Source organism: Podarcis filfolensis (genome assembly GCF_964270895.1).
Source record: "Podarcis filfolensis genome assembly, chromosome: 10".
NCBI lineage: Eukaryota > Metazoa > Chordata > Lepidosauria > Squamata > Lacertidae > Podarcis > Podarcis filfolensis.
The window spans coordinates 68,725,506-68,973,056 of record NC_139612.1 but is presented as its reverse complement, the minus strand read 5'-3'; the positions used below and the strand labels follow the sequence as shown (position 1 = coordinate 68,973,056).

Here is a 247,551-nt window from a genome sequence, read left to right as displayed (position 1 = left end):
ATTGAAGACTTGCTTCCACAGGCAAGTTTCTAGGGATGCGACCTTCAATTCTAGTCGCATGGCTGCGTTGCTTACGCACAGGGGGAGCATTAGGAGCCGACGTAGGAATTGGCTTTGCAGAGTCTCAAGGGGAGCAAGATCTGTCATCACGGCCCAGAGCGGGGCAGCATAAGCAAGCACGGCAACCACTTTTGCCTTGAACACCTTTAGGGCCGAGGGAACATGCAAAGCTCCGTCCGAAAAGAAGAATCGGAGGAGCGCATATGACAAGGTTTTGGCCTTATTAAGTAGGTGTTGAATGTGAGCTTTCCACCCCAAATTGTATTGAAAAATGACTCCTAGGTATTGAAATTTTAGGACTTGCTCTATTTTTGCCCCACCAAGCTTCCATTTGTATAATCTCCGGCTTCTGGAGAAGATCAGGATCTTGGACTTGGCATGGTTGATGGTTAATTGATTGAGTTGACAATACGTGGCAAAGATCTTCAGAGCTCTGGTTAGTCCAACACGTGTATAGGATAGAATTACCGCGTCGTCCGCATATAAAAGGAGTGGGCAGCGGTAATCCGCTAGTCTAGGCGCGTGTGTACTTGGAGATGAGTTGACTAGGGGTGCTCGCATGTCGCTGATGAATAAACACAATTTTAACAATGAGTCCGTAAGTGACTGTGGAGGCCAATTCTGGATCCACACGTCCTTCCATAGTGGGGACATTGGTTTCCAGGTGGGAGTTGATCACGGTGTGGACTTGCCAAGCGTGCCTTACTCTTAGCACATTTCTCCCTTGCATCCTGAGTTCGAGTTTCTTCCAAGCCCGTGACACCTTTGGTAAAGGCTGTTCTCCAACTGGAGCGCTCGCAGACCAGTGTTTCCCAGTTGTCAGTGTTTATACTACATTTTTAAAGATTTGCCTTGAGACAGTCTTTAAACCCTAATATATTGTCCCCTAATATATTGTTCAAAAGGACGCGGGTGGCGCTGTGGGTTAAACCACAGAGCCTAGGACTTGCCAATCAGAAGGTTGGCGGTTCGAATCCCCGCGACGGGGTGAGCTCCCATTGCTCGGTCCCAGCTTCTGCCAACCTAGCAGTTCGAAAGCACGTCACAGTGCAAATAGATAAATAGGTACCTCTCCAGCGGGAAGATAAACGGTGTTTCCGTGCGCTGCTCCGGTTTGCCAGAAGCGGCTTAGTCATGCTGGCCACATGACCCGGAAGCTGTACGCCGGCTCCCTCAGCCAATAAAGCGAGATGAGTGCCGCAACCCCAGAGTCGGCCACGACTGGACCTAATGGTCAGGGGTCCCTTTACCTTTACCTTTACCTTTACCTTAGACTTGCTAAAATGTGTCAGTCTGAATCGGATAAGTGCTGGAGATGCAATGAGGCTGGGGGTATGTTTCATCACATGTAGTGGACTTGTAAAAGGGCAAAAGAGTATTGGGCAATGATCCATAATGAATTGAAAAAAACGTTTAAAAGTGCCTTGTGGACCACAGTACAGATATAGCAACAGTTAAAAATATATATAAATTAAAACTTAGGTAAAAATCTTAGGTAAAAACCTTAGGTAAAAATCTATTGAAACCAGACATTGTAAGTTCATCTCATGGTAAGGTAAAAGGTCATGTGGACAGCATGACTAAGCCTGGCGAACCAGAGCACAGCGAACCCACAGCGCCACCCATGTCCCAGGGGTCCCTTTACCTTTAATATTAGTTCTCACTAATATATACATTTTTAATGCCCACTATGCCATAACATAGGGACGCGGGTGGCGCTGTGGGTAAAACCTCAGCGCCTAGGACTTGCCAATCGCATGGTCGGTGGTTCGAATCCCCGTGACGGGGTGAGCTCCCGTTGCTCGGTCCCTGCTCCTGCCCACCTAGCAGTTCGAAAGCACTCTTAAGTGCAAGTAGATAAATAGGGACCGCTTTATAGCGGGAAGATAAACGGCGTTTCCGTGTGCTGCTCTGGTGCCAGTTTGCCAGAGCAGCTTCGTCACGCTGGCCACGTGACCCGGAAGGGTCTCCGGACAGCGCTGGCTCCCGGCCTCTAGAGTGAGATGAGCGCGCAACCCTAGAGTCGGTCACAACTGGCCCGTACGGGCAGGGGTACCTTTACCTTTACCTTACAGATTAAATGCAAACTGCATCCAGTTACCCCCCCTCTCCCTAGTCTGCACTGCCACTGAGAGCACAGCCTGCAAGAGTCTCAATGCTTTTTCATGCTGGAGAGCCATATTATTACTGTGACGTAAGAGCTACCCCTCGATGAGGCTCCCATCCTGTGGAACGCTGTGCAAAAATGCTATCTACATGCCAGACATCAAAGCTTCAGTCCAGAGATGATTTTGTCAGTGACATCAGAAAGAGAGGATACAGTCCATTAAGGGAAAGAAAAGATTCAGAAACCCATCGTATCTATTTTATCACTCCCAATCAGCGTCAAGTGCAAATGAGAAAAGCTCTAGCCGGTATTTGTGAAGTGTTACTTTCTGCTTTCCTTTGGACCACATATGCCAGCGGTCGACAAACTATGGCCTGCAGGCTTGTAAGGGACGCGGGTGGTGCTGTGGGTTAAACCACAGAGCCTAGGACTTGCCTATCAGAAGGTCGCGGTTTGAATCCCCATGATGGGGTGAGCTCCCATTGCTCGGTCCCTGCTCCTGCCAACCTAGCAGTTCGAAAGCACGTCAAAGTGCAAGTAGATAAATAGGTACCGCTCCGGCGGGATGGTAAACGGCGTTTCCATGCGCTGCTCTGGTTCGCCAGAAGCGGCTTAGTCCTGCTGGCCACATGACCCAGAAGCTGTCTGTGGACAAATGCTGGCTCCCTCGGCCTATAGAGCGAGATGAGCGCCGCAAACCCAGAGTCATCCGTGACTGGACCTAACAGTCAGGGGAACCGGTACCTTTACCTCTGTTTTATTGAATTTGTAGGCAATGCCTATACTTTGGACAGCTGAATCTCTCTCTCTCTCTCTCTCTCTCTCTCTCTCTCTCTCTCTCTCTGTGTGTGTGTGTGTGTGTTTGCTGGTATATTTGGATAGTGGTGAGGGGTACCTTCAAGCACAATTCTCAAGCTGTACACCGGCTCCCTCGGCCAGCAAAGCGAGATGAGGGCCACAACCCCAGAGTCGTCTGCAACTGGACTTAGCGTTCAGGGGTCCCTTTACCTTTTACTTTCTGCTTTCCTTTGGACCACATATGCCAGGGGTCAGCAAAATATGACCTGCGGGCTTTTCTTTGTCTTGCTCCGAAGGGCAGGACCCAACAAATGGATTCAAGTTACAAGAACGGAGATTTCAACTAAACATCAGGGAAAAAAATTCTGTCAGTAAGAGCTGATGAACAGCAGAACAGACTCCCTTGGGAAGTGGTCGACTCTCCTTCCTTGGAGGTTTTTAAGCAGAGGTTGGATGGCCATTTGTCATGGATGTTTCAGTTGAGATTCCTGCATTGCAGGGGTTGGACTAGAGGACCTTTGGGGTCCCATCCAGCTCTATGATTCATTCCAGAGCTCCTCTTATGTCCCATCCTTCCTCCAGATCAGAGCCCAGGACAGCTTACAACATGCGATATAAAAGGTATATTTATATGCTTCTGAGCACAATTCAAAGTGTTGGTGCTGACCTTTAAAGCCTTAACGGCCTCGGTCCTATATACTTGAAGGAGCGTCTCCACCCCCATCGTTCAGCCCGGACACTGAGGTCCAGCGCCGAGGGCCTTCAGGCAGTTCCCTCACTGCGACCAGTGAGGTTACAGGGAACCAGGCAGAGGGCCTTCTCGGTAGTGGCGCCCTCTCTATGGAACGCCCTCCCACCAGATGTCAAAGAGAAAAACAACTACCAGACTTTTAAAAGACATTTGAAGGCAGCCCTGTTCAGGGAAGTTTTTAATGTTTGATGTTTTATTGTGTTTTTAACATTCTAGGGTGTGTGTGTGTGTGTGTGTGTGTGTGTGTGTGTGTGATGGAATAAAAGCACACATCCATTTAAACAAAAGAAACCCAGTAACACTGGGCCTGGACTCTAACCAAGGCCAACAGTGGCCTGAATAAGTGAATACAGTGGTACCTCGGGTTAAATACTTAATTCGTTCTGGAGATCCGTTCTCAACCTGAAACTGTTCTTAACCTGAGGTACCACTTTAGCTAATGGGGCCTCCCGCTGCCGCCGCGCGATTTCTGTTCTCATCCTGAAGCAAAGTTCTTAACCCGAGGTACTATTTCTGGGTTAGCGGAGTCTGTAAGCTGAAGCGTCTGTAACCCGGGGTACCACTGTATGTTTTCACCTGTTGCCTTAATACAGCAACGTGGAGGGTTGTCATCTCTCATATGGGAGAGACTTCCATAAATGGGGTGCCGCCACCAAGAGAGCCCCGTCCTTGCGCCACTGCCTTGCTTCCCACGCTGAGTGTTGAAAGCATGAGCAGGGACCCTCCGGCAGAGGCACGCGCCACTTCACTGCCTGCCTTTCGAAAACGCACAGAAACAACCCTTTTACGAAACGCTGCTTGTTTCAACAGCGTCTGCCTCCAAACCCTACACTCATGCAGTTACTCAAATGTTGCTCATCACTGAGCCAGTTCTGAACGATCTTGCTTGTTGTTTTAAAAGCATTTTAAAAAATATTTTTTTGAGGTGGATGGAATTGCAAAAAAGGGGGGGGGGGTTCCTTTGGGAACGCTCATCGGCGGTGTAATCTTTTCTCTCTATGCATCATAAGGAAAGCAACTCTATACTCAGAGGAGGCTTGCAGTTGTTTGAATCATTTTCTCAGGAGCAGCTTTTACCCTTGCATGGACAGGAGGAGCCCCCCAAACCCTGGGCGCCCCCCCCCCCGTGTGGAATAACGACTCAAAACAACATGCTATGGGATTAAAATTGGCCACAACTTTATTATGTTTCAGATGTGGATAGATCTTGGCTCAGGCATTGGGCGTTTATCCCTCCCAGTCCCCCGCCGGGGATCTGGGGAAAATCAGGGTTATCCAGTGTGGGGGGGGGGGATGGGCTGGCTCTGGAGAACATATGTTCAAGCAGAGAGAGCCCGCCCCCGTTACACCGCTGTCGCAGGGGAGAGCAATGACGACCTCTAGGCGTACGGCCAGAGCCTCCCCTCAAACAACCCCTTTAACGGGAACCCTGGTATTGCCGCTGCAAAGAGGAGGGGGCGTGGGTCACCGCTGCACGCCCCCTCCTCATTTAGGGAAGATAGACTAAGCCCAAGGCCTGACACCCCCAAAGTTGTGACGTTTTGCTATGGGAAAGGCAAACCTGCCAATGCAGGAGAATTCCTTCCCGGCCCTTCAACAGCAACCCTGACGTAGCAGCGCCTGCGTACCTGTGGAGAAAAGGTTAACCTGCAAAAGAAGTCTGAACTGAGGGTGGGTAGGGTGGGAGAAGCTCTGGAGCCAACTGACGATTCCCAGGTAAGATCCTCCCCCTATTGTGTGGGCAGGTAGTCCCTCCCCCTACCTGGCCTGGTCACCTTGGCAACGCCTCCCCAGGTGGGATTGGGCAACTGGCTGAGGTAGGCGGAGACCTCCAGGTATCCCACCTGGGGGGAGGCGAAACCAAGCCTGTGGTTAAGGGGCCGCATAGGGTCCAGGAGGCTCTTGCGCGAATATGCAAAGGGTGCCCCCCGTTTAATGTGGGGAGCGGTCATTTCCTGTCTAGCTAACATTTGTCTGGCACGTGGACCATGTGGCCTGGTCCATTAGGGTGAAGGAGCGCAGCCCCTCTACTCTCTGTTTGGCTCAGCCATCCCCGCCCTTGTTGCTGGCATCTGTCTGTTTTCAGAGACAATGGAGTGCCCCTCCAGGGGTGAAGTCAAACCGCTGCGTTATCAACATCCAAGTGGCTTCCCTGGGGCGCAAGCCTGGGCAGTGTGTCTGGAGGTCTTGGACTTCTCCATCACAGAGCTATAGCACTTCCCTCTGGGAAGTGAAAGGGACGCAGGTGGCGCTGTGGGTTAAACCACAGAGCCTAGGACTTGCCGATCAGAAGGTCGGCCGTTCGAATCCCCGCGACGGGGTGAGCTCCCGTTGCTCGGTCCCTGCTCTTGCCAACCTTGCAGTTCAAAAGCACGTCAAAGTGCAAGTAGATAAATAGGTACCACTCCGGCGGGAAGGTAAATGGCGTTTCCGTGCGCTGCTCTGGTTCGCCAGAAGCGGCTTAGTCATGCTGGCCACATGACCCGGAAGCTGTACGCCGGCTCCCTCGACCAATAAAGCGAGAAGAGCACCGCAACCCCAGAGTCGTCCGTGACTGGACCTAATGGTCAGGGGTCCCTTTACCTTTACCTTTACCTTACTGGGAAGTGAACAGGGTGATAATGAGACTTGCAGCTACTTTAAAAATAAAAATAAAATAAAAATGGGCAGCATAAGCACACTAGAAAAAATGAAGCACGAAGAACATCACTTAAAGTTTCCCGCTTTCAATAAAAAACCAGAGGCATTTCTATTAGGTTTAACTGGATAGGAAAAACATAAAAGAGATGTAAACATGTTTATTTATGCCACAACGACTGCAAGGACACTTCTGGCTCAGATACGGAAGCAGCAGGAACTCCCAACACTGGAAGACTGGCAGGTTAAGATGGTGGAGTACGCAGAGATGGCCAAGTTGATGGGGAAGATCTGGAATCAGCGCGACGAACTGTTTCAAAAGGAACGGAGCAAATTTATATCTTACATGAAAGAAAATTGTAAACATCTGAAAACGTTTGTAGGTTTGAACTGAAATGTTTTGCAATGTAAATGTAAGGAACTGATTTACCGATAATAAGGTGAAATATTATAATATGATAAAAGGTAAATGAGTGAATATAGAAAAGCGAAGAATATGGAAAGGTATGTGGAAGTCAGAAAGAGAGAGGGAAGGAGTTCGATGCTCTTATAGAGTAATGTATTAAGTTATAGAATTATGTAACAAAATGTGATTATGATAAAAGTGGAAACTCTAATAAAAAATATTTTTTAAAAAAATAAAATAAAGTTTCCCGCTAAAACAGGCCCTCTGCATAGACTGTGGGCTAGAGAATGACTTTCACCAGTCGCTTCTGACACATATATAACGAGAGAAAGTTCCACAGATCCACTTCCGAGCTAGGGAGGAGGTGGGGTTTCGGGCTTCACGCCCCTCCCCACACTCGCAGGGGCTGGCTCCAGCCCCACGCGATAGCAGGGAATCCTCGGCTGCGTCATACCCCGTGCCAGCCAATCGGCGGGCGCGGGGGGCGTGGCCTCGCCTACTGAGGTCTGGCCTCCCTCTTTCCCGCGCGCCGCAGCTGACCCGGTTTTCCCTACCCACCCACCCATTAGGCTAGGTTCTCTGAAGTTGCTATGAACCTTGGTTGGTCGCCGTCAAGGGGCCTGGTAGGAATTTTTCCAACTGGCAGATTGGCTCCAGCCATTTCGCCTACCTCGTAGCAAACCATCACAACTCCACGGTATGGGAGTTAGGCATTGGTGGGGGTAAAGTCTATTGTTATGCAGATGAAGGGGAGAGGGAGAGCCATCGCCTTATCCCAAATAAAGAGTAGTCCGGTAAAGGATTCTGGGGGGCGTGGCCTTGTCCTAAGCCTATGGAAGTGTGGGCCCACGGCACGCCCCCAAGCGGTAACTCCGGGGGGAGCTCCTAGTTGACGTGCATCAACAGGACTCCCCTACTGGTGGTTAACCCTTGCTGGTCTTCAAGCTAGCGGGCTGAAGCCGGTTAGTTGTTAGGACCAATGCCTAAGCCAATACCACTCAATTCCTGTAATCAATAAAGTTGTGGTCTAATTTGACCCATTAACTCAAATTCTTGTGTCCTGTGTCTTTATTTCTATGGGGGGAGGCGGGAACTCGCCACGCAACCTCCGAGATGCATTTGGAAGGGCCTCTATTCCTGATACAGTCACTGAGAAAAGGAGAGTGCATCTGTTTCTGGTTTAGCACACACACACACACACACAAACAAACAAACACACACACGTCAGTTGTACCGTGCATTTTTTTATTATTATAAAAAAAAAGCCAATATGATTTTCAGCCAGGCTTTTCCAAGCAGCGAATGTGTCAGTACAGGAGATGAAAACGACCTTTCAGAACGCTCCATTTTCAGACGACGCCACCTGCGATATTAGGGGGCCATTACCAGAAAATTACTTATGAGGCGCAAGCGCCCATCTCTATAGCAGGGGGCAGCTGGAGTCATTTTGCCCACACATTCTGTTATTCTTCCTGTGAGGATCAGAGGCTGGTACAGAAACAGGTGATGCTTACCTTCAGGCCCAACATATTCATACACTGCGAGGAGTTGGGGTTGGACTAGATGACCCTCGGTGCCCCTTCCAACTCCACAATTTTATGACTGCCTTTCTGAAGGTGTTCCCTTCCCTTCTAATGCTGCCCGCATAACATATAGACCAGCCTGTGCATTAAGATCTATGTAGGGGTTGAGGGGGTTGGGAGCCTCCCCCTGAAATTTGTTACGTGGGGACCCAAAGCAGGGCCTCCTTGGTAGTGGCTCCATGACATTGGAACTTCCTCCCTTTTGAGATACGGCTGGTATTGGCTCCGGTGTGTTTTTAAGGCCACCTGAAGACACACGTTTTCACTGATGTATGTATTTGCGACATATTCAATGACAAACCTAGACAGCATCTTAAAAAGCAGAGGCATCACCTTGCCAACAAAGGTCTGTATAGTTCAAGCTATGGTTTTCCCAGTAGTGATGTATGGAAGTGAGAGCTGGATCATAAAGAAGGCTGATCGCCAAAGAATGGATGCATTTGAATTCTGGTGCTGGAGGAGACTCTTGAGAGTCCCATGGACTGCAAGAAGATCAAACCTCTCCATTCTGAAGGAAATCAGCCCTGAGTGCTCACTGGAAGGACAGATCCTGAAGCTGAGGCTCCAAGACTTTGGCCACCTGATGAGAAGAGAAGACTCCCTGGAAAAGACCCTCATGCTGGGAAAGATGGAGGGAGCAAGGAGAAGGGGACGACAGAGGACGAGATGGTGGGACAGTGTTCTCAAACCTACCAGCCTGAGTTTGACCAAACTGCGGGAGGCAGTGGAAGACAGGAGGGCCTGGCGTGCTCTGGTCCAGGGGGTCACGAAGAGGCGGACACGACTAAACGACTAAACAACAACAACAGCTGTTTCTTTCTTTTTGGGCTAGTTTTCTGGCTGTTAGGGTGAAATTGTTGTTGCTGTTGTTACTATTATTATTAACATTAATATGAACATTATTAAGGTCAGGCACCAGGCCCATTGTCAGACCAATTCTGCATTACAAAAGATGTCTGCAGACATGACATGGAGGCTAGCAACATCGATTCCCTTGCAGACAACAGCAGTCCCTGGAGACAGACAATCAGGTTGTGCATCCACAGCAGTGACAGGAGGAGGAATGACTGCTGGGAGGAGCACAGAGAGAAGAAACGCCCTGGTGCATCTGCAGCAGCATAGCCGGACGCCTTCCTCTGCCCCAGCTGCAACAAAACATGTCTCTCCTGTACCGGTTTCTACTGCCACAACAGGTGCTGTAACTCCCCAATGGTTTGGATTCACCCCCAAAGGCGTCTCCACCCCCATCGTTCACTGAGGTCCAGCACCGAGGGCCTTCTGGCGGTTCCCTCATTGCGAGAAGTGAGGTTACAGGGAACCAGACAGAGGGCCTTCTCGGTGGTGGCTCCTGCCCTGTGGAACACCCTCCCTTCAGATGTGAAGGAAATAAGTAGCTATCCTATCTTTAAAAGGCATCTGAAGGCAGCCCTGATCAGGGAAGTTTTTAATATTTAACGCTGTATTGTTTTTAATACTTGATTGGGAGCTGCCCAGAGTGGCTGGTGAAACTCAGCCAGATGGGTGGGGTATAAATAATAAATTCTTCTTCTTCTTCTTCTTCTTCTCCTTCTTCTTCTTCTTCTTCTTCTTCTTCTTCTTCTTCTTCTTCTTCTTCTTCTTCTTCTTCTTCTTCTTCTCCTCCATTCTCTCTTGAGATAACAACAACAATAATAATAATACAGTTTTATTTATATCCCCCCCCTCCCCAGCCAAAGCCGGGCTCAGAGCGGCTAACAACAGTAAAAATAGCACAGTTTACATAAAATCACAGTCAATTAATTGAAATACATTCTAAAATCAATTCATTCTAAAACCAATTCAGAATCAAATTAATGGCAACCATTGGGCTAGAGTTCTATGAGGTTTACAGAAGGAGGGGGTCAGACTGTGCCTTGGCCAAAGGCCTGGTGGAACAGCTCTGTCTTGCAGGCCCTGTGGAAAGATGTCAAGTCCCGCAGGGCCCTAGTCTCTTGGGACAGAGCGTTCCACCAGATTAGGCTCAAGATAGATGGACGCCAACCAAAACATTGGTCTTGTCCAATAACAGAGCTTGCAAGTTTTCTAAATACAGTGGTACCTCGGGTTACAAGCTCTTCAGGTTACAGACGCTTCAGGTTGCAGACTCCGCTAACCCAGAAATAGTACCTCTGGTTAAGAACTTTGCTTCAGGATGAGAACAGAAATCGCATGGCGGCAGTGGGAGGCCCCATTAGCTAAAGTGGTACCTCAGGTTAAGAACGGTTTCAGGTTAAGAACAGACCTCAGGAACGAATTAAGTTCTTAACCCGAGGTACCACTGTACCTATTCTGAAAGGGGGCGGGGGAATGGAGATGTTCACGATTGCAAACCTGCGCATGAACACACCGCATTTCGTGATGTCTCTGAGTGCACCGAGGTCCACCCTTTTATTGCAACAGGAGCCTAATTATGTTGTGCAGAGCAGGTTCAAAAAGTCGCTTGGTAATATTTCTCCTCCCCTCCTTGTTCCTAATGACTTTGGAACGGGCAGCTAATCAGGTGGGAATGAGGGTGGAAGAGGGTTAAGACTGCCTGCGCCCTTGCACCCACCCACCCACCCACCCACACTCAACATTTCAGAATTAAAACTCAGGACACTCTTGCTTCTTAGCACCAAGGACAGTTGCCAGCCTGACTTCAGGTCAAGCTCAGGGACAGCGTGGCTGCTTTGCATGAAGGACATCAGAGATTCAGTCGAGGGCATCCTCAGTTAAGGGTTTATGGGGCTCAGTTAAGGGGCTTTATTTGCTTGAGATCTTGGAGTCAGAATAGTATATCACACTGGGCTTTTTTATATTCTATTCTATTCTATTCTATTCTATTCTATTCTATTCTATTCTATTCATTCAGCAAGGCTTCTGAATGACAGCTGCTATAAATGGCAGGAAGGGAGAGCTCCTTTTGTGCTCGGATCCTGCTGGCATCTTGTTGGCCACTGTGGGAACAGGATGCTGGCCATAATAATAACAATATTTTCCCCAGCCACTCTGGGCGGCTTCCAACAAAGTATTAAAATACAGTGGTCTGTTACACATTAAAAGCTTCCCTGAACAGGGCTGCCTTCAGGTGTCTTCTAAAAGTCTGGTAGTTGTTTATCTCTTTGACATCTGGTGGGAGGGCGTTCCACAGGGCGGGTGCCACCACCAAGAAGGCCCTCTGCCTGGTTCCCTGTAGCTTTGCTTCTCGCAATGAGGGAACTGCCAGAAGGCCCTTGGAGCTGGACCTCAGTGTCCGGTTAGAATGATGGGGGTGGAGACGCGCCTTCAGATATATAAGGGTGCTGGGAAGATAAACTACAGCCTCCAGGGTACTTTTGGGGGAAGTGCTGTGCTTTAACTGTACAGCTTGGATCTGCCTTCCATGAGAACGGTTTCAAATGTGTGTTGAATGTTCTTTAAATGCATAGTGTGTGGATGTGCTCGGAGTTTGCTTCAGAAAGTGAGAATTAAATAGCTTTGCTTTAAAATGAGAGGCGAACTGAATTTTCGGCGCATCTGTCAGGGCAGCGCTGAAATGGCCACTTCCCTTTCAGGAGTGCACGTGTAGTTCAAAATGTGAAATGGGGAGGAAGGAGGGAAGGAGGAAGAGAGAAAGAAGGACTGGACTTGTCCAAGCATCTCATGGCAGTGGATATTTCTTCGTCACCCTGACAAGAGAAAACGAATCGCTTGTCTCCGAGTCTCGGACAGCCTGACGTGGTAATTTGATAACGAGAGAGTCGTCATAGTGAAAGGCAAGGCTGAGAGGGCAGCATGATGGAGCGAGAGCCATACTAGTGGGTGACAGTTTCTTCGCTGTGATGAGAGCATCAGGGATGTTAGAGCAGCTCGTGTCTCCGTCTGCAGTGGCACACCAACCTCATCATTGATGGATCAAAGCAGACTTGGGAGTGAGTGGACATCTTTCCCATGCTGGGGGAGGCCCTGAAAATGTCCTTTCCTGCCTCACATTGCTTTTAATTTAGGTGTGCCTGTAGAGGGAGGTGGTTTGCAGAGGACCTGAAGGTCCATGAATAATCATAATTTAGAGGTCCCGGGCCCTAAGGATGTCAGATTATCCTCCACCAGGGCCAGGGCCTTCTTAGTGATGGCTCCAATCTGGTGGAATGCTCTGTCCCATGAGACCAGGGCCCTGCAGGATTTAACTTCCTTCTGCAGGGCCTGTAAGACACAGCTATTCCGCCTGGCTTTCAATTTGAACTTCGCCTGATCTTTTATTCCCCTTCCTTCCCCCTCCCCTTTTTATGAAGATTACCCGCTCTGGGATCCCACAGCTAATTCTCCCCTGTCTCCTCGCTGGCCCAAATAGGACTAATTTAGCCAGCTAGCCCTGGTGATCATCTAATGTTTTTTGGATGGATTTTACCCCTAAATTGATTTTTAATTCTGAATTTATTATTATTCACGTTTTATACTGTATTTAATGCTGTTTTTTGTTGCATCAATTAAGTGTTTTAAATTTGTTGTTAGCCACCCTGAGCCCGGTTTTCTGAACTGGGAAGGGTGGGATATAAATAAAAAAAAAATTCTTTCTTTCTTTCTTTCTTTCTTTCTTTCTTTCTTTCTTTCTTTCTTTCTTTCTTCTTTTTCTTTTTCTTCTTCTTCTTCTTTGTGGATTGTTCTAGGACACACCCACATGATACATTTAAATCGCTATGATGCCATGCCCCCACAACAGTCCCAATATGAGCAGGACACCCCAGAATTACAGAAGACACCCCAGCTTCTGATTGGATCCCGGAATAGTGTGTGTGTTTTTCGTTTTGTGGTTCTACCAAAGAATAAAATAAAATGGAACCAGGATTAAAGGGTTTTCCTCAGGAGGGTGGAGGGCATGTGAGCTGTGCCCCGTTGGTGTAGTGGGAGGGGGCACTCACTGTTCTTCCAAGAGGAAATGCCCTTGGGGGGGGGACAAAAATGGGGGGGGGTTGAGGAGGGTCAGTTGTGGGGGAGTGAGGAATGCTTCTATTTTCATCTGAGAAATGTTGGAGGGTATGTCACTCACTGCAATGCAAGGGGTTGGACTAGATGGCCCTTCAGATATTATTATTATTATTATTATTATTATTATTATTATTATTATTATTTAATAATAATAATAATAATAATAATAATAATAATAATAATAATAATATATTTATACCCCGCTCATCTGGCTGGGTTTCCCCAGCCACTCTGGGCGGCTTCCAACAAAGCATTAAAATACAGTGGTCTGTTAAACATTAAAAGCTTCCCTAAACAGGGCTGCCTTCAGATGTCATCTAAAAGTCTGGTAGTTGTTCTTCTCTTTGACATCTGGTGGGAGGGCTCTCCACAGGGCGGGTGCCACCACCGAGAAGGCCCTCTGCCTGCTTCCCTGTAACTTGGCTTCTTGCAGCGAGGGAACCGCCAGAAGGCCCTTGGCGCTGGACCACCGTGTCCGGGCAGAACGATGGGGATGGAGACGCTCCTTCAGGTATACTGGACCGAGGCCGTTTAAATTTGTATACCAGCCTATGTCAACAAGTTCCCTTCCAACTCTACAATTCCATGATTATATGAACTGCTGTGCCTTATAGCGGGTCAGATTGCACACAGCCACTCTCCTGAGATACAGCAGAGACAGAAATCAACACCTTAAGAAGTCTCCCCCTCCATAGCAAAGTTGCCACGACAGAGGGAGACTGGTAGAATTGGACCTTGCTTCAGCAAGGCGTGCCTTTGTCAGATCTCTGAAGAGGCAGTGTCCATTGCAGTGTCCGCGGAATGAAAACCGTCTCCGCCGAACACCTCCTGCCCTCTGCATTGTGATTCTTGAGAGCCCTACCAAGCAATTGAATCAACCTGAAAAAACTCAATTACAGTGGCCTGACATTTCCAGGGAAACACAGTAAATGGAGGAACCAGCAGACGCATTCCCGTAACGCTCTGGCCGTCGAGATAGCAAATCAATCCTATAAACGTTTCATATTCAATATATTTCTCGTGGATCAGGGTGCCAGCTAGAACCTCGGGGATTTGCGTGCATGTAATAGATCGGGCGTCAGGCACGATCCAAGAACAGGTAAATAAACAGGAGGAAATGGTCGGTTGGTGCGTGTGGTGAGCTTGCATGCCTATGTTTAGACGTGCTCTCCACGCCCATCTTATGTACAGACCTGGGTGCATATAACCTCTATGTGGGGAGACCTTTGAGGTTGGTCCTGAGCATAGCTATCAACTTACAGATTTGAAAATAAGGGACCAGCAGCCTCGTAAATAAGGGATCAACAGCCAAAATAAGGGAGTTTCAGAGCACAGGTATTTTCAACTTCTGAGCCCCTCTGAGCCAAAGGCAGAAAGCCCAGCCAGCAGCCAAACAAAGCCTCAAGCGGTGGTTCCCACAGCGCAGCAACCTGGCAAAGGGGATGCAGCAAGGAAAACCACCGTCACCTCTCCGCTGGGAAGCGCTGAGCAAAGGCGAGTCCCCAGGCAACGCGGCCGATTTGATCGGCACAAGGCATGCAAGCTCCACCCCCCAGTCGTTCTTAGACTCCTTATTGGGTGAGCAACACAGCCAAGCAACACAGTTGGAGCCTCCCTCCTCCCTGGCTGGCAGGCAGGGAGGGAGAGGAGCTGCTTCCTTTGAAACCCGGGAAATTTAAGGGGCATCATCAATAAGGGACAGCAGCAGGACACGGCGCTGGGATAAGGGACTTTCCCGCCAAATAAGGGACGGTTGACAGCTATGGCTCCGGAGCCTGCCGATGGTGCAGAACGTGGCATCTAGGTTGTTTGTGGGAGCAAATGACTGCCAGCATATATCCTGCCAGCGGGATTTGCACTGTTGGCTATCGGGCCAAATTCAAGGTGTTGGCATTAACATACAAGACCCTATGCAGCTCTGACCCAGGTTACCTGAGAGACAGTTTTATCCCTTATATACCTGTTACGGAAATTACAGGCGGGGTGGCACATCTTTAAAGTTGTTAAATGTTACAAATATTATGCCTGAATGTATCCTTTCAACTTGACAGCTCAGGGAAGCTTTAAAAATACCGTATCAAAGGTCAAAGGAAAATGGAAAAGCCTCCCCATTGTCTTTTCCTTCACAAATCCTGTCTTAAGTGTATGTCTGTGTTTGAATAGGGTGTGAGCCTGTGACCTGGCCCAGGAACTAAGTATTTATCACTACAAAAGACTGGCCAGGCTCCCCAGGAAATCCAATCAAGTAACCTGCCAGACAGGAGATAAACAACTACAGGAGAAAAACAACATTCAAATTTCTGTTTTAGACCGCCTTTTCTGTGATGTAGGTGTGATGTATCTGAGGGGTGGTCTTAGGTTACACCCCTTCTGTGATGTATGCATGATGTTTCTGGGGGTGGTCTTGATCTACAGGGTGGCAATTTCAAAAGTCTTTATAAGGCCTTGCGCACCATTTTTCTAGGTCCCTCCTCCTTCCCTGCATGTGAGGGGAGCACCCTGTTGCAACAGATCAATAAAGATCAAGCTTACTAGCTGCTTTGCTTCTCAATATTCTCTGGTTGGCCTCTGTTATTCTCTCCTATCAATAGGGAACCCATGTAAGGACTCTATATGGGCTCTTGGATACCCCATAAGGGAAAAGAGCAATTTTTGTTTAGAACAACATTACCATCTTCCAAGCAAAGAAACGGAAACTCGTTTCCCAATGGATTTATTTCTCCCCCAAGTGGTATCTTCCTTGTTCACAGAACAGGTAAGTGGCAAAAAACAAAATCCGGCCTTTGTCCAACTATCCCAAATGTACAGTCCTGGTTGGTGCTGCTTCCTCGTTCCCGTCAACCGGTCATCGTCCTGTGGCAGATTTCCAGAAGGGAAGGGAAACAAAAGAAAGCAAACAAGAGGATATCTTAGACCAGCAGGAAGAGAGGTCTTTCATTGCTTGTGTTATGTACTGAAGTTCTCACCCTGGGCCATGCAGGGGGATACTGTAGATAGTTATGCAAATAAGGGATCGAAAGTGACGTTTAGTGATTGGATAGTTTTAGAAAATTGTTACAGTTACATTGTACTGGAGCTCTATATAAGCAGGCTGACTAAACCCTTCAGTTCAGTTCTGTTCTGGCCTGTGAATAAACAAGAGCTGTTTGAAGGATTGCTGTGTCGTCTGATATGTTCACCCACAACTTAACAGCTTGAACACCTAGGGATGAGAAGCATCACTGAATCCTTACAGAACAACTCAGTCCCCACCTACAGTGATATCTGCAATGCATTCGGGGCTGACAATATACTTTTAGGGGTGCTAAGGGATGCAGGTGGCGCTTGCAGGATGTAAAAACGTATTGGAGCCAAATACAACATTCCTACAATGCACATACTGGGGAACGCTTTGTATCACTCAGGAGAAAACTTGCTAGTTCCTCCTGGGCTCGGACAGACTTCCTTTGCATGTGACTTAATGTGGGTGTGGCCTGTTTTTGGACAGAGGAGCACACGGCCTCCGTGTTCTGCTCTTCTTGTATAGTGGCACCTCGGGTTACATACGCTTCAGGTTACATACGCTTCAGGTTACAGACTCCGCTGACCCAGAAATAGTGCTTCAGGTTAAGAACTTTGCTTCAGGATGAGAACAGAAATTGTGCTCCGGCGGCACGGTGGCAGCGGGAGGCCCCATTAGCTAAAGTGGTGCTTCAGGGTAAGAACAGTTTCAGGTTAAGAACGGACCTCTGGAACGAATTAAGTACTTAACCCGAGGTACCACTGTACTTCATTTTGCGTTCCTAAGAGTTAGGAGAAGTGACTGCTGAGTCACAGTCATTTGAGAATATTTCCCTTACGGATAGTTCAGATAGTTATATGTTGTTCTGTAAATTAAGTCTGCCTTCAGGGATCTTATTGTGAGCTGGATGGTTGCAAGTAAACTAGTTTTATGTTAACTTTAATCAGATGGTCATGTCTATTCTTTTAGGAGGGATATAAAAAGGGAAACCAGGAATCCTAAATAGTGAGGCTCAGATGAGCCTGCAACTAGCTAACCACTGTGTAATTTAAAAGGGGGATTGTTTAACAACTCTGCTAAGTTATAGAACTTGCTGGCACAAGTTAGGATGGATATTATAAAATAATATATCCTCTCCTGCCTCCCTAAACATCCCCACAGCACTGCGGTCTAAACCACTGGGCCTCTTGGCCTTGCCGATCAGAAGGTTGGGGGTTTGAATCCTCGTGATGGGGTGAGCTCCAGTTGCTCTGTCCCAGCTCCTGCCAACCTAGCAGTTCGAAAGCAAGCCAGTGCGAGTAGATAAATAGGTACCACTGTGGCGGGAAGGTAAACAGTGTTTCCGTGCGTTCTGGTTTTTGTCACGTTGTCCTGTTGCGCCACAAGCGGTTTAATCCTGCTGGCCACATGACCCAGAAAATTGTCTGTGGACAAACGCTGGCTCCCTCGGCCTGAAAGCGAGATGAGCGTCGCAACCCCATAGTCACCTTTGACTGGACTTAACCGTCCGGGGTCTTTGATCCTACATCTGAGGATTCCTTGTCCAGGACCATAACATCAGGTTGCAACACCAGGCCGGGTCCCCAAGCCACCTCTGATGGAACAAGGCACGCTGCCTCATTTTACAGTCCTGATGGGCAAGCCCAAGAGGCTCAGTGGTTGAAACCACAGTGCCACCTGCGTCCCTCTAAAGAGAAGGGCCTGTGGCTCAGTGGTTGGTCTTCTGCCTTGCTTGTAGCAGGTCCCGGGTAGGGCTAGGAAAAGACTCCCTGCCTTACCCAGGAATTAAAGGCAGCAAAGGAAACTGGATAGATTTGTGTGAGGGACCGAGGGGGTCCAGGCTGCCCAAAAATGGAGAAGCAAATTTCACTGGTAGAAGTAACATAGGAAATTGGGACTCAGTAGAAGAAGGGAGGTGTGTGGGACATGGGTGTTGCTGTGGTCTAAACTGTTACGAAAAAGGAGCAATGCTGAGTTCTCCAGATGGCTGGAAAGCCAAACAGGATGTTGATGTTTTGGGACTGTACCGTGGGAACAAAGGGACAGTCTATTCTGTGCACTGAGCACCGGATGTTAGCTCAGAGTGTCACATGACCCTGTACTGGAAGTACATGGGAGGAGTTATTCTCTCTCTGCTGTTGGTGTTAAGAGAGTGCAGACACGTTTTCTCTGTACTGCTGGAAAGACAGAAATAAAGGCATGTAAATACATTTCTGTCTGTCTCTCTCCCCTCCCTGGGAATGAGGGGGGAGGAATGGTGTGTTCTTCTCACGTTTGAGGAGGATCGCCAATAGAGATCTGGCCTTGTCTTGCCGGGAGTCGAGACGGGGGAGATCAACAAGGAATCCAAGCCGGGCACCTGGAGAGTGGCCAATTCCTCTGACTAAGGCTTGAATTCCGACATAAACCACTGAGCCTAGGGCTTGCCGATTGAAAGGTTGGCAGTTCAAATCTCTGCAACGGGGTGAGCTCCTGTTGTTCAGTCCCAGCTCCTGCCAACCTAGCAGTTCGAAAGCATGCCAGTGCAAGTAGATAAATAGGTACCACTATGGTGGGAAGGTAAACAGTGTTTCCGTGCGTTCTGGTTTTTGTAACGGTGTCCTGTTGTGCCACAAGTGGTTTAGTCCTGCTGGCCACATGACCCAGAAAACTGTCTGTGGACAAATGCCAGCTCCCTCGGCCTGAAAGCGAGATGAGCACCGCAACCCCATAGTCACATTTGACTGGACTTAACCATCCAGGGGTCCTTTACCTTTACCTTTAGGGGTGCTGTACACAGAGGGTGTCTTCTGTGACATGCAATTGGCACGATGGTAGCGCACAGGGGGTGGGTTTCTACTGGACCACCCAGACATTATTCTGCATTTTTAGCTTTTCTGCAATGCTACCCCAGTGTTATTGCACCATTGCCATCTGGGCAGGTGGTACGGCAAGACAAGAACCGTACCCTGGAATGTGTGCAGGATGAAAACCTACAGGATCCCAGCAGGAAGTTACAGCTGGAAACTAACCTCTATTGCATATTGAACTCTTCAACTTTCAAACTCCAAAAACGAGGGGTGCTCAGAAGTTGTAACTTGGGAAATTCAATGGCCAGGGCTGAAAGGAGCTGGAATCCAATGATACTAGGAAAACTGCAGGTTTCCTGTTTTTGGATTAGGCCATGAGTAGGCAAACTAAGGCCCAGGGGGCTGGATCCGGCCCAATCGCCTTCTAAATCCGGTCTGCAGACGGTCTGGGAATCAGCGTGTTTTTACTTGAGTAGAATGTGTGTTTTTATTTAAAATGCATTTCTGGGTTATTTGTGGGGCATAGGAATTCATTCATCCCCCCCCCAATATAGTCTGGCCCCCCACAAGGTCTGAGGGACAGTGGACTGGCCCCCTGCTGAATAAGTTAACTGACCCTGGATTAGGCAGACCCACGATCTGCTCTCAGGGGGGTCTCTTCTTCTTTTGTATTGGGGTGGCAACATTTCGGAGGCAGCTCCTAACTGATCGTGAAGTGGTTTCCCCACAAGTGTTGCCCCGTTTGCCAAATTTTGCCCAGAGTGAAAAACAGAGGGGAATGAGGAGCCTGTCAGGATTTGGAGCGATATACAGTGGTACCTCGGGTTAAGAACTTAATTCGTCCTGGAGGTCCGTTCTTAACCTGAAACTGTTCTTAACCAGAAGCACCACTTTAGCTAATGGAGCCTCCTGCTGCTGCCGCGCCGCCGGAGCACGATTTCTGTTCTCATCCTGAAGCAAAGTTCTTAACTCGAGGTACTATTTCTGGGTTAGCAGAGTCTGTAACCTGAAGCGTATGTAACCTGAAGCGTATGTAACCCGAGGTACCACTGTATATGCACATGGGACGCGGGTGGCGCTGTGGGTTAAACCACCGATCAGAAGGTTGGTGGTTCGAATCCCCACGACGGGGTGAGTTCCCGTGGCTCGGTCCCTGCTCCTGCCAACCTAGCAGTTCAAAAGCACGTCAAAGTGCAAGTAGATAAATAGGTACCGCTCCGGCGGGAAGGTAAACAGTGTTTCTGTGCTCTGCTCTGGTTCGCCAGAAGCGGCTCAGTCATCCTGGCCACATGACCCGGAAGCTGTACACCGGCTCCCTTGGCCAGTAAAGCGAGATGAGCACCGCACCCCAGAGCCGGTCACGACTGGACCTAATGGTCAGGGGTCCCTTTACCTTTACCTATTTATATGCACACTTTAATGAGATCCATGAGGTTTCTCGGTGACGGAGAGGAGCTTGCAACTGCGTGCTGCAAAAGTTCCCAGCTGCTCAGAACTTTTGCTCAGCTCCCCTTTCTCTTGTACATTATTCTCCTCTTGCTTGCGTTGAGGGCGTGGGTGGGAAGGGAGGAAACTGACTGTGGAGAGCGTCAATCTGGCATCTGCGTAGCTGGTGCAGCAGCTCAGCTGGAAAGAGGAGGGTTAGCTCATCAGAACAGTAGCTAAAGGGGTTTAGGATCAGCCAGCAACGGACTGTTTCGTTGCCAGCTGAATCCAATTTCTGCATAGGTGTTTTTACGCACAGCCACATGCCGGCTTGCAAGGAACGGGGGAAGTGGAGGCGGGAGAAAATATGGTACCTGCACCAGCCCTTAATCTGAAATATTTTCCAGGAGGCATTGGCAGCCTGGCAGGGCTCTGGAGAACCATCTTTGGGGCTGGGACACAGGCAGCTGTTTCACACTGAGTCAGAACATGGTCAGGGTTATTGTCTACCCTGGCTGGCAGCAGATCTCAGGGAATTCAGGAAGGGCTTATCTCCCAGTCCTACCGGGAGATACGGGGGATCGGACGTGGGGCACACAAGGAGCTACAGCCCTCCCCCAAAAAGAACAAAGGAAGCTGCCTTAGGCTGAGTTAGAACACAGCTCCATCCATCTCAGCACTGCTTTCTATGTTTGGGGAGTAATAATAATAATAATAATAATAATAATAATAATAATAATATACTAAAAACCCCACACACATCTACAAATAAAACCATATCATCATTCTAATGTAATCATTACATACATATACACATACAGTGGTACCTCAGGTTACAGACGCTTCAGGTTACAGACTCCGCTAACCCAGAAATAGTGCTTCAGGTTAAGAACTTTGCTCCCAGGATGAGAACAGAAATCATGTTCTGGCGGCAGCAGGAGGCCCCATTAGCTAAAGCGGTGCTTCAGGTTAAGAACAGTTTCAGGTTAAGAATGGACCTCTGGAACAAATTAAGTACTCAACCCAAGGTACCACTGTACTGACTTCCTTCCTTTGTTCTAAGACCTCGAAATTTTTACTCTTTCTAAGTTGTGTGTTTTTGTTTTTTGTGTGTTCTTTTTTCTCTTTTGTTCCCCCCCTTGTTTGTGCTGTTTTATTTTGGATTCAATGTTTGTCATTTTTGTTGTAATTTTGCATTGAAGAGAAAAAATTTAATAATAATAATAATAATAATAATAATAATAATAATAATAATAATTTATACTCCACCCATCTGGCTGAGTTTCCCCAGCCACTCTGGGCAGCTCCCAACAGAATATTAAAAACATGGTAAAAGGTCAAACATTAAAAACTTCCCTAAACAGGGCTGCCTTCAGATGTGTTCCCAAACTTAGATAGTTGTTTATTTCCTTGACATCTGGTGGGAGGGCGTTCCACAGGGCGGGTGCCACTACCAAGAAGGCCCTCTGCCTGGTTCCCTGTAACTTGGCTTCTCGCAGGGAGGGAACCGCCAGAAGGCCCTCAGTGCTGGACCTCAGCGTCCGGGCAGAACAATGGGGGTGGAGACGCTCCTTCAGGTATACTGGTCCGAGGCCGTTTAAATTTGTATACCAGCCTATGCCAACAAGTTCCCTTCCAACTGTATAATTCCACGATTCCATGATGGGGGTTCCATGCTGCCGGGGTCGGGTGTGTGTGTGCTCATGCCCCCATGCAGGGGGCTGGGTTAGGGGCAGAAGACAAATGGAGCCCCCCCCGCCCAGCCTCAGCCCCTGCCACCGCTGAAGCAGCACCAGCCCCGAGCAACATGGCTGTTGCACCTTCCACATGATACCCTCCCTGAGTCTCAGCTTTGCAAGGCTGCTTGGAGAGGGTGACTTGAAGGGGGGTGTCGATGGGCGCACAGTTGCAAGGCCTTGCAAGGCTCAGATCCAGGCAGGGCGGTGTGAGAAGAGCACAACAGCCACATGCCCCTTGGTCCCAGCCTGTCAGGAGTGCGTGCAGGAGCCAGGCCCTGCGACCAATAGGACTTTGCAGGACTGGGGCCTTCCTAAGTTTGTTCTGGAGAGGCAAGGCGCAGCCACACAGGTGAGGCCGCTTGGTAACTCACTGCACCTGGTGGCAAGAGCCAGGAAGGGATATAAGGTCAGCATTTTGCCTTCAGCTCTTTTCCACAGCAACACGCTTCCTGCCTTGCTGTGTTTGGCTTCTTGCTTCCTGAGCCTTGAACCTCGGCTTCTTGACTCTTTGCTTCTTGATCCTCGGACCCCTGACTTCGTGACTCCTTGCTTCTTGATCCTCGGACCCCTGACTTCGTGACTCCTTGCTTCTTGATCCTCAGACCCTTGACTTCGTGACTCCTTGCTTCTTGATCCTCAGACCCCTGACTTCGTGACTCCTTGCTTCTTGATCCTCGGACCCCTGACTTCGTGACTCCTTGCTTCTTGATCCTCGGACCCCTGACTTCATGACTCCTTGCTTCTTGATCCTCGGACCCCTGACTTCGTGACTCCTTGCTTCTTGATCCTCGGACCCCTGACTTCGTGACTCCTTGCTTCTTGATCCTCAGACCCCTGACTTCGTGACTCCTTGCTTCTTGATCCTCAGACCCCTGACTTTGTGGCTCCCTGCTTCTTGATCCTCAGACCCCTGACTTCGTGACTCCTTGCTTCTTGATCCTCAGACCCCTGACTTCATGACTCCTTGCTTCTTGATCCTCAGACCCCTGACTTCGTGACTCCTTGCTTCTTGATCCTCAGACCCCTGACTTCGTGACTCCTTGCTTCTTGATCCTCAGACCCCTGACTTTGTGGCTCCCTGCTTCTTGATCCTCAGACCCCTGACTTCGTGACTCCTTGCTTCTTGATCCTCAGACCCCTGACTTTGTGGCTCCCTGCTTCTTGATCCTCAGACCCCTGACTTCGTGACTCCTTGCTTCTTGATCCTCAGACCCCTGCCTTCGTGACTCCTTGCTTCTTGATCCTCGGACCCCTGACTTTGTGGCTCCCTGCTTCTTGATCCTCGGACCCCTGACTTTGTGGCTCCTTGCTTCTTGATCCTCAGACCCCTGACTTTGTGACTCCTTGCTTCTTGATTCTCAGACACCTGACTTCTTGACTCCTTGCTTCTTGATCCTCGGACCCCTGACTTTGTGGCTCCTTGCTTCTTGATCCTCAGACCCCTGCCTTCGTGACTCCTTGCTTCTTGATCCTCGGACCCCTGACTTTGTGGCTCCCTGCTTCTTGATCCTCGGACCCCTGACTTTGTGGCTCCCTGCTTCTTGATCCTCGGACCCCTGACTTCGTGACTCCTTGCTTCCTGACCCTCAGACACCTGACTTTGTGACTCCTTGCTTCTTGATTCTCAGACACCTGACTTCTTGACTCCTTGCTTCCTGACCCTCGGACTCTTGGCTTCCTGACTCCTGGCTTCTGGCCCCCCGTTCCTGCTCCCACCCCGCCATCTTGCCCCCGGTCCTGATGTCCCCTGCCGGGACTTCGATCGTCCGTAAACCGGACCATGACACAGCCTCGCCAGCACACAAACTACCTCACCTGTAGTCTTCTTGCACCACAGCTCACATTTCTGCTTGGATGGAAACTGATTGGCGTTCCCTCCGCAGCCTCCAAATATAAAAGGCCGGCAGTTGTTGGCTGCCTGGTGGTAATACCAGAGGACTGTGTACTGTAGACAGGAGCCTTCATCCATTGGCAGGGCACAGGGATCTGCAAGGAACCACAAACAGCTTGTGAGTGGTTGAGATGTCATCATCATTTCAAGGAACTTTGGGTGGAGAGGAGAGGGAGAGAGAGAGAGAGAGAGAGATTCAATGTGCTAAATGAAAATCCAATTTTAAAACCCCAGGTACTACCAGTGTCATTGATATGCCTGGTGCATAAATACAGTGGTACCTCTGGTTGCGAACGGGATCCGTTACGGAGGCCCGTGCGCAACATGAAAGGAACGCAACCTGCAGCAGCGCGTCTGCACACATGCGGGTTGCGATTCGCTGCTTCTGCGCATGCGCATGACGTCATTTTGCGCATCTGCCCTTGTGCGAGCGGCGAAACCCAGAAGTAACCCTTTCTGGTACTTCCGAGTTGCCGCGGGACACAACCTGAAAAAACGTAACATGAAGCAAACGTAAAAGGAGATATGACTGTATAGGTCCCTGGCCCAAGGAGGTAACAATCTAAAATTCAGCGCATGAGAAACCAGAGGAAGCAAGGGGGGCAGAGAGATGGGGTAAGAGAGTGGAGAAATTGAAATGCATTTCAGTTATGTCACAGCTAAGGAGGGATGCGGGTGGCGCTGTGGTCTAAACCACTGAGCCTCTTGGGCTTGCCGATCAGAAGGTCAGCGGTTCGAATCCCCGTTACAGGGTGAACTCCCGTTGCTCGGTCCCAGCTCCTGCCAACCTAGCAGTTCGAAAGCACGTCAAAGTGCAAGTAGATAAATAGGTACCACTCAGGCGGGAAGGTAAACGCCGTTTCCCTGCGCTCTGGCTTCTGTCACGGTGTTCTGTTGCACCAGAAGCGGCTTAGCCATGCTGGCTACATGACTGGAAAGCTGTCTGTGGACAAACGCCGGCTCCCTCGGCCTGAAAGTGAGATGAGCGCTGCAACCCCATAGTCGCCTTTGACTGGACTTAACCGTCCAGGGGTCTTTTACCTTTTACAGCTAAGGACGTGGAGAAGAACTTTGATTCAGGTCAAATGCGAAGAAAAACCACCCTATTTTGCAGTGTCCAAAACAACACAACAACCGAAAAAACACAACCATCCTTTGAAATTTGCACTTTTCTGAATTTTGCGCGTGCAGCTACTGTACTATGTGACAGCCCCCTGAGATATTTGAAGAGATTTCTTCTGCTTTGGAGGGTAGGACTCAAACCAATGGCTTCAAGTTACAAGACAGGAGATTCAAACTAAACTTCAGGAAGAAATTTCTGATAGCAAGCCGTTCAACAGTGGAACGGACTAGCCCTCAGGAGCTGGTAGACTCTCCCTCCTTGGAGGTTTTTAAGAAGTATGGTGGCGAGGAAGGGAAGAGAAGTCTGCAGGCTGCATGCAGGTGCCTCCCCCCCCACCTCACATGTAGTTATGGTTTTAAACTATAATTAATAATAATAAATAATAAGAAATTTTTATTTATACCCCTCCCTCCCCGGCCAGAGCTGGGCTCAGGGCGGCTAACACCAGTAAAATCACAATTAAAAAACACACAAACCACTTTAGAATACAGGTTAAAATATAATTTAAAATGCAGCCTCATTTTAATAGTAGCCCATAGATTAAAACAATAAGGGGAGGGAAACATAAGAGTCAGACTGAGTCCAAACTGAAGGCCTGGTGGAACAGCTCTGTCTTGCAGGCCCCGTGGAAAGATGTCAAGTCCCACAGGGCCCTAGTCTCTTGGGACAGAGCGTTCCACCAAGTCGGGGCCAGTACTGAAAAGGCCCTGGCCCTAGTTGAGACCACTCTAACCACCTTGCGACTTGGGACCTCCAAAATGTTGTCATTTGTGGACCTTAAGGTCCTCCATGGGGCATACCAGGAGAAGCGGTCCCTCTCCTGTGTGAAGCCCCTCAAATAGTTCACAATCTGGATCCAGGTCAGGTTGACCCTGGAACCTTTGGCAGTGCCTGCATCCTTCTAACTCCCAAGCAGAGGTTGAGTGGTCATCTGTCAGGCGTGCTTCAGTTGAGATTCCTGCATTGTAGGGGGTTGGACTGGATGACGCTTGGGGTCCCTCCTAACTCTACAATTTGATGAGTGCATGGAATTCACATCCATGGGATACAGCGACAGCCACCAACTTGGACAGCGTGTAAAGGGGGTTGTGGTGTAGTGGTTAAGAGTGGTGGACTCGTAATCTGGTGAACCGGGTTTGCTTCCCTGCTCCTCCACATGCAGCTGCTGGGTGACCTTGGGCCAGTCACACTTCTCTGAAGTCTCTCAGCCTCACTCACCTCACAGAGTGTTTGTTGTGGGGGAGGAAGGGAAAGGAGAATGTTAGCTGCTTTGAGACTCCCTAGGGTAGTGATAAAGCGGGATATCAAATCCAAACTCCTCCTCTTCTTCTTGTATGAATTCACGGAGGCTATCAGTGACAACTTGCTGTGATGGCTATGTTTAGACAGGGCTGTTGTGTTTTGGTTCTGCTTCCGGGCTTCCCATTGCGGCATCTCATTGGCCACTTTGGGAACAGGATGCTAGAACGGATGTGGACCGCTTTCGGCCTTATTCATCTTCTGATGTTCTTACTTTGTCAAGAGGAATCCCACTTTCATGTCAACAGGCAGTTTGTTGCAAGAGCGCTTTATAGTAATCCTGAATGTGGCAGCTAGACCGGTGGCCGCCGAAACCACATAACGCCAGTCCTGAAAGACCTACATTGGCTCCCAGTACGTTTCCGAGCTCAATTCAAAGTATTGGCGCTGACCTTTAAAGCCTTAAACGGCCTTGGTCCAGTATACCTGAAGGAGCGTCTCCACCCCATCGTTCAGCCCAGACACGGAGGTCCAGCTCTGAGGGCCTTCTGGCGGTTCCCTCACTGAGAGAAGCCAAGTTACAGGGAACCAGGCAGAGGGCCTTCTCGGTGGTGGCGCCTGCCCTGTGGAACGCCCTCCCATCAGATGTCAAGGAAATAAACAACTACAGTGGTACCTCGGGTTAAGAACTTAATTCGTTCTGGAGGTCCGTTCTTAACCTGAAACTGTTCTTAACCGGAGGTACCACTTTAGCAAATGAGGCCTCTCGCTGCCGCCGCGCCGCCGGAGCACGATTTCCGTTCTCATCCTGAAGCAAAGTTCTTAACCCGAGGTGCTATTTCTGGGTTAGCAGAGTCTGTTCCCTGAAGCGTCTGTTACCCGAGGTACCACTGTAGCTGACTTTTAGAAGACATCTAAAGGCAGCCCTGTTTAGCGAAGTTTTTAATGTTTGATGTTTTATTGTGTTTTTAAATATTTGTTGGGAGCCACCCAGAGCGGCTGGGGAAACCCAGCTAGATGGGCAGGGCATTAGATAGATAGCTAGATAGATAGATAGATAGATAGATAGATAGATAAATAAAAAATAGCTAGAACTTTGCACCGGGTTGATGTCAACCATAGGTGAAAGCTCAGCTTCATATTCGCCAATTTCCTTCGCTGTAGAAAAGAGACAGGCTTCCCCCCCCGGGGGGGGGGCTGGTTAAGCTACTCCCCCCCCGCCCCACATGTGCTCCATTACCAGGGACACTTCCTCTAGTAAAAGTGACTCTCCGAAATGCCATTTAATTCGCTGCTTTTCACCCCATAATGGGCTTGCCGTGCTCGCCACCGCCAGCGCCGAGATGGATCCATTATCTCCTGATCCCCTGGAGCCGCAGAGGCAAATGGAAATCCGCCGGTTAATGAGGGCATGCAAATAAATTTGCTGAGAGATTTAAATATTGATCGCTACGGGCTCGGCATGGCCTGCACCCCCCTCCCTCTCCCCGCCGTACGAGGAGCTCTTGATAAAAATGTCACGGAAACAATCGCCGGGCGGCAGAAGCATCGGGAGCAATAAAAAGGAGACTTAATGGCTTTTAACGGCTTAGGCGAAAAGGTTGGGTGTTAGTCAGAGGGGAATCGGTGGCCGTGTTGGGGGAGGCCAGGGGGTGAATGTCAGGGAGCTGGGGGGGGGAATCTGTATGTCTGAGAGGGTCCAAAACTAAACAGGAGGGAATGGATCTGTCCCGACAGCAGAATCCTGTTAGCATTCGGTTTTGCTATCTGCACTCAACGCTAGGGAAGAGCTATTTATAAGCCCGGCTGCCGGCCACTAATGGGATGCTGAGCTGAGGGTCAATTGCATGTAGGCCTACAACATTCCACCCCCTTCAAGCCCCCTGGGCTCAAAAACTGTCCTTGTTAGGATGGAGAGAAGAAAGGAATGGGGAAATTTGTCAATTTCTGTTTCTCTGTTTTCCTATCTTTAAGTCAAGTCTCCATATTTCCACATCACTTTATTTTATTTTTTTCAGTCCTTGCAAAAATTTGTTCGCACATTTTTTTGCAAAGCAATTTCCCCTAGCAGAATGCAAGTCACATTCGTGGATCTATGCCTTCTACCGCACACATCTGCACGTTTTCATAAATATCACTCGACGGGAGTAACGGCCTAGCAAAATTCAGACAAGTGCAAATTTCAACGGACGGTGGATTTTCGTTTTATGTACTTTTTCGGAATCGAAAGTCCAGCTCAGTGGATGCCTTGAGAGTTAGCAATAAACAATGGGCTTAATTCTCATGGAGGTGGCGAAACTATCTCCGGTCTGGACTGCAAGCTCTTACATGGTAAAAATGCCCTGTATGTATAAATCTAGCAGGTCAGGCAGCTAGAACCCTTGCCCCTGACAAGCTAGTTCTCTATATGCAGGGGAATTCTTTGATGGGAAAGTGTTCCATCGCATGAGCACCTAGACGCCCTCTTTATTTTGCATTCTTAATGATATGTGTGCTGTGGGTTAAACCACAGAGCCTAGGACTTGCCGATCAGAAGGTCGGCAGTTCGAATCCCCGCGATGGGGTGAGCTCCCGTTGCTCGGTCCCTGCTCCTGCCAACCTAGCAGTTTGAAAGCACATCAAAGTGCAGGTAGATAAATAGGTACCACTATGGCGGGAAGGTAAACGGCGTTTCCATGCGCTGCTCTGGTTCGCCAGAAGCGGCTTAGTCATGCTGGCCACATGACCCGGAAACTGTACGCCGGCTCCCTCGGCCAATAAAGCGAGATGAATTACAAAGTTTTGAAGGAAGGGTTGATACAACCTCTGAAGGAAGTCTGCAACGAGATTATGGAGGGGAAAAGGGCACCCGATACGTGGAGAGAGGCCTACATTACACTTATACCAAAGACAGAGACTGAAAAGACCCAACTTAAAAACTACCGACCCATCTCGTTATTGAATGTGGATTACAAAATCTTTGCTAATATTTTAGCAAAGAGACTGAAAAGAGTTTTGATGGAGGAGATTCACGGGGACCAAGCGGGCTTTCTCCCAAAAAGGCATTTGTCGAACAATGTAAGGAATATAATTGACATTTTGGAAAAGCTGGAAGTGAACATAAACACTAAAGCTGTTTTGATATTTGTGGATGCCGAGAAAGCCTTTGACAATATTTCTTGGAGTTTTATGTTGAAGAACCTCCGGGGGATGGGGGTAGGCCAAGGGTTTGAGAATGGTATAGGTGCAATATACTCTGAACAGAAAGCTAAACTAATTGTAAATAATGTGGTTACAGAAGAGTTCAAGATTGAAAAAGGGACACGTCAGGGGTGCCCTATCTCCCCACTACTTTTTATATCGGTCCTGGAGGTTTTGCTTAATATGATTAGGAGGGACCAGTTGGTTAAAGGGATTCAGGTCGGAGCTAAACAATATAAACTGAGAGCATTTGCAGATGACTTAGTACTTACATTACAAGAGCCAGAAGCTAGTACGAAAAGAGTTTTGGAAATAATTCAAGAGTTTGGTCAAATGGCAGGATTTAAATTGAATAAGTTTAAGACAAAGGTTTTGGAGAAAAATTTGACACAGATAGAAAAGGAAAGGTTTCAGAATGAGACAGGGTTAACTGTGGTTAAAAAAGTGAAATATTTGGGTATAAATATGACAGCTAAAAATGTGAATTTGTTTAAAGATAATTATGAAAAAACTTGGAGAGAAGTGAAAAAAGATTTGGAGATTTGGTCCAACTTAAAGCTTTCCTTGTTAGGCCGTATTGCAGTTATAAAGATGAATGTATTGCCAAGAATGTTGTTTTTGTTCCAAGCATTGCAAATAATTGATAAAATGGATTGTTTCAAGAGGTGGCAAAAAGACATATCTAAATTTGTCTGGCAGGGCAAAAAGCCCAGAATTAAATTCAAGATATTAACGGATTCAAAGGAAAGAGGGGGGTTTGCCCTGCCAGACTTTAAACTTTACTATGAAGCGGCAGCTTTCTGCTGGCTGAAAGAATGGCTACTTCTTGAAAACACAGACATTTTGGATTTGGAAGGTTTTAATAACATTTTTGGGTGGCATGCATATTTGTGGTATGACAAGGTTAAAGCACATAAAAGTTTCAAAAATCATATTGTCAGAAAAGCACTATTAAATGTCTGGGTCAGATATAAAGACTTGTTGGAAAATAAAACTCCAAGGTGGCTGTCGCCAATGGAAGCTAAGGCAGTTAAAAAGTTAAATATGGAGTCCAAGTGGCCAAGATACTGGGAAATTTTGGAAAAGGAAGGGGACAAATTGAGATTGCAGAGTTTTGAGAAATTAAAAGGGAAGGTGAGAGACTGGTTGCACTATCATCAAATAAATGAAGCGTTTAAACTGGACAGTAAAATTGGCTTCCAGGTGGAAAAATCAAAATTGGAGACAGAACTGTTAGAACCCAGTACTAAGAATTTGTCCAAAATGTACAATTTACTGCTGAAATGGAATACACAAGACGAAACGGTTAAATCGGTCATGATTAAATGGGCTCAGGACATTGGTCATAATATTTTGTTTGCTGATTGGGAAAAGTTGTGGACCACCGGGATGAAATTTACGGCATGTAATGCCTTAAGAGAAAACATTATGAAAATGATATATAGGTGGTACATAACCCCAGTCAAGCTTGCAAAGATTTACCATGTGCCTGACAACAAATGTTGGAAATGTAAAGAAACTGAAGGTACATTTTTTCATCTTTGGTGGACTTGCCCGAAGATTAAGGCATTCTGGGAAATGATCTATAATGAACTTAAAAAGGTATTTAAATATACTTTCCCCAAGAAACCAGAGGCCTTTCTCTTGGGTATTGTCGGCCAAGGGGTGTTAAAGACGGATATAACTTTCTTTATGTATGCTACAACAGCAGCTAGAATACTTATTGCGAAGTACTGGAAGACGCAAGAGCTACCCACACTGGAAGAATGGCAGATGAAGGTGATAGACTACATGGGCTTGGCAGAAATGACGAGCAGAATCCGAAACCAGGGAAGAGAAGCAGCGCAAGAAGAATGGAAAAAATTCAAGGACTATTTAAAGAAATATTATAAAGTTAATGAAAGTTAGAATGATGTTGGACTGGAAAGTAGTTGGTTACTATTAGTAATGGTTAAGACAAGGAGAATAAGAAAGAATAGTCTAAATTTAAACTAAAATAAGGGAAGATTTGCTGAACAATTGATAAGAATCTGGAATACAGAAAGGGGAGGCATGAGGAAGTCGGGGAAGAAAGGTATATGAAATTAGGATATGAAATGATACATGTTTTTTGTTTTGTTTTTGTTTTTGTATGTTTATGTTTGTTGTGTTGTGTCTATATGGAAAAAATAAAAATATTATAAAAAAAATAAATAAATAAAGCGAGATGAGTGCCGCAACCCCAGAGTTGGCCATGACTGGACCTAATGGTCAGGGGTCCCTTTACCTTTAATGATATGTGCACTCATGGTGTTATTGGGATGGTCACACCTAATCCTGATAGATATATTGTTTTCCTTCCAGTTGATGCATGCCCTGCAACTTCCAGCTGAAAGCACGTAACATCTTTTTACTGAAAATATTCTGGTTTACCTATTTTTGTCCTGCTTTGGGTTGTGCTGCAGTGCAAGATTGCCCTTCCACATGAAAACAATGCTGTAACATAAAGGTAAAGGTAAAGGTAAAGGACCCCTGGACAGTTAAGTCCAGTCAAAGGCGACTATGGGGTTGTGGCGCTCATCTTGCTTTCAGGCCAAGGGAGCCAGCGTTTGTCCACAGTGTTCCGGATCATGTGGCCAGAATGACTAAACCACTACTGGCGCACGGAGGACAGTGACGAATGCCAGAGCGCATGGAAACGGCATTTACCTTCCCGCTACAGTGGTACCTATTTATCTACTTGCACTGGTGTGCTTTCGAACTGCTAGGTTGGCAGGAGCTGGGATAGAATAAAAAAAAAATATTTATACCCTGCCCTTCCCAGTTCAGAAAACCGGGCTCAGGGCGGCTAACAACAAGTTTAAAACACTTAATTGATACAACAAAAAACAGCATAAAATACAGTATAAAACGGGAATAACAATAAATTCAGAATTCAAAAATCAATTTAGGGGGAACATCCATCCAATAAACATTAGGGCTAGCTGGCTAAATTAGTCATATTTGGGCCAGCGAGGAGACCAGGGGAGAATTAGCTGTGGGATCCCAGAGCGGGTAATCTTCATAAAAAGGGGAGGGGGAAGGAAGGGGAATAAAAGATCAGGCGAAGTTCAAATTGAAAGCCAGGCGGAATAGCTGTGTCTTACAGGCCCTGTGGAAGGAAGTTAAATCCTGCAGGGCCCTGGTCTCAGGACAGAGCATTCCACCAGGTTGGAGCCATCACTGAGAAGGCCCTGGCCCTGGTGGAGGATAATCTGACTTCCTTAGGACCCGGGACCTCTAAACTATGGTTATTCATGGACCTTAAGGTCCTCTGCGGGGCAGACCAGGAGAGGCAGTCCCGTAAATACGAGGGCCCTAAGTCACGAAGAGCTTTAAAGGTCAAAACCAGCACCTTGAACCTGTCCAGAGCAACGGGAGCTCACTCCGTTGCGGGGAATCGAACCGCCGACCTTCCGATCAGCAAGCCCAAGATGCTCAGTGCCACAGCGCCACCTGCGTCCCTAATGCTGTAACATAGGGGATGTATCGCAGAACTATCTGCAATGACGTGTGCGGACGGTCCAGTATAAACCCGCTACTAATGCACTATTTTTGCATCCATGACATGTGGGAAACATATAAACAAAACGATAAGACGACACCAGGAGATGATGCTGTATAATTTTGTTGCATGGCACACCTGTGCTCTGCAACATCATCTCTTCTCTCTGTCTGAATATAGTGTGCCAGGATCCCTGGGCATCCAAAGCCCCTGAAATTGGGAGCTAAATTGTTGCCACTTCCATCAGGGCAACAGGCTTAGCTTGCCCCCTTTCCACTCTGCAAAAGGAGGCTGCATTCCTTTGCCATAGGACAGGAAGCGATGCTTTGAATTCTGCACACCCAGGTGGTATGTGGGTTTGGGTCAAGGCAGCTTCTAATCGCAAAAACCTTGGAGGGTCAACAACAGGGATATGGAGGACTTGGGCTGTTAGGTGCAGGCTGTTAGGCATGTGTTAACCTTAATTTCGTTTTCCTTAGCGCCTGTTGTGTTTCCTGCTCTCGCTTTCTCTCTCCCGCTACTAAACCTGAATTAAAACACCCCAGGTTTCCAGTGCCTGAAGTACTGCTTTTAAGAAAAGGAGCAGGAACCTCAATAAAAAGGACAATTAGCAACCCATCTAGCTTATTGTGCCAATGCAATGAGGAAGTATAGGACATCAAAGGGCTCTCACTTCTTCTAGGTAAAGGTAAAGCGACCCCTGACCATTAGGTCCAGTTGTGACCGACTCTGGGGTTGCGGCGCTCATCTCGCTTTATTGGCCGAGGGAGCCGGCGTACAGCTTCCGGGTCATGTGGCCAGCATGACTAAGCCGCTTCTGGCAAACCAGAGCAGTGCACGGAAACGCCGTTTAACTTTCCGCCAGAGCGGTACCTATTTATCTACTTGCACTTTGACGTGCTTTCGAACTGCTAGGTTGGCAGGAGCAGGGACCGAGCAATGGGAGCTCACCCCGTCGTGGGGATTCGAACCGCGACCTTCTGATAGGCAAGTCCTAGGCTCTGTGGTTTAACCCATAGCGCCACCCGCGTCCCTCTCCTTCTTCTACTGAGTCCCAATTTCAAATGTTACCTCTGCCAGTGACATTTGCTTCTCCAACACTACCATCTTTGGGCAGCGTGGACCCCCTCGGTCCCTCACACAAATCTATCCAGTTACCTTTGCTGCCTTTAATTCCTGGGTTAGGCAGGGTGTCTTTTCCTAGCCCTACCTGGGACCTGCTGCAAGCAAGGCAGAAGACCAACCACTGAGCCACAGGCCCTTCTCTTTAGAGGGATGTGGGTGGCGCTGTGGTCTAAACCACCGAGCCTCTTGGGCTTGCTGATCAGAAGGTCAGCAGTTCGAATCCCCACGACGGGATGAGCTCCCATTGCTCTGTCTCAGCTCCTGCCAACCTAGCAGTTCGAAAGCACACCAGTGCAAGTGGATAAATAGGTACCACTGCGGGAGGGAGGTAAATGGTGTTTCTGTGCACTCTGGTTTGGTCTCTTTGATAACACTGTCCAACCATCTTGTCCTCTGTTGTCCCCTTCTCCTTGTGCCCTCCATCTTTTCCAACGTCAGGGTCTTTTCCAGGGAGTCTTCTCTTCTCATGAGGTGGCCAAAGTCTTGGATCCTCAGCTTCAGGATCTGTCCTTCCAGTGAGCACTCAGGGCTGATTTCCTTCAGAATGGATAGGTTTGACCTTCTTGCAGTCCATGGGACTCTCAAGAGTCTCCTCCAGCACCAGAATTCAAAAGCATCAATTCTTCGGTGATCAGCCTTCTTTATGGTCCAGCTCTCACTTCCATACATCACTACTGGGAAAACCATAGCTTGAACTATACGGACCTTTGTTGGCAAGGTGATGTCTCTGCTTTTTAAGATGCTGTCTAGGTTTGTCATCGCTTTTCTTCCAAGAAGCAGGCATCTTTTAATTTCGTGACTGCTGTTACCATCTGATCTGCAGTGATCTTCTTCCTTACCATTATCCAAAAGGCCCTTGCTACCCATTATTTATCTATCCATCCCTTCATCCATCCATCTCTCAATCGAGCCATCAATTGGATTTACAGCGAAATATGATTCCAGCATCTTCCACTGTGGCCAGCTTTAAGTGGAGTTAAAGATCCATCACTCTCTAGCTCCCCGGGCAAAATTAGGATTTCCCTGCCCACCCCACATGGCTGCTTTTGGGAGTGCATTTCATGCCTGCCACTGAGTGCCAGGAAAAATGTCTTCCAAGTTGCCAAACAAGCATCTTAGGGAAGAAAAAGATTTACCTGCCAGAGGTGGCACAGATTCTCTCAGCAGCACACCTGCGTTGGTCCTGTTCTGTACTTCACCAAATAATCCTTGCTCTGCCAGACCTTCAGGCAGCAGAGACCTTTTCTCTGTCTCTTGGGCATCTGCTAGGTAATCGACATCGGGGTCTGCCAATCTATTCGCCAGGTGGAAGTTTTTGCCTGTTTGAAAGGAAAATGAGAGGGAGGGAGAGAGGACAAGACTTAGACCCCAAATATCTGTATCCCTACAGACCCTATTGGGTGCTAAGATCGGCAGAGGAAGCCCTCAAGGGTGGTAGCTCAGGAGAGGGCCTTCTCTGTGACAGCCCCTAAGATGTGGAATTCCTACAGAGGTGTGTCTGGCACCTTAATTGTTATAGATTTGTCGTATGCAGAAGACATACCTCTTCTCCCCTGGCCTCCTTGCTGGCCCAAGTAGGACCAATACAGTCAGCTAGCCCTGGGGATTATCTAATTGATTTTTGATTTTTATTGTTATTCACGTTTTTTGTTATGTACTGAAGTTCTCACCCTGGGCCAGAAGGGGGATACTGTAGATAGTTATACAAATGAAGGATCAAAAGTGACGTTCAGTGATTGGATAGTTTGTATGCAAATGAAGGATCGAAAGTGACATTCAGTGATTGGATAGTTTTAGAAACAGTTACATTGTTCTGGAGCTCTATAGAAGCAGGGTTTATAAAAGTAAAATTTCAAGATCACAACAATTTAAGAATAAAGATTTGGGTAGAATAAAGAGGGAAACAAATTGCTGAGCTAATAAATTGAATTGGAATACAAAAGAGAGAGGTATGAGGAGGTCCAAGAAACAAGTAAATGAAAAATAATGTGATGGAAAGATTTTTTTTTCTTTTTCTGTTTGTTTTTATTTTTTGTAATGTAAAAATCTTAATAAAAATCTTATTATATATATATATATATATATATATATATATATATATATATGCAGGCTGACTGAGCTCTTCAGTTCAGTTCTGTCCAGCTTACAAATAAAGAGCTGCTTTGGAAGAATCGCTGTGTCGTCTGATATGTTCACCCACAACTTAACATTTTTATACTGTATTTTATGCTGCTTTTATAATTAAGTGTTTTAAAATGTTTAAAAATTTGTTGTTAGCCGCCCTGAGCCCAGTTTTTGAACCAGGAAGGGCGGGGTATAAATAAAAATTTATTATTATTATTATTTACTCTGACCTTGACACCAGGGGTGTGTGTGTGTGTGTGTGTGTGCATATTTAGGATCCAAACTATTTTTCTCATTGCAAATTGTTTTAACTAATTTCAATGTTGCGTTTTTATATAGCTACAATCCACTCTGGGAACTTTACGGGGAAGGGCGGATAAGAAATCTAGTCAGTAATCACCACCGTTGTCACCATCAATCGCTTCCCTGTATGGGAATTTTTTTTAATGTCTAATGTTTTGCAGTTTTTTATGCGCTGCAAGCCGCCTAGAGTGGCTGCGGAAATCCAGTCAGATTATTATTATTTAAATTTTTATTTTGCCTTAAACAAATACAGATAAATATAAAGAACCAAAATTACGAAAGAAAAATCCTTAATAATGGAAAAGGCTAAAAAAATACAAAAAATATCAAAGTGCATGGCATAGAACATAAGCCATTATGAGAAAGAAAAAAGAAGAAAGAAAAAGGGAAGAAGAAGGAAGAAAGAAATAAAAAAGGGAAAGGGGAAAAAAGGAAACAAAAGGGGATAATTATCCCCTAGATAATTATTTAAACATTCCCATTCTTCTTTCACCATCTTTTTAGGTTTATCATCTGTCAGCTTTGCGAGCTCCAAGTACCCCCACAATAATATTATTATTATTATTATTATTATTATTATTATTATTATTATTATTATTAAATTATTATGAGACATTTCTGCCTCTTGCAGCTACCTATTTGAAAGTTTAGAAATGCCATACTTATCCCTTGGAACAGCATCGTGTTCCCTGTTCCCAACTCACCGGCACAAGCTGTGATAAAGGGAAGAGAAAAAGAGAGTTTGACACAATACTTTGGGAAAGTGCAGTTTGAAAAGGTTTCTTAACACCCTGACTTCCCTTGTTTGGCTCTGAGGACACTAGAGTAAGCCCAGGGAAGACCTTTTTGCCCAGGCTGAGGTTTGTATTTCCCTCTGGGCAATTTGCTGGGGGCCACACATCATTTCACTTATAATTTGTATACTGCCTTCCTATATATTACTATATGTAAACCGGTTTAGAAGCTTAAGAAACAACAAGGTCGGCAGTATAGGTCACATGCCTAATAACAATCTGATCCAAAGAAGCCACAATAACTTTAAAATAGGCAACATATCAAATGCAGCAATATTTGGCAACCCATTAGAATATAATAAAAAGGTAAAGGGACCCCTGGCCATTGGGTCCAGTCATGGCCGACTCTGGGGTTGTGGCGCTCATCTCACTTTATTGGCCAAGGGAGCTGGCGTACAGCTTCCGGGTCATGTGTCCAGCATGACTAAGCCACTTCTGGCGAACCAGAGCAGCGCACGGAAACGCCGTTTACCTTCCCACCGGAGCGGTACCTAGTTATCTACCTGCACTTTGACGTGCTTTCGAGCTGCTAGGTTGGCAGGGGCAGGGACCAAGTAGTGGACAGTAAAATTAAGTATCAGCAAATAATAATAATTAAACAGTTCGCACATATCAGTTACAATAAAGAATTACTGAAGTATAATCAATAAAAATAATGGCGTCACAATGCATAAAATACCACAGAAACATCCAAACCATGTAAAAGGATCAAATTGAAAAGCCAGCGGTGGGTGAGGTTAGAGGCAAAAGTGGAAGGAGAGCAAATAGCCAATTTTAACATTGCACAATAGGATAGCTTCTATGCAGGCTCTCACAAACCCCACAAGCATCCATCCAAAATCTCTATTTTGCTGGCTGGCAATAATGTATTTACAGTTGTACCTCAGGTCACATACGCTTCAGGTTCCATACGCTTCAGGTTACAGACTCCGCTAACCCAGAAATAGTGCTTCAGGTTAAGAACTTTGATTCAGGATAAGACCAGAAATTGGGCTCCGGTGGCACGGCAGCAAGAAGAGGCGCCATTAGCTAAAGTGGTGCTTCAGGTTAAGAACAGTTTCAGGTTAAGAATGGACCTCCGGAATGAATTAAGTACAGTGGTAGCTCGGGTTAAGTACTTAATTCGTCCTTGGCTGCAAGTAAGTTGAGAGCTAGGCACGAAGACAAGCATATCATAACTGTGAGAAGTGGAGTCATTAACTTATGCAGGTGTGGTTTTTGCATTTCTGTATGTTTGCTTTGCTGCTCAGTTTTAAATCAATTACGGTCGTAACTTCCGCTTACGTATCCCTCCGCTTACATAAACTTCGGGATACATAAGCGGCAAACCCGGAAGAACCGTATTTTTCGCCCTATAGGACGCACCTTTTCCCCTCCAAAAATGAAGGGGAAATCTGGGTGCGTCCTATGGGGCGAATGCAGGCTTTCGCTGAAGCTTGGAGAGCGAGAGGGGTCGGTGCACACCGACCCCTCTCTCTCCACAGGCTTCAGGAAGACATCCGCAGCCTAGGCAGCCCTGCGGGAGGTCCCGCAGGGATGTCTAGGCTGCGGATAGCAGCCTGCTTCCCGGAGCATCGGGCGCCCTGAAAGCAGAGCGCCCGGCGCTTCGGGAACACATCCGCAGCCTAGGCAGCCCTGCGGGAGGTCCCGCAGGGCTGTCTAGGCTGCGGGTAGCAGCCTGCCGCCCGGCGCGAGGGGCGCCCTGAAGCAGAGCGCCCCTCGCGCCGGGCAGACATCCGCAGCATGGGGAGCCCTGCAAGAGTTCCCCGCAGGGCTCCCCACACTGCGGATAGCAGCATGCCCCCCGGCGTGAGGGGCGCCCTGAAGCAGAGCCCCCCGCGCGCCGGGCAGACATCGGCCAGCCCCACAAGCTCGGGGGACAGCAGGGAGGCGCAGCGCCGCCATCCCGCTGTTCCTCGACCTGGTTCGGTTTCCCTGACCTGGTTTTGGGGGGGGGGGAAGGAAAAAAAAATTCCTTTATTTTCCCCCCAAAAAACTAGCTGCGTCCTATGGGATGGAGTGTCCTATGAGACGAAAAATACGGTATATTTCTGGGTTTTTGCCACGTGTGTGTGCGCAGAAGTGGTCCCTCCAGTTGCGGAAACGTCAGGATCCGACCACAGCTCCAGAACAGATCCTGTCCGCAACCGGAGGTACCACTGTATTTGTATTTTACGCATTGTGACCAATTATGATGGCTTATAGCTTTTAGCGATAAAGATTTAATTCAAAGCATTCATTCATCCAGCCAGATAAATAAGAGGGTGAAATATATTCGGAGTCGAGAGTGGATTTCATGCTCTTTATTCAGCTCATAGTGGTGAGGAGGAATGGAAGTTCCCCCAGAATGTCTGCTTTATATACATTATTTACACAATGGGCCCCACGTGATTGGCTAATTCCAGGATTCTCCTGTAGGCCAATCAGGTTGCAGATTCACTTCCACCTGGAGCTGGATTGGGTGGCTCCTGTGGACCAATCGGACTGCTGCATTCTGGACCCTATTGTTCTAGGACCAATCAGACTGCTGCATTTTGGATCCTATTCAACTCAGTACATAACAGCCCTCCCCTCTAAGTTCCAGTCCTGCCCAGGAGGTTGTATTCATAGTCCTCATAACAGAGGAATTGTCAGATTTAAAGGACTTCTAGCCAGGCAACAAAACAAAACAAAACAAAACACTCAATGCGTATAAAGCAGAGCCACTGTGGCCTGAGGAGGCTTCCAAGGGCCAGGCAGAGAGGTTTGGAGGGCCGCATTCATTCCTCAGGTCTGAGGTTCCCTACCGCTTCACAAGAGAGCCAAAAGCCATAAACAGAGGGACCAGCGTGAAAATAGAGGGATTTGCTGCTCCAGCCCCGCAGGGAGCAGGAATTTGCAAACTCCGGCTATGGAGGTAAGTCACGACCGCCCACAATGAAGGTCACGGTCGCCGCGAAGACCTCGTGCCCAGCAAGAGCTGGGATTCATCTAGCCAGCTGGCTTGGCAAAACAGCCCGGTTTGCAGCTAATGGGGTGAAATTTGCTTTGACAGGCAAGACTGTGCCAGCATTCAAATTGATCCAATTTACAGTAGAGGAGTCTCAGGGGCTGCCAGTCTCAATACTGGGGGCGGGGGGGGGGGGGCGGGAGAGGGGCTGCTTTGGCTTTGCTCACCATCTTTGTCGCTCATCTCGCTCCTGACAATGTCCTTTACGTCTCCCACCTGCGGCCGCAACAAAGCAGAAACGCGGAGGTTAGGATCCTGCAAACTCTACTTCCCAGTGTGCTCTTGCATTGCACTCAAAGTAGATTCTGCCAGGGGTGGGCAAACATGGCAGTTTAAGCTTCTCTCAGGTCCTTGGTTTTCCTGTCTTAAGTTGGATTCTCCATATTAGTTTACACTTTTATTATATATATATATATTACTTTCATTATTATAATTTTGTGTGTGGGTGTGGGTGTGCGGGTGTCTGCACATATGTGTGTTTTTGTATGGAATGTTTGGGAGGAAATAAGCCGGTAAATAACAAATGACAAACTAAATATTGATGTATGTAATTTTTATTTCTTAATTATATTTAGTGGTAGTATGGTTGTATTGTTTTTTGTAACATAAAATCATTCAATAAAAAATATTTCCCCCTAAATATAGTATGTCTCTGTATGTTATTCCCAATAACATATGAATTTATGTGAACACCTTACTCTGGGATATGCATATCTGTGCTCATAATGTGGCTGGAGAACAGCACTTCAAAATTTCGAAGGATGTGTGTGCTGTGTTTCAGAAAGTGTGAATTAGGTAAGTTTACCTTTCAGCGCAAGCAACTGGATTTCTCTTCCCGCCCCTAGATTCTACCCCATTTGTCCTTTCTGGTGCTCGTTAGGGATGTCACGTGACCACCCCCCCGGCTCAAATAAGACATTCTAAGAAACTGGGGAAACTGGCTGGGGAAACTCAGTCAGATGGGCGGGGTATAAATATTAAATTATTATTATTATTATTATTATTATTATTATTAATTTATTATTATTATCAAACTTCTTGCTCATTTCCTGAGGGTTTTGGAGGATCTTGCGAAACGGAATCAGTCACAGAATCAGAGAAGTGTGGGGTTGGAAGGGACCCAGAAAATCACAGCTGAAGAATCCTTGACACGTGGCCCCAAATAGTCACAAATCTATGAATAAGCCACTTACAGAAAGTCCGGGATCTCCCTTTTCTCCTTTCCGACCAGCTGGGCCATCCTCCCCCTGTTGAAAAGATAGATGCACTAATGCAAACAAACAAAAGGTATGGGTGGAGAACTTTGCATCAACATCAACCCTATTAGTGTCTGGAGGCGGTTGGAGGATGGATGGCGGCTAACAGATTGAGGTTGAATCCTGATAAGACAGAAGTACTGTTTTGGGGGGACAGGAGGTGGGCAGGTGTGGAGGATTCCCTGGTCCTGAATGGGGTAACTGTGCCCCTGAAGGACCAGGTGTGCAGCCTGGGAGTCATTTTGGACTCACAGCTGTCCATGGAGGCACAGGTCAAATCTGTGTCCAGGGCAGCTATTTACCAGCTCCATCCGGTACGTAGGCTGAGACCCTATCTGCCTGCGGACTGTCTCTCCAGAGTGGTGCATGATCTGGTTATCTCTCTCTTGGACTACTGCCATGCGCTCTACATGGGGCTACCTTTGAAGGTGACCCGGAAACTACAACTAATCCAGAACGCGGCAGCTAGACTGGTGACTGGGAGCGGCCGCCAAGACCATATAACACTGGTCTTGAAAGACCTGCATTGGCTCCCAGTACATTTCCGAGCACATTTCAAAGTGTTGGTGCTGACCTTTAAAGCCCTAAACGGCCTTGGTCCTGTATACCTGAAGGAGCGTCTCCACCCGCATTGTTCTGCCCAGACACTGAGGTCCATCGCTGAGGGCCTTCTGGCGGTTCCCTCACTCCGAGAAGCCAAGTTACAGGGAACCAGGCAGAGGGCCTTCTCGGTGGTGGCGCCCTCCCTGTGGAACGCCCTCCCACCAGATGTCAAAGAGAACAACAACTACCAGACTTTTAGAAGACATCTGAAGGCAGCCTTGTTTAGGGAAGCTTTTAATGTTTGATGTATTACAGTATTTTAATATTTTTTGGGAAGCCACCCAGAGTGGCTGGGGAATAAATAATATATTATTATTATTATTATTATTATTATTATTATTATTATTATTAGTGGCAAGGGGAAAAAACAGGTATATAAGGAGAGAATTCTCTAAATGCCAGGATCCAGGTTTGGGACAAGGGCTAGCTGGTGAGAGAACCCGGCCAGAGATTTAAAATCACAAAATATGCAACAAAGTAAAGAGCGGAAATACAGGCTGTTAGATTTTTGAAACTTGCCCTTCTAAGTTCCTTTCAAAGTTCCCCTCTTCCCTCAGCATAAAAAAAGACCACACGTTTGGCAAATTTAAATTGGTTTGTTTACAAACTCTTCAAAGATTGAGTTAATGTGTTTCCCCATACATCAGTCAGAAAAACACAGGCAGTAAACATGTCTTAGTTACAGTGGTAACTAAGTTCCTAAATTATGGCTTGTAAGAGCCATGCGGTCTGAGCTGCAGCAACCAGCTCAAACCTCTTCACACGCTGAGCTTCTCAGGTAGACTGAAGGGGAACAATATGCTTGATTACCTTCCGCCCTAGGTGAGTGGGAGTGACCGAGCTAAGCCTGGCAGGACAGCTTACTCTATGGTCTTAACCCTTTCATGTATTAATTAGATTTAAGCATGCTGGTTATCCCACAACAATGGATTGCAAGCATCCAAGATATCAGATCCTCAGTGTTTCTTCATTGCTGAGCTGATGCACCCTTCTTGCTTCCTGCAGCCCAGGCATCCTGGCACTGAACCCTGAATCAACACTAAACTCCCACAGAACTACAATGAAAGACCCATTGGCCCAACTATCTCAGTACCTTTCCCGCCCCGACCTGGCCACAGTGATCCATGCGACGGTCACCTCCAGGCTTGACTACTGTAATTCGCTCTACGCGGGGCTGCCCTTGAAGCTGTCCCAGAAACTCCAGCAGGTGCAGAATGCTGCAGCGAGGCTCCTCACGGGGTCCCTGCCATGGGAGCATATTCACCCAGTGCTTTTCCAGCTGCACTGGCTCCCGGTGGAGTACAGGGTCAGATTTAAGGTGCTGCTTTTGACCTTTAAAGCCCTTCACGGCCTAGGACCCTCGTACCTACGGGACCGCCTCTCCCGGTATGCCCCACGGAGAGCCTCAAGGTCCATAAATAGCAACACCCTAGAGGTCCCGGGCCCTAAGGAAGTTAGATTAGCTTCAACCAGAGCCAGGGCCTTTTCAACACTGGCTCCGGCCTGGTGGAACGCTCTGCCTCATGAGACCAGGGCCCTGCAGGATCTGATTTCTTTCCGCAGGGCCTGTAAGACAGAGTTGTTCCGCCTGGCCTTTGGCTTGGAGCCAATTTGATTCCCTCCCTCCCTCCCTCTCTTTCTTTTTTCTTTTCCTTTCTCCTCCTGCGATGAGGCTACATTTTAATATTTTAATGTTTCAATATTTTAATGTTGTATTTTAATTTTGTTTTTAAGTTGTAATCATTCAACTTGTTTCTATTGCTTGTTATCCCCCCTGAGCTAAATCCCTCCCCTTGGCTGGGGAGGGCAGGGTATAAATAAAAATTATTATTATTATTATTATTATTATTATTATTATTACTATTACTGTCCACACTGACTGGCAGCAGTTCTTCAGGGCTGGCCTCCCCGAGATTTGCCCCCATTTCATTGTTGTGAAGTATCTGTATACCAAGAAAGGATCAAATTGCTGCCTTGGGAATTACAATACAGAGGTTAGCAATGCCATATACCGTATTTTTCTGTCTATAAGAGTCCCCATGTATAAGATGCCCCCTATTTGGGGGGACTCAGATTTAAGAAAATGGGGGGAGATGTATCCGTGTATAAGATGCTCCCTAATTTTTGACATTATTTTAAAGGGAAAAAACCCTAGTCTTATAAACGTAAAAATACGGTATTAAGAGAACCCTGCTAGCAGTGAAGGAGCCCCAACGAACAGGAAAACACATCAAAACAGGCTCAAAGCAGAAAATAAAGGAAGGGGAAAGGATTAGATATCAAAGATGGGCATGATCGATTGGAGAATGGTTCTGCAACTAATTCTAACCAGGTTTGTGTTTTAGAAATAGCAACATGATGCCCCAGAAGGCCACGGGCAGGCCATAGTGGTCCATTTTTCTGAATCTGCTCTCGCTTACGGCGCTCAGAGTGCCGACGCAAATTGCATCAGTCGCAGATGGGACACTGGCAAAAAGCTGTTAAGGAGCGAGGTGCGGGGGGGGGAAAGCAAGTGACAGCTGCCCGCAGGAAATAAGCAAAGCTGTGACTCAGGAATAGCTGTCCCTGCAGCAGTCCATACAGAAGAAGAATCACAAGGCAATGAGAGCCAAAAGCCAAGTTACAAAGCCAGACTGGGAAGTATTCTGAAATGACAGCCCTTCGGAAAACAGGTCTTCCAGAGTTTGGGGAGTCCAGATGTGGCCCTCCAGGCCTCTCTGCCTGGCCCTTGGAAATCTCCCCAGCCACACCCCTCTCCCCAGACCACATCCCAAGTACTTTTGCCTGGCTGGGAATGATGGGAGCTGCAGTCAAGAAGGACTGGAGGTTGCCACGTCGGCAAGGACTGCACAGCAGACGTGCTCCAACTAAGCTCACTTCCGGATGACCTGTTCAATGAGCATTCATCCTTGTGGAGAGGTCAGGAGACGTCAAGCAAGCATTATCCCACACTTGGTGGATGGATGGATGGCGGCTAACAGACTGAGGTTGAATCCTGACAAGACAGAAGTACTGTTTTGGGGGGACAGGAGGCGGGTGGGTGTGGGGGACTCCCTAGTCCTGAATGGGGTAACTGTGCCCCTGAAGGACCAGGTATGCAGCCTGGGGGTCATTTTGGACTCACGGCTGTCCATGGAGGCACAGGTCAATTCTGTGTCCAGGACAGCTGTCTACCAGCTCCACCTGGTACGCAGGGTGAGACCCTATCTGCCTGCGGACTGTCTTGCCAGAGTGGTGCATGCTCTGGTTATCTCCCGCTTGGACTACTGCAATGCGCTCTATGTGGGGCTACCTTCGAGGTGACCCGGAAACTACAACTAATCCAGAATGCGGCAGCTAGACTGGTGACTGGGAGCGGACGCCGAGACCACATAACACCGGTCTTGAAAGACCTGCATTGGCTCCCAGTACGTTTCCAAGCACAATTCAAAGTGTTGGTGCTGACCTTTAAAGCCCTAAACGGCCTCGGTCCAGTATATCTGAAGGAGCGTCTCCACCCCCATCGTTCTGCCCAAACACTGAGGTCCAGCTCCGAGGGCCTTTTGGCGGTTCCCTCCCTGCGAGAAGCAAAGCTACAGGGAACCAGGCAGAGGGCCTTCTCGGTAGTGGTGCCCGCCCTGTGGAACGCCCTCCCACCAGATGTCAAAGAGAACAACAACTACCAGACTTTTAGAAGACATCTGAAGGCAGCCCTGTTTAGGGAAGCTTTTAATGTTTGACGGACTATTGTATTTTAATATTTTGTTGGAAGCCGCCCAGAGTGGATGAGGAAACCCAGCCAGATGGGTGGGTATGAATAAATTATTATTATTATTATTATTATTATTATTATTATTATTATTATTACTTTCCAAGGGTGATCACAGCCTCCTGTGGAAGTGAGTTCCACAGTTTCATGATGCACTTTAATTGGGCAACTTGGATTGGCTGGTATGGGAATGACTCTCACCCCCCAAATAATGACAGTCTGGAAAACAAACACAACCATCTGTATGGCATTCACGCCATCCCATCCAGCACTCTGTTTTCTATTTCATAGGACTCAGGTCTGGCAGGGCTCAGAATACTCACCACTCCTCCTTTGTTGCCAGGAGTTCCCGGGGGTCCTCTGAGACAAAGCTGTTGCCTTCCTCTTCTACCCCTCTCGCCCTGGAAACAGAAAAGGCAGCCCTATAGTGTCTCCTCTGTAACTTTGACTAGTCAATGTCCTTCGGGGGAGATGTCCACAGCCGAATGCTGGGAGATGTGAACATTGGCAGAAGACAGTTGATGAACAGTGGACCTACCAAACCACTCATCCCAGTGGTAGACAATGCAGTGCCCTACAGAGGTTATTGGACTCCAGCTACCGTCATCAGCAACCCCCATGGCCAATGGTGGATGTCACGGACTGGTTGGACGCAGAGGAACAAGCTGGGGAGCCACCAAGGGAAGAAGGCTCAGAGCAAGGGGAGAGGTGGTGGGACAATGAAGAGTGGTCAGAGGGAGAAGACTGGGAAGAGGTGGCACTGGAAACTGAAGAGGCAACAGGGTTCAGTGAGCAGGAAGAGGCTGTGGCAGAGAGCAGTCCAGACTCAGAGGTAGAAGCTGAAGCTGGTGAGTGGGAAGAGGGAAGCCAAGGGGCAGAGATGAGATAGGCTGGAGAAGAGGCAGGGATGTCTCCCCCTCCTGCTGCGACTGCCCCCTGCCTCCCAGAACCAGAAGAGGGCTGAAAAGGGCAGAGCCATGGCAGGCTGCATGCAGACGCAGTCTCTGATGTGGGAATGTTGAGGGTGGCAGGAGAGGATATATTGATTATTAATATCCTTCCTAACTTGCGCTAGCCAATTTCTTCACTTAGCAAAGTGCATCCCCCTTCTTACTGGGCAGAAAACAAGTTTCTGACTCGCCTGAGCCTTTTACTATTATACAAGTCAATCTAGCTCAGACTGAATTGTGTGTTCCTGCTAAGATCCCCTTTGAACCCCTCCTAAAAGAATAAAGACACCACAGTCTTATTCATCAGCAACAAAAAGTAGTTTTACTTATAATCAGGCAGAGCACAGCGTGATCCCTGAAGGTAGGCTTAAGGCTTAACGTTACAAACATGTACAAACAGGTTTACCCCACATGGGAGATGACTTGGGGAACTGCTGTGGCAGCCAGCTGTGCAGTCCAGGTGATGCAGGAAGGTCAAAGAGAGAGGGTGGTAGCAGTGTGACTCGGCCTTTTACCAAGTCTGGAAAGGTCACGCCCACCCACTAAGTCACACGCAAGGAAGGATGCTCCAGGCCAGAAGGAACAGGAAGTTTCGACTGGCTGGACCAAACATTCCCTTGCGGGTCCACTCTAGGAAAACAAGGAATGTTGTACTTGACTGCTCCCAGTGGATTGCACCCCACATATGATTGCTTGGAAAAAGCCCTGGGAAGGAGGGAACTTAAGACAGCTGTGAGGATGCAGGGACTTTCAGTCTCAACAACTGATTTCATGGTTGAAGAACCCGCCTCCTCCGGAATAAGCTGCTCTGCTCATTAGGCCTGACACCCAACCAAGTCTGTGGATATCATGTTTATGCGAATAAAGAGTTAACTCCAGCTTTGAATGGTGTGACTTACTGCTGGCTTGCTTTTTGACACTGGGAGATATGAGTCCACAAACATCTAGAGGGAATCACATTGCCCACCCTGACTTTTACAGGGAAGATGGAGCCAACACTAAACTTAGAGATTCTTCCTAATCAGGGATGAGGAACTTCTGCCCCAAGAGCTAAATGTGGCCCTCCAGGTCTTTCTATTTGGTCCTTGCGACTCTCCCCAGGCCATATGCCCCTCCTGAGCCACACCCCTCACCTCCTCTGCTTTGACCTCACACTCAGGAAGTGAGAATTAGGCAGGTTTGCATTTCTGAACACATTGTTTGGTTGGAGAACTGCACCACAAGATTCAGAGAAGCCAAATTTCAAAACACAACAGTGTTTGAGAATTAGGATGGACAAACTGGTCAGTTTTGCTTCCAAGGGTTGGCAAACTCCCCCCCCCCCCGACCTCAGTGCAGATCAGGATAATTTTTTTGCTGCCTTCTTAAGCGGGGCAAGAATTACCGTATTTTTCGCTCTATAGGACGCACTTTTCCCCTTCTAAAAAGTAAGGGGAAATGTGTGTGCGTCTTATGGAGCGAATGCAGGCTGCGCGGCTAAGCCAGAAGCCAGAACAGGGAGAGGGAGCGATGCGCAGCGCTCCGTCTCGCTGTTCTAGCTTCTGGCTTAGCTGCGCAAAGCCTCCGCAGGGCAGCGGGATGAAGGCTCCCCGTGCCCTGCGGAGGCTTCACGCAAAGCTAGACTGGCTATCCCAGCGGCTATCCCAGAAGCCAGAACAACAAGAGGCTATCCCAGAAGCCAGATCCCTTATATCCCAGAACCCCCCCCCTTATTTCCTCCCCCCAAAACTAGGTGCATCCTATCATCTGGTGCGTCCTATAGAGCGAAAAATATGGGATATCTAATGCATTTGTTTTAAACTGTTGCAACGAGTCAGACCGTTTGTTTTTCTGCAGAATTGGCCGGTAACTGTAATGAGCGATTGATTCCCATCCGTAGATGAGCCCGTTAGCCTAGTTTTTTGGCCTTTGGTTCTGCGATGGAAAGAACCACACAAACATGCTCCTACCCGCGTTGGAGAAAAGGGCATTTGGCTATCCTACACAGGAGAAAAAGGTGCTTCTCCATTCTCTCTGCTCGCTGCCACGAGATCAATAAACTGCCGGCATGAGGACTCTTTGCCCTTTGATGGCTACAGCTCCCCACTGCATGCTCTCCTTCATAATTTAGGGTTCAGAGATGGAGAGACAGAGAGAGAGTTGGCGGAGGCGGAAAAACTCTTCATGTTCTCTCGCTAATCAGCACCAAAGCGGGAATGGCTAATGATCTCTTAGAGGGCTCTTAGAGTGTGACTACCTCCTGCCACTGATATAAAAGTCCTAACCTCTTAAAGCATGTATGAAGGCAGCTCTCTCTTGTCTCTCCATCCCTCCCACCCTGGCCTAGTTCACTTTTCATCTGCTCTTTTCATTTATTTTTCAAATGACACACAGCAGCCGCTAAGCTCTCCTCTTGATCTTTGAGACCACCCACATCCCTGCCCCAGATCTAGCCACTGTGACCCATGGTCCCATCACCTCTCCGGACTACTGTGGCGTGCTGTTTGCAGGGCTGCCCTTGTAGCCTGTTTCAGCTTTGACAGACTGGAAATAAAGGCTAGGAATAAACCACACAGTCCCCCCAAATCTTAAATGCAAGACAAACACACCCCAAAGTGCAATGGACTTCAGTGTAGTGGCAAATTCAGAACGCAGGTCCATTAACGACAGTCACAGCCATGTCACCTGCCCTTCTAAGCTTAGGCAACCTTCTAAGGTTATAAAACATTCTTCTAATTATACAATAAAATAATTAGGGGTGCCTCGCAATGATCGATGCAGATCTTCATGTGTTGCCTTTCAGCTAAATCTACCAGATTCGGCGTTTGATAAATGGGATCCTTTCATCATTTGCTGGAAGACGTATTCTAACTTCATATCACTGACATAAATTTGGTTGGCTTTAAGGAAAAGATTGCATTCAACAAAACAAAACAAAAAACAAAACAAAACAAAACAAAACACAAAGCAAAAGCCCTGCAGGAGATTCTGTTTCCTTGCTTCCACCCCTGACCACCAGAACCCACCAAAAATCTCTTACCTGTATTCCTGGCTCACCCTGAGGTCCTTGCAGGCCAGGTGGTCCAGCGACACCCACTTTGCCAGGTAAGCCTATCTGTCCTTTGAAGCCTCCCAGGCCAGGCACCCCCTTGGCGCCCTGCAAGTTTGAACAAAGACTTCCTCTCAGGATACAGCATTTGTATCGCTTTCAACATCTCTCTGTGAGGATCTCAACATCTCACCTGTGAGGGCTGATCTACCCAACGGGGCTCAGATCATAAAAAAATGACTGTAATGCAACATAAAACTTATAGTCCATCCTAAAACCGAGCAGGGGCATAGCACCTCCAGCTTGGGCCTCAGCTGTGGCCCTTCTTATATATAGATTATATAGATTTTATATAGATTAAAATTTTACAGTCACATATCAAACATACAATGTAAAAACAAGATCGCAAGGAATCTCTTGAACTTCCTTCCTCCCCTTTGTGGGTCTTATTGTTAATCATTTCCTCCTGCATCTTTTACGAGAATCCAAATCTTTTGCATCTCCGTTGTGTCCAAAATTCAGCATTAAGCTACAAGTGATATTTTTCCAATCCTACTAACGATTTTAACTGTTTGCAATGGTTTTTTTTTAAGACAGATTATCAAATTTCCCCATTTATCAAATTTTGACCTTCCTGGTTTTCCCCGTCATTTCAGCCATTTCGGCATAATCCATCAATTTAACCTGCCATTCTTCTTTGGTAGTGAATTTATCTTCTGTCCATCTCTGGGCCAATAACATCTGCACAGCTCTGGTCGCAGATATGGTGCTTTAGATCTCCCACACTTGGCCCTTGGCCTTTTCCGTAGACTGCACCTCTCACCAGCTCTACTCCACAATCTCCTCTAGTGCTTTTGCCCGGTGAGGATATGTCTCTCTGGATTGCAGCAATGCTGCCAGGTTGCCTAGATGCGGGGTTCAGAGGGTGTGTGTGTGTGTGTGTGTGTGTGTGTGTGTGTGTGTGTTACAGAACCCCCTGGCCTTTGTGCAGCCAAAATGTAGTCCACTTCACAAAGATGATGAAGAGGAAGAGTTTGGATTTAATATCCCGCTTTATCACTACCCGAAGGAGTCTCAAAGCGGCTAACACTCTCCTTTCCCTTCCTCCCCCACAACAAACACTCTGTGAGGTGAGTGGGGCTGAGAGATTTCAGAGAAGTGTGACTAGCCCAAGGTCACCCAGCAGCTGCATGTGGAAGAGCGGGGACGCGAACCCGGTTCCCCAGATTACGAGTCTATCGCTCTTAACCACTACACCACACTTGAAGAGTTGCATCAATTGCTTTCCCCTCTGGTGCCGCACATAACAGAAAGGCGGCTCCTGGAATGTTCCCAGCTTTGGTCTCCAGAATCTCCAGGTAAGTCCAGGAGAGACTTTGGAGAGCTATTGCCTGTCGCTGCAGTTAACGCTGAGCTAGATGAAGCAATGGTTTGGCTTGGTGGAGGCGACTTGTGCAAATTACCGTATTTTTCGCTCTATAGGACGCACCCGACCATAGGACGTAGAGGGAGAGAACAAGAATTTTTTTTTTCTCCCCCTCTCTGCTCAGCGCCCCTTCAGCGAAGCAGCAGGAGAAACGGAGCCCCTTCCATTTCTCCTCCCGCTTGGCTGAAGGGGCACTGTGCAGCTCTCGCTCTCTGCTGAAGCCAGGAGAGTCTTGCTCTCCCGGCTTCAGCGAAAGGAACCTGAAGCTTGCGGAGCGCAACGGGAACTCACACTGTGCTCCGAAGGCTTCAGGAGGCTATCCCTGAAGCCTGGAGAGCGACGCAAAGCCTCTGGGGCGTGGAGGGAGCGCTCCCTCAGCGCTTCGGAGGCTTCGTGTTGCTATCGCTGAAGCCAAGGAGCCTGCATTCGCTCCATAGGACGCACATACATTTCCTCTTCATTTTTGGAGGGGAAACGGTGCGTCCTATAGAGCAAAAAATACGGTATTTAGACCAGGCTTCCTCAACCTCGTCCCTCCAGATGTTTTGAGACTACAGTTCCCATCATCCCTGCCCACTGGTCCTGCTAGCTAGGGATCATGGGAGTTGTAGGCCAAAAACATCTGGAGGGGCGAGCTCGAGGAAGCCTGATTGAGACAGGCCGATGAAGAAATGAGCCCTTGCTTAACTTCCTTCTTTCTCCAGCTTAATAAGTTCCTGTTCCCCAAGAGTGTTTCTTGGCTCTATAAATAGAGAAGTCTATCCATCTCAAAGGGGGAGGCTCGGTGTTCAGAGATGATGACACCACCCCTGGCAGGCGGAAGCCTCCTGAGGGGGAAGGAGATGAATGACTGAACCAAGCAGGGCTGCGGTGGGCTGGCTGATTAAGTTGGGAAATCCTGGAGAAGATGGATAGGCTGCTCTTGAAAGGCCGACTTTCCCATTTAGTACAAGTGAACCCCAGTGACTCTCGATGTAATTATGAAGAGAGAGAGAGATGTTGCACAAACAGAGCGACTGAGAAATGTGATGTGCTCAGAAACAGTCAGCAAGGAAACAGGAAGAAGATTAAACTTCTGGAGAAGGCTATCAAGAGCTAATAACCTTGGTGGGTATGACTTCCCTCCCCTGTCAGAAGCAGTGTACTTCTGGTCATGTTGTGTGGATGCCTGATGATTGTCTTCCAAAGCAACTGCTCTATTCTGAACTTAAAAATGGAAGGCGTAATGCTGGTGGTCAACAAAAGAGGTTCAAAGACTCTCTCAAGGCAAATCTAAAAAAATGTAGTATAAACACCAACAACTGGGAAACACTGTCCTGAGAGCGCTCCAGTTGGAGAGCAGCCTTTACCAAAGGTGTCATGGGCTTTGAAGATGATTGAACTCAATGCAATGAGGAAGTATAGGACATCAAATGGCTCTCCCTTCTTCTAAAAGATAAAGGTAAAGGGACCCCTGACCATTAGGTCCAGTCGTGACCGACTCTGGGGTTGCGGCGCTCATCTCGCTTTATTGGCCGAGGGAGCCGGCGTGCAGCTTCCGGGTCATGTGGCCAGCATGACTAAGCCGCTTCTGGCGAACCAGAGCAGTGCACAGAAACGCCGTTTACCTTCCCGCCAAAGCGGTACCTATTTATCTACTTGCACTTTGACGTGCTTTCGAACTGCTAGGTTGGCAGGAGCAGGGACCGAGCAATGGGATCTCACCCCGTAGCAGGGATTCAAACCGCCGACCTTCTGATCGGCAAGCTCTAGGCTCTGTGGTTTAACCCACAGCGCCACCTGTGTCCCATATATATACCATGAGTAGCATTCCTCTAATGGGAGGCTAGGAAGTCTTAATAGTAGGTGGTAACTCTTTATCGTGACCGGGGATTTGAAGCGCGGGTGTTAATCTCCCTCTCTTCTTCACATGCTTTTTGCTCCCGTATGGAAGAAAGGGGTGGGGCTTCCAGCACAGCAAGGGTTAAAGCTGCTATTGCAAAACAAAGGCCAAATGAGGCAAAAACCCAAAGGAAATCTTCTTTGGAAATGTTGGCATTTGCCTTGCAAAAAAGGGGATAACCATATTTGAGCATCAGAATATAACATTGTTAACCACGACTGATAGATGTCGGAGGACTAAATAACCTTTTGCAACATGATTTCAGCAGCACTGACCTTTTCTCCTTTCTGCCCCGAAATTCCCTTGGGCCCATCTGTGCCAGACTCTCCGCGCTCACCCTAGGCAAAGCCCAAAGATCGCTGTAACCATTATGGAATAAACCCATGCAAGCAAACTGATAAACAGGGATGAGCAAGTGGGACAGGACACCGCGGAAAGTTCCGTTTTTAAAAAGGGTGCGTTGAAATCCTTAAAAGTTGTTCCTTCTATGGAAAAACACATCCAGAAGTGGGTGATGTGAAGAACAGAAGTACCGTATTTTTTGCTCTCTAAGACTCACTTTTCCCCTCCTAAAAAGTAAGGGGAAATGTGTGTGCGTCTTATGGAGCGAATGCAGGCTGTGCAGCTATCCCAGAAGCCAGAACAGCAAGAGGGATCGCTGCTTTCACTGCGCAGCGATCCCTCTTGCTGTTCTGGCTTCTGAGATTCGGAATATTTTTTTCCTTGTTTTCCTCCTCCAAAAACTAGGTGCGTCTTGTGGTCTGGTGCGTCTTATAGAGCAAAAAATACGGTAATTGAGGGGGCGTGCTTAACCTTTGTCCACCCACCGCTTTTCTTCTGTGACTCCCTGCTGCAAAATGACTTTTCCCTGCAAAATGACTCGTTTCCCTTCACAAACATGCCTCTGGAATTCTGCTAAGTCATGGGTCGGCAAACTAAGGCCCGGGGGCTGGATCCGGCCCAATTGCCTTCTGGATCCGGCCTGCAGACAGTCCAGGAATCACCGCATGGATCGGCGTGGGGATTCTGCTCATTCGGGCTGCGCCATTCACCCCCCACACACCATGGCGGCGCCTCCTCCCTCCCTCCCTCCCTCCTCCTGGTTTCTCATTGCCCTGCCTAGAGGAGGAAAGGGGCTGGGCTTTGTTGATCCACGAATGGCTGAGCGCCCTTTTAAGCAGCCCCTCTCCAGAGCCAGCCCTTTCACAGCGCTCATTGTCCCTCCGCCACCACCAGCCCCTGCCATTCATATGGCACAGGTAAGCAGCCAGAGGGGCTTCTCTGGTGCTGTGGAGACGGGAGGAGAGAGTCAGTGGGGGGGAATCCCCCCCCAATATAGTCCGGCCCCCCACAAGGTCTGAGGGACAGTGGACCGGCCCCCTGTGGAAAACGTTTGCTGACCCCTGTGCTAAGTGAATGGGTGCAGTAGTAGTGGAAAAGAAGCGGGTTGGGGAAGGGTTAAGCATGCCTCCCCCAATACATTTCTCTGCTTCCAAATGCCCTTTCCCAAAGTTGCTTCTCTCTAAGAGAACCAGCAGTCAACACACACATACACCTACGGGACCGCCTCTCCTGGTACGTCCCACGGAGGACCTTACGGTCTACAAATAACAACACTTTGGAGGTCCCAAGTCGCAAGGTGGTTAGATTGGTCTCAACCAGGGCCAGGGCCTTTTCAGTACTGGCCCCGACTTGGTGGAACGCTCTGTCCCAAGAGACTAGGGCCCTGTGGGACTTGACATCTTTCCGCAGGGCCTGCAAGACAGAGCTGTTCCGCCTGGCCTTTGCCCAAGGCACAGTCTGACCCCCTCCTTTGGTAATCCTCATAGAACTCTAGCCCTATGGTTGCCGTTAATTTGACTCTGAATTGATTTTAGAATGAATTGATTTTAGAATGTATTTCAATTAATTGATTGTGATTTTATGTAAACTGTGTTATTTTTACTGTCGTTAGCCGCTCTGAGCCCGGCTTTGCCTGGGGAGGGCGGGATATAAATAAAATTTTATTATTATTATAGTCCACCGGGTAGCAGAGAATTATTACTATTATTTCTGAAAAAAGCTTTGCGCCTCACCTTGGGTCCCAGAAGCCCATCTGCACCTGAGGTCCCTGGACTCCCAACACCACCAATTTCCCCCTGTGCATAGAACGAGACACAGAGGAATTAGCCAGTCCTTTTTGCACACAGGTGCAAGTGGTTTTTTTTTGGGGGGGGGGGTCTGTGTCTTCTAAATGTTTTGGCTCTTTATTACGTCACAAAATAGTGCTCCAACTTTTGAGGTCACCAGGACTCTTCATCAGGCTAGATTTTAAACAGAGCAAATTGGGGTGGGGGTGGGAGGTGCTGGCTGACAGTGAAGCCACGGGATGAGGTCTGTAATATTTAAGAGAACTTAATAAAACAATTCCCCCCCAAGCCGCACATATTTGGATATCTATTGGGGGAAGTGGACTGCTTATATTACTGTATATGTTTAAATTAGGATTGATGGTTTATTCTTGTGATCTGATGCTCTTTCTTTCATTTTGGTTGTATTTGCAAAGAAGATGGACTGTGGGAGGAAGATGCAGATATTCAAGGCCTGTTAAGTATAATTGTTTTAACTGACACATAAATGAAACATATATTGCTAAAAGTTTAACATGTGGATTTTCCATAGCACTCTGAGCTCTTGCTGAGCTGATACTTAATTAACTGGTTGTTGTTCTCTGGTAGCTAACATGTGAGTGTTGTAACCTTAGACCATGCGATGAAGGTATTGGGTTGCAAATCACCATGTTGAGGGGAGCTGCTTTTGTGTCCTGTCCTGAGCCTGTGCTGGACAGTACAAGACACTGGGTGGCTATTTTGGATTGTTTGATGTTTCTGTTGTATTTTGAAGAGTTCTGCTAGTAAAATTTGAATAATATCTTTATGGATCTGGACAAGGCTTCCTTTCCAAAAGAAGTCAGTTTTCACGCATCCAGTCGTATCAAACTGCACAATATTAATACCTGCAACAGGGCCAACCCAAGACATTTCCCTAAAACCAACAACTTCAAATTAAACAACTAGCAATGTGCCGCCTTTTCATGAAAACACGAAATCTGCTGCCTGAGGCAGCCACTACACTCTGCCTAAAGACAGGGGCGGCCTTTTAGGCATTAAGATAGGGCCACACTAGGTTCTTTGCAGGTTTTAGGTGAAACCCAGGACTGCTGGGAAGAAAAAAACATACAATGGTGGACCCTCCATTTAAATACATATATAGATTTTAATTTATTTATTTTTACCTTGATTCCATCTGCTCCTGGAGGTCCTGTCCTTCCTGGCAACCCACGTAAACCCTGAGGACAAATTGTGACCAGGCAATGAAGATGTACAATGAGAACAGACCCTCACCGTGAGGGATCTCAATCCAGTTATTATCTCTCAGTTTAACCTACCTCGTGGATGGCCTGGGATTCGGACTAGGATGCTGAACCTGAGGGATCCCAGCCTGCACAGGATTCCCTGCCTCCAGAACCAGCTGAGCTGGGGCATGAGCCTGAAGGGTCCTCACCTGTGCTGGGTCCTCAGATGCAGGCATCAGCTGAGTCTGCTCTGGCTCCTGAGGTGATGGAAGACCCATTGCCTGCAGGTGCTCCACTCTCAGCCCCGTCAGAGGAAGCTGAGGTTGCCTCTGGGTCCGGTAACCCTCCAGCCTCTCCTGAGCTGCAGAGGCTCAGGGCAGAGAGGCGGAGGGAACTAAGTTCCCGCAGGAGGAGTGCTTGCCTCCAGGCCAGGGGAGGCGAGTCATCAGAGGATCGGGGCCGCCCTATGCCTCGGGGCAGATAAAAGCCGGCCAGCCCCAGTCCCAAGTTGCGGGAGCAACATTGTTGGTTGCTAGTTCCTGCCTGAACCCTGTCCTGCTTTCCTGCCTGAGCTCCTGACCCGCCTTGGCTCCCTGCTTGCATGTCTATTCCTGACTTCACCCGGCTCCCTGCCCTGCACCCAGCTTCAACTACTACGGACTGCCTCCACGTTACACCTTTGACCACGGACCGGACTTGGACCTCACCTCTTGGGTAACCCATGGGACCAGCACACCTCGCAGGATTGTTGTGAGTGTAAAATGGCGGGCGGCGGGGGGGGGGGGGAACCAATTATGTCTGCCCTCCCTTCTGTGCAGAAATAGAAGTCTAAAGTTTTATGGGATGGTTGATATTTTGTGATTATTTTGTTTACTACTTAACAGATGTTTTGATGTTCATTTTACTGTTTTCTTGAGCTTATTGTGCCCTGCCCTGGGTTCCTAGGTAAGAAATGAACCTACTGTACAGAGAAGTGAAGAAATAAAACAGCCAAGGGCACGTTGTGAAGATGGAGAAGAGGAATAAACAACGAGTTGATTATGAGGAAAAGAAAGTGAGAAGTCAGGCCCCCTCAGTTGCAAGCAGGGCAGGGCATGGGGATAAGTGCCGCAAAAACTTCCCCTAGATGTGTTCATACAGTACCTTTGAACCTTTCCGTCCAATGTCACCAGATAGACCAGGATCGCCTTCTCCCCCCTGAATGGAGAGAATAAATATCAATCAACCAATCTTTATTGCGGCCCAGAGACCCAACAAATCGTTACAAAGCAATGCACAATTCAGACAGCCTACCGCAAAATATCTACGATCTCTGCTGCAGGTACCCAACTGTGTCCCCAACTCCATACTTCTGTTTGAAGCTGGCGAATGCCCAATTTCAACTAAAGTGTGGTGGGCTGCCCTAAAACATTGGCTCAGGATTTCAGTGTTTGATCTAGGGAAGGGTTTGTACCAACACCTGACCAATGAGGAGTTTGTCCGCAAATGGCAGAAAACCATGGCTAGAAAAGCCACCTCTACTGGTCTCTGTCCCCCCCCCCAACTTTATTACTTGGGTTATGAAGGCGCCCTAAAGACGTTAAAGCAAAGATTATGGAATAATAAACACAGTGACTTGCGATCTCGATCACACGCAGTCTGCAGTCTGCTGGCAGTAGGAGTAAAATATGGGCATGTCTTTAAGTTAACACCTTACATTAAAAACCTGACGGTACCAAATTATCGAAGGTTATTCACCAAGGCCAGACTAAACGTCTTTCCTTCTGCAGTGTTGGATGGCAGGTTGAGAGGAGTTCCCTGCCAGGACAGACTTTGCTCGTGTGCTCAAGAATAAATATAGTCTGTAAACCACAAAGAAGAAGAGGAGTTTGGATTTGATATCCTGCTTTATCACTACCCTAAGGAGTCTCAAAGCGGCTAACAATCTCCTTTCCCTTCCTCCCCCACAACAAACATTCTGTGAGGTGAGTGGGGCTGAGAGACTTCAGAGAAGTGTGACTGGCCCAAGGTCACCCAGCAGCTGCAAGTGGAGCAGCGGAGACGTGAACCCGGTTCCCCAGATTGCAAGACTACCGCTCTTAACCACTACACCACACTGGCTCAAGTTTGCAGGGCAAACTCTCAAAATGCAGAGCTCCTAATGGAATTGCGTTCAGCTTCAGAAACAGCTGTTGTCCCCTGCAAAAGCACCAACTCCTTCATTCTTGCATACGGTAATGACTTTCTCTTAATGAAAAAATTCTAGGATGGGGCACATCACAAACACATTCCTTCATTCAATAACTGTAGATCTGCATCACCTAGATGGGTGCCACAGCACCCAGACATGCATCCGCCGGCCAATTTCTTGCTCACAGAATGACCTGGAGGCTTGCTGCAAGAAATAGCCAGGAGACAGTGAGGCAAATCGCCTCTTCCGGGGGGGGGGGGAGTGAGTGAGTGGGGGAAGACCTTGCCATTTCTCATTTGCATGGGCCAGCCGGCAAAAATATTTTTATTTCTTTATCATTCCTTTGACAAATATATATATATACCACTTGATTGCAATGAAGCTGCCAAGCGGTTTACAAAACAACAAAAGCATCAGCTTTGATCTCAGCTTTGGAATAGGCTTGCCGAAATTAAAATGTTTTAAGCAGGTGCCACAAAAAACACAAGCATGGAGTTGCTGTCCCACTAAAAGACTGGCTTCTTACAACTGTGGAAAATAGTTTTGTCTGACACCCATAAGAGTGCCAGTTCTGCAGATTGAAGCCATGGGGGTAAGGTGATCTTGAAACACACACATTTCAAGCTCTCCATTATCCAGTCGCATAGGGATGAGGGTGGCGCTGTGGTCTAAACCACTGAGCCTCTTGGGCTTGCCGATCCGAAGGTCGGCGGTTCGAATCCCCGCCACTGAGTGAGCTCCTGTTGCTCTGTCCCAGCTCCTGCCAACCTAGCAGTTCTAAAGCACACCAGTGCAAGTAGATAAATAGGTACTGTTGTGGCAGGAAGGTAAACAGCGTTTCTGTGCACTCTGGTTTCTGTCACGGTGTTCTGTTGCGCCAGAAGCGGTTTAGTCATGCTGGCCACGTGACCCAGAAAGCTGTCTCTGGACAAACGCCGGCTCCCTCAGCCTGAATGCGAGATGAGCGCCGCAGCCCCATAGTCACCTTTGACTGGACTTAACTGTCCAGGGGTCCTTTACCCCTTACCTTTCACCTATCCAGTCACTTGAACAGCAGGGGATGTTAGGAAGGAAGGGGAAATCCATGTAAAAATGCTCACCGGTTCCCCCTTCTGGCCCTGCAGGCCTCTGTCTCCTTTTGCCCCTTTCATACCATTCTTCCCATCGAGCCCAGCGGTTCCCTGAAATGAAATAATACACAGTTGCTTCCTGCTGTGTGCCTGGGGGAGCGAGAAAATTATGAATGGCTCTAGATAGACGAGAGTTTCTCAGCATTCCGTCCCCGTGTCTGAACGTTCCATTCCAGACTCCCAACATTCTAAAAGCGAGCAGGTTGCACAGCTCAGGATGGGACCAGGGATGATATAAGGTTTATTTACCCATATATACAACCCGAGCCTGCAATGGAGGGTTTCACAACTTCAACACCCCAAAAAAGGTCTTGTTTCTCCCATTTTTTCTTGGAAACAGAAATCAGCTGAGGCTCTGACCCTCTCTCCAGCTTGCTGCTTTTACCAGAGTGCAACCTTTAGCCTCCAAGTCACATGCTGGCCAACTCTCAACTCTGACTTTTGTTCTCACTTTCTCAGAGCTGGAGGAGGGCCCCCACCCATTTGCCATCTGGCTTTCTTAATGGGCTGTTACCTTTCCTTTGTTTTCTTAATGGCTCATCTCCCAGGCGATTTACCTCATTCGGAAACTGGCCTGGCTAATATTTTAACATTTGCCTTGGTTAAATCCTAACTCCCTGCTGGACCCAGGAATTTAAGGGAGTCTAGGGAGCCATAAACGCATAACAATATGTATTACATTCCCAGTTGCAGTTTCTCTCATACACATACAAAACCAGGCGAACAGCAGAAGATAATAGATAGGGGGGTGGGGGAGAAACGTAGCGCTGAAATTTGATGGGGCAATGGAGTGGTTAGTAACAGACGTCTCTTTGATAGCTCATCTCCCTTCTTTGGTATTAAAAATTCTATTACATCTGGCTTTGTATCTGCTAGAGAGGTAATGATTGAAAAGGGTTTTGCAGAGAATGAAAGATGCTTGCTGTACATGAGTCGTCTCCCCGAGATGGATTGCCCTGTGAATCAACAACACTTAATGGCTCACATCAATTTTCAGCCATTTGTTGGATGAGAAATATATATTCAGTGCGTTCTGTTTTTTAATATTATTATTTTTTTATATATAAAAAAGCAGAACCATGTAACATCTTTTTTTATTCAAATACTGCATCAAAGGAAAGGAGAGTTCCGGTGAGTCATCCTCTGCAATTTGAGGCAAAGCTGGCAAAAGCCACTTGTAGTAACTGGAACCTGTTGTCTTTGTCCATGGAGTTTTCTTGGCAGGGATACTGGAGTGGCTTGCCGGTCCCTGCTCCAGGAAGTGAGAGCTGGACCATAAAGAAGGCTGATGGCCAAAGAATGGATGCTTTTGAATTCTGGTGCTGGAGGAGACTCTTGAGAGTCCCATGGACTGCAAGAAGATCAAACCGATCCATTCTGAAGGAAATCAGCCCTGAGTGCTCATTGGAAGGACAGATCCTGAAGCTGAGGCTCCAAGACTTTGGCCTCTGTCTCTGGTTTCCATGTTGCAATACATAGATGGTCTAGAAATTGTTGGCAGAGATCATCATACATTTTACATTTAAGGACCATGTGAGCTAGAGTTTCCACCAGGTGGGCATCGCATGGGCAGATCCAGTCTCCTTCTGCCAAACCCGCAAACCTACCCCAAAGAAGGTTAGAAGGATTAGAATTGAACTTAGCCAGCAAAAAGGCCCTTCTTTCTTCCGGATGAAACAAAAATTGTAAATAATTAAGATTAAATTCCTGTGCCCAAGAGAGTTGAAAATAAAGAGGGGAGCATGTTTCCCCCCCGCAGCTGAGATTAATTCCTGGTGATCTATGTCCCACAGCCTAGTTTTTAACATGGTCTTAGCGACTGGGAAAGCCACAGCGCCCAGGAGATCCTCTGAAAGCCCGAGTTGGGAAGCCATGCGGCTGAACTACCTGGGGGAGTCATAGTTCAAATCATGCTTAACATTAACCCATTCTCCCCCTCCCCCGCCACCACTGCAATACTTCACTGCCTGTTCCTGCTCCATTTATCACTTCACATATTGTACTTCAAGCACTTGATCAATAATTCCTGTTTTTTAATGACTGCTATAGAAGCTTTTAATATCGTGCTTTTTGTTTGCTCTTGGAAGATTTGCAACGTAAATGTCGGGGAATCGATGGTAGCAGCTGTTCCCTGGACCCTGGCATGGGGGTGTATCTCTGGTTCCTTTCCTGCGACAACAAACATCTTTTCCTTTGCTCTCCTTTCCATCGCTTCCCTAAGCTGCTAGTTTCATTAGTGGTGACTTGTGCAGAGTGGGAGTGGTAGGGCGGCAGGAGGGGAGACTGCCAGAAGGTGGCGCCAGACCCAATGGCAGGGAGTGGGCAGCACAGTAGGGGCTGGCTGAGAGCAGACTGGATCTGGTGGGCTGTTGCTTCATTTATCCTAATGAACCAGCCTCCCCTGCTGTAAACACAATTCAGTTGGCATCTGTCTGTCCGAAGAAGCAATGGAGTGCGCCTCCAAGGGTGAAGCCAAACTGCTGCTCCAGCAGCATCAAAGTGACCTCCCTGGGGTGCAAGCCTGGGAGGACTGGGCTGCCCAGATGACAAGACCCTCTTCTTGGCCTCTCTGATGTGGTCCAAAGGAAAGCGGAACAAGACGTTTGGCACCGGTTTGACTGCAGGAGTTGCCGGAAGGAGGCATACAAGGCACCATCCAACCGCCTTAGGGAATCCAAATTTGTGTAATAATGATAATAATAATAACTTATAATTTATACCCCGCCCATCTCGCTGGGTTTCCCCAGCCACTCTGGGTGGCTTCCAACAGAATATTAAAATACAATAACCTATTAAACATTAAAAACTTCCCTAAACAAGGCTGCCTTCCGATGTCTTCTAAAAGTCTGGTAGTTGTTTTTCTCTTTGACATCTGGTGGGAGGGCGTTCCACAGGGCGGGTGCCACTCCCGAGAAGGCCATTGCCTGGTTCCCTGTAACTTGGCTTCTCGCAGTGAGGGAACCACCAGAAGGCCCTCGGAGCTGGACCTCAGTGTCCGGGTAGAACGATGGGGGTGGAGACGCTCCTTCAGGTATACTGGACCGAGGCCATTTAGGGCTTTAAATATCAGCACCAAAACTTTGAAGGGTTTACTCTTTAGCCTTTTCTTCTCCTGAAGAAGGCAGTAGAAGTTGAAGACCAAAGCTTTCCTTCTCCAAGACGGGCTACTTCTCCAGGTTGACAAGCCCCATCTACCCCTCTGCAGCTGTGTAGAGCAGGCATAGGCAAACTCGGCCCTCCAGATGTTTTGAGACTACAATTCCCATCATCCCTGACCACTGGTCCTGTTAGCTAGGGATGATGGGAGTTGTAGTCCCAAAACATCTGGAGGGCTGAGTTTGCCTATGACTGGTGTAGAGGCTTCATAATTCAGTAAGCTTCCTTGGACTGAGGCAAACCAACAGTCCATCTAGACACCAATGTTGTTGACACCAACTGCAGCAGCAGGATTCTCTCCCAGCCCACCGGGAACTGCTGGCGACTGAACAGAGACCTTCTGTGTGAAAACAGGGCCCCCTCATTATCTCCAGCTCAACCAGGCATGGCCAAACTTGGCCCTCCAGCTGTTTTGGGACTACAGTTCCCATCATCTCTGACCAATGGTCCTGTTAGCTAGGGATGATGGGAGTTGTAGTCCCCAAACAGCTGGAGAGCTAAATGCTCTCGACCGCTGGTCCTGTTAGCTAGGGATGATGGGAGTTGTAGTCCCCAAACAGCTGGAGGGCCAAGTTTGGCCATGCCTGAGCTAAACCCTCTCAAGTAGCAGGTGCTGGGAAAGACCCCTCCCTGCTGGAGAGCTGCTGCCAGACAGAACGGTCAGTACTGAGCTAGGCAGAGCCATGACCTAGAAGGCAGACTCATATGTTCAGTGGGCCCATCATGCACATGTAAGCACATTTACACAACCAGTTCCACCTGGAGCACTTGCGCAGGTGAGAGTTTTGTGCATAGATCAGGTATCCAGTTACTCCCATAATAGCCAAAGGTGCCTTGCAAAAATCTGCTGTTTCAGAGAAGCTTTGTAGATGGAGCTGCCATTTTTTATTCTACAGTGGTACCTCGGATTAAGTACTTAATTCGTTCCGGAGGTCCGTTCTTAACCTGAAACTGTTCTTAACCTGAGGTACCACTTCAGCTAATGGGGCCTCCCGCTGCCAGAGCACGATTTCTGTTCTTATCCTGAAGCAAAGTTCTTAACCTGAAGCACTATTTCTGGGTTAGCGGAGTGTGTAACCTGAAGCGTATGTAACCTGAAGCGTATGTAACCCGAGGTACCACAGTAGTGTCTTGTTGGTTTTAATCTTCTTTGGTTGCATGGCTTTATTAAAAAAAAAGTCTAAGTTCATCATGGCAAGAGAGCAGCTGCAGTCTGAAACAGACAGTGGGCACCATGTTGGCTTCTGCCATGCTTGTCTGTTCCAAGGTGTGTTCCAGTTGTTGTTGTTGTTGTTTAGTCGTTTAGTCATGTCTGACTCTTCGTGACCCCCTGGACCAGAGCATGCCAGGCACTCCTGTCTTCCACTGCCTCCCGCAGTTTGGTCAAACTCATGCTGGTAGCTTTGAGAATACTGTCCCACCATCTTGTCCTCTGTTGTCTTCTTCTCCTTGTGCCCTTTAGTTGTTTAGTCGTGTCCGACTCTTCGTGACCCCATGGACATCAGGGTCTTTCCAGGGAGTCTTCTCTTCTCATCAGGTGGCCAAAGTATTGGAGCCCCAGCTTCAGGATCTGTCCTTCCAGTGAGCACTCAGGGCTGATTTCCTTCAGAATGGATAGGTTTGACCTTCTTGCAGTCCACGGGACTCTCAAGAGTCTCCTCCAGCACCAGAATTCAAAAGCATCCATTCTTCGGCGATCAGCCTTCTTTATGGTCCAGCTCTCACTTCCATACATCACTACTGGGAAAACCAGAGCTTGAACTATACGGACCTTTGTTGGCAAGGTGATGTGTCTGCTTTTTAAGATGCTGTCTAGGTTTGTCATGTTATGCGCTTCTTATTACAGGGGAGAGACCAAGAGCTCACCAAGACAGTAGCTAAGTTCCTCTATTTGATTTTTTGTCGCCAAAGTATGCTACAGGATCCTGCCCTTGCTGGAAACCCTCAGAGATGAGGCAGATTGCTTGCCTCTTCTGCCCTTTGGTGGGTGACTGTGCCGCTGGTGTGGTGACGAGATCGCACTGGCCTATCTATTTTATATGGTTACTTGAGTTGACTTGACATGGCTTCCCGCAAATATGCATTTTCCAGTGTGGGTGGGGGAAGAATGTCAGACACCCCTCATTGCCACAAATGTGCTTGCCAAGTGGTCTTGGACAGACTACTGTCCCTCAGCCTTATTCGTCTTGAAGGTTCATTAAGATAAGCATGCAACAAGCTTTTGTCCGCTGGAAAGCTGTGCAAAATAATAATAAACCGGGAAGTGATCAGAGCAAACCATAAAGAAGATAACGTAAGGACAGACCTCCTTATTCAGAAAGGCCTTTGAAAATGAAGGCGCAGGAAATGCTGCTGTCAGAGAAAACTGCATTTTCATGCCAGCTTTAACCATTGCTTTTCACTGTGGGATGCGGGTGGTGCTGTGGTCTAAACCACTGAGCCTAGGACTTGATCAGAAGGTCGGCGGTTCGAATCCCCGCGACGGGGTGAGCTCCCATTGCTCGGTCCCTGCTCCTGCCAACCTAGCAGTTCGAAAGCACGTCAAAGTGCAGGTAGATAAATAGGTAGTGCAAGTAGATAAATCTGGCAGGAAGGTAAACGGCGTTTCCGTGCGCTGCTCTGGTTCGCCAGAAGCGGCTTAGTCATGCTGGCCACCCAGAAAAACACTCTGCGGACAAACGCCGGCTCCCTCGGCCAGTAAAGCGAGATGAGCGCCGCAACCCCAGAGTCGCGACGGGACTTAACGGCCAGGGGTCCTTTACTTGTTTTTATTCATTACTTTGCATTTTACAATAGCATTTTTAAACATTCTCAGCCACTTTGAATCCCAACTTGGGAGAAAGGTGGAATATAAACACGTAAAATGATAATGATAATGATACAACAACAACAACAGCAATAATACAGTGGTACCTCGGGTTAAGAACTTAATTCGTTCTGGAGGTCTGTTCTTAACCTGAAACTGTTCTTAACCTGAAACTGTTCTTAACCTGAAACTGTTCTTAACCTGAGGTACCACTTTAGCTAATGGGGCCTTCCGCTGCTGCTGTGCCTCCACTGCACGATTTCTGTTCTCATCCTGAAGCAAAGTTCTTAACCCGAGGTAATATTTCTGGGATAGCGGAGTCTGTAACCTGAAGCATATATAACCTGAAGCGTATGTAACCCGAGGTACCACTGTAATAATAATAATAATAGATGCAGCATGTTTGACAAATGCTGCATGGTGCATTTCGCTCTGTCTACAACCTCTTGGTCCCACTGCTGGAGACAGGACACTGGGTTTAGGCGACCATTCATTCAATCCAGTCAAAGTGGGGGGAAACCCCACAGAGGGGAATTCTGACTTACAGCAAATCCTGGCAATCCAGGTTCTCCCAGCTCACCCTGCCAGGGAAGTAAAGACAAAAATCAACAGTTGGAAATGGCACTGAGCATATTAGACAGCTGCTCACCTGAGGGATTTTGATAAAAGCGCCTAGACCATTCCTAAACTCTTCTGCTAATTAGACTGCAGGTAGCGTTTTCTGACTCCCAGGCAAGGAGGAATGCACTGTTATTTTCATTTTCTTCTCGTTTTCTAATCTTAAATTCGATTCTCCCCATTTCAAAATCAATTTGCAGTTGTTTTTTTTAAAGTCTTTATTCATATTCATCAGCAAGTTAATGCAAATCTCTTCTAAAATGCACATTTTTGTATGCTGTTTCCCCAACGCACCCATTTTTGCAAGCAATTTCCCCCTGAATGCTATACATTACTTCCACTAATATTTTTACATACTTTCCCCTGATATGCATTTCTGCACACAACATTTGGCTGGAATATTGTGCTGCCAAATATGTAGAAGCATGTATTTCAAAAGACAGCTGTGTTTCAGTTCATGTAGTGTGTTGTGTCAGAAAGTGTCAATCAGGTAGGTTTGCAGGTCGATCCAAATTTCTTTCCCATCCCTTCTCACAGGAGCAACCTGGACTGGGCAACTATTTCAACCGCTTCACAGCATAACCCTCACTTTAAAGAACACATTGGAACAGGATTTTGCTTTGGTGCTTCTTGGCCAATCAGGCATGGATCCCCAGGATTATTGGCGCTTGCCCCAGCCAATGGGGAAATGAGCTTTGCAGCTGGCCCACCCTCCCCAGGGTCTCCCCCCCCCGCGTGACCGAAAGCAAACAGGGCAAGAAAAGAGTCAGCTATTTATTAGGTTGGAGGTCTTCCCAGTTAGATGGATTCTTATCAGATTGTTGGCGCATTAACTGTTAAGATGGATGGAGGTACACGGAAAATAAGAGCAGGGGTGGTACAGCAATTTGGGGAGCAGTTTTAATTTATAGTAATTTGATTTATCGTAATTTGTGTTCCTATGTTCTGCAGGCAATTTGGCACCAAGTTGCAGCCTAAAAAAAGGGATGGGAGGGAGTGGTTCTCAACCTGTGGGTCCCCAGATGTTGTTGGACTACAACTCCCATCATCCCTGAGCTCTGGCCTTACTAGCTAGGGGTGATGGGAGTTGTAGTTCAACAACAACTGGGGACCCACAGGTTGAGAAAGGCTGGATGAAGAGATGGTTCTTCATCACACACATGATTATTTGGAAGCTGGGGTCTCTCTTGCACCGAAAGAGAACATTTGCCTGTTCCTAACTTTGACATTCATTCCCTGTGTTGCTTTGGTCAAGGCATACAAAATATCTGGAGGAAACGTTTGATGTGAGGCTGTTGCTTAGTTGACACAGAGGTTAATTCACCCCAACCCCAGGCTACATGTGGGAACACGGGAGCCATTCGGACTGACCTTCTGCCCCACTGGGCCTCTTGTGCCAAACAGACCCATGATTCCTTTCGCCCCGGCTTCTCCTTTCACTCCCTGAAAGGAGAAAAAATACACTGAAGGATCACGCAGAGAAAGATACATTGCAATTCTCTTTCACCCAGGCTAGTGCCCAAAGTTATTAATTTATAAAATTATTTTCCATCATTTTCGTTATGTACTGAAGTTCTCACCCTGGGCCAACAGGAGGATACTGTAGATAGTTATGCAAATAAGGGATCGAAAGTGACGTTCAGTGATTGGATAGTTTTAGAAAATTGTAACAGTTACGTTGTACTGGAGCTCTATATAAGCAGGCTGACTGAACCCTCCAGTTCAGTTCTGTTCTGGCCTGTGAATAAACAAGAGCTGTTTGAAGAATCGCTGTGTCGTCTGATATGTTCACCCACAACTTAACAATTTTGATTTGGGTGTCCAAAGTTGCAGGTTCAGCGAGGATGAGGGATGACTTTTAAGCAAACTGCATGGAAATCAAGTGTTTATCTGGTTTTGGATTGGTTTTTTTGCCCAAGTCAGAAATTGTTCAGCAAAAGGCCACTAGGTTGCTTATTAATGTTCCATGGAAATGTGCAGTCCACGAGCTATTGACACACAGGGCACAATTTGGGGAAGCCCACAAGACATTTTATGTAGTAAAATGGATATTGACCAGAAGGATAGTCAATTGCAATCTTCTACCACAACCACTGAGTTTTAAAGACAGAGAGAGCTGTTACAGTTAAGGAACTCAACAAAATCAAAGGAACCTTTTCTCCTGCTGGTCCATCTTCTCCTTTCTCACCCTTGTCACCATCAAATCCTGGAGGGCCTCTTTCACCCTAAATAGCAACACAGACATAACTCTATTTTTTCCAAATAAAAAGCCTTTATATTTATGAATGATATATATATGAGCTCCGTTTGGATGACCATGGTTACGTCTGCATTCCATAACCTCTCCTGCCCTGCTGACTTCTCCTTGTTCACATCCTCTGTGGCTGTTCAACCTGGTAGGCTAAACCATGGCTTCACCATATCTTAGGGTCTTAACCAGGGTCAGGACAGTAAATCACAGTTGGAAATAACCATGGTTGAGCACCATATCTATATCAAATGAAGGTAGAGAGTTAACTGTGAGCCACTTGGATCCAGATGTGGTTTTAGTTGGGAGTCGTTGTGGAACATTGTGTGTTGCTTGTGGATGTAACCAGATAATGGGAATTTGTCAAAATTCATTACCTTTTACGGTTACTGTTACTCTTAATCTCAGGGCTGTGGGTTCAAGCGCAACATTGGGCAAAAGATTCCTGCATCGCAGGGGGTTAGACTAGGACAGGATCCTGCCAGCTATATTCTGTGGTCTATGAATTTTAAGATCTTAAAGCAGTCCAAGTTGGTGGCCATCTTGGAGGGTTTTATTCACAATATTGTTCCACCTGTGCTGAGCCTCTGATACATGGCAAGATTCTAGCTCACCTGGTGTTATGTACTGAGCTGAATAAAGAGCATGAAATCCGCCCTGAGAAGTTGCAGAACCGGGCGGCTTGGTGGAGAGAGGTCACAAACCCAGTTATGGTTTCCCCAGGGGCTTGCCGCTTTGCGTAGAAGGCATTTCGGCGAGCCACCACCGAGGGCTGCAGGGAAAAGTGCCCCTTCAGCTGTTCCATTATTGTATTGTAAGGAACAGTAGCGACGTCTTCAGGCGCAAGGAGAGCCTAGGCAATTTCAAACGTCTCCTCTCCGCAGATGCTAAAGAATATCGCCCTCTTCTTGGCGTCTTCTTCATCGGTGACCCCTTTGGCTTCTAGGAGGAAGGTGAAACGGGAGGCGTACGCTTCCCAGTCTCCTGATGCTGGGTTGAACGGCGAGAAGCTGCTGTTGGTTGCCATTCTGAGTTCCTTGGGGCCCGCAGCTGAAGCCTGGATACACGGTGCGAGGCAGCGGTGCGGCAGGTGGAGGTGCTGCAGTGCTGTGTGTGGCGGTCAGCTCAGCAGCTGACCCACCTTCATCACCAGTGAAATATACTCGGAGTCGGGAGTGGATTTCATGCTCTTTATTCAGCTCAGTACATAACACCTGGCTAGACAGGAAGTTCAGTGGTGGCACAGAGAGCAGCTTGCGGGATCAGCAGTGTAAGACCAACATAACAGGGGGCTCCCCACACCAATCTCTGCGAGCGACGGAGAAAGCAAACTCCTATCGGAAAGCAAGGAAAAAGCCCAACTTACGGGATCGCCTTTGATGCCTTTGTAGCCTTGAGGTCCAAATGTTGTCATGGGGTCTCCCTATGATTCAAGCACAGAAAAGAGAAAGGCCTTTGCATTATGAGTTCACCTTGAGTCAGAGCTGAAACTGAAGTTGGATTAAAAAAGAAAGAAAGGTGAACAACCAGAAAGGAAGGAAATAAGCAGCTATCTTATCTTTAAAAGACATCCGAAGGCAGCCCTGTTTAGGAAACTTTTTAATATTTAATGCTGTATTGTTTTTAACATTCGATTGGGAGCCGCCCAGAGTGGCTGGGGATACCCAGCCAGATGGGTGGGGTATAAATAATAAATTATTATTACTATTATAATAAATAGATGTACTGCTATTCCTTGTGGACAAATATGTCAGTTTCCACTTCTATCGTTTCCTCAGCCTTTTACCAGTGTTTCCTTTTTCCATTCTGTTTTTTCAAAAGTCCTCATGAAAACTCACCATCATTTAAATACTTGTGTCTTCTAACACACACGCACTGCTGTACAGAGGTTAGTTGTGATTTTTAGACTGCCAAGGGGTTGGGCTCCCAGCTCTACAGTTCCATGATTCTACGTTTGGCTAATATGCACATTTTTGCAACCTCCCTTAATATTGTGCATTTTTTAATGTTATTGCCACTATTTTCCTTACCCACACTTCTGCACACATTCCCCCCTAGTATATCAATTTTTGTATACATTGTTTGGGAAACTGCATCACAAAATTCAGAGCAGTGTGAAGTGACAGGATCATTCCTTTCCAGTTCATGTTTTGTTTCGGGAAAGGAAAATGGAGCGTCAAAATGGAAGCGCAATCAAATTTCTCTTGCCTCACTATCCAGGAACCATTTTTTGCTTTACGTTGCTCCATAGAAAAGATTGGAAAATGATGTCCCCTGTACATTTAATTGGTCCTGAAGCAGGCAAGGTTAGAATGGAGGAAGCCCAAATGTGGAATAGAAAAGGAAAAGGTTAGTAAATGCTGCCGTGGCAAATTGGCAACTTAATCACATCTCCTGTGCTGTTTAATTCACCCACTTCCGCCTAATGTTCTATTCACACTTTCTTCAGAGAGGGCATTACACATTCCTTTATGACTGGGAAACAGCATCTCCTCCAGCGAGGGAGAATCAGAAATTCATTTGTCGCAATGGCAGACAAGCTGCTTTGAAAACCCATTTCTTCAGAGAAAAATGGCAGACTGACTTGCCAGAGTGGTGCATGCTGTAGTTGGGAGACAGGGGGCGGGCGGGTGTGGAGGACTCCCTGGTCCTGAATGGGGTAACTGTGCCCCTGAAAGACCAGGTGCACAGCCTGGGTGTCATTCTGGAGTCACAGCTGTCCACGGAGGCGCAGGTCAATTCTGTGTCCAGGGCAGCTGTCTACCAGCTCCATCTGGTACGCAGGATGAGACCCTCCCTGCCCGCAGACTGTCTCGCCAGAGTGGTGCACGCTCTGGTTATCTCCCGCTTGGACTACTGCAATGCGCTCTACGTGGGGCTACCTTTGAAGGTGACCCGGAAACTACAACTAATCCAGAATGCGGCAGCTAGACTGGGGACTGGGAGCAGCCACCGAGACCACATAACACCAGTCCTGAAAGACCTACATTGGCTCCCAGTACATTTCCAAGCACAATTCAAAGTGTTGGTGCTGACCTTTAAAGCCTTAGCCTAAAACCTTGGTCAAGTATACCTGAAGGAGCATCTCCACCCCCATCGTTCTGCCCAGACACTGAGGTCCAACTCTGAGGGCCTTCTGGTGGTTCCCTCACTGCGAGAAGCAAAGCTACAGGGAACCAGGCAGAGGGCCTTCTCAGTAGTGGCGCCCGCCCTGTGGAACACCCTCCCACCAGATGTCAAAGAGAAAAACAACTACCAGACTTTTAGAAGACATCTGAAGGCAGCCCTCTTTAGGGAAGCTTTTAATGTTTAATAGACTATTGTATTTTAATATTCTGTTGGAAGCCACCCAGAGTGGCTGGGGAAACCCAGCCAGATGGGCGGGGTATAAATAAATTATTATTATTATTATTATTATTATTATTATTATTATTATTATTATTTATTTTACTCAGGCATAGGCAAACTCGGCCCTCTAGATGTTTTGGGACTACAACTCCCATCACCCCTAGCTAACAGGACCAGTGGTCAGGGATGATGAGAATTGTCTCAAAACATCTGGAGGGCCGAGTTTGCCTATGCCTGATTTAGCCGTGGTGCAAAGATCCCTCAGGCCCTCACCTCCACATTTCCCAGAGTTGTCGACCTTTCCCCAAGCCTCGGAGGGGATCGCTCTCCTCTCACGCAGGCTTGGGAGGCAAGCTGCATGCCCGCTAGCCATATGGTTGACGGGGCACAGCTGGCGGGCATTCAGGGAAAGGGGAGGCCACCGACAAGGTCGCACAGCTCCCCCACTCCCTGGGGCGCCCCTGAGATGCCAGCGCCCTGGCGCAACGAACCACTAAGACCAATGGGAAAGATGGCCCTGTTCCCAACTTCACCCCACCTTCCCTTTTCATTTTCTTGCCGACATCATTATCCAGGTGAAGTCACTGTTCAGGTATGAATCCAAGAGAGATGCGCGGTGATGGGAAGATGGCAATCCCCCCCCCCCCAAAAAAAGAGAAAGTTGTTTGGGTCAATTCAACCTACCCCATTACCCTTCAGTGTTTATTATTATTATTATTATTATTATTATTATTATTATTATTAATTTTTATTTATACCCTGCCCTCCCCAGCCAAGGCTGGGCTCAGGGCAGCTAACAAGCAATAATAAAAACAAGTTGAATGGATACAACTTAAAAACAAGATTAAAATACAACATTAAAATATTGAAATATTAAAATATTAAAATGCAGCCTCATCACAGGAGGAGAAAGGAAAAAGAAAAAATAAAGAGGGGGAGGGAATCAAACTGGCTCCAAGCCAAAGGCCAGGCGGAACAACTCTGTCTTACAGGCCCTGCGGAAAGAAATCAGATCCTGCAGGGCCCTGGTCTCATGAGGCAGAGCGTTCCACCAGGCCGGAGCCAGTGCTGAAAAGGCCCTGGCTCTGGTTGAAGCCAATCTGACTTCCTTAGGGCTCGGGACCACTAGGGTGTTGCTATTTTTGGACCTTGAGGCTCTCCGTGGGGCATACCAGGAGAGGTGGTCCCGTAGGTACGAGGGTCCTAGGCCGTATAGGGCTTTAAAGGTCAAAACCAGCACCTTAAATCTGACCCTGTACTCCACTGGGAGCCAGTGCAGCTGGAAAAGCACTGGGTGAATATGCTCCCATGGCAGAGACCCCGTGAGGAGCCTCGCTGCAGCATTCTGCACCTGCTGGAGTTTCTGGGACAGCTTCAAGGGCAGCCCACATAGAGCGAATTACAGTAGTCAAGCCTGGAGGTGACTGTGTTGACCTCTTTAAACATTACTTACCCTTTCTCCTTTGGCCCCAGGAAATCCAACATCGCCCTGAGGAGGAGGAGTGTAAATGAAAACAAAGGAATACCTCATTAATACTATCACATTGCCAAATCCCTCGGCCAATTCTGAAAGAGAGAGTCCACCGCTGTCATACCATGGGGGCACAGTGGCCAGTGACTGAGGAATGTCCGCAGACAAACATGAATGACTTTCCTTTGCTTCAGTGAAGAAGAAGAAGAAGAAGAAGAGGAGGAGGAGGAGGAGGAGGAGGAGGAGGAGGAGGAGGAGGAGTTTGGATTTGATATCCCGCTTTATCACTACCCGAAGGAGTCTCAAAGCGGCTAACATTCTACTTTCCCTTCCTCCCCCACAACAAACACTCTGTGAGGTGAGTGGGGCTGAGAGACTTCAGAGAAGTGTGACTAGCCCAAGGTCACCCAGCAGTTGCATGTGGAGGAGCGGAGAAGCGAACCCGGTTCCCCAGATTACGAGTTTACTGCTCTTAACCACTACACCACACTGGCTCTCTCAGTGAGCACTGCTGTCTTCCCAAGAATAGGGACCACATCTTCGCCAGGGGAGACACAATCTAAGCTGGGAAGAGATAAGGCAGATAGGACTGGCCACACAGCCAAGGTGATGGGGACTACTTTCTATGGAATAGGTGGTGCCACCTGCCTTTTGGGAACTGGAAGCTGTGCAGAGTCCTTGCCAGGATTGCAGGAAGCTATATAAGAAACTGAAAGTCAACACAGACAAGACTGAGACCCTCCCATTGAGTGGTTCCCCCTCACTAGATGAGTGGGATGTGTTTTGTTCTGGATAGGGTCAGACTACCCATCCCCCCAAGAGAAGTTGCACAATTTGGGGGGCACTCTTGGATCCAACATTGACATTGGAGGCTACATGGCACTTAGCACCTTCTATAAACTTTGACCGGTGACCCAGGTTGACCTTATCTGGACATGGGTAGCTCTGCTCCAGTTCTCTATACTATGATAATCTCTAAGCCGGATTAATGCAATGCATTGTACTTGGGACGGCTGCAGAAGATTGGGGGGTGCAGTTGGTGCGTAACGTGAAAGACAGGAAGCTTTGAACATGTAAACCCAGTTCTGACCTGATCCCCCTGGCTGCATAGTAGTTTCTGCGATCAATTGAAACTGCAGTTTTTGACCTTTAAAGCCCTATAAACAGCTTGGGACCCCAATGCTTAAAGGACTACCTCTTCCCTTTTGAACCTGTGTGGACACTATGATAATCATATGAGGCCCTTCACCCGTGTCTCACCTCTGAAAAGTGGAGCACAGATAGTGGGGAATCAGTTAGTGGGTATCTCTCTGTAGTAGACCCCAACACTGAAACCCTCTTTCCCCAGAGAAGCAGGGCCCCGAAATGCATGCTTGGGTTAAACAATGGTACCAGGTCTAGAAATACTGAGGATGCTCAACATATATGTTCAACATTTGGCTACTTACCTTCTCCCCTTTCGGCCCCAAAAGGCCATTCTGTCCCTGTAAATATGCAGAGAAGAATTCATTACAAAAGCAAGAATTCCCAAGTGTGAGCTCTCTCAAAAGTGTCTGAGATAGAAGTAGATCAGGGCTGCAAGCGGAATCCGTCTTTGCTACATCAGCATAGGAATGTGAGGAATACCCAAGTGGAATTCCACCAAGGTGTCTATTATCATAGTGATGGGACTTTAGTTTAAGGTATTTATTATCTAGACCTTCAGCACATAGGACAGCTCCATAGGGGGAACAGACGTTGCTCCAACAAAGGCGAAAGCTTAGCAGAACATGAAGACTTGTGCTATAGCAACTATGGCAAAGTGGGCAAAGGAGACCAGGCAGAATCAGGACTTAAGTGCTGCAGAGATTCCAAAGAATCTCCCACCACCCTGAAATTCTGGGACGTAAATTTAACTCAACCATATTTTCAGCAACAGAGAAACTTTAAGGGTTCTCAAATGTGTGTGGGGTCCAGACCAAGAACCAGGTCTTGAATTTCCCGCCATGCTTAGCTTGCACTTACCATCATGCCAATGGGACCACGAACTCCCACAATTCCTTCTTCGCCCTGTTAAAAAGAAGTTACACCTGTATTCCTCCGGAGGTGCCTTTTCCAGCCTTCACTCCTCTCTTTCTCTTTATCTCTGACGCCCCTCTTTCATCCCCCATCGCTCCCTCCTTCTTCTCTCCCCCCAACCCACCATCACCTGAACCCTCCTTGTTCCACTGCTTCATGTATTTTGGCCGTCCCCTGACTCTCTCCCTCTGGGCTGCCCCCACCTGAAATTAGACCAATTCCCACAGGTTGTCCATCCTTCCTACAGGGCAACGCCATGCCTGTCCTTACTCTCTGCAATGAGCTTCCTTCCAAGCTAGAACTGAAACCGCACAATGCAAACCTCCTCCAACCAGGCATACCAACAAGGTATCCAAAATCCACATTCCAGTCCTGCAATTTCCACACACCTGTCACTTTGCCCTCAGGTGCATTGATCCAGCCACAAATTCTGCCTAGAATTCATGTGGGCACACCTGTCTTTTCCCCATTAGCCTTTACTGTGCCATTTACAAGCTAAGTGTCAAGAGAGGGCCAGATGTTTGCTTGTACGTTTCAAATACTTGCACCTGGCTTTGTGTCGACTGCTTAGCAGCTAAGCCTCTGAGCAAAGACTTGGGCGGGGGGAGCTTAGCTCTTCATGCATATTTCAATGAAGTTCAGGGCTAAATTATGAGGAACGTTTGAGGGAACTGGGTTCTGTTTAGCCTGGACAAGAGAACACTGAGACTTGCTATGATAGCCATCTTCAAACATAACATCTGAAGGGTTGTCACTGTTAGAATTCCTGCTCCATGATTGCAGTCATAGGATTGTTGTCTTTCACATGACGGTGTATGTTTTGACTCCACAGAGTGGGAAGTGACAGAGACAGGATGTTTGTGTTACTGTGTTCCTTGAAGTGGGACTATTGTCCTTTCTTCTTTTTCTCTTTGCTGTCTGATGCTAGAGAGAGATGGAGCCATGTTGCAGTGCTCCGTGTGTGTTTATATGTTAATAAAGTAGATTAGCCAAAATGCTGAGTTGCTGAGGTCTGTTACGCAACTGCGCAAACTCTGCGGATCCCTAAGTTTGCCGGTGTTGGTTGGCATCAGTCGCTGTGATGTTAGGGCTGAAGAAAGCTTTTGAAGCTTCTGAACGATCGACCAGGAGGAAGAGAACATGCCAGTCGGGCATGTGTCTCTGCCAGGGTCCTACTTGAGTGTAGGCTGAACTCCTGACAGTCACATGGAAGATGGAGCAAGCCTGTTTTCTGCTGCTCTGAAGGGGAGGACGTGAACCGATAGGTTCAAAATTATGAGAAAGGAGATTCTGACTAAACATCAGGAAGAACTTCCTGGAAACGTGCAAGGTCTGTGGGCAGAACCACAGCATACATTTAAATCACACCTGACGCCCGTTTAAAGCAAATTAGTTCTTCCAAAGAATCCTGGGATTAAGGGTGCTTGGAATAGTAGCTCTATGAGCAAGAAACTACAATTCCCATTCTGTGGTTTAAACTGGGTGTGCTTTAAATATATTCTATAGTAAGTGGCCCTGATCTGGTGGAATGCTCTGTCACAAGAGACTAGGGCCCTGCGGGACTTGACATCTTTCCACAGGGCCTGCAAGACGGATCTGTTCCGCCAGGCCTTTGGCCAAGGCACAGTCTGACCCCCCTCTCTCCTGTAATCCTCATAGAACTCTAACCCAATGGTTGCCATTAATTTGATTCTGATTTTAGAATGTATTTCAATTAACTGACTGTGATTTTATGTAAATTGTGCTATTTTGACTGTTGTTAGCCACTCTGAGCCTGGCTTTGGCTGCGGAGGATATAAATAAATTATTATTATTATTATTATTATTATTATTATTATTATTATTAGCGCTGTTTGACAGCGGAACAGACTCCCTCAGAAGGTCGTGGACTCTTCACCACTGAAGGTTTTTAAAATGAGTTTGGATGGCTATCTGTCAGGGATTATTTTGCTGTGATTCCTGCATTGCCGGGTGGGGTGTGTGTGCGTGTCATTCTATTGCAGTTTAATTATCTTTTGTCTTTTATCTTGCATATTTTTAACAATCTGTGTTTTACACATGTTTGTTTTAATTTTTCTGAGCTGCCTTGAGTCCTGGTTCTGGGGAAAATAATAATAATGATGATGATGATGATGATAACTATATTCAAAGCGGGGAAACGGGTGGCATTGTGGTCTAAACCACAGAGCCTAGGACTTGCCGATCGGAAGGTCAGCGGTTCGAATCCCTGCGACGGGGTGAGCTCCCGTTGCTCGGTCCCTGCTCCTGCCAACCTAGCAGTTCGAAAGCACATCAAGTGCAAGTAGATAAATAGGTACCGCTCCGGTGGGAAGGGGACGCGATGTGGCGCTGTGAGTTAAACCACAGAGCCTAGGACTTGCCGATCATAAGGTCGAATCCCCGCGACGGGGTGAGCTCCCGTTGCTTGGTCCCTGCTCCTGCCAACCTAGCAGTTCGAAAGCACGTCAAAGTGCAAGTAGATAAATAGGTACCGGTCCAGCGGGAAGGTAAGCGGCGTTTCCGTGCTCTGCTCTGGTTCGCCAGAAGCGGCTTAGTTCTGCTGGCCACATGACCAGGAAACTGTACGCCGGCTCCCTTGGCCAATAAAGCGAGATGAGCGCCGCAACCCCAGAGTCGGCCACGACTAGACCTAATGGTCAGGGGTCCCTTTACCGGCGGGAAGGTAAACGGCGTTTCCGTGTGCTGCTCTGGTTCGCCAGAAGCGGCTTAGTCATGCTGGCCACATGACCTGGGAAAACTGTCTGCAGACAAACGCCGGCTCCCTCGGCCTGTAAAGCGAGATGAGCGCCGCAACCCCAGAGTTGTCTGCGACTAGACTTAACTGTCAGGGGTCCTTTACCTTTACCTTTATAATCAAAGCAGAAGCTTCTGTGAAAAGTACCACTAGTGATGGAACCACTAGGCTATCCTACCTGAGGCCCAGGGAGTCCCCGTGGTCCCCTTGGACCCATTCTGCCAAGCCCGGCCTCACCCTGGGAAGCAAACAGAAACCAGGCGGTTGCAATGAAAACAAGAATGAAAACAAAACAATAGCCCCCCTACCCCCAGCTGTATGGATATCCTGGACTGAGGCATGACTCACCTTGCTGCCCTTGATCCCAGGGACACCAGGCATCCCCTGAGAAGCAAAAAAGAAGTGGGAGGAAATAGATGAAAAAACCTTTTTCCTTATCAAGACAAGGAACTCTATTGTTCGTATTTGTAACGCAAAGGGATTTAACTAGACATCCAAATACACAGTGAGTTTGTTTGTTTGTTTGTTCCCTACATTTATTTGCCACCTTTTCCTTCAAGGAGCTTAAGACAGCATTATCATCATCATAATAATAATAACAATAGCAATAATAATAATAATAATAATAATAATAATAATAATAATAATGATAATAATAATTTATACCCCCCCCCAATCTGGCTAGGTTTCCCCAGCCACTCTGGGCAGCTTCCAACAGAATATTAAAATACAATAGTCTATTAAACGTTAAAAGCTTCCCTAAACAGGGCTGCCTTCAGATGTCTTCTAAAAGTCTGGTAGTTGTTTTCCTCTTTGACATCTGGTGGAAGGGCGTTCCACAGGGCGGGTGCCACCACCGAGAAGGCCCTCTGCCTGGTTCCCTGTAACTTGGCTTTTCGCAGGGAGGGAACTGCCAGAAGGCCCTCGTAGCTGGACCTCAGTGTCCGTGCAGAACGATGGGGGTGGAGACGCTCCTTCAGGTATACTGGACAACAACCTATGAACGCTCTGCGATCAGGCTCAGAGTCATGGGCTGAATTCTCCCCAGTTGCACCACGAAGGACTAAGAGTTCCTCTGAGAGACCATCTGGACACAAAGGTCTTCTTCTGCATCAAGACAATCGGCTCATCAGTATCAGAATGAGAAACATGTGGCCTTCTGGATGTTGCTAGACTCCAACTCCCATCAGCCACGGTCACTATGGCCAGCAGCCAGACATGATGGGAGTTGTAGTCCACATCAGGAGGATCACAGGGTCCCCATCGCTGGTCTTCATCTGGTGGCAGCAGATCTCCAGGGTTCAGAGGGGACATTCCCAGCCTTACCGAGAGACGCCAGGGATTGATCCTGGCACCTTCTGCAGGAAAGCAAGTGCCCTGTCTCTGAGCTATGGACCTTGACTCTTCCACCAGACTTTAGGGTGAGGTGCAGGTGGTTCACCCTCCCAAGACACCAAGCTTGGGGGGGGCACAAAATTGAGAGGATCCATAATTGAGAATATCCACTGGGGGCTCCAAATTTCGGCCTTGCTCAGGGCAACATATTATCAAAGATGACCGAAGGCCACCCCTGTTTCCACTCTCATTTCCTAGGTCAAGGTGAGATTTTTTTGAGCACCTCTTGTCCTGGGTGTCCAGGGGGTCCTATTGGTCCAGCAAACCCATTCCTTCCTCTCTTGCCGTGTTCCCCCTAAAGAGAAAAACATTTTTAGAGAAAACGAGACTATTGCAGAACAAAAAGAAAAATGCCCAAACGGCTACCAAGATGTGGGGACCGACACTAGAATGCGCAGGGTGTCTCTCCTAAAACCAGGAGGTGTTATATATCAGAGGAGGAGGGGTCATACACCCTCCAGTGCAATGGCACCCTTGAGGTCTTCCCCTGGCCCCACAAAGCTTCTGTCCCCTTAGTCACAACAGGGAGGGTGTTTACCTTTTTCCTTGCTCGAAAAATGCAAAGAGATTGTTTTAAGAATTCTAAGGTCTCAAATATAAATTAAATGTTCATTTTTTTCTTTTGGTTTTTTTTTTTTTTACCAACAACCAAAACACAAACAGTGAAAACCCCCAGGCGGCTGATACATAATCAATAATAACATATTCAAATCAACCATATGTACAATTCTATATGCCTTAACACTCCTCCTTCCACAAGGGTTATTTAACTTTTTAATTGCCCCAAATTGTTCAAACCTGCCCAAATAATTCAGTATTTTCTCAAACCAATCCTCCTCCTTCTCACTGACCTTAAACCCTTTCATTTTATGTATCTTCACAGTTAGATATTCTAAGATTATAATATTTTTCATTTTCCCCCTCCATTGGTTCACCCCTAGCTCTTCTGCATTTTTCCAATTACTCGCTATAACCTGTCTGGCTTCAATTACCATCAATTTTACCCATTTACATTCCTCTTTTGTTTCTAACTCGGTGCTACTCAGGCTAATAACAACCATTAATTTAGATATTTCCACCTTCCTACCCACAATTCCCGATATTTCTATACCAATCTGTTTCCAGAATTCATTAACTAACGGACAATCCCACCACATATGACTGTACGTTCCCATCACTCCACATTTCCTACTTCAGATTTTGTAATATGATATAACCTTACAGGTGTGTAATACCATTTTTGTACCAACTTCAACCCTTGTTCCTGGATTATCCAAGAGGTCGCAACAAATTAAATGTTCATAAATGTACAAGGCAAACACATACGTAAGTATAAAAACCACGTGTCTGAAATAGTAAGAAAAGCAATTCTGAAGTCATTTTGACTCTCCCAGTGACCTCAAACATTCCTCTGCAGCAAGGGAGGAAAATAGTAGAGAGCCTCCCCATTGTCTTTTGCTTACAAATCCTGTCTTAAGGGCGTATTTGTGTTTGAAAAGGGTGAGCCTGTGACCTGGAGTCAGGAACTAAAAGTATTAACCCCCATTAACCCCACAGGTAATGCAATCAGTGACCATTATCAGGTATCCTGACAAACAGGATTTCTGCTGTAGACCGCCTCCTCTGCTGTAGACCAGCTCGTAATGGTTTCCTTATATACAGCACTACACGTAATGGTTCAATTAGGCACAAAAGCATATCAGTTACATTTCACATACTTCCATCTCATTCTGCAAAACGCAGCCCAGATGCATTCGCTGAGCCTGCAGCCACACTGACCAAGAAACCGCAGTCGCATGGAGCAAAACGGCTCTCTGAATGTCAGGGAACAGAAGCAGCAGAGGAACAAAGCAACCTCGGCGGCAAAGCTCAAAAACGATTATCCTGCCTGTGTCACCGTGAAACAGCCCATCAGGTGTCTACTCATACAAGTGATGTCCTCTGAGCACTATGGACACCCAGTCCAGGTCACAGTGACACAACGATTTGCAAGAGGGATTGCAGATGTCTGAGCTCCCTGCTTCTTAAAGGGGAAAGTCTGGACGGGGGAGCGGTGGAAATGACAGGGGCTAGGAAGGTAATCACAGCGTTTTGGTGAATCCCAGAGCGGTGACTTTGATGTGACTCAGTCCTAGGCACCGAGGACAGAAGGACTTTCTCCCCCACCCAAAAGTGAGCACTGCAACCTAGCCTTTTCAGAAAACCTGACAACAAGTCTTATGGCACCTTAGAAACCAATGCATATACCATATTTTTCGCTTCATAAGACGCACCTAGTTTTTAGAGGAGGAAAACAAGAAAAAAAATATTCTGAATGAAACAGTGGATGTATGATTTTTGTGGTTCATGCTGTGGCCACAGACATGTGATTTGACAGTGAGTTTCGGGTAGCCCAATGTGAAAATCCTGAGGATCCATGTGGATCCGTGCTTTGTAACCACGTTTTTGCGCCATTGCGGCTCCATGAAACAGCGGATGCGTGATTTTTTGGTGCAGGCTGTAGCCATGGACATGCTATGCGATCTGACGGTGAATTTGGGGTGACCCAATGCAAAAATCCTGAGGATCCATGTACTTTTACCTCCCCCCTCCCAGGCAGCCTCCTTTATCGCTAGAGTCCCTTATCTCCCTCCTGATCGCTTGCCGATCAGCTGCTCAGCGGCTTCATTTCAACACCCCCTTCCCTCTTTCTTAAAAAAAAAAAAAGCATGATCTGCTTTTCTCCCCTGGGCAATTTGGCTCCAGGGACCATGCATTCGCTCCATAAGAGGCACAGACATTTCCCCTTACTTTTTAGGAGGAAAAAAGTGTGTCTTATGGAGCGAAAAATACGGTAATGTGATTAGAGCTTTTGCTGTGATATGTATGTGTTAAAATTCACAACTTCCACGCTAGCTGGGCCACATCCACAGAATGGAAGAGGGCAGGATCCCCAAAGATGTGCTCTATGGGAACTGGTTTCAAGCACCTGGCCTGTTGGCAGACCCACTGCAGTGCCAAATTAAACCCTGTGGAGGCCCCTAGGCAGTCAAAATTGGGGGGGGGGGGAGCCCGCAAATGATCTCCTAATACGTTTTTGATTTCACCAGCCCACAAGATCAAATCAGCTGACCACAAACTTGACATGAGCCAACAGTGTGACGCGGCAGCTAAAAAAGCCAATGCAATTCTGGGCTGCATCAATAGGAGTATAGCATCTAGATCAAGGGAAGTAATAGTGCCACTGTATTCTGCTCTGGTCAGACCTCACCTGGAGTACTGTGTCCAGTTCTGGGCACCACAGTTCAAGAAGGACACTGACAAACTGGAACGTGTCCAGAGGAGGGCAACCAAAATGGTCAAAGGCCTGGAAACGATGCCTTATGAGGAACGGCTAAGGGAGCTGGGCATGTTTAGCCTGGAGAAGAGGAGGTTAAGGGGTGATATGATAGCCATGTTCAAATATATAAAAGGATGTCACAGAGGAGGGAGAAAGGTTGTTTTCTGCTGCTCCAGAGAAGCGGACACGGAGCAATGGTTCCAAACTACAAGAAAGAAGATTCCACCTAAACATTAGGAAGAACTTCCTGACAGTAAGAGCTGTTCGACAGTGGAATTTGCTGCCAAGGAGTGTGGTGGAGTCTCCTTCTTTGGAGGTCTTTAAGCAAAGGCTTGACAACCATATGTCAGGAGTGCTCTGATGGTGTTTCCTGCTTGGCAGGGGGTTGGACTCGATGGCCCTTGTGGTCTCTTCCAACTCTATGATTCTATGATTCTAGTATTGCTTTGAGCGGTGATAATTTTAGGTTATATGTTAGTGACTAAGATATATATATATATATATATATATATATATATATATATATATATCTGTTGCTATATCTGTATTAGGGACACACGGGCGGTGCTGTGGGTTAAACCACAGAGCCTAGGACTTGCCGATTAGAAGATAGACGGTTGGAATCCCCGCGACGGGGTGAGCTCCCGTTGCTCGGTCCCTGCTCCTGCCAACCTAGCAGTTCGAAAGCGCGTCAAAGTGCAAGTAGATAAATAGGTACCTGTTACACCTAATTGCAAATTCAAATGTATCCCTATCATGTTTTATGACTTCCTTGATATTGTATGTGGGCTGGAACTTGTCTGTGACCGAAATAATAAATTCATTCATTCACTTTGAGAGGTTGTCGCGGGGCCAGGAAAATGCGTGGGGCCTCCTCTGCCTGTTTGGTAATCTGGCACTGCCACTCTGTGCTACAAAGATATCCGTAAAGATGACATGGAAGTTGGCAACATCAGCTCCACCATGTGGGAATCCCTTGCAGATGACCGCAGTGCCTGGAGACAGATAATCAGGTTGTGCATCCACAGCAGTGACCGGAGGAGGAATGACCGCTGGGAGGAGCGCAGAGAGAAGAAATGCCCTGGTGCATTTGCAGCAGCATAGCCGGACGCCTTCCTCTGCCCCAGCGGCAACAAAACATATCTCTCCTGTATAGGTCTCTACAGCCACAGCAGGCGCTGTGATTCTCCAATGGTTTGGCTTCACCCTCAAAGCGGCTCTCCTCCATTGTCTCTTGAGACAGACGGGTGCCGCCAACAACATGTGTTAGAGTCCAGCCCATGGGTCGGCAAACTAAGGCCTGGGGGCCGAATCTGGCCCAATTGCCTTCTGCATCCTGCCCGCAGACAGTCCAGGAATCACCACGTGGTTCGGCATGGGGATTCTGATCATTTGGGCTGTGCCATTCCCCCCCCCCACACACACACCACGGTGGCACCTGCTCCCTCCCTCCCCCCCTCCTTCCTCCTGGCTTCTCCCTGCCCTGCCTAGAGGAGGAAGGGGACTGGGCTTTGTTGATCCGCAGTTGGCTGAGCGCCATTTTAAGCAGCGCCTCTCCGGAGCCAGCCCTTTCGCGCCGCTCGTTATCCCTCCGCCGCTGCCACCCCCAGCTCCTGCCACTTACAAGGCACAGGTTATCAGTCCCCGGGGCTCGTCAGGTGATGTGGAGACGAAGGGAGGGGAGAGTCGGTGAGGAGGGATTTTCCCGCCTCAAAATATAGTCCGTCCCCCCACAAGGTCTGAGGGACAGTGGATTGGCCCCCTGCGGAAAAAGTTTGCTAACCCCTGGTCCAGCCATTCCCAAACATTTTTGGGTCGCCACTCACTTGGTTCCATAAACTCATCCCTAGTGCCCACTAACCTAACTTATAAAAAGCATTACAGTGGTACCTCGGGTTAAATACTTAATTCGTTCTAGAGGTCTGTTCTTAACCTGAAACTGTTCTTAACCTGAAGCACCACTTTAGCTAATGGGGCCTCCCGCTGCTGCTGCACCGTCAGAGCACGATTTCTGTTCTCATCCTGAAGCAAAGTTCTTAACCCGAGGTACTATTTTGGGTTAGCGGAGTCTGTAACCTGAAGTGTATGTAACCTGAAGCGTCTGTAACCCGAGGTACCACTGTACTCAGAATGGTGGTTTGCACAATCCACTGAATGAGTGTAACACGTCGAAATCCGAAGCAGTAACAATTAGCCGCACATTTATTCGAAACCCAACTGAAACTACATCAACAAAATGGATGACCGTGACACCAGCTTTTCAAAGCCTGATTGCCATGCACACCTCCAACATCCCGTGACACCCCCTTGCCTCTTAGCGCGCGTCCCCCAGGTAATCTCATTGACCCCCCAGGGGTTTCTACCACCCACTTCAAGAACCACTGTGTTAGGGGATTAGCCCTATCATGGGGCAACTGAAATCATAGAATTGTGGAGTTGGAACGGACCTTGGGGATCATCTAGTCCAACCCCCTACAAAGCAGGAATGGGCAGCTGTCCTATACGGGGATCGAATCTGAAACCGTGGCGTTATCAGCACCACGCTGTAACCTACTGAGCTCTCACCCTTGAACCAGAAGCAGAGGCATGTCTGGAAAACCTGGCTTCCAATTTCGGCTCCCTAGAAATCTAATAAATACGGTAATGTTCATGATGATCAACTAATAATGGCTCCATAAAGTTTGTTGTGCTGCGAAGTTAAGAACGCTGACCTAGAAACTGCCTGTTGGAGTAGCTGGGCCTTTGCTCTGCCCAACAGGGCTCTCCCGATGTTCTCAGGAGCAGCCAAGGCTTGATTTATACGGCAATTCTGATGGAGCGGATATTAAAAGGCAGAGCGTCATGGCGCTTAGTTTGGATTGTTCATCTCAAGAGTTCCAGAGGGTCCCTTTCAGCAGCTTATGAAGTAGCTTTGAGAAGCTTGGAGGCGCTTCCGTAATCCACCTCCGCTCCCTGAGTTTGAGTCAGTTCCCTGAATCGCTTGGCCAATGGGCTGTCGCCACACCCAACTGTTGATCACCTACCTTTTGCCCTGGAATTCCAGGTGGGCCTGGGGCACCTCTCTCCCCCTGTGACCCGGGGGTCCCGGGGTTGCCACGGATACCCTGGATGCCTTGTGCCCCTGGAGGTCCCGGGACTCCGGGCTCACCCTAGCGAGAAGACACCATATTGTCCCGTCACAAGATGAGCACGTTTTTATAGTATGATCGTGATGAATTATCAGTTGCTTTGTACTACTACAACAACAACAACAACAACAACAACAACAACAACAACATAATTTGTTATTTGTACCCTGTCCATCTGGTTGGGTTTCCCCAGCCACTCTGGGCGGCTTCCAACAAAGATTAGAAATACATTAAAATGTCACACATTAAAAACTTCCCTGAACAGGGCTGCCTTCAGATGTCTTCTAAATGTCAGGTAGTTGTTTATCTCTTTGACATCTGGTGGGAGGGCGTTCCACAGGGTGGGCGCCACTACCAAGAAGGCCCTCTGCCTGGTTCCCTGTAGCTTTGCTTCTCACAGTGAGGGAACCACCAGAAGGCCCTCGGCGCTGGACCTCAGTATCCGGGCAGAACGATGGGGGTGGAGACGCTCCTTCAGGTCTACTGGACTGAGGCCGTTTAGGGCTTTAAAGGTCAGCACCAACACTTTGAATTGTGCTCAGAAACGTACTGGAAACGTATCGGAAACAATAAGCGACTTGACAAGGTGGAATACAAGAAGTAAATAGCAATTTGGACCTAGAATCATAGAATTGTAGATTTGGAAATGGACCCCAAGAATATGCAGTTGTCCGATAGAACCTGCCACCTTGGCATTATCACAGCACCACACGCTAAGCAACTGAGCTAACCTAGATATTTATTTTATAGCAGTGGGCATTGCAAAGCACCTAGCATGTTCGCCCAAGGAGGGCAAGTCCTACACACCCCTCCTAGAAGATGTCAGGAACTGGCTGGGTGAAGAAGAGTGATGGGAGGTACGAGCCAAGGAACCCTCAACGGAAATCCCAGAGGAGGAAGGCTCAGAGCCCAGGGATTGGTGGTGGGACACAGAGGAGAGGTCAGAGGGAGAAGATTGGGAGGAGGTGGCATTGGAAGCTGAAGGGGCAACAGGGTTTCCTGAGCAGGAAGAGCCAGTGACAGAGAGCAGTTCAGACTCTGAGGCTGAAGCAGTGCAGAGGGGGTTACAAAGCTGCTGGAGAATTCAAAGAGTCTGCCTCTCCTGCTGTAAGAAGCTCCTTCTTGGTCTCCAAGAACATGCAGAGTAATGAGAAGAGCTGAACGGAGGTCAGAGGTGCACAGATGCAGTTTGAGACTGCTTGGGAAACATCCAGGAGAGGTGGAGCCTTAGAAGGGATGGAAGGCAGGGACCTTCAGTCCTAGCAACTGCCCTACAGGGGGAAGACCCACCGAAAGCGTTGTATGCTGTTTCCTTGACAAAGAGTTAACTTCGCTGACAGCTGACTCTGCTTCTTCGTGCTGACGTGCATCTGACTCCAGCCTTGACAGATGACCACCATAGGAAGCAACGTTAATGAACCAATGGCCCAAGCGAACAAAAAGGCCTTAGTCTGGCAGCTAAGGATGGCCCCAGATGGTCTCTCCAAGGAGAGCATACCACAGTGGGGCCACCACCGAAAAGGCTTGTTCTCATGTGGTCAACCTTCACTCCTTCCTTAGGGAAGGTCTTCTGATGAAGACTGCAGGGTCAGAGTTGGCTTGTATGGGAGAGGTGGCCCTTTGGGTTTTGTGGTCCTCCTGATACATTTCCATCTCTTTGTAGCCTTCAGCTCCCTCAACTGGAAGGGAGGCCAGTTCCACTTTCCACCCTGATGGTCTACTTCCGGCCAGTCTGTTTCTTCTCTAGGAAATCTGTAGCTCTCTGGACACTGGACTATAGCTCCCTTTGTGCCTGACCGTGGGCTATGTTGTCTGAGGATGCTGGGAATAAAAGTCTAGCAGCACCTGGAAGGTTAAATGTTCCCCACTCCTGTCTTCTGTAAAGGACTAGTTGGCTGTACAGAGAAATAAAGTCTCAATATGGAGATGGAGCAGGAAAGTTGCAGAACTTACCTTGTGCCCAGGAGGTCCAGCCTGACCAGCAGGTCCCCGGAAGCCAATCCCTGGCTCTCCCTTTAGAAAACAGAGCAAATAAAAGTGAAGTGAATCCTGACCACACAGCATAATACACAGGTTCACATGATGCCAATAATCTGTGACTTAAATTGCAAGCAACTCTGCAAATGGAAGATGAGTTGCTTGTTCTGGGTGGCCCCTGATCCCAGCAAAGCCATTCCTTTACCTTTTGACCCACTTCTCCTTCTTCACCTCTGGCACCCTGGTAGAGACAAGAGCAAAAGGTAAGTTTCTAGTCCTCTTGATGCCATGAAAAACCCTGGATATGTTTGGGCAATAACTGATACAGGCTTAGGGGTAAAGGTAAAGGGACCCCTGACCATTAGGTCCAGTCCTGACCAACTCTGGGGTTGCGGCGCTCATCTCGCTTTACTGCCCGAGGGAGCCGGCGTACAGCTTCCTGGTCATGTGGCCAGCAAGACTAAGCTGCTTCTGGCAAACCAGAGCAGCGCATGGAAACGCCGTTTACCTTCCCGCCGGAGCGGTACCTATTTATCTACTTGCACTTTGACGTCCTTTCGAACTGCTAGGTTGGCAGGAGCAGGGACCGAGCAATGGAAGCTCACTCCGTCGCGGGGATTCGAACCGCCGACCTTCTGATCGGCAAGTCCTAGGCTCTGTGGTTTAACCCACAGCGCCACCCGCGTCCGGATACAGGCTTGGGGGGGGGTGTATTCAAGCTGTAGCGTCTCTGCTCTGATCTAGCAAGGTTTATCTTGCATCCATATCCAAGTATGTGCTGTGTGCCTTCGCCTTGCCTGGGCTTCCTGAGGTCAAGCTGTCCAGCGACAGTTGCCTGCAACTCTATGTAAAGTCTAGTTTTGGGCCCTGAACTGGGGTATCCAGTTGCTACTGCGATTGCTGGGAGGAACTGGAAGCGCTGTCAAAGATCTCCCAGCCAGTAAGGATGTCTAGACTCTCATTCCTTTGATGTTTTTAAGCAGAAGTTAGATGGTCATCTATCATGGATGCTTTAGCTGAGATTCCTGCATTGCAGGCGGCTATCAAGTTGCTGTTTTTATTTTGATTATGTACTTTGTGGTTTTATATTTTGATTTTATTCTGTGAACCATTTTGTATATTGTTATTCATTTTCCATATTTGTCCATAGTATATCCATAAACAAATAAATCCTCCTGTATATACAATTCTTGTCTGTCTGTATTCATTTACAACTACTGTTCATTATGTTAATCTCCTTATACATTTTGCTTCTTATTATTTTCATTATCCATCACTTTTCTTAATCTTTCCCGTTATGAGGTTTATTTCCAATTCCACTGGTTTCACTATTTCACCTTATCTTTCCTATACATGACATAAATTTTTCCCATTCTTTTTGAAATGTTTCCTCGTCCTGTTGTCTAATTTTCCTTGTTAATTTGGCTACTTCTGCACATTCCATTACCTTCTGTCGCCATTCTTCTACTGTTGGTACTTGCTGTTTTTTCCAGACCTGGTCTAGCAGTAACCTCCCCGCTGTTGTTGCATATAAAAACAATTTCTGGTCGTTCTTGACTATATCTTCTCCTACCATTCCTAACAAGAATGCCTCTGGCTTTTTCAAAAACGTATATCTAAAGATTTACGGGACACGGGTGGTGCTGTGGGTTAAACCACAGAGTCTAGGACTTGCTGATCAGAAGGTCGGCGGTTCGAATCCCCGTGATGGGGTGAGCTCCCATTGCTCGGTCCCTGCTCCTGCCAACCTAGCAGTTCGAAAGCACGTCAAAGTGCAAGTAGATAAATAGGTACCGCTCCGGCGGGAAGGTAAACGGCGTTTCCATGCGCTGCTCTGGTTTGCTAGAAGCGCCTTAGTCATGCTGGCCACATGACCCAGAAGCTGTACCCCGGCTCCCTCGGCCAATAAAGCAAGATGAGCGCTGCAACCCCAGAGTTGGTCACGACTGGACCTAATGGTCAGGGGTCCCTTTACCTTTATATCTAAAGATCTTCTTTAAAGGTAAAGGTGAAGGTACCCCTGCCCGTACGGGCCAGTCTTGCCAGACTCTAGGGTTGTGCGCTCATCTCACTCTATAGAGCCGGGAGCCAGCGCTGTCCGCAGACACTTCCGGGTCACGTGGCCAGCGTGACAAGCTGCATCTGGCGAGCCAGCGCAGCACACGGAACGCTGTTTACCTTCCCACTGGTATGCGGTCCCTATTTATCTACTTGCACTTAGGGGTGCTTTCGAACTGCTAGGTTGGCAGGCACTGGGACCGAAAGACGGGAGCGCACCCCGCCGCGGGGATTCAAACCGCCGACCATGCGATCGGCAAGTCCTAGGCGCTGAGGTTTTACCCACAGCGCCACCCGCGTTCCTTAAAGATCTTCTTTAGTTCGTTGTATATATTTTCCCAGTACATTCCAACTTTATGATTCTATGACCTTTGCTGCTTACCTTCTCGCCTGGCTCTCCTGCCTCTCCTGGTTCCCCCTGTAAGGGAAAGAGAGAGAGAGAGAGAGCTCACTGTACCCTCAGGCTCAGATCCTGATGTTTACACACTTTCCATCGCACAGCAAAGATTTCGGACAGCCCCGTTCCATGTGCTCCCCTTGCACAATTGCAGAGATCAGAGCATGTCCTTCGACTGCTCCTCTTGCCCAAAGCCTCTCCAAGCTGCGCCAGTTCTCCCTGTCCAACAGTGCAACGGCCCTCCCCCTTTCTCCTTCCTCCTCAATGCAAGAGTGGGGAACATGTTATGTACTGAAGTTCTCACCCTGGGCCAGCAGGGGGATACTGTAGATAGTTATGCAAATAAGGGATCGAAAGTGACGTTCAGTGATTGGATGGTTTTAGAAAATTGTTACAGTTGCGTTGTAGTGGAGCTCTATATAAGCAGGCTGACAGAGCCCTTCAGTTCAGTTCTGTTATGGCCTCTGAATAAACAAGAGCTGTTTGAAGAATTGCTGTGTCATCTGATATGTTCACCCACAACTTAACAGAACACATGGCCCATCAGATGTTGCCAGACCCTTGACTGAAACTCTGGAAAGGTACTGCTAGTCTCAGTGAAGACAATAGTGAGCCACATGGGCCAATAGTTTGAGTCAGTATAATGCAGCCATGCAAAGCCACTTCTGCCCTGCAGAGGAGGTGGGATTGCGGCCGTCACAGCCCAGCCCCCGTGCAATTGGGGGAATCCCCAGCCGTGTCACTCCCTGGCCAGCCAATCGGCTGGCTCTGGGGGCGTGGCCTGCCCTATTTAATGCAGGCGCGGCCGGGGATCTCCCTCTTTTCCCAGCTGTTCCGGTTTTTCCCACCCTCCCGCCCTATAAGTTTTTCGTTCCTTGACCTTGCTATGGACCTCGGTTGGTCGCCATTGAGGGGCCTGGTAGGAATTTTTCCACTTGGCAAATTGGCACCAGCCACTTGGTTTTCGCTTACCTCGTAGCAAATCGTCACAACTTTCTTGGCATTGGCAGTTAGGCATTGGTATAACTCTGTAGTTGGAAGAGGGGAGGTAATGCCATCACTTGCCCCACATATTGAAGGGTCGTCTGATAAAGGATTCTGGGGGGCGTGGCCCTGTCCGAAACCTGTGGAGGTGAGGGCCTAAGGCACGCCCCCTATCGGTGACCCCGGGGGAGTTCCTAGTTGATGTGCATCAGCAGGACTCCCCCTACTGGTGGTTAACCCTTCCCGGACTTCAAGCGGACGGGCTGAAGCCAGATATAGTCGGTTAGGACCAATGCCTAAGCCAGTACCGCTCATCACCTGTAACCAATAAAGTTGTGGCCTTATTTAGCCCATTAACCTTAATAATTGTGTCATGTGTCTTTATTTCCACTGGGGGGGTGGGAACTCGCCACGCAAGGAGATCCACTAGGAAATGGGGGGTGGGGGTAAGGAATTGAAGGAAGCATCTAGAATCCTGAAATCCAGCTTTCCGTAGTAGTGCAACGTTTTGCCGCAAGCCCCAATTGTCTCACACGCACACATGTGCACAGATGTTGCAGCTCGTGCAAAGAAACTGACCTGTTCTCCTTTGCTGCCTTGGCTTCCAGGTGCCCCCTTTTCTCCCTGAAAAAAGAGAATTAAAGAGAAAAAGAAACCTCGTCGTTTCCAAGCACAGTCCAGCTATGTGGAATCTCACAGGAGCCTCTTGGAAAGCTGGCGTGATTGCGGCTGGATCTCTAAGAGCACGGTAGCAGATTTCCTCCTCCTCCTCCATTTGGAAAAGGCAACGTTCCTCCAGGAAGCAGAGGGCAAAAGGTAATGAAAAAATACCGTATTTTCAGCTCTATAAGACGCACTCCCCCCCTCCTAACAAGTAAGGGGAAATGTGTGGACACTGACACTGACAAACTGGAACGTGTCCAGAGGAGGGCAACCAAAATGGTCAAAGGCCTGCAAACGATGCCTTATGAGGAACGGCTAAGGGAGCTGGGCATGTTTAGCCTGGAGAAGAGGAGGTTAAGGGGTGATATGATAGCCATGTTCAAATATATAAAAGGATGTCACATAGAGGAGGGAGAAAGGTTGTTTTCTGCTGCTCCAGAGAAGCGGACACGGAGCAATGGATCCAAACTACAAGAAAGAAGATTCCACCTAAACATTAGGAAGAACTTCCTGACAGTAAGAGCTGTTTGACAGTGGAATTTGCTGCCAAGGAGTGTGGTGGAGTCTCCTTCTTTGGAGGTCTTTAAGCAAAGGCTTGACAACCATATGTCAGGAGTGCTCTGATGGTGTTTCCTGCTTGGCAGGGGGTTGGACTCGATGGCCCTTGTGGTCTCTTCCAACTCTATGATTCTATGTGTGTGCGCCTTATGGAGCGAATGCAGATGGGAGGCTCTGCTCAGCAGTCCCTTTAAAGAGCCGCATGGAGCATGTGTGCCTCTTCAGGGCTTTTCCCCGAGAAGGGCTGCCCTTCTCCCTCCTTGGTAAAAGCCCCCAAGAGCCGCACACACACTCTGCGCGCTCTTTATTTATTTATTTTTTAAATGATATTTATTACTTTTCCAACAATTTAAACACTACAAAACAAAATAAACAATACAATACAATACAAAAACACTACATAACATAACATAGAAACACTACATAACGCTAACACATTAAACTAACAAAACAAAATAAAAACAATTCAAAACACATCAAACAATTTCAATATCTTATCTTTCATTCACTTATTTCAACGACCTCCTCACACCTCCCTTTTCGTATTCCACTTCTGTTAATTGTTTCAGCAATTCCTTTCCATCTTCCTCTGTTTTCTATCCTATAATTATCTTAACATATTCTAACCTTATTTTTTCCTTTAACACTCTAATAATCTATTTATACTTAGTTCCTTATAGCATTTCTACTAAAGCCATATAACTTCATTTCCACATTTTTCTAACATTCATTAATTTTACAGTATTTCTGTAAATAGTCTTTAAACTTTTTCCAGTCTTCTTCCACCGACTCTTCTCCCTGGTCTCGGATTCTGCCAGTCATTTCCGCCAACTCTGCGCGCTCTTTAAAGGGAGCGCGGCTCTTGGGGGAGCCTTAGCTGCGTGCAGCCTCTCCTGGGCAGGTGATGAAGGTTCCCCTTGCCCGAGAGAGGCTGTGCAAGGCTGCGCAAGAAGCCAGGACAGCTAGCGGCATTGCAGGGATCCCGCTGGTTGAAATGGTTTCTTGTTTAGCCGCGTGAAGCCTCCGCAGGGCACCGGGAGCCTTCATCCCCGTGCCCTGCGGAGGCTTCATGGGGCTATCCAAAAGCCAGAACAGCAAGAGGGAGCGATACACAGCGCTCCCTCTTGCTGTTCTGGCTTCTGGCTTAGCCACGGGAAGCCTCCGCACGGCAGCGGGGAGCCTTCATCCCGCTGCCATGCGGAGGCTTCACATGGCTATCCCTGGCTTTTGCAGGAGATGCACGGCTCTGTCCCTTTCCCCCATCTCCCAGAAAAGCCCCCAAGAGCCGTGCTCCCTTTAAAGAGTGCACGGCTCTTGCGGGACGTTGGGGAAAAGCCAGGAGGCTTTGTAGGGATATCGCGGAGTGGGGAGTGGGGTCCGGAGGGAGCACACTTCCCCACCAGCAGGCAGCCACAATCTGCCTGCACGCATGACCTTGGGGTGCAGGGAAAATGCACCCCAAGAGCCAGTGTGATGTGTGAGAGCCAGTGTGGTGTAGTGGTTAAGAGTGGTAGATTCATAATCTGGGGAACCAGGTTCGTGTCTCCGCTCCTCCACATGCAGCTGCTGGGTGACCTTGGGCCAGTCACACTTCTCTGAAGTCTCTCAGCCCCACTCACCTCACAGAGTGTTTGTTGTGGGGGAGGAAGGGAAAGGAGAGTGTCAGCCGCTTTGAGACTCCTTTGGGTAGTGATAAAGCGGGATATCAAATCCAAACTCCTCCTCCCCCCAGACAAGCCACAGCTGTCTGTACATCGTTCCACCAATGTCTGACTTTTTGCGGTCTCAGAGTCAGCGGTGTCCTGTCTGTAACCCTTTCCCATGAGACTTTTGTCTCCTACGTCATACACTGTGCAAGGGGGAAATGACGCTGTGGAACAGGTGCCAAAATAGCTTCGTACCACCCGACGATTTCGGGACGGAAGATGTGTAAAGGTCACAGCCCAAAAATGTATTTGCCTAGCTTGCGTGTTTGTCTCAATAAAAGGAGGCTCCACAGGAATGGTGGGAGCTCGCTCGCTCGCTTCAGACCACCTGTGCGTAGCTCACATCATGATCAACACCTGTCTTGGGCCTTCACTTCAAGGCTTGCTTTCACTGAAGCCAGGAGGGCAAGAGGGATCGGTGCACACCGATTCCGCTTGATCTCCTGGCTTCAGAGATAGCCCCGCAAGGCCTCCTGAGCAAAGATGGAGGAGCGCTCCCTCTTAGCTCAGGAGGCTTTGCGTTGCTTTTTTATTTCTTGCTTTCCTCCCCTAAAAACTAGGTGTGTCTTATGGTCTGGTGCATCTAATAGAGCGAAAAATACGGTATATCAAGGCAGCAGGGCTTCCTTGCTGGTGGTTGTCCCTGGAATCTCACTGACTGCGCACAGGAGGAATTTGCAAGCCAATCCACGTTTTACAGGTGATTTGGGAACACAGGGAGATGCCCTGAAGGAGTGTCTCTCCACCCCCATTGTTCTGCCCGGTCGCTGAGGTCCAGCGCCGAGGGCCTTCTGGCGGTTCCCTCATTGTGAGAAGCAAAGCTACAGGGAACCAGGCAGAGTGCCTTCTCGGTGGTGGCGCCCGCCCTGTGGAACGCCCTCCCACCAGATGTCAAAGAGATAAACAACTACCTGACATTCAGAAGACATCTTGAGGCAGCCCTGCTCAGGGAAGTTTTAATGTGCGACATCTTAGTGTATTTCTGGTCTTTGTGGAAGCCGCCCAGAGTGGCTGGGGAAACCCTGTTCAGGGAAGTTTTAATGTGTGACATCTTAGTGTATTTTAATACTTTGTTGGAAGCCGCCCAGAGTGGCTGGGGAAACCCAGCCAGATGGGTGGGGTACAAATAAATTATTATTATTATTATTATTATTATTATTATTATTATTATTATGCCTTATCCTCCCTCAGACCATTGTTCCATCTAGCTCAGTACAGTGGTACCTCGGGTTACATATGCTTCAGGTTACATACGCTTCAGGTTACAGACTCCGCTAACCCAGAAATAGTACCTTGGGGTTAAGAACTTTGCTTCAGGATGAGAACGGAAATCGTGCTCCGGTGGCGCAGCAGCAGCAGGAGGCCCCATTAGCTAAAGTGGTGCTTCAGGTTAAGAACAGTTTCAGGTTAAGAACGGACCTCCGGAAGGAATTAAGTACTTAACCTGAGGTACCACTGTACTGGCTACACTGACTGGAAGCTACTCTCCAGGGTTTCAGAAAGGGTCTATTCCCAGTCTGACCTGGCGATATCGGGGATTGAACCTAGAACCTTCTCCATGCAAGACTGATGCTTTGCCACTGAGCTACGACCTTCCTGTGACTTCCCTGCCACTGTTCTTATTAGTGACATGGTCTCCCAAGAGACCATGTGGCCTGGCTGTGCTGTCAAGGGAGGGCCATCTATTAGGAACTATTAATGCTGGCTGTTGGCTCAAAGGTCCCCAAAGCGAAAGCGCTGCATGATTGACAATTGTCTTTGCGGTATAATAACGTCTGGAACCTTGTGATATCTGAGACAGTAACACGCAACTTAAAAGTCTCAGAAGCACCTGAAGACTCTGAATGTTTCTATGTTGGTTTTTTTTCCACCGGTGGAGGTTATTCTCTTATGCTACTGCAAAGGATCTGCAATAATGTGCAACGTTTGAACCTCATAATCCTGAATGAAATTGTTCTGTTCCATTGTTCAGCTGCACGCTTTGATGTATATCTTGGGATGCAATGGCCTTTTAGTAATTCTAGATTTTTATTTTTATTAATTAATTAATTATGCTTTATTAAAACTGTAGTTACATCCATACATCTAAGACATTTTATAGTCTGTAGATCAAACTCATCAAAATAAAAATTCCAACAAAGAAGTATATATCGTCATAAATTTAACTTCCTGTCCTTCTCAACATCTTTTCACTCTAATAAACCTATTACCTAAACTTATCAGCAAAATCATGATAAAATATTAATATGCATCTGTGTATATACATATATCTATTTAACCCATTTAACCTTTATTTGCAGAGCTTATTCAAAAGCTGCTACCGAACTCAGATTGCAACGCTTATATTTTTAAATTACTCTTTAGGGTTCCCAGTTAACTGGATAACTGGCCTTTTAGTTATTTAATAAAATGAGTATATATTTTTAAGAAAGGAGAGCAGAAAAGAGGAACCGTCTGGACCTGCTCCAGGCTGCAAAACAACAACAAAACCCTAAAGATGTAAATCAAATTTTGGACAGATTTCTGTGGATGTCAGATTCTGGCAAATCCCAATGAAAGAGGAGTTAATTTAGTGTGTTGAAATATACTCGGAGTCTAGTGTGGATTTCATGCTCTTTATTCAGCTCATAGTAGTGAGGAAGTTCTCACGAAATGTCTGCTTTATATGCATTATTTACACAGTGGGCCCCACATGATTGGCTAATTCCGGGATTCTCCTGTAGGCCAATCAGGTTGCGGATTCACTTCCACCTGGAGGTGGATTGGGTGGCTACTGCGGACCAATCAGACTGCTGCATTCTGGATCCTATTGTTCTAGGACCAATCAGACTGCTGCATTCTGGATCCTATTGTTCTAGGACCAATCAGACTGCTGCATTCTGGATCCTATTGTTCTAGGACCAATCAGACTGCTGCATTCTGGACCCTATTGTTCTAGGACCAATCAGACTGCTGCATTCTGAATCCTATTGTTCTAGGACCAATTAGACTGCTGCATTTTGGATCCTATTCAGCTCAGTACATAACATGTGTAGAGCTTGGAGAAGCAAGACACTGTCTCACTGTTTCATCAGCCAAAGAGGTTCGCCACCACAGCCACACAGCTTTTTATGTTTTGGCATCTATTGACAAGAAAAATATATGCAAACCTTTTGACCTTGAACTGGCAGGGAATCAGGATCCACCATGTCTGACCTTTGCTTCTAAAGAGAGAAAACCTTGTTAATTTTATATCTTTGGATTTTTAGATTTCATCTTATAACACTTTTCTTCCCCTGAGCTGTTGAGACAGTTTCGGGCCCCTCTCATAATACTAGAGCCCAATGGGGCCACCCAACCATGGGATGTGATCCATGAGAGGCAGTCAAATACAACATTCCTTGTTTTCCTAGAGTGGACATGCAAGGGGATGTTTGGTCCCACCAGTCAAAACTTCCTGTTCCTCCTGGGCTGGAGCATCCTTCCTTTTGCATGTGACTAAAGGTAGGCGTGACCTTACCTGTCCAGGTAACGAAAGGACGAGTCACAGAGCACACCTCTCTCTTTCTCACTTCCTTCTTCGTTTGACCAGCGTTCAGCTAGGACTGCTCTGCTAGCTCTCAGCTGGCAGAAGCACTGGGATTATTCCCCCATATGGGGTAGATCCACATGTACATATTTGTAACTAAGTTTGCCTTCAGGGATCCAACTGTGAACTGATGTAAGTAAACTTATTTTATTGACTTTGAATAAGATTGTGGCATCTTTATTCTTTTAAGAGGGATTCAAGGGAACTTACCAGGAACGTACAATTCAGTCTGAGACGGATTTAATTGTATAATAGTGAGAGGCTCACACGAGCCTGCAACCAGCTATCTGCTGTGCATATAAAAAGGGGGGATGTAACTCTGCTACATAAAGGAACTTGCCAGTGCAAGTTAGGAAGGATATTAATAAACAATATATCCTCTCCTGCCACCCTGAACATTCCCACACCAACAAAGCTGAATGCTACAAACAGGGGCATTTGGCCCAGTTTATACTTTATTATTATTATTAAAGATTTTCTTGTTTTACAGAAGTATGTGTAATGTCTCTCGCATTTTGTCCATGTAACATTTTTACAAATCAGTTTCATAAAATGCTGGAGAGGGTGCACCTCCATAGGCACATACCTCCACATGTGGTGGGAGTGCCCAAAAATCCAACTATTTGGCCCAGTTTATATACCTTAAGCCAGCCCACGCAAAACACACACACTGTCTACAATAGGTCGCCTTAATGCTGCAATTAGCGAATCACAACACTGGCCCCACCTTAGTAGGGATTGGCAGCCTGCCAGCTACTAACAATGTCATTGGAAGGTCATAACAGCCTGTACAGTGTAAGCAACTAACAAGCTAATATACTCAAACTTCAGTAGCTTTTCCATTATTTCCAAAAATTATACACTGCATGATTGCAAAAGGCCTCAAAGCAGTATCTGTGTAAATGGACACCATACATGTAACATGAGTACAGCCCAGAATATAAATTAAAAATATTATATTTCTTCACTGATTTTACTCACAGGACTTGCATATGTGTTATATATGTAACTTATAACAGTTATATAAAGGGACCCCTGACCATTAGGTCCAGTCGTGACCGACTCTGGGGTTGCGGCACTCATCTCGCTTTATTGGCCGAGGGAGCCGGCATACAGCTTCTGGGTCATGTGGCCAGCATGACTAAGCTGCTTCTGGCGAACCAGAGCAGCGCACAGAAACGCCGTTTACCTTCCCGCCAGAGCGGTACCTATTTATCTACTTGCACTTTGACGTGCTTTCGAACTGCTAGGTTGGCAGGAGAAGGGACTGAGCAACGGGAGCTCACCCCGTCGTGGGGATTCGAACCACTGACCTTCTGATCAGCAAGTCCTAGGCTCTGTGGTTTAACCCACAGCGCCACCCACATCCCTTAACAGTTATATAAGAACTGGCAAAAGAGCTTCTGCTGTAATGGTGAAATAAAAAAATTCCACATTGAGAAAAAACAACAACAACCCAAAGCTGAATGCTGGAAGATTCAGAGTAGACAGAAGAAAGTCCTTCACACAGCGCAGGCATGTCCAACAGGTAGATCGTGATCTACCAGTAGATCACTGGACGTCTGTTGTAGATCACTGGTAGATCACTGGCTCCCTCCAAAGAAGCTAAACTCCCCTACAAAAAGCTCAAAAACTTTGACCTGAACCCAAAAAAATTGGGGTAGATCACTGCCAGTTTTTAAATCTGTAAGTAGATCGCAGTTTCTTGGGAGTTGGCCGCCCCTGATAGTGCATAGCTAACCTATTGAATTCACTCCCCAAGCTATGATGGCATAGCTGTCAACGTTTCCCTTTTTTTAAAGGGAAATTCCCTGATTCCGAATAGGATTCCTTGCAAGAAAAGGGAAAGGTTGACAGCTATGAGTGATGGCCACCAACTTGGGATGACTTTAAAAGAGTATCAGACAAATTCATAGAGGACTGATTGTCTCTCGGACATACCCTATACCAGGAATCAGGGACGTCCCATCCCATTTCGCCGCCTGAGGCAGAAAGGGAAGCTGCCTTGCCCCTTGCCAAAGCCTCGCTTACTGCTCCATGCTTCTCTGGCAGCAGCAGCAGCAGGGGCAGGTGGGGCACAGGCTGGGGTGCCACCCCATGGGACTCTGCCACCCGAGGCGGCTGCAGGAATCACAGCTAAGAATTGAGAGTTACCTGCTGTTGCAAAAAGGGTTACCTTAATTCTCCTTGCTCCGTGAGGCCCAGGATAAGCCTTGAAAGAGAGGAGGGGAAAATCACATGTGCACAGGGAGGAATGGATGAGAAATCAAATTCTAGGCATATAAGGCTAGTGAGATCTGTCCGTTGAGGTTCTTGTCAGTTCCTCATTTTCCCAACCTTCAGTTTAGCTAACTGCATTTCCACATCAGGTTGCAATTTCTCTGTAAAGGAAGTACAGTGGTCCCTTGGTTCTCAAACTTAATCCGTTCCAGAAGTCCGGTCCAAAACCAAAGCGTTCCAAAACCAAGGCACGCTTTCCCACGGAAAGTAATGCAAAACGGATTAATCTGTTCCAAACTTTTAAAAAACAATCCCTAATACACCATTTTAACATGAATTTTACTATCTAACAGGACTATTGATCCATAAAATGAAAGCAATAAACAACAACAACAACAACAACAACAACAACAACAATAATGTATTATTATTATTTATACCTCACCCATCTGACAACAACAACAACAACAATTTGTTATTATTATTTATACCTCACCCATCTGGCTAGGCTTCCCCAGCCACTCTGGGCGGCTTCCAACCAAATATTAAAATACAGTAATACATCAAACTTTAAAAGCTTCCCTAAAGAGGGCTGCCTTCAGATATCTTCTAAAAGTTTGGTAGTTGTTGTTCTCATTGACATCTGGTGGGTGGGCATTCCACAGGGCGGGTGCCACTACCGAGAAGGCCCTCTGCCTGGTTCCCTGTAACTTGGCTTCTCACAGCGAGGGAACTGCCAGAAGCCCCTCGGCGCTGGACCTCAGCGTCCGGGTAGAACAATGTACTGCAGTCACACAATCAATCAATCAATCAATCAGTAGCTGAACTGGGTTCCACACAGTTCCACACACACACACACACACACACACACACACACACGAGCCACAAAAACAAAAATGCAAAATAAATAAATAGCAAAAACAGTCAGACCTCAGCATAAAAACGGAAGCGTGGCACTCAAATCAGAAGTGGAACACTCAAAACGGAACACGTTCGGCTTCCGAAAAGAGTTCGCAAACCAGAACGCTTACTTCCGGGTTTGCAGAGTTTGGGTTCCAAGTTGTTTGAGTACCACGGCATTTGAAAACCAAGGTACCACTGTAGTCCTTATGAGATTTCATGAGCAGAGCATCCCTCTCCTAATACACATTAACTGGCCATCCCAGTCTCTGCACGAGATTCCAAGGGGTTTTGGGCATTCAGCCAGGGTCTGTGTTCCTTCGGGGGAAATGAGGTACTGCAGAATCTGCAATATCTTTGAAATATGATTTATTTGTACATATTTACACCAGAAGCCTCCAATGGAGAGTGATTTCACAGAATTCACATCTCAGAAGGCGCTCATCCTTCATATGGGCACAAGATATAGGACATAATATACAATTTGAGGACTGGGAAAAATTGTGGAAAACAGATTTAAAATTTACAGATTGTTCCCTTCTGAAAGAAAATTACATGAAAATGATGTGTAGGTGGTATATAACACCAGTACAGATAGCAAAAATATATAAAACCGGCTCTAACATTTGTTGAAAATGTAAAGAAAAAGAAGGAAAATAAGGAACTTATTTATGTATGCTACAATAGTGGCAAGAGTCTTGATAGCACAAGGATGGAAGAATGAGGAAACCGCGACGAAAGAACAGTGGCAAGAGAAATTGATGAACTATGCAGAACTGGCTAAATTGACATACAAATTGCGAGACAATGACAAAGGTGACTTCAAAGAAGAATGGGAACTTTTCACAAATTATTTAAAAACACAACGAAATGAACTGGACTCCTTGGCAGGTTTTGAATAAACACACACAAATTTATGGTTGATAACACGATGGACAGATCTGTAAGGTTATATACAGTTTTATAATAAGCACAGAAAATATGTGCAGTGAAATCAGAGAGGAGCTGAGGGAAGCCCGGGGGGGGGGGAAAGGGGGGAGAAATTATGTAGGCGATTATATGGCTTGATAATTTGCTACGTGGAAATTGAGCAATAAAAAATATTTTTAGAAAATAGAAAAAAGGGGGGGACACACAATAACTCACCCCATAACTGGCATGGTGTTCCAACAGGGCTCCCCTAATTCCAAGCGCACCAGGAGAACGCACCTGCGCAGCCACAATAAAAAGTAAGTCACACGCTTTGCTTGTTTGCTAACAAAATCAACACCTCCTGGGGCTCAAGGGTAAAGAGGGGGGTCTTTACCTCAAGGCTCCGGGTCTCTGCCGCCCTTCGGACTCTGCCGCTGCTTCTGTCCTCGGGATCAGAAAGGCCGCCGACATTTTCCTGCTTGAAGGAAGACAGCGTTGGCCAAAAAGGAAAAAAAAAACCTGCACAGAAGTTCCCTGGATTACTTTGAATCCCTGTTTAATAATAAGCCCAGTATTTGAGTTTGAATCAATAAATTAATCAATAAGATGGATCAGGCCAATGGACCATCTAATCCATCGTCCTGTTCTCACAATGGCCAGCCAGATATCTGTGGAAACCCAAAAGCAGGATTCGAACACAGGAGCAACTCTCCCCTCCTGTGATAGATAGATAGATAATTTATTACAGTCAGAGACCAGCTTATAAAACACACTTGGGGTACAGTCACAGAAGGAAAACAAACAATTAAAACAATGTACAACAATAAATTTAAAATTTATAAATGCGATAAGCGTATAGACACTTAAAACTTTAAGATAAGATACCGCAGAGAGAGGGGACGCGGGTGGCGCTGTGGGTTAAACCACAGAGCCTAGGACTTGCCGATCAGAAAGTCGGCGGTTCGAATCCCTGTGACGGGTTGAGCTCCCGTTGCTCGGTCCCTGCTCCTGCCAACCTAGCAGTCCGAAAGCACATTGAAGTGCAAGTAGATAAATAGGTACCGATCCGGCGGGAAGGTAAGCGGCATTTCTGTACGCTGCTCTGGTTCGCCAGAAGTGGCTTAGTCATGCCTGCCACATGACCCGGAAGCTGTACGCCGGCTCCCTCAGCCAATAAAGCGAGATGAGCGCCGCAACCCCAGAGTCGTCCGAGACTCGATCTAATGGTCAGGGGTCCCTTTACCTTTACCTTACCGCAGAGAGGTGACCCAGAGTCTCCCATGGAACCGAGTCTGGGGATTTTCTTTACGGACTAGTTTGAGTTGGGAGATGGTCTGCGCCTACAGATCTGTACATAGAATCTGGTGACCATCCGGGTCATCTTCTGATCTTTGCCTAACAGGAAAAGGTCAATTTTTGCTTTTCCGGGAGGTCAGCAAGCCTCACCAGCAGGGGATCAATGGTCTCACAACGTGCCTCTTCATAAAAGGGACAAACAACTACCTGACATTCAGAAGACATCTTAAGGCAGCCCTGTTCAGGGAAGTTTTTAACGTGTGATATTTTACTGTATTTTTGGTTTCTATGGAAGCCGCCCAGAGTGGCTGGGGAGGCCCAGCCAGATGGGCAGGGTATAAATAATAAATTATTATTATTATTATTATTATTATTATTATTATTATTATTATTATCTAAAGAACAAGTGCTCTGGGCTTCCTATTTCCCCCAATGAACAGGCACAAAGTCTCTGAGCATATGGGAGTTTTTTTAAGGCTCCTTCCAGGACCGGCGAGAGCAGAGCAGAGCTTCTGGTGAGTGTAAAGGCCCTTCTTGCATTTTTAGATACGAGAAAGAAGAGAGATCTGTTAAGTTGTGGGTGGACATATCAGACGACACAGCGATTCTTCAAACAACTCTTGTTTATTCACAGGCCAGAACAGAACTGAACTGAAGGGTTCAGCCAGCCTGCTTATATAGAGCTCCACTACAACGCAACTGTAACACTTTCTGTAACTATCCAATCACCGAACGTCACTTTCAATCCCTTATTTGCATATGTGGACCTGAGTGAAAACTATCTACAGTATCCCCCTGCTGGCCCAGGGTGAGAACTATCGGGATTCAAGCCTTAGTCAGAGGAATTGGCCACTCTCCAGGTGCCCGGCTTGGATTCCTTGTTGATCTCCCCCGTCAGCGGCTCCCGGCAAGACAAGGCGAGATCTCTTATCGGCAATCCTTCTCAAACGTGAGAAGAACACAACCACTCCCCCCTGCCATCCCCAGGGAGGGGAGAGAGACAGACAGAAATGTATTTACATGCCTTTATTTCTGTCTTTCCAGCAGTGCAGAGAAAACGTGTCTGCACTCTCTCAACACCAACAGCAGAGAGGGAATAACTCCTCCCATGTACTTCCAGTACAGGGTCATGTGACACTCTGAGCTAACATCCGGCGCTCAGTGCACATAATAGACTGTCCCTTGTTCCCACGGTACAGTCCCAAAACATCAACATCCTGTTTGGCTTTCCAGCCATCTGGAGCACTCAGCCAGCATTGCTCCTTTTCGTAACATCCTCCCCCAAAAGAATCAATGCGTGTTGCGGCAAGCAAAGCGTGATCCAGAGAAGAAAACAAACAGTTGTTATACACATAACACTCCCCTGTTGTTTCAGTTCCACCCTCGGAACTACCTGCCACTGGTTTCCCCAGTGTACCTCTCTGGTTGTCTGGCTTCCAAGGAATGAGTGCATTTGCATTACCTTGGCTAGCAACTCTCTGTTGTGTCTTTGTCTCTGACTTAGACACAGCTCCAACCTGTCCTCGGTTGTGTACAACAGCAACACATGCAACAGCTAAGTTAGCAAACTCTTTTGAGTACCTTTTGGGTGGTTCACCCTTTGTAACTCTCTCAGACCTGCGTAAGAGGTGCTGATCCTCTTTGCTCACTGGTTCAGTCTCAGGACTCTTAGGAGAACCAGTTCCAATAGTAAACAGTGGTTCATCCTTCACCTGTGAAGGTCTATCCATTGTGTGAGATTTCCTCTCAATGACTGTGACAACAGAGCTCTCTGAGCTATCACTGTCGCTCTCAGTACCACTGTAATCTGTAAAATCATCATCATCATCTGAATTGTCCTCTGTGGGAAATGTGTGTTCTATCACTCTCTCCTGTTCAGGAGCACTCTCTAGAAATTTTGTGAGAATCACCTGACCAGATTCAGACAAAATTACTCTGTAGAGACCCTTTTCATATCCCACAAAAATGCATCTGGCATTCTTTACTCCACCTGGAGCTTCTGTCTTCACATGGGACCCAAAAACCTTGAAATGGGCAACAGAAGGTTTTCTCTGGAACAGTTTCTCAAAAGGAGAACTTCCCAACTCTTTTAAAACCTTTCTCAACCACGTATAACAATACGACATTAGCGACTCCGCCCACAACTCATGTGGCAGATGTGAACTAAGCAATTGCGCATTCATCCCCTTTTGCAATTCTTTGTTCACCCGTACACAGACACCCCTGTTCCACGCTTCTGCTGAAACAGCAACCTTGTGTCTTATCCCCTTCTTTTGCAGGAACTCTTGAAAATCCTGTAAAAGAAAAATTTGCTTCTCATCTGTGAAAAGACAATCAATGTTAGCATCATGCATATTTTTAACCTTGTCACAAAACTCCTGAAACCTTTCCAAGGCTTCCTGTGGCCTCTTTAACACATAAATCCAGACAAAGTTAGAGAAATGATCCACACACACAAGATAAAATCTTGCATTGCCTCTAGATGGTTCTAGAGGACCAATTACATCAGCATACACCCGCTGAAACGCTCTGTCGACCCTGGCCATCTTCTTGGCGCTCGTTTTGGTCACACCTGCAAGAGAAATCAAGTTAGACTCAGAATTACATTCCATGTAATCACTTTGGTCAAAAGTCAACAAATACAGTCCATCTTTCTCTGGCAGAAAGATACAACTCTCCATCTTTGAAGATCTTGCAGCTCTCGGCATCATAGGACAGTTTCAGTCCTTTCTTTGCAATCTGCGAAACACTCAGCAGATTGAACTTCAATTCAGGAACCAAGTAAACATTGTGTATAGTCAGGTTCAGACTCTTAAGATACACAGTTCCAATCCCGGTCGCGTCCAGCTCCTGACCGTTGGCTTGTTTCACAGCGAAGCTTTGCTTCTTAAACGTTGAAAAGAGCCCTTTGTGTGGGGACATATGACAAGTACAGCCCGTATCGATTATAAACGAGTTTCCAACATCAGGCGTTGTTCCTTTCGCCATCATGGCCTTTGCAGGTTCCACCGAAGACTTGGTATGACCTTTGCCTGTTGCCTCAGGCTTTGCTGAGCGGCCCTTAGCTCCTTTAGGCTGGCGTGGCTTCTTGCAGTTCCGCTGAAGATGCCCAGCCTGTCCACAATTGTAACATCGGACAACGTTCAAAGTTACAGCATTCTCTCCAGTAGCAACATCAGTGGGGGAATTAGAACTCCGTTCCTCCCTCCCCCTGTCCTTGACTTCCAGAGCAGCAAGGCGGTCGTGTTCATTCAAAACAACGGCACACACCCTCTCCGCGGTCAAATCTTGCGCCGGAAAGGAACCAAGCTGACTGGCAACGGTTTTGTAAGTCCGATTTAAGCTGTTTATCATCATGAAGCAGAACACTTCCTCCTGTAGACGGAAATTGCGTTCCACCATCTGTTGGCGCAGATATTTCATTTCCGTCAGGTGCGCTTGAACATCTCCATCAGGCGCAAGCCTCAGATTGGTCAGCTTCTCAAAATACAGCAACGCTGAAGAACCAGCATCCCTCTGATGTGTTCTACGCAGCGTTTCCCAAATCTCTTGCGCGTATTCCAAATCCTGAATATGCACAAGTTGATCATCCGAGACACACAGAATTATAGCCGTCTTGGCCCTCACATTCTGTGATTCCCAACCTCGCGTTGGTGCTTGAGGGATGGGGTTCTCAATCACCCCAAAAATCCTCTGATTCTGAAGCAGGGCCTTCATCTTTACAGACCAAGATGAATAATTGTCATTAGTCAGGGGAGGCGGGTAAAGCAAGCCTCCCCCCTTCTTGGCATCCATTTTGAATCCAAGTCTCAGCTCTCACTCTCGAGCCTGTAAAATCCAAAAGTCTTTTCTGGGCTGTTTACTGCCTCTCTGGCAGGCAAAATGCAAGCTGTCTCAAAGTCCTTGCAAAGAAGCGAAGACAAAACAACTTTCGCTTTCCCAGGCTCTCACTGAGCCAGCCCCACGTGTCAGTAACTTTCCACTGTACTGACTGTCGTTGCCTAGCAACCGTGCATACCTTTCGTCAGATAGGATTTCTTATCTAGCCACAAGTATTCCTGGTATGCAAGCCTTTGTTCTCAGAGCTGTTTTTCCAAACGCAGCTCCTGTGAACCAGAGAATAAATCAATCTGCGTTCACACTTTCAGCCCGAAATTCAGCATACCTTTTTGGGGCTCCGATGCTTGGAAAAAACCCCCTCTCGGTGTCCAGCCGTCTGTTCAGCTTCTGGCTGCAATGCAGACGTTATCTTCTTTCCGTGGTGCAGAGGATGGCACACGATCCATCAACCTCTCACCTCTCATGCTGATTCCCCTGGATCAGATAACCACCGGCGTCTGCTACCAGTTATCGGGATTCAAGCCTTAGTCAGAGGAATTGGCCACTCTCCAGGTGCCCGGCTTGGATTCCTTGTTGATCTCCCCCGTCAGCGGCTCCCGGCAAGACAAGGCGAGATCTCTTATCGGCGATCCTTCTCAAACGTGAGAAGAACACAACCACTCCCCCCTGCCATCCCCAGGGAGGGGAGAGAGACAGACAGAAATGTATTTACATGCCTTTATTTCTGTCTTTCCAGCAGTGCAGAGAAAACGTGTCTGCACTCTCTCAACACCAACAGCAGAGAGGGAATAACTCCTCCCATGTACTTCCAGTACAGGGTCATGTGACACTCTGAGCTAACATCCGGTGCTCAGTGCACATAATAGACTGTCCCTTATTCCCACGGTACAGTCCCAAAACATCAACATCCTGTTTGGCTTTCCAGCCATCTGGAGCACTCAGCCAGCATTGCTCCTTTTCGTAACAAGAACTTCAGTACATAACAATATCCTCCCTCTTGTTGTTTCCAGCAATTGAAGCGTTCCTGCCTCTGACTGCGCATTGCAGGCAGTTGGACAATAATAATAATACTAATAATTTTATTATTTGTACACCGCCCATCTGACTGGGTTGCCCTAGCTACTCTGGGCAGCTTCCAGCATATGCAACAGTATAATAAAACAAGGACAATATGACCTTGGGGTCCCTTCCAACTGCAATTCTGTGACTCTATGACTCATTATGTGGCAGCTTCCTATGTTCCTATGAACTAAACTGGGAGACCAGTAGCATCTGCTATGTTGGCCAAAAACCCCAGTTTCAATCCCTGGCATCTGCAGAATATGTCTGGAATAGACTTGTTACGTACTGAAGTTCTCACCCTGGGCCAGCAGGGGGATACTGTAGATAGTTTTCACTCAGGTCCACATATGCAAATAAGGAATTGAAAGTGATGTTCAGTGATTGGCTAGTTACAGAAAGTTGTTACTGTTGCGTTGTACTGGAGCTCTATATAAGCAGGCTGACTGAACCCTTCAGTTCAGTTCTGTTCTGGCCTGTGAATAAACAAGAGCTGTTTGAAGAATCGCTGTGTCGTCTGATATGTTCACCCAACAACTTAACAAGACTCCCATCCTAAAGCTCTGGGGAACTGCTGCCCCCAGTCACTGTGAACAAGACTGAGCGAGGCATGCGAAAAATATCAACTTCTCGTGTTCCTATGTCAAGGTGAGAGATAACCATGAAACAATGGCCGTGCAGGCTATGAACGAGGGAGATGATCTACCTGACCATTGCAGTAATTTTTAGAGGGCTGGTGTCAAGGATTGGCTGGGTGGGTAAGAGTGGTGGGTGCCACACACCCAAGAGCAGGGGTCAGCAAACTTTTTCAGCAGGGGGCCGGTCCACTGTCCCTCAGACCTTGTGGGGGTCCGGACTATATTTTGAAAATAAAAATAAAAATGAACAAATTCCTATGCCCCACAAATAACCCAGAGATGCATTTTAAATAAAAGTACACATTCCACTCATGTAAAAACACGCTGATTCCCAGTCCGTCTGTGCGCCAGATTTAGTAGGTGATTGGGCCGGCTCTGGCTCCCAGGGCTTAGTTTGCCTAACCATGCCCAAGAGTGCCCCCAGGAGGGAGGACAGAAGAAAAAGAAAAAGAGGAAGAGGAAGAGGAAGAGGAAAGAAGAAGAAGAAGAAGAAGAAGAAGAAGAAGAAGAAGAAGAAGAAGAAGAAGAAGATTTTTATTGGTGTTAGACGCCCTGAGCTCGGCTCTGGCTGGGGAGAGCAGGGTATATATATATATTAAAAAATATTATTATGATTTGTTATGTACTGAGTTGAATAGGATCCAAAATGCAGCAGTCTGATTGGTCCTAGAACAATAGGACCCAGAATGCAGCAGTCTGATTGGTTCTAGAACAATAGGATTCAGAATGCAGCAGTCTGATTGGTCCTAGAACAATAGGACCCAGAATGCAGTAGTCTGATTGGTCCACAGGAGCCACCCAATCCAGCTCCAGGTGGAAGTGAATTCCCAACCTGATTGGCCTACAGGAGAATCCCGGAATTAGCCAATCACGTGGGGCCCATTGTGTAAATAATGTATATAAAGCAGACATTCTGGGGGAACTTCCATTCCTCCTCACCACTATGAGCTGAATAAAGAGCATGAAATCCACTCTCAACTCTGAGTATATTTCATTATTATTATTATTAGTAGTAGTAGTAGTAGTAGTAGTAGTAGTAGTATATTGTGGGGGGGCGGGGGGATCCAGAGTGAGAGGTTAGAGGCGAAAGGCATGGCCAGTGGTCAGTTTCAGCAATGTTTCCAGCTCATAGCTGCCAACGTTTCCCTTTTCTTGAGAGGAATCCTATTCAGAATAAGGGAATTTCCCTTTAAAAAAGGGAAATGTTGACAGCTATGTTCCAGCTGAATGAGGCGAGCCAGAGGAACTCGGCCGTGTTGTGACTTTCTGTGAATAAAAGCCAAGTGCATTTCGTGACTCACGTTCTCTCCTGACCTGTGGATGACCTGTGTTCGCCCTAGAGCTCCTTGACCCCTGGCTTGCCTGATTTCAAATGTCCCTACCAAATCACAAAGTTGGAAGCTTGTGAATGGGATGTCTTTATAAATTACACGGAAAAAGAAGCCTTCCAGAGCATCACTTGGCTTAACATAGATTAAATCCCACTGGCAATCAGACTGTTTCTCCAAGATTTAAAATCCAGATACACTTATTGGGGGGGGGGGGAATTGATTTACTAAGTACGTTCATGGTGTTGTAGACAAAATCTGCCCATTTCCCCTTATAGGGTATCCAAGAGCCCATATAGAGTCCTTACATAGGTTCCCTATTGGTAGGAGAAAATAACAGAGGGCAACCAGAGAATATTGAGAAGCAAAGCAGCTAGTAAGCCTGATCTTTATTGATCTGTTGCAACAGGGTGCTCCCCCCACAAGCAGGAAAGGAGGAGGACCCAGAACAAAGGTGTGCCTGCCCTTATATAGAAACTTTAAATTCCCTGCCCTGGAGATCCAGACCACCCCCCCATACATCATACATACATCACAGAAGGGGTGTAACCCAAGACCACCACCCTCAGATACATCATACCTACATCACAGAAAAGGCGGTCTACAGCAGAAATCTGAGTGCATTGTTTATCTCATCTGACAGGTTACCTGTTAATGCTAACTTGATTGGATACCCTGGGGAGCCTGGCCAGTCTTTTGTAATGAAAAATACTTAGTTCCTGAGCCAGGTCACAGTCTCACCCTATTCAAACACCCTTAAGACAGGATTTGTGAAGGAAAAGACAATGGGGAGGCTTTTCCATTTTCCTTTGACCTTGCAGAGAAAACATTTGGTCAGTTTGGGAATCAAAAATAGTTTCAGGTCTGTCTTCCTGTGCTGATCTATGTACATGCTTGGTCGGTACATTTATGAACATTTAACATATATCTAAGACTTTAAAATTCTTAGCACAATGGTTAGCAGAAAGTCATAATTTGAATTAAGGAGCTGTGTAAAGAAGGCTCGTATTCCCTATATAGAAGTTAATTTGAAAATATTTGTTTTTTGAAGTTAGTTATCTATTTTTTGTTTTTATTCCTTTTCTGTTTTCTTTCCTTTCCTTTTCCTTTTATTTGTTTATAATGGATGTATCTACATGTTTGTAATAAAGACATTTTAAAAAAAATAGCATGGAAAAAAACGAAGTTGGAAGCTTGCTTTTGGAAAAACAAGCAAACCCGTTTTCAGTTCACAGCATCGTGCGCCAGCTGTCAGATACTGCCAAACTCCACACCACGGGACAGCCAAACATCCCAGCTGTGAGTCGGTCCTCTTGGTGGATATTGCAAATAGTCTTTAAGTTCTCAGCCTCCCCAAACTTAGCCTCTCTCTACTGTGCTTTCGGTGTGATGTGATGGGAAGCAAACAGAGCAAGAGGAAGGGGCATGTTACAAAACCATCCTTTGCGCTAACCCTCCGTTCCACAGGTGGCAAGCAATTTCAGCAAGCAGCATGAGAAGCTATCCATCAGGTCCCGCATTCGGAACGGGGATTTGTGGCTAGATGGGGGCAGGGGAATGATTCATCAAACGCTTAAAGCATTAAGCGAAATATAGACGCAAGGGAGGAAGGAGGAGCTGGAGTGGAACAGAAGTTGGATACTGCCTTGTTCGTTCAAGTTCAGAGGATGCAAAACTCTGGCAAGTTTTGAGGGACACAGAGCAGAGAGGGGGTTTTGCCACCCTGAGAGGCTGTGTCACACAATCCCAAGACACGCATAACGTTTAACCTTTAATTTTGACGAGGGCTGGTTTTCAACATCGTTATATATCACCAGCTAAACATTTCTTTTTTCTCTTTTAAAATAATTTTTATTAGTATTTTCCACACAGCAACAACATGAAAAATATCGAAAAATAACAATACACAAAACACAAAAACCAACATTCAGGGGGGAAACACAAATCCATATCTTACAAGTTAACAATATAAACACTAAAAAGAAAAACAAACATTGTCTTCCAGAATAGAAGTTTAAAAGGGGAAGTAAATGTACTTTTAGTATTTTCATTATTGTAATAGTTATCATTATTTCGTATTGGTAGAAGGCAATGTTAATTTAGGCTTCTTTGTTTTGCTGTCTGTATAATTTTTTTAAGCCAATAAAAAAAGAAGAAGAAGAGTTTGCTGGATCAGGCCAATGGCCCATCTAGTCCAGCATCCTGCTCTCACAGGGGCCAAAAAGATGCCCTAATGTGATGCCCACAGGTAAAGGTAAAGGTAAAGGAACCCCTGACCAGTCCCGGACGACTCTGGGGTTGCGCCGCTCATCTCGCTTTATTGGCCGAGGGAGCTGGCGTACAGCCTCCGGTCATGTGGCCAGCATGACTAAGCCACTTCCGGCGAACCAGAGCAGTGCATGGAAACGCCGTTTACCTTCCCGCCAAAGCGGTACCTATTTATCTACTTGCACTTTGTTCTGCTTTTGAACTGCTAGGTTGGCAGCAGCAGGGACCGAGCAACGGTCGCGGGGATTCGAACCGCCGAACTTGTGATCAGCGAGTCCTAGGCTCTGTGGTTTAACCCACAGTGCCACCCACGTCCCTCGTGAAGCCCACAAGCCGGATGCAATCACAAGAGCCCTTTTCCCTCCTGCAGTTTTCAGCAACTGGTATTCAGAAGAATTTCCTGCACTGTGCAGGATTATCTCCTGTGCAGTTTCTTTAGCGCAGTGGTTCCCAAACTTTTTCGAACCTCAGCCACCTTGGTTCCATGATGAACCCCGTAGAAGGGATCGCCCGACCTATTTCCTCTCTCTTATATTATTACAGACTCTACCAAAGTCCTCTCTAAACTGCTCTATAGCCCCCCGGTTCCAATTAAAACCGGCTGTTAATGAAAGCGTGCTACTTAGCTGCAATTCACCCACCTTAGCATTGCTAGCGAGTGGCTGTGGGGTTATTTAAACGCCTCCGGAATGGGAAGCAAGGGAAGAGGAGGAGGTGGAGGGGCTTCGCAGTTGGTTCAGATCAACTGCTCCCTCTTGAAGGCAACGGGAGTTTTTTAATAGCTGACGGCAGGCAAGGGCATCGTTGCAAAGAGAGATTGAATCATGTTCCTGGCTTGCCAAGCGTTCTCAGTCAGAGCAAAACGGCACCTCGGCAAAGCTTTTTGCAAAGGAAATAGCTTTGCCGAAGGAGGAATTTGAAGGTTTCTAGTAGCAGGGGAACTGAAATATACTCGGAGTCGAGAGTGGATTTCATGCTCTTTATTCAGCTCATAGTGGTGAGGAGGAATGGAAGTTCCCCCAGAATGTCTGCTTTATATACATTATTTACACAATGGGCTGCACGTGATTGGCTAATTCCGGGATTCTCCTGTAGGCCAATCAGGTTGCGGATTCACTTCCACCTGGAGCTGGATTGGGTGGCTTCTGTGGACCAATCACACTGCTGCATTCTGAATCCTATTCAACTCAGTACATAGCAGGAACTTAGAGGCAAAACTCTTCATCTAGCCCTCTGTATTCTCCCATGGCAACACGTCCCACAGAATGATCCCTTCCTGTGAGGTCATGCCTCTTGCTTGCCTGAACTCTGGATGGAAAGAGGTGTGGGGTGGGTGTGGGGGTTTCTAAACTTCATTCATGAGCAACTCCAGCATTTTGGAACCCACTTGCCCCAAACTACTGCAAAAGTATGGAGTGAATTGAGCACTGTTGGGTTTGGGGAAATACCTACGGCCCACGGTTTGAGTATCAATTACTCTGGTTGAGGGGCAGAACACGGCGTGTGGTTCGCAGCACAAAACAAGCACAAATATCTGGCATCGGTTTGGAGGGTATCCAAACTGTCCGGGTTACGCATTAATGAAGCTTGAGAAATAGCCTACTGTATGAGCCTTACCCTTTGCTCCTCCCACTTTGCCTCTGGCCACGCCCACCACTGACATGCAGTCCATCGAAATAATAATAATAATAGCTATGGTTTTCCCAGTACAGTGGTACCTCAGGTTACATACGCTTCAGGTTACAGACTCCGCTAACCCAGAAATAATGCTTCAAGGTTAAGAATTTTGCTTCAGGATGAGAACAGAAATAGGGCTCCAGCAGCGCGGTGGCAGCAGGAGGCCCCGTTATCTAAAGTGGTGCTTCAGGTTAAGAACAGTTTCAGGTTACCTCCGGACCTCCGGAACGAATTAAGTACTTAATCCAAGGTACCAGTGTAGTGACGTATGGAAGTGAGAGCTGGACCATAAAGAAGGCTGATCGCCGAAGAATGGATGCTTTTGAATTCTGGTGCTGGAGGAGACTCTTGAGAGTCCCATGGACTGCAAGAAGACCAAACCTATCCATTCTGAAGGAAATCAGCCCTGAGGGCTCACTGGAAGGACAGATCCTGAAGCTGAGGCTCCAAGACTTTGGCCACCTCATGAGAAGAGAAAACTCCCTGGAAAAGACCCTGATGTTGGGAAAGATGGAGGGCACAAGGAGAAGGGGACGACAGAGGACGAGATGGTGGGACAGTGTTCTCGAAGCTACCAGCATGAGTTTGACCCAACTGCAGGAGGCAGTGGAAGACAGGAGTGCCTGGCGTGCTCTGGTCCAGGGGGTCACGAAGAGTCGGACATGACTAAATGACTAAACAACAACTCAGAAGAAAGCCGCACTGAGTTCAGTGGGCCTTACTCCAAGGTAAGGGTGTGGGGGGCTATAGTGTTTTATCCAGGTGACAAGATCAAAGGATTGGCACCAGCCAACACCCAGATGCAAGGAGCAGAGAGCAGGTCTCCATTTCTAAAACAGACATGTCTACATTTGTTCAGCTATGAAGCATAGTGCCAGTGTGGTATGGCGGTTACAGCATCGACCCGGGACTTGGAAGGCCCGGGTTCAAATCCCCATTCAGCTACAAAGCCCTTGGGCCAGTCGCTGTCTCTCCGCCTAACCTACCTCACAGGGTTGTTGTGAGGATCAAAGTGGAGAGGCAGACAAGTGTGTATGCCACCTTGGAGGAAATGTAAGGAACAGATAAATGTGGATGGGGTCTACTTTTACCGCTAAAGCTAAGCACTTTGTGGCTTAGGGCCCTCATATTTATGAGACCACCTCTCCTGGTCTGCCCCGCAGAGGACCTTAAGGTCCATGAATAATCATAGTTTAGAGGTCCCGGGCCCTAAGGAAGTCAGATTATCCTCCACCAGGGCCAGGGCCTTCTCAGTGGTGGCTCCAACCTGGTGGAATGCTCTGTCCTATGAGACCTGGAGGATTTAACTTCCTTCCGCAGGGCCTGTAAGACAGAGCTATTCCACCTGGCTTTCAATTTGAGCTTAGCCTGATCTTTTATTTCCCTTCCTTTCCTTTCCTTTCCCCCCCTCCCCCTCCCCTTTTAATGAAGATTACCTGCTCTGAGATCCCACAGCTAATTCTCCCTGGTCTCCTCGCTGGCCCAAATAGGACTAATTTAGCCAGCTAGCCCTGTCTAATGTTTATTGGATGGATTTACCCCTTAAATTGATTTTTGAATTCTGAATTTATTGTTTTTCACGTTTTATACTGTATTTTATGCTGTTGTGTTTTTTTGTTGTTGCATCAATTAAGTGTTTTGAATTTGTTGTTAGCCACCCTGTGCCCAGTTTTCTCAACCGGGAAAGGCGGGGTATAAATACAAATTTATTTATTTATTTAAAGGGAGGAGGGAATATGGGAGTAAAACCTGCCTCCTGCTTATCTCCCCTTGCACTGCTATCTCAAACGTCTGCACTGAAATCAACGAGCAGAGCTAACATGGTCCCACAGCCGTTGCGGGAATTCTGCAAATATAGAGGCCCCTTTTGAAAAGGAAGAATCCAGCTGGTCTGAATTGTGTGGGCTGGCTGCCCTCTGCTGGATGCTGCTGTCAGAGCCAAAGGAAACAGAAAGAGCTGCTTCTGTGGATGTTTGCAGATTGAGAAATCTCTCCCAAGAGAGGCCAGACAGACTCCATCTTTGAACCTGCGACCTTCTGCATGCAATGCAATACTGAGCTGTGTCCCTTCTTGTGCTTTAAAATAGGCTCTGATCTACACAGAGGTCAACCCAGAGCATGCTTCTTGGTTACCAATCCAAGGGTCAGTGGTAACATGCACAGAAGCCATTTGGCGCATCACCACCGTCCCAGAATACCTTCCGAGCACACAAGGGCAACCCAAGAGAGCCAGTGTGGTGTAGTGGTTAAGAGTGATAGACTCGTAATCTGGTGAACCGGGTTCGCTTCCCCGCTCCTCCACATGCAGCTGCTGGGTGACCTTTGGCTAGTCACACTTCTCTGAAGTCTCTCAACCCCACTCACCTCACAGAGTGTTTGTTGTGGGGGAGGAAGGGAAGGAGAATGTTAGCCGCTTTGAGACTCCTTCGGGTAGTGATAAAGCGGGATATCAAATTCAAACTCTTCCAGGTAGACTCTCTTGATGTGATGATAGATTGGGCAAGAGATGTGGGACATAACATAATGTTTGAAGACTGGGAAAGGTTGTGGAGGAACGGGGTCAAGTTCACTGCATGTACGGTGTTAAAGGAAAATATTATGAAAACGATGTAGAGATGGTACTTAACCCCTGTAAAAGATTTATCATAATAGTGATAATCTATGTTGGAAATGTAAAGAAAAATAAGGTACAGTGGTGCCCCGCAAGACAAATGCCTCGCAAAACGAAAAACGCGCAAGACGAAAGGGTTTTTCGGTTTTTGCGTCGCTTCGCAAGACGATTTTCCCTATGGGCTTGCTTCGCAAGACGAAACGTCTTGCGAGTTCTTGCGATTTTGTTTCCTTTTTCTTAAAGCCGCCAAGCCGCTCAGCCGTTAATAGCCACTAAGCCGCTAAGCCGTTAATAGCCGCTAAGCCATTAATAGCCGCTAAGCCGCTAATAGCCGTGCTTTGCAAGACGAAAAAACCGCAAGACGAAGAGACTCGCGGAATGGATTAATTTCGTCTTGCGAGGCACCACTGTACCTTTTATCATATGTGGTGGACCTGCCCCAAGGTGAAAGACTTCTGGGAGAGGATTTATAATGAACTGAAAAAAATGTTTAAATATACAATTATTAAGAAACCAGAAGCCTTTCTTCTTGGAATAATAGGTCCGGAATTGCCCAAGAAAGATGTTAAATTGTTTTTGTATGCCACAACTGCTGCTAGGATTTTGTTGGCCAAGAATTGGAAACTACAAGAAGTGCCAACAGTGGAGGAATGGCAGATGAAGATGATGGACTTTTGGGAGCTAGCCGACCTGACCGGAAGCGTCCGCGACCAGAAGGAGTACCAGGAGGAATGGATGAAATTCAAAGACTATTTAGCTAAATATGCTAAGATAATTTAAATAGAATTACTTGCAATTACCAGATTGGCTTAGGATTGAAATATGTGATGTTATAGAATAATATGTTTAAAGTTAATATGAAAAGAAAGAAAGATGTTACTTGACTAAGTAAATTTTATGAGAAATTAGTTTTGGAAAACTGTTACAATGATATACACTGAAATTCAGCCAGGGGGATATGAGGAAGTCATTTAATAATGTTAACAAAAGTGGAATTATTACAGTTAGGATTTATGTTTGTTTGTTTATAAATTTGGAAAATTAATTTAAAAATTTGAAAAAATTTGAAAAAAACCCAAGTAGACTCTCTTGGGTTTCTTCCCCTTAACTCACCCGACTGATTTCTTTCTCCCTTTTTCGCTCCTTGGTTCTTTTCTTCAGAGGCGCCAGCAGTTCTGTGGATGCCGTTGGTGTTGACGACACATGCTCTGCAGAATTCGGCCCTGTCTCCCGCTCAAGACCGGAAGGCACCTACAGAGACAAAAATCAAGGAAGTTTTATGACAAAGAAGCAGCCCCAAGGTGCTAAAAGCCCTTTCAGAAGATGCAGACTGCCCCACTGGGGCAGAACGGAGGACTGTGCCAATGCAGCCTCAGCAATGTCTGATCCATACTGGATCAGGCCAGTGGCCCACCTAGTCGAGCATCCTGTTCTCACAGTGGCCAACAACTGTGGGAAGCCTGCAAACAGGATTCAAACACAAGGGCCTTTTTCCCTTCCTGCTGTTTCCAGAAAGTGGTATTCAGAAGAACTGCTGCCTCCAAGTTTGGAAGCTGAGAATAAACATTATTGTTTTGTTGTTTAGTCTAGTCGTGTCTGACTCTTGGTGACCCCCTGGACCAGAGCACGCCAGGCACTCCTGTCTTCCACTGTCTTTTCCAGGGAGTCTTCTCTTCTCATGAGGTGGCCAAAGTCTTGGAGCCTCAGCTTCAGGATCTGTCCTTCCAGTGAGCACTCAGAGCTGATTTCCTTAAGAATGAACCCACTTACAGGCCACCTAAAAGCTCTGGTGGCCTAAATCACTCCACTCCAGTCCTGCCCTTTGTGCCTCTAAAGAAATGTTCCAGTTGATCAGCACCTGTTGGGCATCAACAGAAACACACCTTGGTCCTTAACCTTGCCGGGTAATTGCATCGAACCAAACGTGCGAGCACCCTATCTCTTTTCCAAGTCAGTTTCCTCACACTGGCTCATGGATATTACTGGAGTATTTGCAAAGGAGTAGCTGGCCGCTGTTTACTTATTGACACTTGCTGTATTCTCTTTCTGCTAAGAAATTCGGAGACTTGCTACTTTAGCTCGAACCAGCCATGATGTTTGTTCTGTTTGATAGATATACAGTGGTACCTAGGGTTACATACGCTTCAGGTTACATACACTTCAGGTTACAGACTCCACTAACCGAGAAATAGTGCTTCAGGTTAAGAACTTTGCTTCAGGATGAGAACAGAAATCGTGCAGCGGCAGCGCAGCGGCAGCAGGAGGACCCATTAGCTAAAGTGGTGCTTCAGGTTAAGAACAGTTTCAGGTTAAGAACGGACCTCCGGAACAAATTAAGTACTTAACCCGAGGTACCACTGTACATTTTTATTGGTTTTTTTAACATATCATTTCAAACAATCATATAACGTAACTTCTTATCTTATACAATGTTTTAGACTTCCGTCAACACCTCTAGTGATTTTTCGTTCTTTATCACTTATTCTCCATTTCTGAATTTCTCTATTACTCTTAATTAGCATTAACTAATAACTCTCCTCATAGTCTTTCTTGCAATATTTCAAATAGTCCTTACAAAACTTCTTGCAGTGCTACTAGCGTGATCTGTTCATTACAATTACTTTTCAAATAGTTTGTATATTTACTCCAGTCTTCTAAGAATCTCCGGTCCCACAGGTTTCGAATCCTTCCTGTTAATTTATCCAATTCTGTATAGTCCATCAGTTTTATCCGCCATTCTTCTTTCGTCGGTAATTCTTCTTGCTTCCATTTTTGTGCCAATAATATTCTTGCTGCCATCACTGCATATAAAAACAACTTACAATCCTGTCTATTAATATCATCTCCTACAATGCCATGTAAAAATGCTTCAGGTTTCTTAATAAATGTATATTTCAACATCTTTTTCATCTCATTATATATCATTTCCCAGAAGTTTTTCACTTTTTGACATTCCCACCACATGTGATAGAAAGTTCCTTCCTTTTCTTTACATTTCGCCATGATGTTTATGCCTGTTGTCTTTGTCCATGGAGTTTTCTTGGCAGGGATACTGGAATGGCTTGCCGGTTCCTGCTCCAGGTGGATCACGTTTGGTCAAAACTCTCCACTATGACCTGTCCATCTTGGGTGGCCCTACACAGCATGGCTCATAGCTTCTCTGAGTTATTCAAGGCCCTTCGCCACCGCAAGGCAGTGATCGTCCCATGGACTGCAAGATCAAACCTATCCATTCTTAAGGAAATCAGCCCTGAGTGCTCACCGGAAGGACAGATCCTGAAGCTGAGGCTCCAGTACTTTGGCCACCTCACGAGAAGAGAAGACTCCCTGGAAAAGACCCTGATGTTGGGAAAGATGGAGGGCACAAGGAGAAGGGGATGACAGAGGACGAGATGGTGGGACAGTGTTCTCGAAGCTACCAACATGAGTTTGACCAAACTGCGGGAGGCAGTGGAAGACAGGAGTGCCTGGCGTGCTCTGGTCCATGGGGTCACGAAGAGTCGGACAGGACTAAACAACTACATCACTACTGGGAAAACCATAGCTTTAACTATACGGACCTTTGTTGGCAAGGTGATGTCTCTGCTTTTTAAGATGCTGTGGCTTGGAATAAGTTCAGCTATTTCCCCCCACACTGAAGAGAAAGAAAACGGACAAATAATATGCATCTTTATTGAGTTCTGGAGGTAGTGCTTACACTGAATAGGTCTCCATCTGTCTTCATCTTTTCTGGGGTCTCTGTTACCTGACGTGGTGCATTCTCTAGCGAGTGTAGATGGGACTCTGGATCAAGATGAAGGGAGCTCTGTTCTACCTGAGGAAACAGAATAATCTCTTTTTGGGTGTCATAGGGGATATTAAATAGAACACGAGCCAATCACGTGCTACTGCGGCACATGCAGCCAATGTCGCTTTATTTTTTATTAACGGAAATATCATTTCAAAGATCCAAAAATCAACAATATCACTTTACTCAGCAGGGGTAAGACCACATTGGAAATCTTGTGCATACTTCTGGGTGTGTAGCTAAGAAGGCTACTGGAAAAAAAGACTGATAAAGTGAGAGTTTGAAAGAGGATCAGGATCTGGAGGATAAATATTGAGAAAAAGTCAGGATGTCCTGAAATGTAAACATAGCAGCGGCATCAGGGTTATCACATTTGTTGAGGTCTATAATTTTTGCTTAAGGATCAAGCTCAGAGTTTACACAGCTGAAAGGCTGGCTTTCCAGGCCAAGTTCAAGGTGTTACTCTTGGTACATAAAGTCCTCGACAGCTTGAGACCAGTTTACTTGAAAGATATATGCCCACTTGACTGCTTTTATCATTGCTGTTACAAGTGCCACATAATATTCACTTCACATTTTCAAGGAATCGATCCTATAGTGTGGCATCACCTGTTCTCTGAAACTCCCTGCCTATTGATATTAAGCAGGTGCCTTCCCTATATTATTTTCAACACCCACTAAACACCTTTTTGTTTACAAAATTTCAGCCATGTAGTTTTATTGCATATGTGTGTGTGTTTAAAACTGTTGATTTTATCTATATTTTGATAACTTTTATTGACTGCTTGTTGTTAAAGTTGGATCTTATTGGTATTTTCTTATCAATATTTTATATTGTTTTAAGTAAGCTAGAGGTCTTACTGAATCAAAGACCATGGGCTGAAAAAGATCCCTTGTTCTGTGGATTCCTGGACAAAGCAGACTGTGCAGATAAGAAGTAAAGGGAAAACTTCCAGTCAAAATGAACTATTACATTTCCATACACGCAGAAGGAAGGGAAGGAATTTATTTTCGAAACAATAACGACTGATTTATTGTGGATTGATAATTTGTTGAGTCACCTCACTTGTAGATATTGGAAATGTTAAAATACTGGATGTGCAGGAATTAGCAGCTGGATAGCTGATGGTTAAGGTTAATAAGTTAACAACAACAACAAAACTATTGTAATAGAAGGTTAATTGCAAGGAAAAGAATGTGAATTAGAAATAACTGGGAAAATAATGGAGCAACAAGAGGAAACTATGGACACATCAATGATGGAGTGCGGGAAACCAATTTTTGGGGAAATTGTATTAAATTTGCTTTAATTTGTGGTGGATTTGGTAAAATTTGGGAAATCAATAAAAATGATTTGGCAGAAAAAAGAGAAAAAGATCCTCTGTTCCTGGTTTACAATACCGATGCTTTACCTTTCCCTCTGTCTCCATCCTTACAGATGTCTCTTCCAGAGACCAAACTCCATCCTGGGTCACCAAGATGGCAGCCTCAGTAGCTCCTGCCTGCTCCCAAGAATCCTCTTCCATCGTCCTTTGAGGCAGAGTTGTGCTCTGTCTGTCCAGATTATCCTTGGCTTTCGCAGCATCCAGCTCCCATAGGCCTGTGTGGTTGGCTGTCACTTCTGACACCACGTTGTCACCAGGATTGCGGTTAGCAGTTGTCATGATCTTCAGATCTGCAATGGTCTGATGAAATAAAGAAAATGCAGCTTGTGAGGCGCCAGGGAACATAACTTCTGGGAGCTGAGCCAGCCACTTTATCTTAGAAGGGAGTTGAGGAGAAGCCTAGAGAAACGATAACCTGCTGGAGAACGACCTGAAAATGATTTACAGATGGTATCTAACTGCGAGGAGACTTGTTAAAATGTATAAGACTGAATCTGATAAGTGCTGGAGATGCAATGAGACTATGGGCACGTTCTATCACATGTGGTGGACCTGTAAAAGGGTAAAAGAGTATTAGGAAATAATTCATAATGAATTGGAAAAAAAATGTTTAAAAGTACTTTTCCAAAAAAACCCAGAGTCCTTTTTGTTGGGGGTAACTCAGATGGAAATTCCCAGGTTTCAAAAAAGGTTATTTACGTACCTCAAAGTGCAAGTAGATAAATAGGTGCCACTCTGGCGGGAAGGTAAACGGTGTTTCCGTGCGCTGCTCTGGCTTGCCAGAAGCAGCTTAGTTGTCTTTGTAGAACTCAGCAAGGAGAATGACAGAGGCAAAACCAAATTGGTTGGCTCTGCCCATCATTGGCTGTGGCGCCACCTAGTGTTGGCCTCCCGGGCTCCTGCCCTACCAGTTCCAACCGGGACCACCAACCCAGGAAAAGATGATTCCTCACCTTCACAATATGAACCTTCCCCATTTTTTTGAGTTTAGTTCTAATCTGAGCAATTACCTGAGCAAGAGTGGGAGGCAGGGAAGTGGGGGGAGACAAGAGATATTCCTCAGCTTCTGGAGATGGGGATTCCAAATCGATGCTCGGCTGTTCTCGGGCCACTTCGGTGGTGCTAAATAGATGCTCGCTGGGAACATCAGACTTACACGGGCTCTGCTAAAATTATACACACAAATGTGTTATAGGAATTCTAAGGTCTCGTAATATTGACACACCGCTTAAAATGCAAGATCCCCAAGTGGCTTACATAAAACACAGTCAGAGAATTAGAAAAAAGAAAAAAAAGTATATGCAACATTTAAAACCAAAAATACAAAGAAAGGTATCAGTATAAGGTGGTCATAAGGCAGTTAAATGGTAATAAATAATCAAATGGAACAGCATGAAGAATCGTATGAGCCCAGGAATACAAATGGACTAGCCATGGAAAAATAAAATTATTATTATTATTATTATGAATTTATTTTTATAAATAGCTTTTTTCATAGGAAAAAAACAATAATTTAAAATAATTTAAAACCATTTTATACACACACATGCTCCGTTAAAATCATACAGATAATTACAATAGGAACAGCCCGGCACCAGCCCTATCATTAAAAGCAGACAGTTTCCAAAAGCCTGCCAGAACACCGAGGCGGAAATCTTTCAGCCACTGGCTAAAAGGTTCACTCAAACCTACCCAGCCACTTAGAGAGTTCAGATCATTCTAATCCATGGGTAGGCAAACTAAGGCCCGTGGGCCGGATCCGGCCCAATCGCCTTCTAAATCCGGCTCACGGACAGTCCGGGAATCAGCGTGTTTTTACATGAGTAGAATGTGCCTTTTTATTTAAAATGCATCTCTGGGTTATTTGTGGGGTATAGGAATTCATTCATTATTTTTTTTCAAAATATAATCCGGCCCCCCACAAGGTCTGAGGGACAGTGGACCGGCCCCCTGCTGAAAAAGTTTGCTGACCCCTGTTCTAATCTGTTTTAGTAGCCTAACTTTCACATGTTTTAAGTAGGGTTGTGAAATAAGTAAATAAGTAAATAATAATAATAATAATAATAATAATAATAATAATAATAATAATTTCATTTTTATAAATATCATGTTTCTAAATATCATAAATATCACAAACTGTCTTTACCTGCCAGCAAAAGGACAACAAGGAGGGAAGGAGCTAGCTGAGTTTCCCCAGGCAGGGAGTTCCAAAGTCTGGGAGCAGCCACCGAGAAGGCCCTCTCCTGTGTCCCCTGTGAGGGTGGCACATAGTGTTGTCCTTCTGAGATACTCACCACATCACCCGTGATCTGCTTAGAGCCTTGCTTCTTCTTGGCTGACTTCCCCTTCCCCTTCCTGGAGCCGGCCACTTGCTGGCTCACCAGCTCAACCCCATCCCGGAGGAGCAGGTCAGACAGCTCCTTCAACAGCGCCAGCTGCAAGTTAAAACAAAGAGGCGCAACAGGCTAGATCTCATGAAGCAACCAAGAGGAGAGATTGGTGTGGGCGTCCCGCCGAGACAATACGGTCCAAATTCTGGAGCGCCTCTCTGTCTTCCCTTTTCCCCTTGCGCTTTTGGCAGACTATTTTTTTATTATTTTTATTTTTCCCCATTCTTTATCATCACACTTTCATCCAGGGATGTTGAATAACTTACAAAAAAATCATTCAGTCAAAAATCTAACAATAACATGCCTCAAAATCATCCTCCTATTAGTTTTACATAACAGTATATACTTTTGTCCCTACTCATTTATCCTAATTTTTTTTCCTTCCTCCTTTAATTCCTCCCCCCAAAACTTGTTCTCTCTTCAAATCTTTAACCATATGCACAGATTATTCATTCTAATTTGAATGCTTGGGTTGCCTCCCCCCCGTGCTATCCAATTCCTATCACTTGTCCATTTATTCAAAACCTTTTGACATTTGTTTTCCCATGTATCTTCTGTCATTACCTGTTCAAATATATCAGATTGTATATATGGCAGGCTATTAAAAAGACACAGTAAGCCCTCAACTTTTGTGGGGACTACATTCTTAAAGCCAAAATTGTGAATGACACCTTCAGTTCCATGATGGAAGGAAGGTAAGAGATAAATGTAAGAAAGCGGCGTGAGGAGTTTAGTGGGTCTACTTAGCTGTTTAGAAAAATAGTTATACAGTGGTATCTTGTCGGAAGCTGAACGTTTCAGTTTTCGAATGCCGAAAACCCAGAAGTGAATGCTTCCGTTTTCGAACGCGCCTTGCCGTCTGCCCATTGCGCCTCAGTTGTTGAACATTTTGAAAGTCGAACAGTCTTCCGGAATGGATGACATTCGACAACCGAGGTATGATAGAAAGAAAGATAGATAGATAGATAGATAGATAGATAGATAGATAGATAGATAAAGGTAAAGGGACCCCTGATCATTAGGTCCAGTCGCGGACGTCTCTGGGGTTGCGGCGCTCATCTCGCTTTATTGGCCGAAGGAGCTGGCATACAGCTTCCGGGTCATGTGGCCAGCATGACTAAGCCACTTCTGGCGAACCAGAGCAGTGCACGGAAACACCGTTTACCTTCCCGCCGGAGCAGTACCTATTTATCTACTTGCACTTTGAGGTGCTTTTGAACTGCTAGGTGGGCAGGAGCAGGGACCGAGCAATGGGAGCTCACCCCATCGCAGGGATTCGAACCGCCAACCTTACGATCGGCAAGCCCTAGGCTCTGTGGTTTAACCCACAGTGCCACCCACGCCCCTAGATAGATAGATAGATAGATAGATAGATATAGATATAGATATAGATATAGATATAGATATATACTACAGCATCATAAAAATACGTCACAACAATATTAAAACATAAAACCACGCAATAATTTTATTGAAAAGTTAAAAGCAAGTGAAAAATAAAAAAAAGAACTTTAGAAATAAAATTGCTCCCGGTACACAGTTCCCCAGACTTAATTTCCAAAACCTTAATTCCAGAACCAGTTTTGTCTCTCTGTAGGTCATTTAGTAGGTTGCAACCTACCTTGATGCCATAAGCTTCGAAGAGTCTTTCCAGATCCTGCACTCGGAACAAATGGCAGCAGTAGTCATAAACAGGATTGTTCATCATGAGCAATGCAAAGGCAAGAGACAAAAAAAATAGTTTTCAGCTGCAGTGTCCCCATGTGGACTGTATATGCATTATAACTCAACGACACCAGGTGGCACTGTGGAGTCCCGTTTTCGCCAACCCGATTTCTCATGCAAAGCTTACAACGCATTTAAATGAAACATTTCTCTGATGTGTCTAGATTCAGACAGAGACTCTTAAGTGTAATTAAGAAAAAGATCTTTATTCAAGTGACGGGACAGGCTTGGCAGCAGATGCAGAGTTTTAAGAGTTCAGAATCTGGGAGGATATTAGGACAGGTTAGAAGGAAAGTGAAATGTAATACCTGCTTCCTTTATAAGGTAAAGGGACCCCTGACCATTAGGTCCAGTCGCTGACAACTCTGGGGTTGCGGCGCTCATCTCGCTTTACTGGCCGAGGGAGCTGGCGTACAGCTTCCGGGTCATGTGGTCAGCATGACTAAGCCGCTTCTGGCGAACCAGAACAGTGCACGGAAACGCCGTTTACCTTCCTGCCTATTTATCTACCTGCACTTTGATGTGCTTTTGAACTGCTAGGTTGGCAGGAGCAGGGACCGAGCAACGGGAGCTCACCCCATCGCCTTCTGATTGGCAAGCCCTAGGCTCTGTGGTTTAACCCACAGCGCCACCCGTGTCCCATTGCTTCCTTTATAAAGTTCCTGCTTTTTACACTTATATTCCAGCAACTGAGCTATTGGCAAAACCTATTTGGTGTTTCATAACTTTCTGACTAGTTGCAGGATCTTAGCCAGACCTAGCAGAGTCAACGCAGAATCCACGGAAGCAGTTGGCAACTTGGCTGCAGACAGGATAGACGAAGCAGGAACCAGGAACTTGTAGTTAGGTGTTTATTATATACAGTGGACTATTTACAGGAACAGAACACGGATTTTATGCTAGCTCTCTCTGACACGGCTAAACAACTCCTACACTCACTGACACAGTGAACCACTGAACTCCAAACTACCAGTTAGTAGGCCATTAATTATCACTCCCTTGAGAGAGCTTGACCAATCAGGGAGCGGTCTCCATGTCTCTGTTATCACCAGGCAGACTTACTCCTTCAGATTGCCTTCTGGCTGTCTGCCAAACCTTAATTGACTCTGTTTGAGTAGCTGCACGTACACAGTTTCCCAACATGAGCTCCTTTGATTCCCCTCAGACCTACCCATTTAGATGCATAGGGGTTTGAGATCCGACTGTGCATAACCAATATACATTTTCCCATTCAGAACAGATGGGTATACACAGCCAGAGCATAAACCATAGGATGAAGCCAGATGTTGGCTGCTGTCCGGAGACAGCAATCTCATGGACCTCCAGAGATGCTGTTGGGACTACAACTCCCATCAGCCCCAGCTCAGAGCTGATGGGAGATGTAGGTTTGGGTTTATTAAATATGCACACCCTACCAAGAAAGCCCCAAAGTGATTTCCAAGCAAAGCAGAAAAAGATAATAATAAAAGTGACATAGACATGATGTAATAAAACAATCAGAATCCAACAATATCTGGATGGCTGCAGGTTCCTGATCTTTGCTTTTTGGACAGTGTTGGTGTTATGTACTGAGCTTGGATCCTGGAATAATTGGCAGGTAGGATCCTAGAAAGCAGCAACTTGATTGGTCTGCAGGAGCCGCCCAATCCGGTTCCAGAAGGAAGTGAATCAGCAGGAGCAGTCCAATCAGGCTCCAGGAGGGGAGTTGAATCAGCCAATCACGTGGGACCCATTGTGTAAATAATGTATATATAGCCAGAGGTTTTGGGGGGAACTCACTCACTCACTGATGACCATGAGCTGAAATAAAGAGCATGAAATGAACACTCAGCTCCAAGTATATTTCACCTGGCCTTTGATGCTTCTTGCACCTGAAGCCACAACTTCAAAACTGCTTTTTTTAAGCCCCCAAAATGGCACACCTTTGAAACTGTTAAAGGTAAAGGCAAAGAGACCCCTGACCATTAGGTCCAGTCGTGACCAACTCTGGGGCTGCGGCACTCATCTCGCTCTATAGGCCGAAGGAGCCAGCGTTTGTCCGCAGACAGCTTCTGGGTCATGTGGCCAGCATGACTAAGCCGCTTCTGGCGAACCAGAGCAGCTCACGGAAACACCGTTTACCTTCCCACCGGAGTGGTACCTATTTATCTACTTGCACTTTGATGTGCTTTTGAACTGCTAGGTTGGCAGGAGCAGGGACCGAGCAATGGGAGCTCACCCCATTATGAAACTGCTAGAGGAGGACAAAAATCAATAAAAACCGAGAAAGTTTGAGGATATAAGACATTATCTCACAGACTGGTTACAATACCACCAGTTGAACGACATCTTTAACGTAGATTAAAAACACCTGTTTTTGCGACGGAAATATCAGAATTAGAGAAAGGTCTGTTGAAAAATAATGACAAATTGCTTTCCAAAATGTACAGGCTATTGTTAGACTGGGAAGTAAAAGAAGTAGTAAAACCGGTTATAGTGCAGCAGGCGACAGACTTTGAATATAACATACAGGTGGTGGAATGGGAAAAATTATGGAGAAGGGAACTGAAATTTACGGCTTGTTTTACTATTAAAGAAAACTTTATGAAGATGCTATACAGATGGTACATCAGCCCCAGCAAATTGGCCAAAATGTACAAAACCAATTTATGCTGGAGGTGTAGAGAGCTAGAGGGAACAATGTACCACATGTGGTGGGGTTGTAAAAAAATAAAGAGCTTTTGGGAACTTATATATAATGAATTTAAAAAAAAAACTGTTTAAAACAATGTTTATCAAAAAAAACCCTGAAGCCTTCCTCTTAGGTATTATGGCATCAGACATCCCGAGAGAGAAAAGAAGGATTTTTTTGTATGCAGCAACAGCAAGGATACTGGTTGCCAGGTGATGGAAAGGAGATAAAATCCCATCAAAAGAGGGATGGCAAGTTAAACTGCTTGAATACATGGAACTAGCGAATATGACGGAAAAGATCAGGGATAGATTGACCCAAAAGTTTAAAAAGATTTATAGGCAATATTTAAAAGAACATTGTATTAAAACTTTAGAATGCTTTGAATAACTCTCAAAATTGCATAAGGTATAAAGAACACAAATAAGATATATCACAGGTTAAGTTTGTTGAAAACAGGCGAGTAACAAGGAAACGAAGAACCTACACCAAGGAGGTCGGACGTCGATGGCTGAAATGTTTTTGTGTTTTGACGTTGTACTGTTTCCTTTCCTTTCTTTCCCCCCCTTTTTATGAGTTATGTGCTGTTTTTGTTTGTTTGTTTTCGCTGTGTGTCTGTGTTGATTATAAACCAATAAAGATTGAATTAAGAGAAAGAAAGAAAGAAAGAAAGAAAGAAAGAAAGAAAGAAAGAAAGAAAGAAAGAAAGAGGAAGGAAGGAAGGAAGGAAGGAAGGAAGGAAGGAAGGAAGGAAGGAAGGAAGGAAGGAATTTGCTTCCAGCTGCCACTGAGAAGTTTCATTTTATGCCCACCCTATCGGAGGGCTGATCAATGTGTTTCAACATGCAAACCAACATTTGTCTGGTTTTACCTTGATGTCTGTTCCTTTGCCAGGTGGCCCAGGGTCTCCCTTTGAAGAGAAGCAAAAAAACAGGTGAGTAAATCAATCTGTCAGTTCAAGTACAGACCTTGAAACGGAACATTCATGCAGGCAGCGGATCCTTTGCGACCCTGTGATCTTCTGTCGGAAAAGGGCCACAGAAAAGATCAAGGAGATACAGAAACTCCCCAGGGAGGGAAGTTTATACCATGCAGAGTTTGGTAGTTTAGATGCGAGGGAAGGATAAAGGGGTCATTCAATGTCAGTTCAACACGGTCATACCACCCGCCATCTCGGATTTTGATGAAACTTGGTGTACACCCTTCCTTTATGGTTGAAAGAAACCCCCTTAATTTTCCCCCCTCTATCTCAAACGGTTTTAATTTTATAGCACTTCAAAGTTTCGTGAAAACTGTGTTTCTATCCCTCTTGAGATCCTTTGTCTTGTGTGCATTTTAATTCTTTTCTTCATAACCAATGATCAGATCTCTTTGAAATTTTTCACAGAGCTCAATAACATGATGAGGATTTCAGGAAAAAATACATCAGCACTCAAAAGATTTTATAAATGCTTAAAAAATGTATAAATGTAGTTTTTTGGTGGAAAAATGAGGTTTAGAAAACCTAAATTTTCAGCGTGAAAGCACGATGGAATCAAAACTTTTGATGGTGAAAATTATTGCAAAGACATGCTCTTTCTCAACAAAGAATAAAATTTATGGGTCTCTTATGTCTTCTAACAAAATTTTAGAATTTGAAGTGCTATAAAATTAAAACTGTTTGAGATAGGGGGGGGATTTAAGGGGGTTTCTTTCAACCATAAGGGAAGGGTGTACACCAAGTTTCATCAAAATCCAAGATGGTGGGTGGCGAAATCCTTGTTTTTTGTGTTGATTTGATGTGGAACGACCCAAAGATGTATACAATAATGCATTGTGTGAAGAAAGTGAAGGTTTTCTTTCTGTCTCATAATACGAGAACCCAATACTGCTGGGGCAGAGCGGAAGGTTGGACGATTCAGGACAAAGAAAATAAAGGATTTCTTGACAAGCTGAATTCAACAGTGTAAATAAATTTTGGTGGATGCAATAATGGAATGCTGAATGGTTTGGGTTTTTGTAAAATACGCAGGGATTTATGATATGCAAAATGAACCGTGGAAAGAGGAGAAGGGAAGTCATTCATATTTTAAGGACGTTTAAATGAGTATTTCTAATTGTAAAACAGATAATTTAATAAAAAATTATATATATGTATAGAACTGCCAATAAAGAAAAAAGAAAATAAGGGTGGGATATAAACTTAAACAATAATTACAAGAAGGGGATAGAAACATAATAATGAATAATTATTGGAAGACCGGACAAACGCTAGAACATTAGCAGTGGCAAAGTTTTTATTGGTGGTCACAAGAATCAATGATCCCTATCTTTAAGTCTGAACAAAATGCTTGTTTAACCTGGAGGTAGGCTGTCTGAATTGTGCATTGCTTTGTAGCAATTTGTTGGGTCTCTGAACCGTAATAAAGATTGATTGATTGATTGATTGATTGATTGAATAATAATAAATCAAGTTTTCCCGGGTCACATGGCCAGCATGACTAAGTCACTTCTGGCGAAACAGAGCAGCGCATGGAAACACCGTTTACTTTCCCGCCGGAGTGGTACCTATTTATCTACTTGCACTTTGACGTGCTTTCGAACTGCTAGGTTGGCAGGAGCAGGGACCAAGCAATGGGAGCTCACCCCATCACGGGGATTCGAACCGCCGACCTTCTGATTGGTAAGCCCTAGGCTCTGTGGTTTAGACCACAGCGCCACCCGCGTCCCTAATCACTAGTTAGGAAGGATATTAATAAACAATATATCCCCTCTCCTGCCAACCTGAACATTCCCACAGACCTGAGCACTTGCAATTCTCAGCAGCTGCCTCTGAGATGGTGTGGATTATCATCTACATGCTATGCCCAGCATCACTGAGAAACATCAGGAAAGGTCTGTGGCAATCAGGTCTTCCTTGCAGGCTTCCCAAGATACATCTGGTTGGCCACTGTGGTCGTGATGGGTGAAATGGACCTCTGCTCTGCCCTAGCAAGCCTTTTCTTATATCCATATGTAAAGCAAATGGGCAGAACCCCTAGCACCACCCCACAGCAGGGTCCAGAGCCCTTGGTGTGGGTTGTCTCCAGACATCAGAGCTTTCTCGAAATTATTTTCTGTAAATAGGTTACCGTGCTGCCTACATGTGAAGTGGTGTGAACCTGGACTTCATGTGTGGCAGCGTGCTCCTTGATTTGGACCAGGTTACTCTTCCACAACTGGCACTACCACCAGGAACATCTGGGCTCTTCACTTCAATGTCTTCCACAACTGGCACCGCCACAGGAACATCTGGGCACTTCACTTCAACGTCTTCTTCCAGTTCTGCGGCAACCACAACACGGTCGACTGAGGATGCCATGAAGTCTTCGCTTGATGGGCTCTCAAGCGGGAAGGGCGAAGAGGGAACCCATGCCTGATGGGCTTCATTTCACAGAAATCTGGCATCTGCCCCTACAGATTCCGGTGGAATGAAGGGCATCCAAGCCACGGACTGGCATTCTCTGTGGCGAGTCGTTCCATCCATGAAGCACTGCGGTCAGCTGGAGATCCATCTTTGGACCAGGGCCTGAGGTTCTCCACTCTAGGTGGAGAACGGCAGCTAAGACCATACCCCCAGGAGATGCACAAAGGGTTTCTACACGAGCCAATGAAATCGTCCAAGTCATGCAAGACATTCAGTCATATCACTAATATTTCAGTAGGGGAAGAAGTGGTACCTTCTCTCCTTTGACAGCAACTCTGCTTTCCAGAGGAAGAACCTACAATTGTCAGAGGAACATTGATAAGAACGTGGGGAGGGGAGAAAGCCCCTTTCAGAGATGAGAAGCACCTCTTGCAGGTTCTTGGCCATGTTCTCCAAGCACTTCCTTCTTCTTCTTTTCTAAGGGGGGGTGATGTAGATGGCTTTCATTCTTTTTACTAAAGGTTTCCATAATACAGTAAGATTCCGAAAACTAATGTAAATAATTTTTTTTAAAAAAAGCAGCTACAAAAATTACAAAAGTACAGAAGAGAGTTCTTAAAAGTAGCACCCACAGAAGGTAATAAATAATAATAATAATAATAATAATAATAATAATAATAATAATAATAATAATTTAAGTAAATAAAGTAAATAAATCCCTGTGGAATGCCCTCCCTTCAGATGTGAAGGAAATAAGCAGCTATCCTATCTTTAAAAGACACCTGAAGGCAGCCCTGTTTTGGGAAGTTTTTAATATTTAATGCTGTATTGTTTTTAACACTCGATTGGAAGCCGTCTAGAGTGGCTGGGGAAACTCAGCCAGATGGGCAGGGTATAAATACTAAATAATAATAATAATAATAATAATAATAATAATAATAATAATAATAATTATCTGCCCATCTGGCCGGGCCTCCCTACACCATAAAACATCAGACATTAAAAACACCATAAAACATCAGACATTAAAAATTTCCCTATACAGGGTTGCCTTCAGATGTCTTCTAAAAGTCAGATAGTTGTTTATTTCCTTGACATTTGATGGGAGGGTGTTCCACAGGGTGGGCGCCACCACCAGGAAGGCCCTCAGCCTGGTTCCCTGTAACTTCGCTTCTCACAGGGAGGGAACTGCCAGAAGGTCCTCGGAGCTGGACCTCAGTGTCCGGGCTGAACAATGGGGGTGGAGACGCTCCTTCAGGTATACTTGGCTGAGGCCGTTTAGGGCTTCCAAGGTCAGCACCAACACTTTGAATTGTGTTCGGAAATGTACTGGGAGCCAATGGAGGTCTCAGCTCTCACCTGGGAGTGTTGCATTTTCCTCCCAATTCCTCACCCCGGGAGAGCAACATTTCCCGGCCTCCTGCCCAGGGTCCTGCATCCACTATCTTCCACCCCCATGAGTATACAATCCCTGGGCCTTAATAAAGTCCTCAACTGGAGCAAATCTCCCCAGTTAGCCTGGCTTTTGATCTGTGCCACGTTTGCCAAGCAAGGAGACACCATCTCTTTCTTCCCATCTTGCACTATTTCCCCAGGAGAACAAGCATTACTCACGGTCTTTCCAGGAGTTCCAGGGGGCCCAGGCTGTCCCTGCAGAAACACAAGACGTACATATGCTGTCAAGGAAACCACCACCACAACCCAAGATATGAATGCAGAAGGCTAGCCCACTTGAAAAGATGCCATGGATGGCTCTCATGCAAGGCTAACAAGGAGAATTTGCAAACCTACGGATTCGCCCTTGTCTCCTTTCTCTCCGCTGGCTCCCTAGGAGGAGGAGGAGAAAAGCAGAATGAAAGAGGAGTCAGAGGTGCTGAGCTGAGATACTTTACCACCTCCTTTAGAGTTGCATATGAATAATAATATAATAATAATATAATTTATTATTTATACCCCGCCCATCTGGCTGGGCTTCCCCAGCCACTCTCAACAAAATATTAAAATACAGTGGTACCTCGGGTTACAGACACTTCAGGTTACAGACTCCGCTAACCCAGAAATAGTACCTCGGGTTAAGAACTTGGCTTCAGGATGAGAACAGAAATCATGCTCCGGCAGTGGGCGGCCCCATTAGCTAAACTGGTACCTCAGGTTAAGAACAGTTTCAGGTTAAGAACGAACCTCCAGAATGAATTAAGTTCTTAACCCGAGGTACCACTGTACAGTAATGCATGAAACATTAAAGGCTTCCCTGAACAGGGCTGCCTTCAGATGTCTTCTAAAAGTCTGGTAGTTGTTGTTCTCTTTGACATCTGGTGGGAGGGCGTTCCACAGGGCGGGCGCCACTACCAAGAAGGCCCTCTGCCTGGTTCCCTGTAACTTGGCTTCTCACAGGGAGGGAACTGTCAGAAGGCCCTCGGCGCTGGACCTCAGCGTCTGGGTAGAATGGAATGCTCACAATCTCCACTGGTGTGGCAGCAGGCGTCCACAAATCCACAACTCTGCTTGCCAGGGATGAGTGCCTTGCGTGGCTTTAAAAGCGGGTCACACAAATTTATGGAGAATTAGATTACCGGCAGCTACTTAGTCATAATGGCTAATGCTTTGTCTTCACAGTCAAAGGCATAGCTGTCAGCTTACAGATTTGAAAATAAGGGACCAGCAGCCTCGAAAATAAGGGATCAGCAGCCCATATAAGGTATTTTGCTATTGTAATGAGTTACATTGGTAGGATTGACAGATGCTGTCAATCCGGCATGAGGCGGTTGCGGAGCCGCCACAGCCGCTGAAGCGCTGCCTTTCTGCATCCCTCCCCATCCCTTCCTCTTCCTCCTCCCTCAGGCCGCCTCCTCAGCTGCCACCACCGCTGCCGCCTCTGGGCTCGCGGGCGGTGTGGGCGGGAGTCTCTCTCCCTCCCCCCCCCCCCGGCTGGGAAATGGCTGATGGAACTTCTCGCGCCAGGACGACGGTGCCAGCGCGCGTTCTCTCTTGCGGCGGAGGACCCCAAGCCGCTGCTTCCCTCCCAAGCTGGGTGAGCATGAAACCCGGGAAATTTAAGGGACATCACCAATAAGGGACAGCAGCAGGACACAGCGCTGGGATAAGGGAGTTTCCCGCCAAATAAGGGACAGTTGACAGCTATGGTCAAAGGTACCAGTTGAATACTAGTGAGTAGAGCACTCTTGCAATCATATTCTGCTTGTGGGCTTCTCACTGGCATCTGGCAACAGGATCCTGGACTAGATGGGCCACTGGCCTGATCCAGCAGAGCTCATCTTACATTTCAATTATCAACATGTCATTGTAATTGTCAACAGACTCTCCATTCAATGTTCTCTGTAACTGGGGCAACACAGTGCAATATATTCTGGACCCAAGTTTCAGCATGGCCACTTCACAGAGCTACACCTTAATGCAAGCATGGGGTACTGTCATGGGCCTGGAGTCAGCTTCGCCTGCAGAACAGCAGCCTGAAGGGGGAGAAAGCGGAGTGACTCCACTTGCAGCTGATCAGCCTTCAAGAACACAGAGGAGGAGGCACGGATGGGAACCAGTTGGCTGCAACCTTCTGAAGAAGAGTTTCCAGCAGCAGTCAGATGCTGGTAACAGTGCTTGCGGTTCCTGGCCCTACGATACGATAATCTTTATTGTCATTGTCCCATACAGAACTGTTAAGTTGTGGGTGAAAATATCAGACGACACAGCGATTCTTTAAACAGCTCTTGTTTATTCATAGGCCAGAACAGAACTGAACTGAAGGGTTCAGCCAGCCTGCTTATATAGAGCTCCACTACAACGCAACAGTAACCACTTTCTGTAACTATCCAATCACTGAACGTCACTTTCAATCCCTTATTTGCATATGTGGACCTGAGTGAAAACTATCTACAGTATCCCCCTGCTGGCCCAGGGTGAAAACCTCAGTACATAACAAGAACAATGAAATTGAAAAAACTACATCAGACATTCAAAAACCAACAAGCCTGCTATTCCAGCTATCCCAACCTGGTTAGCCCCCTAAAAACTCTGATACCCCATTTTTAAATACAATATACTCCCATAGAGACTCCTTACACTGCGTTTAAAACCAAAATCGCATTTGGGTAGAAACTGTTTCTCAGGCGGCTAGTCCTAGTCTTTATAACCCTGTACCTTCTTCCAGAAGGCAGAAGCTGAAAGAGATCATTTCCGGGGTGTGCACTATCCTGCGCTATCTCTGCAGCTTTCTTATGGCACTGCCTGGAAGCATAGATTTGATCCAAGGTGGGAAGAGTGCACCCAAATATTCTCTCCGCAGTCTTCACAACCCTGGACAGCATTGTTGTTTCCCTGACCGTTCAGCTCCCAAACCACACATGCAGACCGTAAGTTAATACACTCTCCACAGTACAATGGTAAAATGCCATCAACAGGTCCTTTGAGAGATTGTTTTTCCGGAGGATTCTCAGAAAATACAACCTCTGCTGTGCTCTCTTCATCAGGTCTTTGCTGTTTACTGCCCAGGTTAGGTCATCTCTCAACTCCATTCCCAGAATGATCTTCCTGCTCATCTTGGCCCCATGATCGTCAGATTCCCTGACCCCTGGACCTTCTGACCCACATGGATTGCTCTTTGCCCAGCCCTAGGACTGGACCTGACTTCGGATGCTGAGTTTAGCTCTAGGCAAGTACACCTCAAAGGCTCCTCTGGTCGGCTGGCCTCCCACCCCACTGAGATCTGCACACTGTTGCTCGGCAACAAGACTACGGCAAGAGGCCTATTCAGCCCAAGGGCCACATGCCAGGGGTGGGTGGGGCCAGAGGCAAAGGTGGGCGGAGCAATGGGGGCCACTCTTAGCTTTGCACAGAAAGCCATGCCAGAGATTTCTACATACGCACACACACGCATTTCTCCCTCCTCCGTACAGGAAAACAAGGGACATGACCCAGTTTTAAGGACACGTTCTAGGCGGGCAAAGCACTTGAGAAAAGTGTGAGCACATGAAGGGCCTTGGGGGAATCCCAAAAGTCAGATAGAGGGGGCCACATGTGCCACATGTGGCAGAGGTTTCTCACTCCGGTGTTATGTGATTTGTAGATCTTTCTTCTTCGAGGCAGGCTGTAGTGCTGAAAATATTAATATTCTGGCAACTTGCTGTCAAAAGTGCCAGAATTATTCCAACCCCCACTGCACAATCCTCTTGGTATCCAACTGAAATATACTCAGGGATGCAAAGTGATTTCATGCTCTTTATTCAGCTCATAGTGGTGAGGAGGAATGAATGAATGTCCCCTCAAAGTATCTGCTTTATATACATTATTTACACAATGGGCTGCACATGATTGGCTAATTCCGGAATTCTACTGTAAGCCAATCAGGTTGTGGATTCACTTCTTTCTGGAGCATGATTGGGTGGTTCCTGCCAACCAATCATACTGCTGCATTGTTCTAGGACCAATCAGACTGCTGCATTCTGAATCCTATTGTTCTAGGACTAATCTGACTGCTGCATTTTGGATCCTATTGTTCTAGGACCAATCAGACTGCTGCAGTTTGGATCCTATTCAACTCAGTACATAACACCAACTTACATCCTTGCCCGTTTCTCCCGGCTCTCCTTTCATCCCTCGCTCTCCGGGACGTCCTGGCAGACCCAAAGGACCCTGCAGAAGAATTGAGGGGACATGAGCAATTTGGGCTCGATGCTCACTGAGTTTGCTCCGCCTGTGGGGCTGAGCTGTGGACAAGGGTCTGACTGACATGACTGAGTGCTCCTGGGCAGACAAATTTGTGGGATGTGAAACACAAGAGCAGTCAAGTACAACATTCCTAGAGTGAACATGTTTACACATGGGGAGGAATGTTTGTCCAGCCAGCAGGTAAACTTCCTGTTTCCTTCTGGGCTGGGACAGACTTCCTCTGCATGTGACTAGAGGTGGGCGTGGCCTCACCTGTGCAGGTAACAAAAGCATAGGACTGGCCACCATCTTTCTATCTATGACTACTTTCGTTGAAGAAGCAACATCTGCTTAGCCAAAGATTCTCTCTTCCAGCCAAGAGAGGACAGAGGGACTGTCTCCTTATGAGATAGTTTCCAGGTGTATGTTACTTTTCTAAGCTAAGTCTGCCTTCTGGGATCCGATTGTGAACAGAATGATGTGTGAGTAAACTCTTTTTATACATTTATAGAAGACTGTGTCGTGTCCTATCTTTTATGAGGGAATAAGGGGGAAATACCAGAACAGTTATTATAGAGGCTTTAGCGAGCCTGAGCAAACGCATCTGCTGAGTTTAAAGAGGGGAATGTTACTCTGCTAAATTGTGAACTTGTTTACACAAGTTGGAAAGGCTATAATCAAACAATATATCCTCTCCTGCATCCCTGAACATTCCCACAAAATCCCCATGCATCAAAATACGACCTGTAGGTAAATAAAAACCTAGTGTGTCAGGAAAAGTGGATTCGCTGTGTAGCTATGGAAAGCTTGAGGTCTCAGCAGCATGCAAGTCCAGAGAGATTCCTTACCCGAATTCCTCTCTCTCCAGTCTCACCAGGAGGGCCTGCTTCCCCCTAGAAGGACAGAAGGACCAATGCTCAATGCAAAACCCCCTTAGGAGCTTCAGAGCTGTAATGTCAGGAAGCCCCAGTGCTATTTTTCTAGAAAAAGAGGTGCTGAAAATCAACATTAGCACCTGCCTTGTTCTCTTATAATGGCAACAGTACACATCTGAGAGGGGCCACTGAATTCTGTCTGGGGAAAAAGCCCTGGTATGCCCTATTAAGACATCTTACACAGACATTACGACTGTGCATTACCATGCCCCGAAAGGCCCCAGAAAACTGAGCAAAATTGTCAGTGCAACTACATATGTTAGCTTAAGTCAGGGGTCGGCAAACCGAGGTCCGCGGGCCAGATCAGGCCCAATTGCCTTCAGGATCCGGTCCACGGACTGTCCGTGGATCGGCGTGGGGATTCTGTTTGTTCAGGCTGCGCCGTTTCCCCCCCTGCGCCATTTCATTCCCCCCCATCCCTCACACACACAGCGGTGGCGCCTCCTCCCTCCCTCCCTCCTCCTGGCTTCTCCTCGCCCTGCCTAGAGGAGGAAGGGGGCTGGGCTTGTTAGAATTCCTGCTCCATGATTGCAGTCATGGGATTTTTGTCTATCACATGACGGTGTATGTTTTGACTCTACAGAGTGGGAAGTGACGAAGACAGGATGTTTGTGTTACTGTGCTCCGTGAAGTGGGACTATTATCCTTTGTTCTTTCTCTCTTTGCTGTCTGATGCCAGAGAGAGAGGGAGCCATGTTGCAGTGCTCCGTGTGTGTTTATATGCAAATAAAGTAGATTAGCCAAAATGCTGAGTTGCTGAGGTCTGTCATGCAAGGTGCACAAACTCTGCGGATCCCTAAGTGTGCCGGTGTCGGTTGGCATCGGTCGCTGTGATGTTTGGGTTGAAGAAAGCTTTTGAAACTCCCGAATGAAAGACCAGGAGGGAGGGAACATGCCAGTCGGGCATGTGTCTCTGCCAGGGTCCTACTCGAGTGTAGGCTGAGCTCCTGACAGGGCTGAGCTGGTTGAGCACCATTTTAAGTAGCCCCTCTCTGGAGCCAGCCCCTTCGCACTGCTCATCTTCCCTCTGCCACCACCGCCCGGGTGCTCCTGTGGGCCAGAGAGCGGAGCGGATGATCTTGCTCTGCCTACCCATGAGAAGCAGCAGCGGTGGTGGCGGTGGCAGCCCCTGGGAGGTAAGCGCAGCAGCTGGGGCTGGGGCTGGGGCTGGGGAGAAGGACTACTTGCCCCCTCGCCTCTTCTTCCAGTTCCCCAGCCCCTGCTGGTGTGGCTTCTCTGGCCCGTCACAAGGTCTGAGGGACAGTGGACTGGCCCACGGCTAAAAAATTTTGCCGACCCCTGGTTTAAGTACTCAGTGGGTTTATATTGCAAGAGATTAGAAGCAAGGCTAGATTTCCCAAGCTGTTACCTAGACGCCAGGTTACCCCTCTTCCCCGACTCCCCCCAGTATGAATTCAAAGCATCCGCTTTCGCAGAGTTTCACAGTTAGTGTCAACAAGTTGAAATGTTCATCCCTACGTTCCTTTGTCACTTAATACGCCGTGGTTACAACCTGCAGTTCCAGATTTTCGTACCCATTTACCCTGAGCAAAAAGTCATTGAGATACAGGACTACGTTTGTATGTAATTGACCTCACTATTAGGAGCAGGGATGGGCCAGAGACAAAGAAGTTCAGAATGTTAAAATCGAGATGTGGAAATATGGAAACAATGGCGAGAGGCAGGATTGAGATTTGGAGATATGCTTCAAGGACCAGACTATGGGAAGTCCCGAAAATTAATAATTATAATTTGGAAGATAATTTGATATTTATTTATTTATTTATTTATTTATTTAGGATTATGATTTGATATGTTAATGGGATGTCTTATATTGGAAAATTAATAAAAACAATTTAACACACAAAAAAGGAGCAGGGATGGGAGGCTGAGAGATTACAATTCCCAGCAGCCTAGGGCCAATGGTCAAGAATGATGGGAGTTGTAATCCAGCAATTTATGGAGGGCACTGTTAAGGCAGCCCTGTTCAGGGAAGTTTTTAATCTGTGTTATCTTAGTGTATTTTTGGTTTTCTATGGAAGCCGCCCAGAGTGGCTGGGGAAACCCAGCCAGATGGGCGGGGTACAAATAATAAATTATTATTATTATTATTATTATTATTATTATTATTATTATTATTATTATTATTATTATCACTGTGCTGGCTAGCCCTGAGCTAGATAATTGCATACTTCCTCCCCTAGTCATTGGTTCAGAAATTGCAAAGTTCAGCTCCCCAGATTTATACTTTTAGTTTCTACTTACATCTTTACCTCTTAGGCCGGGCTCCCCAGGTCCTCCGGACGGTCCTTGCTCACCTTTCTCACCCGTTGGACCAGTTTCCCCCTGAAGTAAACAATAGCCAAGATGTTGGTCTATTTTGCCCCTCTCTCTCCCTCCTCCCCTGGAAACAGCAACCTTATTCTGACTTGCAGTTGTTGTGTGTCAGTTGTTATCTGGAGTATCGTGCACAAAGAAGAGAAGCTTTACCTTTTCATCCCTCTTCAGGGTCCTGAAAAAGACCTACCTCTTAAGCTCCAGAGGGAAAAAAGCTCCATTGGCACCAATGGGAGCTTTTTCCAGGTCTAAAGGTAAAGGTAAAGGGACCCCTGACCATTAGGTCCAGTCGTGGCCGACTCTGGGGTTGCGGCGCTCATCTCGCTTTATTGGCCGAGGGAGCCGGCGTACAGCTTCCAGGTCATGTGGCCAGCATGATTAGCCGCTTCTGGCAAACCAGAACAGCACACGGAAACGCCGTTCACCTTCCCGCTGGAGTGGTACCTATTTATCTACTTGCACTTTGATGTGCTTTCGAACTGCTAGGTTGGCAGGATTTTCCAGGTCTAGTGATGATTTTTTTTTTCTCCCCTGCCCATACATTGGGGTCTGGATGAAAGCCAGGCTGTCTCACACCTCCTTAAGCATGGGGAATAAACCCATCCAGTTCAAATTTTAAAATGAACCATGCTGACAATCCATTTAAAGCACACACATTGCACTTAAAGGCATTTGCTACATAACTACCCCTGTAGTTTGTAGCTTAGTCCATGTGCTATGAAGATTAAAAGAAATACCTGCTTAGTTTCAGGTTTGTTGTCGGAGTTGGTGACATACCGTACGTGAAATTCTCTGAATAACCTGGCTAAAAAGTATTGTTAAAAGTATTCTGCGCCTTGCGCTGTTCAGCTGCATCCTCACCTTTTGCCCTGGCTTCCCGGACAAGCCAACGTTTCCCTGTTAAATTTATTGAAAAGGTTAGTCAGGAATATACCACATGCACTGGCAAAACATGAATTGCGGGGAAGACACTAACAACCAAAATGAATGAATGCCTGAAGTGACCGAGATCCTAGTAGGGTTGGCCCATCCATTAGGCAGGCTGAGGCAACCGCCTCAGGTGGCAAAAACGAATGCCCCTGCAGAAACAAGAGGTAGCTGTGGCGGATCTGGCAAGATCTTGCTAAAGGTAAAAGGTCAAGGGACCCTTGACCATTAGGTCCAGTCGCAGACGACTCTGGGGTTGCGGCGCTCATCTCGCTTTATTGGCCGAGGGAGCCGGCGTACAGCTTCCAGGTCATGTGGCCAGCATGACTAAGCCGCTTCTGGCGAACCAGAGCAGCGCACGGAAACGCCATTTACCTTCCCGCTGGAGCGGTACCTATTTATGTACTTGCACTTTGACGTGCTTTTGAACTGCTAGGTTGGCAGGAGCAGGGACCGAGCAACGGGAGCTCACCCCGTCACAGGGATTCAAACTGCCAACCTTCTGATCGGCAAGACCTAGGCTCTGTGGTTTAACCCACAGCGCCACTCGCGTCCCTTCAAGCCCTTCAAAATCTCGTGAGGTCTCGTGGAACTCTTGCGAGATCTCGCCAGAATGTGGAAGCCACCGCCACAGTAAGAGAGGCTTTGCCAAGGTTGGCACTGTCCTGTTTCCACCCCTGGGTGCCAGGGAATATGGCTAGAATGTTGTTCCTCTAAATATCTAGCCTGCCAAACTCCCAGGACTTGCAAAGACCGCAGACTGAGGTCAGTACTGAGATGTATGGGACATTGGTTTGACTCAGTGTAAGGTATCCTCCTCTAACTTAAGGGTACAGCTGTATTTCAGTGGCAGAACATCTGATTTGCATGAATCTCCCTGTCTCGAACTCTAGACAGCTGCTGCCTGTCAGCGCTGGACGAACCAACGTTCTGACTTTACGTATAAGCCAGCTTCCTATGCTGTTATTCAAATGCTGATTCATTTCAAAACATGGCAATCCAGAAAGCAAGGTTGTTTACATAAACATTATCAAATTAAAAACCCCCATAAATCAAACTATCAGTTAAAATATGTATATGCACAAGGCAGTGTTTGCTCCATGTGCAAGCCAGCAAAGGAAAACCCACAAACTTAGCTTTCAAATTACCGTATTTTTTGCTCCATAAGACGCACTTTCCCCCTCCTAAAAAGTAAGGGGAAATGCATGTGCATCTTATGGAGTGAATGCAGGCGGAAGGCTCTGCTCAGCGCTCCCTTTAAAGAGCCGCGCGGAGCGTGTGTGCGGCTGTTGGGGGCTTTTCCCCGAGGAGGGAGAAGGGCAGCCCCTCAGTCCCTTCTCCCACCTCGCTGAAAAGTCCCCAAGAGCTGCACACACGCTAGGTTCTTTAAAGCAGAGCCTCCCTCCTGCATTCGCATCTGGGATGCATACAGGCTCTGCTCAGCGCTCCCTTTAAAGAGCCGCACGGAGTGTGTGTGCAGCTCTTGGGGGCTTTTCCGCGAGGTGGGAGAAGGGACTGACGGGCTGCCCTCTGTCCCTTCCCCCACCTCCCGGAAAAGCCAGCAAGAGCCACTGCCAGGCTCTGCTCAGAGCTCCCTTGTAAGGGCTCCCTTTCGTCCCTCATCCCGCTTTGCTGGGAAGCCAGCAGAACAAGAGGCGCTGTGCAGCTATCGCTCTTGCTCTGCTGGCTTCTCAGTGAAGCGGAAGGAGGGATGGAGGGTGTCAGGGAACTGACATCGGAGCCCAGAGTGGAGGTAGGGCTCTCCGATGATGCAGGAGAAGGGACCAGCAGGGAGAGGGAGAACACTTCCATTGGGGAAGGAAATAAGCGTGACACCAGGAAAGAAGGGGAGGAGGGAAGGTCTTCGGAGAGAGGGCTCCAAGACCCTTCCACAGGGTCCAGCGGGGAGAGCCCAGGACCTCCGCTGGCCACGCTCACTCTGCGCAGGAGACTTCCGCGCAGGGAGGGTAGGAGGAGACTTGGCGTCAAACAGCTTTTATGTTGGAAGAAGTTTAGGGAACGCCCACTGACGGATTCTGCCAGTGACTGAGACAGTCGCCTCGTAAGGGCTGTCAAATCAGGGAAAGGTCTAGCTACCCCAACAACTGGGAGCAGTTTGGAATTTACGCACAAGCAACCCCAATTCCCATTACAGAGGGGTTTGAAGCAAGAAAAGCGAGAGCCACTTACATGCTCTGCACAGAATATTTTTTTTCTTGCTTTCCCCCTCTAAATACTAGGTGCGTCTTATGGTCAGGTGCGTCTTATGGAGCAAAAAATACGGTGTGTCTGGAAGGGCAGAGAGGAGAGGAACATTCCCAAAAGCCAGATTCGCTTCATTCCAGTTCTGCCCCCACTTCCTTGTCTCTCCTCCTTTGATGGACACTCGCTGCCCAATTTCCCAACTCACCCTTTCTCCTGGCTCGCCCTTCAGCCCCAGCTGTCCTGGAATGCCAAATCCCGGGCTCCCCTGCAGAGATCAAGGCAAAAATTCAGCCCACTTTGAACCCTTTTCACCGTATCCTGAAATACTCTTGCAGGGTAGCAAGTCCAAAGCTCACTTGTTTTTCTGTTTCCTAAAATGCAACAGGGGTAACCCGTTTGAAAGAAAAGGGAGCTCAGAGCATTATTTGGGGACCAAACCAGAGGTGACTAGAACAGGGGTTCTGCAGCTTTAATTTCTGCATATGGACACCCGTGACGATGGTAGACCTTTGAGTCTCAAGGTGCTGCTGTTGACTTTCAAAGCATTAAATGCCTCAGGATCAAGTGATTTGAAGGACGTTCTGCGATCATATAAACCAGCCTAGGCTTTAAGATCAGCCTCTGAGGCCCTCCTCACACACCCACCATCAAGTTCCATCATGCTGGTGGGCAATCAAAACAGGGCTTTTTTAGTGGTGGCTCCAGATCTTTGAAATTACTTCCTAAAAAGAAGCACATGTAGCCCTTTGAAAAGCAAACTTCAGGACCATTTTAGTTTCAACTGGCGTTTTGAGAAAGGCATTGGGAGTTGGGTTTTCAAACTGTTTCAAACGTCTGACCTTTATTTTCTTTTATCTTTGCAATTGGATTGCTTTTACTTGTATTTTTAAAGTATTTTTTTTGTTTTGTTAAATCTCTTTCGTAAGCTGCCTTTTCCCCGAAAAGTGGTGCATCTATACATAAAATCTCCTGGAGAACTTGCATTGTGAGACAAATGACAATTGCAGAAAAACAAAAGGCTAGCACTTTAAATAAATAATAAATACACTGACCTTCTCCCCCTTTTCTCCTTGGTCCCCTGGGTCTCCTTTTGGACCTGGGGGGCCAATTGGCCCCAAATCCCCCTATATAAAGTGATGAGAAAGAAAGAGAGAGAGAATTGCATTGCAGGGGGTTGGACTAGATGACCCCGGGGTCCCTTCTAACTCTACGATTCTATGCTTTTCTGGCCTCTGTTAGGCACGTTCAGCATAGCATCAGCCCTCATGCAATTAGGAGCAACTCTCCCCCCAGAAAAATAGGAAAGCTGGGATAGGTACATGCCCCCAACATCCCTTGCAGCACGCAAGGGAATCTACAGTTCCTTGGCAGGTGCAATGATGTTCCAGAGCATCCCATGGAGATTAAAGATTTGAAAGCTACCCATCTGGATGTGATTCTTCTCTCTGAATGGTCCATTATCAGCCTTAGGTGTGAGGAGGACTGCCAGGAAGATCTGATCCGGAAAAGCTCTTTTAATGGCACAGAAGGCAAACACCCGCCAATGCTCTTAAATCCGCAGCTTTCCTGCAAAAGCTTGCTGGAAAAATGGTCTTCCTCCCCCAAAATGGACAGATGTTGCATGCCCCTGCCCCACTTACCCTGGCACCTTTCTTGCCTGAAGGTCCCACCACCTGTAGAGAAAGAAACCACAGGTGAGTCTCTCCACCCAATCCTAGCCTCGCTTGCTTGGGAGTGGCGACTTCTGCCACATGTTATTCTGTGCTCCAGGGACCGCTGCTCATCCAGGAAAAGGCCAGGAATATCATGACCCCCAATGGCAGGCATGGAAAATCTCACACTCCTAATGGCATGTATGAAGAAGAGCCATGGCTCAGTAGCAGAGAATCTGTTTTGCATGCAGAAGGGCCTGGGTTCATAGCTGTCAACGTTTCCCATTTTAAAAGGGAAATTCCCTTATTCTGAATAGGATTCCTCGCAAGAAAAGGGAAAAGTTGACAGCTATACCTGGGTTCAATCCCCAGAATCTCCAGCTAGGGCTGGGAAAACCCCCCCATCTAAAACCCCAGAGAACCTCTGTCAGTCAGTCATCTTCTTCTCTTACTCATAGCTGAGTAAGATTGTCTTCCATGAACACGGTCTTAACAGTGAGTCCGTAAGGGACTGTGGAAGCCAATTCTGGATCCACACATCCTTCCACAGTGGGGATATAGGTTTTCAGGCAGGGGGTGATCACGGTGAGGGTTTGCCAGAAGTGCGTGTGAAAAGAATCAAGAGGTCTTAGCGGACCACAAGCTGAACGTGAGTCAACAGTGTGATGCAGCAGCAAAAAAATGCTATTCTAGGCTGTTTCAACTGAAGTATAGTGTCTCGATCAAGGGAAGTACCACTGTCTTCTTCTTCTCCTTTGGCGATCACTCGTAGCCGAGTAAGATTGTCTTCCATAAACACTGTTTTAACAATGAATCCGTAAGTGACTGTGGAGGCCAATTCTGGATCCATACGTCCTTCCACAGTAGGGACACAGGTTTCCAGACAGGAGGTGATCACAGTGAGGATTTGCCAAGCATGCCTTCCTCTTAGCACGTTTCTCCCTGGCGTTCTGAGTTTGAGTATCTTCAAAGCTGTTGGTAAAGGCTGTTTTCCAACTGGAGAGCTCACAGGCCAGTGTTTCCCAGTTGTCGGTGTGTACACTACATTTTTAAAGATTTGCCTTGAGAGAGTCTTTAAACCTCTTTTGTTGACCACCAGCATTACGCTTTCCATTTTTAAGTTCGGAATAGAGTAGTTGCTTTGGAAGACGATCATCAGGCATCCGCACAACATGACCAGTCCAACGAAGTTGATGTTGAAGAATCATTGCTTCGACACAGGTGATCTTTGCTTCTTCCAGTACACTGGCATTAGTTCAGCTGTCTTCCCAAGTGATGGGTAGAATTTTTCGGAGACACCGTTGATGGAATCTTTTGAGGAGTTGGAGATGGCGTTTATAAGTGGTCCAGTCAGTGTAGACAATATGGAGCTGGAGAAACCCAGGGTTTGACCTAATATTGAAGGAATGGGATTCTGTGCAGTCAGTTTAAAACTGACTCAACCCCCCCCCCTTTTCTTCTTTCTCCAAGAGAGCACTCTAAAATGCATAAAACCTGAGCTGTTGAGCAAATGCATAACAAGGACACAGCTGTATAAACAAACTCTCTCCTTTATCAGTCACGGCAAGGGATGACCTTGGCTGTACCAGTAGAACAGAGAAGACACGTCTGTGCCTTATCTTATGTCCTGACCACAAAAGACGCACAGACCTAAGTCCGGGAACAATGCCAGAGCGTGTTCTCGGAGATGATGACCTCTTCCTCCAAGATAAGAGTAGGAAGAGGAAGATCCTTTTATGGTGAGAAGTACAGGAAGAAATACCCTTTTATGGTTAAGAATACCAGAGCAAGAACATATGTGATGTCAACCTGCGTACATAGGCTGACGGGGTTGGATTCCTGGGGAAGGAGGGAGAGGGTGCCTGGAGGATATATATACTGCATGAAACTTCTCATTTCTTTGGACTTGCTGTGGACTCACCACGCAAGTGCCTTCTGCTATCCAGAGAGCAGAATAAACTCTTTCTTGGAATCAACCTCGGTGTCATTTGACTTCCTTCCTCCTGTCCCGGAGCAACGCAGACCCAATCGGTGAACTCCAATAAGGCTACAATATGAGACAGCTTCTGATGATATTGTCGCATGCTACTCCAACTGAACTATTATGATTTGGGCTGGAGAAACCTTCCTAATCACTGCCAAAAAAATAATAATACACTTACACCCATAGCTGGAGCACCAGGAAATCCTTGGATGCCCTGTTAAGGAAGGGGGAAAGTTAGGGTTAGCAGGAAAGGGTGTGTTAAGGGTGCAAATCTAGGCCACATGTATTGGGGTGAAAGCCTGACTGAACTGAGGAGGGAGCGCTATAAGGGAGAACACCACCTTCTGCCATTTCAGGGTTGGGAAAAACTTTTGACTCCACAGGCCAGGATTGCTTTCATGGGCCAAATTTGACAGGTCATAACAGCCCACCTGCCAATCACATGGCATCGTTAGGATGGCCCATGATTGACAGGGGGTTGTCGTACCCACTTTCTCAAGCTCTCTTGCACAGGGTTCCAAAGCACCTGAAAACCAGCTAGTGAGTGGGTGCTAATAATAATAATAATAATAATAATAATAATAATAATAATTCATTATTTATACCCCGCCCATCTGGCTGAGTTTCCCCAGCCACTCTGGGCGGCTCCCAATCAAATGTACAGCATTAAATATTAAAAACTTCCCTAAACAGGGCTGCCTTCAGATGTCTTTTAAAGATCAAAAAATTAACCTAGAATTAAACAAAGACTTTAGAATTAAACAAAGACTTATTACCAAGCAATAGTAATACAAAATTGAGGTTTTAAGTTTCAAACAAACTCAAAAACAGGGCAGAAACTCAAAATTTCTTATCACTACTGCTTGATTCTTTTAAATAGGGCTATGTTTAAAACTTGTCATTGAGGTTTTCATACCTTCTTTGTAAACTTGAGTTTGTTTGATATCACTTAAAATCTTTTAAGGTTTATAATTTCATTATTTCCTTCTGAGGAAACTAATTAGTTCAGTGAAACGAGTTTTGTAGCCGGCATCTCGTAAAGTCTTTGTTTAATTCTAGGTTAATTTTTTTATTTTTGTTATTTAATTCAATTCTATAGTCGATTACTTCTCGTTTTAGGGATTTTCATGCTAATTTTTTTGTTTTGTGAATTTTTTTGACATGGGGAAAATACCGGTAGCTTCATGGGCCAAACTGGGGCCCCCGGTAAACCATGATTGGCCTGCAGTCCGAAGGTTCCCCAACCCATGTGCCCACAGCCTGAAATGCTATGGCCTATGTCCACAATGAACACCCCAGGTGAGCATCAAACCTCAGTTCTGGCCGCCCAATGACTCCGCACCCCAATTTCCTCTCGCCACTGTGATCCAATGGTCTCTCCACGCTGTTTTCACTTACTTGGTCTCCTTTGGGCCCAACGGGACCTGGAAGACCCTAAAAAATAATAATAAGAGAAATTGAAAATGTGTGTGTTTTGGTAGAATTGGTTTATTGTGTAATTTAAATATGTGTTTCTCTATTATTTTTTTTCCACTTGTAAACTTTGCTGTTGTTGGAGAAGAGGGTTCCCCCAAAGTGGGGTGGGCCAAAGAGTTGAGAGTCCGGATGAGACCAGGAGCAGAACCTGACAAGTCAAGCTAAGGCGGGACCTCGTGTTCCAGGGGCGGGGCCTGTGAAATCTCATCAGTTGTGGGAGGAGCCTGGCAGGTCTGGGGGCGGAGTCTTTAACTGGAGCTGACTGCTTTTCAGAGGCTGGAGCTGGATAGCTCAGTTGGTTAGAGAGTGGTGTTGATAATGCCAAGTTTGCAGGTTTGATCCTCGTATGGCACAATTGCATATTCCTGCATTGTAGGGGGATGGACTAGATCAGTGTTTCTCAACCTGTGGGTCCCCAGATGTTGTTGGACTACAACTCCCATCTTTCCTAGCCAGCAGGGCCAGTGGTCAGGGATGATGGGAGTTGTAGTCCAACATCATCTGAGGACCCACAGGTTGAGAATTGCTGGACTAGATGATCCTCAGGTCCCTTCCAACTCTACAATTTTATGATCTGGGTTGGCCTGTTAAGATATGTACTGTTTATGTACTGTATTCCCATTCTTAATCTGATTGCGGAAAATTCAAAGCATCAGGCAACAGAAAAGTAATTAAATGCATATTTAAAATGCAACCAGTCAAATCAAATGGCGGAAGATGATGATGATGATTGCAGCCCATAATACTGCTGGCAACAGATGGCATCCAAATGACTTGTCATCAAAAATAAAGCGATCCTCACTTGGTGCCTACAACACAGTGAAGGTTGCAGCCGGACATCTCTGAGGAAGACATTTTTTAAATGCAGCATCACTACTGAAAGGGTCCTGTTGCTGTTCAGCACCCATATCTCCTCTGAAGATGGACATAACTGTCTGATTACCTACAACGATGTGGTTTCTCTGATCAGACTAGCAAAAATAATTAAGGGTGCATTGAATGTTCTGCTTGTATACTTTATGAGCTGATGGCTTGTCCTTGTCTGGAAAAAAGGAGGGTTCTTAATTTAGATCATGTTATCTGAACTCTCCTGACAGTCATAGAAAACTCAGAAATGGGTTGGGGAAGATCATCAAAATATCAGGCAATTGGCAGCTTCAGATGAAGAGAGGCTTACCGCAATTCCTTGAAGACCCTTCACCCCTGCCTCTCCACGCTCGCCCTGCAACAGACAGACCACAGATTCTCATTCTATGCTACAAAAACACATACTGTACTTTTCCATCTATAAGATGAAAGTAATAGACACCTTACCTTTTCTCCTTTGACCCCATCTTGGCCTTTTTTGCCCTAGATTGAAAAAGAAGATAGCACAAAACACCATTGTCCATAGCAAAGCCCATGCAAGAGGTTAGCTTGCAAACATCTCACACTACACACTTTGCAGGAAAAGGGACTGTGGGATTTTTTCCTCCCCGAGAGGGGCAGGTGTGGGCCATGCACTCGGAACTAAGGTCTGAGCAACGGTCAGGACTCTCATTCTTGTGCTGGACAAGAACAGTTTTTAGGCCTTGCCGTTCTTTAATACATAATTTGAAAAAAAAGTGATGTGATGACCATCTTCCAACATCTGAAGGGCGGCCACATAGATGATGGAGTGAGCATGTTTTCTGCTGCTCCAGGGAGGAGGATCCAGACCAAAGGATTCAAACAAAAAGAAAGACGAGTCCAACTAAACATTACGGGGGGAAATTCTGACGGGATGGCGGCTAACAGATTGAGGTTGAACCCTGACAAGACAGAAGTACTGTGGGGGACAGGAGGTGGGCAGGTGTGGAGGACTCCCTGGTCCTGAATGGAGCAACTGTGCCCCTGAAGGACCAGGTGTGCAGCCTGGGAGTCATTCTGGACTTACAGCTGTCCATGGAGGCGCAGGTCAAGTCTGTGTCCAGGGAAGCTGTCTGCCAGCTCCATCTGGTACACAGGATGAGACCCTTCCGGCCCACAGACTGTCTCGCCAGAGTGGTGCATGCTCTAGTTATCGCCCGCTTGGACTACTGCAATGCGCTCTACATGGGGCTACCTTTGAAGGTGACCCAGAAACTACAACTAATCCAGAATGCGGCAGCTAGACTGGTGACTGGGAGCGGCCACCGAGATCACATAGCACCAGTCTTGAATGACCTCCATTGGCTCCCAGTATGTTTTCGAGCACAATTCAGAGTGTTGGTGCTGACCTTTAGAGCCCTAAATGGTGTCTGTAGACCTGAAGGAGCGTCTCCACTCCCATCATTCTACCTGGACACTGAAGTCCAGCGCCGAGGGCCTTCTGGCGGTTCCCTCACTGCGAGAAGCCAAGTTACAGGGAACCAGGCAGAGGGCCTTCTTGGTGGTGGCACCCGCCCTGTGGAACACCCTCCCTTCAGATGTCAAAGAGATAAACAACTACCAGACTTTTAGAAGACATCTGAAGGCAGCCCTGTTTAGGGAAGCTTTTAATGTTTAATAGATTATTGCATTTTAATATTCTGTTGGAAGCCTCCCAGACTGGCTGGGGAAACCCAGCCAGATGGGTGGGGTATAAATAATAATTAATTATTATTATTATTATTATTATTATTTGACAGTAGAATGGACTCCCTTGGAAGGTGGCGGACTCTCCTTCATTGGAGGTTTTCAACCAGAGGTTAGATGGCCACTTGCTTGGAATTCTATAGCTGTGATCCCTGCACAGCAGGGGGTTGGACTAGATGACCCATGGGGTCCCTTCCATCTAAGTATTCTAGCCAAGCCTTATCCCTGATATATGAGTTTTTTTGAGGGGAGTTATTGTATGGAAGAGTAATCAGTCCTGGGGTCTACCACCACCAGTGGTGCAGGCCAGACACAACCCAGAATGTTGTAATCCAAAATATCTGAAAAACACCAAGCTGGCAAAGGCTGCCTTGCCTTCAGCCTTTTGTTCGCTTTTCCCGTTCCAAAACACCAGCCATATTGTTACCCTGGCATTCCTACCCTCAAGCCTGTTGGTCCTTCTGCACCTGGCATGCCTTGTTCACCCTAAGGAGAGAAAAATGAAGCTATTATCCTCCAGCAAGTCATTTCTCATTGCAGAGGTCTGAACTAAATAGGGTAATATGAGGTGGATTCGCACCCCTCCCCCTAGTTATTTGGAATAAAATAAAATAAAAATATTTGAAATTATTTCTTAAAGCATTCAGCCCTCCTCATATGCACCAGAGAAAGAGAAGGTGAGAATTAATTAGGAATATACGATTACAGAAATGTACGTAGTGTGGAGAAGGTTAATAGACTTTAAGTTAAATCAGATCAAAAGGCAATTCACAGAAAACCTGATTGCTGTTTGTTCCAATTCAGCACTAGAGATGGGGAAGGGGGAAATGGTGGGGGGGGGGGATGGAACTGTGTATTAACCTTTAAATTGACTCACATAGTGTCCATACATAAGAATGGATGCTTTTGAATTCTGGTGCTGGAGGAGACTCTTGAGAGTTCCATGGACTGCAAGATCAAACCTATCCATTCTGAAGGAAATCAGCCCTGAGTGCTCACTGGAAGGACAGATCCTGAAGCTGAGGCTCCAATACTTTGGCCACCTCATGAGAAGAGAAGACTCCCTGGAAAATACCCTGATGTTGGGAAAGATGGAGGGCACAAGGAGAAGGGGACGACAGAGGACGAGATGGTGGGACAGTGCTCTCGAAGCTACCAGCATGAGTTTGACCAAACTGCGGGAGGCAGTGGAAGACAGGAGGGCCTGGTGTGCTCTGGTCCAGGGGGTCACGAAGAGTCGGACACGACTAAACGACTAAATGACAACAACCTCTGTCTCTGGTTTCCATGTTGGAATACATAGATGGTCTAGAAATTGTTGGCGGAGATCATGGACATACAACACAGTTCAAGAAAATAAAATATTAGAATCAACAGCTGCAGACTAAAGGCAGAAAAATACCCTCTCCCCAACCCACTGCCCAAACACAAGACTTCTGGGAAAGACTCTTGCCTGGAACCCTGGAGAGTTGCTGCCAGGCAGTGTAGTGCAATATTGAGCTGGATGGACCATTGATCTGACTCATTCTAAAGCAGCATCCTTTGTTCAGGGCAAATCCAGCATCTTGAATTGAGCCCAGAAATGAATCGGCGCCCAGGGCATCAATTTCACCACCTGGTCCCTGTTAGCAATCTGGACACTGAATTCTGCCCCAGCTACAGTTTCTGAACTATCGTCAAGGGCAGCACAATGTATAGGTCATTGCAGCAATCTTTCCCAGTAGTGATGTATGGAAGTGAGAGCTGGACCATAAAGAAGGATGATCGCCGAAGAATTGATGCTTTTGAATTCTGGTGCTGGAGGAGACTCTTGAGTGTCCCATGGACTGCAAGAAGATCAAACCTATCCATTCTGAAGGAAATCAGCCCTGAGTGCTCACTGGAAGGACAGATCCTGAAGCTGAGGCTCCAAGACTTCAGGGCTCCAGACTCCCTGGAAAAGACCCTGATGTTGGGAAAGATGGAGGGCACAAGGAGAAGGGGACGACAGAGGACGAGATGGTTGGACAGTGTTCTTGAAGCTACCAGCATGAGTTTGACTAAACTGCGGGAGGCAGTGGAAGACAGAAGTGCCTGGCATGCTCTGGTCCAGGGGGTCACGAAGAGGCGGACACGACTAAACGACTAAACAACAACAACAAACCCAGAGATCAGATTATAAGTGCAATTAACCAAGAGGCCCCCTTACAAAAAATGAAGCTGCTAAAGCAGCCATATTTGGTCAGATTTGACAATGCATCATTCAAAACCCACCTTCTGTCCTTGGGATCCGGGAAGACCTGTTGCTCCCTGAAAAAGAAACAGAGACAGGAGTGTGGGAGATTTAGCAGCCCAATCCAACAATTCATATTCTTGCTACTTAGTAAGTTTAGGGGTGTACAGCCATAGAGCTGTACTGCTGATAGGCAGAGATTCAGACCATAGAAATGTGATTGGTAGAGAGGGCTCTGTGTGATGTCGTTTCCCCTCCTCTTTTGATCAGGAAGAATCAATCAGTATTTCCTGTTCCTTCCCTTTCCCTCTCTCTTCCATTGACCAGCGATGGGGAAAGACATGCCCTTAACTTGCTCCAGCTCGGACAAATGCCTGAGACTGCTTCTACTGTAAATATAAGCATTTTGCCTGCATAGTTTTTACTGCTACTGTAGCTGAGAACCAATGCAAGACTATGAGTAAGTAAATCATACTTTAAACTTACTTTACAGTCTCCTTGTCTGATTCTTTGTTAAGTGGGATAAGAAAAAGGGGAGCTAGATTCCTTCATAGCTGGGCCTGTTCAAAAGATGGCTTTACAGCCTAATTTGATGTTTCAATTTGCTGCTAAGAATGGGAATTTAAACTCTGTTCAACTCACCATGGGACGGGTAATTTTCTCCTACCTGTTAGAACCCATCACACAAAGAGTTCAGCTTAAGTGTTACAAAAGAGACACTTTTCGGCATTCCATGAGCTGCCTTGGACCTCTTTGTTTTGAATGAGAAATATGTTCCAAAGATGAAACCCACCTTGTCTCCTTCTGCTCCCTTTAAACCAGGAGTCCCTGAAAGGCCAAGTCCTACCTCGCCCTGAAAAAGAAGCAGGGAAGCACATTCAGAACACTGGAAGAGTGTGGCAGTTGACTTGGTTTGCACTGAGAGACGGATCTACCTAATTTGCACTTCCTGAAACAATATGTGATACTTCTGCAAACCTCGGGTTTCCCTCAAGCCTGCTGATCCATCCCTCTTGGGCTTGGGTGCTACTGTTTGGGCTGCACAAGCAACAGCAATCACTGCATGAACTGTTAAGTATAATTGTTTAATCCAGTTGTGACGGCTTATAGATTTTAGCAATAAAGATTCATTCATTCATAATTGTTTAATTGACATTGAAATGGAGAATGCCTGTATGTGTATTGCTAACATTGGGGATTTTCCATGGCAGCATACTAAGAGATTCCTGAGGTCTGAGTTAATGACTAACTGGGAATATTCTCTGCTCTAACACATGAGTGTTTAACCTTAGATCACATGATTAAGGTATTCAATTACAAATCACCATCTTGAAGGGAGTTTTCTTCTGTTTTGAAGGAAGTTACGTAAGTAGGGTTTTTAACAATACTTATGGGTCTGGACAGTGTTTTATTCCAAAAGGAGTGCGTTTTTATGCATCCAGTTGCTTCATGCTATGCAATATTAACATCTGCAATAAGAACATCAGAAACAGAGGCGGAATAGGACAGGACACATCCTTCAGAAAGCAGTAAATCTTTGGGGAAGGATCATAGCTCAGTTGCAGAGTATCTGCTGTGCATGCAGAAGGCCCAAGCTTCAATCCTCAGCATTGCCAGGCAGGGCTGAGAGACCCCAGTCTAAAACCCTGGACAACTGCTGCCTGTCAGTGTAGGCAGTATTGAGCTGGACGGACCAATGGCCTGGCTCAGTATAAGGCAACTTGCTATGCTCATAAGAACACAGGAATAGCCGGCTGGATCAGTCAGGCATCCTGTTCTCGCAGTAGCCAACCAGACGCCTGTGGAAAACCAGCAAGCAGGATTTGAACACAAGACCCCTCTCCCCTCCTGTGGCATTCAGAAGCAGAGCATAGCCATCATGGCTCGTAGCCATTAACAGGCTGTTAGAATTCCTGATCTATGATTGCAGTCATGGGATTTTTATCTATCACATGACGGTGTGTGTTTTGACTCCACAGAGTGGGAAGTGACGGAGACAGGATGTTTGTGTTACTGTCTTCCGTGAAATGGGACTATTGTCCTTTGTTCTTTTTCTCTTTGCTGTCTGATGCTAGAGAGAGAGGGAGCCATGTTGCAGTGCTCCATGTGTGTTTATATGTAAATAAAGTAGATTAGCCAAAATGCTGAGTTGCTGAGGTCTGTCATACAAGTTGCGCAAACTCTGCGGATCCTGTTCAGGCTGAAGAAAGCTTAAGAAGCTCCCGAACAATTGACCAGGAGGGAGGGAACATGCCAGTCGGGCATGTGTCTCTGCCAGGGTCCTACTCGAGAGTAGGCTGAACTCCTGACACAGGCCTCTCCATGAATTTGTCAAATCCTCTTCTGAAACCACCATTGCCTATTGGGGGATTGAGTTCCATGGTTTTCACTGTGTGAATAAAGACTCTTTTATCTGTTTTAAATCTCCCAACATCCAGCTCCATTGGATGTTCTGCAAATTCTAGTGTTACGACAGAGGGAGAAAAAGTGTTCCCATCAGTTTATGCTTGTGTCCAACACAGCTAGATTGATCCCAGCAGATCTTCCCAGGAAGGTCATGTTGAATGGTTTCTTTAAATATTATGGTTCATTATTGTTTCACAAGATGTGTATCTCTTTAAAGGCCAGAGCAAATAACATGGCCTAGTTTTACAGCTGTGAAGCAGTATAGCAGGTGCTGTTAAGTTGTAGTAATTTAGCTGTGTCAGCAATTGGATATAGTATATGAAGAGCAACATGTAGCTCTCTCAGTACCCTGGTGATTGGGTCATACTTATTGATATAACGTAATTTAGTGTAAAAGGAGTTTTTGTTTTTGTTATTAAAAACCAAGCAAAAGTTACTTTTGCATTTCTTGAATGTGTGGTCTCCCCGGCACGCCTTCTGCAGCGCAACTAATCTGCAAAATAACCAACAGGTCGTTCCACAGCTTTTCATGCTAATGAAAGCAGTACCTTTTCACCTTTTGGTCCAGAAGCTCCAGGAATACCATCCAGCCCTATCGGGCCAGGTAAGCCAGCTTTCCCCTGTAAATTAAAAAAAAAAATATTAAATAGATTAGGAAAGGCGGAAAGGTTCCACACCTGTTGTACCTGCGCACTATACACTTTTATCCTAATTTGACTAATCCTTAATTTATCTTAAATCTGATGTCTTTCTTAAAACTACAACTGAAATTACTCAAATGCTGCGACAGAGTTTAAACTACTGTAATTATTTTTCAAATATACTTTAAACACCTCCCATTTTGAGACAAATTCCTCTTTTGGTTTATTTATTTTTTCTGATAAACTATCTAGCTTTGCATATTCTGTCAATTTTTGAATCCATTCATGAATAGAGGGGATTTCATCACTCTTCCATTTTGCAGCAATAAGAACTCTTGCTGCAACCGTAGCATATAAAAAGATACCCTTCATTTTTTGTGGGATATCCAAATCTGTAATTCCCAGCAGATAGGCTTCTGGTTTTCTGTTAAAAAACATTTCTTGTAATTCTGAATGGGTGCTCTCCCAAAATACCTGGATTTTATTACATAGCCACCACATGTGATAGAGAGTACCTGATTTGTCTCCGCATCTCCAACAATTACTTGGGACCCCTTTGTACATCTTTGAGAGTTTCCAACGTGTTAAGTACCATCGGTGCTGCATTTTTAGAAAATTCTCTCTTAAAGCATAACAATTTGTGAATTTCCAATTATTTTTCCATAAATTTTCCCATTGGGACCAGAGCTTTCGCACAACACAAAAGCCACATCTGGAAAGCTAACAATTGTTGTTGTTGTTTAGTTGTTTAGTCATGTCTGACTCTTCGTGACCCCCTGGACCAGATCATGCCAGGCACTCCTGTCTTCCACTGCCTCCCGCAGTTTGGTCAAACTCATGCTAGTAACTTCGAGAACACTGTCCAACCATCTCGTCCTCTGTCGTCCCCTTCTCCTTGTGCCCTCCATCTTTCCCAACATCAGCGTCTTTTCCAGGGAGTCTTCTCTTCTCATGAGGTGGCCAGAGTATTGGAGCCTCAGCTTCAGGATCTGTCCTTCCAATGAGCACTCAGGGCTGATTTCCTTCAGAATGGATAGGTTTGATCTTCTTGCAGTCCATGGGACTCTCAAGGGTCTCCTCCAGCACCATAATTCAAAAGCATCAATTCTTTGGCGATCAGCCTTCTTTATGGTCCAGCTCTCACTTCCATACATCACTACTGGGAAAACCATAGCTTGAACTAGACAGACCTTTGTTGGCAAGGTGATGTCTCTACTTATACAGCACGTTTAATGCTTGTTTCCATGTTGTTAGAATCTGGGGGGAGGGTGTTTGCAGCCCCCTCAACCTGGAAAATTGCAGGTGACGAAATCTGGGGCATACGGTTCTTTCTTGCGGTTTTCGGGGGGCGGGGCAGAAGCAAACATGTACAGAAAGGGAGGAGCATCGTTGTTGTTTGTGCCACACCAGGACCACTGGTGTCAATGAAATTTAGCACAACCTGCCAGTATAGCGGTAAAAAAAAACTGTGGTTCCAACACACGACCGGTACCGCAATGTGAAAGAAAAACTGGAAAACGGGGCAGAAGCGCTGGCATTATCATCTAGAAAACTATCGCAAAATTCCTATCGTCTGAGCGCACCCTGAAAGGTCACACTCACCAACTCTCCGGCTTCTCCTTTCTCTCCCTTGACGCCACTCTTCCCTCGAGGTCCCTGTGGGGAACAAAGAACGGTTTTGTTGCCTCAGTCGCACAGCGGGTCTCTCGCGGGATCTGAGCTGAGGATTGCTTGAGGGTGCCACAGCGCTGATATTTAGAATCGTGAGGGACTTCCGGTCAGCGCCAGCAACGGTAATGGCGGATTTCCTCCGATCTCTGGAGGAAATCTGCTTCGTGGAGCTAGGGTTCTACCGCTACGGCGCAGCGGGGACCCGAAAAAAATCACAGGCGGGGAAGCCTGTGAACTGAAGGCTCGGCGGGCTCCATTTGCGTCCCCCCCCCGCTGCAAAGGAGCCTTTTTAAAGGCTCCGGAACATACCGGGGGTAAAGGCGCGGAGCTGAGAGCTGTTTACCCGTCTCCGCGAAGCGAAGCCGCATGCCATGGTTGGAGAGTGCTGACTTCTTCCTTTGAAATTTGGACTAAAAGTAACAACCCGTGAGTAATACGGAAATTGGATATCAAAAATTTCCTTTTTTGATTCGGCACGAGCGGGGAAGGCGCAAAGAGGAAGTCCGTCTCCCCCTCTTGTAAACATTTCAAAGCAAGGACTAGATAACTAAGGTTGAAAAGAACATCTTCTTCGTGAGAAGTTAAAAGTAATTAATTTCACGTTTTGGCAGTATAAGTGAATGTGCTGGAGGATAAGAGTTAATTTTGAGAGTGGAATTGCTACCCCCCCCCCCCCAGGACCCGGGAGCGATCCGCGAGGGAGCCTGTTGGAGAGATTTAGAAGACTTTGACAGCTGTCAAACTAGCTGTCAAAGCTGAGAGGGGGGAAAAAAGAGAGAGAACTTTGTTTCTATTGCCTCGGCTGGTCATATTTGTTACATTTAGGAAACAAATTGTCGAAAATAAAGGAAAATAAAGGACTTTTGGATTTACAACTGGAAGGAATACTAAGTAACCAGCACTCCCCTAGAGGGGGCTCTGGGACATTACAGAATGGCTGTAAGTGGAAAAATACAGACTGCACTTGAGAAGATCTTTCGTAGCCTGGGAAAACTTCAAGAACAAAGCATTGTTTTGGCTAGAAATGTGACAATACTGAATGAAAAAGTAAACAAACCTGCGGAAATTGGAAGGGACTTGACTCAAGTCTTTGTACCAGAACAAAAAGACTTTGCTTTTGAGCTAAAAACTCTTGCAGCTGAACAAGAAAAGAAATTTGAGAAACTTGAAGAAGATCCACATGACAATTTAGAGGGAAAGGAAGGAGGAGCTATAATGCAGCAGAGGATTAAAGAAAGAAGTAAAAAACAAGATTTGGATTACAATTTTAAATATGGAGACCTGGCAGGCCAAAGGCCTGTAAAGATGGATACAAAGGAAAAGACAAATCTGATTAAAGTGGAAGCAGGAGTTTTTGGGACATTTGGACTTAAAAGAAGTAAAAAACAAGATTTGGATTACAATTTTAAATATGGAGGCCTGGCAGGAAGAAGTATGGATCTTATGGGGACAGAGCTTCTGCGAGACTTGGTGTTTATCATAAAGGACTATCAAAAAAACCGGCAGAGAGGAAAGGAGAGAGACTTAAGGGCCTCGGACGTGAGGTCACCAGGCTGATACCAGATGGATTGATGGACATCGGTTGGAGATTGAAACCGGGAAAAGCGGGGAGTGGGGTTTTGGGTATCCAAAGGCGGTACAAATATATTCTGTTTTTTCTTGTAAATAATTTGTTTTGATATTCTAGATTAAAATGGGGAAATCATGAAATGGAATTGGGGTTGACTTTAGAAAAAGGTATTAAGAATAAGTTTTGATGTATAAAGATTGAGGTTTATGTTAAAATTGGTTAAGCAAAAGGATTTAAATATAATAAGGTAAAATTTGGGGATAGGAACTTGTTGAATTAAAAATTGAATTGGAATACAAGAAGGGGAGATGTGGGGAAGTCAAGGAAATATGTCACTGAAAGTTATATGTTTGTTTCTTGTTTTTCTTTTTTTTATGTGTTTTGTTTTTCTTTAAATTTTTTGAAAATTTCAATAAATATTCTTTTTTTAAAAAAAGATATTTAGAATCGTGACTTAAGAAGGAAAGAAGAACCTGGGTGCCAGGTCGGACCGAGGGAGACCCGTCTGGTCCAGCAATCCTGTTCTCAAAGGGGTCAACCAAATGTCCCAGTGGGGAGAGCACTGTTGTGCTCAGTTCCTGCTCATGGGTTTCCCGTTTGAGCCAGTGTGGTGTAGTGGTTAAGAGTGGTGGACTCGTAATCTGGTGAACCGGGTTCGCTTCCCCGCTCCTCCACATGCAGCTGCTGGGTGACCTTGGGCCAGTCATACTTCTCTGAAGTCTCTCAGCCCCACTCACTTCACAGAGTGTTTCTTGTAGTGGAGGAAGGGAAAGGAGAGTGTTAGCCGCTTTGAGACTCCTTAGGGTAGTGATAAAGCGGGATATCAAATCCAAACTCTTCTTCTTCTGGTTGGCCACTGCGAGAACAGGATGCTGGACCTCCAAGTGGCGCAGCAATAAAACAGCTGGCACATTTGCAAAGCTAAGCAGTGTCCGGTATGGTTTCAAACTGGATGGGAGACCGTGCGCTGAGATTCTTGTATTGCAGGGGCTTAGACTCGATGACTCTCAGAGACCCTTGTGACTCTATGATTCTTTTGGTTGCTCCACCAGCCGGGCTCTACTAACGTTCTCATGACAGCATAGCTTGAATGGGTGGTAAAACAACCCTGCACTTACCCTGACCCCAGGGTCTCCTGGCTCACCCTGGAACAGAGAGAAAGGAGGTTGTTGTATTATTATTTATATACTGCCCTATACCCAGGGGTCTCAGGGCGGTTCACAGAATAAAATCAAGATATAAAACAGCAAAATACCTAATAAAATAAAAACAACCACCCAATAGCCGCCCACAACCACCACGAAAAACACATTTTAAAAGGGCATAGGGTGTAAACTGGATCAGCCAAAGGCCTGGTTAAAAAGGAATGGTTTTGCCTGGCCCCTAAAGGTGTATAATGACGGTGCCAGGCAAACTTCCCTGGGGAGAGCATTCCACAGACAGGGAGCCACTGCAGAGAAGGTCCTGTTCTCAGGCTGCCACCCTCCGAACCTCTTGAGGAGGCGGCACACAAAGGAGGGCCTCAGAAGATGATCTCAGGGTCTGGGTTGGTTCATATGGAAAGAGGGGGTCCTGGAGGTATTGCGGTCCTGAGCCATATTGTTGTTGTTTAGTCGTTTAGTCGTGTCCGATTCTTCGTGACCCCATGGATCAGAGCACGCCAGGCACTCCTGTCTTCCACTGCCTCCCGCAATTTGGTCAAACTCATGCTGGTAGCTTTGAGAACACTGTCCCACCATCTCGTCCCTTTGCCTGCTTGCAGGCCCATACACACCTTGACTGACAATCCAGGTGGTCCCTGCGGTCCGGGGAGTCCGGGCAAACCTGGTGGTCCTGGCACTCCGGGAACTCCTGGCTGCCCCTTGTAACCCTGAAATGGTTTAACCCAAACATCTAAACAACTGTCATGGATACAGAGGATAACAGTTGGGGAACAGCTGGGGAACCCCCAAGGGAAGAAGGCTCAGAACCTGGGAATTGTTGGGACAACAATGGGTGGTCAGAGAGAGAATGGGGAGCAGAGTGGGAAGAGGAGGTATTGGAAACTGAAGAGACAACAGGGTTTCAGGAGCGAGCAGAGTCCATGGCAGAGAGCAGTTCAGACTCCAAGGCAGAAGTGGAAGCTGGAGGCGAGGGGGGCCAAGAGGGAGGCAGGCTGCTGAAAAAGCCCAGGAGGTCTTCCCCTCCTGCTGCGACCAGTTCCCTTCCTCCCTGGTCTCCCAGCATCAGGAGAGGTATGAAGAGGGCAAGGCAGAGACAGACAAGGCGGCGAAGTCTCAGATTGCTTGGGAAGGACCCAGGAGAGGAGGAGACTAAGGCAACTGTGAGAAGGCCTCACTGGGGCAAGATCTATTGGGAGGAATTGCTGTGCTAACTGGACGCCTGGCCTCCTGAGCAGTTTGTTCCTTTGACTAAAGAGTTCACGGATCCCGCGTGAGTTATTTCTGACCTGCTCTTGGCAACCACCCAACAGCAACACAGCCTCCGTTGCACTATGAGGCTCCCCATCACCACCCATGCTGTTCGCGACAGCCTCTTCTCATCCCATACACGAGGCATCTGACCCACCATCAACGGAAGGAAGCAATAAACTCTCCTAGGGCTCAGAGTCAGAGGGAGGAGAGAGAGGAGTTCAGTAAACTGTGTTGAATTCAGAGTCTGGGCAAAGTCATGTCCAACCTCTAGAGGAAACAGGATGTATTGGGGAGAAGGGTCAAGTGATAGAAATATTAAGGAGGACAAAATATTTTGTTCCTACTTACAGGTGGTCCGGGTAATCCGTTTTGCCCTGGAATGACCTCCATGCCTCCTAGGACATATCCTGATTCTCCCTGCAGAAGAGGAGATGCTCTGTTTACATGCTGCTAATCAGGCAGATCGCAGGTCTATTTCCATGGGGAAATGCCAAAGAAACCCAAGACGGCAAAAAAGAAGGGGAGAAATTTGAACCAATTCACATTTTAAAGCAAACCTACCTGTGACTCAGCTATACAGCTGCAAATGTCATGTTTTAGGTGCATTATACAAATGTGACACAATAAATAAAAGAAACAAATACCTTAGTGGAATGTATGAAAAAGGATATAAAATCAAACTGTGCGATAACACCATGACAATAGAAAAAGTATAACGAGAACAATTGGAAGTTTCATGCAGAAAATGTTATTTGATAGACATGATGTTTTATAAATCTTTGGTTCTTTTTTTCTCAATTGTTTTTTCCTTTTTTGTCTTTTTAAATTTTACGTCGTGATGATCTTTTCTTTTTGTATTTAACTTTGCTATACTTCGTTGTATGTTTGTATGTTTGTATTTTAAACCAATAAAGATTTATTAAAAAATTAAAAACAAAACAAAACAAAATACGATACAAGAGGGCGATGGTGAGCTTATGGGAAATTCAGTATATATTTTAAAACATTTTTTAAAAAGCATTTTCACAGTGTTTTGTATATATGCCTAGATTCAGCCCTGATCTGCATTTTCTGAAAAGACACGAGAACTTGCGCCTTAGGGGAGTCACCTAGGTGCTGCTAACGCAGCGCTTTTGCATCACCCCTGGAGGTACGCCCATTGTCTCTCAAGACAGTTGGATACCAAGAAGAACTACTTGTTTTCCATCCTTTGGTCCCACACTTGGAGATGACACATGGAGAAGGGCCTGAGATGATGATCTTAAGGTCCAGGCAGGTTCACGCGGAAAAAGATGGTTCACACAGTCACACACACATCAATGGGGTCATCAGGATTTAAAAGGCATACAGGAAACTTACTCTATCTCCTTTTGGCCCTGGAGGTCCTGGGTATCCCGGAGGCCCCTAGAACGCCAAGCAAAGGATGGAGGTTTAGGTTCCTGCAGAAACAGAGAACCGGAAGGCACCAAGAGATCTCATGTACTGCCTGAGGCGAGGGGCAAGATGGGGCCTTTAGCTCCATTCCATGCATAGAAGCTGACTAGATGGCATATGAATCTTACTTCAAGATGGCTTCTCCAACAGAAGTGTACAGCCAGAGGGCTCTGAAAGACCACCATCTGTATCATCACCTCACTCTGCTTAACAATAAGGCCAACCTTAATTTCTTTCCCCATAAGTTCCCTACTTCCTGGGACCTCTACTCAGCCTTCAGCCTGTCTTCCACATACAGTGGTACCTCGGTTTACGAACTTAATCCGTTCCGGAAGCCCGTTCTTAAACCAAAACAGTTCTTAAACCGAGGCGTGCTTACCCGCTACCGGTGCCCTTCCACCGTTCGGCTTCTGTTCATAGACTGAGGTAAAGTTTGCACACTACTTCTTCTGGTTTTGCGGCGTTCGTAAACCAAATCATTCGTAAACAGGACTGTTCTTCAACCGAGGTATCACTGTATCTCCTTTTGGTTTCAACAGCAAACAAAACCAGACGTTGTTTCCTTCCCTCAGAGAAACCAGACTGCAAGCATCCTGTATCAATGCTCCCCAAGCATTCCAGTCTGGGCAAGCATTGCCAGAGGTTCCACCATAAGCAAGCATAAAACGACACAGCTTAACTGAGTTTAACTCAGTCAATCAGAGGTGCTCAACTGTCACATGCAAAAAGACCGTGCAAATTTGCAGTAAACCTGTAAATGCCACCCAAAGGACTTGTTTGTTCGTTTTAAAAAATTGGGAGGGCAGGACATTGGTTGGGAAAAGGGGTCATACGACCAACTTACATGATCGCCTTGAATGCCAGGGAGACCCTGTCAATCAACAGAGAGAAAGAATAGTGCATGTTACAAAGACTGGACACAATAAGGCAAACCTTTCGAAGACGCTTTCAATTCAGACCCAAATATCTACCATGAGTCCAGGGGAACCAGGGGGACCAGTTCGTCCAGGCCTGCCAGGCAATCCAGGAATCCCATCTTTCCCAGGGAGTCCCTAAATATCAGGGGGAAACAGCAGAGTTGAGATGGAAAGGAGTCTCTTGTGAAAAACGTGTGCTGCTGCTGGAAGCATTTTGAAGGACGCTGTTGAAGGAATGGGTTTCCCATTCTAAAATCTGACACTGCAGTCAGTCTGAAACGGGCCCCAAAATCCAATTTTTCCTTCTCCAAGGGTGCATTAGCTAAAAATCATTAACTTGAGCTCTTGAGCAAATGTATAACAAGAACACAGCTGTATAAACAAAGCTCTCTCCTTTATCAGTCTGTGACGCCTAATGAATGGCCTTGCCAGTTCCAAAGTGGAGCAGGGATGACACATCTGGGTCTTATCTTACATCCTGACCACAATGATGCACAGAGCAGAATAAACTCTTTCTCTGAACCAAACCTCGATGTCATTTGACTCCTTCCTCCCTGTTCTGGGAGCGACGCTCACCCTACCAATCGGTAAAGTCTAATAAGGCTACACTGTTACATTTACAGTTCAATGGCAAAACATCTCAGGGTGGTTCGCAGAACAGAATGCAAGATAAAACACAGCAAATCATTAAATCAAAACAACAAGACAATAACATCCCCTTTCCACAGATCTGTTTAAAAGGCTGTAGGCTATTAATCAGCCCAAAGGCCTGGTTGGAGATAAATGTTTTAAATATATATAATGAAGGCACCAGGTGAAACTCCCTGGGGAGAGGGGAGTATTCCACAAACAGGGAGCCACTACAGAAAAGGCCCGACACTCGTGTGTCCACGTGTTGACACAAAACCCAGCCTGTTCCCTCACTTACCCGCTCTCCTTTTTCCCCCTTGGTGGTGAAACTAAACAGGTCGTAGCCCCCTCCTGTGCGAAGACCCGTGAAGCTCTGGAAAGGAAAGTCAGAAAAGGAGTGTCATTCAAGATGCTGTTTTCCTCCCTGCTCCCCAAGGTCAAGCTATTGGCTTTTTAGAAGTCGATTGCATTTGCAACACAGACTGTATACAACAGGGTGGGGACCCTGGCAGCCCGCCCCCCAGTGTTGTTCAAGCTTATTAATAAGGCAACCAAATCCAGGCAGTTTACCTCCCCGCCGCAGCGGTACCTATTTATCTACTTGCACTGGCATGCTTTCCAACTGCTAGGTAGGCAGGAGCTGGGACAGAGCAACGGAAGCTCACCCCGTTGTGGGGATTCGAACCACTGACCTTCTGATCAGCAAGCCCAAGAGACTCAGTGGTTTAGACTGTTAGTTTCTGTTTCCTCACTGAGCAGCTGCTTGCAGTCACAAGACTGTGTTTACATTCCACAGAGTCCAGATACTGTTGGATTCTCACGGGAAAGGGAGACCGGATGTGCCGTTCACTGGTTTCCTGTTTCTTTGTTCTGTCGTTCCTTTGTGGGAGTTGCTCTCTGCTTCTCACAGAGACAAGATGTATATTTGTATGCTCTCTGCATAGCTTAGGAATAAAGCTTTTCGCAATGTAGCCATACCTGCCTCATCCTTTCGTTTGCAGACACTGGGATTAAACTCTGCTGGGCTCAAGTCAAGATGAGCCGTATCAGCTCAAGGGCCAGAGCTGAATAAACTAACATAGACCACAGCACCACCTGCGTCCAGTATTTAGTATATGGTGTCCTCTCCTGCACTGATACGCCTTCCAGATAATTTGAAAATGCAGGGCTGTAAGTATTGGTGTTTTGCAACTTTGACCTGTTGCAGGACCTTAGCAAAGCATACGCAGAGTTCCAGAAAGCAATCAGTTGCAGGCAGGATGGAAGAAGCAGGAACAAGACGCTGCTACTAGTAACTTGGTTACTTAGAGGTGTTTATTATTTACAGTAGATTCTACAAGTTACTAAAAGGGACGCGGGTGGCGCTGTGGGTTAAACCACAGAGCCTAGGACTTGCCGATCAGAAGCTCCTACCAACCTAGCAGTTCGAAAGCACATCAAAGTGCAAGTACATAAATAGGTACCGCTCCAGCGGGAAGGTAAACGGCGTTTCCGTGCGCTGCTCTGGTTTGCCAGAAGCGGTTTAGTCATGCTGGCCACATGACCCGGAAGCTGTACGCTGGCTCCCTCGGCCAATAAAGCAAGATGAGCGCCGCAACCCCAGAGTCGGCCACAACTGGACCTAATGGTCAGGGGTCCCTTTACCTTTACCTACAAGTTACTATATACATGAACAGATACGGATCTTAACTAGCTCTCTCTTAACAAACAACTCTCAGACTCCACACTGACCAACACACACTCCTGTCAGTAAGGTCATAAATCATCATGCCTGTGTGAGACCTCAACCAATGGCAGAGCTGTTTCCAAGGTCCCATATCTCTAGGCAGATAACTCCTCTTTGCTCAGTCATCCTTGGCTTTCGGCCAATGCTTAATTGACTGTGTGAAGCTGCATAGAATGGCACGTAGTCAAAAAACCCAACAGTAAGTGCTTTGTGAAGATGCCATTGGTCTACATCTCCCATCTTTCCTAACTATTGGCCATGCTGTTTGAGGCTGATAGGAACTGGGGTTTAGCAACATCTGGAGATGCGCAGCTTCTCCATCCCTGCGGCAGAAATCCTAGGTTCTTCTGGAGCTCCATTCTAGAGAGGAATCTCATCCCAATCTCAGCAGACCCAAGCACAGTGCTAACAGAAAGCGCATTGTGCCTATAAGGTCTCTTTTGTGGGCCTTAAAAAGACAAAACTCCTTCCCCAACTTACTAGATCATCACTTACCACATCTCCAGGTGGGCCTTGGTCTCCCTGAGCAAGGAGGAAAAATGAGAAAAGACATAGGTTCATAGAAATGTAAGTATTATAAGCGTAGATATATTGAAGGAACTGAGAACGCTATTTATATACACAACCAGAGCTGTGGGAACATTACTAGCCCAATATTGGAAGGAGATAGGATGCCATCTAAAATAGATTGGCAGACAAAATTATTTGAATATGCTGAGATGGCAAGATTAACAGGAGAAGTTAGAAACCACGAGGACCAAAAATGTAATACAAATATAGACAATATTTAAAAGATCATTGCAAATATTTGAAATCTCTGACAGGCTTTGAATGTCTCCTGCAAAGTGACATAAATTATGGATCTAGATTCGGGTAGGTAGCCGTGTTGGTCTGATGCAGTTGATTACATACACACACACACACACACACACACACACATATATATTTGTCCAGTAGCACCTTAGAGACCAACTAAGTTTGCTCTTGTTATAAGCTTTCGTGTGCATGCACACTTCTTCAGATATATGGATATATTGGACAAGTACAATCTTGTTGTTGTTGTTTAGCTGTTTAGTCGTCTTCGACTCTTCGTGACCCCATGGACCAGAGCATGCCAGGCACTCCTGTCTTCCACTGCCTCCCACAGTTTGGTCAAACTCATGTTCATAGCTTCGAGAACACTGTCCAACCATCTTGTCCTCTGTCATCCCCTTCTCCTTGTGCCCTCGATCTTTCCCAACATCAGGGTCTTTTCCAGGGAGTCTTCTCTTCTCGTGAGGTGACCAAAATCTTAGAGCCTCAGCTTCAGGATCTGTCCTTCCAGTGAGCACTCAGGGCTGATTTCCTTAAGAATGGAATGGTTTGATCTTCTTGCAGTCCATGGGACTCTCAAGAGTCTCCTCCAGCACCAGAATTCAAAAGCATCTATTCTTCGGTGATCAGCCTTCTTTATGGTCCAGCTCTCACTTCCGTACATCACTACTGGGAAAACCATAGCTTGAACTATACAGGCCTTTGTCGGCAAGGTGATGTCTCTGCTTTTTAAGATGTTGTCTAGGTTTGTCATTGCTTTCCTCCCAAGAAGCAGGCGTCTTTTAATTTCGTGATACAATTGTAATACAATCTAGATACTACTTAATATAGGAACCACGTTCGGGTGGAGGGAAGTCTTAGTAATTTACTTTTTTATATAAAGTTACATTATTTCCAATGTTCAAGTATTTATTGATCTATGTATATTTTGGATGGATAATAATAATAATAATAATAATAATAATAATAATAATATTTCTTCCCCAGCCACTCTGGGCGGCTTCCAACAGAAGGCTAAAAATACATTAAAACATCAGTCATTAAAAACTTCCCTAAACAGGGATGCATACCCCAATTTTTTAAAAAATAAAGTTTATATGCAAAAAAATAAATAGATTCATAGAAATGTAGAACTGTAGAGGAAGGAGAAACCACAACCTCCGAGGGAGACTGTTCCACTGCAGAACAGCTCCTACTATCAGGAAGTACTTCCTGATGTTTAGTCATAGGAACCGAGAGCATTTTTATGGGAGGAATTAGTTCTGCGGCATCAGCCTTTCAGAGCAGGTGGCCTGTGGGCAATTCAGTTGAAAGCACAGGCTGTCAGGCCAGGAACAGCTCAATCCAAGCAAGAAGTTGCTCAGAAGGAGGCGCGAGATCTGTCTTATCAGCTTTAAAGGAGCCCATGGGATCCTTTCCCTGACAGCAGCAATACAACCCTTTGCCTAAATGCTTTTCACAATGGAACCTGATTGTTCCCTTCAGCTGGTTTCCAGTTACCATCCTTTAACTGTCTGGGCTTTCCATTGCAGCCTCTTGCATTGCTGAAGAGGCAAGCCACGTTTCCGTTTGAGCAGTACGTAATTTATTGTGCGGAAAAGCTGCTTGCCTCTTCGGCAATTGTGCAGGCTCTGGCTCATTTGAAGTTGTTGTTGTTGCCTAGGGCCCTCGTATTTAAGGGACTGCCTCTCCTGGTCTGCCCCGCAGAGGACCTTAAGGTCCATGAATAACCATAGCTTAGAGGTCCCGGTCCCTAAGGAAGTCAGACTATCCTCCACCAGGGCCAGGGCCAGGGCCTTCTCAGTGATGGCTCTGACCTGGTGGAATGCTCTGTCCCATGAGATCAGGGCCCTGCAGGATTTAACCTCCTTCCGTCGGGCCTGTAAGACAGAGCTATTCCGCCTGGCCTTTAATTTGAATTCAGCCTGATCTTTCATTTCCCTTCTCTTCCCTCCCCTTCCCCTTTTATGAAGATCACCCGCTCTGAGACCCCACAGCTAATTCTCCCCTGGTCCCCTCGCTGGCCCAAGTAGGACTAATTCAGCCAGCTAGCCCTGGCGATTATCTAATGCTTATTAGATGGACTTCCCCTAAACTGATTTCTGAACTTTGAATTTTATCGTTATTGATGTTTCTATACTGTGTTTTATGCTGCTTTTACAATTAAGTGTTTTAAATTTGTTGTTAGCCTGGTTTTTGAACCGGGAAGGGCGGGGTATAAATAAAAAATTATTTATTTATTATTTATTTACGGCATCAGTGAGCACCTGGAAAGGTATTTAGGAGCACTTGTTTCCCCAGATCAGTTTAAGAACAGCTGGGTGATCTCATAACTAATGTTACAGTTACAGTATCCTAAATGTTTCTAGTCCAGAGTCTAAATGCATAATCTACCGTATTGTTCGCTCTATAGGACGCATGTTTCCCCCTCCAAAAATGAAGGGGTAATGTGTGTGCGTCCTATGGAGCGAATGCAGGCTTTCGCTGAAGCCTGGAGAGTGAGAGGGGTTGGAAGCTATCCGCAAGCCTTTGGAGCGCGGCGGGAGTGCCTGCCGGGCTCCGAAGGCTTGCGGATAGCAGCCTGCAGCCCGAAGCCCGGGGAGCGCAGTGCTGCACTCCCTGGGCTTCGGGCAGCTATCCGCAGCGCTTGCCACCGCTCCTGGACCTGTTCTGGGGGCTGGGGTCGGGGGAAGCTCGGGCTTCCCCTGCCGCAGCCCCATGGCTAAAAACAAAGCCATGCGCAGCCTCTCCCGGCTGGAGAGGTTGTGCGTGGCTAAAGAGGAAGCCAAGACAGCCAGCAGGATGGATTCCGCTGGCTGTCTTGGCTTCTTTGCTCTTTGGGGCTGGGGAGGGGGAATAATTTTTTTTCTCTTTATTTCCCCCCCCCCAAAAAAAACCCCTAGGTGCGCTCTATGGTCTGGTGCACCCTATAGAGCGAAAAATATGGTACATTCTGTAAACAGGTTATCTGTTTAGCCTCTGGTGCTTCCATAGAATCATAGAATCATAGAGTTGGAAGAGACCACAAGGGCCATCGAGTCCAACCCCCTGCCAAGCAGGAAACACCACCAGAGCACTCCTGACATATGGTTGTCAAGCCTCTGCTTAAAGACCTCCAAAGAAGGAGACTCCACCACACTCCTTGGCAGCAAATTCCACTGTCGAACAGCTCTTACTGTCAGGAAGTTCTTCCTAATGTTTAGGTGGAATCTTCTTTCTTGTAGTTTGGATCCATTGCTCCGTGTCCGCTTCTCTGGAGCAGCAGAAAACAACCTTTCTCCCTCCTCTGTGTGACATCCTTTTATATATTTGAACATGGCTATCATATCACCCCTTAACCTCCTCTTCTCCAGGCTAAACATGCCCAGCTCCCTTAGCCGTTCCTCATAAGGCATCGTTTCCAGGCCTTTGACCATTTTGGTTGCCCTCCTCTGGACACGTTTCAGTTTGTCAGTGTCCTTCTTGAACTGTGGTGCCCAGAACTGGACACAGTACTCCAGGTGAGGTCTGACCAGAGCAGAATACAGTGGCACTATTACTTCCCTTGATCTAGATGCTATACTCCTATTGATGCAGCCCAGAATTGCATTGGCTATTTTAGCTGCCGCGTCACACTGTTGGCTCATGTCAAGTTTGTGGTCAACCAAGACTCCTAGATCCTTTTCACATGCACTGCTCTCAAGCCAGGTGTCACCCATCTTGTATTTGTGCCTCTCATTTTTTTTGCCCAAGTGCAATACTTTACATTTCTCCCTGTTAAAATTCATCTTGTTTGTTTTGGCCCAGTTCTCTAATCTGTCAAGGTCGTTTTGAAGTGTGATCCTGTCCTCTGGGGTGTTAGCCACCCCTCCCAGTTTGGTGTCATCTGCAAATTTGATAGGATGCCCTTGAGTCCATCATCCAAGTCGTTGATAAAGATGTTGAATAAGACCGGGCCCAAGACAGAACCCTGTGGCCCCCCACTAGTCACTATTCCAAACATTGTGAATCCAGAACAAACAAACAAAAAACACAACCCAAAAAACCCTGATCAGGTAATAATACTTGCCTTCTCTCCTTTCTGAGCCTGCAAACAGAGAACAGCAATTATTTTTGTTGTTGTTATTATTTGGCCTTTATTTTATTCCACCCTTCAGCCAAAAAAGGCTCCCAGAGAGGCTTTCAAGTATTAATGAGAGGACAGACTCTGACTTCAGGTTTGCAGCATAAGAGACGCGACACAAAAGGAAAGGGAACTAGGAGGGAAGAGGAGGAAATCGACCTCAGGAACTAATTCTTGGTTACAGAGATCTGGAATGGAAATATTTGAAGAGAAGCGTTAGACCCCGGACCCAAATTTCCCATCCAATACATTTACGTTACAGCGATTGTTCCACTGGCATAGCAATGATGTATTTCCCCCCCTCCGTATAATTAGGATTGCTCTGCCCACCTCTCCCTCATTTTTTTGGTCTCATGCATTTTAATCCGTAGACAGATGCCTATATCTACACTTTATCGCCATTTCCCAACTTGCTTCGTGCAACTGCATATTTTTCTTTCCAATTTCCCTGCAATTACATCTCGGACAAATCTCCCTCTCTCCGTCCCATTTCTTAGAATATGCCCTATCATCTCCCGAGACAGACGGATGCCAACAACTGAATTGCCTCTTCATCGTAATTGGTATCAGTCTTTGTCCTTCTCCCAGCCTGTCCAATTTCCCTTTCTATTCAACTCCTTTCACCTTTTCTGTTTTTCGCTACCAGTTTTACTGTTGCTCACGCAGTTTTCCATTCTGCCCACGCGGCGCTTAATAAGTGTGTCTTCCTCGTTCCCTTTTTTCAGGGGTCATCTTATTCCCATCCGGGGGGGAAACGACAGATGTAAATAAATATAGAATGATAATTTTTCTTCCCGTCCCATTTCTCATCTCATAAAAACGTCACTTTCACTGTAAAGAACCGGCTTTAAATTTCTGCTCTTGGTGGGTTGGTGTTGCTTTTGAGATATTTCAATCCTGATTTGTGGAGGTGGCTCAATCGACTGGCAAACTCAGAGGAAACTCAAAGCAAAAATTTGCGGGAAAATGGGATGGTTATAGAAGATATGTTCAAAAAGACAATAATAGTTTTGACTCCGTGCTAGCGTTGGAGTGACAAAGGAAGTAAAATGAGGTGGACAACAATTAAGGATTTATTACGTTTTCTGAATGTATTAGAAAATCTATATAGAAAGGTTTATTGTTTTGTGTACATTCAAGTGTAAGATAAACTATATGCGAAGGGACTTGACAGGAAGTCAAAAGTGAAGAATAGATTTTGTAAGATAAAAGGGGGTGAAATATTTATTTTCACTATTATCACTATTTTTGCGTGTGTTTGTGTGGGTGGGTGTTTTATTTCCTCCCAAACATTCCATGCAAGACGGTAAATAACAAATAAACAAAATATTGATGTATGTAATTTTTATTTCTCAATTATGTTTTGTGGTTGCATGATTGTAATGTTTTTTGTAACATAAAATCATTCAATAAAAATTATATATATTTTTTTAAAAAAGATATTTCAATCCTGGCACATGCAAGTCATGCGTGTTTGAGTGCGCTTTAGGGAAAAGGATATTTTTCGGCACATTTGACACAAAGGACGAACTCCCCCCACCATCCCACTGTGGTCCAGGGTGTGATGGCCTGGGATCGGACTCAGAGGCTGAACCTGAGGAATTCCAGCCTGCACAGGAGTCCCTGCCTCCAGAACCAGCTGAGCCGGGGCTGGGGCCTGAGACTGAAGGGTCCTCACCTGTGCTGGATCCTCAGGTGCAGGCACTAGCTGAGTCTGCTCTGGCCCCTGAGGGGATGGAGGACCCATTGGCTGCAGGTGCTCCACTCTCAGCCCCGTCAGAGGAAGCTGAGGTTGCCTCTGGGTCCGGTAACCCTCCAGCCTCTCCTGAGCTGCAGAGGCTCAGGGCAGAGAGGCGGAGGGAACTAAGTTCCCACAGGAGGACTGCTCGCCTCCAGGCCAGGAGAGGCGAGTCACCTGTGGACTGGGGCCGCCCTATGCCTCGGGGCAGATAAAAGCCAGTCAGCCCTAGTCCCAGGTTGCGGGAGCAACGTTCTTGCTAGCCTGTTCCTGCCTGCACCCTGACCTGCTCTTCTGCCAGAGTTCCTGATCCCACCTGACTCCCCGCCCTGGACCCAGGTACAGCTTTGATGGACAGCCTCCATACCACACCATCGACCTCGGACTGGACTCGGACCTCGCCTCTCGGTTAGCCCCCGGGACCAGCACACAGAGCATCACTCAGGTGGTCCGCGGCCAGGGTTGTCTTAAGCATAGGTGGCACCAGTGTGCAAAGATCCTCCTCCGAGGTTGCCCAGTCCCAGGCGCGCAGGAGGGAGGCGGCAGCCGGCCGCCTCAGCGTCTCGCTGGCCTGGTCATCCCTGAACTCGCGGCGCAGAGCTGCCCACAGCAGAAGAGCACTCTGTGGCGCTCCGACCGACAGGCGGACTCTTCCCCGGACTCAACTCTCAGGCCCCGGACTCTTGACCTGGTCCCCTGAGAGCTCAGCGCCCGGGTGCCCCACACCCCTAGCGCCTATGGGTAAGACGGCCCTGGAGAATGCAGATTATGTGTGTTGTGTGTTGTGCAAGGAAGGTGTGTGGGGGATGGGTAACAAGAGGGTGGGCAGGGAAGAGAGGAAGCAATTTAAAAGGAGCGGCTGGATTATTTATGTAGACAAAGATTAAATGTAAAGTATTGGTTGTGTTTAGAATAGATTTACGAAAGGTTTAGAAAACTCACTGATTATAATATTTGTATGAGATTGTATGGGGAAAATACGGAGTAACAGATACGATCTTGTTTAAAATGTATATAGGAAGTGCAGTGTAACCGATGGAAGACAATCAATGAAATTTTATTATTGAGATATTTGTAGAATAAATTTGGAAGAAATTCTTCCAACTTTTCTTCTTCTTTTTCTCCTTATTTTTTCTTTTTTCTTCCTTTTTTCTTTTGTGTTCTTTTTTTAATATGTGTGTGCTTATCTGAAGTGTGTGTGTATGCATGTGTTTGCAATGTTTTGCTTGTATTTTGTAATAATTATGCTAAATAAAATTATAAAATTATAAAAAAGAGAAAAAAAGTAACAAGACGGTGGGCAGGGAAGAGAGGAATTAATTTAAAAGGAGTGGATTAGCAGCACGAAACACAGAGTGAGAGGAAGTGTCAGAGAGAACTAAAATTCATATTGATTTTCAATATATAGATATTGCATCATCATTGCTTCTTTTAACATCTTATTTATTAGAATTCCACAGAATACAACAAAATGCATGCAATGCAGAATAAAGGAAGCAAGAAAAATTCAAATTCAAAACCATGCAGCGTCTAGCACAGTGCATTGCAATTGCTACAACAGGCAGCCAAGCTCCCTGTCATCTCCCCTGAACAATTTTCACGTGGTCTTTGGGTTGGGGGGTGGGGTGGGGTGGAGTGAAGGGACATCCTGCTGTATTGAATCACCGGCTGGCTTACTTTTGAGCACCGTGGGTCACAGGGTCCTTGTGGGGTCTGAACCGTCAGGGGAACTGAAGAGGAACTGGACACGGGTACCGCCCTCTTTGCATCCACAAGCCCTTCCACCTTGTTCATCTCCTTGCTGGAAATCTGAGCACAAAGGACGTTGGGTTAGGCTGGCCAAAGGCAGTTGAGGTAGAACCTCTTCCTTTTATTTTAATATCTTTGTTGGTTTAAAATACAGATACAAACATACAACGAAGGTAAATATTTCAGATTTAAATACAAAAAAGAAAAGAAAAGAAAAGAAAAGGGGGAAAAGAAAAATTTTGTAACAAAGACAAAAAAATGATATAAAGGGGGGGGCCAAAGATTTATATGACATTATATCTATCAAATAATTTTATTTTATTTTTGCAAAAAACTTCCAGTCTTTCTCATTATACTTTTTCTGTTTTCATGGTATTATCACAGTTTTGTTTTATATCCTTTTTCATACATCCCACTATAATGATTGTATCATTTATCTATTATTGGCAGGTATCATTCTAATTCTGCTAAGATGGTATCATTTTTGCAAAATAATCTTATATATTCCTTAAATGTTTTTCCATTCTCCGTATGTTTTCTGGTTTAAAACTCCCCTGACTTTTCCCGTCAGCTTTGCCAGTTGGAAATACTCTATCATAAGTGTCTGCCAATCTGTTGTTGTTGGTCTTGTTTCACTTTTCCAGCTCTTGCTACAAGAATTCTTGCCGCTGTAACTGCCTACGTAAACAGTGGTCTTGTGTTGTTTTTAGCTTCTATTGGTAATATTCCTAATAAAAAAATCTCTGGTCTTTTTTTTAACAGTAAATTTAAATAATTTCTTGAATTCGTTGTAGATATTATTCCAAAATTCACATATTCACAAAATTCACAAATTCACAAAATTCACACAAGGTATAACCTCTTCCACTGGCTACAAGGAAATGGTTCTTTCAAGGCTAATTTCAGCGGGGGCAGAGGGCCTGTTGGTGCCAATGAAGGCCTCTGTGGACACCTGCACACCCCATTGCCAATCCGGGCTTCACAGAGTCTTTTCTTCACCCTCATATCACTGTCCTTTTCTGACAGCAGAATGACGGCTGACTGCAGTTCCTGGCTCCCTGTTCACTCCTCAAGGGACATATTGAGGAAACAGCCCAAATCCACACACTGATTCTGCGCCACCGCCACCCCACACCTGCCAAAAGACCCAAATCCCTCAAGTGCATTTGGGTTTTGACCTTCAAAGCTCTATGCACAATTCAGAGTGTTGGTGCTGACCTTTAAAGCCCTAAACGGCCTCGGTCCAGTATATCTGAAGGAGCATCTCTACCCCCATCGTTCTACCCGGACACTGAGATCCAGCGCTGAGGGCCTTCTGGTGGTTCCCTCACTGCGAGAAGCAAAGCTACAGGGAACCAGGCAGAGAGCCTTCTCGGTGGTGGCACCCGCCCTGTGGAACGCCCTCCCACCAGATGTCAAAGAGAAAAACAACTACCAGACTTTTAGAAGACATCTGAAGGCAGCCCTGTTTAGGGAAGCTTTTAATGTTTAATAGGTTATTGTATTTCAATATTCTGTTGGAAGCTGCCCAGAGTGGCTGGGGAAGCCCAGCCAGAAGGGCAGGGTATAAATAATAAATTATTATTACAGTATTATTATTATTATTATTATTATTATTATTATTGTTGTTGTTGTTCTCATCCCTGAAGAATAAACCACATTTGCCAAATTCCCCCCTTCTACGCAAACAGAAGGTACGTGTTCCCCACCTCCTTTTCGGATCTGGTCAACCTATCATTTAAAAGACCTCCAGAGGAAATGCAAGACGAAGAACTAGATGCTGATAAAGGAAAAAGACCCTCACCCCACTTTCCTGTGGCTTGGCAACAACTTGCTGGGATCCAGAGCAAATGGTTTCTATGAGCTCCTTGAGGATCAGCGGGAGGTCGTCAAAAGTGCCGGCGTAGAAGAGGTTGTTCAAGTTCCGATGCAACAAGACTCTTTTCAGTTCTTCCGGGTCGGCACCCGAAATGCCCACAGCGATCACGCGGATCCCTGGAGAGGGAAGAAATATTATGATGAGTCGCCAGGGGAAGCCTGAGCCCCACTTCTAATTCCTGGATCCAGCCCGGATTCAATTGCTGGAATAGTCAGGCCACCCTGGTAACGGCCCACTAAGTGTGGGTCATTCGGAGAACAAGGGGAGTGGGGCTCTTTGCCAGGGGGCAAGAGTGAGCTAGAAGCTGGAAGAAAGAAGCAGGCTGGGCAGCTAAGAGACAGAGCCATGCCTGATTTCTACTACCGAAATCCAAGGCTGTTGCTACAGGAAAAGCAGGACATTAATGAGGTATCAATGCTGCGGACGGCTCCATCATAGACTCAGGTGGTAAAAAGGTAAAGGTGGTGCTGTGGGTTAAACCACAGAGCCCAGGGCTTGCCGATCAGAAGGTCGGCAGTTCAAATCCTTGTGACGGGGTGAGCTCCCGTTGCTCGTTCCCTGCTCCTGCCAACCTAGCAGTTTGAAAGCACGTCAAAGTGCAAGTAGATAAATAGGTACCACTCCGGCGGGAAGGTAAATGGCGTTTCCATGTGCTACTCTGGTTCGCCAGAAGTGGCTTAGTCATGCTGGCCACATGACCCGGAAGCTTGCTCCCTCGGCAAGTAAAGCGAGATGAGTGCCGCAATCCTGGAGTCTTGCGTGGCTAGACCTAATGCTCAGGGGTCCCTTTACTAAAGCACCCCTGACAGTTAAGTCTAGTAGTGAACAACTCTGGGGTTGCGGCACTCATCTCTCTTTACTGGCCGAGGGAGCCGGCGTTTGTGCGCAGACAGTTTTTCCAGGTCATGTGGCCAGCATGACTAAGCCGCTTGTGGCGAAACCAGAGCAGTGCATGGAAATGCTGTTTACCTTCCCGCCGGAGCGGTACCTATTTATCTACAGTCATACATCATGTTACGTCCGCTTCATGTTACGTTCTTTCAGGATACGTCCCGCGGCGACCCGGAAGTACCAGAAAGGGTTACCTCCGAGTTTTGCTGCTCGTGCAGACGCGAAATGGTGAATCGCAGAAATGGAGAATCACAACCCGCGCAGATGCGGGTTGCATTCTTTTCATGTTGGGAACGGGCCTCCGGAACGGATCCCATTCACAACCAGAGGTACCACTGTACTTGCACTTTTTGGCATGCTTTCAAACTGCTAGGTTGACAGGAGCTGGGCTTGAGCAACGGGAGCTCACTCCGTTGCGGGGATTTGAACTGCTAACCTTCCGATCGGCAAGCCCAAGAGGCTCAGGGGTTCAAACCACAGCGCCACCCGCACCCCAGGCTCAAGTGGTATACATGTGTAAATAAGCCCTATATCACAGAGACGCCACAGTCTTCCCTATGTGGTGTAGTGTGGTGTAGTGGTTAAGAGCGGTAGTCTCGTAATCTGGGGAACCGGGTTCGTGTCTCCGCTCCTCCACATGCAGCTGCTGGGTGACCTTGGGCCAGTCACACTTCTTTGAAGTCTCTCAGCCCCACTCACCTCACAGAGTGTTTGTTGTGGGGGAGGAAGGGAAAGGAGATTGTTAGCCGCTTTGAGACTCCTGAAGGGGAGTGAAAGGCGGGATATCAAGTCCAAACTCCTCTTCTTCTTCTTCTATGCCTCATTCGGAAGGGAACACAATCCCTGGGTAACCACCCCTGGAATGTCGCACTGCTTGGAGATTGGGGTGATGTGCGACAATACTTATTGAATTGTAACCAAGGAATTTGTCCACCTTAAATGTACACATTACAAAACCTCCTTGAAGGACCCATGGACAAGGTATAGGGAACTTGTATTGATAGTGGGATCACCAGAGACAGTAGCTCAGTAGCAGAGCAACCACTTTGCATGCTAAAAGTTCCAGATTCAGCCCTGCGGTATCTCCGGGCAAAGCTATAATAGTTTCAAAGTTTGTTTAAAAACATCAAGCTTTCAAAATACTTTTTTAAAAATTGTAGGTTTGATTTGAGGTGAAACCAGAGTATTTTCGCCGAAGAACTGATGCTTTTGAATTATGGTGCTGGAGACTCTTGAGAGTCCCATGGATTGCAAGATCAAACCTATCCATTCTTAAGGAAATCAGCCCTGAGTGCTAACTGGAAGGACAGATCCTGAAGCTGAGGCTCCAAGACTTTGGCCACCTCATGAGGAGAGAAGACTCCCTGGAAAAGACCCTGATGTTGGGAAAGATGGAGGGCACAAGGAGAAGGGGATGACAGAGGACGAGATGGTTGGACAGTGTTCTCGAAGCTACCAGCATGAGTTTGACCAAACTGCGGGAGGCCATGGAAGACAGGAGTGCCTGGCGTGCTCTGGTCCATGGGGTCACAAAGAGTCGGACACAACTGAACGACTAAACAACAACAAAAGGTTTTATTTTTCTCCTCTTTTTAAAAAAATTGTAAATCAGTCTACACCAGGGTTTCCCAAATGTAGGTCTCCAGCTATTTTGGGACTACCACTCCCATCATCCCTAGCTAGGAGGCTCAGTGGTTGGGGATGATGGGAACTGTAGTCCCAAAACAGCTGGAGACACGTTTGGGAAACCTTGGTCTACACTGACTGGCAATGGCTCTCCAGGGATTCAGGCACGGGACAATCCCAGCCTTACCTGAAGATGACAGGGATCAAATTTAGGACCAAATTTACACGCCAAGCAGATACTCAAGAGCTTCACGCACTGAGCTAAGGCGCTTCATCTTCCAGCTGGGGAAGACTCCGCTTATGGGAAGCCCAGAGCATAGCTGTCAACTTACAGATTTGAAAATAAGGGACCAGCAGCCTCGAAAATAAGGGATCAGCAGCCAAAATAAGGGATTTTCTGTACACAGGTATCTTCAACTTCTGAGCCCCTCCGAGCCAAAGGCAGAAAACCCAGCCAGCAGCCAAACGAAGCCTCAAGCGGTGGTTCCCACAGCGCAGCAACCCGGCAAAGGGGATGCAGCAAGGAAAACCACCGTCACATTTCTGCTGGGAAGCGCTGAGCAAAGGCGAGTCCCAGGCAACGCAGCCGATTTGATCGGCACAAGGCATGCAAGCTCCACCCCCTAGTCGTTCTTAGACTCCTTATTGGGTGAGCAATGCAGCCAAGCAACACAGTTGGAGCCTCCCTCCTCCCTGGCCGGCAGGGAGGGAGGGAGAGGAGCTGCTTCCTTTGAAACCCGGGAAATTTAAGGGGCATCATCAATAAGGGACAGCAGTGGGACACAGCGCTGGGATAAGGGACTTTCCCGCCAAATAAGGGACAGTTGACAGCTATGGCCCAGAGTCCAGATCTCTCAGATCCACAGCTTTACCTATAAGGTGGGCCACTTTGGCTGGGGGCACAACATCGTCCTGAGATGGCCCATCCGTCAGCAGCACCAGGATGCGGGACACAGAGGGTCTCATCCCCTTGAAAGCTTGGAATATCTCTTTCAAGACATAGCCGATGGCCCTACCTGAGAGAAAGCACAGAAAACGGGGGAGAGAGTGTTACAGTGACATGGAAGCAAGCATATATCCCTGTCTGTGGGGACTTGAGAGGGTGCAAGAACGTGTGCAGAGTCCCTGAAGCCCTGTTTAATTTTCTAAGAGACCTGCTCTTTCTCTAGAAATGTGCCAAGTCCCCATTTCTTTTCCTGTTTGGAAGCAAGAGAAGGCCGCAGCCTCCCAGGGTTTATTTTCAAAATGAAATACAATGTCTAAACTTTGCGCGGCATTTTGAAAGACGCTTTGCAGGCACCAACAAGCAGCTGATTGGCAGTGCCTGCAAAGCCCCTTTTGGCTCAGCCACAGTTTTACCTGCCCCACATCAGATATGAGGGCAGTCATAGGGCAAGTGGGTGTGGCCAAAATGGATTGGTGGGACTGTTTAGGCCCGAGGTCCCCTGTTGGTGATATAACGCTCAGGAGCAGAAGAGCAAGGAGAAAGGGCTACTTAACCCTTTCCCTTTTTTCTACTCAAAACTGATTTTCCCGAGGAGGAAGATACCAGCTCACTAAATATGTTCTCCTTCAAGGAGAAAAAACAGTTCAGAGGGGGCAATTTTGGTGGTGGTATTGGTGGTAGGAGAAAGGGTCAAGCAACCTCTCCAATCAATTTTTGTTTTTCCTCTGGACCAGGATTAGACATTAGAGGTTGCTTAGAGTAATGATCTAATAATAATAATAATAATAATAATAATAATAATAATAATAATAATTTTTATTTATACCCCGCCCTCCCCAGCCAAGGCCAGGCTCAGGGTGACTAACAAGCAATAATAAAAACAAGTTGAATGAATACAACTTAAAAACAAGATTAAAATACAACATTAAAATATTGAAACAATAAAATAATAAAATGCAGCCTCATCACAGGAGGAGAAAGGAAAAAGAAAAAAGAAAGAGGGGGAGGGGGTCAAGTTGATTCCAAGCCAAAAGCCAGGTGGAACAACTCTGTCTTACAGGCCCTGCGGAAAGAAATCAGATCCTGCAGGGCCCTGGTCTCTTGGGACAGAGCGTTCCACCAGGCCGGAGCCAGTGTTGAAAAGGCCCTGGCTCTGGTTGAGGCTAATCGGACTTCCTTAGGGCTCGGGACCTCTAGGGTGTTGCTATTTATGGACCTTGAGGCTCTCTGTGGGGCATACCGGGAGAGGCGGTCCCGTAGGTACGAGGGTCCTAGGCCATGAAGGGCTTTAAAGGTCAAAAGCAGCACCTTAAATCTGACCCTGTACTCCACCGGGAGCCAGTGCAGCTTGAAAAGCACTGGGTGAATCTGCTCCCATGGCAGAGACCCCGTGAGGAGCCTCGCTGCAGCATTCTGCACCCGCTGGAGTTTCTGGGACAGCTTCAAGGGCAGCCCCGCGTAGAGCGAATTACAGTAGTCAAGCTTATTTTAAAGATCTAGTGATCTTGGGGGACACGGGTGGTGCTGTGGGTTAAACCACATAGCCTAGGACTTGCCGATCAGAAGGTCGGCGGTTCGAGTCCCCATGACAGGGTGAGCTCCTGTTGCTCGGTCCCAGCTCCTGCCAACCTAGCAGTTCGAAAGCACATCCAAGTGCAAGTAGATAAATAGGTACCACTCCGGCGGGAAGGTAAACGGCATTTCCGTGTGCTGCTCTGGTTCGCCAGAAGTCAGCTTAGTCATGCTGGCCACATGACCCAGAAGCTGTATGCCGGCTCCCTCGGCCAATAAAGCGAGATGAGCGCCGCAACCCCAGAGTCGGCCACGACTGGACCTAACGGTCAGGGGTCCCTTTACCTTTACCTTTAGTGATCTTGGAGTGAAAGTTCCTTGGGCACTTTGTGGGTGGGAGTATTATAATTAACCTGTGTTTTTGCTTTCATTTGAACTTTCAGGAGGGGTGCCTTTCAACCAGGTAACAACATTATTATTATTATTATTATTATTATTATTATTATTATTATTATTAAATTTGTATGCCACCCTTCATTCACAGATCTCAGGGCGGTTTACAACATAAACACACAAAATAATTTTTTAACAAAGAAAACACTGGACGGTGCAATACTCGCCGGTTTTTGTGTTTCCGCCAGCATAGCGGAGTCTCTTGAGAGCTTTCAAAACCCCGTTCCGGTCCCTATACCGGTTAAAGTGGAATTCCGTCCTGGGCTCCTCACTGTACTGAGCTACAGCAATCTAGCATGAGAAGGCGAAAGAAGCATCCGAGTTTAGCCAGAAAACAAGGAGCAGAAAGAAAATCATTCTGATTGCAAGCGTTCCCATTTCGCTAGCAAAGCCAGCCAAGATCAACTAAGCAGCGGTTCCTAAAATTGCCCGTACAATTGCTCATCCCAGCAACTAACAGAGCAACCCCCCCCCCAAAAAAAAACCAAGCAGACAGTGGCAGGACAGGAGGGCAGGGCAGGATCCACAGCCCCATTCCCACCCCTCTCTGTATATATGTAATTTTTATTTTTATTTTTTTGCTCCGCCAAGCTTACGACTTCCCCCCTTCCCTTCAACCGGTATCCCATATCAAATCCAATCTTGCATTCTAACTCTTTACAATATCTCTACATTGTAGGATTTACTTCAGTCCTGCTAGTGTCTACAAATTTTTAAAGTTACCATTTAAATATACAATAAATTTACTCCAGTCTCTCTGGAATTTCTGATCGTCCTGGTCTCGGATCCTGCAAGTCAGTTTGGCCAACTCAGCAAAATCCATCATCTTTGCCTGCCACTCCGCAATGGTAGGAATTTCTTGTAATTTCCAGTTTGGGGCCAACAAAATCCTCGCTGCAACTGCGGCATACATGGATAGTCTTTGATCTGTCTTCATAATCTCATTTCCCATCAAGCCTAGCAAAAATGCTTCTGGCTTTTTGGGAAAAGTATATCTAAACATCTTCTTTAGTTCAGTGTAGATTGATTCCCAAAATGTTTTTACTTTATCACAAGTCCACCACATATAATAATAATAATAATAATAATAATAATAATAATAATAATAATTTATTATTTGTACCCCGCCCATCTGGCTGGGTTTCCCCAGCCACTCTGGGCGGCTTCCACAAAGACCAAAAATACACTAAGATGTCACACATTAAAAACTTCCCTGAAAAGCGCTGCCTTCAGATGTCTTCTGAATGTCAGGTAGTTGTTTATCTCTTTGACATCTGATGGGAGGGCGTTCCACAGGGTGGGCGCCACTACCGAGAAGGCCCTCTGCCTGGTTCCCTGTAGCTTTGCTTCTCACAATGAGGGAACCGCCAGAAGGCCCTCAGAGCTGGACCTCAGTGTCCGGGCAGAAAGATGGGGGTGGAGACGCTCCTTCAGGTATACTGGACCAAGGCCAACCAGAGCATGCACTACTCTGGCGAGGCAGTCCATGGGCAGGTAGGGTCTCAGCCTGCATATCAGATGGAGCTGCCGTGGATACAGAATTGACCTGAGCCTCCGTGGACAGCTGTGAGCCCAAAATGACTCCCAGGCTGCGCACCTGCTCCTTCAGGGGCACAGTTACCCCATTCAGGACCAGGGAGTCCTCCACACCAGCCCACCCCCTGTCCCCCAAAAACAGTACTTCTGTCTTGTCAGGATTCAACCTCAATCTGTTAGCCGCCATCCATCCTCCAACCGCCTGGTAAAAATCTCTATCTACACTCTTACGTTTCCAACGTGTTTTGTCCCTCATCCCACAGCCCCATTCCTCATGCCAACTGGGGTGGAAGAGGGGCAGGAGAAAGCCTGCTTGGATCTATGGTAGCCTACAGCTGGTGGAGCGACTGAGCCCAGGTGAAGGGGGCTAAATTGAGCCATTTCCTGCCTCCACCCAGAACACCCACATTCCAGAGCTTTGCATGGGCTGCCATGACCAGGAAGCCCACTTATAGTCCTTCTGCACCCTGTATTTTCAGCGGGACCTTAGTGCAGAAAGAGTGATGTTTGTGTGACTTCACAGGTGGAGGCCAGCGGAGATCTCTTGGGCTCAACGGAGGGAGGCGTCAGTGTTAGAATTCCTGCTCCATGATTGCAGTCATGGGATTTTTGTCTATCACATGACAGTCTATGTTTTGACTCCACAGAGTGGGAAGTGACGGAGACAGGATGTTTGTGTTACTGTGTTCCGTGAAGTGGGACTATTGTCCTTTGTTCTTTTTCTCTTAGCTGTCTGATGCTAGAGAGAGAGAGAGCCATGTTGCAGTGCTCTGTGTGTGTTTATATATTAGATCATATAGTATAATATATATAGTTTATATAGTATATAGTATATAGTTTATAGATTAGATTATATTATATAGTAGATTAGCCAAAATGCTGAGTTGCTGAGGTCTGTTACACAACTGTGCAAACTCTGAGAATCCCTAAGTGTGCCAGTGCTCTGTGTGTGTTTATATATTAGATTATACTGTATAATATATATAGTTTATATAGTATATAGTATATAGTTTATATATTAGATTATATTATATAGTAGATTAGCCAAAATGCTGAGTTGCTGAGGTCTGTTACACAACTATGCAAACTCTGAGAATCCCTAAGTGTGCCAGTGTCTGTAGGCATCAGTCACTGTGATGTTTGGGCTGAAGAAAGCTTATGAAGCTCCCAAACGATCCACCAGGAGGGAGAGAACATGCCAGTCGGGCATGTGTCTCTGCCAGGGTCCTACTAAAGTGTAGCTTGAACTCCTGACAGTCAGCCTCTTTCAACCCGTAGAACCCACAGATCCTTCCATCCCTAGTCTCAGAAAAAGGAGACGATGGGCAGGGGCGTTCCAAGGGGGGGGCGGCTCGCTCTGGGTACCATTCCAAAGGGGGGGGGGTTGACAAAATGCCAACCCCGGATTGGCGGCACCCCCCAAGGCACACAGCACGCGCTGTGCACCCCCCGGGACATGCACCACACCCCCTGGGACGAGCGCCACTCCGGGTACTGGAGCAGGTTGCTTCGCCTCTGACGATAGGGAGCCCCCGCCGTGTAAAGGCCAGAGGCATCATATCACATCAATTCTGAACTTCAGGAGCGCAGGGTTCTGCTGTGCTCATGCAGAGGTTGCAGATTTCTACACGGGCATCTGGTCGGCCGCAGGATGGTGGACTGATGGGTCACTGGCCTGATCCAGCAGGCTTATTGTATGTAGGTCCACAAATAGCAACACTTTGGAGGTCCCAAGCCTCAAGGAGGTTAGATTGGTTTCAACTAGGGCCAGGGTCTTTTCAATACTGGCCCCGACATGGTGGGACGCTCTGTCACAAGAGACTAGGGCCCTGCGGGACTTGACATCTTTCCGCAGGGCCTGCAAGACAGAGCTGTGCCGCCTGGCCATTGGTTTGGACTCGGTCTGACCCTTATGTTTCCCTACCCTTATGGTCTTGATTTATCAGCTATTTTAAAATGAGGCTGCATTTTAAATTGCATTTTAACCTGTATTTTAAATTGGGTTCTTTCCCCCTCTCTTTCCCCCCTATTATGTTTTTACTGGGATTTTATTGGTGTTAGCCACCCTGAGCCCGGCTCTGGCCAGGGAGGGCAGGGTATTAATTAAATATTATTATTATTATTATTATTATTTTATTAGTGACCTGTGCAAACATCTGCATCACAGAAGCTTTTACCTGTGTACCTTCAGGCCCAATTCTGGGGAAATAAGAGACGATGCGGAAGAGGAAGTCCTTTATTTTGGCAAAGTTACTTTGGCCGATGCTCGACGATTCATCCACCAGAAAGGCAATGTCTGCTTTGGATTTGCTGCAGACTAGGAGTGAGAAAGGAAGACAGTGGCCTCTGTCAATCACAGACCATGTCCATAAGCCCCCCTCCCTGCCCCATTTTTAAAAATGTAGTAACCATGCTCTGGAGACGATTGGGGAGGTAAGTTAGTAACCTCATGGTTCCTAGCCAATCTGAACTATGCACGTAAGTTTCTGCTGTGAACAGAAACAATGAGTTTCTCAGTGGCCGAAGCTTATACACCTGATCAAAACATGGCCAGGCCCTTTCACACTGGGATCACTATGGATTCCTGGACACACCCTTTAGGAAAATAGCAGGGCATTTTTTGTGGTGGCCCCTTCATTATGAACCACCTTCCTAGAGCTCAAATCCACAATCCTTCGTGAAATGCTTCCAGATATTTATTTTACAACCATTCAAGGTCTCACTGCTGTGAGTTTTGACCGATTCTCAAGTTTTTTTATTTTATTATCTTCATAAGCCTCCTAGGGTGGACTTGATGATGGGCCGTACACTCATTGTAAACATAAATTAAGAAGCAGTTGAGAGTCTCAAGCTCACCTGGGCCAGGGGTGGTAGCTGGCGGTGCTGTTGCCTTAGGGATCCTGGCTGCGTGTGCAGAGGTGGTTCTTGGCCTGAGAGAGGTGGTTGCTGGAGGAGTGGATTGTCTTGAACTCAATGGCAGGGATCTAGTTGTAATAGGTTTTGCAGATGGAACCATTGGAAGGGGAACGGAGAGGTTCCCACGAGATCCTGCTGCAGACAAACAATGCAAAAAGGAAATGTAAGTAGCATTCTGAAATGAACCACTTCTGGGCGCAAGGAAGGGACCATATTTTGGAATGCTCCACTAGGTGGCGCTGTGGGTTAAACCACAGAGCCTAGGACTTGCCGATCAGAAGGTTGGTGGTTCGAATCCCTGCGACGGGGTGAGCTCCTGTTGCTCGGTCCCTGCTCCTGCCAACCTAGCAGTTCGAAAGCACGTCAAAGTGCAAGTAGATAAATAGGTACTGCTCCGACGGGAAGGTAAACGGCGTTTCCGTGCACTGCTCTGGTTCGCCAGAAGCGGCTTAGTCATGCTGGCCACATGACCCGGAAGCTGTACGCTGGCTCCCTCGGCCAATAAAGCGAGATGAGCGCTGCAACCCCAGAGTCGGCCACGACTGGACCTAATGGTCAGGGGTCCCTTTACCTTTTTACTGAGTAAAAAGTAAGAGGGGGCTCGTTCCGCTTGCTTTCCCCTCTGGTCCTGATCCCATGAAGAGGAACTGAAACTCCACAAGTCCCAGAGAGATGGGCGTCCCTGTTAGAATCCCTGCTCCGTGATTGCAGTCATGGGATTGTTGTCTTTTACATGACAATATGTGTTTCAACTCCATAGAGTGGGAAGTGACGGAGACAGGATGTTTGTGTTACTGTGTTCCATGAAGTGGGACTGTTGTCCATTGTTCTTTTTCTCTTTTCTGTCTGATGCTAGAGAGAGAGGGAGCCATGTTGCAGTGCTCCGTGTGTGTTTATATGTAAATAAAGATTAGCCAAAATGCTGAGTTGCTGAGGTCTGTTACACAAGTTGCGCAAACTTTGCGGACCCCTAAGTGTGCCGGTATCAGTTGGCACCGGTCGTTGTGATGTTCAGGCTGAAGAAAGCTTATGAAGCTCCCGAACGATCAGCCAGGAGGGAGAGAACATGCCAGTCGGGCATGTGTCTCTACCAGAGTCCTACTCGAGTGTAGGCTGAACTCCTGACAGTTCACCGCCTGAGGTTCAGAGAACGATGTCCTTGAAAAGAAACTGTCAAACACACAAACGAGCCTCCTTCATGCCATCTCCAAATATCTCAAGGAAGAAGCTTGTTAATAAAGTTGTAGACAAGGTGCTGGCGTTTTGCACCTGTTTCGCCCTGGCGGTCCAAGTAATCAAGAGGCCGCTGTTCGCCTGTGATGGGGCCCTTTTACTGGGGCTTGCAGATAGCACACTCCCAAGGTAGTTTTCTGGGCTTCTTCAGTGGTCTAATCTCAAAGCCTTGTTATGTATATTGATATTCAATTTTATAGAGAATACTATTTATTGGCTTAAGCTTAAGAGACTGATTTGCAGTCTACAACTTCATTAACATCCATCTACAACTTCACTAGCATCTCTCGGTATTGTGAACAACACCGAGCTTACCCTTTGTTGGTATCTTCATGAACTTACCTAAAAAGATAAAGAAAACAAAAGATGGAGTTAAGCACTTGAAAAATCCATTGAAACCAGACATTATAAGTTCATCTTAGATTGGGTAGTTCGCAAGTCTCTGTGGCTTTGCATAAGGTTTTGTATTTTTCTCAGAAGATTGATAAAGAATGCATAATCATCACCCCTAGCTAGGAAGACCAGTGGTCAGGGATGATGGGAATTGTAGTCCCAAAACAGCTAGAGACCCATGTTTAGGAAACCCTGCCATAGAGAGACACAAGGCGATTTGTAGTAAGCTCGGCTCTTGCACAATTTGCTGTGTGGCAGCTAGCCAAGAATGCAAGACTAGCCCATGACTTAATGTTTACTACCTTAGCCACGGCAAAATAATTCACTGCCCCAGCTCAGCAATGTTCCCTTGCGAACCCTGCAGTTACCGGTGCCTTGAGTAAGGGTCACGACTCTTCCATCGGAGGCTCCAAACACAGCACAAATCCCAATGGTGTACTGGGTATCAGGCAGCAAATTTTCCAAACGGTAAACAAGAACTCCGCTGTCTAGGATATGGCTCTGAGCAGTGTCTTTCTCTGAAACAGAAATACCAACGGCCAAGTTTGCTTTCCTCCTTGCAAAACAGCAGGTTGCTGTTATTATTCATCAGTATCCATGGCCCTTTCCCAGAGCTTACAATCTGAGGCTCTAACTACATGTGAGACCCTATCTGCCCACGGACTGTCTCGACAGAGTGGTGCATGCTCTGGTTATCTCCCGCTTGGACTACTGCAATGCTCTCTACGTGGAGCTACTTTTGAAGGTGACCCGGAAACTACAACTAATCCAGAATGCGGCAGCTAGACTGGTGTCTGGGAGCGGCTGCCAATATCACATAACACCGGTCTTGAAAGACCTACATTGGCTCCCAGTATGTTTCCGAGCACAATTCAAAGTGTTGGTGCTGACCTTTAAAGCCCTAAATGGCCCCGGTCCAGTATATCTGAAGGAGCGTCTCCACCCTATCGTTCTACCCGGATGCTGAGGTCCAGCTCTGAGGGCCTTCTGACAGTTCCCTCACTGCGAGAAGCCAAGTTACAGGGAACCAGGCAGAGGGCCTTCTCGGTAGTGGTGCCTGCCCTGTGGAACGCCCTCCCACCAGATGTCAAAGAGAAAAACAACTACCAGACTTTTAGAAGACATCTGAAGGCAGCCCTGTTTAGGGAAGCTTTTAATGTTGGATGTATTACGTTATTTTGATATTTTGTTGGGAGCTGCCCAGAGTGGCTGGGGAAGCCCAGCCAGATGGGCAGGGTATAAATAATATATTATTATTATTATTATTATTATTATTATTATTATTATTATGTTGTGGCGGGTTTTTAAATCCCTAAAAAACCCTGGCAAACAGTGAATCACAGTAGAGGAAGAGCATATGGAGGGATTTTTCTTAACCTTTCCCTCTCCAGCCTCTTCTCAGCTCAAAATCATCTTCCCTTAAGCTTGGCAGGTGAAAGATGCCAAAGTTTTATGGCGTGCCAATCACCATAAAACATGACAAACTTGATTGATCAGGCCCAGCACACTTCTGATTAGCAGAAAAAAGGTGGGGTCCATGAAGCTTTTCCTGTGTGTCCCACCATGGATGATAAAAGCAGACTAGGGAGGGCACATTTGAGCTGGAAAATGACATAACAATTTATTTCACCCAAGATGTGGCCTGCTTAGGGATGCATGGGGTTTTGGAAACAAGCAAGCATGTAGTTTGGGCTGCAGATCGTGTGGAATGCGTGCTTTTATTATTATTAAAATAATTTCAGTAGTAGAAAATAAAGTGAGGAAGGGAGAAGAAAAGTGCAACAAATAAAATAAGAAAGATAGAATATGATATAGTTACTAGTATCTGTTGCATTTCCATACATAGGAATAATAATATTGTCCTAATACATATATGGGACACGGGTGGCGCTGTGGGTTAAACCACAGAGCCTAGGACTTGCCAATCAGAAGGTTGGCAGTTCGAATCCCCGCAATGGGGTGAGCTCCCGTTGCTCGGTCCCTGCTCCTGCCAACCTAGCAGTTCGAAAGCACGCCAGTAGATAAATAGGTACCACTCCGGCGGGAAAGTAAACGGCATTTCTGTGCGCTGCTCTGGTTTGCCAGAAGCGGCTTAGTCATGCTGGCCACATGACCCGGAAGATGTACGCCGGCTCCCTCAGCCAGTAAAGTGAGATGAGCGCCGCAACCCCAGAGTCGGCCACGACTAACAACATATCTTCTGTAGAAATCAATTCCAAATGTCAGTATATTTATCCAAACAAAGTCTATGTCTATAAGTTCATATGTTGCGAGGGTTAACATGTCATCTATCAATTGATTAAAGGGGATTGTATATTTCTACTTCCAATTCATCAAAACAGTTGTACCTCAGAAGTTGAATGGAATCCGTTCCGGAATTCTGTTCGACTTCCAAAACATTCGGAAACCAAGGCACAGCTTCTGATTGGCTGCAGGAAGCTCCTGCAGCCAATCGGAAGCTGCATCGGACATTCAGGTTCCAATGAACGTTCGCAAACCGGAACACTCACTTCCAGGTTTGTGGCATTCGGGAGACAAAACGTTCGACTCGCAAGGCATTTGGGATCCCACGGACGATTGTACTAGTCTTTCGGAATGTGTGCTTTAACTCTGATAACATCTCTTGCTTCTCTGCATGGAGGACCTAGAGGGGTGGGTGTGTCAGAACTTGCGTTCGACCGAGCTACTCCTCCGGTCGAGTCCTCTGACGGTGATTAACAACCTGAACCTTTGATGAGGCTCCAGGCACGTTCCCTAATTACGCAGAGTATACAAGCAGCAGCGAAGGGCGAGAAATATGAGCTACATTGCTAAGAGTTTTATTTCTAACTACGCAGACAGAAAAGAAATATACAACCTCTCTCTGTGAAAGCAGAGAGGCAACTGGTACAAAGAAACAGGAAACCAGTAATATCAACATCTGTCTCCCATCTCCCGTGAGACTTCCAACAGTCTGGAATCTCTGGAATGTCTCCACCCCCAAGGAGCGTCTCCATCCCCATCATTCTGCCCGGACGCTGAGGTCCAGCTCCGAGGGCCTTCTGGCGGTTCCCTCATTGCGAGAAGCAAAGCTACAGGGAACCAGGCAGAGGGCCTTCTCGGTAGTGGCGCCTGCCCTGTGGAACGCCCTCCCATCAGATGTCAAAGCGATAAAGAACTACCTGACATTCAGAAGACACCTTAAGGCAGCCCTGTTCAGGGAAGTTTTTAATGTGTGATATTTTAGTGTATTTTTGGTTTTTGTGGAAGCCGCCCAGAGTGGCTGGGGAAACCCAGCCAGATGGGCGGGGTACAAATAAATAAATAATAATAATAATAATAATAATTATTATTATTATTATTATTATTATTATTATTATTATTATTTAAACAGAGTCTTGTGACTCCAAGCACTGCCCAGTGGCACAAACAGAAACCTAACAGGGTGGTGGTGCAGAAAGTAGCCTACTGAACAAAGATAATTTTAACATTTGTTCCCCTGCCCACTTTAGCCTTTGCCTCCACCCCCTGCTGTCATGTGGCCCCTGGAAGGTCACCCAGAAAGGAATGTGGCCCTCAGACTGAAAAAGGTTTCCCACCCCTGAACTAAGTTATCTCATATGGTCACACTTCGCACGAAACACCCTTAGGCTTTTCGTTACAGAGGGTATTTTACATGGACAAATGCCAGGGACGGACGTCAACATACCTAGCTCGGTTCCAGATGGTTTCCAGACAATCTTATATTTGTTGGCTGCAGGCACAGCGCTCCAGGACAGAGAGATGGAGGTGCTTGTGGAAGAGGTTGCCTTGAAATGAGTCACATAACCCAGAGGAGCTACCAAGAAAAGGGGTATATTAATAGAGTCCAGTGCCGGATTTACGTATAAGCTAAACAAGCTACAGCTTAGGGCCCCACTCTCTTGGGGGCCCCAAAAAAATATAAAGGGGAAAAAACCTAGATGTACATTTCCAAAATATAAGATAAAAAACAAGTAAAATAAAACCTACATACAGCAACACTGTTTTGTGTTGTGTAGGCTCCTATGATATAAGTGGGGCTGTGAGTTAAACCACAGAGCCTAGGACTTGCCGATCAGAAGGTTGGCGGTTCGAATCCCCGTGATGGGGTGAGCTCCCATTGCTCGGTCCCTGCTCCTGCCAACCTAGCAGTTCGAAAGCATGTCAAAGTGCAAGTAGATAAATAGGTACCGCTCCGGTGGGAAGGTAAATGGCGTTTCCGTGCGCTGCTCTGGTTCGCCAGAAGCGGCTTAGTCATGCTAGCCACATGACCCAGAAGCTGTACGCCGGAACCAATAAAGCGAGATGAGCACCGCAACCCCAGGGTCGGCCATGACTGGACCTAATGGTTGGGGGTCCCATTACCTTTACCTTTAGGCTCCTATGATATAAGTAATGGGCCCCGCCTGCTAGCCTGCTCCCTACAATATCACTGGTTTGCTCATTTCTATATATAGAGTGCCTACATTCTGCATGGACTGATTGCATGGCAACAGGTGCAAATGGCTTGAGATACCTATTAGGTCCATAAATTACCATATAGCATATATGCAACACAAAAAACAGTGACCATTTGTTGTTGACAAAGGACAGCTGGATATATAAAGGGCCCCATTACCTTCAGTAATTTAGGGCCTCGTCAAACCTAAAACCAACCCTGATAGGGTCTGTCATTTTAGGGGGTGAAACTCAAATTTTGCAAACTTCTTCAGCAAGAGGCCTTAAAAAATATGCTTTTGGGTGTGAGGAATTCAAACCTGCTATTATTTTTTGTGACTGGAAAACATTTACCTTCTGAAAATGCCAGGCAATGCTTAATAATCATCATCAACATAATAGTAATAATATAACTGCAAGTATCTGGCAATTGTTTTTAATGATTGCAGTTTTACACACATCTTATATTCCAAGCAAAACAAAATCATATTAGTTTAACCAAAATATATTTGGAATTCCCAAGCCATGTTACAATTTTTTAGCATACCACCTTTTTTTGGAATTTGGAAGATGCAAAATGCAACCCTCCCTTGTGTATTAAACATTGGCTAGTGGAGGAAGATTTCTTAAGAGGAACTCACAACCTGAATGGAAGGGAGGGCAGGGGCAGCAAAATCTCAAGCTCTCAAGAAGTCAGTTTGGAACGATATTGTATGTAGAAGTACTGTTTTGGGGGGACAGGAGGCAGGTGGGTGTGGAGGACTCCCTGGTCCTGAATGGGGTAACTGTGCCCCTGAAGGACCAGGTGCGCAGACTGGGAGTCATTCTGGACTCACAGCTGTCCATGGAGGCGCAGGTCAATTCTGTGTCCAGGGCAGCTGTTTACCAACTCCATCTGGTATGCAGGATGAGACCCTATCTGCCCACAGACCGGTCTTGAAATACCTACATTGGTTCCCAGTACGTTTCCAAGCACAATTCAAAGTGTTGGTCCTGACCTTTAAAGCCCAAAACGGTGTCGGTCCAGTATATCTGAAGGAGCATCTCCACCCCCATCGTTCTGCCCGGATGCTGAGGTCCAGCGCCGAGGGCCTTCTGGCGGTTCCCTCACTGCGAGAAGCAAAGCTACAGGGAACCAGGCAGAGGGCCTTCTCGGTGGTGGCACCCGCCCTGTGGAACGCCCTCTCACCAGATGTCAAAGAGAACAACAACTACCAGACTTTTAGAAGACATCTGAAGGCAGCCCTGTTTAGGGAAGCTTTTAATGTTTGACGGACTATGGTATTTTAATATTATGTTGGATGCCGCCAGAGTTGCTGGGGAAACCAAGCCAGATGGGCGGGGTATAAATATTATTATTATTATTATGCATGGTGGAGGGGAGGTCCAGTTCCTTTTTTTCTCTGCGATGCAAATGTACTCACAGGTCCTCGCAGTAATGGTGATCCCCGGACCCTCTACCGAACCGAAAAGGACATACAGCGAAATCACATATTCCGTGTTATCAGCCAAAGTTTGCAGGCGGTAAGCCGTATGGGAGCTGTTCAGAGCAAGCTGCCGCGGTCGGTCTCTTCCAAAGAACTCTTGGAACGCACAGAAACGGGTAAAAGACGGAGAGCAGAATCCTCAGTGTGTGTGTTTTACGTAGTTTTCGTTTATTTATAAAAGTTATTTCCATGCCACCAGCCCTCAGGGCGATGTGCAGCGTTGAAACGTAAAACACCATTTAAAAAAATTTAAAAATACAGATAATCATGTAGGAGGCTGACTAATTTAAAAAAAAGGAAATTAAAACAGCTCCATAGACCTGTCAGCATTCTAAAAAGTCGTCATAAGATGCCTGCAAGTCAGAAGTGAGGGTGCCACAGCGTGGGAAGGATTAAACGAAATTCTTTTAGTTCAGGCCACTTGGAATAGCTGAATAGCTCAGCCGGTACAGCTTGAGACTCTTAATCTCACGGCTGTGGGTTTGAGCTCCACCTTGGGCAAAAAAATCCTTCATTTCAGGGGGTTGGACTAGATGACCCTCTGGATCCCCTCCAATTCTACAGTTCTATCGTTCTACAAAATAGCAGTCCTCTTCCAGATGATATCAGTGATCAGGCTGGGATATAATGGCTCAGGAGGTCCTTAAGCTATCCTGGACCCAAGTTGTTCAGGGCTTTGTATGTCAAAACAAGAGCCTTCAGCCTGTGCCCTGCCAATGGTTTAGCCGAGGTTCCACATGCTGTCGTGGGACGCGGATGGCGCTGTGGGTTAAACCACAGAGCCTAGGACTTGCCAATCAGAAGGTCGGCGGTTCGAATCCCCGTGACGGGGTGAGCTCCCGTTGCTCGGTCCTTGCTCCTGCCAACTTAGCAGTTCGAAAGCACGTCAAAGTGCAAGTAAATAAATAGGTACCACTGTGGTGGGAAGGTAAACAGCATTTCCGTGCGCTGCTCTGGTTCGCCAGAAGCGGCTTAGTCATGCTGGCCACATGACCTGGAAGCTGTATGCCGGCTCCCTCAGCCAATAAAGTGAGATGAGCGCTGCAACCCCAGACTTGGCCACGACTGGACCTAATGGTCAGGGGTCCCTTTACCTTTACCTTTACCTTTACTACATGCTGTCAGCCACCGGCCCCTATCAGCAGCCTAACCAGTGCCAGATTTATGTATAAGCTAAACAAGCTACAGCTTGGGGCCCCACTCTCTTGGGGTCCCCAAAAAATATAAAGGGAAAAAAACCTGGATGTACATTTCCAAAATATAAGATAAAAAACAAATAAAATAAAACCTACATACAGCAACAGTGTTTTGTGTTGTGTAGGCTCCTATGATGCAAGTCATGGGCCCCACCTGCTAGCCTGCTCCCTAAAATATCACTGGTTTGCTCATTTCTATATACAGGGTGCCTGCATTCTGCTATTTATAATTATTAGTAATTTACACCTATTATTATTTCATATTATAGCAAGTTTCTAGAGACTAGATTGTGAGTCTTTGTAAATTGTGTTGCAGAAGAAACTTTTGTTATTGCCAAATGCCAATGTGTTTGCATTATTAAGTTCGTTATGAATAAAAAATCATTTTAACTTAGAGCTTAGTAATTATTTCACTACTAATATACTTCTTCTTAATTGTGTTTCACTGTTAATATACTTCTTAATTGTACAGTGGGCACTCAGGTTGCGAACGTGATCCGTGCGGGATGCACGTTCGCAACCCGCAGCGGCGCATCTGCACACGTGCGGGTTGTGATTCTGCGCTTCTGTGCATGAGCAAAGCGCTATTTAGCACTTCTGCGCATGTGCGACCCCCGAAACCTGGAAGTAACCCATTCCGGTACTTCCGGGTTTCGGTGGGTCCGTAACATGAAAAAACGCAACCTGAAGCGTCTGTAACCCAAGGTATGGCTGTATTTCAGTTCAACAATTACTTTGATAAAATACATATTTTGTTATGTGCAAATGACTTTAGATACCTAGTGGGTCCATAAATTACCAGACAGCATACAGTGGAACCTCAGGTTACAGACGCTTCAGGTTACAGGCACCGCTAACCCATAAATTTTACCTCGGGTTAAGAACTTTGCTTTAGGATGAGAACAGAAATCGTGCAGCGGTGGCGCAGTGGCAGCAGGAGGCCCCATTAGCTAAAGTAGTGCTTCAGGTTAAGAACAGTTTCAGGTTAAGAACAGACCTCCGGAACGAATGAAGTTCTTAACCTGAGGTACCACTGTATATTCCACACAAAAAACAGCGACAATTTGTTGTTGACAAAGGACAGCTGGATATATCAAGGGCACCATTACCTTCAGCAGCTTAGGGCCTCATCAAACCTAAATCCGGCCCTGAGTCTAACCACTGCGTTCTGCACCAACCGTACCCTCCAGACCAGGTCCAAGGGCAGCCCCACATACAGTGACCCACAGATCAGGATGCTTTGCTGTGATGGTTCTCTTACCTGGCGTTGGGCCCCACGTCACCCGGTACCCAGTCGCCCCGGGCACCGCGTTCCAGGAAACCAGCACAGAACTGATGGTGACCTCGGTTGCTTTCAAAATCTGCACGGCGCTGGACGACACTGCGATGAACATTGAACAGGCAAGAGAAAGTGGAAAGGTCAGGATGGAGTTCCAACATGTTGGGTCGAGGGGCTGCTCATTCTGGGGGGAGGGGTGCAGGAACATCCCGCTGCTTCTCCAAAACTGGGTCTGTTATTTTGCAAATGAATGCTCACAAAGGAATGTGGGCACTTGGAAAACACCCATTGGGGCCACCTCCTTCTCCTCTCCCCTGGTAACAGGCCTGCACAGCTAAAGCAACCAGCCTCATTTTTTCTTGCAGGCATTGCTTGCAAGATAGGCTTATCCCTCATGAAGGCAATGCTTGCATAATGCAGGCTTCTTCTTCCTCCTCTCCCCATTGGTTGTTGGGGAGGAAGTGCCAAGCAGAGGGCGCCAGTTGTTGGCACTCTGGTTCCCAGGTGCCGAACAACCAGGTGGCTGTCGGCCTGTAAATCGTATGGAAGGGATTCTTACAGCTGGGCAGAAGAAGCCAGCTTTCATTCATGTGCTGTCAAAAGGATATCATTTTGTTGGCGGGAAGTTCGAAAGCACACCAGCGCAAGTAGACCTTCTGGCGGGAAGGTAAACGGCGTTTCCGTGCGCTGCTCTGGTTTGCCAGACGTGGCTTTGTCATGCTGGCCACATGACCCGGAAGCTGTATGCCGGCTCCCTCGGCCAATAAAGCGAGATGAGCGCCGCAACCCCAGAGTCGGCCATGACTGGACTTAATGGTCAGGGGTCCCTTTACCTTTACCTTTAGGCCACCCAGAGTGGCTGGGGAAACATGGTGTCAGGGAACTGACATCGGAGCGAGAGGCGGAGGCAAGGCTCCCAAGCGATGCTGGAGAAGGGCCCAGCAGGGAGAGAGGCAACTCATCGGCTGGGGAAGGAAATCAACGTAACACCAGGGATGAAGGGGGGCAGATGGGGGAATCAGCGAGGGGGCTCCAGGACTCCTCGCCGGAGACCAGCGGGGAGAGCACGAGTCCTCCGCTACCCACACCCACCCTGCGCAGAAGACTTCCGCGCAGGGAAAGTAGGCGTAGACTTGGCGTCAAAGAACTTCTTTGCTGGAAGAAGTTCAAGAAACGCCCACTGACGGATTCTGCTAGTGACTGAACAGCCACAAAGTGAATGGCTGTCCAGACAGAAAAGGTTTAACCAGGCAACCTAGCCTAGAGTGGCGGTAACTTACGCACGAGCAACCCCTAAAACCATTACACATGGCAAGATGGGAGGGATATAAATTAAATAATAACAATAACAATAACGATCACAATAACAATAACAATAACAATAACAATAATAATTAGTGAGTTGTCCCACCCACCCATCAAAGTTGACATGCGGGGTGGGACCCGGAGTCAAAGGAGTTCCTGGCTGCTCCCATCAGCAATTATGCTGCAGCGTTCTACACTAAGTGCAGCTCAAGGGAAGCCCCACATTGAGTGCATTGCAGCAATCCGATCTCGAAGTTGCTAGTGCCATCGCGGCCAGCATTTCTTGCAGGATTACATGAATTTTCCTCCACAGCGGTGAGACTTACAGGTCGTTGCCTTCGCAGTGACTATCGGTCCCTCAATGGCGCCAAAGACCGGATTCACCGTGACGACGTATTCATTGCCTGGCTGCAGACCTTGAATCCTGTAGTAGCTGTAAGTGTCACCCAAGTTCACGTTCTGGACGCTGCCTTCTGCAAACATATGAGAAATTGCATTATGGGGAATAAAGATTCAGTGTTTCTTTCTGCAAGGCACCAGAGAGATTGGACTGTGCAACTTTGGGGGACGTAATCCACTGGGAGCAGTCAAATACCACATTCCTTGTTTTCCTAGAGTGGACATGCAAGGGGATGTTTGGTCCAGCCAGTCGAAACTTCCAGTTCCTCCTGGCTGGAGAATCCTTCCTTGCATGTGACTAGAGGTGGGCATGACCTTACCTGTCCAGGTAACAAAAGGACGAGTCATGCAGCACTCTCTCTCTTTTACTTCCTTCTTCGTTTGACCAGCTTTTAGCTAGGGCTGCTCTGCTAGCTCTCAGCTAGCAGTAGCACTGGGGTTATTCCCCCATATGGGGTAGATCCACATGTACATATTTGTAACTAAGTCTGCCTTCTGCAACCCAACTGTGAACTGATGTGAGTAAACTTCTTTTATTGCTTTAAATAAGATTGTCATGTCTTTATTCTTCTAAGAGGGATTCAAGGGAATTTACCAGGGATTTACAATTCAATCTGAGACTGAATTGTATAATAGTGAGAGGCTCACACGAGCCTGCAACCAGCTATCTGCTGTGCAGTTAGAAAGGGAAATGTAACTCTGCTACATAAAGAAACTTGCTAGCGCAAGATAGGAAGGATATTAATAAACAATATATCCTCTCCTGCCACCCTGAACATACCTACAAACTTTTTGCCAACCTTGAGAAGAGAAAAGAAAAGAAAAGAAAAGAAAAGAAAAGAAAAGGATCATTGTCTGTAGGACTATAAACTGTATCAGGAGGTTTTTAATGTTTGATGGAGAGCTTTCCAAACTTTTCATGTTGGTGACACACTTTTTAGGCGTGCATCATTTCGCGACATTCAGTTTTACTTAATTGTTACAAACCACATAAAAGAAAATATACAGGAGGACTAATCATTCAAAAATATGGTAAAAGGTTAAGAAATGGGTCCTGGATTGCGTGTCTGGGTTAGAAGTGGTCTTGAGTTGGAAAAGGTTGAAAATCACTGATATAAAATAAATAAAATAACCCAAGAGGGTGAATGATTTTCCCCTCCCGGTGGCTTCTAATTAATTTTTTTTAAAAGATAAGTGCATGAGTGGTGCATGCTCTAGTTATCTCTCGCTTGGACTACTGCAATGCTCTCTACATGGGGCTACCTTTGAAAGTGACCTGGAAACTACAACTAATCCAGAATGCGGCAGCTAGACTGGTGACTGGGAGGGGCCGCCGAGTCCTGAAAGACCTACATTGGCTCCCAGTACGTTGGTGCTGACCTTGAAAGCCCTAAACAGCCTTGGTCCAGTATCCCTGAAGGAGCATCTCCACCCCCATCATTCTGCCCGGACCCTGAGGTCCAGCTCCGAGGGCCTTCTGGAGCTTCCCTCACTGCGAGAAGTGAGGTTACAGCGAACCAGGCAGAGGGCCTTCTCAGTAGTGGCACCCGCCCTGTGGAATGCCCTCCCAGCAGATGTCAAGGAAATAAACAACTATTTTACTTTTAAAAGACAACTAAAGGCGGCCCTGTTTAGGGAAGTTTTGAATGTCTGATGCTGTATTGTTTTTAATATTCGGTTGGAAGCCGCCCAGAGTGGCTGGGGAGGCCCAGCCAGATGGGTGGGGTATAAATAATAAATTATATTGTTGTTGTTGTCTGCTAATATAGCAGGAATACAGTACATCCCTCTCTGTATATTATTTTCTGCCATGAAATAACAAAGTTGGCTGCATTTTGTTCCAGCACTAGGTGGCAACATTTACTCATTTTACTCATCCGAGCAAATGAGCTGTTTCGCTTTTCCTTCCTGTTCAAAGAGGTTCCTTTATTTCTTTTCCTTTTCAATCCTCGCCTCCTAGCCTGTTTTTTTTTTAAATTTAAAAAAGCTCTTTTCCGCTGAGAAACTTCTTCTTCGAACCAGAATACACCTGGCGTCTCTGGGGGCGCAGAGGTTAAACAAATCGCGCGCATGAATTGGAAGATAGCTGCCCTCTTGCTCCAATTGACAATGACCTAAGCTTGCTCATTCGTAGGTTTCCGAATCTCCATAGTAACAAGCCTAGTTGAGAGCTATCTGTGCGTTCAGAGAAAAAAGGGGAGAAAGCAGGTTTATGCAGCTCTCCAGAGGCCACGCCACTTGAGACTCCAGGTGCTCTCACACATAACAAACTCAAAGCCTCCAGAAAACAAATTTATTATGGTCTCGGGCTTTCGCAGGCTACAGTCTGCTGCATCAGATGCACCAAGTGTTAGATTCTGAGTTGCAGGTATATACATACACAATGTTTTGGGGCATGCACACGTCGAATTGTAAACAGGGGGATCAGGCGGAAACGAAACGCAGAAAATTGCAGACAGTGATACATCACTACTGGGAAAACCATAGCTTTAACTAAGGTCCGTATAGTTCAAGCTATGGTTTTCCCAGTAGTGATGTATGGAAGTGAGAGCTGGACCATAAAGAAGGCTGATCGCCGAAGAATGGATGCTTTTGAATTCTGGTGCTGGAGGAGACTCTTGAGAGTCCCATGGACTGCAAGAAGATCAAACCTATCCATTCTGAAGGAAATCAGCCCCGAGTGCTCACTGGAAGGACAGATCCTGAAGCTGAGGCTCCAAGACTTTGGCCACCTCATGAGAAGAGATGACTCCCTGGAAAAGACCCTGATGTTGGGAAAGATTGAGGGTGCAAGGAGAAGGGGACGACAGAGGATGAAATGGTTGGACAGGGTTCTCGAAGCTACCAGCATGAGTTTGACCAAACTGCGGGAGGCAGTGGAAGACAGGAGTGCCTGGCGTGCTCTGGTCCAGGGGGTCACGAAGAGTTGGACACGACTCATCGACTAAACAACAACAACAACAAACTAACCCTGGTGATTCACAAAACAGTTCTCGAGGACACAAGACCTGCTGGTGTCGGTTAACCAGTTAACACACATAAAGCGCACATACTTTCTAGGCTTGGAAAATGTGAGAACAGAAGTCAGTCTTTTCTCTCTTCCGCTGTACTGTATTTTTGTACTTTTCTTTACTCTCTCTCTAGAAGGAGAAGTGAGAGGACACCATGGTTGCTCTGTCCTGTATATATTGCTTAATAAATCACTTAGAAGGCTACACTCACGCTCCACGATCGTTTCTGCTATACTCTGCTGAGTGAGCGTGCACATGTCTTTTGATATGTGTCACAAGTGCATGCCGGGACTGATTTGAGAACATTCCAGGCTGTGCTTCATCAGGAAGACACCCAGAGAGGTCTGTGTCATTCCGGGGGCTGCGTGTGCCCCCCAGGCGTGTTCTGACAAATGCTGCCTCACTTCGATCCACACTGAACCTCAGATGTTCTGCGGTTTCATCCTGCACACTGTTTCTTCAGTGCTATTGCTCCAGAATGGCCACTCTAAGGTCACTTGCAGAGCGCTTTGGGAGTCTAAAATGCACCTCCTCCTAGCTGTTGAATATTGCCGTTTCTGAATTCAGATCTGCATCACATTTTGGACTACATGCCGGGGTGGGCGGGAACAGAGGCAAAAGTGGGTGGAGCTACAATGTGCACAGTGTGTGTGTGTGTCTGATTTGGATCACGACCCAGGCATAGGCATATGAAGGATTTAGTCCTTTGCTGTCGTTGCCCAGCCGGCAGCCCTGATTGGGATCAAAAGGGCAGCTTTGTAACTGCAATTCTGTATAGGGCAGTGATGGCAAACCTTTTAGAGACCGAGTGCCCAAGCTGCAACCCAGAACCCAATTATTTATCACAAGGTGCCAATTATTTATCACAAGGTGCTTCATTAAATTATCTTTCCATTGATATATAATTTTATATATCTCAGGGCTTTTTTTTAAAAAAAAAACAAGTTTGGGGTACTCTCATACTGACTCAAGAAAATCACCACCGGGGAGGAAATAAATACAGCTCAAATTGGGGAAAATAAATACAGTGGTATCTCAGTTTTTGAACAGCTTAGTTCTCAAACAACTTGGAACCAGAACATTTCAAACCCGGAAAGGAGTGATTTCGGGAGGGGCTTGTCCCCCAGCCATGGAGTCCAAGGCATCTTTCCCAGCCAACCTTCCCAAGATGGATCCCAGTCTTTCCTCTTCCTCCTTCTTCCCAGCTCCCCTTGCTCAAAAAAGCCTCTCTTTTCCTGTCACCTCAAACACACACACACACCGATCACCTTGGCAATGTCTGTCTCCCCAGTCCAAAGGATTCATCTCGGATGGCCCCATCAACCCCTTTTGTCATATTAACAGATTTGCTCTTCCAAAAGGCCAGCCAGCCAGGCTGGTTTGTGGAAGCCAGCCTAGGAATTCCTTGTCTGGCACAGCTCTGCAGCTTATACTTTTGAAGACATCCCAATTAATCAAAATCCTACCATTCTAGGGACAGCGGTTCTCAACCTGTGGGTCCCCAGATGTTATTGGACTACAACTCCCATCATCCCTGACCACTGGTCATGCTGACTAGGAATGATGGGAGTTGTAGTCCAACAACATCTGGGGACCCACAGGTTGAGAACCGCTGGTTTAGAAGGACTATCCCCCCCAAAAAAACCCCTCTATAACACCATAATCAACGTCACAGGTTTTCTGGCCCCCAGATTTGACTATTATTGAAAACCCACATTCTTCAGTGAGTGCTTGGTCACTTGGCTGCAAAGAACCAAAGTAAGGATGCTCTCTACCTGAAGACTCCCACGTCAGCCTGTATCCCGAGGCACCTCTGACTTGCATCCATCTGGCCTGGATAGTATTGGTTGTTGCATTCTGGAGCACGAAGTTCCCCACGGGCACCAGCTTTACTGCAGGAGACAAACATTCACAGTACGTTTCTGAGCACAATTCAAAGTGTTGGTGCTGACCTTGAAAGCCCTAAACAGCCTCGGCCCAGTACACCGGAAGGAGCGTCTCCACCCCCATCGTTCTGCCTGGACACTGAGGTCCAGCTCCGACAGCCTTCTGGCGGTTCCCTCCCTGCAAGTAGTGAGGTTACAGGGAACCAGGCAGAGGGCCTTCTCGGTGGTGGCATCCGCCCTGTGGAACGCCCTCCCATCAGATGTCAAGGAAATAAACAACTATCCGACTTTTAGAAGACATCTGAAAGCAGCCCTGTTTAGGGAAGTTTTTAATGTTTGATGTTTTATTGTGTTTTTAATATTTTGTTAGCTGCCCAGAGTGGCTGGAGAAACCCTACCAGATAGGTGGGGTATAAATTATTATTACTATTAGTATTAGTATTATTACTGGTTAAGAACTGGATGCCAAAACCTTAGTACACCATCCCCTAATGCAGCAGTTCTCACCCAGATGTTGTTGGACTACAACTCCCATCATCCCTGAGCTCTGGCCTTGCTAGCTAGGGGTGATGGGAGTTGTAGTCCAACAACATCTGGGGACCCACAGGTTGAGAAAGGCTGCACTAATGTCATCTGTTGCAGAACAGATGTGGTAGAGCGGAGCCGTTATTTTAAATTTCCACAAAACCCTCAGCCTGGAAAGTTACGGGGAATATAAATGCCACGTAGCTCCCAGGGAGCCAGTGTGGTGTAGTGACCAGAGGGCCAGACTAGGGCCTGGGAGAGAACAGGGTTCAAATCCCCACTCAGCCATGAAGCTCACTGCGTGGCCTTGGAAAAATCTCAGCCTAACCCGCCTCACAGGGTTGTTGTGTCAATTAAAGGAAGAAGAGGGGAGAATCATGTACTCTACCTTGAGATCATTGGAGGAAAAGTGGGATATACGTGAAACATGCAAATAAAATCCACCCTCTGCAGGAAGCTGCCTTATACCCAATCAGGGGCCCCCAGTATGTCTGCACTGACTGGCAGCAGCTACACAGGATTCCAGGCCGGGGTTTCCTCTAGCTCCACCTGGAAATGCCGGGACTTGAACCTGGCACCTTCCGCATGCAAAACCGATGCTCTACCTGCTGAGCTACGGATGCCAGGCCCCTGGCAAGTGCCTAAGGATGTTGCACAAGGATGCCAGTTCTGGGCAAATGGACCTAGAAATGGCTAGCCCCCTACATGGGGGTCCTGTTCCCGAAACGGATCTGAAAAACAACAAAGAAACATTTGGAAGGACTTACAAGTTCTGCCAGTCGTTGACACCGCCTGGCTCGGCCCTTCTGGGTAGACGGCATAAATGCTGACCGTATAGTTTGTGTCCTCCTGCAAGTTGTCAAGGACATGTGAGGAGACATCTCGGGCCAGAATCTTTTCCGAGGTCGACCCAGGCCTGTTTGCTGTGCAGGAGGTAGAAACAAAAGCAAATTGAGTCAAGTCCACTCAGGAGCTGGGACGAAATTTTGGGGGAGAAGGCAGCAGAAAGGAAAGGAATGGCTGCTTAATGTTTGGGAATCCAGAAGGAGCTAAGGGACCCCGGCATCTGAAAATCCGGGAAGCGGAGGCTTAAGGGAACGAGGTATCTTAAGGTTTAGTAAGAAAACAAAAGGGAAATGTGCCAAACTTCCCTCACTGGAGAGTTGCTTCAACTCCTTGATCATTTGGGGCGTCCTTTCCAGCTCAGCATCATCTTTCCTGTCTCAAATGTGTCCCAGGCAACTGCAACAGGTAAATACTCTGTACATGCTCAGGGGCACTCTTTTTTAAAAACTTCCTGGTACTGTTAATGAATTAACTTAGACACAGAACTTCCATATGGAAGTGAGAGCTGGACCATAAAGAAGGCTGATAGCCGAAGAATGGATGCTTTTGAATTCTGGTGCTGGAGGAGACTCTTGAGAGTCCCATGGACTGCAAGAAGATCAAACCTATCCATTCTGAAGGAAATCAGCCCTGAGTGCTCACTGGAAGGACAGATCCTGAAGCTGAGGCTCCAAGACTTTGGCCACCTCATGAGAAGAGAAGACTCCCTGGAAAAGACCCTGATGTTGGGAAAGATTGAGGGCACAAGGAGAAGGGGACGATGGAGGACGAGATGGTTGGACAGTGTTCTCAAAGAGACCAATATGAGTTTGACCAAACTGGGGGAGGCAGTGGATGACAGAAGTGCCTGGCGTGCTCTGGTCCAGGGGGTCACGAAGAGTTGGACACGACTAAACGACTAAACAACAGACACAGAACAGGAAACAACACTTCACATGGGGGAAATTTAATATTATGAAATGGGAAATAACATATTGAATTATAATTAAGAGTGTTATCCCACCTTTTATCTCACCGGTACCAGGCTGGAGGACAAAATACACATAGAAATATTTGTCTTCATTGCATGCTAGGGCTGGGGGAAAGGAAGCCAGCCAGAGCTGAGGGAAGGCTCTCCATGTCACTGGGGCCACTTGAGCCTCAGGTAACAGCAAAGGATCCAGAATGGACCCCAAGCTTTGTAATGGCTCCTTCAGAGGAGACAACCTCCCATCAATGCCCCACTTTGGTGAAGCTAAGCAGGATTAGGCTGGACTGGATGAATCCCAACCCGGAATTAAGATTGCCGGAAGAAATATCAACAACCTCAGATATGCAGATGACACAACCTTGATGGCAGAAAGTGAGGAGGAATTAAAGAACCTTTTAATGAGGGTGAAAGAGGAGAGCGCAAAATATGGTCTGAAGCTCAACATCAAAAAAACGAAGATCATGGCCACTGGGCCCATCACCTCCTGGCAAATAGAAGGGGAAGAAATGGAGGCAGTGAGAGATTTTACTTTCTTGGGCTCCATGATCACTGCAGATGGTGACAGCAGCCACGAAATTAAAAGACGTCTGCTTCTTGGGAGAAAAGCAATTACAAACCTAGACAGCATCTTAAAAAGCAGAGACATCACCTTGCTGACAAAGGGCCGTATAGTTCGAGCTATGGTTTTCCCAGTAGTGATGTATGGAAGTGAGAGCTGGACCATAAAGAAGGCTGATCACCGAAGAATTGATGCTTTTGAACTATGGTGCTGGAGGAGACTCTTGAGAGTCCCATGGACTGCAAGAAGATCAAACGTATCCATTCTGAAGGAAATCAGCCCTGAGTGCTCACTGGAAGGACAGATCGTGAAGCTGAGGCTCTAAAACTTTGGCCACTTCATGAGAAGAGAAGACTCCCTGGAAAAGACCCTGATGTTGGGAAAGATCAAGGAGAAGGGGACAATGGAGGACGAGATGGTTGGACAGTGTTCTCGAAGCTACCAGCATGAGTTTGACCAAACTGCGGGAGGCAGTGGAAGACAGGAGGGCCTGGCGTGCTCTGGTCCAGGCGGTCACAAAGAGTTGGATACGACTAAACGACTAAACAACAACAACAACAAGCAGGATTATTAGGTCCGGCTACTTTCTGGAGGAGGTGCCTATCCAGTCCCTACCTATCTACCAACCCTCTTCACGCTGCTTTGAGTTTTATTCTGGAAATAGGCTGGATAAATAAAGGATGATTTTATCTATCGCATTCCCTGGTGCAACTGTAAAATCCTCCCACCAACAGCTCTGCACATTTTTATACAAAATCCAAAGGTTAATTTGCAAAGGTTTTGACCAGACATATTAACAAGCCTTCCCCTTGACTTCTCAAAGGTTGCGATACCAGAAGAATCATAAATAGAAGACTCGGAGGATCCCACAGGAACATCCACATCTCCTGTTTGAAGAGTTTTTAGGTCCTGATTTTGGAAATATATTCCACTGGATTTCTCAGTGAGCCTTTGCTGTATTGGGGGAAGGGGTGTGGCCTGCTTTTTCTGTCTGAATTTTACTTGTTTAGGGGGTGCGTGCAGGAGTTTTGCACATGTTTGGCGAGGGGCGTTCTGAGCGCTGCCAATTTTTCTTTGGTGGAATGGATGTTTTTGAGGGCTGAGCATCCTGTCTAGACAAATCTTGGATCCCAAACTGAATTGGGCTCATCAGAGCCAATGAACGATTTGTCCAGAGTCAGTTGAGTTGACCACCCTCCCCCCAGAAAAAAACAAAAAACAACAACCCACCAAACCAGAAGAGGAAGAAGAAGAAGAAGAAGAATATTGGGTAGGGCAGAGAGCCTTGGTGAGCAGTGTGGCTCCCCTGGGCACCATGTTGGGGATCCTAAGCACCGTGCTATAGACCAGTCATAGGCAAACTCTGGCCCTCCAGATGTTTGGGACTACAATTCCCATCATCTCTACCTAACAGGACCAGTGGTCAGGGATGATGGGAATTGTAGTCCCAGACATCTGGAGGGCTGGAGTTTGCCTATGCCTGCTGTAGACCCTGGGTTTAAAAAGGTAAAGGGACCCCTGACCATTAGATCCAATCATGGCCGAATCTGGGGTTGCAGTGCTCATCTCGCTTTATTGGCCAAGGGAGCCGGCGTACAGCTTCCGGGTCATGTGGCCAGCATGACTAAGCCGCTTCTGGCAAACCAGAGCACGGAAACGCCGTTTACCTTCCCGCCGTAGTGGTACCTATTTATCTACTTGTTTTTTGACGTGCTTTCAAACTGCTAGGTTGGTAGAAGCAGGGACCGAGCAACAGGAGCTCACCCCGTCTTGGGGATTCGAACCGCCGACCTTCTGATCAGCAAGTCCGAGGCTCTGTGGTTTAACCCACAGCGCCAACCTTGAAACAAAATTTTAAAATTCCTTCCAGTAGCACCTTAGAGACCAACTAAGTTTGTTCTTGGTATGAGCTTTCGTGTGCATGCACACTTCTTCAGATACGCTGAAACAGAACTCACCAGACCCTTATGTATAGTGAGAGGGTGGGGAGGGGTATTACTCAGAAGGGTGGTGGGAATGGGTGATTGGCTGATAGGTGTGGTAAACCTGTTGATGACGCAATTGGTCTTACAGGAAAAAGCAAGGGGTGAGATGGCTAAAAAATAGCTTTATCGTGTATAATGAGATAAGACTCCAATGTCTCTATTCAGACCAGGTCTCTCCATGGTTTTAAGTTTGGGAATAAGTTGGTTTTTGGATGTCACTGTTGCTGAACGTTTCAGTTTTTGAACGCGCCTTGGAAGTCGAACGGCTTCTGCTCATAGCTGTCAACATTTCCCTTTTTTTAAGGGAAATTCCCTTATCCCGAATAGGATTCCTCGCAAGAAAAGGGAAAAGTTGACAGCTATGCTTCTGCTGTGTGTATCTGTTGTTTTTCACAATTTTCTCTATTGAATTGGCAGACCACCCTTTGTGCCTCGGTTTTTGAATGTTCCGGAAGTTAAACCGTCTTCCGGAACAGATTACGTTCGAAAACCGAGGTACCACTGTGTTCCTTTTCCCTGCATGCATTTTCTCGCAGACAAACACACAAATCTAGCAGGGACTCCGTTGACTTACTTGGCAGGTAGACCTTGTAGCCTTCCAGTTTTCCCAGAGGAGGAGTCCAAGCTACTTTCAGGCTGAACAGTCCTTCTTCTACGACCCGGAAATGAGTCACCGTAGGTATGGATGCTTCAAAAGGAAAGGACACGGGCTGAAGAATGAATCCACGGTGCAACAAACAGATCTCCTGAGCAAGCAATATATACACCTTGCAGGTATATAAATCACACAACACATTTAAAGGGGCATTACAGGTTTGTTTTGTTTTTGTTTCTCTTATGCATTTTGTTTCTTTATTTTGTATTTTTATGCTATGAACTACCCTGAGATCTCCGGAGGGAGGGCAATATACAAAATTAATAAACAAACAAAAACAAACAAGTCCTTATTCACAAAGATTAGTCCAGAGGGCAGAGAGCTGGTCAGTTCCCACCAGAATTTTCAAAGGTGGTTTTTCTCAGTCATGCCTCTTTCTGATTAAGGACACCCAGTAAGTCTCTACGGCAACCTTTCTCAAGCCTAGTTTCTCAATCCAGCCTAGTTTGGATTACAACTCCAATTTCCTACCCCCAACGTATGATGATAACAACAACAACAACAACAACAACAACAACAACAACAACAACAACAACAACAACAACAACATATTAATTATACCCTGCCCTCCTGGCTAGGTTTCCCCAGCCACTCTGGGTGGCTCTCAACAGAACAACAACATCATCAACAAAGCAATAAAACATCAAACATTAAAAACTTCCCTAAACAGGGCTGCCTTCAGGTGTCTTCCAAAAGTCAGATAGTTGTTTATTTCCTTGACATCTGACGGGAGGGCGTTCCACAGGGCGGGCGCCACCACCGAGAAGGCCCTCTGCCTGGTTCTCTGTAACCTCACTTCTCGCAGGGAGGGAACTGCCAGAAGGCCCTCAGAGCTGGACCTCGGTGTCTGGGCTGAACGATGGGGGTGGAGATGCCCCTTCAGGTATACTGGCCCAAGGCCATTTAGGGCTTTCAAGGTCAGCACCAACACTTCGAATTGTGCTTGGAAACATCCTTGGAGCCAATGTAGGTCTTTCAGGACCGGTGTTATGTGGTCTTGGCAGCCACTCCCGGTCACCAGTCTAGCTGCCGCATTCTGGATTAGTTGTAGTTTCCGGGTCACCTTCAAAGGTAGCCCCACGTAGAGTGTGGGGCAAATGGGAGCTGTAGTCCCAAGCACACCACATTGGTGAGGACTGCTTTAAAGTTCTCATGGATGGCAACTCTTATCCTATCATAGTATTAGTGGCCTGTCCACCCTATTAGCATCTGCAAACATGGCGCCCGTGCATGTGTGGAAACAAGGCGAACGCTTTCAGAACAGAATTCTGTTTTCAAGCTGTCTTCCTCGCCTGCCCACAAGGGTGGTGCTCCCGAAATACAAACTCACTTGTTCTCGCTTTGATAGTCGCTGGCTCCCCCAGAATGTCAGAGTAGACAGCCATGACAGTGAAGAAATATTTGGTGTTTGGTTTCAGATCCATCACCAGCGCTGAGCTCTTGTTGGCGTCCAAAACAATCTGTCATATACAAGACCCAAATAAATAAGAGGCAGTATGGAAGTGCATATATATCTCCTGCTGTTCCTGGGTTGCAGGGCATTAAACTAGATAGGCCTTGAGGTCCCTTCCAACTACAATTCTATTGATCTTCATGTTTAGCCTGGAAAAGAGGAGATAGGATAGCCATCTACAAATATCTGAAGGGCTGTCCCATGGAAGATGGAGCAAGCTTGTGTCCTGTTGCTCCAGAGGGTTGGACTCGAAGAAATGGATTCAAATTACAAGAAAGAAGATTCTGGGAAATGATATATAATGAACTGAAAAGGATGTTTAAAATAACTTTTGTAAAAAAATACAAGCTTTTATTTAGGAAATTATAGGGATGGAACTGCCTAAACTGTATAGAAACTTATTCATGTATGTCCTGAGACCTCGGAACTGCCCTGAGACCTCCAGGTATAATAATAATAATAATAATAATAATAATAATAATAATAATAATAATAATAATAATAATAATAATTTATTTGTACCCTGTCCATCTGGCTGGGTTTCCCCAGCCACTCTGGGCGGCTTCCAACAAAGATTAAAAAGACATTAAAATGTCACACATAAAAAATGTGAAACAAAGATTTTCCCAACTCCGCATGCATCTCCTGCCTTTCAGCTCACCTTGCCCCAGGTCACACGACCCCAGAAGCAACACAGCATGTCTGTTATGTACTGAGCTGAATCCTAGATCAATAGGATCCAGAATGCAGCAGTCTGATTGGTCCGCAGGAGCCACCCAATCCAGTTCCAGGTGGGAGTGAATCAGCGACCTGATTGGTCTGCAGGAGCAGCCAATCAGGCTTCCGGAGGAGGTGAATCCGCAACCTGATTGGCCTACAGGAGCAGCCTGGAATTAGCCAATCACGCGGGGCCCATTGTGTAAATAATGTATATATAGCTAGACATTTTGGGGAAAGTTTCATTACTACTATGAGCTGAATAAAGAGCATGAAATTCACACTCGACTGAGTATATTTCAATGTCCCTCCCAACAGAGGCGCTACCACTCATCTAACACCCACGAACCCCTGAATTCATGTGTGTATCAGTTTTTTGGTCTTATCAGTGAGCAAAACTCAACCTTCCCACAGAGTGACCTCAGAGTGACCTGCAAAAGATGGCTGGGCCAAAACTCTCCGAGATGCGTTGCTCGGAGGCCAAACTCTTTAAAAATCCCTGACCTCTGTCCTTCCTTACCTTAGAAATAGTGAAACCAGTAGAACTGAAATAAACCTCATAATGTGAAATACAAAGAAAATTTCTGGATGAAGAAAATAACAAAAAATAAAATGTACAATGTGATTAATGTAACCAACAGTAATTGTAAATGAATATAGACAGACAATAAGAATTGCATATACAGGAGGATTTATTTGACTATAGACACTCTATGGACAAATACAAAAGAAGAACAATATACAAAACAGATGAAAACAATGCGAAAAAGTTAGATGTGATATAAAAGGCCAGAAGAGGGAAGGAGGTAAGTCGGCTCTGGGGAGCAGGTGTAAATGTAAAATGTAATACAATATGTGTATGTGGAGTGTGCAAATGAAAACCAATAAAGAATATTATGAAAATAATAATAATAATAATAATAATAATAATAATAATAATAATAATAATCCCTGATCTCTAAATAACCCACCAGAGAGTTGTAAGTATGGGGTTTGTGATTGCTACACTGCAGCAGTTGATGAGCCTTAGAAAGCTATGGTCCGTATAGTTAAAGCTATGGTTTTCCCAGTAGTGATGTATGGAAGTGAGAGCTGGACCATAAAGAAGGCTGATCGCCGAAGAATTGATGCTTTTGAATTATGGTGCTGGAGGAGACTCTTGAGAGTCCCATGGACTGCAAGAAGATCAAACATATCCATTCTGAAGGAAATCAGCTCTGAGTGATCACTGGAAGGACAGATCCTGAAGCTGAGGCTCCAAGACTTTGGCCACCTCATGAGAAGCGAAGACTCCCTGGAAAAGACCCTGATGCTGGGAAAGATGGAGGGCACAAGGAGAAGGGGATGACAGAGGATGAGATGGTGGGACAGTGTTCTCGAAGCTACCAGCATGAGTTTGACCAAACTGCGGGAGGCAGTGGAAGACAGGAGTGCCTGGCGTGCTCTGGTCCAGGGGGGCACGAAGAGTCGGACACGACTAAATGACTAAACAACAACAAAGAGTCCCTTCCAAATGTACAATATGATTCTACCTGCTGCTGATCCACTGGAGAGACCTGTCCAGCAGTCGAAAGTGAATCCAGGAGGATACGGTAGCTGGTCACCTTCCCGGTCGCAGGTGTCCAGCTAAGTCTCAGAGAGCTGTGGCTCTGCTCGCTGACTGTGAGGTCCCGCGGCCCAACAATCTTCTCAACTGCAAGGAGAAGGAAAATGGAAGCCTGTCAGAGGAACATGGTTGGGGCAGATAGGGAATTGGAGGAAGCATTCTGGCCACGCTGAAATTGGGGCTGACCCTGAGGATGTCGGGAGCCAGGCTGGAACTGGAAACGTTCACCTCCTGTGCAGTTTCCTCAGAACTACCGACGAGCAACTTCCCCACTGTGAAATGTTCTCAGGTGTGCTGGTCCCAGGGGCTAACCGAGAGGCGATGTCCAAGTTCAGTCCGAGGTCGATGGTGCAAAACAAAGGCAGTCCATAGAAGTCGAAGCTGGGCGCAGGGCAGGGCGTTGGGTGAGGTCAGGAGCTCCGGCAGGGAAGCAGGTCAGGGATCAGTCTGGAACAGGCTACCAACGATGTTGCTCCCGCAACCTGGGACTGGGGCTGGCTGGCTTTTATCTCCCCTGAGGCATAGGGCGGCCCCGATCCTCAGGTGACTCGCCTCTCCTGGCCTGGAGGTGAGCACTCCTCCTGCAGGAACTTAGTTCCCTCCGCCTCTCTGCCCTGAGCCGCTGCAGCTCAGGAGAGGCTGGAGGGTTACCGGACCCAGAGGCAACCTCAGCTTCCTCTGACGGGGCTGAGAGTGGAGCACCTGCAGGCAGTGGGTCCTCCATCACCTCAGGAGCCAGAGCAGACTCAGCTGATGCTTGCACCTGAGGACCCAGCACAGGTGAGGACCCTTCAGGCTCATGCCTCAGCCCCGGCTCAGCTGGTTCTGGAGGTGGGGACTCCTGTGCAGGCTGGGATTCCTCAGGTTCAGCATCCAAATCCGATTCCCAGGCCATCACATCAGGTAACAGACCGGCCACTGGGCCTTCCTGGAACTCAAAAAGTTCAAAACTTCATTGTCAGACTAACCAAGCAAGAGCTTGGAACATTCTGAATGTGATGGCCTGGGACTCGGGCTCGGATTCGGAACCAGTGGAGTCTCAGTCTGCACCAGATCCTTTGCCTCAGGCAGCATCTGAACCTAGTCTGGGGCCTGATCCTGAAGAGTCCCAGTCTGCACAGGTTCCCCTGCAACAAGCACCAGCTGGGCCAAGTCAGGGGCCTGAGCCTGCCCTGGATCCAGATGCGGGGATGACCTCGTTGCCTCCAGCTGGGCCATCACTTACAGCTGCTCCACTACCAGTTGGGTCAGGAGAGGCTGAGGAGGACCCTGGGTCTAGTAACCCACCGGCGTCTCCCGAGCTGCAGAGACTAAGGTCTGAGAGAAGGAGAGACCTGAGTACTCGCAGGAGGAGTGCTCACCTTCAGGCGAAACAGGGAGGTGAGTCACTGGGGTATTAGGACCAGCCGCTACCCCGACAAAGATAAAAGGCTGCTGGACCCCACCCCAGGTTGAGGTAGCAACATTGCTGTATGCTAGATCCTGCCTGAGATCCTGTACCTGTCCTTGCCTGGTTTCCTGCCTCGTATCCTGCCTTGGCCCTGTTGGACTGACTCCCAGTAGAACCTTTGGATTCTGGACCGGTCCTGGACCGTGTTTCATGGGTTACCCCTGGCCCAGCACACTGAAGTAGACAGTTGTTCTTGGCACCCGTCTGTCTCAAGAGACAATGGAGTGTGCCTCCAAGGGTGAAGTCAAACCAAGTGAGGTCCGCAGCACCGAAGTGACCACCCTGGGGTACAAGCTTGGGCAATGTGAGGTCCTTGGCTGCCCAGATGACAAGACCCCCCTCTCAGCCTCGCTGATGTGGTTCAAAGGAAAGCAGAGCAATACATTTAGCCTTGCAGGAATGGCCAGAAGGGGGCATATAAGGCACAATCCAACCATCTTAAGGACTCCACTCCTGATTTGTGTAGGGTTTGCTCCTGAGCCTTTTCTATTCCCAAAGATGTGCCACAGGGCCGCAGAGGTTTCCTTCTCCTAGATAGGCTACCTTCCCGGGTTGATGAGCCCCATCTGCCCCTCACTTCCCTCTCTAGCATGTGCAGAAACCGCCTTCTTGTCCGTTGGACTGACTACTGGCCTCCACTCAATCCACCAGAGCCTGTCTTTACAATATGATACGATTCTCTTTATTGTCATTGTCCCATACAGAACAACAAAATTGAAAAATCCATTCAAAACCAACAAGCTTGCTATCCCAGCTATCCCAACCTGCTAAGCCCCCTAAAAACTCCGACACCCCATTTTTAAATACAGTATACTCCCATAGAGACTCCTTACACTGCGTTTAAAACCAAAATCGCATTTGGATACAAACTGTTTCTCAGGCGGCTATTGCTAATCTTTATAACCCTGGACCTTCTTCCAGAAGGCAGAAGCTGAAAGAGATCATTTCCGGGGTGCGCACTATCTCTGCAGCTTTCTTATGGCACTGCCTGGAAGCATAGATTTGATCCAAGGTAGGAAGAGTGAACCCAATTATTTACTCCGCAGTCTTTACAACTCTGGACAGCATTGTTTTCCCCCTGACCGTGCAGCTCCCAAACCACACACAGAGACCATAAGTTAAGTAACCCATCGGTTAGCCTCACCTGGTTTAGACAGCCAGTCAAAGCCATTTCCCAGGCTTGTGGCCGCTGTTGCATGTTGACACCTTCTAGGAGCCATGGTTGAGAGCTGAGTGCAGGGTGGGGACCAGAGGTGAACAAACTACCCCAAAAGGAGCATGACGTGCCCCCCACCAGAGGTACTACCCCTCCCCTAACACCCCACACCCCCCCATAACCTTCCAAGTCTTCCTCAGGCCCAATTCCATCTGGCTTTCCTTCCAGTGGGGTGGACTCTTCAGTGCTGGGGCGGTTTCAGTAAAGGAAAGGAGGGGGTCTTGGACTCACCATTGGCTATTTGCTTGGCTGGTTGTGGGGGCTCCGAAGCCGTGAAGCAAAGCCTCCGGGACACCTTTCGCGAGAGGCTGCCGAGTTGCTCAAAATCTTTGGCGTAGAGCATGTGCTCTTCGATGGGATCGGATGCTATTTTCTTCAGCTCGTTCCTATCTGCGTTTCTAATTCCTAACCAGAGGGAGGAGGAAATACAGGTGGGCAAAGAACTTCTGCAAACACAGAGCATCCTTAAACTCGCTCGAACGGGAGGCAAGTTATTTGATCACAGGTCATAGTATCACACTTTTAAGAAATTAAAATGTTGTACACACCAGATACCAGACTCATGGTGATCAGGTTTTTGAACTGTTACAAGTTCTGATGGCCTGTGGAGTATGTGCCTTGTGGCAAAATGGTGCATTTGGAACCAGTTTTCTTTCAAGCCTTGCAGTCATGCAGAAAGATGTCATCAGCTATTTTCAAATAAATCTCTTAGGCTGCAGTCATATTGCAGACATATTGAAGAGTACGTCCCCACTGCTTATATGGGAATAGACATTGGTTTTTTACATGAGTGAATATGAAGCCTCATCACTCTCAGGGGATCATGCTATTCATCAGCTGGATGCCCTATCATTTGAAATTTTAAAGATATTTTTTAAAAGAAGAAAAGAGCATGAAACCCTTGGGCTGCTTCATAAATACTTTTTATGATTTAAGAAATGTGTGTTTCTATGTTTTTAAATGATTTTCCATTTAAAAAATCCACCCAGAAATGGGAAAAGACATTTGTATTCCCATCCCCACATGGAACTGGAACGGACTGGACTTTGATGTGTCCATCCAACTTGGAGGGCTTTAAAAGAGGTTGGGGCAAATTCAGGGAGCAGGAAACTATCAGGAGCTAACTAGTTGCAATGGCTATGTTCTGCCTCCACAGCTGGAGATTATAATGCTGGGAACTACAGGGTGGGGAGAGGACTCTTGTGCTCGGATCCTGCTCACTGGCTTCCCCCAAGCTCCTGTGAGAACAGGATGCTGGACCAGATGGGCCATGGGCCTGATCCAGTTGGCTCGTCATAAGGTCTCAATGGCTCCCACAACGTTCCAAGTGATAAACAGAATAGGGCATAGGTGGTCTTCTGAATGTTCTTGGCTACAAGTCCCATCACTCCCAACCAATACAGCTAAAGCTCAGGGGTGATGGGAGCAACATCTCAAGAGGGCCATGTTTACCATTGCTGGGATAAAGTAAATGAGCCGGGTCGCATCTGCCCGTGACAGCGGATTCTGGGCTATCATGAGAAGAAGGGAAGAAGGTTCAGCTTCTGCCTCAAATGAAACCCATCTCTTGTAGCTTCCCTCCCAGTCTTCCGTAAGATGTAGTAGTTACACTACCTTATCTGTGGTGACGCACAGGTATGCCTTTATAAAGGCTAGATTCAATGTTTTCCCATCAAACGTGTTGGGTAACAGACTCTCCAACGGACAGATCTCACTCCTCTGTGACTGTAAAAGTGGATCTATAGAATCGTTATATCATATAATCTTCTGTTGTCCATTACATTCGGCTTCACGGTCCAAGTTTCTGGCCCCATATTTATCGAGAATTGCTGACGGACCTCAGAAAGCCCAAATAATATACTTATTAAACGACGAAGATACAAGTAGATCCCTTGCAGTCGCTAGATACCTGATAAATGTTTTATTTCAAAAGAGGAGAAATGGATCACTGTATGACTCTGACAGCTTAGCTAAACTTAAGAACCATCAATAAGTGCCAGAACTAAGACGCATACCCCCAAAAATCTGATGGATTTGAATTGCGGTTTACATAGAGGGAGCTTATTGTGTATAGTGTTTACTTAACTGAAGTAAAATTGGTTTTATATGGGTGTTTTAACTTGGAACTGTTTAAATTGTATTGTTTATGGATAAATTTTGATGTATTGTTTTCGATATGGGCCAATGGCCGCAATAAATCTATAGATGTAGTAGTTACAGTGGTAGACTAGGATCTGCGAGACCAGGGTTCAAATCCCTCACAGGGTTGTTGTGAGGATAAATTGGGGAGGGGGAGAAAACCATTTACGCCACCTTGGAAACCTTGGAGGAAAAGGCGGGATAGAAATGAAATAATAAACTATAAAGAAAATAATAAACTATAAAGAAAGAAAGAAAAAGATGGCCCGGCCCCATCCCCAAAAGCAAACTCGGCCCTCTAGATGTTTTGAGACTACTACAACTCCCATCATCCCTAGCTAACAGGATCAGTGGTCAGGGATGATGGGAGTTGTAGTCCCCAAACATCTGGAGGGCCGAGTTTGCCTATGCTTGCCCAAAAGTTAACAACAACAATTTATAACCCACGTTTCAACACAAATGTTACGCTGCTGCTGTTTTCTTGCTTGTTTTTAAGTAAGTTAGTAGTTGTTATAAATCTATTTTAGTAGGTGGCAGCGACTATTTGTTTGTTTGTTTATTGTACTGACATCCCAGCTTTTTTCCCCTCCCGGCAGCTCAAGGCGGCCCCCTCCCATGTCGTTCTTTCCCCTCCCACAACAACCCTGGAAGGTAGGTTAGGGAGAGAGGCAGTGGGACTGGCATAAGGGCCCCCCGTGAGCTTCATGGCTGAGGGCGGGGTTGGAATCCTGGCCTCTCCCCCAACCGAGGTCCAATGCTCTGACCATTTACGCCACGCCAGCTGCTGAGCACTGATGTGACGGACCCCATGGTTTTTATTTCTAGCCGTACATACCCACAGCAAACACGGTTACTCCCCTGTTCTTAAGGGCCGCTGCTGGCTCGTCGACGGAATCAGAAGATTTCCCGTCTGTGATTAAAACGACCGCCTGCGACGACAACAAAAATAGAAATATATAGCAATCATGTGGAAAAGGGAAGGTGAATAGGTTTCCTCCTGTGCTAGAGTCCCTGAGAATCAGCCCATTGAGCCGGTTCAACCATTACTGGGTTGTTTTTAAGCTCTTCCCCTTCCTTTCGGTTCTTAAAGAACGTCTGTTTACTTCTGTAAACTTTGAGGTCCTGCAAGCCTGCTCTTGTACGTAGGTGCTGCTGTTCCGGCTATGTGAAGTCTCACCCACGAGCCAATAATGGGTTTAATATTAATATTATTGGTACATATACCATATTGGCCTGAATATAAGCCTCACTCCCCACCCCCACCCCCAATTCTGCAGATCTCAGTGCAAGTAGATAAATAGGTACCACTCCGGCGGGAAGGTAAACGGCGTTTCCGTGCGCTGCTCTGGTTTGCCAGAAGCGGCTTAGTCATGCTGGCCACATGACCCGGAAGCTGTACGCCGGCTCCCTCGGCCAGTAAAGCGAGATGAGTGCCGCAACCCCAGAGTTGTCCGCAACTGGACCTAATGGTCAGGGATCCCTTTACGTATTCTGGTGTAAGGTTACCAGATTTTTTTCAATGAATCCGGGGAGACTTTTCAGCTTCAGTGGATTTTGTATGGGGACTGATATGTAAATCCGGGGACTGTCCCTGGGAAACTGGGACGTCTTGTAACCTTAGGTTAAAGGTAAAGGTAAAGGAACCCCGACCATTAGGTCCAGTCTCTGGGGTTGCGGCCGAGGGAGCTGGCGTACAGCTTCCGGGTCATGTGGCCAGCATGACTAAGCCGCTTCTGGCGAACCAGAGCAGTGCACAGAAACACCGTTTACCTTCCTGCCGGAGCAGTACCTATTTATCTACTTGCACTTGGACGTGCTTTCGAACTGCTAGGTGGGCAGCAGCAGGGACCGAGCAATGGGAGCTCACCCTGTCACGGGGATTCGAACTGTCAACCTTCTGATCGGCAAGTCCTAGGCTCTGTGGTTTAACCCAACCTTAGGTTAGAGCAACCCATTTCAACACTTGCCAGGTAAGAACCTGAAGCTTCACTCACCTTTGCAGCATCTTCTCTCAGTGTCCCTGCACTGACCATTGTGTCTGCTACAAAGGAGAGAGCATTCCCTGTCTTGGTATTGCCCCCTTCGTAGAGCAGATCTCGGACAGCCACCAGCACCTCCTCAATGGTGATGTAGTCCGTCAGATCGATACTGACTCTGGCGGCAGGAAGGCAGTCCCCGGAGAAAACAAAGGGAAACAGAGTTATTTCCAGACAGAGAAGAAATCAAATATTGGTTATTTCAATTGTGGCTTTTAAAATTAATTAACAGAGTCCTTTAACTCATTGCCCGTAGCTAAACGGATGTGTTGCGAAACCTCAGCAATGGTGCCGTTTTGAGGAACCGCAAGAAAGGCAGTAGGTTTTGTTGCAAAAGGGCACTGCCATTTAATTCACTGCTGTTTGTTTGTTTAATTTGTATTCCACCCCCCCAAATCTGCAGACCTCAGGGCAGTTCACAACATAAAAATACAATATAAAAGCACATAATACATAATGAAAACAAGAACAAACAACAACCAATAACCCTTCTCTCCCATAAGCACATTGAAAAGGGGTTTAAGATGTTCATCAGCCCAAGGCCTGGTTGAAGAGGAATGTTTTTGCTTGGTGCCTAAAGGTGTATAATGAAGGCGCCAGGCAAAGCTCCCTCTGGAGAGCATTTCACAGACCGGGAGCCACTGCAGAGAAGGCCCCGTTCTTGTGCTGCCACCCTCCGGACCTCTCAAGGAGGGGGCACACAAAGAAGGGCCTCAGAAGATGATCGCAGAGTCTGGGTAGGTTTATATGTGGAGGAGTGGTCCTTGAGGTATTGCAGTCCTGAGCTGTTTAAGGTTTTATGGATCAAAACCAGCGCTTTGAATTGGGCCCAGAAACTAATTGGGAGCCAGTGAACTCAGCCCAGGATTGGTGTAATATTGCTCAAACTGTTTGGTGAGCAACCTGGTCACCAAAATCTGCACCAGCTGAACCATCTAATCTAGAGGTTAAGAGAGCATGGACAATGGAAATTAGGCTATCCCTGTCCAGATAGGGGTGCAGCTGGTCCACCAGCCGAAGCTGATGGTGGGCACTCTGTGCCACTGAGGCCACTTGAGCCTCAAGACACAGCAAAAGACCCAGAAGTAACCCAAAATGCATTCCAGCTCCTGTCTACTTTATTGAGCCCCAAACATACAAAATTCCATGATTTGTGAATCATCGCTTTTTTCCTGGGAAGTTGGAATCTTTGTGAACATTCCGTAACGCCCCAACCACACAGCAAATAGTTAGAGGAGCTCCCTTTTACATCCTGAAGCGAAACCTCCTAAAATACGGATAGAAAATAAATCCTAGGAGCAAAGAGGACCCAGAAGCGGTAAAGTGATGCGCACCTTGGTTTGTCCCCGTAGAGCACTACACTCAGACGGACACCCGACTTTCCCACCACCACATTTTCAAACGTCCGTATGATGGTGTAGATGAAGTCCTTGATCAGCTGGAAGTTGCTTTCCCCGATGCTCCACGATTCGTCCACGAGGAACAAAACGTCCGCAGTCTCCGCTGTGCTGCAGGCTGCAGCAAGAGAAAGACAAAGCAGATGAGAGGTCATTGCTGCACAAAAGAAACTCTGGATATCCATTTTTTGGGGGGGTATATATTTTTTAATTTGATTTTAAAAACAGTGGACGCTCGGGTTGCGAACGCGATCCTTGTGGGATGCACATTTGCAACCCGCAGTGTTCGCAACCCGCAGCCGCACGCCTGCACACACGCAGGTTGTGATTTGGTCTTCTGCGCATGCGCAAAGCGCAATTTAGCGCTTCTGCGCATGCGTGACTGCCGAAACCCGGAAGTAACCCGTTCCAGTACTTCCGGGTTTTAGTGGTCAGTAACCTGAAAAATGTTCCATTCTGAAGGAAAACAGCCCTGAGTGCTCACTGGAAGGACAGATCCTGAAGCTGAGGCTCCAAGACTTTGGCCACCTCATGAGAAGAGAAGACTCCCTGGGAAAGACCCTGATGTTGGGAAAGATGGAGGGCACAAGGAGAAGGGGACGACAGAGGACGAGATGGTGGGACAGTGTTCTCAAAGCTACCAACATGCGGGAGGCAGTGGAAGACAGGAGTGCCTGGTGTGCTCTGGTCCAGGGGGCCACGAAGAGTCGGACATGACTAAACAACAACAACCCGAAAAAACGCAACCTGAAGCATCTGTAACCCAAGGTATGACTGTAGTATAAACATACAACAAAAAACAATTCAAGATGCAAATATTGAAATTACCCTGAATCTCTTGACTTCCCCCTATCCCTTCCATGGGTCCTAAAGATATTATTATTTACAACTGCATATCAGTACTTATCCAAATGTTTAATCCTTCTAAATTATCCACACTTTACAAGTGTGGTTAAAATCCTGCTGATGTTTTAAGCTGCTTACAGTGGTCTCGTAAATAAATTATAAAAATTCCCCATTCCTTATTAAAGTTCTTGACTTCTTGATTTCTGAGCTTCACTGTTGATTTTGCCATTTCGGCGTAGTCCATCAACTTGGTTTGCCATTCTTTTCATTTTCCTTCCATCTCTGGGCTAGTAACATCAGTGCAGCTGTTGTCACATACGTAAACAATCTTTTCTGTTCCTTTGGTATATCAGTACAGTGGTACCTCGGGTTACATACGCTTCAGGTTACATACCTTTCAGGTTACAGACTCCGCTAACCCAGAAATAGTACCTCGGGTTAAGAACTTTGCTTCAGGATGAGAACAGAAATCGTGTGGTGGCAGCAGCGGGAGGCCCCATTAGCTAAAGTGGTGCTTCAGGTTAAGAACAGTTTCAGGTTAAGAACAGACCTCCGGAACGAATTAAGTACGTAACCAGAGGTACCACTGTACCTATAATTCCTAGTAGAACCTCTGGATATCCTGGCCACATCCGCACAATACATTTAAAGCGCTTTTGTGCCATTTTTATCATCATGGCTTCCCTCCTCTAAGAATCCTGTTTATCAATGGTGTTGAGAGTTTATAGGATGGATGGAAACCCATGACTAGTATAAGAGTGCTTTGAATGTAGGCTGCAGGTGTGACCTCAAGTGACCCCAGGTTATGAGATAAGCAAATAAAGAAAATGTCAAAAGAAAGGGATGTGGAAAAGGATCCCTCGCCCCTCAGCTAAATGTGGGAGCCCATTAAAAAAAGCTGGGTCAGTTTCCACAAGCCTTGACTCTTAAAAAAACCAACCAGAGTGAGATTGGAAAGGAAGAAATAGGTAAAGAGGTAACACCAAACAATTATTTCCTCAAAAATGGGAAAGGTTTAAGAGATACTTACAAAAAAAAATAACAGCGACATATTATCTATGGCAGTGTCTGAATGACCCTTGTGTACATAGCATTAAGAAATAAAGGAAAATCGGTACGCTAGGTTGTAAGACAGTATTAGAAAGTATATTGAATGTAAGGTAATAAGTACATACAAAATCACAAATGTCAGCTATATCGTGAAATGATGGGAAGTCTATATTTATTTTACTTCAGTATGTTGTTATTGTTTTGTTTTATTTTATGTACCATTATATGATTTTAGCTTAGCTGATATCTAAGTGGAATTAGGAGGTCAAATTAACATTCTAAGTTAAACTAATTTAAGTTTGTGTGTGTGTGTGTGTGTGTGTGTGTGAAGTTAAATCTGTAATTGCATGAATGAATTTCAATAAAGAATTTTTTCATCCCCCCCAAAGGAAAGGAGCAAAATTACATATTTTTTTAAAAAAACGCAGATTCCCCAGTGGAGCCGATTTCACCTGGATTCTGCCCACGAAAGATCATTCATCCAGACAGCAAAATCCAATTAGAATAGATTAAGCACTTTCAGAACTGGAAAATGCTTTGTCATTGCTTTAAACGGCGTTTATGTGATGTCAGCTGCTGCCTGCTGTAGCCGCAAGGCAAAAGTGGCTCTATTAAATGGCAGGGAGACCTGGATACCTCCCTGCCCAGTTGCCCTGGCAGCTGTCACCTGTCCCATACACGTTTTGATCACGGTGACTGTTAGGCACGTGAGGAGCTGCCTTATACCGAGTCAGGAATTGGTCCATCTAACTCAGTACTGTCTACACTGATCGGCAGTGGTTCTCCAGGGATTCAGGCAGAGGTCACCCCCAGCCCGACCTGGAGATGCCGGGAATTGAACCTTCGACCTTCTGCATGCAAAGCAGGTGCATAGCTGTCAACTGTCCCTTATTTGGTGGGAAAGTCCCTTATCCCAGCGCTATGTCCTGCTGCTGTCCCTTATTGATGATGTCCCTTAAATATCCCGGGTTTCAAAGGAAGCAGCTCCTCTCCCTCCCTCCCTGCCGGCCAGGGAGGAGGGAGTCTCCAAATGTGTTGCTTGGCTGCGTTGCTCACCCAACAAGGAGTCTAAGAATGACTGGAGTGTGGAGCTTGCATGCCTTGTGCCGATCAAATTGGTCGCATTGCCTGGGGACTCGCCTTTGCTCAGCGCTTCCCAGCGGAGAGGTGACAGTGGTTTTCCTTGCTGCATCCCCTTTGCCGGGTTGCTGCACTGTGGGAACCACCACTTTTTTTTTAATAAAATTTTTATTGGTTTTTTAACACATAATAATAGACAATACAAAACAATACAAAAACAAACAAACATATAAACATGTATAATTTCTTCACATTTTTTCTTAAACCTTCTTTCATCGACTTCCTCATACCTCCCCTTTCTGCATCCCTGTTTTAAATTTTTCCAGCAAGCCCCAATGTCAACTTATAACACTTTTTTTCCCTTTGAATCCTTTTTCTCATATCCAATTATTTGTCCCCGCAATTCTGTTTTACCTGACCCAAAACATTTTAGCACTCATTAATTTTGCAACAGTTCTTGAGATAAACTTTAAATTTCTTCCAATCTTCTTCCACCGTCTCTCTCCCTTGGTCACGAATTCTGCCAGTCATCTCCGCCAGTCCCATGTAGTCAATCACCTTGGTCTGCCATTCTTCCAGTGTGGGTAGTTCTTGTGTCTTCCAGTACTGTGGGAACCACCACTTGAGGCTTTGTTTGGCTGCTGGCTGGGCTTTCTGCCTTTGGCTCAGAGGGACTCAGAAGTCGAACATACCTGTGCTGGGAAAATCCCTTATTTTGGCTGCTGATCCCTTATTTTTAAGACTGCTGTTCCCTTATTTTCAAATCTGTAAGTTGACAGCTATGAGCAGGTTCTGTGTCCCCTGAGCTACGGCCCCCTCTCCAAAGAGGAACATAGAAAGCTGCCTTATAGGCCATTGATCCATCTCACTCAGTGTTGTCTACATTGATTGCTAAAAACTGGGGGGGAAAGAAACTGTGCCAACAAAAACAGAATGGCAAGACAAACTGTTAGATTATATTGAACTGGCTAGATTAACAGAGGGCAATTAGAGGCCACGCTAGACAAGAGTTTCAAAAAGCATGATAGATGCTTTTCATTCCTTTTTTTGTTGGCACAGTTTCTTTTTTCCAGTTTTTAGCAAGCAGTGATCTATAATGAACTTAAGAAAATATTTAAATATACTTTCCCCCAAAAACTAGAAGCCTTCTTGCTGGGCTTGATGGGGAAACAGATCAAGAAATCGGACCAAAAATTATTTATGCGGCAAGAAACATGCTGGCCCAAAATTGAAAACTACAATAAATTCCTACCATTGCGGAGTGGCAGACGAAAATGACCGGCAGAATTCAGGATCAGGACAACCAGAGATTCCAAGAAAGTTGGAGTAAATTTATTGTGTATTTAAAGGACAATTGTACAATTTTAAAAACACTGGCAGGACTGAAATAACTCCTACAATGTAAGGACAGATAAGAGGTTTAATATTAAAATGCTTGATTCCAAAGGAATAAGGAATACCTGTTGAAGGGAAGTCACAAGCTTGGCAGAGCTAAAAGTATATATGTGATTTGATGTACTGTATAAGACTGTGTTAAGAAAATAATAAAAATTTATTGGGAGGGGGAGATAGAAAAGAGTTTCAAAAAGCATGGGGAAAACACAGAGAATACTTCACAAAACAGTGCCCTAAAATACATACCTGGACTTGTTTCAATTAATGTCTGCAGGAGACTTTGTGGATATTTAAGTTATAATTAGGAAAAATCTTAATAATTATTCATAAAGGACACAGTTTATAAGAAGTAAAGAAGGAGGCCAGATACAGGATGAAGGAAGTCTTTTATTTGGTTGTTTGTATTGTTGTCACTTCCATATATCACTACTGGGAAAACCATTGCTTTAACTATACAGAGACATTACCTTGCCAAGAAAGGTCTGTACAGTTAAAGCTATGGTTTTCCCAGTAGTGATGTATGGAAGTGAGAGCTGGACCATAAAGAAGGCTGATTGCCAAAGAATTGAGGCTTTTGAATTCTGGTGCTGGAGGAGACTCTTGAGAGTCCCATGGACTGCCAACCCTCTCCATTCTGAAGGAAATCAGCCCTGAGTGCTCACTGGAAGGACAGATCCTGAAGCTGAGGCTCCTAGACTTTGGCCACCTCATGAGAAGAGAAGACTCCCTGGAAAAGACCCTGATGCTGGGAAAGATGGAGGGCACAAGGAGAAGGGGACGACAGAGGACGAGATGGTGGGACAGTGTTCTCGAAGAGACCAGCATGAGTTTGACCAAACTGTGGGAGGCAGTGGAAGACAGGGGTGCCTGGCGTGCTGTGGTCCAGGGGGTCACGAAGAGTCGGACATGACGAAACGACTAAACAACAATAATTGTTGTATGTTATGCTCACTTTATGTTATGTTCACATTTAATAAGGGTGGATTTGTGTATTGGGAGGGGCTGGGGATTTTGTGTTATGTTGTAAATAAAATTCCAATAAAAATTAAAAATAATAATACACTGATTGGCAGCAGCTCTCTGAGATTTCAGGCAGGGTTAACCACCCCCCACCCCTTGCTCTACTTGGAAATCATAGAATCATAGAGCTTTGGAAGGAACCCCTGGGTCATCTAGTCCAACCCCACGCAATGCAGGAATAACAACTGCCTGAAAAAGGGGACTCCGCGCTCATCCTTGTGGACCCCAGCCCCTCCAACCCATTCTCTATTTTACTCCGCGCCACAAAGAATCGCACCATGCATTTTAAAGCCCCTGTAGGCCGCCCCCCTCCTGCCACAAATAACGCCAACTCGAGACAGCTATATTAATCATGAGGGGGGAATATGATTTTATTTGAGAATTTCCTCGCGCCTCTTAGATTACCCGGTTTCATAAATCAAAAGGTTGGCAGGGACACTCGCAGGCGCTGATTTATGGCCCCCTTCCCGGCTCTGAATTAAACAGCATTATAGTCAAGTATATTGGCTTAATTGACAGTTTGGAATTTAATATGTGTGAGTTCTGGAGTGGCCGCCAAAGCTTCCCTTTCGCTCTTTTGACAGGCGTCCCAAGATTCAAAGGCGTGCTCTGGAATAGGGCTGGCTACCCTTTTTGGGGGGGATCCGAGGGTCATCCTTATGGGTGTCCAGCCTTCTGAATGCTTCAGGGTGCCAGATGCTAGGAATAATAAGTAGGGAGTTGAGGAACGTGTCTCTGCCCACCCACCTAAAGCTCTGGAGGCCTAAATTACTCCAGTTCACTTCAGGGGCAGAGGGGTGCCCCACGCTTTTGCAAGAGGGCTGGGGGCAGGGGCCAATCCTTTGGCATCACCACCAGAAGCAGAACAGAATTAAAGGCGAGAGCCTGAGAGCCTCAGGTTATTTGGAATAAGTCATTGGTCTTTAGCTTGGTGGGTCACAAATGATTCCTGCCTTGGAAAGGATTTGACAAGTGTTGGTGCTGACCTTTAAAGCCCTAAATTGCCTTGGCCCTGTATACCTGAAGGAGCGTCTCCACCCCCATCGTTCAACCCGGACACTGAGGTCCAGCTCCGAGAAGTGGAGGTTACAGAGAACCAGGCAGAGGGCTTTCTTGGTGGTGGCGCCCGCCCTGTGGAACGCCCTTCCATCAGATGTCAAGGAAATAAACAACTACCTGACATTCAGAAGACACCTGAAGGCAGCCCTGTATTGGGATGTTTTTAATGTTTGATGTTTTATCGCTTTATTATTATTATTATTATTATTATTATTATTATTATTAATTGTCATGGCTAAAAATTGGCCGCTGTTTCTTTAATGTCAGCATGAGTCAGCGGCCTACAATGACTCATGAAACCTTTCACTTAATTGTACCTGTATATATACAGTGGTCAGTGTTGGTGTTTGGTGTGGATTGGTTGATGAAAGCTGGTAGTGTTGATGTGTGTACAGCTGGTTGGTCGTTTTGCAGATAAAGGCCCTTAAGAATAAAAGCAGAAAATACTCTGCAAGGACACACTTCTCGTGGACTCCTTTATACAGACAAGGGTCCAAGGACCAGGCTGAGGGGACAAAGGAAATCGGGACCTTTGCTTTTTTCAAACACTGACATTAATATTCTGTAGGGAGCCGCCCAGAGTGGCTGGGAAAACCCAGCCAGATGGGTGAGGTATAAATAATATTTCATCATCATCATCATCATCATTATTATTATTATCCTTGAGTCCCTTCCAACTCCACAATTCTATGATTCTATTATTCCTCCTTTCCTTTCTAGATCACCTTCTCAGCAGGCGCCCAACACGGTTTACAGTGAAACCGATTGCCACAGAACCACTGAAGCAAATAAATAAATCCTAACCATAGTAGGTCAGTCAAGCAATCAGTAAGGCTAATAAGACAATCCAGTGCTGGACATACTCAGAGTAGGCCCCTTTTAAATGAATGGGCACGACTGGCTTGGGTTCATGAGCTTCAACAGTTCTACTCTGTGTAGAACGTACTTTTTTTTTTATAATAATATCTTTATTGTCATTGCCCCCTCTCAGGGACAACGAAATTACTTGACTGCTCCATAAAAACACTAATTAAAACAATAAAGTATAGTACAGCAAGGAAGATTAGATGACTTTCAAAGTCCAGGCTTCCCATTCAGGGCCGAGATCGCTCTGGAGAAGAAGCTGTTCTTAAGACAGCTCGTTCTTGTCTTCATCGTCCTGTATCTCCGTCCCGACGGCAGGAGCTCGAAGAGACAGTAACCAGGATGCGATGGATCTTGCGTTGGATACAACGCAATGTCCAGGGCAAAAGCTGATCTCCATGATCTTCAAGACTCGTGTTGCTGGGTCCACATTCCCCAGACTTTTCCATACAGCGAGATTGGGGTGGGGGGAACCAAGCGAGTCTCCCCGAGGAAAGAATCGCATAGCAAATACGTCCGCCCCCGCCCCCTGAGAACACACCAGCATCTCACAGATAAGGATAGCTGATTCTGTCTGTTTTGCTTTGCCTGCCACACCTGAGGAGGTCTGAGCATACCTTCTGGTGGAGTTGATGCTTTGTACTGGGCTGCAATAGCTGCCAGAAGGAGGAGGAACTCAACACACGATGCTTTCATCTTCCTACTGTAGAAACCCCTCTTGGGACAGAGGTGTCATTGGAAAGACCGCAAAGTCAAGTTTCTGCAACAGAAAAAAGAGGGTTTGTTACAACAGCCCCTACTGGCTAGTGGTCTGTTTCTGGGCACAGTTCCGGGCCTTGTTTAGATCTATAAATCCTTGAATGGCTCAGGACCTCTCAAGGATCACATCTTCCCATTGGAACAAACCTGGACCCTGCGCCCACCATCTGGGTGGTGCAGTGTGGTGTAGTGGTTAAGAGCGGTGGACTCGTAATCTGGTGAACCGGGTTCGCTTCCCCACTCCTCCACATGCAGCTGCTGGGTGACCTTGGGCCAGTCACACTTCTCTGAAATCTCTCAGTCTCACTCACCTCACAGAGTGTTTGTTGTGGGGGAGGAAGGGAAAGGAGAGTGTCAGCCGCTTTGAGACTCCTCAGGGTAGTGACGCGGGTAGCGCTGTGGGTTAAACCACAGAGCCTAGGGCTTGCCGATCAGAAGGTCGGCGGTTCGAATCCCCGCGACGGGGTGAGCTCCCGTTGCTCGGTCCCTGCTCCTGCCCAACCTAGCAGTTCGAAAGCACGTCAAAGTGCAAGTAGATACATAGGTACTGCTCTGGCAGGAAGGTAAACAGCGTTTCCATGTTCTGGTCTTGCCAGAAGTGGCTTAATCATGCTGGCCACATGACCTGGAAGCTGTACGCCAGCTCCCTCGGCCAGTAAAGCGAGATGAGCGCCGCAACCCCAGAGTCATCTGCGACTGGACCTAATGGTCAGGGGTCCCTTTACCTTTACCTCTAGGGTAATGACAAAGCAGGATATCAAATACAAACTCCTCCTGCTCTCCTCCTGCTCTCCTCCTCCTCCTCCTCCTCCTCCTCCTCCTCCTCCTCCTCCTCCTCCTCCTTCTTCTTCTTCTTCATGTTCCTCCTCCACAAGGGGTCCAGAGGGTGGAACAAGACTGGTGAAGTGGCATGTGTCAGGGAACAGCAGGACACTGCTGAGTGTGCACTGGGAGAAAGGGAGCTGGGGTCTAATTTGGGAGAGGAGGCTAGTGGTTTGTGGGGAACTGTACCAGCCTGGAAGCAAGAGGCAGAGGGAGCTTCAGAGTTGGAGGGTGGAGAATAAGATGTGTCAGGAGAAAAGGAAGAAGCAGGTCAAGGAAGTGAAGGTGCATGTGCTTCCCCACTGTCCCCCAGAACCAGGGGTGGATTGAAAAGGGAGGAGTAGAGAAAGTTTCCCCGCAGGCACAGTCTCTGGCTGCATGAATGCAGACCATAGGGGGAAGGTATGCAAACTGGTGGAGGGGACATGCCCCCTGTCGCTGCAACTGCTCCATGCAGCGCGGACCTGGGAATAGCTGCCTAGCCATGAGATTGGTGTGCCTAGATCTCAAGAGTTGTAGATGCTACTGTGTTATCTCTCACAATAAAGACCTGGCCATGTGCCGTGGGCATTCCTTTGGCTGTGAAGTGCCCTTGGCAGCATGGCCCAGGGAAAGTCCCAACCGAGTGTTGGATAGAGAAGACTTGTTGTTGTTGTTGTTTAGTCGTGTCCGACTCTTTGTGACCCCCTGGACCAGAGCACGCCAGGCCCTCCTGTCTTCCACTGCCTCCCGCAGTTTGGTCAAACTCATGCTGGTAGCTTTGAGAACACTGTCCCACCATCTCGTCCTCTGTCGTCCCCTTCTCCTTGTGCCCTCCATCTTTCCCAACATCAGGGTCTTTTCCAGGGAGTCTTCTCTTCTCCTGAGGTGGCCAAAGTCTTGGAGCCTCAGCTTCAGGATCTGTCCTTCCAGTGAGCACTCAGGGCTGATTTCCTTAAGAATGGAGAGGTTTGATCTTCTTGCAGTCCAAGGGACTCTCAAGAGTCTCCTCCAACACCAGAATTCAAAAGCATCAATTCTTCGGCGATCAGCCTTCTTTCTGGTCCAGCTCTCACTTCCATACATCACTACTGGGTCCTCCAAGAAGACTTGGAGAACCACATTTAGCTCCTGGTTCTCCACACCAATTTGCAACATGGACATTGCTGTGCCTCTTAATCACCAGTAGAGGTCAGCGGTGCAATGCAGTGGTCCTTACCTGACCTCCCAACAGGGGCATTGCTGTAGCTTACTGGGAAGGGGAAGGTCCATTGGTGGTGAGGTTGTTGCGGTGCAAACACACCGGTGGAGCCAATCTGCTTGCACCATACAGACCTCACCCCCTCCTGGTAAGCTGTGGTGATGCTAAGTGCCACAGCATCACCAGCCTCTACTGGCAGGAACCAAATCATATCCATACTGATTGCAACTTCTTATGCCTCCTTCATTGCTTAGCCATTGGAACTCATTTTATAAAACCAACAGTTCTTCTTCTTTCTGAACATATAATGCACACACATACACACTCAGGTGACTACTTCATGCATCTGACAAGGCAAACTCTGCCCCACAAAATTTTATGCCGTAATAAATCTTTAAGGTGCCAAAGGACCCTCTATTGTTTCAGCTTCCATTGAGGCAAAAGGGAAGGGCATTTTAAGAGTTGCAAAAAAAAAAAATGAAAAGCAAAATCCGTTGGGGAATGGGAACCATTTCAACAAACAGAAGGGCTTCAGATGGCATCTGAGCAATGCCCTTGATCTTTTATTGCTCCTTGCAAATGGTTATTGGGGCCAGCTCTCCCTCTGTTTTTATAGGGCTCTGTAAAAGTCACCCTGACACCCTATATAATGTTATGTTGGCCTGAGTACGCTTTGCTCCCAAGTGAAGTCAGCTGCGAGAGAACAGAACCAGATCTTTAGCATTTGAGAAACACTCGTTGAAAACTCATTAAAAACATTTCTTTAAAATGACAACACCAAATCTCTCTTTCAGCCAAAAGGAGGATAGCAGCAGTGCAGCATTAATTCAGGGACGGTGCAAACATTCTCAAGTTTTGAGAAGAGTTTAGCTTGTTCATAGAATTGACTTGGTAAAGGTAAAGGGACCCCTGACCATTAGGTCCAGTTGTGACCGACTCTGGGGTTGCGGTGCTCATCTCGTTTATTGGCCGAGGGAGCCAGCTTACAGCTTCCGGGTCATGTGCCCAGCATGACTAAACTGCTTCTGGCGAACCAGAGCAGTGCACGGAAACTCCGTTTACCTTTCCGCCGGAGTGGTACCTATTTATCTACTTGCACTGGTGTGCTTTCGAACTGCTAGGTTGGCAGGAGCTGGGACCAAGCAACAGGAGCTCATCCTGTTGCGGGGATTCGAACCGCCTACCTTCTGATCGGCAAGTCCTAGGCTCTGTGGTTTAACTCACAGCGCCACCCACGTCCCTTATAATTGACTTGGTAGAGATACGCAAATTTATCCATTTCAGCTTCTCTCACTTTCCAGGTCTTAAGTGCAAGCTTAAGATTTTTTAATCCTCGTGAAAACTCATCTGCATCTTAGTGCAAACTTCTCTGAAAGTATTTTAATATTACCCATTAAATTTCCCCTGGTGTAATGGGCTGCATCCAACCAAGCTGCTCCATTCGCTCAGCAACCTCTGCTTGCTCAGCAAAACCTCCTTTCCCTTTCTCCTATCCAAAAATAACTTCTCTGGAGGGCTGGCAGAAACTCCGGAACAGATTTGTTGGCACCCGTCTGTCTCGAGAGACAACGTAGTGTGCCTCTGGGGGCAAAGCCAAACTGCTGGAGACTCACAGCGGCTGCTGTGGCTGCAGAGACACTTGTAACTCCTGCTTCCCGCATTATTTTTACTGCATCAGCAGCACCAAAGTCACCTCATAGGGGTGCAAGCCTGGGTGGTGTGTCTGGAGATGCAGGGATGCCCAGACGACAAGACCCCCATCTCAGCCTGGCTGATGTGGTCCAAAGGAAAGCAGAGCAAGACGTTTGGCACCAGCTTGGCTACAGGAGTTGCCAGAAGGGGGCATACAAGGAGCCATCCAACTGCCTTAGGGACTCCACTCCTCATTTGTGTACAATTTACTCTTTAGTCTTTTCTCCTCCCGAATATATCCCACAAGGCAGCTATGTTGTACCTTGCTAAATATCCTGACCTTGGGCGGCTTCCTCACAGTTAGCACATTGTAGTGTTAAGATTGTTTCCAAACATTTTGTGCCATGACTCTTAAAGAGCGGCGGAAGAAGGAACCACAAGCCTACCCCTATCCCAAGGCTTAGTCCAAAAATGCTGAATTTGTCCTGCTAGACAAAGGCCCATCTAGTCTAGTTGTGTGGCGAGTCCCCCCCCCCTCCCCGTGGAAATAATGACACATGACACAATTATAAAGGTTAATGGGCTAAATAAGGCCACAGCTTTATTGGTTACAGGTGATGAGCGGTATTGGCTTAGGCATTGGTCCTAACCGACTATATCCGACTTCAGCCAGTCCGCTTGAAGTCCGGTTAACCACCATTGGGCGAGTCCTGCTGATGCACATCAACTAGGAACCCCCCCAGGGTCACCGATAGGGGGTGTGACTTAGGCCCCCACCTCCCCAGGCTTCGGACGGGGCCACGCCCCCCGGGAATCCTTTATCGAACTACCCTTCAATATGTGTGGCAGGTGATGGCATTACCTCCCCTCTTCCATCTACAGAATTATACCAATGCCTAACCGCCAATGCCAAGAAAGTTGTGACGATTTGCTACGAGGTAAGTGAAAACCAAGTGGCTGGTGCCAATTCGCCAAGTGGAAAAATTCCTACCAGGCCCCTCAATGGCGACCAACCAAGGTCCATAGCAAGGTCAAGGAACGAAAACCTTATAGGGCAGAAGGGTGGGAAAAGCAGGAACAGCTGGCAGGCGGGAAAAGAGGGAGATCCCCAGCCGCGTCCTGGTTTAAATAAGGCAGGCCACACCCCCAGAGCCAGCCGATTGGCTGGCCAGGAGGTGACATGGCTGGGAATCCCCTCAATCGCGCGGGGCTGAGCCGTGAAGCCCTCAACTCCACCTCCTCCAAAGGGCAGAAGTGGCTTTCTCAGTAGCTAACCAGATATCCCAGCAGGAATCCCAACAGCAGGTCCTGAAAGCAACAGCAGAAATCTCCGCATCTGCAATTCTCAACAACTGGAATTCGGAGACATATTGTCTCTGATAGTGTCCGCAGTCACGCTGGCTAGCAGCCATTGATAGTCGGGTCCTCCTCACCAGCTGTGTTTAGAGCAGCTTTCACCACCCTGGTGACTTCCAGATGTTTTGAACTACAACTTCCTTCAGCCCCAGCCAGAACAGCTGGCAACAGGTAGGCAAAAGCTTGCGTCTGGAATCCAGAGACAAAAGGCTAGAGTTACACACAGGCTGCGACAGGCCGCCATTTTGTTTTCAAACCAGGTGTACACTTTCGTCAGCGGGAGCACCTGTGGAGCATTCGCCTGGGGAGAAAATCGAGGGTGTGTGTGGCAGCCTCAAGATCTGCCAGAATATTCTCTCCTAGCTTTTGAGCAGACGAAGCCTGAATCCCAGGCCTGGCAAATCCCACACAAGGTTTTTTTATTCCACTGGAGAGCGAAAGCAAATAACTAAGTCGGATAGAATCGCTTGAATCGTGGCTCCGGGGTTGATTGTAAAAATGACATTTCCACTCACTCAAGCTGACAGCCGCGTTTGCTGAGAGGATGTGATCATGCACAAATTTGCCCCGAGCTGGTTTCTGGGCTGCCTGCTTGGATCCTGCGCTGGAATGAGCAGGAGGAGGAGGGGAACAAGAGTTCCAATAATACCCTGTGTTCGGGGAAGACCTCTCTCCCTGCTGTCCTAAAGGACATAAGAAGGCAGTGTGGTGTAGTGGTTAGAGTGACGGACTAGGACCTGGGAGGACAGGGTTCAAAAACACACTCAGCCATGAAGCTCACTGGGTGACCTCAGTCCAGTCCCTGCCTCTCAGCCTAGCGGTCAAGGACTGGTTGGACGCAGAGGAATGGTGGTAGGAACCGGCTAGGGAGCCCCCTAAGGGAAGAGGGCTCAGAGCCGGAGCAGTGGTGGTGGGACGATGGTGAGTGGTTGGAGGGAGAAGACTGGGAAGAGGATGTGTCAGAGGCTGTAGAGGTAACAGGGCTTGGTGAGCTGGGAGAGCCTGTGGAAGAGAGAAGTCCAGAATCAAAGGCAGAAGCTGAAGCAGGAAGAGGAAGGAGACCAAGAGGCAAAGATGAGTTCGGCCAGTGAAGAGTCATGGGTCTCTCCCCCTCTTGCCGCGACAAGCTCCCCTCCCCACTTGTCTCCCAGAACCAGAAGAGGCATGAAAAGGGTGGGAGAGAGGTTGGTTGCATGTAGGCACAGTCTCTGCTTGCTTGGAAAAAGCCCTGGGGGAGGCTGAGCACTCTAGAAGAGCTGGCCACTGATGCTGCAAAGCCCGGCCCCCTTCCAACAAATATAAAAAGGTAAAGGACCCCTGACAGTTAAGTCCAGTTGTGAATGACTCTGGGGTTGCGGTGCTCATCTCGCTTTACAGGCCAAGGAAACTGATATTTGTCTGCAGACAGTTTTCTCGGGTCATGTGGCCCAGCAGGACTAAGCCGCTTCTGGCAAAACCAGAGCAACGCATGGAAACACTGTTTACCTTCCCGCCGCAGTGGCATCTATTTATCTACTTGCACTGGCGTGCTTTCGAACTGCTAGGTTGGCAGGAGCTGGGACCAAGCAACAGGGATTCGAACCGCCGACCTTCTGATCGGCAAGCCCTAAGCTCAGTGGTTTAGACCACAGCGCCACCCGCATCCCTCCAACAAATATACAAGGGGCTAAAGACATCTCAGCTCCCTAGAGTTGGCACATCTGCCTCCGACTGTGGCGGTAGAGCAAAGCCATCAGGACTAGTAGCCATTTATAGCTTTCTGCATGAATCTGTATTAACCTCTTTTAAAGCTATGTGAGTTAGTGGCCATCACTGCCTTCTTCAGTGCCACAGTTTAACTATGTGCTGTGTGAAGGACTTCCTTTGATCTGGGCTTGTGTTTTTATGCTCCTGGTTTTGCCTTCATGCCCTGCTCATAAGCTTCTAAGTGGAGCAGGGTTTGCTGGAAATGCAATGCAGGGTCAAGATGCATTCTTACATATTCCATGATATTTCCTACACACTGTTTTGGGGATTGAGCACACATCCCTTTAGGAAAGCTCCCCTGCATTCATTTATTTCAGCGGTTCTCAACCTGTGGGTCCCCAGATGTTGTTGGACTACAACTCCCATCATCGCTGAGCTCTGGCCTTGCTAGCTAGGCCATGGACATGCCATGTGATCTGATGGTGAATTTGGGGTGACCCAATGCAAAAATCCTGAGGATCCATGTGGATCCATGCATTGTAACCATGTTTTTGCGCCATTGTGGCCCCACGAAACAGTGGGTGGGTGATTTTTTTGGTGCAGGCTGTAGCCATGGACATGCTGTGTGATCTGATGGTGAATTTGGGGTGACCCAATGCAAAAATCCTGAGGATCCATGTGCTTTTACCTCCCCCTCCCAGGCAGCTTCCTTTATCTCTAGAGTCCCTTACCTCTCTCCCGATTGCTTGCCGATCAGCTGCTCAGCGGCTTTGTTTCAACACCCCCTTCCCTCTTGTTTACCTTAGTGTCTTTGCCTTAGCTGGAGCAGTTTTTTGCTCCTCCTTTTCTTCTAATTTCTCTCCTCATTGCTTGTTTTAGTATTCCTGTCTCCTCTCCTTGCAAGTTCACTGTCTTTAGCTCCCCCCTCCCAGGCAGCCTCCTTTACCTCTAGAGTCCCTTATCTTCCTCCCGATCACTTGCCGATCAGCTGCTCAGCGGCTTCATTTCAACAGCCCCTTCCCTCTTTCTAAAAAAAAAAAAAGCACGATCTGCTTTTTGCCCCTGGGCAATTCAGCTCTAGGGCCCACGCATTCGCTCCATAAGGCGCACAGACACTTCCCCTTACTTTTTAGGAGGAAAAAAGTGCGTCTTATGGAGCGAAAAATACAGTATTTGTTTGCAAATTGCTATCAATCCACTTCTGGAGAGGCCACAAACTGCCTATTGATGTTAAGAAGAAAGAACAAGGTGTATGTGAGTGAGAACCCTTTGCAAGGTCTGATCAATAAAAGAAGATTGAAAGCCTGACTTTGTAATCCAGCACCCGCAGCAAACTTGCCAGAGTTGTTCAGAGGCATCGACCAAGCAGGATTTGACTGGCAACTCCTCTGTGTCATCGACTCATTCTTTGACCCAAGTATCTATTGTTGTGCCTGAATGCAAAAGCACACCACCACCGAAACAACTCTTTGGTCCAAGTTTAGAAGAAGGAGGAAACGATTTCAGATTAGCATTTCAGTCAAGCCTGGAAGAATCCCTGCCCAACTGGAACAACGAATCCCACCAGTCTTTCAAAGAGAAGCTGAGCTCATTGGTCCTTGTTCAACATCTTCATAAATTACTTGGATGAAGGAACTGAAGGCTTGCTCATCAAATCTGCTGGTGACAACAAACCGGGGAGGGGCAGCTAAAACCTCAAAAGAGAGAATCAAGATTCCAGATGACCTTAACAGACTGGACAGCTGGACCAGAACTAACATGATGAAATTCAATTGGGTCAAATGTCAGGTTCTACACTTAGGCAGGAAGAACAAGCTGTACAAATATAAATAATTGAGAGTGGGGGCACCTGGCTTGCCAGCAGTACATGTGAAAAGGATCTTGGGGTCTTAGTAGACCACAATCTGAACATGAGTCAACAGTGTGATGTAGCAGCAAAAATAGCTAATGCTGTTCTAGGCTGCATCAACAGAACTGTAGAGTCCCAATCAAGGGAAGTGATGGTATTCTACCTCTGTGAGATCCCACCTGGAATACTGTGTCCAGTTCTGGGTGCCACAATTTAAGAAGCACATTGACAAGTTGGAACAAGCAGAGGGGGGCAACCAAGATGACCAAGGGTCTGAAAACACGCCTTATGAGGAATGGTTGAAGGAGCTGGGTATGTTAAGCCTGGAAAAGAGAAGACTGAGAGGAGATACGAGAGCCATCTTAAAATATCTCAAGGGTTGTCCAATGGAAGATGGAGCGAGCTTGTCTTCTGCTGCTCCAGAGGGGACGTACCAAACCAATGGATTCAAATTACAAGAAAGCAGATTCTGATAGAGAAGAAGCTAATTTTAGACAGTTTGACAGCGGAACGGACTCCCGTGGAAGGTGGTTCTTCAATGGGGGCATTTAAACAGAGGTTGGATGGCCATCTGTCAGGAATTATTTAATTTCAATTCCTGCACTGTGTGGGGTTGGACTAGATGACCTGGGGGGGTCCCTTCCCATTCTACAATTCTATTATTCTGTGCCACAGTGGCAGTGTGTGTGTGTGTGTGTGTGTGTGTGTGTGTGTGTGTGATCTGCAACCACTTGCCAAGAGCACCAGCATGACAGCTTTCATTCCACTTTTTATTCACCTCCTGAAGCCCCGTCCCCAACTTAATGACTGCCTGAGGAAGTGACAAGGGGCATTTCTGCTCAGTCGTCATCGTCCCGTCCCCCGTCCGTCTGTCCCCCACCGCCACCGCCTTGCACACCCGAAACTCGTATCAGCCAAAGCAGCGTTCAATTTTCTTTTCCTACGCATTTCTTTCCACACCCATACAACGCTGCCAGCTGCGATCACAGCCTCCACCCCAACTTTGATTCATTTTCAAATTTGTTTCCAATCTAACAAATCCGGGGGGGCCTCTATTCAATCATCAACCCACTTCTCACATTAGCAAACGGTTCTTGAGGATGCCATTCTACAGATGTTTCCACTTAAGGCTTTCTCTCCCAGTGCCAGCCGTGTCGATACGGAGCAAAATACGGGGTTCTGCAGAAAGCTGCATCGGCCATTCATAAATTTGTCCCCTTTTGCTGATTGCCAGGCAGGGGATTAAGCCTGGGCTCTGCTGAATGTGCCTTGAATGAGAGTGTTTTCAGCTTTGGAAAGACCAATCTCACCTTTTCTTAATATGCCATTGAAATACACAAAGAGCCCTTTCTGCTGTTTTATCCGGAGAAGAATGACTTCTGGCACCCGTCCAGGCTAAACAGCTGGAACAAGCCAGGGCAGAATCTTGGAAAGACATCTTTGGAAAGCGAGGCTGGGGGAAATTAGCAACACAGCTCTCAAACAGACAGGGCGAGAATCCAGATTTCGGGGACGGGGTGCCCACACTCATTTCTCCCCCATCCTGGGAGATATGCCCTAGCTGGCAGCACAGAACTGCTGAAGGAAGAGCTTTTAAAGAGGCCCTCTCCTTGGCACACGCTAAAATGCACTTCTTGGCATTGCTGGGGATGTTGGGTTGACTGCATGGATGCAAGAAGGCATTTTCTGTTCTGCCCTGAACTCATCACACGCAGCACAGTTTCCGTTCTGCTGCAGTTCATCCTCCACCATAAAATCATAGAATTCTAGAGTCATCTGGTCCAACCCCCTCAGTGCCGGATTTACGTATAAGCTAAACAAGCTGTAGCTTAGGGCCCCACTCTCTTGGGGGCCCCAAAAAAATTTGAAGGAAAAACCCACTGGATGTAAATTTCCAAAATATAAGATAAAAAGCAAATAAAATAAAACCTACCTACAGCAAAGGGACGCGGGTGGCGCTGTGGGTTAAACCACAGAGCCTAGGACTTGCCAATTGGCAGGTCGGTGGTTCGAATCCCTGCGACGGGGTGAGCTCCCGTTGCTTGGTCCCTGCTCCTGCCAACCTAGCAGTTTGAAAGCACATCAAAGTACAAGTAGATAAATAGGTACCGCTCCGGCAGGAAGGTAAACAGCGTTTCTGTGCGCTGCTCTGGTTTGCCAGAAGAGGCTTAGTCATGCTGGCCACATGACCCGGAAGCTGTATGCCGGCTCCCTCGGCCAGTAAAGCGAGATGAGCGCCACAACCCCAGAGTCGGTCACGACTGGACCTAATGGTCTGGGGTCCCTTTACCTTTACCTACAGCAACAGTGTTTTGTGTTGTGTAGGCTCCTATTTGTTACGTGCAAATGGCTTTAGATACCTATTAGGTCCATAAATTACCATATAGCATATATTCAACACAAAAGAACAGCGACCATTTGTTGTTGACAAAGGGCAGCCCGACATATAAAAGGCCCCATTACCTTCAGTTGCTTAGGGCCTCATCAAACCTAAATCCGACCCTGAACCCCCTGCAATGCAACATGTCCAAAACTACCTTTTCTGATGCGGAGAAATGAGATTACTTATGTAATTATTGAAGTCACATAATTAATTACATAAAGAGGTGTATGGGGTGTTAGGGGAGGGGTAGAAGGAAAACTCTGATCCTAAATCTCCTCTGCCTTGTGAAATATCTTTGGGAGAAGAAAAGAGTAAGCTCTACACAGAATCCAGAATGGAGTCCTTAAGATGGTTGGATAACGTCTTATACGCCTCCTTCCGGCAACTTCTGCAGCCAAGATGGTGCCAAACGTCTTGCTCTGCTTTCCTTTGGACCACATCAGCCAGGCTGAGAGGGGGGTCTTGTCTCTTGGCTATTTGCAGATTAGTTGCGCAGCAGAAGGCGTGCTGGGGAGACCACACATTCAAGAAACGTAAAATAACTTTTGCTAGGTTTTAACAACAAAAACAGAAACTCCTTTTACACTAAATTACAATATATCAATAAGCATGACCCATCCACCAGGGTACTGAGGGAGCTACAGGCTGCTCTTTATATACCATACCCAACAGCTTAATTCACAGCTGTAAAACTAGGTCATGTTATTTGCTCTGGCCTTTAAAGAAATACACATCTTCAAATTTAAAGAGACCATTCAGCCCAGGACCTCCAGACACACTGCCCAGGGAGGTCACTTGGGTGCAGCTAATGCCCTGGAGGAGCATTCTGCTGTGTCTCAAGACAGATGGATGCCAACATGAAGTTACGTCAATTACGTTGTCCTTATGTTATTCAGGACGCAGGTGGTGCTGGGGTTTAAACCACTGAGCCTAGGGCTTGCCAATCGGCAGGTCGGCGGTTCGAATCCCCATGACGGGGTGAGCTCCCATTGCTCAGTCCCTGCTCCTGCCAACCTAGCAGTTTGAAAGCGCATCAAAGTACAAGTAGATAAATAGGTACCGCTCCGGCAGGAAGGTAAATGGTGTTTCCGTGTGCTGCTCTGGTTCGCCAGAAGTGGCTTAGTCATGCTGGCCACATGACCCGGAAGCTGTACGCCGGCTCCCTCAGCCAATAAAGCGAGATAAGCACCGCAACCTGAGTCGGCCATGACTGGACCTAATGCTCAGGGGTCCCTTTACCTTTATCTCTACCTATGTTATTCAAGGTCATTTCAATGCAAAATAAACACTATGCAAGCCAGGGCTATGCGATGGCATCAGTTACCTATCTTGAAAGCAACTAGTTGTATTTACTGGTTCAATTTCTGTTCCAGACACGAGACAAATAAGCAGAAAAAGCGATTTCCACTCCTTTGTCTCGCATTTTTATTCTCCAACATCCCCTACTCGCGAGAAAGCACCCACTCTGCATGTCTTCATAAGATCGAGGAGGAGAATCAAGCTCTGTAGGCCTGCCTTTGCCTACCTGAATGCCCCCCAGATGTTCTGGACTACAACTCCCATCAGCCCTTGCCAACCACTTGCTAGAGGCCATAGAGTGAGGGGAGAGGGGTCTTGTGTTCGAATCCTGCTTGTGGGTTTCCCATTGGGGCATCTGGTTGGCCACTGTAAGAACAGGATGCTGGACCAGATGGGCCACTGGCCTCATCCAGCAGGCCCTTCTTATGTCCTTATGTTCCTTCATAGCCTTTTCCTCCACAAATTTCCCTCATCCTCTTTTAAAGCCATCTAGGTTGATGACCATGCCTGCCTCCTGTGTGAGGGAGTTCTGCAGGTTAACTAGCTGCTGTGTGAAGTTGTACTTTCTTGTTATCTTCCCCAGCATTCAGCTTTTGGGGATGTCTGTGTGAGCTCTAGTGTTATGTGAGAGGTAATAGAATTTAGGCCCAGCAGCAGAACATTCCCAATTTGCAGCAGGTGGAATTGGGCGGTACCCAGACAAGGTGTGTGAGGTTTGGGAAGACGGGTCTACATTCTTGGCCCAACCCTGACTTTATATGCATACTAATGACCCAGACGCCTGCGAGCAGCAAAGTCATGGAAGGTTATCCAGAAGGCTCTTCCTCTCATCCCACCCAGATCTTGAATTGGGCAGATATCCAACATTCCTCTGTGCACAGGGATATTTATGGATGTGTGTGTGTGCAAGTTTCAGTAAAGCAATTTCATGTCCTGTGAAAATCCACAGCTTTGGAATTTATTTATTTTTTCATTTTTCAAATTACAGTTTTACAATCACATATCCAACATACAACATAAACACAAGATTCCAAAAAAATCTCCTGGAGTTCCCTCCTCCCCTTTGTGGGTCCTCTTGTTAGCTATTTCCTCCTGCATCTTTTCTAATAATCCAAATCTTTTACATCTCCATCGTATCCAAGATTCATCTGTTAAACTACATTGGCTCCCAGGACGTTTCCAATCACAATTCAAAGTGTTGGTGCTGACCTTTAAAGCCCTAAACGGCCTTGGTCCAGTATACCTGAAGGAGCGTCTCCACCTCCATTGTTCTGCCCGGACACTGAGGTCCAGCGCTGAGGGCCTTCTGGCAATTCCCTCACTGTGAGAAACCAAGTTCCAGGGAACCAGGCAGAGGGCCTTCTCGGTAGTGGCACCCGCCTTGTGGAACGCCCTCCCACCAGACGTCAAAGATAAGAACAACTACCAGACTTTTAGAAGACATCTGAAGGCAGCCCTGTTTAGGGAAGCTTTTAATGTTTGACGGACTATTGTATTTTAATATTTTGTTGGAAGCCACCCAGCCAGATGGGCGAGGTATAAATAATAAATTATGATTATGATTATGATTATGATTATGATCATTATCATCATCATCATCATCATCATCATCATCATCATCATCGCCACCAACTGGCACCAATCAGGATGCTTTGCGTAGGCTAGCACAAACAGCCAACAACAAAATCCCACCAAAGTCTTGCACTTTCAGGGGGAAACCCTGTAGCTTAACAAGCAAGCAAACCCCTTTCAACACAGTAGGGTGTACTTCTGAGGAGAGATGCAGAAGGTTCCAGAAGATAGCAAGTGACAAAAGTCCCTTCAGTGACAATGTGGACTTGTTTCCCCTGTGTAGAATTACAGTGTTAAAGCCGCCCAGATTTCAACAGGAGATTTAACCCTGTGCATAACTCCCTAGTGAAACAAATAGGGGCTAATAAGAACTTGCCTTTAGTCCTTGGTGAATCTGTAGATTTTTGTTCCTCCGAGTTGCTCATTTGTCCTATCAGTCCTCCACATTTCCAAACCAGTTTGCATTTTTTAAAACAACAACAACTCATCCTGGAAATCCACCAGCATTTTGTTGTGAATTTATCCTAATATTCACATTTCTGTACGCAGAATTTTGCATAACGCACACATTTCTGCAAAGCCCTTTCCCCTAACAAGATGCATTTTCGCTATCTTCTTTTCACGATTATATGAATTTCTATGCATTCTTTACCCTGTTACATGCATTTTTGTACACCTTCCTTCGCTGGAGAACAGCATTGCAAAATCTGGAGAAACACGAATGTCAAAGCACGGCGTGTTTTGGCTCGCGTAGTGTGAATTAAGTAGGCTTTCCTTTGAAAGCACGCTGAAACAATTTTCTACCCCCCATCCCCAATTCCTACTTCTAAAATGCGGCGATTTGCTTCGCTGGGAGTGAGTCGAGAAAGAAACCACCCAACCCTGAGCGATATTAAAGGCGATAGTAGCACCATTTACCTGCTCTGAGCTTGTGGGTACATCCTTGGCCACTGTAGCGATAAAACACTATGAACAGCAAAACCTTGTCCAGCGGCCTCATCTGTCCCAGAGGCCAAGGGCTCGATCCTCTCTCCAACTGGGTCTTTTTCAATAATAAAACACCATCCAAGCTGCAGGCAGACCAGGCTGTTCCTGCAAGAATCGCCAAGCGGCTGCAGTTCCCGTGTCAGCAAGAAGAGCGAAAAAAAGACCCCCAAACTCTGAGCAGAGAGTTGGGGGAAAGTTGTGAGGGAGGAGGAGGAGGGGCTGCCAAGGGGCTTATTCTTTGATTCCTGGCTGTCAGGCAGGCTTTTTTTTTTTTTTGCAGTGGTCCCATTTCTCCTTGTGATGCTTGCAATAAGGAATGCGAGAGGGAGGCAAGGCCCCCCCTATATACCTCATGGGCAAAACACATCCATAACAGTCTGCGTTGTGGAATTCCTCAGCAAGAACAGCCCACCCCCAACGGAGCAGCCATCAAACACCTGAGGGAAAGGGAAAAGAGGGAGGGAGGGTGAATCACAGCGCTGGAAGGGAACGCCAGAGGTCATCTAGTCCAACCCCTTGCAATGCAGCTAAAGAATCCCCGACAGAAGGCCGTCCAACCTCTGCTTAAAAACCTCCTGTGAAGGAGCGTCCGCCACGTTCCAAGGGAGTCCGTTCCACTGCCGAACGGCTCCTGCTGTCAGAAAATTCTTCCTGATGTTTAGTCGGAATCTCCTTTCTTGGAACTTGAATCCATTGGTTCGGGCCTTAACAAGAACAACAATTTTGAATTCTGGTGCTGGAGGAGACTCTTGGGAGTCCCATGAACTGCAAGAAGATCAAACCTATCCATTCTGAAGGAAATCAGCCCTGAGTGCTCACTGGAAGGACAGATCCTGAAGCTGAGGCTCCAAGACTTTGGCCACCTCATGAGAAGAGAAGACTCCCTGGAAAAGACGCTGGTGCTGGGAAAGATGGAGGGCACAAGGAGAAGGGGACGACAGAGGACGAGATGCTTGGACAGTGTTCTCGAAGCTACCAGCATGAGTTTCACCAAACTGCGGGAGGCAGTGGAAGACAGGAGTGCCTGGCATGCTCTGGTCCAGGGGGTCACGAAGAGTCGGACACGACTAAACAACAACAACAATACAGTGATGGAGTGGACTGTGTACCACAGTAACGTGGGGAATTTTGGATTTGGATTTGATATCCCACTTTATCACTACCCGAAGGAGTCTCAAAGCGGCTAACATTCTCCTTTCTCTTCCTCCCCCACAACAAAACCCTGTGAGGTGAGTGAGGCAGAGAGACTTCAGAGAAGTGTGACTAGCCCAAGATCACCCAGCAGCTGCATGTGGAGGAGCGGAGACGCGAAACCAGTTCACCAGATTACAAGTCCACCGCTCTTAACCACTACACCACACTGGCTCAAATGCTCCCTCCTGTTCTTTCCTAAGCCTCCCTGCAAGCAGAAAGCGAGCACATCAGGGAGAGAGATTTTAGTCTGAACCTCTTCCTTGAAACGCTGTATTTCTACATGAGAAGATCTTTCAAAATTATAGATTTTTTTTTTAAATGTTACATACTCCCCACTGTCTGAAAGACTGAATTCCAAATTCCTTCACGCCTGGCCGTTTTGTTGCATGTTTGAATCTAGCCCTTCTGGCAAACAAGACTCCCTTTCTCCTAAACCTCAAGTTTGTTAAGATGGAGAGTCATTTGCTCTTGGCGGCAATTTCCCGCCAGCGCCTTTGTTTGCTGGCCCATCTCCTGCCTGTCTCTCTCCCCCCGTCCCCCGACTTCCCTTGATTGCTATCGAACATGGCTGATTGCTCGAATGCTTGAAAAATGCTTCCCTTGGAATGGGACCAAGAAATGTTCCAGCAGCCCCGTTTATCTCCGCATCTCGGCACTCTCCGTTTCGCCTTGACAAGCCCCTTTGACAACTTTAAGCCTCAGCTTTTCTTCTCCCTGGTGCAAGAGGGAGGAGAACTGGCAGGCAGCCAAGGTGGTTTCTTATTTTTCTTTTTTAGAAAAGTTGTGAGTGCATGCATTTTGTAAAAAAGGTCCTGCTCCTTTTGGAAGCCGGAGCCTGAGCTGTGCTCGAACCAAGCGAGCTGCGATTCTTGCATTGCAATTCCTGCATTGCAGAGGGTTGGACTAGATGACTTGAGGTCCCTCCCAACGTTGCAGTTCTACAACTTCCAGGGGAAGTGATGGTACCGCTCTATTCCGCCTCAGTCGGACCACACCTGGAGTTTAGTTCTGGGCACCACAATCTAAGAAGGATATTGACAAGCTGAAACATGGAAGGATCTGTCCTTCCAGTGAGCACTCAGGGCTGATTTCCTTCAGAATGGATAGGTTTGATCTTCTTGCAGTCCATGGGACTCTCAAGAGTCTCCTCCAGCACCAGAATTCAAAAGCATCCATTCTTCGGCGATCAGCCTTCTTTCTGGTCCAGCTCTCACTTCCATACATCACTACTGGGAAAAACCATAGCTTTAACTATACGGAACTTTGTCGGCAAGATGATATCTCTGCTGTTTAAGATGCAGTCTAGGTTTGTCACTGCATTTCTCCATTACTGTAAAGGTAAAGGGACCCCTGACCATTAGGTCCAGTCGTGGCCCACTCTGGGGTTGTGGCGCTCATCTAGCTTTACTGGCCGAGGGAGCCGGCGT

General features: G+C 46.8%; 3 protein-coding genes across 3 annotated transcripts; all 3 read right to left on the bottom strand.

Annotated features, from left to right (window-relative positions):
- Nucleotides 1–16,001: 16,001 nt before the first annotated feature.
- Nucleotides 16,002–189,478, bottom strand: LOC310744058 (uncharacterized protein; the record flags this gene model as incomplete). The annotated part of the gene is made up of 70 exons (XM_083574801.1): nt 16,002–16,157; nt 24,074–24,244; nt 35,476–35,658; nt 40,717–40,765; nt 41,743–41,796; nt 46,480–46,557; nt 50,126–50,242; nt 53,718–53,780; nt 55,518–55,580; nt 56,717–56,770; nt 57,920–57,973; nt 60,047–60,127; nt 66,584–66,619; nt 68,028–68,099; nt 68,810–68,881; nt 70,271–70,327; nt 73,706–73,741; nt 75,172–75,207; nt 75,728–75,772; nt 78,715–78,774; nt 78,885–78,920; nt 80,155–80,226; nt 86,274–86,399; nt 88,332–88,391; nt 88,561–88,596; nt 90,796–90,831; nt 92,374–92,418; nt 97,871–97,924; nt 100,466–100,501; nt 102,556–102,618; nt 102,716–102,796; nt 118,152–118,289; nt 120,736–120,852; nt 122,238–122,510; nt 123,221–123,376; nt 124,505–124,645; nt 126,222–126,257; nt 129,868–129,906; nt 132,695–132,736; nt 133,996–134,031; nt 134,173–134,208; nt 137,953–138,024; nt 138,888–138,932; nt 141,240–141,320; nt 142,173–142,208; nt 144,649–144,708; nt 145,496–145,567; nt 146,084–146,116; nt 148,258–148,293; nt 149,478–149,513; nt 150,733–150,777; nt 150,870–150,905; nt 152,571–152,615; nt 154,383–154,418; nt 155,135–155,194; nt 157,296–157,367; nt 158,991–159,044; nt 161,748–161,774; nt 162,404–162,499; nt 163,392–163,460; nt 164,403–164,447; nt 165,322–165,348; nt 165,449–165,529; nt 166,323–166,397; nt 168,246–168,272; nt 176,081–176,212; nt 177,957–178,147; nt 181,421–181,564; nt 187,181–187,312; nt 189,460–189,478. 70 exons carry the CDS (start codon nt 189,476–189,478, stop codon nt 16,150–16,152), a joined length of 4,932 nt encoding a protein of 1,643 aa, XP_083430927.1. The 3' UTR covers nt 16,002–16,149.
- On the bottom strand, nt 118,143–193,348 carry LOC310744059 (uncharacterized protein; the record flags this gene model as incomplete). Its single annotated transcript, XM_083574802.1, has 26 exons — nt 193,226–193,348; nt 189,906–190,055; nt 187,852–188,046; nt 187,173–187,312; nt 183,623–183,750; nt 181,421–181,560; nt 177,957–178,147; nt 176,069–176,212; nt 168,246–168,272; nt 166,323–166,397; nt 165,322–165,348; nt 158,991–159,044; nt 155,189–155,194; nt 154,383–154,418; nt 146,084–146,116; nt 144,649–144,708; nt 137,953–138,024; nt 134,173–134,208; nt 133,996–134,031; nt 132,184–132,357; nt 126,222–126,257; nt 124,505–124,645; nt 123,221–123,376; nt 122,262–122,510; nt 120,736–120,852; nt 118,143–118,289 (listed from the first exon to the last, which is right to left on the bottom strand). The coding sequence occupies exons 3-26, from the start codon at nt 188,009–188,011 to the stop codon at nt 118,143–118,145; spliced, it is 2,385 nt and encodes a 794-aa protein (XP_083430928.1). The 5' UTR covers nt 188,012–188,046; nt 189,906–190,055; nt 193,226–193,348.
- Nucleotides 193,349–194,571: 1,223 nt separating this feature from the next.
- On the bottom strand, nt 194,572–244,925 carry LOC310744057 (collagen alpha-1(VII) chain-like; the record flags this gene model as incomplete). Its single annotated transcript, XM_083574800.1, has 15 exons — nt 244,862–244,925; nt 230,023–230,165; nt 222,029–222,209; nt 220,653–220,812; nt 219,494–219,587; nt 216,751–216,924; nt 213,780–213,940; nt 211,408–211,537; nt 209,997–210,110; nt 205,830–205,985; nt 204,427–204,543; nt 199,568–199,714; nt 197,919–198,038; nt 195,399–195,557; nt 194,572–194,618 (listed from the first exon to the last, which is right to left on the bottom strand). The coding sequence occupies exons 2-15, from the start codon at nt 230,099–230,101 to the stop codon at nt 194,572–194,574; spliced, it is 1,839 nt and encodes a 612-aa protein (XP_083430926.1). The 5' UTR covers nt 230,102–230,165; nt 244,862–244,925.
- Nucleotides 244,926–247,551: the final 2,626 nt, after the last annotated feature.